Source organism: Apus apus, chromosome 1 (assembly GCF_020740795.1).
Source record: "Apus apus isolate bApuApu2 chromosome 1, bApuApu2.pri.cur, whole genome shotgun sequence".
Classification (NCBI taxonomy): Eukaryota; Metazoa; Chordata; class Aves; order Apodiformes; family Apodidae; genus Apus; species Apus apus.
Window position 1 is genome coordinate 171,831,811 of NC_067282.1, and position 202,830 is coordinate 172,034,640.

Sequence of the window (202,830 nt, forward strand, 5' to 3'; positions counted from 1 at the left end):
TGGGCAGATGTGGGCTGAGGAAGATGTTTGATGGCACAGTGCTGGGGTGGGAAAGGGAGACAAGAAGAAGCCAAATCCAACTGCAGTTCTCCAGGATCTAAAAGCAGACAAACTCATTACTAAAACAGGGAATTGCCAAAGAATGTACAAAGAGCTGGAAAGGGCTACATCCTTGAGCAGTTTAGACCTTAGTTCTGAAAGATCTTCTTGTCCCCATGTTGTGCTTGTTTACTTTTGTTCTTGGGTTAGAACTGCAGCTAATTGCACCAAATACCTTATTTCTTACTGTCCTCCAGCATTCCCTAGAGCTCTTTCAGCCAAATGTCAACTGCATCTCATCTGGCTGAGATCAAGGTACTCCACAAACAAGCTCCTTATACAAAGTTCTTATGCTGCATTTTCTGAGGATTGAGTTCTCTGCTCCCAATTAAAAAAAATAAATTTACTCTGCTGGTCTTTGCGCCCCCTCTTAGTGTTTGTTTTTCACCAGCACTCATGCCATTGAATTTTCCATCTGGGAATTTAGAATATGTTAGAAGCACTGGAACATCATTCTTGGCCCTTCTGTGCTTGAGTACCAGCACAGAAAGAGTTTAAATGAGCCAGACAAGAATCAAAACACTCTCTTCAAACTAAGACTCATGTCCAGACATACAAGTATTTTATGAATGGGAAAAATATTAAACACAATGCTCAGTAAATCTTGCTGTGGTTACATTTTTCTAAGAATGGTGTTTTAGGGAAGATCTGTTTTGTGCCAAAAAAAAATAAAAAAAAAAGAAAGAATAAATTTTCCCAGTAGTGCTGCTTCTACCACTCCTGCAGGATTTTCCTGGTGCGGGCTTCACTCAGAAAGCAGGTAGCGTACGTGAACTCCTGAAGTTAGCTATATAGCACAGACTGAGTTCTAATAAATCAGCCCTTGCAGAATATTGAAATTGAATGTACAACTTCATAACTATCTTTATCTATGTATATAGAAAAAAGAACTGGCAAAGAACTTTGAACAGCAACTAAGATGTTGGAAGATGTGATCTGTTTGTGCCTGTTCCAGGAGCTGAAAGCGAGCAGTGGTCTGTAAACACACCTGTTTTAGCTGTCAGTTACCCAGAATACAGCTAAGGATACATTTGTGCTTTTGTTAACAAACCCTCCATCTTTTAGGAGGATTAGAGGGGAAGAAATAACAAGGCACCAGGTGCCTCATTCTCAAGGAGCACAAAACTGAGTTTTAAAAATTGAACAAGGAATAACTCAGTTTTGTTCATTCTTTGGAGGAATCAAGGAATCAACAGCTACCTCTGTACTGAAAAGCTTCCTGTGTCTGCAAGTCCTGGGAGTTCACCATCAGGTGGGTTGGCCCTGTGTAGCCACCTGCCCCTGGCCAACAGCAGGTGTCTGAGCCTTCTGGTGATTAGCAGAGACAACTATTCTTGGGGACCTGGAAGCTTAAACAGTGGCTAAAAAGCAGCCTGACACAACCATCTAAGCAGAGGGTTAAATCCTTCAGGCTATATCCTCTTTTATTATTTTATTTGCTTTTTAAGGTAAAAAAAAAAAAAGGCAAGAAACCTGGTGTTTACACACTACCCAAAACATGGCTCAGGAGCAAGGCCACCAACTGCTGTAAACCTCTCAGTAGAGTCCCTGCTCCTCCACTGAGGACAATCGAAAATAGACTCACTCCTCTCTCCATCTGCCCTGGGAGCAGGCTGAGAGAAGGAAAAGCCAGCTTGACTGGCAGTCAAGAACCTGCACTGCTGCTGAACTTGAGGTCATGGTCTGCCTCACACATGGAGCTTGGCTGTGAGGCTGGAGGTTTTGGGGTCTCCTCCTTGTTGTGCTGGGCTATCCTTGGCTCTCAATGTCAGTCATTGTCTCGCAATAGCTGAGGTGGATTTGGTTGCTTTTCACCAATCCTGTGTTGCTCCTAAAAACAAGTGTGCTGATGTTTCTGGATAAATAGTTACTATTTTCATTTTTTAAATGCATCTAGGTCCACAACATGGTGATTGCATGCCAGCCTCCCCCAGCAGCTGTTCATACTCTCCCTTACCCTCTCCCAGTAATATAACATGCAATGTGCAACGAGCCACTTGCTCCCGGGAAGATGATTCATTTCTAAGAGGCGTCTTTGTAAGAAAAAAGCTTTGAGGGTGTTGCTGTGGCTCTGTGTGACCTGCATCAGGGATGAAACAGGAAACCTCACCATTGCAGACACATCCCCAGGGTCGCCTTCACAAGGCCCAGGGAAACAGTGGGGGAAGGACACGAGCAGAGCCTGAGCAGCTCTTTTGCTTCATGTGAAAATAAACTCTAATAGCAATTAAGGGAAAGGAGTAGGAAATTAATAAGGCAGTAAAGATTTTTCCAAATTGGTCACAAACCATTGGTTTATCCCTTGAAAAGCTCAGCTGACAAGGATTCTCTCATCCCTTTGTCCTCCTATCTTTTTCAATAATCATCCTTCTTCATGCAAATGCAGACGGAAAGGGGAGAACAGTGAAAGGTTAAAATGGAAGCAGGCTATCTTTCATCGACATGGTAATTTTGCTGCTTGGCTCCATGCCAAACGCTCACTGCAGCCACTAGCTGCCATTCCAGCATGAGTGAAAGGATCTTTAATAAGAGTGTAAATAAAAGCCAGGCTGAGAAATGAGTTTTCCATCCCAGCAATCGCTGGCCTAACCTCTGCTGTAAATAGTCTCTCAGAGCAGCACAGATGGAGTACCAGCACCTGGGGATCAAGGCAATCTCTGTGCAGTGCAATTTAAACAGCTGGGTACAATTGAAACAGGAATTAGCAGGGATAGAGGGAGGGATTCCATTTTGTGTGCTAGGTGAAAACAAACCATGCAGTCCCTTTTCCCCCTTAAAGAGAAAAAAGAAAAAAAAAAAGCGGTGTGCGGGGGGGAGAACTTCTGACATGATCTTGTGGGAGGTGCTCTTCACTGCAGCTGTTAGATTAATTTAACCATGAGAATTTCCCACAAGGCACTGTAAAAACAGAGCCCTAATTTATGATCATTGATTTAACAGCCTGAAAGTGATTTATCTGACCCCAGTAAAGATAGCGAGGACACCAGAAGAATGATCGGTCATTCTGGGCTTTGTGTGGCTGTGATTTGCCTTATTAATTTAGAGCAGAAGGTCTGTTTCAATGTCTTCCTGAGACAGTCAAAGGCAGTTGGCAACTGAACCATTTTAAATACTTCTTTTTTTTTTTTTTAAGCATTACTAATGCTGCTAAGTACTAAGAATTTATTCCACATGGAAAAGATCCTCATTAGTTAAGAAATGGTAGGGCTCCATTTAGAACTGCACACAAACAGAAACACAATTTGCAAGTTGTTTTTTCTTAAGTAATAATTTTTTTTTTTTTTTTTTCTGCTGGTGTTGGGAACCTAAAGCACACAGTGACATGGAATTGTTAAGCATTACAGTAAATGAGAAATAGTGTTGGAAGAGATAAAAGGTTGGCACAAGGGATTGCTGGCTCTTGCTCTTTCTGAGGGTAGATTTCAGTAACACCTAAATGCTTCACGTATTTTACTATTTTTATCATTCAGTCCTCCTCATGGAACTTACAGAGCATGTCCGTTGACAAATAAATGTATCTAGGTTTTATTTCAGAGGAATATGCCTTTGGTTAAAATGAGCGTAGCTTCCATTTCTGAAATGTCACAACTGAGTGATGCAATTTCTTTGCACAAGTAAGAGGAGAAAAGATGAAAGGCAAAGGGAAAAGTGAGTGCTCTCTCTCCAGAAAGAACAACTGTTTTTAAGAGGAGCGTGAAATGAAGGACAGATGCTTTAGAAGTTTACCTACCCCAGAAAACTTGAATTCAGAAGGAAGTGTGTTGGCACAAGCATGTGTATGTGTACAAAAAAATCACACAGGAGGTGCCGAAACTGGTTTTTGTATTTTAGAGCACCAACCAGGAAAATGGGCTGGAAAGAGTTGAGTACCAATTTCTCTTGCCACCTGGACTGACGTGTGGTTGGGTTAAATGTCACTGATTTTGGCTGTTCTGCATCTCATTCACTGCTGGATTATGCCCAGCTTTAAAGCCCATCTACAAGGATCTCAGTAATTGTCTTGCCAGTTTTCAAGGTGGGAGACATAAATGCTGCCAGCTAGGATTTTGTCCACGGGGGATGAATGCTTACAGTCATTTTGCTATCCTGATGAAAAGCTGCCTGACCTAAAACTAAAGCAGTCCACTTATGCTCCATACAACAGGGGAAAACAATATTCCAGCCCTCCCAAATATGAAATAATAACAGTCATTTTTTAAAGTGAAAAGACAACATTAGACAATAGAATAAATTATTAAATACATAGAAAAGTCCCCATGAAATCTCATATATGTTATCAAGAGATTGAAGAACAAATGCCTAAACAGGCATTGGTCTCACTGAAAGATTGGGGGTGGGCAATGGTGACTATAAAACCAAGCCCAAAACCCCATGCAAGCAAAACAAAGCTGAAGCCCCCATCATAGGCCTGAAGAATACAGAAAGCTGTATGTCTGCCTGTGCATCTTTTTGCTGTCATGTTGCCATCGGTCTTGTGTTGTTCCCCATAGCACACTATGGAGACATGAGGAGATCCTGATAAATTATATGCCATAGAACTTTATTTAAATTCAACTTTATGGGGAAAAAAAATCAATAATGTTCTTACTTTTAGCATACCAAAACATTTCTACACACTGTTCTTATCCATGACAAGAGTCTCTAAATAAAGGTGCTTCTTCTGCATACCAACAAATCTTTGCTCCTCCCAGAATAACACTAGATAATTCTTCCCACTTAAAGCCCATTCTGCATGGGTTCAGATCTAGTTCTGGAAGATTACAATAAGCATCCTCAGCAGCACAGATGTCAAAAACACTTCCAAAGGAATGACTGCTTTCTACCAAATGGATTGCCTTTTTTTTTGTTGATTCCTTAACTTACCACTTACTTCATTCTGACACATGACACTATTACATACCTAGGTGTGAACGAGTCTTACAAGCTTAGTTTTAAAGTACAACTGTTTTCCATTTATAATCACAGAAAACGCACCTAAAAGATGTTCACTTTTAGGGGCTGTGTTCCATATGACATCTTGGGATACTGTCACAAAATTCTCTTGTTTAAAATTCCTAAGGATGGTTTAATATGCATGTCAGGATCTCAACTACATGACTTGTTTACTGCCAAAGGACCAGCAGTTCAAGACTAGAAGACTAGAATATTCTTTGTTTTCCTTTTTTATTTTTAATTTTTAAATAAAAATGCTGTGGTAGTATGTCCACAAAAATAATGCTGCTTTAACAAGAACCACATATGCCATTTCAGATGTTGCAGAAAATTCTAATGATTGATGCATCCAGTAAGGTGATTCTTTTTACACATCCTCTTCCTTTTTTTTCTTTGAACTTATCCTCTTCCTTTTTTTTCTTTGAACTTCTATTAATCATTTGCGTGAAAAGGTGTCTTTAATTACTGCAAGCATGCTCCACAGCCAAATATGCTGAAGTGCCAACGTATTTACCATTAAAACAAGTAAAGAGACAGCCTCTAATGCTGTGTTGCCTTCCTAGCTTTGGGTCACACCCACAACCCTTCCACCCTGGCTCATGGTGTGTCTGCTCCTGGCAAGAAGAAACAGAAGCAGACTTCCCTTGAAACACACCGGAAGGAAAGAGTCAACTGCCCAATGCTGTGATTAAAGCCACTTTTAGATATTTACATACTAACCACAACAAAAAATGGTTTAGCAAGTCTCTTGAATATGCCCACAGCTTAAGAAAATACACTGCTTGAGGGTTCGCTGGCCTCAAGTGATGTGGTGTGACCAGGAAAAGCCCAGTTCTGTCTGGGAGTGGACAGCATAACTAGAGCAGGCTTTGCAAGCGCCTCTCTGCAATGGTCTAGTCAAAATGCTGCACATCTCACAGCAAAGCAAAATGTCCACAGAAAGTCACAAAATGCATTGAGAGTTAAACCAGCAAGCTAGGAGTGCTGCATTCATGGATGCAGGTAGGACTGCAGGCAGGAGGAAGCATCTGGAGAGCAAGGTCAGTGCCAGCAAAAGGCTGCGCGAGTGCCCGTGACACCCACTGCTGTGGGGCTGCAGCAGGAGCCCGCCTGGCATCCCATGGCGCAGGCAGAGGTGCTGGCCACTGCCACCACGGGAGACCGCCACCACGGGAGACCAGCCACCACAGCAGCACCAGCAGGAGAGGAACCACACAAACCACACACAGATCTGCCTGTTAGGACAGGTCAGAGATGCACCGCTCTGCGTCCTGAGCTCTAGAGCTCACTCCGGCAGCAGAAATGAATGCTGTGCTCCCTTTTGCTTCCATGCTAGGAAAACCGCTGGCATGAAGTTTACAGAACTGAGTTAAGATGGAAACAGGAAGGTTGTTTACCTTTGCAGAAGATTTAACATTACTTGAGAACTCCCTGAGAAAGGATCATTTCCAATAACCTACCCAGCCTGACTCAGTCCTCATAAAAAAGCTGTGAACTATTACACAGGTGCACAGCATATTGCTTATAAATGCAGAGGTGAAAGAAAGCCTCCAAGTAGAGTCTTGAGGCTGCAGGACCGCAATAAGGAATGCCATTTGTGAACCTCAATTTTGCTTCCATGGGAATGCATCACAAAGGCAGTGGCAATTTTGTCCAACACTGAGTGATGCCATCAATAGATACAGGAGAGGAGAGGCGACGGGGAGCTTTGCTGGGGAGAGTGTTTGTAACTCATCGGTTGCTACTGTGCAAACACGTGATTTTGCAACAGATGGAAAGCAGTACCCACCTGGCCAGGGATTATCAAAGTGAGGGTTTGTGAGATCAAAGATTTATGATCAATGGAGTTAATCATTAGGATGAAGGTGCTGACTCCACCTCATATGCAAAGCACCAGCCTCTGGATTACAGCTGTTACCTGCAAATATAAAAGTGTTGCAGAATACATGTGTGAGTTATGCATAAAAGCAGCAGTCTTTTAGATGGGAAGAGACTGGATTGTTTACATGGAATGCATTTGTGTAGCACAAAAATGCTGAACACTGTTTCCTGCTTTCAGTCTCCTTCCTGTATAAAAGAACTAATTGCTTGTTACCAACAGTGATAAATATCATCAGAGCTATTTAACTTAAATTTCAGTCTTTAATGGAAATATGATTAATCTGTAATGTCGTTATTCCTACTATCATGGCAAACTTCACACATAACTTCAAAATAATTATCCAGTGTTCTTAAAAATTGCACTTCACTTGAAAACAAACCATTTGGATATATGTTCATAATTCAGTATTGCTGAGAAAATCTATGCTACTTTTTAGTATGCTTTCTGTAGATACTTTCTTAGGTGGGTGGTGAGCAATAGTCCTTTAAAATCAGGACTAAGAATGAATCATGCATGTATCCCACTATTTTAGCAAAGCTCTTGAGTTTCATGTTTTCCTTACATTGCTTTTTCTGTCTTCATCATGTTTTCCTCCCATCAGACTAATTAAATCTGGAAAGTACAGAACAGTGAAACTGGGATTTGCCAGAAAATACAACATTAAAAGAAAAAGAGTATTCTTACAGTAGCAGCATTTCTAAAACTAGGAGATGAAAACCAACCAAATCTGGGGGACAACAAGGACAGAAGCCATAGAAGAGCTGAAGAAGGTAACAGACACCCAAAAGCACAGTCACAAAGACTTCATTTATGGTAGCCATTTTCATTAAATGTTCCACCACTGCACTGTATCTACACTCGCATTACAGTGATAGTTAAGCCAGGCTGTCACCTGAGGTATCTCACCCATGTCTTGAGAACACTGGCTCTCCTAGGCTAAAGTCCTGTGAGTGCCACCACCTGATGCAGCTGTATGGCAGGGTCTGGGAATCTTGAAGGACCTGAGAAGCAGAACCTGGCAAGCCTGGCTCCCTCTGGATTTGCATCTATAGGATGACTTCCCATGTGGGTTTAAGGTAACTGGTAAGAGTGAGCTCTTATAGTCTTTCCACTAGCAGGCTCTCTTCTTTATCCAGCTGTCTAGAGAAAGGTGTATTTTTTTCAGAAAAATAATATTTCTAATTTCTCTTCCTGTTGGTCAAATCTGAATTAAATAGGCCAATGGATTCAAAGTTCATCAGGAAAGATTAGCAGATCCGTACCCACATAAACCTTGTTTTCTTAGAAACTTCTGTTAAAAGTGTTCAGGCATAGCAAAGTAATTGTCAAAAAAAGCAAGTGAAATTACCTTATAAAGCAGAACAAGCTTTTGAGAAAGAAAGAAAAAAAGAGTGTGTGACTATGGATTTGTTTTACCTTCCTGTTTCAAGAGACGTGAGGAAGGCTCAAATGCTTAAAAACTACTGAACTGCAGTGTTAAGTACATGGCTGTGACACGACAGGACAAAACAATGGTTAACAAAAAGAAGTTGTCATAAGACAGGATCAAGAGAAACAGTTGGAGAGTATCTAGAGAAACATCCAAGAACATACAATAGGAAGGGGCTCTTGAAAATGCAGATTTTCCCTGCTGGCTTTGCAACTGTCTCACATAAACCTTCTAATGAGTTTATGAAATGCTTTATTACAACTAGGCTTTTGTGTGTTTTTTTTTCCCCCTGACCCCAGAGGTCTGTCTAGGGTGACTACTGGTCTAACAGCATGATGGCTGTCTTTCTCCATGCCATGTTCTGTGATGAGCCTTCGTATCCTATGTCCTCCCTCCCTCTTTCTGTTCATGTAGGCATGGACTGTGTGTAAATATAGTTCTGTCTCAACTTAATAGTGCTCTGCGTGGGTCTAAGTTGAATCTCAAAAAGTATCCATAATATTAGCATATCCATTAGGAAGTACTCTCTTTCTGTGCTGTTCTCAGTGATTCATTCATCTTAGCACCAACTCTTCAGTCATCTGTTGATTGTCACACCTCTACCCTTCCTCCTTCAGGAAATGGGAAAATTCCACTGAGATTTCTAGGAAATCTGTATACTTCTGTTCACTGGACCATTACAGTTTTCAGATCTAAATCTATAATTTTTATCTTAGCAAACATAACTTCTGGATCCACTCTTGTGACAGCCTACCCATTTTTCTTCAGGCAGAAGCAGCAGCTACACACATGTCCTCTTTCTGATGCTAATTATGTCTTCCTTAGATTCCCCATCTTTTCTTTCTTCTGTTGGCAGACCATTCTGTCATCTGTTCTCTTTCACAGTACATTCATCATGTCCACTGTTTCTTGGGCACCAGACACTATCATGGCAGTTTTTTCCTCTTTTCTGCTGATGCTGCCTTCTCTCTTTTGTTCATCTGCTACTCTGTTTTCTTCCTTCTTTTTCTCTTTTCTCTCCTTCAGCAAAGGAAACTTCTTCCACAACTTTATTTTCTCTTCACTAGCCAGTCTTGTGATTCTGGATTGTGCATCAGTTATTCAAAAGGTCACTTCCACCATTTGCTTGCCTTTTTTTCTCAAGTGTTCTCTTTTGGCAAATACCTACAAAAAGTCACCCATCTAATCTTCTCCTCCTTCTCTCCCATCTTGCTCTTGTCTTCAGGAATCCATCTAAACTTATGTTGTAGCTAGAATTTATCTCAGAAGAGATCTGTGCTTATAGAGAAGTAAAGGAAACAGCAATATTTAACTGGAATTCTCCACCACTATTTTTACCTAAGTTAGGTGAGGTGAGAGAGCTTTGGGAAATAGAAAATACAGAAACTATTTAAAAATGCATGTATATGGGCTTACACTTCAGTATTTCTTACAAAATACTAGGTTTACTGCCAGAATTTCAACCATCAGTAGGACACTAAGTAAGTAACAGTCAACTTGATAATCAGAACTCAAGTGCAACTAACTAATTTTCTTTGATAGTGAAATAAATGTAATGGAGAGAAGAAACACACTGTGTTAGTATTAACTTGAAGAAGATTTAGAAATGTGTTCCACTGTAATGTGTTCCTGCAACATATTTCTCTATGTATTCATTAACAATTGTGGTTTGGTATAGGAAAAATAAGATTCTCACTGACATTATTTGAAATGGAAAAGAGCAAAAATGTAGTCATTACAAATGCCATAATATGTTGATAAATAAAATGTCACCAGAAATAAACAAAAGCATCATGAAAGATGTGAAGCAGTCCTGATAGGAAGAAGGAACCATATTCAGAAAAGGAGGAAGGGGTTAAGTTATAAGAACATTGGATCAGGAGATATATTTTATGTTCATTACATAGTAAGGTAATACTGTTCCAACAAAAATAAAAAGCATGTATTTTATGCAAGACAAATGAGGTCATTAGTTTATGTTTGAAAGTGGTCTGATTTCAGTCATAGACTAGGATTCTCTCTAGTACAGTACATTTTTTGAAAAGGTTAATGAAAATGATCACATGGGAATGGTCAAAATAATAATAAAAAAGGAAAATAAGATCCATGAGGCAAAGTTGTGAAAAAGTGCCTGAATAGATGCATTCATTTTAAGAAAATTATTTTCCACAAGTATGTAAAGATCTGTCTCTTTTTCAAACTGTATAATCACTTGAAGGAGAATGGAAGTCACTTTGTAAACAGACATATATAAAACAGCAAAAATGGAAACTCAAGAAAGAGGTGTAATTATCACTGGAGAAAATTATCATACTTTCTTCTTACATTTGTTAAACTATGAAGACCTGTTTATTAATATACTTTTTTATATGAAGTAGCACATTCCTACATGAAGCAGTATTCATTCACTATGGAGTCCATCCTTTGCAAATATCAAAATAAATGCAGTGATTCACAACCCATCGGGCAGACTGCCAAACTGAAATAATACTGGATTTAAAAAGGCAGGTGAGAGGGGGAGAAAATGTAACTATGCATGCTGCTTTTCAAGCAGTTCCTTATTTTTCTTTTTGTAGTCACCAAGCACAGGCATTTCTGATAACCTCAGATATGACAGTGAGACAGGGAGTTTGTTTACTCCTTTATCTTTTTGCTCTAGATTTTAAGACAAGTAGAGCTTTACAGGCACTTCCTAGAAATACAAAGGCAGCTAAACAACTTGTATTGCACAGCAACGCACCTGAGGTACAAATGGGAAACCAATCAGGATTGTCTAAAAGTGCCACCTAAGAGTGCAGCCGTTGCACCAGTCTGTGGTTTTAGGTGACAATACTGTGGCAGTGGCTGCAGACTCCTCAAATTTCTACTCACAGGTTCAACAGAAAAGGTAAGTAATTTTTTGCATAACTTCAAACTGCTTCTTCCAGACTCATCTGTGTAGAATCCTGCTCAAGTCCTGTTTCTCTCACTGGTTACCCAAGGTCATTTGGAGCAGCTGAAAAATTTCAGTCCATGTTTCCTGAAAAATTCTGTAAAGGGCTCCTTTCAAACGTTGAACAAGGTAGAGATTAAGTTTAGCTGGTTTCGCTGCAGACCACGGAGGAGTGTCCTTGGAGAGGAAGAGCAATTTCTCAGCACTAGCTTAAGAGAAAAATCTCTTGGCACGAACACAGATGCTTAAAAATAAATCTATCATCCATGTAGAAAAGAATGAGGAATCAAAGGAAATTAGCCTTTATCACAGTTTTCTTTGTTTGTTTTTTTTGTGTGTGTGTGAGAAGTAGACCATTATGTAGACTGACCTGATTGCCCACATCAAGTGATACTTTCTTGCTGTAGCACTAGTTCAGATGCTTTTGTCAATGCAGTGTTATGATCTGCATTACTTTAAAGGGCTACTGACCATAACCACCAGTGGATACAGCAATTCCCCAGTTACCTTCTACAGCCAAAAAAGACTTACATGAAATACACACTGTTGCATGAAGAATGTTTCTAATGTTTTCAGTAATTTGGAAAACAAAACTTGCTGGAATTAAGACTTGGGGTGGGATGAAGGGGAGGAGGGGAGAGAGGGAAGTGTTTGAGAAGAAACAGCTTTCCTGGTGCAGAGATCTTAGTTTTGGTTGGGAATATTTTTTTTGTGCTGGTGGTAGTTGTTTTTTTCAAACCAAAGTCTAAAAAGTAAACAAAACCCTTTGCAGTACCAGCACTTGAAAAAGCACCTAAAGCAAAGCAATGTGCTATTCACAACCAAAGCCAAAGACCATGGCAGAGGAAGCCAAGCTTCAGCGAAGAGAAGGAAGTGCCGTAACACTAAAATTATTGTAATCCTCTTGCCAAAGCAGTTCCACTGGCAGGCCAACAAGTTTTTCTTACAGCATAAAAACTCTCCATTTATGAGAAATAAGTATTTTTAAATTATAACACCAACAAGTAGTTAGACTTGGTGTTTGCCACTGACTGCTTAAAAAAACCCAACAAAAACCAAAGAAAAACCCAACCAAAAAACCTCACCTACAGTCCTATCAGCAACGTGAAAACTGACTTCCAGAGTTTTTCTGACTATTCCTTTTCCTTCAGGATGGCAGCACAGCACCTCCTGAGCCTGTTCACACTCCAATGTATACAACCAGTCAAAAAAGAGCTTCAGGGTTATGTAAAAATGCATAGAAGGTGTCTTTCAGCAACAGCCGCTGCTCCTCATTCTTCCCAGGCCACCGCAGCAGCAGTTGTCTGCACTCACTGCCACCCTAATACTGTGGGCCAAGCCTGGCTTTTGGTAATAGGCAGAGGACAGTGAGTTCAGTAGCTGCTCAGGGAAGAAAATATCTATCTCTGTATAGACTAGGATGGTCTCCAGCTAGAAGGAAAAGAGACAAAAACTGTAAAAATTATTGGCTTAAGATACAACTGCATCTTCAGTGCCTCTATTTATTAGAAAAAGCTCCCTAGAATTAGTTTACTTTGCCATATGTAAGTGCTATGTTACCTTCCATCCTTTTCTTTCATCTGCCGAATACATACATGGCTTGTGTCTTCAGACTTTTCCCCCACAAAACTTCATTCTTAATTAAGATAACCAGCGCATCAACATACAATAATCAAATGCTATATGAAGGGAAAATCACTTTGTTCAGCTTAATAACTTTTTTTTCTGTATACTGAAGCACAGTAGCAGAAGTCCACTTCAAGAGGACCACAGTGACACCAGCCTTTTTTCTGACTCTTTGCTTAATGACATCAAGTCCCTTTGTTGGGTCCACGTATACTGCCAAAAGTGGTTGACATGATGCTGTCTTGCACTGTATTAAATGTCAGGGTTATGAGGCCATCAATCTCATCCTGCTTAATTCTGTCACAGACAACCATACTAGAAATGTACAAAACCTTTAAAAGGAATGTGGGTGAGGCAGAAGCAAAACCTACTCAGTTACATCACTTGAAGGGAAACCTAAATCTTCAGTTGTATCCCTTCCCCATTATTTTAGATGCACAAAATCTGGGGGGGAAAAAAAACAAACCAGACACTCTTGTTTTGACAGTCTTGGCAAACCAAAATGTTGGTAATAGTGTTAAGAGTGTTTTAGGAATGGGAAAATTGAAACAGCCTAGAGATTCCCATCATGAAACTGAAGGGGAGAAAAAAAACCCTAAATGCTAAACAAATTTAAAAAATGGTCTTGCTAGATTCTTCCGTACCTGCCACTACTAACTAAAAGGTGTCATCCTGCAGGCACCTCAACCTCTGCCAAAACTTTGATCACATGAAAGGTACTGCTTTTTACCTGGCCAGAAGGCAAGCTTTTAAAACATTACTTGAGTAGCAGCAAGGCAAAAATCAGAAGGACTAGGAAAGAATGAGGTAGAAACTGAAGCATAAGGGGCAAAAATAGCCAAGTCTTGGTATTTTGAGTAACAATTGAGACTACAGCAAAGTCAGTAAAGACAGTAAGATCATCTTGGTCCTTGCTGCCTTGTCTTGGTCTGAGGACTTTGTGTTTTCAATGCATCATAACTGAACTCAGAAGTCTGTAAACATGGTGACCCACACTGATGTTGACTTTGCAGGTAAAAGCCGCACATCGTTTTACTCACACAATGAATTCCAAAGGAGATGAGAAGAAGGGAAGCCCTCCTCTTCTACCACCTGGGCTTAAGTTTTCAAAACATTGGGTCCACTGCAATAATTTTCCTGTTACCTATCACATATAATCTCAGTACGTTCTTTAAACAAGCAGGAATTTTTGACTGAATTAACTCTATTTTTATTTTTTTCCTCTGACGTTTACAAATAATTTTATGTAACAGACTGAGAGTTACCATCTGTTACCTCAAACTACTTTTAGGTCTCTATACAACACATCCTGCGGATGTAGCCTACTTTTTTGCTAGTAGATATGGTACTTCATGATTGACAGTAATAAATACGTTGGACTGTGACTAATGAAACATTTTGCATTGCTTTCTAACAGCAAAAGCTCCACGTGTACTGTCCCATCAATCACTGTAGCATCTGCAACTATCATTAGGGATGGTATTTCACTTTCTTGAGCATTGATAACTGGATTGAACAATACTGGCATCCACTTACAGATCTGCAAATGTTGGCCTTGGAATACATGTGCCAGACTATACAGGCCCCCAGAAACAGCCCTGTACATGGCTCAGTTCCAGTAGTTCACTCTCTTTGCCTTTGTTGAGTCTTCCAAAGGTGGACCCGGCTGCCCCAGAGCTGCCTGCAACCCCTCCTGCCACACATGTCAATAGGAGGCTGTAGAAGGTAACACAAAGACCTCAGGATTACCTTAAAGGATTTTTCTGGGCAAATGCAAGCCTGGCCTTGGCATGAGCTGACCACAACCATCTGGCCAGGCATACACATGATCATTGTGACCAGCTGAGCCACCTGCACTGGGGCTTCCTGAAGCAGAAGATCATAATCGCACCTGAACTATTTGTGTGCTGCCTCCAAATTCAACTTCAGCTAGCTGCAGCTCACATGGTGGCTACTGGGTGTAATCAGAAGCCATGTGATATCCTGAACACTCCACCATAATGTAGGTAATACAAGCCTGGGGAAAGGAGAACATATTACATAAATATTTAAGGATCTCTTTTCCCACTAGCCCTTGCACTTATCATTTTATTTGGGCTTTGATTAGTAGCACTACTGTTACCTACTTCAGGCATTGCACTTTGTTGCATTACTACAATTTTTATTTTCTACCATTAAAAAAGGATTGTTGAACTTACGCACTTGCTTCCTCTGCCATTCTTCCCTGTTTTCTTTTCTACTCTAGCCTATAACCAGGAGACAGCAGCTGGGATCCATGACAGACTGTGTACAACATCAGGGATTAACATGGCTAGAAAGAGATCTTTCAGGCCCTGGAAAGAACACAGACGTTCACAAGGCTGGGGAGTAGTGGAAAAGCTAGATCACAAGGGAGGGAAGAAACCTAAGGGACCTGGAAAATAATGGCATCTTAGCAGGCAGACTGGCACAACTAAAAACATTTAATGTGCACAGCAGTGCTAGCTCTCATATTGTATGTTTGTACGTACCATTTCAGAATTACCTTACATCTAGGCATTCTAGCCAAACCCACATGAGGTTATATGAAAGTAATCTACTCCATCCTTTCCAATAGAAGCATTTATTGGGTCCATATGCAGGTTTTGCAGCAGGAAAAGGCACGACGATACCGATGGCACCAACAATGAATGTAGCTCAAGTTTTTACTATCGCACTGCCATGCTAGGCTTCAGAATCTCAGCAGTCTAACTAAAGTCACTCTGTAAATCAGGTAAGGTTATATGACGCAGAGCAGCACAAGATAGATATGGACAGGGACCATGCATGTGTATATCCTGATAATGCTTATGATTATCACCTTGGGAAAGAAGACCTCAGGAAGCACAGATACTGCATATTCAGAACAATCCATTGTATATGTAGATACAGGCCCTTAAAGAGGTGTGACACATAGGTAAATAAAGATGAGGAAGTTATTTTTCTTCTACGTAGCATGAGATCTCTAGAAAAGGCATCACCTGGAAAACCAGATCCTGTTTGTAATTCCCAACAGATGGTTAAATCTTTGCATCACCATGATGTAAGCCATCCAGTAACATGGATTCAGATGTCAGATTTACCCATTCTAAAGTAGTAGTCCAATAGAAGACCAGAATTGGATGGAGCAAGGCTCCATAGAGGGTAGTGACCCACTTGACAAGAGCCATACTGATGCAGTTGGGTGCAATTGGTAAAGTGACAGCTCTTCACACACGGTCCTCATAACATGACTACTTATGCAGTTGTCCTGGGTTTGCTGACAATTTCTGCCTTGTTCACTTAAGCCAAAACCTCTCCTTAATTTGACCTAGACCTGTAAGGAGGTGCAGCAGGTTTCCAGATAGAAAAGCTTTCAGACCTAGGATGACAGAAAAATCTAAGATCCACGCTCCAATCAGATCACTGCAGGTGACCTTGTTGCACGCCATGTAACACAGACGGCCTTGAAGCAGTCCTTGCTAGATGCGAGCTGCAAGAACTAGATGCAGTACAGCAGTGTCTTGACTTTGCAGGACACGTTGAAGGGCTGTAGTTTATGTAAGACCTTTACATAAATTATGCACGCTAGTATATGCAAAGTATATATGCCTTAGGCATGCAATAGATGAGCAGTCCCCCCGCTACAACAGCCTGCAATGCCAAAAAGTTTAGGAATAGGTTTCATGTTGTAAAGCATAGCTGCTGACTTGCAGTACAGAGGGGAGCTGGTAATCTGGAAGATGCCCAGAGCTTCACGAGTGAGAGTCAGGCTGTGCATCTATCACACAGACAGTGTTTCACAGAGGACTGTACTTTGGCCTTACCTCTCCATCAGCTTCTAATACATGTGTTCAATTTAGGAAGAGAGAGAACAAAAAGAATACACACCATTAAACATCTACCTCCTTGGCCTCGTCTTTCTCCTGGCATAACTCGGGGTTCAGCTACAATACATCTAAAAATCATTCAGGAAACACATAACAGTGGGATCTGTCATAGCACAGGGGGAATGGAAAAATGGATACATATGGTGGCCTTCTTACCTGAGCTAGTACCTATTATAGCAATACATTTTTCAGGAGGTTCTGAAGGTCCCATGCACCAATACCAGGAGTTGAAACACCACAGAGGCTCTCAAGAAAGATCTCAGGTTTTGAGCTCACTTTTGGTTCCTCTGTCTTATTTCTGTTAGGTGTACCACCACACTTGCCACCACACAAGAGATGACCTGCACACATCACTACCTGATGAATCACACAGTACTCTACAGAAACACATTTCATCTCGAATACCATTTTACTGGACGACTGATACAGCATTGACTTCCACCTACATAGGAAAAAAAGGCACCACTTCATACTTCAAATCCTGAAATGCAATTGTCTATCATAACCAAAGCTTTTTATTATAATTAAAATGAACTATTTATGAGGTTTATTTTAAACTTCCAGAAGCTACTCAACGGGACCAACTTCCCCTTTAACAGCACAGTGTAGAAACTCCAGGAGTGGACAAGATCTGTTTTAGACTGAAAACTATGCTTCAGCTTGAAACACAAGGCCTCAACAAAAACCACACACACAAACTATACTGATTTTTACCAGATGAACCAGAAACCAGATAAAAGTAGATTTTAAAGCAGCTGGAAATCTGCTGCCATACTTTTTTCTTTGCTTCCACACCTACTATTTTTCTTGGCAGGTAGCATACAAAGGATTCTGTCTTTCTGGTCAGAAGTCTTGGCATCAAACTAACATAATCCTTCCAGGAATGTGTGCCACAGTTAATACTAGGTCACTGGGCTATCACTTGAGCAGTTCCTCCTAATGATGTCCTTCAAAAGTTAACCCACAGTGAAACTATCCCCTCTTCTCCAACAACACCCACAGATCTTCACAAGGAAGACTGGATAAGCGTGACTTTGCCTCATTCAATGTCAGCGTTTTCATACCAGTTCCTTCATCTCTTTGTTTTGTTTTTGTGGGACAAGGCTTAAGAGCAAAGCAAAATTGAAGAGGAAGGCAGAGAAAGCAGGCTTAGAATGGGATGAGGCATGCTCTGGGTGTCTTCAAGTGAAAGGGGAAATTGGGAAATATCACATTACATTAGCAGTGAGATGCTTAAATATATTTTCATTGTAAGTTAGAAGAACATAATTTTATTTTAAAACTTCAACCTTCTTTCAAGTGGCTGAAGACAGTTCTTGGCTTCAAAAGTTACTATGAAGAGGGTGGAAAGAAGAGGTGATTCTGCCCCTCTACTCTGCCCTGGTGAGACTTCACCTGGAGTACCACGTCCAGCTCTGGAGCCCCCAACACAAGAAAGGTGTGGACCTCTTGGAGTGTGTCCAGAGAACAGACACAAAAATGATCAGAGGGCTCGAGCATCTCTCTTACGAAGACAAGCTGAAGGAGTTGGGCTGTTCAGCCTGAAGAAGACTCTGGGGGGACCTTATAGCAACCTTCCAGTACCTGAAAGGGGCCTGTAAGAAGGCTGGGGAAGACCTGTTCACTAAGGCGTGTAACGATAGGACAAGGGATAATGGCTTCAAGCTAGAGAAGGGTAAATTTAGGTTGGACATTAGGAAAAAGTTCTTTAATACGAGGGTGGTGGATCACTGGAACAGGTTGCCTAGAGAGCTGGTGGAGGCCCCATCGCTGGAGACAATCAATGTCAGGCTTGATGGGGCTCTGAGCAATCCGTTTTAGTGTGAGATGTCCCTGCTTATTGTAGGGGGGTTGGACGAGATGACCTTTATAGGTCCCTTCCAACCTAATACATTATAAGATTCTGTGATTAATAAAGTGATCAGGGACCAGGAAGGGAACTGACCATCAGTTACCATAGATGTTATTTTCTTAGCTGGCCTGGAACAAGAAACTTAACAGCATTTTGAAAAAAAACAAAGGTTCAAGACTGGAATTTTTTTGTGTGTGTGTACTGACGCAGTGGCATCACTAAACTCTGGATGCTGTCATCTGTTGCATCAAGACAGTTCTTTTTTGCAGCCATTGCAACCTTCACCGAAAGCCTAAAACAGGCAAACTTCAAAAGCTATTAACTGCCAAGATAGGAGCAGTTTTGCCTGGGCTGCAAACTAATAGGGCGAGAGTGAAAACTTAAGGTACAAAGAAAAGAGAGAGAGCACAAATAGGCCAACTTGAGAAAATGGAAGTCGAGGCAAGTCAGCCCTTTCTGCAGGGAAAGTCTTGAATAAGGAGAAGAAACAAGCTTGTTCCCAGTCTTCAAGACTCTCTTCCCAGACAGAACGCAGTAGCACATTCCCTGCAAAGCAGCACTTTCTGTGCTCAAGGGTACACTCCAACCTCTTCCCATTAAATATAAGGCTTTCACTTCAGTGATTCCACTAACTCCACAGTAAGTGGAGGTAACTTTTTCTGTTGTATTTCCCCAGTCTTTCCCCACCTGTAAGGCCTTCAGCGGCAGGACATGTTCTTGACTGAAATTCATAAAGCCTGTACATTAATGCAGCCAAGAGGCCAAAAAGACTTTAAGCTAAAAATTCAACTGCCTCAGCGAAAAAGGTATTTTCTCAAAATTGAATTTATACATTTGTACAAATTATTATCCAAATATGTATTGTATTACAAGGTTAATATTCAAGGTATCTAGATAGTTAGACTCTGGATATAAAAGACAGTTTCCCAAACATTCACACTTTTGTTTTGAATGGCACTTGTTTTTGCTACAGAAAGAATCTCTCTAAGGCATATCTAGCTAGTCATGTGGTATAATATATATAAAACCTCCTCTAGAAGTGAGGTCCTTGGACCAATTTCTCTAATTTCAGTAATGCCTAAGCACAGGCAAGTGGAAGATGCAAGCAAACTAATTTAAATATAACAAATGCAGCTCACTTTAATTTATAAGCATTTCTTTATGTTAATGGGAAGCCACACATACAACTTATTAAATGCACTGATATATGTATTAACTAAGTGCTTATGTATTTATAGAGATAACTCTCTAGAAACTAGCATTTTCTCTTAAGCTTCTTCCCCATCTAAGTGGGAGAACTCATGCATTAGATGCATGGCCCAGGATCTGTTAAAGTAGAAGAACCAAGCCAGTCCTCGGTGAAGACAAGTTCTGAAATACCAGTTTTGCTAGCATGGGAAACACAGCACTCTCCTTGGTGACAGAGAGGGCAACTGCACCCTGCAGGGAAGCAACTATCTTGAATCTAAGATTTTAGGTTGATGCGTGCCAGTATCTTTAGAAGCAGCACTGACAGACAGTAGCTGGAGGGGTGAGCAGCTGGTGACTGTTCTTCACAAAATAGGTAAGACAATAGCGCAAAAAGACATCAAACCAGGGAATAAGAGCATCTAAAGCTTAATCGACTATGCCGTGAATCTCAATGCATTTTCATTATTCCGTGAGTCAAAAGAAGTGCTCAGAAAAGCTACAGAGGAACATTTCTTGCAGTACTTTCTCACCCAGCACAGCAAACAATACACAATAGGGATACTATAAACTAAATAACTTCGCACAGAAATTCCATCAACTCAGCCATGTGCCTATTTTAATGTTTCTATAACAAATTCACACAAGAAGTCTGACTGAGTGAAACCTCTGAAGAATAAAGGGGAAAAAAAAAAATCAGCAAGAGACAATGCCATAGACAATAATGTGCCAGCAGTACAGCTTTTTAATTGGCATGAGACAATTTTTCTTTCCAAACTAATTCATCAAATCACAATAAAGGATCACTGAATTTGCAAGGTAAGAGCTACTCTTTCAATTTTAGGTTTTCACAGTATTTTCAGAAATACCAGCTTTGACTTTTACAGCATCACTAAGATAAGAGTCTCAGTTCCACCGAAGAATTTATCTGTTTTGCCTTCAAGCATGATGTTGCAGCTTTCTTCCTACGAATAAGCTATATAAGTTGGACAGTTATGCAGTAAGGACTGGGACTAGGACAATGCTGAGGATGGAACTTGTCTGGACTAATTTCTATGCTTTGAATGCAAGACTGACAAGTGTTCTTATCTAAGAAATGTATGGATATACTTAGCAAAGCTAAGCATCTTGAACACAACACCCCAAGAAATCACAGGTATACACCTAAAACCTACCATGCAATACACAATCACAACCTACGTGAACATGAGGACAAACCACCCTGCACATTACACATCTCACCAGCAGTCTCCCTACCTGCATTATTTCAGTAGCACTACATTATTGCAGTCCAGGCTCTTAACATTCTCCTGAAGTCACCATGCAGAGCACAAAGAACCAATTGCTCAGGTTGCAAGTGAAGTTTAAGGGAGTTATTTTAAACGGGACATAAACAGCAAAGTCCTTAATGGCAGTATACTTGAACACATCTCCCATTGTCTCCCTCAAACCCTAAAAGCTACAAAGAGAGCCAGGTTCTAGTTCTGTTGAAGTTGCCTAAGCATAAGAAGGAAAAGTAACAGAGGGGACAAATTCACACCACCCACCTACAGGCACTTTGCTTAGCTGAAGCTCCTTCAACTCCCTTACAAATCAGCACACAGAGACAAGCTCCTTGAAAGGATAACTCAGATCAAATAATGCTAAGGCACTTGAAAGCATGATTTACATCAGGGATCTACCTTTGCCTTCTCTGCTGAAGAGAGAGGGACTAGTGGATCAGCCAGCTAAAATAAATGCCTAAAGGTAGATGGTGAAAATATCACCCTAACTCCAAGATCAAACCTCAAAAGGTTCTCTTTGGAGACATACTGTTGGTTAGGATGTGAAAAGCAGGCAGCTGTCGTAATCTTTTTGCCCTTTCCAATTAAGGTGTGTGTGTGGGAAAGCCAGAGCGTGTTTTAAATTTATAGACAGTCAGCAAGTATGATCACTACTTTACTTCAAAGGAAATCTACTAATAAGGACACTTAACATTTATTAGTGAGCATGAGAATACCTAGTTTTAAAAAATTTTTGTTTATGACAGAGGTTGAACTACCTGAATAATACACTGCACAGTGTAGAAATGAAAAATGATCAGATAAAACTTGCCAGCAAGTATGATGTTCCCCACGTTCTTCAGGGGACTGTACATTCAGCAGACATGCAAGAGCAACAGCGACCTTTGCATGTCTCCTAAACACGAGCTCAGCCAATTCAAAAAAGAGGCAAAGTTAAAGATCTGTAACTTTGCCCAACTCTTCCCAATATTACACATACTTTAGATGTGTGAACTAGAAGCAGTACTAGGGCATCAACTTACTTTCAAGTATTTAGCTAGAGCTTTGACTACAAACTCCAAAGATTAACCACATCCTGTTCAAAGCTAGGTCTTAGAAAGACTGAAAAATTAACTCTCATTTGTAAAAGCATAAGAGACAGTTATGCACATTTATTGTAAATGTTTTAATGTATTCCAAGTTTAAGCCATTGTAATAAAGTAATCAACACACTAAAATTAATATAAAAAAGATACTCTTAGTCATCACTATAAAAATACCAGCAATTTCAAATAATTCACAGTAGCAGACTAATTGGTTTGCTTTTCACAAATAATTCCAGTTAAAATACATAGGAAAAATACCTCAGAAGTTCACCTAAAAAATTGTTAGCACCAAGCAATATAATTAGCCAACTATACTGTAAAAAGACAATCTTATCAACATAAGTGTTAATTACATATTTTGACTTTTTTTAGATTAATGTTCAGGATTTTTTTACCATTCAAACAAGAGCACTTAAGATCACACATACAAGTTTTGCATATTGAGAACACAGAAAACACAAACTGGTCATTGATCTCTGCCTTCACAAAATAGGAAATCCACCTCTTTCAAGGGTGCCATATAAGGTCTAAGCATGAGCAGAAATGCAGACACTCGCTCTTCATCCCAAATTCAGGTGCCCTCCAAAGAGTGTGAAACTTAGGGTTTTCCATCCAGCTCTGCGGAAGAAGCAGCATCCTACTGACGGGGTCAAACCCCACTCATCTCGGTGGCCAAGGCTAGACTCCTTCTGCAGAAGTAGGGAGAAGGAACTGTTGCCACCTCAGCAGCATGCAATCCCGGGAAAACAAAGGGGATTCCCACTGCCATTGTCTTCATCTGCAGCTGATCATCACCAGCACTAGCAAGGCAGTAGCTTGCGCAGTTATCTCCACAGCGGGCAATGTCACAACCCGACCAACAGCACAAACTACTACCTCAGCCAGGGCCCTGGTGCACCCGACCGCTTCTGGAGGGGGGAAACAAGCAGACAGACAAGACAGCAACGATAAACGAAATTAGAGGGAAAACCGGCAGAAAGATAAAAGGCCTCTGGGGTCTTTGATGATCCTCTTGCCTCCTTTATCTGCTGCAGACATCAACCAGACTCCTCTCGCCTGACTGTGAAAAGCAAAGGGAAACCCCGCCCAGCTCCCTCCCCAGCTTTGCCCTTTTCCTTGCATGACCTGAAACCGACGGGAAGAGCTTCATTTACCAGATACATTACAGACCCCAGCTGGTACAGTAAAGATCACGTTTAATTTCAAACAGCCACAGCTCCGCAAGCCTATAACAGATGGGGCGGGGAGGGGAAGGAGGGAGTGAAGAAAAGAGAGAAACGGGGGGGGGGGGGGGGGGGGGAGAGAGACACAGCACAGAGACACAGACACCCCGACCCCCCCCAGCCCGCCGCAGCCGCTCTCCTCGCCCTGCTGCGCAGGGCCCGCCCGCGCCAGCCCTCCCGCCAGCCCCGGCCGCAGCGCGGGCAGCCCGGGGAGGAAGGCGGTGCGGGCCGCAGAGGCAGCCGCCAGCCCGCCCGGCCCGGCCCGGCCCGGCCTCCCGCCGCCCCCACCCGCCGAACCCCCGGGAGAGGCAGAGGCCAGGAGCCCGGGCGCTCCGCACCGCTCCTGCCCGCCGTGCGGGCCGGAGGTGCCGCCGCACGATCCCCGCCGCGGCCGCCCCGCGGGGCGCCCGCCGCCTCGCCCGGTGGGGAAGAAGGAGCCCAACCCTCAGGTTACGGCGTCGGGGCGCAGCCCAGAGGGTCGGGGAGGGGAAGCGCTCGCCTTGCCGAGGCCGCAGACAAAGGAGGCGCCGCGGCCCCGCTCCCGCCGCGGCTCCGTCCCTCGCCGCCGCGCCCGGCTGAGCCATGAGCGGCCCGGGGGGAGAGGGCTCCGCCGCCGCCCACGTGACGGGACGTGTCACTCACCCGGCCGGCGCCATCTTGGGAGGGAGGGCGGGCGGGGGCGGGCAGCCCCCCGCGAGCCTTCAAGATGGCGCGGGCGGGAGGTCCGTGCGCGGGCGGGCGGGCGCGGCGCCGCTGGGCCCGGGCTGCCGGGCCCGGGCTGCCCGCCGGGGCCCGCCGGCCGCGCAGGAGGGTGCGACGCGCCTCGGGGGCTGCCGGGCGGCGGGAATCGCCCCGATCGGCCCGGGACCGGCGGGAAGGGCGGGGCTGGGGGGAACAGCCGCCCTCGAACCGGCGCTTCCCGGCTGGAAACGCGTCCTAAGAGCAGCACGGCGGCCGGGACGGGCTGCTCATCCTTTCCAGACTGTGGGTGGCGGGGGGAAGGGGGCAGCCGCGGCCCGGCCCGGCTCTACGGCCGGCGAGATGGGACAGAGGAAGCGCTGCGAGCTTCAGGGTGACCCCGAAATGGCAGCCGAGTGACCGGTTACGCGTGCCCTTCAGTCACAGGAGGAGCGGGCTGCCCCTCTGCATCCGCTGCCTGCCGGCCCCCGAGGGAGCGGGCTGCGGGGGAGCGGGCTGCGGGGCTGGGCCCACGGCCTGCGGGGGAGCGGGGTGCCGGGGGTGCGAGGCTGGGCCCGCGGGTGCCGGGGCTGCGGGGCTGGGCCCGCGGCCGCGCTCACGCCTCCCCCTGCAGCGCGCCGGGCGGAGAGGGGGCCCTGGCTCCAAACAAACACCGCATTCCTTGCTTCTGGGCTTCAGCTTTTAAAATTCATTAGGCTTTGCACTCCTTGTTTTGTTAGGGTGCTTGTGTTTTTGCGTTTTGTGTTGTTGTTTTTTTTTTTAAAATAAAAAACGCTGAAGCTCTTTTATTTCTAAGTGGAAGTAGACCGCAGGATGACTGCTCCAGAAACTGACCTCAAATAAATAGGGCTCTGAACCTCATTACAAATTCACAGAAGTTACAAACACCAGAATTTATAATCACGTTTGTTTAGTCTCCCACCGCTACCTGATCTCACAAACAAATGTGTTGAAAAAACCGGCCACGAATACATGAGGTGCCAGGGTGCAAGACTTAAGTACAGTTCAGTTTACAAAGACTTAACATCAGTGATGCAGAGTATGGAAATCACCCAGCTTGCAGCCAGACCTGAAATGAAGCACTGTAGTGCGAAGCTGTCTACACCAGGGGTCGAGAACAAAATGCAGTGTCTTTAGGGACAACTTGGGACAAATTTGTAGTTGAGAAAGTCAAGCTAGAAAGCAACCAAAACATTGCCACCTTAAAAAAAAAAAAAAGACAAAATACTTAAGGGTCATCTAGTTCCTTGCTTTTGAAGTTGCTCCCTAGATCAAGGACTGGGTGCAACTAGGTCACTGATTGCTTGTTTAAAAGACATCTAAGCCAGTGATACACTGTTGGAGAAAATGTAACAGGAGTTTCTGTGTGCTTTTAAAGTACATACGGTACTGATAATGACTGAAAAGTTAACATGCTACAGCTGAGAAAATGGAAGCATCCAGTAACTCGATCATGCTTCTCATTTGCTTCTGGTTCAGGAGTGGACTGCTTGATCTCCTTTAGACCACTTTATTCCACTTCCCGTTGACCTCTCTAAAGCTGTGTAAGGCTATTTCTCACAGGGACAGTAAGACTGGATTGTACTATGTGAGGTCAGCTCAGGAGAGGCAGAGTATTAGAGAGACGTGGATGCACCAAGTAAATGTATGCTCTGTTCCTACTCAGTTGGCATACATGTGGAAACCCAATTCTGAAAAAGAAACACAATCTAAAATTGGGAAATCTTAAGTGTTTATTTTTAAAAAGAGCAAAAGCTAGATATTTTCACACCTTTTTACCTATTAAAATTCAGACGTACTTAAATAATTACATTATGAAATGTATCAATAGTGGAAATATTCCATACTTGGAATATTGAAGCTTTTTGTTAAATCTGAGTTAATTTTATTTTTTTTATTTTTTTACTGTGCTCCCTTCTGTTCTAAGGTCACTTCAACTATATAATGTGAAGCAACTTTTACACAAGACTATCAGCATTTTATGTCTCAATGACTTCTTTCTCTCAATTAAGATCTCTTGTCATATTCATTATTTAACAGACTGAAATCCTTCTTAACATCAGGAGTACATTTACAAAGTTTCCTCACACTGTCCCACACCCTGTAATGCTTTAAAGCCCTGAAAGATTTTGAAGATTGGCGCCCTTCTTTACAGAGAATGAGAATGTGCAACAACTTCCAAAGAAGCCATGCCCACTAGCTAACATTTTTTCTTTTTCCTCAGAGATGAGAAATTCAAATGCCAAAATGCCAGAGCTTTCAGGCACCAAGTTAGAGGTTTGAGAAGCAACAGTAACCTTGCTGACCTGAAAAAAACTGGGTAGAAAGAAGCAGTTAAATGTTATATATATATATATATATATATATATATATAAGCAACAAACAGAAAAATCCTCAGATAAAGAGCATACACAATTCCAGGACTGGAAATGTTTAGTTCAGTTTACTGAGTTCATTAAGACAATAATGTCCCATATTCATGACTGGAGAACCTATGAAAAACCAAGACAGTAGCAAGCAGAGTTTAAAGTTCAAAAAGAGCTCTGTTTTCTACACTAAGTATCTGTTGAACTCTTTAAGTCTTCATCTAAGTAGTCAGACTAACGCTATGGCTATAAGAAGTCATAGCATGTTGCCCCTTGCAGAGACAGGATAGAACAAGTAAATACTTGAATATCATCTTCACAAGGGGAGGGTTGGAAACAGCCAAGCCTTAGAATAAGCCTCTGCAAAGCACATGCAAAAAAACCAAAAAGCAAACAAACAAACAAAGAAAACACAAAGAAAATGCTCTGTGGGAAGCTAAAAAAACCCCAACCCTATAGGACCATCAACACATTGCAACAGTGAAGTCAGTTGCATTTACTGTGGCTGGCTGAGTCACTGACAGAAATCTTCATCATTTTGAGATGTCTAAACTGAAAGAAACCAGAAAACACCAGATGCCTAAGCCTAAAGTAGTTGTCTTATGCTCCCACAGCAAGAACCAGCTCTTCCACATAACTACTTACATTGCCTTCCATAACTGCAAATGAAATCCAGGCTAGTCAGTCTTGAGGTAGCCATCAAAATTTTAAGTTTGCTAAATTTCAGAAGAGAACTTCAATTGGTGCCTCTCAAAGCAAATAGTCCATATTGCCTCTTGTGAGTTTGATTACAGGGGGAGTGATTTCTGTCAAGTAACTTGTATTAAATAAGGATTTAAATAACCAGAGAACTATGCTTAAAACCTTATTTTGCATGTGTATTTATCTGTTCTAACATACTGGTTTTATTACTTCATTAGCAATTGTTTCAATGTTTGCAATTAAATACAGACATTGCACTAAGGCTGGCAACCTTTTACATTTAGGAATACATTTTACATAACTAACAATTCTATAGATTAAATGTTACATGGTTACATTTTATTTTATCAGAAAACAGTTAAGCACATTTTTTCTTCATTATTTAACACTTCATTAGTTTCCATACAGCTCTGTTTGGCCACAAAGTAAAATAGTATGAAAGACAAGCATTCAGAATTACTCCTTCTCAGATTGCTCAGTTTTAAATGTATTGGATACATTAATTAAATACTTGTTAATGTATGGTTAACAAATCTTATTAACAAAGAGGACATAACTGACAGTTTCTGGCTGGCACTGCTTTCAGCTTTTAGACAGAGCATTTCACCTTCACGGATCTGTCCTATGTATGGAAGGGGGAAAAAATGCCAAGCTTTTTCAATTCCTGATCTCTTTCCAGGTTTGAACTAGTTGAATTGAGCTGGTTAAAGTGAAATTGAACTACAAAAAGCAGCTACTGCTATTAGACTGTGGCTTAGCACTTCAAAAACTTGCTTTCCAATTCTTACTCTATATCAAGAGGAAGTTTTATGCTACTCCATTCATCAGCTCAGTGCATTCTCTTCAAGACTTTGGCAATACGTAGCCGCTTAAAATTGAGAGATTACAGCACATACAGCTGTAAAAAAGGTTATTTATTTCATATTTTAAGAGGAAATATTTAATTTAAATCAGTCTTTTTAAAAAGAAACCAAATGTTTATCTTTCCTCATTTGTCCTAGGGCAGTACTATGTGCAGGCTCTGGGGCTCATTTTAGCAGCAAGATAGTACCAGATTATGCTACAGCTCCCAAGCCCTGATGCACGAATAGATGTTCATTCAGTAAGTAGATCTGCAAGTAGTAGTTGTTATGTACTCCAGAAACCAGTTCTTTGTGCATATACATGCCTGTGGTACTGTGCACATGATACTGCTGTCCCCTCCATGTTTTCTAGTATGAAAGGCTGATCAAAACCAGACTGCGTTCCATGTTTTTTGAAAGTCCTTTGTTGATAGCAATCCAGTGATAGCTGCCATTTTTCTGTGGAACCTCTCAGTTCCTCCCCTCATAGACATTACCGTGACATGATGGGGGAAAGAAGTTTGAGTCTTCTGGCAAGGAAGCCAGAAACGTAAGCAATTCCTTGACAACTTTAGTAGTTCCAAGTAAGAAATAGTTAACATTACAAACAACGGAGTAGGCGATGTCAAGTTTCAAGTTTCCAACAGTCTCTCATCCTCACCAGCCTCTGCAGCATCGAAGCTGTCAACTTTGGAAATAACACTGGTTGTGGAGACTCTGTACACACAGAGCAGCAGTTACGATTCCAATTTGAAGTTCAGGGTATTTAATAACAGAACTGCGAAGATGCCAAACAGATACCTGCCTTACAAGGTATTTTCTGTCTTACTTATCTGCAGGCAATCCTTTCTGAAAACAAAACTGACTAAAAGATGCTCAACAACACTAAACTGACAGGCAGTATGGGCTGAGGCCTTTGAGTATGTTTCAACACTGCAGTATTTCTGATTGAAGAAAAAGCAGGTAGCTGTATTTAACTCCTCCTTTCGGCAAGGAACATTCTTCAGGCGGAAAGAGGATTACAGTGCTGACAAAGGAGATTCCTTCAGAAGTTCTTAAGATGGACCATTAGTGGCAACAAACGTGTTAACATGGAGAGAAAAGTGCTTGTATCATACTGATGTTTAAAATAAGCTTATCTGATAACTCCTCTAAATGTAAATTATAATGGAAATTGGCTTGAACACTCATCTCTTGCTAATGAAATGCTGCAGTTCACATAGGAAACACAGGTATCTTATCTGTTTTATTAAATCTGTTTCATAATCAAGACATAAATGCTTAAATAAGGACCTCAGAAACACAAGAATAAATTTTTAGCATGTTACTAATTGATAGGACACAAGGACTATTACATTCTGAATGAGAAAAGTAGATGGCAATTGTTGTGCTGTAGTTCTGTTTGATGCATTCTACAACGCAATACAAAACCCTATTCTGCTGGTAATACCAGTCAGTACTATTTTTATTGCAAGAATTCCATCCTGTCTTTAATATACAACTTAATTCTTTAAGACACAACATACATTTCTAGTTAGAATCTTTTAAAGCAGTGGGAGTAAAGATCAGGTGTTCGATATATTATTTAAATATCTCTTCATTTTTCAGTTAAGTTTTGACTGGATACTTTAAAGACAATTATACAATCATTGTGTATACTAAATGCTAAAAATTATGCATTATGCATATAAATGTATCAGTTTAAAAAGGTTGATATAGAATTTTAATTTTTAGTTGCCTAAAAGATTTTAAGACTTCTGCTATTAGAAACTGTTGCAAAACAGGTTTTCATATCTAGTTCTTGATGGTGTTGATGACAGCTGTTTGTACTGACAGCCATTTTAAAACTGGAGAAATTTTCTAAGGAAGACCATCAAAACTGTTTTGAAATTCAAGTCTCCTATTCAAGAAAGCTGGCAAAATTAAATGGAAAAAGCTGACTACTGCTTAACAGCAGCATCTTACAGTCATGTTGATGAATTGCATCCTGGTTTTTGGAAGACCATTTCATCAGTTGAAATGTTGAGTTATAAATTCTTTTTTCTAGCATACTTGTAATACATCTGTCAATTGGCTACTGATTTAGTAAGCACATTGTCTTATCCTTACTGTATTCAGAGAAGCTACATGTAGAATTCTAATACGCACATTCTGACCCTGATCAACTAACACTTGTTTTTAGGATACTGTCTACTTGGGTAGACTTTCCCTGGTTTGCAAAACAGTGTCCAAAGCCTTACTGAAAATCAAGATTTAGCAACTAGTTCTTATCTCCATCCACAAGATCTGTGACCTTTTCATAGAAAGAAATTAGACTGGGTTTATGTGACTTAATCATAGCAGATACTTACAAGTTGTTATGTGCATCATGGATAGCTTGCCAATGCTAAGAACATATTTTAATTTTTGTCAGAAAAATGTATCAGTGACAGGCCAATTGATCTGTAATTCCCATCTTCCCCTCAAGATGATCTTTAAAATGCTTGAAGTTCCTCACATTAGTTCTTTATACACCAGGAAGAAATTCTACAGGCCCAATCAATTTGACAATACATTACTATTTTCTATCCTGTTTTTCTGGGTAAGCTTCAATCTTTGTCACTCATATCGATTGCACGAGCAATAAACTGGCAGTTATTTTTTACTTTTTGGATCAGTCATCACTTTAACAAACCAAAAAATTCAACATACAAATTGCAAATCTGAACCAAACACACGATCACTTGATAAGTCAACAGCCATCCTCTTTTAAGTAGTCAGCACTTTTGTTAGCACAAATCTTTTACTACTTATGTATTTATTCTCTGTTAGTTGACAGTTGTATCTCATCTACTTTTATCCTTATCTCTGAACAATGTTCTTTGGTGGTATCTGAATTTCCACCTTCTGTAGGCCTCCCCTCCTCCCGTTTGGAGTCAATTAAATTCCTTGTTTGACTGAGTTGGTCTCTTATTACAGCTAGTCTCTGTCACCTGCACTGGGATATACTTTCAATCATGATCTTTGCATTTCTGAGGAACTGTCTTAACTCCTCAGTTCTTCTCTTACCTCAGACTTGTCTTCTGTGAGATCTTACCTATTGATTTTCTTAAGTCTGCCTTCTTGAAGTCCACTGATTTTTTTTTTTTCATGTTCTCCCTCCACCCTAGGAATCATGAATATTTCATTTCACTATCTTTCTTATACAAGTTGTTTTAAGCCATCAAATTTTTCCTCACTTGCTGCTGATGTAGTCATTCTTGATCCCAGCAACTGGTTCCTAGAGTGCAACATTGTGTATCCTAAATTAGATAGCAGTCAGACACTTTGAAGATTACATAAATCTGAACACTACAACTCAGCTATGAAACAAGATTTACATTTGAAGAGTTCTTAAAATATGATGCAACCTTCATGTGAGGAAAGGTTTCTTATTTAGGAAGCATGTTTGTGTGCTAGTGCATAAATCCTAACAAAGCTCTCTGTTTGAGGACCTCGCTCCTGAGACTTTCGATAAACTAAATACTGCACAGACTTAGTCACTACATTGAGTCAAAACCTGCAGCCAAGAAAAATTGTCCATATCCTGTTAGCCTTGCAATAGACAGCTGCAGAAATCAGCACGTTCTCAAACATCACTACCTAAGCATTTTTACCTAAAGACGCTAGAGATGAAAATTCTGCATCTCACATGCACGTGCAAACACTAATCATTACGAGAGAATGTACCAGATGGGGCTTGTAATGAGCACCACAGATTATAATAGCATATTTTCTTGATAAAACAGGAGGACATTTCTGATAATTCTTAAAGCAACACCATCTCACTTCACTAAGCTAGAGGGGGAAGAAAAATGTTACTTGTTGGTACCACACAACTCACATTTTCATAGATGTCTCCTTCACAACGCTATACACATCCTGTGCACACGGACACAGATGATAAACATTTTGTGATACTCCATTAACCCCTTGAAATGTAACATGGAGAGCAATGACAGTGGGAAAGATCAGAACAGAAGGACCAAAAAAATACACATAGTATTTTTTATTTTCTGAAATTTCCACATCCCTGGAAACTAGGGGCATTTCTGTTAACAATAATTTAGAAGATGTTGTGTAAGATGCCTGCCCACATAGGAAATTAGTAGCAAGCTGCAATTTTGAGGTTAAAAACTAGCAAAAGACAGAACTGAGCCATGCAGAAACAGATACACTTTCTTCTCCCCCCAGGAACAGTGGTATCCTAAAGTTTTAAATTAATTTCTCTACGATACATTGATGACTAGCACTTGTGTTTGGTGAGGAAAGGCATTAACCTCACTAAAAATACCTTGCCTGAAGAGTTCAGGGCCAGCTATGAGAAGGTTGGGAATAAGAAACAACTCAACCTGGGTAAAAAAACCAAACAACAAACATCTGCCAAATTCAACGATAAACTACTGAAGTTTCACAGACATACTCCTACTTGCTCTTGTAAATAACTAACAGTGACCATATATTTCATGTGGCTTGTTGTCCAGTAACATTCCACAGTTAAGCAATAAAACAGAGAGGGAAGCAGGCATATGTATAAAGGAACAAAAAAGATGTCCAGTTAGATAAGCATCTCTGACGATAAGCAAATAAATGCTGTAGCTTAATTCTAAAAATGACAGTTTATAAGAAGCTCCCAGCTTGAGGCACATGTTCCTTTTTCTTAATCAAAGTTACTATATAATGTTAAATGCTTGTGTACATTAAGGCAATGGTCACAGCACTGAGACATACAAGTTTTCCCAAGTAATTAAAAATCTTGTTATGAACCTTCTACTCTATAAGGCCCTCACATTTTCTCTTTGCATTTTCAATCCATGTCTCTTTTAAAGTTGGAGAGGAGAAGAAAAAAGGTGAAAATAGCGGTTACATTCAATATGCAATGAATGCTTACGTTCTGACTTCTAGCTGAAGTGTTTGTACACAGACAGCTTGTGCCCCTTTTCTGGCTGATTTCAGGGGCACAATGAAAATGTCCATGTGCTTTACTTCTCATGACTAAGCAACGCTACTGACTTGAAAAGAACTCAGGCATGGGTCTACTCAATAGGTAATGTTAAATGAAATTTATTCAGGAACAAGATTTACCTTGCTAGAATGTAAGAATGTGAAATTTAAATATTAAAAAATGCTATTAGCATCAAAGAAGCCCTAAGAATATTTAGCAGAAAGCATAAATAGAAAAAAGAAACTGATATTTCAAGTTGGAATAAATATTTGAGTGCTGGACAAGAAGGCACAGTAAAGGGAATAATTCTTATTCACAGACAAAATTAGTAAATGAAAAACCTCTTTTCTAAACTTCTAGTTTTCAAACTATACAAAATACAAGAAAGCAGTTTGAATATGGTCAACTTCAGCTTGCATGTCCAAATCATGCCTCAAATAGCACAGATAGTATCCATTTTGTAATTAAGAGGAAAAGAAAGAAAGGTAACTCCTTGGTAGTTTATTTCAGAACTTTGTGAAAGTTAATGTCCATAGGTGGTATAGTATTCTATAGAGTTGGGAAAGACTTAAATACCTGCTTTTTAAAATACAGATAAAGCTGAAGATTTGCTTCATTGGATAGAAAGCTTCTGTGTTATCACTGAAAAGCCAATTAGATGCTAATTAGAAACAAACTCACCCAGTTTGGTCTGCACACCTATTTCCAGAAATTCTGGTTAAGATAATACATTCTAAAACCTTTCTTTCCTGTCCTACACTGTGTTTCTTTAACGACCTCAGAGACCTTGACTTATCTTCCATTAATTAGGAGAGCAGCTGCCAGGTTTTCACTTTCAGAGTACAGATAATGTTGTTATCTGTATATGGGACCCAGTTCTGCATTATACTGGAACTGCTCATCCAAACAAGCTATTTTGACATAAATTCTATTAATGGGAAGCATTTGTTTCCTTTATGTAAACTGTGTGTCCCCAAAAAACTATCCACGCTTGATGATTAAGTTCCGTGCAACTTTGGTCACAGAGAAATGTGCAAGACCTTGAAGCCTCTTTAGTATTTACTTCACTTTGAAACAGAAAGCTTTTTAAAAAGACCATAAACTGGAGCCTCATGGGAGCCAATTGTTCAAAGCTGCCCTTGTATCACATTATTCACGCAGGGTATTTCTAACCCTGATGAGTTAATCACACCTTCAACTTGAAGCTCCTACAACTTCTACATCTGTTCATATGCACCAATGTCCCTTTAGCCAGGAAAGTGTAAAGTAAACAGATATAATACCATTTCTTATGCACGATGATATCTTTTAATATCTACAAAAGACTTTAAGGAACAAAAACCTAAAGGTAAGCTCTGAAATTCTGAATTCCGTAGAAAGGCACCTGTCTTTTTTTTTTTTTTCTTCTTTTTTTTTTCCTTACATCTGGCCTTTGTGCTTTCACATCACAGGTTAAAAATATGTGAATATAGGTGAAACACTATTGAAAGAATAATGATTTAACAGTAAGAGTTTCAGTGCTAACTCAGCAACTTTAAAAACAATATACTATTAAAAGTGTTTTGTTTCAGTTGTGTATTAGGTGCAAGCAATACTGATTCACATTTACTTAATGACAACTTTTACTGCACTTCTGGAGTAACTACCTTCAAAAATACACTTCTCATGGTTTTATATCAGACACAGTTTATAATTAAAAGATCAGAACAATTCATTTGGATTGAAAAGACATTACAAAACAGAGCACTTAAAATTATTGACCAAAATAAGTACTTCAGATATTTGAAATCACCTTTCTTGGGTCAAGACTCAAAGACTGTCATACCTGCCAAGAAGGTCAAAAAAGGCTAACAAACCTCAAATATGTTTTTGTTTGTTTGTTTGTTTGTTTGTTTAAAGCAAGGCTGCAACTATAAAAATGGATAGAGCTGAGTAGAACAAACATCTTGAAACAAATATATTATGAAGTGAGGTATGGTAGTATTGAAGTGCTACAGTGGATTTCTGCATATTCAAACTTACTTCAGGTCAACTACTTTGAAGTTTGAGAACAGCAGACTATTGACTGCTTGGTGCATTCTTTTGTCATATGACCCTTTCTTAGATGTCCAGTGGCCACAGACAAGATACATTCAATTAAGCAAAAAGTAACAACATGATCAGATATGAATGAGCATATCTGGCAATTCAGAAGGCAAACTGTAAGAAAAAATGCAAGCATACAACTTAATAAATATTTTTTCAAGCATTTAACATTATCAATATTTTAAAAAGAATTTAAATAATAAATGCAACTATTTTATACAGAACTGTACCATTTATTATACAGACAAGTATATCAGTTCCCTTTGTTTACAAAGGCTGGTTACAGATATATGGAATGTTACAGTACCATCTTGCATAAAATTTTAGTACAATTCGTACTTCAAAAAACAGGGTGCAAAACACCAGCCTAATAAATCTGACTGAATTGAAATATTTTTAATTACATCATTAACACATACACAACAAGCTGTACATAAGCCCACTTTTCAATCACCACTTCAAGATACTGTAGCAAGTACATTAGATTATAAATGATTCCGACTATTCAGTTAAATTTATTAAAGGTTTGCACTGCTACTCGCTCTGGAACCTTTGAGATACCACCTGTATTCATGAATTACTGAGCTCTTGTTAGTACAGTTAAAAGGCAGTCAGCACTGGTTGCCAAAGTACTAATCACAAGAGATTTCCTCAGAGAAACTTCACTCAGGAACAAATGTTTTTGGATACCTTTTTTTTTTCCTTCAAGAATTTAAAAAAAAAAGAAAAAAAGTGTTATGGGGTCAAGACTCTCCATTCTGTACCTTGGATGCTGGTGGATGCATGAAGTCCTTAAAAGGAACCAGTGCTTCTTTCAGAGCAGAGCACACTTCCGAGGATGAGCAGGTGATACATTCTACTAAAGTTGGGTACAAGGCAATAACCTGTGCCCATGTGTTAGCATCAACTGCAATAAAGAAAAGAACACATGGAATCACTTACTGATGTCCAACTGCTTACAATAAATTCCTTGAATACACAGACACTACAACATCTCTACAGGGTTCTCTGATACGATGTAGGCTTTTTGCAGAAGAGACATACTCTTTTTTTTTTTTTTTTTTTTTGCAGCAGCCGGAAGCCAGATGGGATATCCATAAAACAGTGCTACACACCTGTGTTCCTACATGTAAGTCATTCCCTGTGTTTTCTGGAGGAAGACCTGACAAACTCAAGATACTATTTTTATTAAATCTGTAATATACACACATTTCCTGCCTGCCTTTCTCAGCTACTGACAGAAAATTGAATTGGACGCACATTTCACTTTTGGGAAGTTGTCAGCAATGAAGCCTTCCATTAATTTCAAATCATTCCATATTACTAGAGCTACAGAGAGGAGAGGGTGAAACACTGGACCAAGACACAAAAATATCCATGGTAAAGTTTGTTAGTCCAACAAGTTAAATATAAAAATCATAGCATGAATCTTATTTACTGAGTCACTTCCTTGTTTATCTCAGTTTTAGCCGTTTTGAAACGAGAACAAACCTAAAAATAAACTATTAAAAGCTAGAAGTGGGAGTAAAGTGATTCTCTAATTTGTCCAATGGTTCTTTTCATAAGAAAGTATGCAGGAAGTGAAATTCTCTCATTGTGAGGAAAAAGATGTGGGGAACAGTCCAGCTGTGTTGGCTGCTGTACCACTCTAAGAGAAAGGGCCTTCAGGGCTTGCCAAAAGGCTTTATGTATCTGTCAACCATTTACTTGGGCAGCAATGAGCTAAGGCAGGTGGTACTTGAGCAGAAAGGGAGGGAAACCAAGACCACAAGTTGATGCATCTGACAGCCTGCCGTGCATTTAACTTGTACTCCCCGTGAACTGCAGAGTGCACCTATGTGAACGTGATCCATAGCAGCCCATAAAGGTATCACAAGAAGAAAAAAGGAAGAATTTTATTAAATTTTTTTGTTTATTTGTTTCTAGAGGACACCAAGGTCTATCTAATAAAAGACACCATAGATTGAAGTTTTCTATTTTATTAAATGTATCTTAAGACTCTCTACTTTTAGGTATATTGAAAAGATTTTTGGGTATTTAGGGGTTTTTTTTGGTGTACGTGCCACCTACATATATAAGGAATTACAAAATACTGAATTTCAGAAGTTACACTTTTTTTTTCAAATTTGTGTTAAAATTACTACAGAAAAAAATAAATGTCTCTGTGGCAGATATAATGTTACCTTGTTTAGAACCATGTTGTTTAACAATGACTTACCATTTTCAGGTTGAGTTTTTTTAAGTGAATCTATGAGAGTACTGACAGCTTTTAAAACAAATATGATTTCTGTTACTTGTTGCCTACAAAGAAAAAAATGCAAACAGTCAACTTCTCATTTTTTTCTCAAGAATATAAGTAGTCTACAAAACTTAAACATTAAAAAAACACAGAATGGAAACAGCTGCACTGAAGCCTACCCAAGCAGGGATATTTAGAGATTAAGGTTATAATTTGATCTTACTTTCCCACCATCACTGCTGTTGTCTCAGCTAAGATAGCTTTAAATTTGATACTGCAAACAATAACACAGCATACACATTTCAATCTGAAAATACTTATGTATATGAAAATAATATCATCAATCATGATCAAAAACTTCAAAATTAAGTGAAATTTAAATAAGTTCCCATTTGAAAAAAATTCACAGTACTTTGGTCAATTTTTCTGTTTCAAGAACAATTACTTGGGTAATAATTCACAATGCTGTTTGGATGTTTTGTCTTATTTTTGAGGAGACTCCATCTCAATTTAGAAACTATACATAGCTCAATTGGGAATAAAGGGAAATCAGATTTCAGAATATCTTACAGATATCAGAAATACTGTTTCAGTAACTGAAAATGTTAAGTCACATTCCTGTTGTCTATGTAACAGCACTGAATGTGACAGCTAATATTATTTAAAGCTTTTTCAACAAAAGAAAAATGGCATAAAGCTTTTCTTTGAAACATCTTCCCCACAAACATATCCCTGGCTTTAAATTTCACACACAAAGTATTTTTTTAATGAACAAGTGATACTTTTCAAACTTCTTCTCATAAAAGACTGGTAATACCTTTAATTTTCTAAAGACAATGTACATACCGTGGAAGGGGGCATTTGCCACTCAATCTCTCATCTTCTATGTAGCGATGCAAAACATCCTGAGATCTTTTCAACAGCACAGAAAGTGCCATTCTAGAAATGTAGCCTTCCTGAGGAGTTGTGACTTTATTACTGAACGAAAACTGGAGCAATGTTTCAAAACACACCTTAGAAAACTCCTCTCTCATTCGAATATCTATTTCGGCTTCTGTCAAAGTAAAATGTCATATTTAATTGGGCAGTGTGCCTGTCAATACACTAAATGATGCATTTCAATCAGTTTATTACACTTTGCAAAAAGATTATTGCTCCTCTAGTATTAAAAAAGATGAATGGTGATAAGAACAAATATTAAGAATATCTGAAAAAGGGAGTCTGTGCAATAATCATAGTTCAAAAAATAAAACGCAACACATCCAGTAACGTGTCACCTACTTGACATTGCTTTAATAATAAAATACATTAAATCAATCAATAAAACCCCAGCAACCCCAGTTCTACACCACAAGTACTAATATTTGGTACTGTACAATCCAAATATTTTTCTCAGTAATGGCCTTTTTTTTTCATCTTTCAAAAAAACCTATATATTTTATTTTTTTTTCTGAAAGGCTCAGAAAGTATCTGGTTAGGTACATCTGCTAGTTACACTAAGGTAATTTAGTTTTTAAGAACAGAATTGTGTCTCTCTTATAATTGTCTGAAATTATTGTTAGAACTGTTCAGCTGGCACAATGCAAAACAAACTATGTAGAAAGTATAAAGTAATACAAGTACAGTATTGTGTATGATAGTGACCAAGAAGTAAGGAAATATTTTTTTAAAAAATTGCAAGGAAAGGAATGCTCTGCAACCTCCATGAAATAAAATATAGTTTATAAAAACAAGCTGGATATCAAACAGTCTATATTGAGCATATGCCATGCAAGTAAAGTCTTTTATTAGAGTAAGTACTCTCAATATTTTTATTGCTTTCTAGTAGATTTAAACACCATGTATTTTGTCATTTGGGTACCATACCTGTAAAGGAAGATGACTGAGAATGTATTGAGCCTTTATTGAGCATAGTCATTATCTGACCAACAAATTCCTTAGGAATAAAATTAGCATATGGCAGTATCTCTGTGCTGATAAGTTGCACCACCTAAAATAAATTATATATATTTATATTGGCTTTCTGAATATTAAAGTTGTAATTTTAGTATTAAGACAGAATTATTAAACAAAAAAGACATGCCTAATAAAAATTCACAAAATCTTCCAATGATAGCTTTTAAAATTTGAAGATACATCCAAAAATTGTGGTCTTGTGTGTAGCATTAAATTGAAACAGCAAACTTTTTTTCCCCCCACTTGGGTCAGAGTTTCTGAAGCAATTACCACTCAGATTTCCACAGACATTTGAAGTATATTATTAAAATTGGATGTATGGTTTTGGAAAGAGAAGATCTAACGTTAGGAATCTCCCTCTCCCACCACTCGATTCAACAGCCTCACTATGACATTAACACACATATCACATGCTTACAATGTGACATCTGCAAAGCAGAACAAGCGAATTAATTATCTGAACGAGCTTAAGGCAATGCACATTAACTGAAATGCTTTTTATCCACGGTCTTGATGCTCCTATTCAGGAACAAAGTGGGTTTAGATCTCCATAAATGCATTAGACCTCAGAGTTCTGCTCACTACAGACAGAACTGCTCCTGCTTTTCACGCAGGTATCTTTGTGTCTCAGCTGCCACACTGGAGGGATGACAGGCAGTCAGACCCACAAATACTGCCAAGTCTTTTCTGCAGCTCCTTTTCCTTTGTATCCCTAATCCCTGGCCTGCTACATCTCTGTCTTGGAGTGAAAGATGACCAGTCCCTCTTCATTCCAAGTATCATTATCCAACCAAACAATCTCTTTCACCGTTTCAGCAGTCTCTGTATTGCACAAGGAAGACATCATTTCATCATTGATGCAGAAGCTTTTCAATACTGACAACACATCTGGAGGGCAATAATATAATTGCTGACTGAATGCCCCCCCTCAACACAAAAAACGCTCACGTTAGGTTTAATTGTCAGCTCCCTCCATGATTTACAATTACCTGTGTAATTGCCTGGCAATAACATAATAAGAAAGAATCAGATAATGGGTTAGAGGCAGAAACACATTCTGGTTTAGCCACTCTATGCAGTTTTGAACCTCAGTGGACAAAAAGTAGTTTTTGGCATGCTGATACCTACTACTCAGATACTACTCAGAAGCAGGTGAATTCTGAGCTTTTGAGTTTCCTGTCTTGTTTTCAAAAAAGAAAACAGTATCACATAAAAAATAACGAATGGATAACATTTCAAAGATTATTTCAGAACCAAATGCAATCTGTGAATGTCACTGTCTTGTTATGTTTGACATATTTGCTGTAGTCTCCTTACCTCAACATCAATACTCTCATTCTTCTGAAATTCTTGAATTGAGAGATTATCAGGAGGTGTACTAAAAATAAACATAGTACATTACACTTTTAAATTCACAACATGTGTAAGAAGGTAAGTATGGGAAAATGCATTACATTTAAAGTTATTACATGCATCAAGTTGGTACTATTATATGATAATAAGTAACATTTTAGAATAAAATCTTATGAGTAACTATGATAAAAATGATTCAAAGGAAAAAGCAGCAAAACACTAAAATTGATGAGTTACAACTGATGGATCTAATTAAGGACTCATATCACCAACACCGTTTTTCACACATCTCAAAGTAATCTCTTGTCTTAGATGTGCAAAAGTCACAATATCTGTTTAGATGACTCTGTGACAATATCATTACAGTTTATTACATCTACAGTTTGCAAGGTATAAGACTTGATTTTCAGCGGTACATCTGTAAACAGCAATTTTACATTTTCTCTGCATTAATGAAATACATTTCATTAATGAGATATTACTTTGTGTTTTTCCTTGATAACTGAAATATTTGTTCTTATTCTTAATTTTATGAAGAGACAAACACATTTTACAAGCAATAATTTTGAAGACATTCAGAACTTTATGCAGTTCTTCCATTATATATAAAAATTGATTTACAGATGAAAGTCCGTAATTTATTCAACCATGAAAATTACCTTACCAGATACTACCTTACCCTGCTTATAAATTTGGAAATCTTGTATCACATGATTGGAAATTTTATGCCAACCATCATTCAGTTTTCTCTGGTTAAGGTTTATCTCATTTATTGAGTCCTTCCTTGTACTAACAGACTACCTGTCCAGTGAATTAAGATTCCTTTCCTTTGCTGGATTACAGTTCTGCTGAGTTCTTGGGCCAAATTCCTCAGCAGGACAAAATGAGTGAAGGCCTCCTACTTAGACAGTAATCAACTACTTCTGCTGATGTGCCTACATCAGTGTTTTAGTTTGCTTCACACATGGGCTTTTCAATTTAAACTTCTAGACATCATGTTTATAAACCTTTGTTCATATCTGATCTTAAACTGAATAGAACTGGATTAATTTTTGATTAAAGTAAACAAAAAATGTACTTGAAGATCTCACAGATGCTTGCATGACATGAAGCCAGACCAGATCTACTCCGAAACAGAACATCTAAAGTGTTCATCACTCTTTGGATGATGGGTTCTCATGATCAACTGTTTTGCTTTACAAATCTGTTTCTACTGCACTTGGGGGGGGCGGGGGGGATGGGGAGGGCAGGAAATCAAAGAAGGGACTTCACTCAATAGATAAAACTCCACAATACCTTGCCTAGAATCTCTTAATCATAGGCTTGCCTGTCAAAATCTGCACAGATTCAATGTATGGTTAGCACAATTATTATAAGCAACATTGATAATGAGCCAATGACAACCTGTGGTACAAGAACTTTCTGGGCTACATAAATTGGAAGCCTGAAGGAGCATATAATGAAAATATCACTGGCACCCTTCATTTAGATATTCCACTAATCCAACAGAAACAGTCCATTAGTCTAGACATGTCTGTTCTGACCTAGATAGACCGTTCCTGTTTCTGACATAGCACAGACGTCAAAATCTTCATGCCTGTGTCTCTCTGAAATTGAAAGCCAATTGCAATATCCACTGGATTGAGGGTTCAGCTTCTCCATGATGTCTGTGAGGGTTACATGTTACCAGAACTAATGCAATAACCAGTAGAATTAACAACAAAAATCCAGAGACAAGGCACTCTATAAGGGCAATATAATTTCATAAATTAAATTATCTTTTCCCATAACTGTACTTTTTGTCTTTTTAAAATAACTACATAACATCTTTAAGCTGAGGAACACTTTGGAAACTTGACCACTTGAAAGGAGTCATTAGAAATACAGGACTTAAGATTGCCTGTGGTACTTTGACTCCCCTTCCTTGCTGCTATTGTGTAGCTTGTGTGTTACAATGCATCTTAAATTAGATAATGCTTTCTGTTTTTTGTTTTTTTTTTTCTCCAGAGAAACCATCTGATTAAGTACACAGGATGATCACTTCTGAGAAGGAAGGAAAATGATGGGGTCAATCTACCACAACATTCCCTGCCTAATTTATGGCAGAATAGGCAGATGCAAGGAAAAAAAAGAGCTCTGGACTGAACAAAGAACCAAGCTGTTCGGTAAGCAGAGGAATTGGTGCAGTATTGTAGTGACAAGCAGCCTGGCATCTTTTGGCTGATTTCCAAACTCCTTCCCCCACCCCCAGAGCTCCTTCTCCACTTCATGTCTGTCCCCAGGAAACAACTGACATGTGGTGGGTAGTTAGAGCTGAGCACGTGCTCACTGGCTGGGCAGCTGACAAATAGACAATTGTGGACCTGTGCCAGCCTTGTCCTCATAAGGGTGCTCCTCTGGGCCTGTCTTCTCCATTCCACTGCCAATTTTAATGAAAGGTTTAAGAACTTTGGAGGCTTCTAAATCTCATTCAAACCGGGTCAGTTTAGCTAACAGGTTTAGTTCTCTCCCCTCTGCTCCCGTATGATGCTGACCAGGTCAGCATAAAATTTTTCCAAGAAAAGCTTCCCCCCACCCCCCCCCATCCATCTTCTGGGTGCTTAGCATGAGACACCTAAAGTTCAGTCTCCATATCTACAGCTGATTTTCCATTTTAACAATTATGACAATAGGTACTAGCTTTCCTGGTAGAAAAATAAATACGTCTCCTTCCCTCAAATGGACTTTCTATAGAATCACAGAATATCTCAAGTTAGAAGGGACCCATAAGGATCATTGAGTCCGACTCCTCACAGGACTACCTAAAACACCTGTTAACCCTCATAGTTCTCATCTGGCATTATAACATTAGCATGTGACTGAAAAGACTGCATCATTATACACTCCGTTTCATAAAAATGAAAATAACTTAGTGTAACAGCACTGACTGCACCAGTAGGCCTTAATTGCCCTGACTTTATATAGGTAACTTCACCACTGTCTGTGAAACACTCAAGTGTTATGTGTGACTAGAAAAAAAAGAAGAAAATATGAAATCTTGTGTTTATTATTGGTTTGTGTGTTAAGCAGTCAGGAATTTTGGAATTACATGTTGAAAACAAAGAATAAAATAAAATATTAAGTAGTTGTTAGGTCAGTACTTTTTATAATGTATGAAGAAGTTAACTATACAAACCCTTAAATAGTAATGTAACCTGGTATGATGCATATAAATGAAGGTCATGTTGAAATCCATGGAAAGCTTTCATTCTGACACTTCCTAATTTACGAGTGACTGACTTTCTGAGCTGATCTTTACTTTAAAGAGGTGTTAAGACCTTTCTGTCCAGTCATCCATATCTGCTCTGGCATGTGTGCTACAGAGTATGCTACATACTTGTTCATGTAACAAATTACTCCCAAGTAAATATATTTTTGTAATTAAGGTGTCTATACGAAACATCTTTCTAAGAGCCAAAAGCTTTGCTGATACAAGAAAGCCAAACTGTACTGGAAGGGTCAAGAGACAGGGCAGGGTAAGAGGCAGCAAGATGCAGACTGTTGCTATGTGCAGGATTTCCTAGGTGCAGGGCTCTCAGCTGCTGCCCACTGTCTAGGGAGGGCTTTAGAGCACAACAACAAAGAGCTAACAGCCATTCAGAGTCCTGCTATGCACAGCAGCACTCTCCTCTGAAGCATCTTTTTGGAGAGTTGTGATTTAATTCCCTCATGTGAGCACAGACTTCTGCTCTAGTAAATTATATATACACACACGTTTGTTGAATTTTGTTTTATATAATGGCTTGACATGCTCCCATGAAAGCCTCTGGGAAAGAAGAATGTTATGAAATAATAAACAGACCAGGCTCTTACTAGAAGACAATTTTGTGTAAATTAAGTTACATGAATGTTATTAATTTTTAAATGCCATTTTGATTTATAGTAACAGTCAAGATTATTGAGCCTCCACAGCTGTAGCTTGCTTTTAAAAAACAACAAGGCTGAAGCCTATTGCTTGGAAGCTGTTAATCCTCTATGACAGTAACATTTTTCTTTTTCATTTATCTAGGTTCTTTTGGCTATATTTTAAATTTCTTCATGTACCAAGTTGCAGAGACCATTTCTGCTATGCCTTGTACTTGTTGAACATCAGTATCTTCTATCATTCGGTCCCATAGCTGGCTCAAAAGTCTATTGCTGTGCATAAGACAGAGGCAAGACTATGCACAGGAGGCTCACTACTTTCAACACAGACATTCACAGAACTTTCATTTAAGGGTCCTAACCACAGTGACCTCTTACCTAACCAATGGCAACTCAGTTGCACTGGTGAAAGCAGTTACTAAGCTATCTACTACACATGCAATTTCTAGGACCACAGTGAGATTGATTAGAGAAATGTTTAAAATGCTGATTAAAAATGCAGAACCTCAGTGAAACAGTTTATCTCTCTACACTATCCTCAGCCAGGTGGAGTCTTGGAGATGTGTATAAAAATGAGACAACATGCACTGGGATATTTTAATGAACAAAGCTAAAGGGAACCAACAGAAGGGCAGGGGTTGGAAGGGACTTCTAGAGGTCACCTAGTCCAACCCCCCTGCTAAAGCAGGTTCACCTAAAGCAGGTTGCACAGGATCACATCCAGGCAGGTTTTGAAAATCTCCAGAGAAGGAGATTCTACCACCTCTTGTGGAAGCCTGTTCCAGTGCTCTTTCACCCTCAAAGTAAAAAAGTTTTTCCTCATGTCCAGATGGAACTTCCTATGTTCAAGTTTGTGCCTGTTGTCCCTTGTCCTGTTGCTGTGCACCACTGAAAAGAATCTGGCCCCATCCTGTTGACACTTGCCCTTTAGACAGGAATAAGCATGGATAAGATTCCCTCTCATCCTTCTCTCCAGGCTGAACAGAGTCAGGTCTCTCAGCCCTTCCTCATAAAAGAGATGCTCCAGTCCACTAATCATCTTTGTAGCCCTCCGCTGGACTCTTCCCAGTAGTTCCTTGTTATTCCTGTACTGGGGAGCCCAGAACTGGGCACAGTATTCCAGATGTGGCCTCACTAGGTCAGAGTAGAGGGGAAAGATGACCTCCATCAACCTGCTGGGCCACACTTCTTAATGCACTGCAGGATACCACTGGCCTTGGCCACAGGGCACATTGCTGACTCGTGGTTAACTTGTTGTCCACTAGGACCTCCAGGTCATTCTCTAAGAAGCTGCTTTCCAGTAGGTCAACCCCTATCCTGTATTGGTGCATGGGGTTATTCCCTCCCAGATGCAGAACCCTACACTTGTCTTTCTTGAACTTCATTAGGTTCCTCTCTGCCCAACTCTCCAGCCTGTCTAGGTTACACTGAATGGCAGCACAGCCTTCTGGTGTGTCAGCCACTCCTGCCAGTTTTGTATCATCAGCAAACTTGCTGAGGGTATGCTCTGTGCCCTCATCCAGGTTACTGATGAATACTTCTGGGGAACTCTGCTAGTTACAGGCCTCCAATTACATTCTGTGTTGCTGATCACAACCCTCTGAGCTCTGCCATTCAGTCAGTTCTCAGTCCACCTCACTGCCCATTTACCTAACTCTAAGCTTCCTAAGCTTACTTATGAGGATGTTATAGGAAACAGTGTCAAAAGACCTGTTGAAGTCAAGGTAGAAAACATCCATTGCTATTCCCTCATCTGCCCAGCCAGTCATGCCACCACAAAAGGCTACCAGATGGGTCAAGCATGATTTCCAAACTCTTCTTTGTCTTTGACATCCCTTGCTGGATTTAATTCCAAGTGGGCTTTAGCCCTTACTGCATCCCTGCATACTCCGACATATTCCTCCAAAGTGGCCAGTCCCTTTTTCCACATTCTGTAAACCTCCTTCTTAAGAGCTTTTCCTGAAGCTCCTTTCTCATCCATGCAGATCTTCTGCCTCCTTTGCTTGATTCTTAAACAGAGGGATGACCAAAAACTATCCAAATCTGTTACACAGACTTACTAGGAGGACTGACTGCAGTAAGACATTTCCAAGTTTTACAGAGATTAAATTACGTCATATTTAAAACCATCCAAGCAGTGCTAAGTCAGCTTTGAAGAATAAGAGTTTGAAGAGCAGGTACACAAGGAAGATATTTACCTAGCTTTGCATGAAGCCTGGACAGAAAATAGCATGGAATATGTAGAACACTAAATAGTGGGAAGTGGGAAGTGTGAAAAGGTGTATAGGAGTGAAGGAAGAAAAGTTTCTGTGTGACAAAACACATCACTTTCCTTGAAGCAGAACGCTGAGGAAAAATTACAGAATTCAGCATAAGAAAGTAAATTTTAAGTTCCGACTGTAGTCAGGTTTAACTAAATATATATACAATACATCTAATATATCTAAATATAATTAACTAAATATATCTAATTCCTCTCACAAGGAGTGACATGTTGGATAACGGTAACAGAGGAGATAAAGCACTAATACTGTTACTGTGTCTCACTCATTTATTTATATATATATAATTTTTAAATATATCTATATATAAAATAAATCAGGAAACACTGAAAAAACGCTTTTGTACCACCTAGCTGGCTTAAAATAAAGAATATGGACAGTTGGAAAGGACCAGACATTCCCACTGCTTTCTCCTGTAAATCTGAAAGTTGACATGCATCTCAATTAGTGATAAATTTTAGCTGTTGCCTTCAAAAAACTGCTATGGTTAACATATTTTCTATTAGAACTATGACAAAGAAAAATAAAATTGAAAAAATACAGGTATGAAAACTGTTAATTCAATTTCCTTTAAAATGGAACAACTGCTAATGTAAGAGACTGACTATACTGCAATTACAATCCACTAAAAGACACAGTTTAGAAAATTCTAACACAAAAGGGACAGGTTGCCCTATTTTCCAAGGCTAGTTTCACAGCACCTTGCACAGAAGTGCAGAAGGACTTAACCAAAGGAAATTAGAAGAAAATTACCTCAACATGGAGAATTCCACAGCTATCTCTAGAGCCCTCCTTTGCATCACAGCAAGAGAGGCACACTTCAGGAGCATTGTAGGGAGGAGGAAGAGGATGAAGAGGAGAAATGACTGCTCCTTGTCCTGACTACTGGCATGAGGCAGATGTACTCCCTTCTTAGCTTTAAGTTTTTTTAGGACCATGAGGATCAGGCTGATAGAGGGAACAGAAGGGCTATCTATCCTAAAGGATATCCTAGGAGATAGGACTCTAACAGTAAGTACAAGAACCACAAACTCAGGAAGACAAACTGCTATTTAGAAAAAGATGGACATTAAGGGGGAAAAAAACCACCCAAAAGCCAATCCCAAACCAGACATTCAATAGCCATACAATGTACAAATATATAAGCAAAAATCATCTCATCATAACAAGCTGGGAAGAAGAGTAATAATGGCTATTAATGACAATAACAGGCCAAATTATCCTTCTGTAGCCATACGGTTCTATAACTCACCAACCCATTTTTTTTTTAAATTTTTTTGAACCTTAAAGTGAGAGAAAAAAAAAGTTTCATGTAACTTTCTGAGAACATCTTTAATTCTGATGAAAATGCTGATCTCTGAAACATTTTGTATGTAAAAATATAGAATACACTCTGGTCTCTGGACAGGCAAAACCAGGCTTAAGTGATAAGTTTTAGGGCATCATAAATATTCACGGAAGTATTATTTTTCCTCTACTTCCAGAGAATGTTTGCCCATGTAAGACAGCTGGCAAAAGTTATTGAAATGAACGTCAACAGTGATTGTTCCCAGAAAGCAAGATGTTAGGATGGAATTTCTATGGTTGGAACAACTTTCAAGAAAAGTATAAATCATTCACTGTAAATTAAGAAAAAAAGACAACATATTTGCCCCAAAAGGTCATGCAGATGATAGTGGATTATCTTGAATTACACTGAAGATCTGTGATAATGTTCGTTCCCTGGATTTAGGGATGATTAATACCCAAAACTGTAGTTGTGTCAGTTTGGGACAGCTAATAACATGCAAAATTGATATTTTTAATCTGTTTGTAGATATTTAGGAATAATTAATTTACAGCAAATAGTACTATGTATTCGCAAAGTAACTTCTCTGTGAACATACATTCTTCTACAGTAACGTGAAAAAAAAAAAAAAAAAATCTTCATTTTATTTTTCTAAACCCAACAATGATATTGATTATAGGGTGTGAGGTGATCTGGACTGTCTGTCTCAGAATGGAAGCAGGACTACTAACTGCATCTGAAAACAAAACCAAACAAGACACTGCAAAGATTATTTTAAATTAAAGAAACAGTGAAGCATCAAAAGAAAAATTTGGATTATTAAAGTGTCTTATGTAGTCTTGATGAGCTTTTTATTTTCAGGACCTCCTATTTAATAGTATTTCTTTGAAGTAAATGCAAAACCAAAAGAAAGTATTTTCATTCAATTGTCATGTAAGCCTATTGATGAAATTCCAAATGCATTCTTTAGACAAACATTTTCAGTAGTGGCTGTCTCTAAAATTAAGTTTCCTTGGTATTTATTTTTTTGTCGATTTTGGGCAAGCTGCTATTTATTAATCATTAGTAAATACAGCTGTATTTGGTTGCTGATCTTTATGTTTGAAAACCATACACACACAAATACACAGCATATTAGTGTTAGGTTCAGAAGAACCCTACTGTTACCTATGGAAAAAAATAAACTAATTTGCTACTGAAATCACGATACACACAGAAAATATTTTTCATATTCCACCTTCTCTTTTAATCTCAGACAATATTAGATAGACTTAAACTTCTAATTACTACTAAAAGATGTTTACCCACACATGTTCACAGAAGGTGGCAATGCTGTACTGCTTCTCAGCAATCTTCTGCAATATCTGACCTTCCTTACAGCACAAGACTTGCTTTATGCCTAACCTAGATCATCTTTGCTGTACTGAAATCTTTATTTAACTACCTCAAGAGACAGTAAAAACTCTTCTCTAGAGCAATCTTTTACCGTATTCTGAAGACTTATCATGTGTCCCTAATGATGTATTATTTTGGTTGAACGAATCAATAGATCAAGTTGTCTAAGTCTCTGATAGTTATTTTGCACAGTGTTCCATTATGAAGAGATTATGGATGTACTTATACACCTGCCTGTCTGTCTGGTTACCAATCTGACTATTTAGCTACACTTTTATTATTATAATTAGTATTATAGTATAGTATTATAAATAAAGCATGGTTAATTATTATGGTACAGTGAATTTATCTTGGATAGAAACAAATGCAAGGTAACCATAGGTTTCTAAGTGAACAGCAATGTAAGAAAGAATTTCCAAAATCCATAGCAAGTGGAATATTTCAAGATAGAACTTGAGAGAAATATGCATAGTTAATGGTCTTCACCTTAACAAACAAAACAAAACAAAAAATTACTGTTGCAATTCTGTTCAAATTAAAAAGAAAAGAAAAAGTTGAATACACGTCAGGAACTCTCCTTCAAATCTAAAGTAAATGTCCTTGGGAGTCTATATGGAATTCATTGGCCGGTCAGAAAGGCTATACCTTGTATTCAGATGCCAGTTGAGCTCTTTCTTGCCTTTTTGGATGAAGTTTTTTTCTACTACTTAATAAATGTATACTTTTCTGAAGACAAACTGATTACCTTCATCCATTAAAGATTTCAGGTATCAAATATCTCTAAAGATAAGGACACTTTTACTGAACTTACAAATACATTCAAGGTGGTTGGTTGTTGGTTTTTTGTGTGTGTGGTTTGTTTTGTTTTTGTTTTGTGTTGTTCTTTTTTTTAAATAATAAAAAAATATGTTTACCTTTTGGTGAATAAAAAGTCTTCAAAGGTATTTGCTAGCTCTGGCCACATACTGTCAAATTTTCCAGAAGATGCATGTTGCCTTGCAACAGGTAGTCCAATAGAAAGAACTTTAAGAAGAGAGGACACAGCTAGCTTCCATGTGCTTTCAGAAGGACAGGAATATTTCAGACTAAGAGGTATCCTTAGCGTCTGCAAAATGACAGTTAAAACAAAATCTATAGTTGCTCAGACAACTCTAAGAATACGATTGGTTTCAGCAGAAGATCTTGGCAGATATCATCATAGATAACACGACACATCCCTTACCTTTTCTGCTGGTATATGAGAAGCTCTTTTAAAAATATAAAGATGATTTACCATATACCAGCTGACTATAGCAAAAGTCTGTTGCTGAGTACAAGGTTAGAAGACAGACCTGATGCCATACCAATTACACTATGAAATTACATACAAATTTTCTTCCTCTGTATTGCCATTCACGATTTCTGCTAAGCCTGACAAAAGGGCTGTCCTAACATCTACCATTGCAAGCAGATTATTATCATGTGTGTATTCTGGAGAGTTTAGTCCCATACCTAGAAAGCTATTCCAAGTGATTACACAGTAAAGAAGAAAAACATCATTAAATTCACATTCTTACTAATATGCAGAAGTCAAAGTGTATCCATAAATGACATAAAGTTTAAAAGCAAAAGGAATTAGTGAAATTCTAAGATAAAGGCTGCAATACAACCCAAATGTATAGCAGATAAAAACACAGCAAATTTTAAGTCTTTTAGATAGAAAGACTCATTATTTCCAATATAAGCTCAATGAATTCAGAGCACATACAGGACACTTTTACCTTAATAATGTTCTGAAGAACCTTCTCTGTTACCACAGCTTTATGGCAAGCTGTCTTTTGGTACAAGTCCACAACAACTTCCAATGATCTCTCAGCAAATGGTACATAATTCAATGCTACCCATTCCGCCTAGGAAAAGAAATCACTGAATTACTGAACTACATGGGAAAACTTATTAATTAGGAGCAGCAAACGTATGTTTTGCATTGAACTCTGCTTAATGCATGCAAGGTTTGCTAAGAATATGGTCCAAGCAACAAAACTGCAAATACAACATAGTCTGACTATGAAAATGTACTCTACATTGAAGTAAAGTACATTTAAGTAGGAGAGATGTTGCAGTCTAGGCAAGACAACTACTTTAGGACAATCTTTAAGGAAATTAACTCACCGGTGCAAATAGTTGTATCTAGTGTGATTCCATTGTGTTGCAGGACAAACAGAATAAGAAGAATTAATACATATATAATAGTTACCTCTTTGATTACAGTGAATCAGATGCTCATGCTTAGTGAACAGCAGAGTACACAGATAAAAAGAACTACTGAGTATGTCCCATTTCTCTACAGCACGTGCAACTCAAAAATTTGCAGCTTGAGGGAATTTTCTCCATTCTGAATTATTGTGTCTTTCTATGAAATTTGGTATCACATGTAGGACAAGTTATTTTAGATTAATTCACTGGACAAATTTAGACACATTCACTATGTCTGGCATCCAGACAAGACCTTTTCTACACAGAGGAATACAGAGTGTGAAAGCAAAGCAGAATTCAAAGGAAGCAAACAAAGATTAAAAAAGCATGTAAAAAAATACTAAGAAATTATTACTCAACATGCACAGCAAAGTTTTTACAGATGGAACAAATGCATCTTGCTAAACAACCTATATCTGAAGCTGAACTGGGGTCACCAGCCAAGTGAAACTAGCAAGATTTGTCATTAATTACCTGATTATACTTTGCATTTGCAATGTGCTTTGTTTCCAGCTGCCCATACTGTGGAGGCTTGCAGGAAAATTCTACAAAGGCCAACAGCTGGTCGAAGATTGCAGGATACATTATCTGCATACTTTCTGAGCCCACACATATAGCCTATACAAAAAAATAATACAAAATATTAATATATATCTTGAGTTTCCATATTCAAAAATGTGCACCAGTACAAGGAACTCCTAAAGAGAAATTCCCATGTAAGGCTATGCAAGTCATGCTGGATAAAAGACATTGTGTCGTTCCAACAGTTTAAGAAGATTAAATTTTGTTATTTTATTAAAGTGGATTAACTGGCAAGATACCAGGCATATAGAGTTTAGTAAATACATTTAATCCAATAAAAGATGTATTTTCTTTACAAACTCTGCTTTGACATGACAGCAAACTGTAAGTCTTACACAAGTCCTGTCTGTTGATCTCTGCCACATCTTCTTTATATTCGATTTCAAGAAACATTTAAATCTCAGAAGTAACTCATACAAGAATTTTCTAAGTAGTTAAAGTTGTGTCTTACAGAAAGCAATATAAATAAAATGACAATTATATTATTTTGGTCTAGCTGCAACTCATAATCTTGCTTTAAAACTGAAAATGTTTTAGAAAGGGTGTACTTAGAAGATTTCAATGAAATATTATATTGTCACAGGATAATGACTTCCTGTTGCAATATAAATCCTAAGGCAATCTTAGGGCATTTATTTTCAAAGCCAGATAAAATGATTCTATGAAGTTATTCCAATTATTTTTCTGTCATTTTAAATGTCTAGCTTTCCTCCCAAAGTCTCTCCTCTTAAAACTTAAAAAACCAGCCTATTTACTGCTCCACAAAAAGACCTTGTGCTTGTCCTGTCGTTTTCCTCTGGGGAGGAATCAAAGCCCCTTCTCATTAAGCACACATCATCCATGGCTGAACTCACTCAAGGTGTCAACAGTCCCAAAGCTGTCTGAGTGCAGCCTCCATGCTGGAGCTCTGTCACGAGCGGTGGCAGTTTATGGGCTTGCAAGTATCCTGAGTTACCAGTCACAAAAGGGAGCAAGCCAAGAGGGCTAAAAGCAGTGTCAACACCCCTAAGACCTAGCTGCACCTTCAAGCAATCTATGACCTGCAGCACAGCACTCCATGTATCATCAACGGCCCTTCCCTTTTCCTTAGCTTCCTGCAATGCAAAATGCATGTCCAATACTCAAAAAGCTTAATCAAAGTTTTTAATACAGTGAAGCACCCCTTCTAAAAAGCCATACCCCTTTTTTGGTGCTCAAGTTCAAGACTGTACTGAACTCTGAAAAAGGCACTTTGACTATATACCTGTATGACAGAAGACTAAAGATCAATTGCTGATCAAAAAGTATTCATTGCCATGTAAATCAATTTGAGCTGATATGCTGCTGCACTAAAGTCACTGCACTAAAGGTTAACAGGTTAATGCAAAATTACAGAAAGAGCATTCACAAACATCTGGGTAACAAATGCAACTCATGTTACCCACAGAAGACTATCTTAACATCTATAATGGCAGAACTTCAAAATACCACCCCACACTGTTAGATTTTTAAATTGTTATTATTACTGTTGTTGTTATTAGTTTCAGGATCAGTGGAAAATAATTTCAGATGCCACCTTTTCTGTACTGGTGAACAAAAACAATAACTACTGCCTATCTGAAGTTTGTGCATGAGTAGCTTCTTATTCTTCATATTTATGAAACTCGTAAGATTTTTATTTTATAAATAAAAGTGTTTTCTAACCAGCCTACTGGGGTATCTTCAACTCTAAAAATTATTAATATAATACAAAAAAGGGAAGGATTACATCACTTAGCTTTTAAAATTCATCTAACTAGAGTTGTTTTTCAAAGAGGTTTATGCTTCTGACTGACACCAGGTAACTTTTATTTAAGAGTATGAAAACCTCAGAAATACCTTATCAAAGTGTTGAAGGTTGTAGAAGGATGTTGAAGGTGTATTTAAGACCTGCTTATAAAACAGAGTAATATTTACTGCATTAAGTGTGCCTATTTATATACTCAAGAGACATGTATAAATCAAAAAGTAACGATCAAGCAACAACAAAACACAAACCCTAAAATAAAATACTTTGCAGATAGTTGTTTGTTGTAAAAACTGACACAGTACTTTAGCTACAGAAATGTATGCTTTAAAGCACTCTGGTACTAACCTTCATATTTGGTAATATTTCAGATTTATCCAACAACTCCCAGTGCAACTACTGTCATGGACTACTGTTTGGGTTTGTTGGGTTTTTTTTACAGCTCTCTGTACTTAATTCTCTACCATCTCTGCCAGTTTATGTAAATACATCCTTGAGTTTACCACACTCATAGCTCAAGACGTTTGCAACTATACTGCCTGCAGAGGCAGAATTCAAATGTATCTGATGCCCACGTCTGTATCAGTGTGTCCCTCTGTCAGCTGAGCCAGCTGCCTCACTGTAGAGTTGACCTAGAGTCACAGTGAAGGGAGGCAGTGAAAATAATCAGAAAATCTGGGCTTGAATACAAACTTTAGCTGAGCTACAGTGATGAAGCAGGCACCTTCATTACAGCAGTGAAAGACTAGAAAACAGGTTCTAATGAGAAGTGAAAACTAAGACCAAAACAAAGGGTGTAAAAGGGGCTCAAGACACAGAAGTCTGAAAGGAGAACCATTGATCCCTTCCAGTCCTATGTTCTTGAGTTGCAATGTCCTTCACCAGTGCAATCGCACTGTAAACTGTCTTGATTAAATCAGTTGGGGGCTCAGTCTTAAAAGTCAGGGTTTTTTCATGCTATTCCAATTACAAGGTTGTTGCAGAACTTCTTAGAAAATAAGAACTGACCAAAATCTTCCTGTATCAGCAAATAACAAAACTTAATCTGATCTTACAATGCAAACATGTAAGAAACATTTTGTTTAAAAGGTGGCAAGTATTTACATACTCTTCTTTAACTGCTCCACTAGCTTCTGTGCGTCATCCTGGGAGTACTGATTGATTTCAACAGAGAAAGAAGACACTGTGGCCTCCAGCAAAACCATCTGAAGGAAGGATGGCCTTTGCTCCACATCAGCACTCACTGGCTGCCTTATCATGTGACTTCACAGAACTTACTATGTCTAAATAACCTTATTTTTTTAGTGACTTCACTGCTGTTCTGTTAGTAATATAACAACAATAGATGGGGTAGGAGGCACTGTATAAACTGAGGTACCTAAGGCATTCTGTGTAAGTTTGTACTTGGAAAGGTTTGAACTGCCATGCTAACCATTTCCACTGGGAGAGGGGAAGGAAGGATGTCTCTCTCATGGAGAGTTACTGCTTTTGTTACTGTTTAAGAAAACTTCAGTTAAAACAATTTAACCTCTTGACAAGAACAAGAGTACAAAAATATGTGCAGCTTTTCCTCATGTTGGAAACTCTGGTGACCACTTCTTTGAGAAGCATTAATGCCTGCAGCCTTTGGGAGCTAAGAACATCTGGATAAGGAGACTGGCAAAGAAACAGAAAAATCTGAAAGATGAATATATGGAGTGATTAAGTGGGGAAAACAGCACTTGGGAATGGCTGAGCTGCTGCAATAGGAAGGATACAGAAGGGTCAAGCCTGACTGGAAAAGGATGAAAATTTAGTGGATATGAATGGTGTTAAAACTTCATGTTACTTATATTCCCACATACAAACCCAAGATTTAATAACAACTTCTAATCTTATACCTCTGTTCTCAAAGTACATTCATGAATATTGTTTAAAGTCATAAACTAAAGGAATGACTGCAAGATAATGGTTCTGTCTTGCTTGTGGGGTATAAATAAGTATGAGAGAAGTCAACTCACAATAAGAAAAAAGAAAATGAGATGCTGATTTGCTGCTCGCTAAGCGGGCACCATGTGTTCTATGAACTAAATAAGGCAGGATCCTGTCTGAGAGAAGAAAGGAAAAAAAATAGTATGACCACATAAGTTAAGCAAACCTGTTATAAAATGAAAGCCCAAAAGGAATGAAGTCAGGTCACATGGACAGTTTCAATTCCAGCATTTCCCAATAGGTTTCTGGGGAACTGGGGGGTCTGCTTTTTTTAAAGCAGTGCTTAATATAAATGCATTATCTCATTCATTATTAACTTTGCTTCTTTTGAATAAGCAAGTTTTCTGAAAGAAAAATATATTTTGCAAGAATATGTTTTACAACTCGAGAAAGTGAGAAGCATTAATTTTTTTTTACTTTTTTTTTAACTGTATAGAAAAAGGACACCCTAATTTGTTGCTTACAGATATACCTGCATGAAGGGAGCTCTTTGAGGATGAGTTCTGTAGTAAGAATTTCTTAAGCAGAGATGCAGCATTTTCCTTAAACAACTCATTAACAAGAGGCAAGAAGGTACGTGGTCTGCCAGAGACCTTTTATGCTTTATGTTTTGCATTAACTTGAAGTTCTCATTCTCATTATTATTCTAGACTTTGTTTATGACAGTACCTGGGCAACATAAGGAATACTGTTTGAGAGACTATTTCTCCAGCTGAGTACAGATCCTCGTAAATAGTACAATACTGTAATATTAGATAGACAAGTAAATGGCTACAAGCACAGTACCACACTTTAGGTATTTCTGAAATCAAGAAAAAATACATTTCATAAAGATTACACCATTCCTTTCAATGCAGAGCACCTGGATTGCACCAGGAATGGAAATCTGATTGTTACAATAGAGTACACTGTGCAATTATAAATAATTTAAAATTCTAAAATCTCATATTTAAACCAGCACATTATAGTTCTAAGAAGAACTGAGACATGGTGTAGTTTACCTTTCACCACGCATTTGAAGTCACATTATTACCTTTTGTAAAACATCTAAAGCTGTAAGAACTGCTTCCTGTAAACTTGTCAAAACTGCTTCAGTGTATGACGGAAGGATGAAAGGGGAAGCATCAGAACTGATTGGAACTGAAACAGCACCATGCAAAATGACACCCAGCTTTTGGAGATCATCCATGCTGAAGCCAGTTTTGATGTGTTGGTAAAGAGCTGGGAATATTTGAATTAAAGCTGTAAGAAACGGCTGGCTGGGAATGAAAGTCAGTTTATCACAAGTAACTGGAGGCCTTGTACTTTCTGAACCAATCCTGTACCAGCTGTTCCAGGCTGCCCACCAAAGATTCAAATCTTCAATCTCATCTGTTACTACAGGTGGTTCAGATCCGTTGTATCTTCCTAGTCTTTCTCCTATGGAGTCAGTTCTCATGAACGATCTGCCAAGACTAGTGGCAGTCGTTGTCCCTACCACCACAGGTACAGAAACATTGATAGCAGGTGGTGTGTCAGGCTTCTCCGAGTCTCGGACAGGGGAAACAATTTGCAAGATCTCCTGGAAGCTTTTCAGAGCAGCCAAGGAAACTTCATTATTTTTGCTGAGTGCTGCTGATTGGATGTGATCAAGAAGAACATCCCAGGCTTGGGAAAAGTCTCCTATTTAAAAAGAAAAAAAAAGAGAAAAATCTTGGAAATTACTTCCTATTCACCTTCCCACCCACCCTGCCTCTGAAAGGCTGTTCATCATGTACTTGATACTCTAATACTGAGAAATTTCATGAGGTTAGGTGATGGCCTGAATGAATCATAGAATCATAGAATCCTAGGGGTTGGAAGGGACCTCGAAAGATCATCTAGTCCAACCCCCCCTGCCAGAGCAGGGTCACCTAGAGTACATCACATAGGAACGCATCCAGGTGGGTTTTGAATGTCTCCAGTGAAGGAGACTCCACAACCTCCCTGGGCAGCCTGTTCCAGTGCTCTGTCACTCTTACAGTAAAAAAATTTTTTTTGGATATTCACCTTGAACCTCCTATGCTCCAATTTACACCCATTACCCCTTGTCCTATCACTAGACATCACTGAGAAGAGCCTAACTCCATCTCCCTGACACTCACCCCTTACATATTTGTAAACATTGATGAGGTCACCCCTCAGCCTCCTCTTCTCCAAGCTAAAGAGACCCAGCTCCCTCAACCTTTCCTCATAAGGGAGATGTTCCACTCCCTTAATCATCTTAGTAGCTCTGCGCTGGACTCTTTCCAGCAGTTGCCTGTCCTTCTTGAACTGAGGGGCCCAGAACTGGACACAGTACTCCAGATGTGGCCTCACCAATGCAGAATAGAGGGGGAGGAGAACCTCTCTTGACTGACTAACCACACCCTTTCTAATACACCCCAGGATGCCACTGGCCTTCTTGGCCACAAGGGCACATTGCTGGCTCATAGTCATCCTCCTGTCTACCAGGACCCCCAGGTCTCTTTCACCTACACTACTCTCCAGCAGGTCAGCCCCCAACCCATACTGGGACATTGTGTTGTTCTTCCCCAAATGCAAAACTCTACACTTGCCCTTGTTGAATTTCATCATGTTTCTCCCCGCCCAACTCTCCAGCCTGTCTAAGTCTCTCTGAATGGCAGCACAGCCTTCTGGTGTGTCAGCCACTCCTCCCAGCTTGGTGTCATCAGCAAACTTACTGAGGGTACATTCTATACCCTCATCCAGGTCGTTGATGAAGATGTTGAACAACACCGGTCCCAGTACCGACCTCTGAGGGACTCCACTAGTCACACACCTCCAACCAGATTCTGCCCCATTGACTACAACTCTCTGACTCCTTCCCATCAACCAGTTCCTAATCCACCTCACTACCTGATCACCAAACCCATACCTGATCAACTTATCTACAAGGATGCTGTGGGAGACGGTGTCAAATGCCTTACTGAAATCAAGATAAACCACATCTACCGCTCTACCATCATCTATCCACCTAGTAATTTCCTCATAGAAGGCTATGAGGTTAGTCAAACATGATTTACCCTTGATAAAACCATGCTGACTGCTCTTGATGACCCCCATGTCCTTGATATGCCTAGAGATAGAGACAAGAATAAGTTGTTCCATCACCTTTCCAGGGATGGAGGTGAGGCTGACCGGTCTATAGTTACCCGGGTCCTCCTTCTTGCCCTTCTTGTAGACTGGAGTGACATTTGCTATCCTCCAGTCCTCAGGCACCTCTCCTGTTACCCATGACTTACTGAAGATGATGGAGAGTGGCCTAGCAATGACCTCCGCCAGCTCCCTCAGCACCCTTGGATGCATTCCATCTGGACCCATCGATTTATGGACGTCCAGATTACTCAACTGATCCGTAACCCAATCCTCATCTACTATGTCCTCACCTATCTTGACTACTTCTGGGGCTATATGAATCTGGGGCTCATGGGGAAATCCTGCAGGAGTAAAGACAGAGGCAAAGAAGGTGTTCAGCACCTCTGCCTTCTTTATATCCTCTGTCACCAGGGCTCCCACCTCATTCCTCAGTGGGCCAATATTGCCCACTTTGAACTTTCACAATGTATCAGTTCAACCATAACCAGAAAGAATGAATGTGATAGAGAAACACACAAACATGAAGAACGAAACAATACATCAAATGTTTTTGTCAAATTTGCTAGTGAAAAAATCATATCCTATACCAGAAAAATGTTTTCTTTATTCAGGATAGGGAAACAGATCTGTTCTTATACATACCAGATGCCTGTTGATTTCAAGAAGTGTCAAACGCATACAAGGAATTAAGGGTCAAATCTATACTCTAAAGGCCAAATTTGTATATATATAATCAATATATGCATTTATGAAGAATTGCTTTTAAAATGCTCTGATGATTTTAGTGTAGAGAAAGATTGCGTTTTTGGAGTTTGATTTTTTAATTAAATTTAACAGTAATCTTAATTTTTCTAATAAATAAAGATTTCAAGACATTACAGAAGAAAAACAAAAACATTAAAATGGGAAAAGTAAGATTTTAAGGAAGAAGAAAAGTGAAACTCACTTCAGTTAGCTGCATTAGGGACTACAGTAAAGTAACTCAAACTGACATCTCTGTATAAGACAAACAGTGAAAAATATGAGAGGACAAAAAGAATCACTTGAAATTGTGGGTATTCTCAACATCTTTCACATCTTGAAAAATCCAGTCTTTCCATTAAAAAAATCCCTTTCTTCCTTTCTAAACTGTATACTTCACTGACTCTACAGGTGAGTTCTCTTTACACTTTAAGAGCACTATTAAACTTAACACACTGATACTATGGAAGAGTTCTAGGCAAGTGTTGCATAACCTTAGAAAGACAAAAAAACCCATGTTCTGACAACCAGAGGAACTGAATAATTATTATCAGGCTTCTAGAATTAAAGCTATTTAGCACCCAGAATTGGGACTAGTGAGATTTAATCTCAAGTACTGTGATATGGAAGATTAAATGGGGACTTATAATTTTTGGCTTTAAAAAGCATGAATTAAAAACTGTAATTTTCAGCACATTTGAGGTGAGACACAACAGAAAACACTTTTAAGCTACAGTTAAGATTCTTGCTTGGTACTTTAACTGAAAAAACAAAAAAAGTGGAAAGCTTGTCATTGGATCTTTCAATAACTTTAATCTGTAAATTTTACCTAAAGGCTGCAGTAAGTATCTTCTGGTGTTAAATATTCTTGCAACTCCAGCCAGTGTTAATACCCATGTCTCAGCCCACTGTTTCTCAGCTGTATCCCTTGAATGATGGATGAGAATGTTTCCTCCTCCTGATTCAATCTTCTCTTTGTCAGCTGTGGTGGAAGATTCTCGAACCCTATCCAACAGGTGAAATAAAACCTATAATAGTCAGAAAAAGAGGAAAACAGCAACTTTTCAAATAACATAGTTGTATTCATGGCAAAACAATAAAAAATAGTATTTTTTCCATCATCCTTTCTGTCACAGTGCCACCTTGAGAATTCCCTTATTCTAAACAGTCTCTGCCACTCCCTTATTCTAAACAGTCTCTGCCACAGCTAAGAGCAAGAATCAGCCAACTGATGTTCACTTGAGAAGGGTTAGAAACAGCATGATCAAAACCACTGAGTTAGCACTAACAGAAGTCTAAAACCAATGGATCTCAGATACCACACAGGTACAACAGGCAACAGACTCAACCTCAGCCTGACTTTTTCCGTAAGGCACAACCAACATGACTGATCTAAAACAGGGTATTTGACAGATCCTCTCAAATAAGAGAGCCAAACCAGCACAAATTGGTAAAACTCTATATAAATCAGATCAATCCAATCACATGACTCTCAAGTGTCACCATACTTTTGCACAGTCATTCATCTTTATAGGAAGGGAACAGCCTTTTTATACAACTCTGAAGTAAGACAGAAATGGTCAAGATACAAAAATTATATTTTTTGAAGAGACTTTAAGGGCCAGAGAAAAGAAAGCATGAAAAAAATCCACAACCAAAAGACATTATCAGACTTTTTCCACCATGTCCTGTCTTTAAAAAGTCTTATGAAACTAGTTAACTGAGATTAAAATAGCATGTTAACAAAACATAAATGCAATTTTAAAACCCCCTCACATCATACCTTCCATATCACTGTGTGCCATGTTGAATGTTGCAATAAAGTTCCATGAGCACCAATAGTAGAAAACAAAGTCTGCCCAGCACTCTTTCTAACTGCAGGTCGGGGATCCACACACAGTTCTCCAAGTTTGGCATACAGGCATAACCAAAGACAGTCAAATGGTGGTGCAGGATGAAAAGGTCTATTCAACATCACTCCCTTTTCTTCTGCCTGTTTCTGCAACACTGCTTCTTCTTTGTTTAGCTCCTTTTCAATTATTTCACCTCTTTGGAAAAAATAATCTGAAATATTCCACTACAAAATAAGTAAGACAATTGCTGTTGTACAATAAACATTATAATGTTCTTAATGATCACGAAAGAACTTGCTTCTCATTTTCCCATATAAAAGTATTTTCTAAAGTACATCATGATGTTAATTTCTCTACACTGATGGAAGAAGATCAGCACACAAATACTGCAAGGTGCAGAAAGCATTTTCCTTAGCCTTAGCTTTCAGGCCCCATTTCTACATGAAGCACTAGAAAGGGAAACAGTGCATTAAACATAAGGTATTGATGAACATGGTTACAACACAGTACTTCTTCTTCACCTAACCCTGGAGTTATGCAGATTAAAGATAAATTGTGCTAACTCAGTTTACACGTGACTGACAATTACAGAATGGGAGCTCAGTAAGAACTCAAAAAATAGGCTTTAGCTTTCATTTTTAGAACTGACTACAGATTAATGTTTATTTTTAAAAAAGAAAAAACAACAAGAAAAAAAAGTGAAAGCCAGAAGCAGCATCACTGCGGATTGATACGAAACTTACCAACAAACCAATTGAAGTTAAGCTAATATTTAGCTCTTGATTGTGAAGTCCAAAGCTTCCTGCAACTTCAACAACTATCTGTAGACAAGTACATGGCATCGTTGGAAGAAAGTCTGTCACAACCAACTGAAGACACTGGAATGCAGTCCGTATTAAGGACTCTCTTAAAAAAAAAACAAAACACAACACAAAAAAAACAACACAAAACCAAAACATACACACACACTCATTTCAAATTTCTTCAAGTGCATGTCTTTTGAATACAACACCTATGTAGCATTATTTAAAAAAATGTTTTTGAGATAAATCTGCAGTATTTTAAATGTTTCAACTAAGGGGGTTTTTTGAGACATAACATTAAGTTGAAACTTCAAACTCTGATGAAGTATTTTAGTCCATGTTAATCACCTAGTGAAGTTTGGACTCTCCAATGGTCCTCAGCTGGTTTTACACAGTAAAGCCCACTTCTCTGTTCTGGGGTTCTAGGACTTGTTAGTTCAAATGTGTCAGCTAAAACCTTCTAAAAAAGCCACAAGGCAAAAACCAAAGCTTAAGTTTGAGCATGATAATCTTCCAAAGAGTAAGCTGTTCTGAACAATTTATTCTATCAGCAGTTAGAAACTACTTAAAGTACACCAAATTGGTGGGCAAAATGTATTTTTATTTATCAGGGAAGATACATGCTAGCATCACGGTAGTCTTACTTCCTTCAATACTATGTTAGACAAAACATTTCCAAAATATCTGCCACTAAATTGATCTTTAATAAATACTTTGCCTTCTGAATTATATTCTGAATACAAAGATAAAACCAAAATGTAATATGGAAAAGGTTTGTGAGAAAAGGCTCTCAGAAGCAGAAAGGTCATCTATAACTAAAACCTAGTTTAGCGAGAGACAAAATGAAAGAAGCAAAAGCATTTATAGAGTGTAGATAAAACAGAACATGGACCCTGCATTTAAATTTCACTACAGGGTTTTTTTTTAATAAGTTTAATGTACAAAAAATCCCAAGGGTTAGTAATACACAAACTTTTGTCCTTCAGAATATAGATCAGAGGAAAAAAAAATCAGAATACATGTGTCAGTTACATATTTCAGAATCCTAAATAATAATATTTCAGATAATTAAAAATCAGAATTACAGGTGGACCATTTCCACTGTACTGTAACAGCCGACACGGTATGAAAGACAGAGGAATGCACAAGAAACTTAACATGGACAGTATATTAGTATTACTAATTCACTCACACACTACTTTTCCCCATATTTATTACAGGACTCTATAAAGTGAAACACACCCAAAACTGTTGCAGTTCCCTTGCCACTACAAAGTTCCAGAGGCACGTGACTTTCAAGGACTCTAGAAGAGAAGGGAAGGAGGCAGGAAATGAAAGTACAAATTCACTACTCCTTTTGAAGAGCTGAGTTAATAGGAAAGCAACCTCTTCCTAATCTTCAAATGTGAGGCTGCTAGAACAAATTCAAAACAGTCCATTTCCCAATTAATGTCCCAGACCACTATGTCTTTGGAGAAAGGTTTCAAACTCCTTCATGCAAGTGGCAACAGCAATACAGCTCTTCAAAATATAAAACTGTCCTTAATGTTGCAGGTGGCCATGAAAAAGGTAAATATAAATGCAAGAAACTTAAACTTAGCTTGAAAATTTAAGATTGTATAGGGCTTAATGTATCTTTAAAATAAACAGAGACAGGCCATTGAAAAATTATCTGAAGAAAGATTTCATTTTGCTTGGCAGGCTGATATCGTACAATTGAGAAGTGACCGCGGCATCACTGGCTCTCAAAATAGTACCTTTTGTACTTAAAAGCAGCCTGGCAATAAGTTTTCCTGGAAGGCAAATGGACTTTTGTCCTGGAATCCAGGATGTTCACTGACCAGGGAGAAGGCACTTGTGAAGAAAGTCTAATAGTCACTGAGTTTATATTTAAAGTATGAAAATAGTGCACAGACCCTGTGCTCACAGCTTTAATGAGGCAAGAAATTCAGTTGCTTCCCTAGGAAAAGGAGACTTGCTTCATTTTTTTTCCTACTGTAGCTGGTATGATGTGGGCAAACAGTGCTCTCTGTGTTTAGTAGGAGGAGACTAAGATATCACAAAAGATCTTAGTAATGTCTTGAGATATCTGACAGTGAGGTAGGGGTTTGAGATGTAAAAGGATGTGAAGACTGTCTTGAGAAGGAATTTGTTTTGATACTCATCCATCAACAACTACAGTGAAAATCAAAAGGAACCACAGAACACATTGCACCAAGTGTGGAAACAGCAATTACCAAAGGAAGCCTGGTTACCAAAAAGAGGATGCTCACAACCAAGAATGCCAATATCCTTGGAAATTTGGTGAGTATCACTGCCGGGGCAAGCAATACTGGTATAAGAGCAAAATCCTTCAAGCATATGAAGGAGCTTTAGGAGGTCTTCATATGGCTAGAAGACAGAAGACAGGGCAAAAGGAGAGATACTCCAAGGTAAATTCTTTTGATGTCAGAGTTATTTTTGCTGAGCTACCCTAGTGCTAGTCAAGACTTACAAAGAAGGAAGAATATGATCTAAGTGTATGGGTATAGATCTTGGTGCCTACAGTTCCAGGGCCAGATGTTAACTTCACTGCCCACTTAAAAAAAAACAAAACCTCCTTGCAACTTCACCTCTCACTTCCCCTTGTGGGGAAGAGGAGCAGTCCAGTAACTGCTGGCCATAGAGCCAGCTGTGTTAGTCAAGTGATTCACTCACAGCAAGTACATCATCTTCCATCCTTGTGCCACCAGCAGCCATTTAGGGAGGAAGGTTTCAACAAAAAAGAGAGTATTTAGAAGATGACACATTAGAGACTATCCAATGATTTAAGAAGAAAAAGAAACAATGGAGGAACTGTGAGTAACAACTAAGTCATACAGAATTATCTGCAAGCACCAGAGATGTGTCCAGTACGTGGTTAAGACCAAATGATCTGGCACAAGAATCTCTTCAGTGTATACTGCATGCTGACCACAGGAGAAGGTAGAGTGGAACAATTCTCTGGTCTTCTGAAAGATTAATTCAGTAAGTAAAATGTGATACAGGAAAAAAAACCCAACAACTGTGTTTTTACTGAGGGAAATTGTTCATAAATTAAAAGTGACAATAAAAATTATGGTTATTAACAAAGTGGTTATAAAAGCAGAATTCTTTCTACTGTTCTTATCTTACGTGATTTAAAAATTTTATTTCCACTACTTACCCCTGATCACTTCGGATTGCCCCCATGACTCCAAGCACCAATGGCCAACCAGGTCCTAAGCTGTCACCCTGGCTTTGCAAAATCTGTAGCACACACTCCAACTGCTTGATCCTGATATCAGGATGACTAATGTTCGACAGTTCCTTTAGTGGATTCAATAAAAGCAAATGCAGTCTCTAAAAGTAAACAGAAAAGAATGTTAAGGATGCTAAAATTTAAATGATCCCGAACGATTTTTATGTCCAGTAAGTGAAACGTACAGTACCTATTGAAGATCCATTAAATTAATTCAGTAACTCATTCATTAAATGCTCAAATTCAGTATCAAGACTGGCCTTTCAAAAAAATCTGTTTACAAAGGATCTCAGCAGGAAGTCTACAGTTTTTCCTCTTTTTCCGCTCACCTGTTCTCCAGGTACCTCAGGAAGTAGCTACAGCACACCATCACAGATGCATAAAAACCATCATGCAACTTTATATTCACCCAGCAGTGCTAGACTCAGCTTCCTACTAAAGAGAACTTGGAAAAACTATCTATTGAACTTTGGTAAAAATATTAGAATGTTTTATTAATAATGGATTGAACAGGTATGATTTAGAAGGTTTAGCAATTTATTTTTTACCTGTTACCACATCACATACTTAATTCTAAACATTCAGGGAATGTTTTGCAGTCATGAGGGTGACCCGTAATTTATTCCAACAAACGGACATAATATGCAAAAGCATCACCACTCTTTGTTATGCATTTTAAAAAAGGAATTAGGGTAGTTTATTAGAATGCATGAGGAGATTCACAATAGTTACATCTGAATGTTACAGCTGTAGGCTTTACAAACTCAATAGTGAAGTTGCTTTATGAAAGCCTCATATCAAAATGAACAGTAGAAAACTTCCTCTAGGGAAGATTTTTATTTCATGTTCATTTAAAGTTCTATAAAAGGAAGATTTATTTTACCTGATTTTGAGATAATGGAGGATCATGGCTGAATGTCAGTCCTGCTTTAATGAGAGAAGTTAAAGCTTCTGCTCCCCATTCTCTCATTCTGGAGTTTGGATGCTGACAGACCTGAACACAAAGAAACACGTTGCTTAAAGTCACTTTTATTTAACCAAGATTGGGATATATATAATAAACAGAAATGGGTATTTTAATTACATTAGAATTTATGTACAGTATTATAACAATTTTTAACAACAATACAATAAATATCAAGATGATAAAATTAAGTTTAATGTTTAAAAAAATCTTATATTTTGGACAGACATACCTTCTGAATAAGGAAGCAATAGGAAGCAGTGAAAGACACAGAAGGAAACGTAATGAAAACCACAGCACTTCAAGCCAATACATTTTCCAAAATGAATATACTAACTGCTAATTCAGAAAATGATTAATTAAAAAGCACCAAACAGGCAACAAATGCCTGAAACTCTCAGGTTTAGTATAAAATTAGAAGTTTCATTTTCCATGCACTGCTTAACATAACCAGGCAAGGAAGCATGACAGCAGCCAACACAGAAAGTGTGTGCTCTTCTATATTCTCAAATGCAAAGAGTAACTACATAGTGAATGTAAAATGAGCTTTATATTCCATTATTCCAAAAATTTGATAAACACAATATCAAGCTTAAGTTTCAAATGTATGTCTTAACTTCTTTTTGTCTCCTGAATATCTAAACCTATAGTTTTGCTAATTGCTTTTTTTTAGAACAGAGTAATTAAAAACATTGTGCAAATCCTTTGCATAGATACCTAGTACGATGTACTCCCATATCTGATAACATTAACCTCAAACAAGTAAGTCTACAGGTTCATTGACCTCTACATTATTAGTTCCACCTGCACTTCCAGCCCTAGCTCAGCTAGTGTCAGAAACTAGAGGCAGGATCAGAAGGAAGGTTTATGGTTTTGGCTGGTCCCCTACCAACCCCTAGCCAAATGGAAAAGGAGACCATGCAGAAGAGCTAGCTTAATGTTAAAAAATGCAGACAGAAAATAGCTACTCTACTGAATTATGTAATTTTTTGTTAACTTATATAAAAAGAGAGCATTTTAACTACTTCATGATGCTCTGAATCTAACCAGATAATCAGTTCCAGAGAGAGGGAATGAATTCTTCCCTCAGGCTGTGTATAATCAAATTTGCAGCTGGTGTTTTATCCCTCCTTATTGTACCTCGATGACTTAAATTTTAAAAGGAAATAAGGCAGTGCTTTAAAAGAAATTGAAAGAGTGTATTTCTCACAAAAACAGTGGCTAATACCCACAATGGATAGCAGACTGAAACAGACTGATTACTAGATGAAAACACAATCTCAAGATGTGGACAACGAACCGTACCATCTTAGAGGGGAAAAAAACCCAACCAACCAAAAGACAGAAAGAGATGCCCATGCTTTAAGTCTTTAAACTCCCAAATATCCAAATTTCTTCTCCTAGATTAAAGATTATGCGGAGATGACCTCCATAAATAAGGCTAGAGATGGCAAATCTTTAATACTGTTTGAAATAATGCACTGCTTCTAAGGAAGAGTCTGATATTTTCTGGAAAATGAGGAAGAAAAGCTTTCTCCTCTACCCACTTTAAATTGAACCCTGTTCTTGCATTTCAGTCTTCTACATACCTGTGTAGAGGATTAAAACTTGACAATTACATTCTCTCACCTGGTTTTAGTTTCAAATTCAAAATTTAAGATTTTATTTTTCCTTGATGGAGCATATTTTTCATCTTGAAGTTAAAATACTTAAGAAATTGAAATAGGATTATGACACCTATTTTTTGTATTTGTTTAGTATTCACTTAAAGACACCATTCAAAATGTTAGCTTAAACATTTTTAAAACAAACCTTTTGTTAGTAAATCTAATGGCTTCAATCTACCTGACAAGGACACAGAAATATATCTTATAATCTTCCTAAATATTTATACTATGTGAATCCAAAGCCAGATTTGTTTTTCTTACCTTAATTATAACACATACAGGAAGTATATAAGTTGATAATTTTAAACATTGCCATGTTTAAAACTTATAAAGATTGACATCACCATAAATACAAAGTCAATTAGAGATATTAAAATACTGGAATTTAAATATATAAATTCAGTTTAAAATTCAAATTGTGATGTATTCAAGTTACAAAACCAAAATGCATAAGCCAAAGAATTTAGATACTTATTTTTTAAAATTACAGTTCAAAAATGCATTTCCACAAGATCTTCATTAATACAAACTAAATTCTAATACAACTGATAAAAGCAATTATTTACCTCCAGAAGATGACCGGTCAGAGGTCTCCAAAGAATCTCAATCCTGTGCATGTTAACTAGTCCTGTTTCCAGTAATTTAGCAACAGCAAAAAGCGATGGTTCCTTAAAGAAACAGAATTTGAACACACGACTTAGAGGTAAGTTAGACAATGTCAGAGTCTTTTACTACATTATAATGTATAAATTAAGGTGCAACGAATCTCCTTGAGCTACTGTGTTTCATAGGCTGTGATCGCTGACAGAACATCTTAGGTAGCACGGCTGGAAGTTTCCACAGCATCTGCAGTACTTCATGACAAGCCACAAGGGGGTAGCAACAGCCTACTGTGAAGAATACTTCTTTCTTATTTTTTATAGTTTTCTCCAAGTTTGACAATAACCAAACAACTGATATTCCTTTCAAAATTCTCATTTTTACACAGAACTCTCTCCAATCAGCTTCTAACATATTTTACTAGCAAAACAGCCTTTTTCCCATCACAACCTGTGAAGTTAAAGTTATATATGAACAAAAATTCTGGAGTATTTTTCATTTAAGAAATCCCTTATGCTTTATTATCCAACCGCTTCATAAAGGCCCCACAGAAATACAATACAGTTCCCATCCAGCAAATGCATATGCAAATATTTGTGATATTTGTGACTTTTTCTGAAGTATATTATAAATTAAATTTGAAACAAAACCAAACACCTCACAGATCATATTGTGCTATTCAGAATCCCTAACCTCTGAAATGACAAGAAAGTACTTTAGAAGTTTTATCCAACCACAATCTGATTAATGGAAACACATGACATTCCTTAGTTAACAAAAAACATAGCAGAAACACAATGAGAATATTCAGAGAATTTAGTAATCGTATGAACCATCATAAACAAGACCTTCTCTGGTTAATAATTTATTCTTTACTCTAAACTATTAAATGTATTACTGTCTAAACATTAGAAAAAGTTAAAGGATAAATGTACAAGTCTTCTGCCTGTTTCACAAAAACATCTAAGAAGAAAATAAATAACTCTTTTTATACCTTATTGTTTCCATAGGCCATATCCATTGCTTCCAGAGACAAGGAGCAAAGGGCATTTATTAAATGATGTAAAGACACATCGTCAAGGTACCTGGAAAATAACAGCTATCAAAACACTGCTGAGTTTGACATACACACATTATTTTAATTATAAGGTGAGGTTTCTTACTGTGAGCTTTCAAAAAGCCTTGAGAGTATGCTGGATATAACTGGCAGATCAGTCATAACTGCTGTAGTCAGAACCTTGAAAAAGAGACAGAAATATGTCCTGTAGATTGCAACAGAAAATACTGCATAATCATTAACTGGGAGAGGAAGAATCATGCTTACTGTGCTGGGTCCTTCTACAGCTCTTCCAGGTTTTAATGCACCTCCAACACCAGGCTTCAGTCCTAGAATCCATACAAGATGCTGAAACACAAAAGGATCATTTTCAGCAGAAAAGTGTTTCTGGCAGAGAGGAAATGAACACCGAGCTAGCCATCACCCTTCCAGCCAAACAGAATTCAAGGGAAATGCTAAAGAACTTAATCAAGGCAATTCAAATTACACCATGAGTGGAATCAAAGCTTCATCTATTGCTCACATAAAATCTCAAAACCAAATTATGGCAAAAAAGCAAGGCATAAATATTTCATATTATACCTGAAGAGTAGCCAGGACAAGTTGCCACGATGTACCAAGAACAGCTCCATGGCAGTGAGCTAAGTTGAGTAACGTCCTCATACACTGGATATTTTTTGAAGTCAGCTAAAAAAACCAAAACACAACAACCAAAAAACCACAAAATGTTTCTTATTCTGCAGTGATAGTGTTTCTAGAAAAGCTGCACACTTTTTACTAAATAGCTTAAATATTATATTATGGGTGCAATGTATCTTTTTTAGATAAGTACTTCAGTATCTCTCCTTCCCTCAGTCTTACTGTCTTATCTTGCTGGGGTTGAATATGATTTTCACTGCCCTCTCCTCCCAGTTTCACATTATTATGAAAGACAAGTTCAAGTTTAAGTGCATCTTCTCAAAAAAAAAATCAGAATCACAGAATAGTCATGGTCAGAAAGAGCCTCTGAAAGAAACAAGCAAACAAAAAAAACACCCCAAAAACTAACCAAGCAAAAAACCCCACCACGCAACACGCCACCCAACCTCCTCCCAACAAAATTCCAAACACACACAAACCAAATAACACCCACAAAAAAACCACACCCTATAATCTTGGTCACTAGAGCATGCCCTGAAGTTCCACATCTACACACTTCTTGAATACCTCCAAGGATGGTGATTCAACCATCCCCCTGGGCAGGCTGTTCCAGTGCCTGACCACCACTTCAGTAAAGAAATTCTTCTTACTGTCCAATCTAAACCTCCCTTGCCACAACTTCAGACCATTCAGGGACTTATCTTAAAAAACCCCACATATTAAGTGAGCCTTCACAAACAGGCAGATAACAGAGCCGAGACCTCGAATTTTAAAATGGAATGGATAACATTTGAGATAACCATTATTTGTAAGCACACTGTTTATCTGTTGCCTATTTTTGAGACCCACTGAGATGCAGAAAGAAGCAGTTAAGCAGGATGAGATGACTTACAAGTTGTACTTACCATTACTGTTCCCTGTGGCTGAAGAGCTAAGGGTTGCCCTACTGCCACAACCTGCTGATGAGACTCACTCGAGGGACTGATCATTTGAACATTCTGTCCCTGAATGGAATACGCTAGAAGGAAATTGAAGAGGAAAAAAATTTAGATTTAAAATCCAGTACTTACTTGTAGCAAAAAACACCTTCTGCCAGAGGACTCCAGAGAATTTTTTCACAGTATTAGTTTTAAGGTCACTTTGACACCTTTAGTTATATTTAGATTATTATGTCATTGCCTTACGGAGTTAAGGGAGCCAGTAATTACTCCCTCTGCTAACTATGAGATTGCTTGCAATAGACCAATACATTTTATGTTGAGACCGAAATACCTGTGTGAAGATACATGCATCCCGCTATGTCTCAACTCAGTTCTCCGTGGTAACTGTGTGTAAATACTGTGCTACCACTCTATCAGAGAACTCAGAAAATGAAGGTGTCATAAATGCTATGCCATGTTTTTTTTTTTCCAATAAAGGCCTTCAGGACACCCACTTTATAACTCACCTGTTTTAAAGAAGAGCAACCTATATAAAACAACTGAAGTTCATTGCTTCATTTTCAGAGGTTTGTGTAGCTCAGTCACATGCACTGCTTCACGGACTTACGATCTAATAACATACTTAACTTACAGGGTAAAGGTGTTGCTCCTTATTCCCAAATTAAGGTATTTTTGTTTTGTATTAAGAGGTTTAATGTTAAATCCATCTGCATATTCTCCAGGTAGTTGCATTTTTCAGAATACAGTAATTAATTTTCAAAATTAGAAGCAGAGTACATCTGCAACTGGCATATCCCACCAATTAAAACATTCTCTCAGGATACGGGAGGCATTAATCCAACTTCTTGTAAGCCTAGAACTTAAGATCTTCCATTTATGCAGTAAGTACTACCATCAACAGACAACTGCAGATAAAACTGTAGTACACCATGAATGCAGATGTTCTAGCCAACTGTTAAATAGCTGAGTTACCGAGAGGCCTTTTCAGCCTTTGAATGCCTTAATTACATATTCTAACAGATCTTCAGGATGATAGACAGATCTCCTTAGAATATTTACTTCTAACATACGCTAAGCATTCAGGAAGTTTTAGGTTGACTAGAATTACACCCAGCAGATGCTGCAAGACTAACCAGTTCTGGAAAGCAGGCAGTCTAGATCATGTCTGAGGATACTAACAATCTAGTATAGCCAAACACTACAGTTGCATATCTTTGCAATCGTATCCTGGGAAAATTTGGGTTTAGAGGACAATACACAGAAATACAATGCAGGAAAACCTATTTACTCACATTTGCTGGACAAAGCTGCAGTTGTGCTGTTTAATACAGTAAGAGCATAGTGAGGAGGCAAGGATCCTTTGCAAATGGCAGTGATAAAGGCATCTCTTGATGTTACAAGACCCAGTTTTCCACAAAGTGCAGCCATGGTTAGTTCTGCTTTTAGAATATTTTCAGTGGCAGCTTCATCAGTGCTGAAAGAGTACACATCATTTATTAAGAATTAATCAACCTAACCGAAACCGAAAGCCACAAGGCATACTTTAAACCTGTCAACGCTAGAAATATTGAAGAGCAAGCATAGCCAATCCATAGAATTCTTCGGAACCATTTCCCATAAAACTGGTCTTTAGTTCTGAAGGACTTATCAAAGGAGATTATGAGGAGGTATTTAACACCAATTTCAGAAAATTGTGTTTGATAACAATTGTTTCTTTGAAAGAGACTTTTAAGTTACCAAAGTTATTATCTAGAAAACATCATTTCCACTTCAAAGACTGCATAACACTAACAATTACTGAGACATTATTAAATGTCACTTATCAACAGTAATCAGGGCATGGGTAGAATCATTTCAATGTGTTGAAACACTCAAAGTAAAAAAGAATGAAAATAATCTAAACAGTTTAAATGGAAGCCTTTGAAAATGTATTTAATTGTTTTCTGTTGAAATATATTGAAAGCTGATGCTAGACTTCTGGAGACTTCTCTGCCATTTTCTCTGTAGCCATCACTAACCCACAAGCCTGTCTACTCAGCTGCCATGAACAGCAGTGTTCTCTTGTACAACTGTCAACTTGACTGGTACCAAAAGTCAGTTCAAAATATAGCTGGGAATCTCATATTTGAAAAATCTAGAGACATGAAAGACCAAATACCTTGCATCAAGCAGGAGGGATAAAGCAGCCAGAAGACCACACCAACAAGCATTCACCATTTCTTCCCAGACAGCTCTGCTAACTTGAAATACATACACTTGTTTATAGCAGAAACACAGTCTTTTATTTAATAACTTTAAATTGTATGACAAACAAAATGCCTCCTACTGCATCTTTTAATATGTATGTGTATACACTAACACTCACACTAGTACTATTCAAACTGCTGCATTTAAAGCAGCATTGCTTAAGTAAAATATGTCACCAAGGCATTGCTTAGTCTAAATTACACCAAAGAAGCCTCAGTAAGGTATATATAACTACTTTTAATAACTTTTTATAAAAATAAATATTCAGAACTGCATAAACGTGGGACAAGTAACCCACTGAAATTTTGCAGTGAAGGAAAAACACTCTCCGCTGGTATTAATAATTCTCCTTTCTGGTTCGTTTTTTTGTTTCTGTTTCCCACTTCTTTAACGGGGAAAAACTATAGGTCTGCCCGACCTCCCACCTGCCGGCCCCACGCCCAGGCCCGGGGCAGGACGGGCGGTGGCTGCAGGACCCTGGAGAGCTCCGCGCTCCCGCGGGTCCCGCCCCGCCGGGGCTTCGGTGGCTCCCGGCGCCGCAGCCCCCGCTGCTGACACGCCACCCAAAATCCCTCCCGAGAGCCAAGTCCTTCTGTACGGACGTATATAGGCTCCCCATATGTTGCACAAACACGAGCCTCAGTTCCTATTACTTTTGCATTTAAAGAAGTTCTTCCCTAACTACTTTTGTCTTCTTTAAAATCTCTCCATTAAAGAATCTTTTTTGTCTTGTTGCTAGAAATACATTTTTGTTCTTTAATGTGTTGTAACTGCCACGTTTCTCTCAGTCAGGTTGTCTCATGTGACCTTGGATCTCAGTGTCAAACAGAATTAAGGACACAGGAAGGCAGAACAGTAGTTCTGGAGAGCAGAATGCCCGTCATTTCTCCCTCGTTACTCCACGTACATGCACGTAAAACAGTATTAATACACCGCAAGGAGTCTATGGCTAAGGTGCTGTAGGACAGAAGCACTAAATTAAGTAATTTTTTAAAAGACTACTGCTGTTTCATTTAAATAAAAAAACCAAGAAAAACCAACAAAAAAATTATATATGGTTTACAAACAATAAATCTAAGCAACAAAACATGAACTATTTCAATCTGCTTTATGTAAAACTGCTGTATTTTACATACCCAGTTCTTTCTCTGATTGGTCAGATACAGACTGCAAGTCTTGCTGCTCTGAAGATGACTGTGCTGGTAACGAAGCTGTCTCTGTTGTGGTTTGACCGACTGTTTCTGCCTCTCCCAACTCTCCTTCAATCATGGTAGTGATACCACGGACAAGATCCAGTAAACAGTGAAATGCCACCGACATGGCATAGCCTTCAGGAATTGTGGGTGGCTCTACTTTGTCCAGCATTTCCAAACTAAAAAATGGAAAGCATGACAAGTAAGTGTGTAACAGCACCACTGTGATCAAAACAGAAAACAAGATTCCATATGAACGTTAAGTACAAACTGGCCCCAAATGCCATCCTTCAAGATGTGTATCAACTCAAGAAAATAACCTATTTGATTAAGTAATTAAGTAAAAGAGTAAATGGGCCACTAAATAAAACAGTAAATGAAAGAGTACAAACCCTGAGTACAGTATTTATATTGGCAAATAAATATTTTTTTAAAATTAACATGTAAGTAAGCACCACTGAATGAATTGTTCTATTATTATTGTCCTTAAAGACACCGCAACAGAACCTATTATTCAGAAGAACTCACGTACACAGGAACAACAGAGGAAATAGGTCAGAAAGTCATGAGTATGAACATAACAAATTGAGAAGAACTCAGACATTCCATCACTGTTATCTCTGAGTCCATATGACTGGAAAAGCCGGTCACAGCAAGATGATATATGACAAAATATTCATAATCTACATGCATAGGTAAACAATGGAAGTTATTTATACAAAGAGGAAATGTCTAGATGATTCACTGCTGAAAACCACAACCTTAAAACATCACTATGCTGGAATGGAGCCTCATTGCCACTTTTCTTTGTATTTTACCTTAAAAGCACAAAGAACCACAGAGTTACAAATCCAACAGGAAACAGATTGTAGCTGCTATGGGAGCAGCATTTACACAAGGAGAGACAGCCTGTTACAAAAACTACCTGCTACCCCAACAACCACTATTTAATCATTTGCTCTAAAAACCATTCTTAAGAAGGCTAGGCATTCCAGTTGCAATATACCAAAGACACTTTTAAACTGTAGTGCCATCACCACCCTTTACTGCACAAAGAATTTTCATTCTCCCAAACATGTAACACTTCAGTTATTCCCTCTGATTTCCTGAAGATGGCTGCCTTAGATATCTCTGAGCATAGGCAGTATAAGTAAATCATACGGTTAACACTTCACCCTCTATTTACAAGTAAGTGTGTACACGTAAAGAGGAAGACAAGGCATAGCGGTCTGTGAAGAGACAGGCCCACACTGTCAAAAAGACCTCTGCTAGTTCTGTTCACAATTCCTATCTCTAATTACATCACTGTGTAAAAGTATAAGATGTGGCCATTGTATGAACATTTAATGGCAGGAGGAGAGAATCAATGCCAGGAAGTGACCCTACAGTTACAGTTAGCCATCTCCTTACAAGCACACTGTAAGAGAAAATTGTTGTCAAGACACGCTAGTGACAATTCCGTAAACTTACACAGAAATAAAAAGAATGCAAAAATTTCATCCACTTTTTTTCCTGAAAACAGTCAGGTAACCTAAAAAAAAACATTCATGGTCACTGCTGGAACAAAAGTCAATGCATACACATTGAACTACTGAAATCTAAGGATGAATTTGCCCTGCGTTTCAAAGGAACATAAAGGAGTTTCTACCTTAAAAAAGTACTGGGATCCAGGCTATTTTCTGCTTTCTTTTGCCAAAATTTCATGGGCTGCACAAATGACTTCCAATTTGGAAGAGATTGACCCTCAATGGTCATGACTGACAGGAAAAAACTTTCAGTACTTCAAAAGTAACATAATATTCACAGTCTAAACTTGGAATAAAATCTCTGCTATACAAAGTCATGACAAAATAATTGGTCACTCTAAAAAGCATTCAAAACCTTTGTCTACAGGTTATATACTGCAATATCCTAATGTCTCTAATATTTGCCATTACACAACTGTTGCAAAAGATATTCTAAATTTGTTATATACTATAACAAGGCCTAAAAGTAAAGGGTTAATACAGCAACAATATGGTAGGAAAAAAAATCCAACAGATGCTAAAGCCGTAGGGGATAATTGGATCAGAATCCAGAGCATTCAGACAAAATAGCGAAAAATCAGAACACCTCACGGTGCCACCAAAAAAAAAAATCCATAATATACCTCAACACCAATTAAGACCTCCATATTCACTAATTCAAAAAATCCTTAAACCATCAAGTTGCAAATAAAATCGTTATATACACTTTCAAAAAGAAAGAGGTACTTACTATGTAGCTTTAGCACTGCCTTGTACTGTTACATTCAGGATAGGTATCCAAGTCCCTCTGTACTCAAAGGCAGGTAATACACTTGCACCTCCTCCCATTCCGAGTACTCCCGGATTAGTTTGTGCTGAGCCAGTATTCCCTGATGCATTGCTTCCTGTTCAGATAAACAAAGTGATAAAATTAACCGGTCTAATTGTAATGATCAGCAAACACCTTTTTTCTTTTTGGATTTTTAAGTTGAGATACATGGGTTAATCTGAGACACCATGCTTGATAATAAAAATCAACAACACAAAAAATTATTTTTGAGCTCCCTCTACTGTCTAAAACATGATCTTATGTGCAAAGTAGTAAGCTTAAAAGACAAGAGTTGATTGATGCCAACTGCTTTATTTTCAGTCAGATTAAAATGTTCCTGTGAAAGGTATAGTGGCATTCATAACATTGTGAACCCACTCAACTTACATCATCTTGATAAAATAATCTTTATTTTAATGAAGAGTCAGATATTTACAAATTAAGGATTATTTGAATAGTTTCATCTAGAACTCAGTGGTAAGAAAGAGAGGTTAATAAAACCCCTCCAAAATGCATGGGGGGGAAGTTGCGGAAGCATCCTGACTGCTGGTAGCCTCTGTAACTGCATCAACATAATTTCAAGAACGAAGATCCTCACAAACTTAAAGATTTCAGAATTGCAAATACCACAAGGAGAAACTCAGACAACTGCCAACGTTTGAGCTTGTTCCATGCCAAGGTAGAAGAAGAAAAAACACATCAGAGACGAGCTGACAACACACCAACCAACAGCTAGGAGGGAACAAACTTTGGTTCCAATTTAAGAAGCCAAAGGGGGAAGAAAACAAGGACAAGGAATTCTGTATATACACACTTGCTAAATACAGAGGAGGTCTGCACTTACCAGCACTAGGTATCACCAGTTCAGACTCTCTCTGTACAATGGGTAGAGAAGGGCAGAGTCCCCAAGAAGGTGACTCACAGCACCTAATACATTCAGTATAACAACTGCGATTTTGGTGTGCTTGCTTTTAACATGTAGAGAGACTAAATTACTATTTTAGGCAGGATGAATACACACAGAAAGCTATGTCTACACTTTAACACAGTCAAACTTAGGCTGAAACAACAAAATCATACTGCTAAACAGAAATGGTTTGGCTGTCACCAAAACAAACACAGTTCAACTGGTGTCATTTTCTATAATCCCACTGAGCAGTCAGACACATACAACTATTTTTATATCAACATAACTCTTGAAAGTGGTAAAAAGGTGTATATTACACCCGTAATTACACCATGAAACTTAGGTAGATGCAGCTTTCAACCTCTCCTATAAAACAGGTACCTTGTTCCAAAACTGAGGCTCAAAAGCCAACTACAGGTGTATCAGGCAGCCTGCTACAACAGGACTACTGTTGTAACTAGAAGACCATATTCAAAAATCAGGTTGCATTAATCCACTCTTTGCACGTTAGACATGGCCATGGGAGGAAAAGAGGCAGAGAAATGCATGAGAAAGAAACATGAGAAACACTGAGGCAGAAAGGAGAAGTGAAAAGGTAAAGGAGAAAGCAAACTGGAACAATAAGCCAGAGAAACAGCAACAACACTAAGGGTGTGACCTTACTGCAGCGCTACTTCACATGAAGGCAAAATTAAGTTTGCAGGAGAACGAGTATTTCAGAATGGCTTCTCATATGTGCATATTACACAATGAAAAGTGCTTGTCTAATTTACGTTAAGTGGATTAAACTAACTGACAAATAATAGTAATAGAAGTGCTCAATCAGCTTCCATAGACAGTTATGGAACAACAGCTACTGACTCAAAGTTCTTCCAAGTTATCAACACTAACACCAACCTGGAATTCAGACTTGATGAGTGAACCTTGTAGGGTGCGAGTCTAACACTAGACTTTTCCATGTTTAATAATAGACACGATAGATAATAATTACACTTTGATTGTCTGCTTGTTCTTTAAGAAGGCATGACAAAAGATACCCTTAGAAATTATTTGTGTTGTTTGTTGCTGAGGCCTCTGCTTCCAGAACAACAAGAAGGAGAGCCTTAACTCAGACATAGTCTTCCCCCTAATACAGGTAGATAAAATTGCCTATGGTATCAGACCCGAAAACACCAGTTTGCCTTAAGCTAGCTTTTCACAGTAATGAACATGGAAGTACAGAACTGTACCAAGCCAAATGTATATACTGAATCAAACCAGAACTTATTATTACCAAAACATGCTGGGAAATTAAACATATAGTAAGGACAAGGCTTTACCAGTTTGGCTTGGCGTCACCGATGTGTTCCCTGTGTTTGGTACAAGAAATAGTGACTGGATGAAGGACCCCAGTGCATTCACAATATCACGGAAAACTTTAGTGGAATGTTGTTTCATATCATATGACTGACAAAAGGACCTGGAAAATATTTTATAAGATATAATAAGTATTTGAAAAATTAGGACCTAAAGCATATTTTAACACCAACTTCCCTCCCTCTTCACACTGTAGACTAAAGCACATTTTAACTGCAAATATTTAGGTGAATGATAAAATGTCAACTTTGGTAAATGCTCCTTTGACACCGGTAAGACAGAGAGGTTTTGGAACACTGAAATAACTATAATTCAGCCCTTCTGAATAATGAGCATTGCCTAATGCTTTATTTAAAGTTATCATGAAGAGTTTATCGCATTTAAGTTCTGATATATTTATAATGTTTTAGGAAGCATTTTCCATTAAATAAAACTTAACAGATTTCTTAAATTTTAAGTAAAGGTGAAACTCAATATATTTAATACCGTAGCAGCTGAGGTTGCACACAAAGCCTGTGAATGGATTCTACTGCAACAGCTCTTAGCCACTGTGGTTTGTCTGCATCCAGAAACTTAACCAGCAGTGAGAGGAAGATTTCACATTCTGTTACCTAAAAGATACAGTTTATGGCTGTTAAATTAAAAGAAAAAGCCTCCTGCAAAATATTTTCTCAAAAAAACTTGTTTCATCTTAGGAGTACTACCTAAGTTTTGCGCAGGATCTAAAAAACTCCAACAAGCATTTGTTCAAAATTATACAGAAACACAACTAAAAATCACATTTTTGCCAAGCTAACACCACATATGCAATTGTATTCAAGGAGTTTAATTCCTCACAGACATTTCAGTTCTTACATGTGCTACAGTAAACAAATGATATGGAAAATATATTTTTTTAGCACGTATGCAAAATTTAGGAGGTAAGAACAGATGAACATGTGTTTTTTATGCAAATGCTGTCAACAGCTTTAGCAACACAAGTCTATTGCCTATAATAATTGCCTATTACCAATTATTAACATGGCACAGCAATCAACATTACCTAATCCCAGGCTAACAACTTAAGATCAAAAGGTTCCCAAAACCTTAACTGAAAGGTAGTCAAGTAAGAAAGGACAACAGCTGATCTACTCTGAGAATTTATAGAAGCCCTTGTTTAATAAAATCATACATGTAGAATACATGTAAACACAACATAAGAAGAAAGGAGTACTAGTTCTTTCTTCTCTCAGTGTATGTCAACAGTTCCCAAGAACTAATTAATACTATTACTGATCACAGTACTGGCATACACATAGAAAAACAATTGCATAAAGAAAATCTGACCATATTCTTACCAGCAAACTGTAAAACTGCTTAATCAAAACCGAAACTACTCTCAGCAAACGCATACAGATGGGAAAGTATGGTTTTTCCACTGGTGCTGGGGAAGATGACATGCTGGAACCTTGCCTGAATTTGATATTTGGGGAGAAGAGCTTTATAACAAGAGGGCACACCCTTTCTTTAAGAAGAAAACTGAATTCCTGATGCTGAAAGAGAAAACAGCACAAATTATAAGCAAATTTAATTGGTACCAGTAGCTCTGATGATGCATCTTATTTACGTTTACTGTTATGATAAAGCCCTCTGAAGTCATGTAAATCTTGGTGTAAATTACACAATCAGGAAATGAAACGGAAGAATGGCAGACACCATTAACAAGCTATGATGAAATGACATGGTCAGGTTCATACCATGCACCCCTCTTCTTGTATTTTGCAAATTAAAATAGGCTGCTAATACATAATTTATTAGATATTTAATTTTTAGTCTAGATACTCTTAGCAAAAATGTGTTATTTATATGCAGTAGATCCACACAAGTCCTAGTTATGACTCCTCCTGCTTTGCAAGTGGGATGAGGTTACACTTTTCATAGAAATAACAATGCCACAAAGGTGTCATATATCATGCAGGATAAAAAAAATGCATCTTTGGAGGATATATAAATGGGAAAGAGTGAAACAGAATACAATATGCTTTACAAAATACACAACACAAACCAAGTGTATGAGAACAGAAAAAAGTGGGCAAAAAGAACACAGTACTTTTCTATCACAAAAACCCAACAGGTACAAGCTGCAAATCCTTTTGGTAAGCAGTACTCATGCTAAATTAAATAGGAGTTAATGAAGCATAAATTTTACTAGTCCTGTGAACAAAAGTGTTCCAATTTTCTCTCCAAGAACTACTCACTTGTAGAAAGACTTGAGGAAAGTCATTGAGGACTGACTCAAGAAGTTCAAGGCCAAATGTTCGGGTCATTTCTGTCATACCCACGAGCCAATAGGGAGCATCAGCATTAACTAACTGACAAAGATCCTTAAAAAGAAATACAACATTTACATTCTGTGCACATTCCTGTACTGGCATACGTTTTCTAAGTCTACAACAAAATTTACACTTTCTCCCTCTCCCTGAAGAATTTTCAAATTTCAACATAACTTTTCCTGAGATACTTCTTTCACATAAATTATTAAGCAAAAAAAGTTTCTAAAAGAATTATTAAACTTTGCTGTTATCCTTGTAGCAATTGTGTTAATTCTGCCCTCAAAAATATCCAATTTGCGAAGGCAAGAAGATTTTTATTGGTGAGATGAATACAACTACTATTTTATTCCACTTTAATACACAATACCAAGCCCACGAAGCACGACTGAACTACAGTAGCAGTATTTGGCTCATGGAAAAAATAATATTGATTTTAATGCAGACATGAATGCTTAGCTATTATTTAAGATACATAGTAAAAGATTTTCCTAGGCCACTTTGTCTTCATTTTCCAGTCATAACCCTGGGATACAACATACATTGCCAATTACAATAAATGCACATAAGAAAGACTGAGACTCTGGCCAAGGACCTTGTCAGTATGTCAACAGGAAAGTTTTGAGATTTCTTACAGAGATGAACAAGCACCCAATCATAATGTATGCACCCAATGCAAATGTATAAATATAAGCTCCCAACTACCTGAAAAAGCATATATGCATCTTTAGCACATGGCTTGAGTGTACTGACAGATCTTCTGTTACTGTTTCCTTGAACTGCAACTGGCTGGTCAACAGTATCTGTGTAACAGAAAAACAGTTTTGTGAACAAAGGAACTGTTGAAAATCAAGTACCTTTTAAGTGTTCTTAAAAAGATTCTAGGAGGATGACCAGGTGGTTCTTCTGCAACTTATCATGTCTACGAAAATAAACATTAGATTGAATAACAAAGATCAGGAATACCAAGCATATCTTTCCAATAGAAGTTCTCTTCAAAACTATTACTGCCATGTATTTCACAGTAACCTCAGTTACCTTCACCTTAAATGACACTTTCACCTCAAATTCCTTCACAATACTAACCTGAAGACCAGTTCTCACTGCTTGAAAAAAACCTAGGTTTTACATATTGCTGTAGTGACATGGACTTGACACAATGGCTAAGGATTTCATCTCCTTTGAATGCAAGTAAATGTATAAAGAAAGCAAAAAAGAATAAAGCCTATGACTTTTTAAGTACTATTTATAGACTTTCTACTACTTTTTTATCTGAAAAATCAACACACATTTTGATGTGGGTGCAGAAAACAGGTTAATACCAGCAAGGAGAGCAAGAAGCACACCCACCTTTGTATCGTTCATCTTCAGCGACCACCCTCTCAAATACCACCGTAACGACCTGCCGCACCGTGGCTGCCGCAGTGTTGTTTGTGATATTATCTTTAGTGAAGTGCAGTCGAAAACAAAGTACAATGGCCTGGAAGGGGGGAGAAAAAAATAATCCCCTTACAACAGTATATTTTCACCTTTTAGCTAAGACACCTGATTGAGGAACGTTCTCCACTACAGTTTGTCAAAAGGTTGCCTGAAAAAAAATTGTTTTTATCATTCTGGTTTTTCAAATATAAAATGAGTTTTATGGCTTACTGTAGCCAAATACCTCTTTACTAATCCTCCCCAAAGGCAATCTAGAAGTGGTATTAACTGAAGACATTATGATGTGTCAATAAAACTACAATTGTCATACAGAGAATACACAGTAATCAACCACATAAAACAACTTTCATGAATACTAATGTCAAAAGGGTATTAGGATTACACAGTTAATCACAGAAAGGTCAGCCAACTCCAAAGCTAAAATGCCATTCCTCACCTACATTAAATCCCAATACTTTTACAGCCACATTGCCTAGACTGCAATTATTCCTCTCTAAGGCGCATGTTTTAATGTGTCACTGTGCTGGCAGTGATCTGAATACTGTTTCCCATTGGATTTCATGTTACCTCTAACACACAGTTTAATACTTAATTCATACTTAATTTTGAAAATGAACATCTGTATGTGCAGTGAAACCTGTATTTCTTGTTCTTTTGTCCTTGTTTGGGTTTCTTGCACTTGCATGAATCTCAATCACACCCAGCCATAGTGCTGCATGCTCTGAGACATACAAGATTCAGAATTTTTTTTGCTTCTTTTTCGTGTAAATGATTTGTGGGCTTTGCCCAGATGGTATCTCCATGGATTCTGAATTTTTACAACACAATCATACACCTCTGGACTTTCAGAAGATACTGCATTATTCTCTAGGTTAATCTAACAGTATTTGCCTGTATTAAGGGGCTTTTCAAGATGGTTTGCCAGTAATTTTCTTCAAGCTGAAACATATTCTGATATTCTCTAAGAACTTTTCAACTTTAAATAAACCAACTTTCAGACATTCCTCGAAAGAATCTTAAGGGAAACAAACCAACAAATGCTAAATTTTAGCCATGTCAATTATTGTTTATATTTGGTTAAGTGAGAAACTCTAGTAATTTAAGGCTTGGATAGTATCAAGAAATGTCACAGGACAGGTTTTTTTCTTACCCCTGTCAGAGCCTACCCAGATTTTACTAGATGTCTCAATGTACTAAATTTTAACTTGCACTAAGGAAATCGTTAGAAGTACAACAATTAGATTCTCCAGTATTTGTATTATGTGGCCCTGCTTCTGGATCAGGACACAAGAAACGAAAAAGACATGCTGGGAAAGACTTTCCTGAGTTATTTGACACTGCTGTACCCACATGCTCTTGTGATTGGTGTCCAAAAGGAGGAAGTTTCTAAACATGAGAGAGAGGCAGGGAGAGAGGGGAGAGAGGCAGGGAGGGACGGAGAGGATATATGGAGGCAGGGGAAGAAGAATAAATGAAGGCAGTGATGAGAAGTAGCTTCTATTCTGCCATTTATATGTTTTATAAATTTTCTCTTATCCTCCTGCCTTATGCAGATCTTTAGCTTCATTTTCCTTTCATGTTTTTCCTTCCCTTGGTTAAGCAGATTAATGTAGCCAGGGTCTGGCGGCCGGAAGATCTCGTGCTGTACGGAAAGACAGGGCCCCTCCCCCCCCCCTCAGGACAGCCAATAGTGTATAGACTGTGATGTAAGCAAAACGGATGTGACGTTACTCAAGCTATATAATGCCGTGCCGCATGGCAATAAAGGCCATTTTGCCATCCACCACATTGGTGTCTGTGTGCATATGGACCGAGCGACCAGGGGTTGGTCGCCGTGCCGTTCCTGAACCAGGTCGCCTTGCCTTTCCGAAGGCAACAAGTGGTGCCGAAACCCGGGAGTCGAGGGATCTCGCCCCGAATCGGGAAATCGCCTGGAATCTGGTGAACGGCGGCCGGAGCGGTAAAACCAGCCCGGCGGACGCCCCGGACCAACAAGGAGGAGGACGCTCCGGGACCAACGAGGATTGAGGCACTCGTGAAGGTCGAAATGGAAACCCTTGTGAAGGTCGTATTACAAATACATAAGCAGTGGGGGATTGATTGTAAGCCCAAAGATTTTACTCTTGCTGTTGCGAGACTTTTGCAAACCGGGGTCATTGAACAGCCGGTGGATATTCTCCACCCTGAGGTGTGGGACAAATGTACTAAGGCTTTAGCCAAGGAGACAATGTCTTCGGGTAGTGGAAAAAACCTGAAATCGTGGGGGAGGGTCGTGCAGGCTCTGGAGAAAGCCCTACGAGAACAGGAGACCTGGAGGGAGGCAAAGAATTGTTTAAAGGTCATCCCGAAACTGGGAGTCGGGGCGGCCACACAGACCTTGCACCCCCCGGGCGGTGACGATTCCGCCGAGCCCGGGGATCCGGGGGGAGGCGAGACAAAAACATTGGAATCTCCGCCCGCTTTGACCCCCCCGCGCAGCCCCAGCCCCGATCGGCGGGGGGGCGGCGCGGCCCCACGGTCCCCGGAGCCACCACGGTCTCCGGACCCCCCACGGTCCCCGGAGCCCGACCCGCTCACGGAGAGGCTTAGACGAGCCGTATCCTTTTGGCGCGGGCTGGCTGAAGAGGCCAGGGGCGCCACGGAGATACCGGGGTCTGAGGAGCTCTGGGCGGAACCGCCGCCATGTGCGCCCCAAGATGGCGCCGAGCGCAAGAGGAGGGAGCGGGGCGAAGGCGCACGTGGCGGGGGCGGGGAGGAGGCGCCGGCATCGCTGGGCGTGCACGAGCGGCAGGGGGAGGGGGGCGTGAGCAAAGGGCGGAGCCAATCAGAGCCACCCGCCTTATAGGGCAAACAGCCCGCCCCGCAGGGGGCGGGGTGAGCCAGGAGGGAGGGAACCGGCCACTCGCAGAGGAGGGGGGCGGGGCCGGAGTCCGCCCGCCCATGACGGAAGGGGGCGGGGCCGGAGCCCGACAAAAGGGCACTGGCAACCGGAAGCGGCCGGTCAGTCGAGCTCTGACTTCGGGTCAGACACGGACTGGAGTGAGGAGTTCGCAACGGATTCAACTTCAGAGGAAGAGGAAATGGGAATAAATACAGTCAAAAGCAAATATATCCCAATCCAAAATAAAAATAAAATCCGAAATAAAAAAGGACTGCAAAGGGAAGAATTCCCTTTCACTGATTGGAAAGGAATAAAAATTGCATGTGCTGATTTGGTCCCACCAACCACACTAGCATTCCCGGTCCGGCTAACAGAGGGGGGACAAAGGGTCTTTTCACCAATAAACCTTAAGGACATACATACAATTATTAAGGCAATTGCGGACAAAGGACTCAATTCTGCTATGGTCACCAGCCTCATAGATGGCCTTTTTGGGGGAGATGATCTGCTCCCATTTGATATAAATCAAGCCTGTAGAATGATCTTTGACGGAGCAGGGATGTTTGTGTTTAAACAAGAATGGGAGGACCACTGTACAAGGCAACTAGCCCAGGTGACCGGGGCAGACCACCCACTCTACGGCTCCACACTGCAGCGGCTGATGGGTAAAGACCCAACAATGATCACCCCCCAGGCGCAGGCCCAGGGCCTGCGGGTCCATGAAATTATGGCAACCACTCGCGCAGCCAGAGAAGCCATTCACGCAACTTCCAGAACTGTTGTCAAGCCATCGCCGTGGTCCTCGATTAAGCAAAAGGAAAGTGAGAGTTTTGCACAATTTGTGGATCGCCTCCAGGCAGCAGTTGACTCCTCAACCCTGCCCGCGGAAGCAAAAGGCCCAGTTGTCGCAGACTGTTTACGTCAGCAGTGTAACTCAGTAACCAAAGAAATCATACGTTCACTGCCAGTGAGGTCGAGTATCGCGGACATGATTAGGCACGTCGCAAGGGAAGAGCATCTAACCCCAATTCAGACTGCTGTTAATACCATGATGGCTAATGTGATGGCATGTTTTAAATGCGGTCAGGCGGGGCATATGGTAGCAAACTGCCCTCGGTTGGGGGACCCACCAACAGCGCTCCCCCCGCACCAGAATCGACCCAGAGGACTCTGTTGGGTTTGTGGAAAGAAGGGACATTTCGCCAGGGAATGCAGATCTAGAAACCAGGGAAACGGGAGGGGGAGAGGGCACCAGGGCCGTGCACAGCCCTCTCCCACGTGGGACATGAGGCGGCCCAACCATACCAACCGCGGATGGGGTGGAATGCATCCGAACCCGCAGCACCCTCGAGAAGCAACCAACTTTATGGCTCAACCAACAATCCAGCCAAACCTGCCCCTACCTCAGGAACAGCAAGGACCACCTTTTGGGGGCGAGACCCCAGGGTGGCCCTGGCAGTGAAATGTGATAGCCCGCCAGTGGTTTGGGGGATCTGTTCCCTCTGCAATACCTTAAATGATATCACCATTAGTGTTCCCTTTTTGATTGACACTGGAGCAGATGTTACAGTCATTCCCGAAACAAACTGGCCCCAGCACTGGAAATTGGAGAATGCCCCCATGGTGGGCGGAGTCGGAGGACTAACCCAGGCTCGAAAGAGTGCTCAATTAGTAGCGATCACGCTTCACACGGAAAAAGGACCAGAGAAAACCATCACCCTCTTCCCATATGTCATGCCTGGAGTCCCACCCCTGTTGGGAAGGGACGCTCTAGCCCTTTTGAAAGCCAGGGTGACAAATTTACCGTGAGGGCCACTGCCGCACACCCACTTCCACCGATCAGACAGATGTGGAAATCGTCTGACCCAGTGTGGGTCGAGCAGTGGCCCCTGCCAAAGCCTCGAATGGACGCTCTTCTTGAACTAGTTGACCGAGAACTACAACGAGGTCACATAGAGCCTTCCACCAGCCCATGGAACACCCCAGTTTTCGTAATCCCCAAACGGTCTGGTGAAGGGTTTCGTCTCCTTCATGACCTGCGAGAAGTAAATAAGAGGATACAACCAATGGGTCCTGTCCAAACGTTATTACCTATGAACTCCATGATACCAGAAGGACAACCTTGTGCCGTCCTTGATATTAAGGACTGTTTCTTTTCAATACCCCTGCATGAAGAGGACAAGGAGCGGTTTGCTTTTTCTGTCGTGTTCCCAAACAGCCAACGCCCTAACCTGCGCTTCCAGTGGAAAGTGCTGCCTCAGGGAATGATCAACTCACCTACCATCTGCCAGATTGCAGTGGATCGGGCGCTGGCACCGGTTCGGCACAGTGACCCGACAGCGACTATCATTCAGTACATGGACGATATCTTGATTGCCGCGCCGTCAGGAAGTCAGGTGGACCACCTGGTATCAGCAGTTTCGGAAACTTTAAAAACAAACGGGTTCGAAATTGCGAGCGCAAAAGTCAAAAGAGGACCATGTGTAACCTTTCTGGGAGTGGGGATCACCAGTTCTTATATAACACCCCCCCAAATTAAAATCCGTCGGGACATCAGAACACTCCACGACATGCAACAATTAGTGGGGTCCTTGCAATGGCTCCGCAATATTGTCCTGATACCCCCCGAAATCATGGCCCCCCTGCATGATCTTCTAAAAGGAAAGAACCCATGGGAACAAAAAACTCTGACAACAGAAGCAATGAACTCCCTCGATTTCATCGAGCAACAGGTATCATCAAGCACGCTTGCCAGGTGGAACCCAGGTGTTCCACTCGACCTGTACGTACATTTCACAAAGGGAGGGGGAGTAGGGACACTGGCCCAGGGGCCACCTGAAAAAGCCCAGCCAATACAATGGATAGTCCTAGGAAAGCCATCACATGCATTCTCTCCAGGAGTCGAGTGCCTTGGCAATCTCATCATGAAAGGTAGAAAGCTCGCCCTAAGACACCTAGGCATCGAACCTGCCAGGATATTCCTACCCTTCCGCAAACAGCTCCCAATACAATCAGTGACCATGTCAGAGTATTTAGCTACAGCCCTTGTCGGATTTGGTGGAGAAGTTCGGTACGCTGCAAAGCCCCCCTGGACTCAAATGCTGGAAATCGTCAACATTGACATCCCACAGAAGATCATGGACCGGCCCCAACAGGGACCAACAGTCTTCACAGATGCATCCTCAACAACCTCAACCGCGGCGGCAGTGTGGCAATCAGGAGAAGAATGGCACAGCATCAAAATGACCGATTGTGCGCTTTCAGTTCAGCAGCTAGAAGCGATGGCCATAGTGCTGGCATGTGGACTGTTTCCAACGGAACACCTTAACATAGTGACCGATTCGATGTTCGTGGCCAAGCTTTGCTTAGCCATGTCAGGACCCAGCGTGTCAACATCAGCAGTAGCCCTAATGCTGGAAGAAGCACTCTCTTCTCGAGAGGGCACCATATCGGTCATCCACATCAACAGCCATAACCCGGTCAAAGGGTTTTTCCAAACTGGCAATGACAAAGCAGACGCCGCTGCAAAAGGAGTGTGGGCGCTAAGGGATGCCCGGCAGTTACATGAGTCTCTTCACATCGGGGCCAAAGCGCTAGCGAAGAAATGCGGGATTTCTGTCACTGATGCGAAACACGTAGTTGCTACATGTCCTCACTGTCAGAAAGCACCACTGTGGTCCAGTGGAGTCAACCCCAGAGGTCTCAAGGCCTCTGAAGTGTGGCAGACAGACTTTACACTCTGTCAGTTGCTGAAACCTCGAGCGTGGCTAGCAGTAACTATGGACACCTATAGCGGAATGAGCGTAGCCACACAACACCCCAAAACCGACTCCAAAGCGACCATCCAGCATTGGATAACGGTCATGGCATGGCTTGGTATCCCTAGTCAGATCAAAACAGACAATGGCCCAAATTTTGTTTCCAAATCAGTCCAGACATTTGCTCTGAAATGGGGTATCACCCTAATACATGGCATTCCATACAATAGCACAGGACAAGCCATAGTCGAAAGAGCAAATCAAACCCTGAAAACTAAGTTAGAGGTGCTGGCAAAGACAGAGGGTTTTGTCAATGTCATCCCCTCAGGAGACCAAGCACGCCTGCTAGCGACTGCTCTTTTAGCACTGAATCAATTTCCTAGAGGGGAAGAGATGAATAGCCCTACACAAAAACATTGGGCCACTCAAGCGCTAGAAGAAGGCCCGTTGGTTATAATTAGAAATGAGCTAGGGGAATGGGAACAAGGGTGGAGGCTAGTCCTTACAGGGCGAGGGTATGCTGCAGTCAAAAAAGATGGGAAAGTCAAGTGGTGTCCGCTTAAGTCTATTAAGCCTGACCTCCAGAATGAAACTAATGAAAACTGTAAGTTTTTATCCACAGAACCGGATCACCAGACGTCCTCGTAACCTGCACGCCCCGGCAACGAGAGAGGACGGCAAGTCAACAAGCATGCTGTCTGCATCCGAGAGTCTCACGCTGGCGGACTCCAAACAACAACGATATAGCCCCCGTGGGAGGAGGCTACAATGTATTTGTGTAATCTTGATTCTAGCGCTAGTCACTAAAGGACAGGCAGAACCAGAGTACCACCCCCATCGTCCATTCAGGTGGGTCCTACAAGACCCTGACAAATTGATAAAGGAAAACTTAACAGCAGGTACCCCGACTTTTATGGTAACAGTTGGTGACTTATTCCCCGGGTCAGCGCTGGTCAATAAACCCGGATGCGAACCATCATGCAAACCAATATGGGGAACATATTGGTGCCCCAGCTCAAACCCAGGAAAGAGCTATTGCAACTATCCAGGTTATTATTTTTGTGGGTATTGGGGATGTGAGACAATTGTAACAAGTGATAGATGGAAACCGGAGACAGATGACGAATTTTTGCGGGTAACCTGGGGACCACATGGGTGTAAACATCCAACTTTTGCGGTGGATGGAGTGATATATCGTAGAGGCAAATATACTTGCACCCATTTGAAGTTGGAAATCTTACATCCAAATGATGCGGGATGGGCTATAGGGAAAAAGTGGTCAGTATTTCTTCACTACGGTGGCACAGATCCAGGAAGGGTGATAAAAATTATCAGGCTTATACCACAAGCACCCCAAGCAGTCGGGCCTAACCCGGTTCTTAACCCACGAATACCCACAACCGAAGCCATCACACCCTTAACGACACACACCACCAATATCATCGATAGGAACCCTCTTTGGAAAATGATAGAAGCTAGCTACCAAGTGCTGAACAAAACCAACCCGAATCTCACGGAGCACTGCTGGCTGTGTTATGGAGTAAAACCACCCTTTTATGAGGCCATAGGAGTCAGCAACACACCCATATGGGTAAATAGTACAAATCCGGCTCAATGTAACTGGAACATAGAAAAGCAAGGGATTACACTAGCACAGGTGGTGGGAAGTGGCATATGTATAGGTAAAGTCCCAATACACAAAAAACAACTGTGTATTAATATGATACAAGGTAAAATCCCTGCAAAGTGGTTAGTACCAGCCACCAATTCCAAGTGGGTTTGTTCTATTATGGGAGTTACACCTTGCTTGTTGTTGGACAAATTTGACGAATCCTCAGAATACTGTGTCCAGGTAGCTATAGTCCCCAAAGTCTTTTACCATCCCGAAGACGTTGTCTATGACTCTCTAATTACCCCTGAACACCATCTGTTAAAACGAGAGCCTTTTACAGCAATAACAATAGCTACTCTAATGATCCTAGGAGGTGCGGGAGTAGGTACAGGAGTGGCATCATTGGTCCAACAAAATAAAGAATTTAATGCCTTGAGAACAGCAGTAGATGAGGACCTGGCAAGAATTGAACAATCAATAAGTGCCTTAGAACAATCACTTAGATCATTATCTGAAGTTGTGTTGCAAAATCGGAGAGGGTTAGACCTTATGTTTTTACAACAAGGGGGAGTGTGTGCTGCACTAGTGGAAGAATGCTGCGTATACGCGGACCACACTGGAATCGTGAGGGACACTATGGCCAAATTGCGAGAGGGATTGGAAAAACGGAAAAGAGAAAGAGAGGCACAACAAGATTGGTTTGCAGCATGGTTCAACCATTCACCATGGCTGAACACCTTGATATCTACCTTGATGGGACCGATCACAATGATCATGATAGCATTAATCTTTGGACCCTGCATACTGAACAGACTCGTGTCATTTGTCAGGAGCCGGTTAGAGACAGTTAACATCATGTTGGTAGAGCATCAACAATTGCTCTAGGAATATTTTTATACCCTGTTACCCCCAAACTACCTCAAGTTCAACATGCCTTGTATTTTTCTATTCAAGTTTACAGTATATATTTTTGAGATTGTTATACGTTTAAATTTTTTAAGATTGTTATAAAGTTTAAGATAGGAATAGGATGTTTTATATCTAGGATTTTTATACCTGTAGTTTTTTAGAACTGTTATATTTAGCCAATTTAATTATGCATAGGGAGGGGGGAAATGTAGCCAGGGTCTGGCGGCCGGAAGATCTCGTGCTGTACGGAAAGACAGGGCCCCTCCCCCCCCCCTCAGGACAGCCAATAGTGTATAGACTGTGATGTAAGCAAAACGGATGTGACGTTACTCAAGCTATATAATGCCGTGCCGCATGGCAATAAAGGCCATTTTGCCATCCACCACATTGGTGTCTGTGTGCATATGGACCGAGCGACCAGGGGTTGGTCGCCGTGCCGTTCCTGAACCAGGTCGCCTTGCCTTTCCGAAGGCAACAGATTAATAATGATTTTAATACCCACACATTTAAAGAACTAGGAAGTTATTTCATTAAGACCAGATGCAAAGAAAAACTGACAACTTTCCACCAGAGGGTATGTTTTCAAAATTTTTCCATTGTATTCTCTCTCTCAATAAATAAATAAACAAACAAACAAATAACTCTGCTATTAAACCAATATACTGATAATACAGCAAAATAAAAACCCAGCAATTTAGAATAATTTAAATCAAAGTATCCTTCTTAAGTTGAAAAAAAATTATAAAATGTAATGTAGAAGAGCAACTTACTTTAGACAGAACTTCACAGATCAGTAAAAATGTTTAATATAAGATACTTCAAAGACAAGTATCTTATAACTTAAGATTAAAATGGATCAGAATCCTTATTTTTTACCTTCCTTAAAATGGTACATTTAAAATAATGTAATAAAATTATCCCTCTTCTGACTGAAAGAGCAGTAGCTGGACTGCTTCCAAAAAAGAGATTTAAGGCAGGGTGGCAGGCAGCTTCTCCTAATATTTGCTTTATTAGGGAGAGCTTACAATGTGCTGTGTGCTCTGATTTCACTATCAAACATGCATATTATCAAATTAGCAGGTAAGAAGGACAGGCATTAGCCCAATATTGTTATTTAAAGTTGCGATTAAGAAAACTATTATTGAAGAGGAATTAAAATACAGATTGCAAGCTAAAACAAAAAATACAGAAGGAAGCTAAAACAAACCCTGTTTTCAGAGTCTAGATATCAAGACATGAGAGACATATCAATCAAAAAAGCCACTACTTCCAAATGCTTAATTTGTAAAATTTCTCCCTGTATTTCCTCTTGGATCTGGTAAGTACTTCAGTCGGCACTAACAAATTCTTACCTTGGATAGTGCTTCATCATGCACAACTGTATTGGTTGTTAAAAGTACAAGAACTGTCTGAAGCAATTTAAGTTCTTCAAGACTATTTTCCATCAGTTGCCAAAGCATATTAATAATGTTTCCTGCTGCAGCCTACAAAGAAATGGTATTTTAAAACAATTACGATGCTTACATACTGGTAACATCACGTGTACACATGGAAGAACAGCACTCTCATAAATGTGTATCATAACTGAATATGCCTGTTTGTCTTTACCACAGGACTACATTGAGAACATACATCAAAATTCATTGTCACAAGCTTCCCAAAATATCTGTAAAGAACTGATGACAGAAACCTCTTAATGCGTAGTACAAATCAAAGTGTGTACTTAATTTTCCAGATAGAAAAGACAGTACAAACACGTTTTACCCTCAAAATTCATCCATATCAGAGCAAAATAGGTGTAATTTTACATTATGCAAGCACAACTCAAAGCGTATTTTAACAGTATTATTTTAATCAGCTTCTTAACACACTATATATGCGGTACCATCACATGACATGACATTTACAGTGGCAGAGAACATACATCAATTTTATCTTAATTTTAAAAGTAACTTGTGTGAAAAACATAATACATAATGATAACACAGAATTTTGTGGATGCCACCTTAGGAATTATATTTATCAAGGACCATTACACGTTCTGATCCTGTACTGTAAGATTGCAAACTAAATGAGATGGTTTGAATTTTGATTAATTTCCTTCTGGAGTTCACTAATGTTTCCTCACCTCTTTCTTTTTTTCTTTCATAGTCAAAAAGGTTTTATTTTAAATTACAATTTTTGAAAAACAGATACCAGATAAGTATTTTGCAGACTATGCTCATTAGAATATAAACAGCCTCCCAAAAAAACCCAACAACATTCACCTGCAGTTTGACACCTGTATTTCTCACACTGAAATATTTTTGTATTTATATAAAAATTGATCTTACCTCTGAAACAACTTCATGGGACATGAGTCTCTGTATGGCTGCTAGACACAGCTGAGTGATCTTTGGTTCCTTTGTTCCACAACCCATTAGAAAAGGCTGAACTACCTCTGAGCTGTTCTCTTTCAATGCTTTCAAAAAGAGATACGGAAGAAGTCAATGTTTGGTACGTTGAAGAATACAATGCAAAACACATTAATCATACACATTAACAAAAAGCAACCTCCAGTCTTGGAAATGTGGGATTTACTCTCGCACCACAGGGAAAAACCCAGTGAAGACAGACACTGGGCTGCCACAGCTCACTTCTGCAATTACCCTGGTTGAGGCTCAAATCCCAAGCACCTTCTCCTTTACAGTCTCAAGTGACTTTCTCTTTCCAAATACAAATTAGCCATTTAGAGTGCATTTGGTTAAAAAGAATCTGTAAGGATCTGCCCACTCCAGAACTTTGTGGCCTTGTAGCAGTGACCAGCCTCAGGCTGGTAGCCTCCCCCTCCTGCTTTGCTTCCACTTGGTACCAAATTCAAAAGCAACACAAAGTGAGGCACACAGACACATATCAAAGCATGTGGCACAATGCAAAATGCCACTGACAAAACAAGAGAAAGACACTGGACTGTTCATATCTTAGGTACATAGACCTGGCCACGAATTTTTCAGCCACTGCTTTAGTGAGAAAAGGCAGTTTCTTAAAACGAAGCATTGCCAGGAGAAAACACAAGCTTCATGAACCTTTTGGTTTGGGATTTTTTTTCAGGAAAAAAACACTTTACAACGAATACAAGATTCCACACTGACAATTTACAAAGTTCTCCTCCATAAACATAATTCTAGAAGCCTGAGATAAACTTCATAAAATTAAAAAGGAAGAAAATATTTCTGGAGGATGAAAGGAAAGCATGACTCTGACGAGAGCCTTTTTGTTTGCAGGAGTGGTTATTCATCCATGCAAAGTTTTAAGATTTTAGCTGCTCATCGCCATTTCAGACACTAAAAGCTTCCTCAGAGATGAAAGTGCAATGTGTGTTCTTACACTAAATGTCATACACCGTGTGACACAGTGTCTACATGTAATAGGAGAAATGTGTTAATGGAAATATTTCAAAAACATTTTCACACAATGGATCTTCCCATGAACTAACAAAAAATACAGTCTCTCATAAGAATGCCAACATGATCTATTTTATTTCTTCTATTGTGCAATTTGAGTTTGGGTCTCAGAAAGTTGATTATTATGTATCACTAAAACTGTTTTGAAAAAAAAAAACAACAAAACATAAAAGTAAAAGCTATAAAAATATATTTTAGTAATTTTTTTCAACTGAAGGACTAACATAACTAGCAAGCTTCTATGAAAAGAATAGGCTAGTATAAATTATAGACGCCAACTAATAATAGCTCTTATAGGGTAATAATAACACATTTACAGTCCATACTTTAGTGAGTCTCTTCAGAGCCAGTACAGGCTCTATGTCCAGCTGACAGAGGCCGACCTTTCACTAAATGCCTCATGAAAAACAATTAAAATGTCAAATCAAATGTGAATTAATACAGTTCCACTGCCTGTGTAACAACCTGCTTTGATTTCCACAGGTTTTTAAACTTAATTATGAAGTAAATAAATGTGCTTTTAAAATATATGTATAAACATTATACACCAATACTACTCTCTTACAAAACACTGTCATTTTCAAATTAAAACAAAACATTGGGTACTTCATGAAAAACTGAATTTGCTCCCAATTAAGACATGCCTTTTAGACACAGAATCACAGAATGGCTTGGGTTGGAAGGGATCATCTAGTTCCAACTCCCCTGCCATGAGCCTGGAACCCTCCTGCCATGGGCATCTAACTGTCCATGTCTACATGCGAGCCAGATGTCTAAGCTGCCTTTATAGTCTATGAACACCTACAACACATGGCCAACAGATCCCAGAGAGTTCACTCCAACATGGGCACAAATGCTTCTTCATTCATATAAATTTCTTAATTACCACTAAATTCTAACCATTATGCAGAAAAAAGAAAGCAACACTTTTAAAAAGATACCACAAACTTTTTATCCTTAACATAAGACTCATAAGAAAGCTCTGTATGTCAAATATGGCATGAGAATTAATTTAAACCTTTTACAGTATTTTTCCTATAATCCATTAAAAAGAATAAGCTCAGAACAGAATCTATACAAGGAAGTTTACTATATGAAGCAGAAAAAATAATGTTTTGTAGACCTGGTTCGGTACCAATCACTAGAATAGCTTCAGTCTTTAAAAGCACACAATTTTTCCAGTTCTGCTTCTATTTTGGTACCAATACTATGTAAGAATATATTTAAAAAGAAATCTGTCATAATGAACCATATAAAAAAAGAAGTTTTGGAAAAGTAAAACTTAATCCATCATTGCATCAGCAAGATTTTAATTCTAATTAAAAAACCCCCACAACTTCTAAAACAAAAGTATGAATTGCACACCTCAGAGCCACGTGGAAACAATCTACCTCCTGTGATATAAAGCACAAGCCGACTTCTCTTTTGGAATTACTCAAATCCTCATAAATAAATTATAAAGCATGTACAGTCTAACATGAATGTACTCTGACACAGCTCAACTTAACTTTTCCAAGAGAAAGATGTTAGATCAATGACCTCAGCATTCTGGCAATTTAAACACATCTCACTAGACATAATATTACCTCTGTGTATTTGGCATTTTAAAATTGCATATATGTTCCTAATAATTATAATCCTACACAGTGTACTGCTTCAAGAATGTATCAGGTCAGCTTTTTCAAAACATTGTGATACAGCTGTTCTCACCTGTCTTAGTCAGATGACAGTTTACCTCAAAATATGAAGAAAAATCATATGCTGATCAAAACATTTATTTGGATTACTAGAATGTCTAGCAGATGTTCCTAAATCACCTAGCAGTCAAAAAGTATCTGCTTCTGTAGATTTCACACTTACAGTAGCCTTCTGCAGCTGCATTATTACTAAAGTATCCATACTATCTTTCCCCCCAAAAAATATAAATAGCAGATAGAAGACAACAGAGAACTTGACATTAATTTATTAGGTTACAATTGCTACCTCAAAAAATAAGAGTCCATAAAGAATTGGGACTGTTTAATGGCATTACATTTAAACTGTGGAATGTTATGATAACGTGCAAGCAAAGTACACGATCCCCTCTGTTCTGCAGTTTCTTACTGGGAAAAAAAGTTACCATTCTATTAGCAAAATTAACTAATCAAAAGAACTTTTAGAACTTGCTGTTTTTCCAAACCTTGTAACAACAAATCTGGGCAGGTTTTTTAATGAAGTAAATAAATACTAACTACATTCAAGTTTAAACCTTCCAAAAAATAAAAGAACTTACAAAATTTAACCAACTACCAAAAGGTGTTCCCTCAAAAAGACGGAAGACTGCCTCTCCAAGCCAAAATCAATAATCTTTCACATCTCTTCACTTTGAAATGAAGACAAAAAACCAAAGGATTTTGCAGGATTAAAAATGAGCTTTCTAAAATAGAAAGTTCTTCACACAGTGATATGCCAAAGAATGTTGACAGCTTCCCAAATTACTAGCTAGAGATTTCTCTTGTTCATTTGTATTTTGATATAGCTGACATTACCTGGCATAGTTTTCCCACTTATGTCAGCATTCATGACAGCAGTAAAAACAAAGAAAATAAACAAATAAAAAAGAGGCATTAAAGTGAAATACTGAGGGATGGGACTGCTACTTCAAATAATGCTAGAAAGTGCCTCCTTACCAATATATTTACATATCTTAAAACAAGAAATAGTTTTACCCCTGTTTCATTTGGACCTTTCAAATAATTTAGCATTTTAAGGATTCTGACTACAGTTGGGGTAGACACTTAAATATTAATACAGGGACATTCAAACTGGCCAAAGGCTTTACCAGCAACTGGCAAGAAACCATCATATTTAATAGAGCTGAAGAAAGTCAGTTATACCGTTTTAAGCACTTACAAAGCTGCAACTCAAAAGATACCTCCTGTCCCTCAAGGCAATGTTACATCCCAAATTGAATGACCTTGTCTCAGCTTTAGATGGATTTTTGCCTGCCAGGTACAAGTCTCCAAAGACTCTCATACTAAACACACAGATGAGGATCATACTGCAGAACTCCACACAGAGCACTCAACAACAGCTGTGGTGAACGTAGACAGTGAATAAAAAATTCAGAATTTGGAGTCCAAGCATTTCATGCTATTCTTCTAAGTGGATGGTTACTTTTGTAGATCCACAACTGAAAATGGAGACCTTCCTCAGCATCAGTACAGCACTAACATAAAATGGAAGTAGTATTAAAAAATCCTTATGGTACTGGATTTTTTGCTAGGTGCCCAAAAGTATCAGGTGCCCATCACTCATACAGTGCACACTAGAAAGCATGTAAGCTTATTATACATACCCAAGACATCTTTTTAACATTTTGATCTGTAACCCAAGTTTGTTTTTCCCACTGCATCCCAAATAATTACCTGCCAAAATATCAGTGTTCCGTGCAGCTATTGTTTTCACTTTTATTATTCCTGATTCAGCAGCCTGGAAAAGAAGAAAATAAGTAGTTCAGATGCTATTTCATACATTAGTATCTGGAAAGAAATAAGAATACTGAAGAAAAAAAAAAGTATAGCCTCAGCGCAAAGATGTTTTTTGTAGCGTTTTCAGTAAGCAGACCTAATGCAGAAGTGAAATAATTGTAGCTTCTGGAATTCCTTTCCAGAATTCCACAGGAAGGGGTATATTCTGTGGTTCAAAAGCTTCAGAAATCGTATTCTCAAGTACTACCTTCCAGTGCTATGAATGCAAAGAAAAATCAAGAGTAAACAAAAAAACTGTTACATAGTGGCATTACAGTTTCAAGTTGTGAAACAATTACCATTATATATAATCCGTCATTCCTAGAATTATAGAATCATCAAGGTTGGAAAAGACCTTCATGATCATCAAGTCCAACTGTCCACTCTACAACCCCTAACCACTAAATCATCTTCTGAAACAAATTCATTGGGTTGGAAGGCTGAAGAAACTGAGAACATCATTAACTATATCAATGATTAACACTTAAGCAATGAAATCAAGATAATAAACTGAATGTGGCACACGACACTTGAATATTATCACTTCTCTTTCAGCTGGGCAGCAGTATTTTCCATCTGAAAGCTAACACTTTCATTAACAAGAAGTATCAGAATGAAACCCATTTTCCCATGGAGTTTGTCTGTACAAATGCCCCATACAAATTATGCCTGGACATTACTACCAAGAAGCCTTCCTCACAATGCTCTCCATTCTTCCCAACACGCCATACAACCCACATCAACATTTCCTCCCCTTTCCCCTTAAGTATGACCCAAGAGACCAACAGCAGCCTCCTCTCCCTCATCCCTCCAGTAGGATCCAGAGGAGATTATGCATGGGCAGAGACTGGCTGGGTTGCAGGCAGGTGCTGCACAACTGAGCAGTCCACCAAGGAGATCACACACTGCTGCGAGGGACAAGCAATTCTCTCTTCAATGGTCCATAAAGGCTTCCCAGCGTAAATCACTAAAGTAAGGCTCTCTAATGAAAGCAAACCAAGCTGAAAATACAAGATTGAGGATTTGCATTTCAAAACTATGATTCCTGACAAGTTTTGTGTACAAAACACAAAATACTTTGCAAATGGCGGCTTTCCATTTTTAAATTCTGTTTATAAGCTGGGATACAGGAAGTTCTGTAATTATCTGCATTATGCTTGGTTTCTATTTAGAATTCCAATTCAAAATGCTTAAAAACTGTCACTGCACACATCCTATGCACACACACAAAACCAATACTCCAGTATAAATGTAAAAAGATCACATACTAACACTTATAAGAAATTACCTCAGTTGATGACAAATAAGCAGCAAATAAAATGAGACTATAAACAGTTATCTGGCTATTCTGTATACATCAATATAAAACTGCATTTTTATTGCATGAACTTACCTTGGCAAATCAACAGATATTAATAGATTTTAACTTTACAAATTTACATCAATTAAAACAGTACCCTATAGGACACTGCCCCATTAGAAAGGATCTTATAAAAACACTAATCAAGGAGATGGCCAGCATCATACTTTTTATTTATGGGTATTAATACCATAATTTACTTTCCCACAAATATAAGGCATCATGTTTTCAAAGCAGTCACCACTTTAAAAAGTAATATTATCAGTTTCTCTGAGCCCCACAGTTAATTGCAGTCTAATGAGCAAGTAAGTTATCTCTTCAATTTCAGAAGGAAGCAAATACAAGCATATCATGTAACATAACAAAGCTCAAGCAAGTCTGAAACCTTCTGTCAGTTAAACTTCTTGTTCTGCTACTTTAATAACTGAAATTAACTAAAATAAAATATCTCAAACACACACTTGTCATTATTGAGTTTTGCTTCATGTTTCTGCTGAAGCAACTACAGCACCCACTCTGGGGTGAGGAAATTTTGATGATGAACAGGAATTGACTCTCAGTGATAGCACATATTAAAGTCAATCTCTTCCATTACTTTGATTTGGTTTTAGACATTAGTCAATAATCTTACAGCAAAATTCAACAGGACCCTCCAAGCTCAAGTACTTGCTCCATTATCTTTTGCTTGCTTGGAAATTGCCAAGGATTTGCTGATGACATGGATCACCCACACAAATCAAGAAAACAAAAAAATCCAGACACGCATGGTGCAGTTTCAAGCAGACTGAGAAGACTGTGTATAAAACCTGCCTTCTGGCCTCAAAGTTCCCTTCCCAGGGTACAGATTGATAACTTTCACAGCTCACCAAGAACCTCACCCTAAAGCTACCTTATAGACAGAGGCTCTCTGCACAAGAGAGACGAGGATGTGGAAATTCACAGAGACTTTCAAAACTAGCTTTAAGTTTCTCAGATACAAAACTCTTCTGCAGCTCATGGATTTCTCAGTCCTCAGTTCAAATGGAGAAAAATTTCAGCCTTCTTGTCACTAGATGAACTGTGTGCATCTTCCAAATTTTTGGAAATTTTAACTCTTGCATATGGCCAAAAGCACCAAGGTAACAGAGGCAGGCAACTTCTGCTCAAGTGCTTGACAAGCAAAGACTTAACCCATCCTCAAGCAGATTCAATGTTTTCCAACATCCAAGTAACATTCAACAGTTAAATTTCTCTACCTTATAGTCCACATGCAGAGATTTAAAGATTTATAACATATATTGCATATGGAAACATGAGGATAACTGTGATATGCATTTCTACTAGCAACTGGTCAGGTCAATGTAAAGGCAAGCCACCCACATCAGCATTAGAGCAGTAAGTGCATCTGAAAGGCACTGTTCCTCAAATCTGTCTTTCAGAGACACTGTGAAAGCTCTCAAACCAAACTGCAGTGGATCAGTCTATGTTACTGAAGGATACCACTGTAGCTAACTCCATGGTGATGATGTTACCTGGCACCCTAAGAATGGTCACATCAAGTAATAGCAGGACATGTGCTTGAATATGTAAATATATAATTACTTAGTGTTTTACTTCTCGCAGGCAAAGACATCATGGAAGCCCTACTGCAATGTGGCAATGCACGTGGATGAGCAAGTAACGTACCAGAGCGTCAGCTGCGATATGATCTGACAGCACATCAGTTGCTCCACAGTAATGCCTCTGGACTTGCCCTTGCTCTGGTGTAAATGTGAAAGAACTACCTTTCTTTCATTGCAAACTAACAAGATAGTTAATTTTTCATCAGAGAAAAGATAACAAACATCTAATATCTTACAAGTGACCCTTTTCAGAAAGTGAAAAAAACACCCACTGTACCTACCGTATAAGCAATTTTTTAAGTTTCAAAATGGGTTGGTTTTTTGTGGTTTTTTTTAGTTCTAAAAAGTATCAACTTACTGATCTTAAAAAATCTGTTATCTCACAATTAGGACCAGAAGTTTGTTTTGTTTTGTTTTTAAACAAAAAGTATATAAACACAAAGATATTTAACATAACAAGTAGGCAGGTGCTAATTTCTACTAAGGCTTGATCTAACTTTAAATATGTTTCTGTATGAACTTCTAAACACTTCTTACAGAGTTACAAAAAATAATAAAGAATTTCCAACACTAATGATTTGCAAGACCATTTGTGTTTCAGTTGTATGCTCAGAGCAAACTGCTGTCTCCAGAGATATCATAACTGCCATAAGGTTTGCAGCTCTTACTACACAAACTTTTAATTTCACTTTCAGGAATGTTGATCTGTGGTGGTATTTACACATTGTTTGCCAACCTTTTACTAAGACTGGATGAAAGTTATATATACATATAATCCGCGGCCACTTCCACATCTGTTACATGAAATAAAAAGAGCAATTTATTATTTATTTTTCTGTTCATCATTATCAGCCTTTTCAACTGAAACACTAACCCTATAACCAATAGTTTTTATAAGAGACCCTTCTATGTAAAGTACAGTTTCACTTCATTCCTATTCTGGCTTGCTTTGCAAAAGCACATTCTGGACCATTACTGTACTGTTAAACTATTATTTGGAACAGCACACACTCACAAAAAGCTCCACACTAAATCAACCTCATGAAAGTGCTCGAGTGTTTCGCATTTGTGGAAAAGAGCACTGTACTTGCCTTCGATATTTTTATCCTCCTCCTCGGGTGTACAATCCCTACACAGACCCTTCTCTTTTATAGATGCTCATTCTACCTGTGATTTAAACTGGTGAAATGCCAGTTCTGATCTGACAGCACTATGCACTCGTAGGGATTTATTATATTGAATGATTTAATGTATTTGGCTTAGAACTTGCTCACCTTCTACCGGCTTGGAGAAAAAACTATCAGCAGAATCTGTGGAAAGGAAGCACCACTTGCCATAAAGGTAGATGCAAGCAGGTAGTACTTAAGTCAATGGGAAACACAGAAGCCCATGAACCATGGGGACAATGGCATCCAAAGGACACTCTCTTTCAAAAGGATGGTGACTGGGGAAGGTTATTGATGACCAGAGAGAGGCAAGCGCCACACGCATCTCAAGGGAGGGCACAGAAGAGCATTCAGGGCACTAGAGGCCAGTCAGTTTCCAACCCTGGGAAGGTTATGGACCAAATCCTCCCGGAAGCCATTCGTAAGTACGTAAAGGGCAAGAAGATGACTAGAAACAGCCAACGTGAATTTAGCATGGACCTCACCAACCCCACTGTGTTGTATCATGAGACGATGGGCTGTATGGGTAAGGGGAGAGCACTACGCATTTTATATCTTGACTATAGCAGGGCCTTTGATGCAACTTCTAATTGTGTCCTAATAGTCAAACTGGTGAGACAGACAAGTGGACAGTAAAGTGGGGGGAAGACTAGCTGAAAGGGTAACTGTAAATGGTATAAAGTCCAGCTTATATCCAGTTACTAGTGGTGCTCTTCAGGGACTGATACTGAGATTAATACCATTTGACATCTTTACTAGCAACCTGGATAAAGGCATAGAATCTGCAGACAAATATAAAATTCAGGGTACTGTTGAATATTCGAGGGGCGGGGGGCTGTACTCAGAGGCACCCAGATAGGCTGAGAAATGGGCTAGTACAAAACTAATTAAGTTCAACAAAGGCCAATGCAAAGTCCAACTCCATGAACCAGTACAGGCTGGGAGCTGGCTTTGCAGCAAATCATCCAGGGTCCTGGTGGACAACAAAGTGGAACCAAGAGTCAGCAGTGAAGCCTTGCAACAAGGGTGGCCAACTGCATGCAGGGCTGAATTAACAAGTACATAGGCAGCACGTCAAGGGAGTCCTTCCCTCTATTTGGCTCTGGTGGGACTACTGCTGTAGTAGTAATACAACCAGTTTTAGCCTCCCCAGTGAAAGAAAGATACTGATGGAGCAAGTTCACTGGAAGTTTACCAAGACAGCTGGGGGATGGAGAACAGATAAGGAAGTGCTGCGAGAACTGTACTTGTTCAGCATGAAGAATACAAGACTAAGGGAAGGGCTTGTTACAGTCCACAGCTTCCTAAAGGAAGGCTGTAGGGAACACGAAGCAGTTTGCAATTGTTGTTCACATGTATGCTTCATCCTGGATATATGTACAAATAGAGAATGAAGGCAGGAAACACCAAAAGCAGTAATACTCCTTTCAAATCACTTCATACTCTACAATTCCCGCACAAGTTTTTCACTGTAGTTTTTCTTCCACAGAATCTTAGCAACAATGATAAAATACTATTATAAATTCAAAATTGTATTTTGCTAGACCCTTTTCACTATCACTAAACCTTCAATACAAAAACAGCTATAGTTTTCCAATTTTTTAATCTGGAACATATGATTTAGGTGAATTGTTGAACAGCCTGATTATTTTTTTAAGTACAAAAATCAACATGGTTGCTTTCTATCACCTTTATTTAGAATATACAAGACAAGTAACTGCAAACAGACGATCAGTCTCTATTAATATACAAAGTAGTTTCTTCAGCTTTTCATGCTTTACCTCAGACAGAAGCAAATGTTCTGATTTAATCTACATCATGTTCTACTTATGCTCAGTGAAGGAACTAAATAGTACGCATTTCTGATTCTAACAACAGGCACAACACAGCTGAGGATACCAAACTCCAGTCCCTGCTAGACTTGACTCTACTCAAGGATGGAGACATTCTCAGCTAGTAGGGCTCCAATGCTTTGAGAAAAAAATAAAAGCATTAACTGATCCTGTTGTACACTTTCTCCATTTATTCAAGATTTATGATACTGTAGTTTTTTGTTTTTGAAAACTCACAACCTTGTTCATTTCTAGCCTTACTGCAACTATATTAGTTGCCCTCATATTAAAAGTGCTCTTTCCCTTAACAGGAGTGACTACTCCTCTGGTCCGTAATCTTCTGAAATGGTCAGTTTCCTGCATCAGCAGCAAATTCAGAATCCTGAACGTTAATCATCAGCAATGTCAAGAGAAGTGACACCTTTATCTAAATTGCTTCAGAGCTGTTGCCTCTGGAGGCAACGTACTTGATGTGAATATGGAGGTAAAGATAATGAAATACAAATATTTAATACCAGGTTTCATTTCACAATCAAAATACTGCACCTCAGGTGAAAAAACATCACATATAAATCAACAGAACAAATCAGAATAAATGACACAAACCAACTCATTACTGAACAGTACTGATGTAGACATAAAGAAAAAAGCTAACCAAGACTTGATATAGAAGAAACAGCCAATTAGCAACAAAAACTTAAGTTATACTTCTCTTTCACAGTCAAATCGGGAAGTACCCTGCATTTTGTATTATATGATATAGAAATTACAGATACATACACTATATTGTTTATATATTATCTGAATATATGGTATTTCATATATGTAGTATATGGATACTTTGAGGAGCCCTCACCTACCATTAAATGGATTTCTGAGTGATCCATCCAGTACAATGCAACCCAATATAAATCAACCAAAATAGAGCACTTGAATTTTCATTACATACTTTTGCCACAACAATAATCATTAAAATGACAATTAAAAACCACAACACCCTGTTTCAGAGTTTTAGGAGATTTACACTTGCAGTTCAAACTCATTTTGCCTTCAGCTTGCTGATCAGAGCAGATGGCACCAGGAAACTCCTGAGGCTTTGTCACAAATACTATATTCAGAGTCACCCAGTCAGCAACAGCAATGCCTGCTTGCAGTATAAGAGGAAACAACAATCGACAGTCTGGGCACTAGTTGAGAACTGGAGTCAGTCACCAAGACATTCCAACACTCACTACAGGCTTTCTGTATAGTCTCAAGAAAGCCACAGGAGGCAGATGAGCATTCAATCAGATTAAGATGCACAACTTGAAAAATTTAGACTCTCATTTCAATGGAGTTTTAGTCTCTGTGGAATGGTCCTTAAATCTTAAAGCCTCTCCTTCAGCTAATTCAGCTGACCTGCTAGCAGGGGCTCAATACAGAAATCTAAGCTCAGACTTCTGTATCCAAGACAACTACATGCAGACGGAAGACAATCCCATGCTCTTCTGAATCAGCTGCTGGAAGCCAAAGAAGCAACATTAATGTCTCTCAAGTGGCAAAGATACTCAATATGTAGGTGACAGACTGAATCAATCCCCGGACTACAAGATCCTCTGAACAGTTACTCAGCTCCGTTGATAATACTTCCATAACGAACAGAGCCTGCATCATCAACGAAGGTAGCTTTGATGCTCAAAGTTGGGCACTTTAATCCTACATTGAAGTCAAACTTGAAAAGTTCACATATAGACCGAGATACAAAAAACTTTATTCATGTTTTCATTCACTAAATTGCAACGTACTCCATGATGGAAAAATTTGGTCTACATGCATTATGTGAATAATTTCTGAACGCATGACATTTCCTGTCAAAGACTAAAATGATTACATTAAATGCAGGATTTATAATAAATCTTGAAGCATAGAACGCATTTTAATAGATCCCCTAGAAAATCAACATTACACTTAAAAAAATATAATTTGAAAAAATATTGCTGTACACTGATCAATACTGAATTAAAAACACTGCAAAATTAATGGATTCCAAACACAAAGCTAGCAGAAACAGCAACTGGTAAAGATCGGGAATTATAAAAGGAACTGTAGGAAATATTAGGAATCACCTGTTTCACATTACCAGCTCAGCTACAGGCTGGCAACTAAAGAATGCTACAGAATAATCTCCAGTCACATGCACAAAACACATGCTGGAGAGCAAGCTGTCTAATTACAACAATATGGATTTTACAGAGCATAGTTTCTACATTTCAAAAGAACATTCAAATTACTAGTTAAGTGAATACACATTAAAGGAAACAAAACACTCTACAGTATTAGCACTCTTCTGAATTAATGGTGTGAAGACCTGAAAATTAACCAATCTGGAAAGTTCAGTGCAGGCTAAGTTCCCTGTAGGCTACAGTATTGGAACTATTTAATCCATTTTAATAGAATAATAAAAGGGAAGGCCCCAAAACTTGATTTCTCCTACAGAAAATGGTCTACATACAAAGGTTTGTTCTCTGCCAGGTCTGTTTGGCTCATCTTTTTTACTGCAAGAATAGCATGAATGTAGAGCTCTCAGAAACCACTCAATGCCAGTGATACATCAAGTGACTCAAACACCAAAATCACAAGGCATTTCAGCATGTTGTTTTCCCTCTTAGCCTTCTCTGATTTGTGTACTATGCTACATACAACAGATTTTCTGAAATACTGTTACAGAACAAACAGCTAATATTCACACATAATTCTTTTTAAACTGTTCCTTGCAGTTGCATTAGGAATCCTACCAACCACTTCGACATCCTTGTAGTTTCATGCAGCTACCCAATGACATCAGAGAGGTCCCCCAAAATGACAAGCTTCACAACTAATTTTTTTGCATCAGCCCTAAGATGTTTTCAGGGTCAGCATATCATTCTTCAAAATGAGAATTATTTAACCCAGGGATAAAACTGTCATGCATGTCACTCAATGCAGACAAGAGTGGACTCCAAAGGAAGAAATGTATGAATAAAACCTTTGTCCACAGAACACAACGGCCCCTCAGAAAGGGCAAATCCTATCTCTTGGCTCAGCTAGCCCACACCACTTCTACTGTAGTTAAATAATTTTAAGTTTCCTATATCCAAAACTCACTCAAATCTAGATTCTTTAACTTTTAACCAAAGAATTTTTAAGGCTGCTTGCCTGCAAAAAGAGCTATTATAAAAGAAGGAAAGTAAGATTGCAGAAGGGTATTATATTATTTTTCCTACAACTATATATTCTTTTTATATATGTATTTTTTTTACAATACAGATTTAAAAAAAAAATGTCTGTATGCCAAAGAGGTATAGAGAGTCTATAGTCCTACAGAGAGTCTATCAAAAGCTGTATTTCAGGAGTCTCAAGAGAGCGCTTCAGCTGACCAAACCATTCAAAGCTAAAACTGTGCTGCTTTTCCAGGTTGAGGGTTGTTGAACACTATTTCTTTCCCAGCCCTACTATTCCAAATTACTGCAGCAGCAAACATCCTACAACATACCAATACCTGCAAGCCGTTACACAGCTGCTAAGCAGAGGGCAGACCCCAGCGCACCATGTATCTAAGCTGGACCTGGCTGATCCTGTCAGTCCCTGTCAGGCCTGCCTGCCCATTCCCACCAGCACAAGTGACCTGGATAAGAGGAGGGTTTTCTCCTCCGATATTTTTCAAACTCATTTTGCTTTTACTGCTATTTAGAAGTCAGGAAAAAACAACAACAACCTGAGTCAACATAGAGACTACAAGCCTCCTAGAAAGCTGAGACTGTTGGAGCGGATCTGTGTAAACAACAAGGAGTTAGATACGGCTGGTGTTCAGGCTGAGAAGAGCTTTTGGGGTATACTTATTTTCCCTTTTAACTCCATTATTTCTGCTAATTATAAATATTTCCCCCTTACATTTCTAACATGTTTTATGCAGTGAAATTATCTAACCACATCAGATACAACTTAGAGAATAGTATTTTCATTCAGTAATAAGAAACAGCAGGTAACCTATTTAACACACCAAACTATTTTTAATTTTGTGGTAAGACAAAATTCTTACTCCAATTCACTAAAAGAGCACCACAAGCTTCCCACACACCCACCACAAGATAACCAAACTCCAGTCACCAGCAGGTTAAAATATTTTATGAAGTGTGATGCGTGTGCCAAATAACTCAGTCCAGAGTTAGAAGCATTACAACATTCTCTAGTACAGAGCAAAGCTTAGATCACTAGATTAAAAAAACCAAAGAAAACCAAACCAACAGAATAATGTCCAAATTAGTATTGCTTTCTAGAAGAAATGCCAGATTACTTACAATAACATGAGCAGAAGTAATGCCTGTACCAAAGACTGCTTCATCCTCAATAATTTCAAGCTCCAAAAGATACTATTTAACTTACACTTTGCCCTCAGAGCTTCTATCACATCTGTGGTTGATGTATTTTTTGTTTCCCAGTTAGAAAAGTAGACATGGCAAAAACAGGAATACATTTTTCAGCAATGTCATTATTTGTTGGCATATCACAGATGTAACCACCAAATCACTCCTTGGTCACAGAACAGAGCTTTCACACTTAGTGTACTTCTGTAGTCTGTATTGATCTGAGGAAGTATCAAACAGGAAAATCACCTAGTAACAAACAGATCTGGGTCTGAATTCTAATAGTAATGGATATTCCCCACACCCTTAAGAAAAGTAAGTCTAGCATGTTAGTTAATCCCCAAACATCATCAGCAACACAAATTCAAACCCACAGATTCTTTCCATAGCTCCCATTCTCAACACATTAAGCAGCACCACCTAGGAAAATTCTACTTGGGTAGTATTTGTCACATGGAGCAGAGATGAGGTGTGGATTGCTTTGGAGCCAACAATGCATTCAGTTATTAGTTAAAAGCTCCTTCTAACTAACAGAAAGGAAGTTTGCCACGTATTTGTGTCATAAATTTAACACTGGGAGAAACTCATCATTTCAGTATTTCTTAACAGATTATCACAGAGTCAGCAAAAACCTCAGAATCCACTGTTGCAAGTGAGTGAACTTAGAGCTACATGATTTCCACATAACGGTGACCTACTAAAAAAACTTTACAGACTCAGAAGTAACAGAAAAATAGGAGACAAAGTGCTTAATACAGTGCAGACTTCAAGTTCCATTTTCAACAACGTGTTAAGACCTTGCTTCCAGCTCCTAACTGAGGATAAAGTGTAAATCCCACAGTCTGTGGGATTCCCACAGCTGCATCCAGACCCCCTTCCCATTCCTCCCAAGAAAAAATTCCAATAAAGCTTTTCAGCTACGTCATCTAATTGCCTGTTCAAATAATAATTTAATATTGTTTTGGTCTCTCTGTACCTAATAGATATGGCATTAGTTTGTAGTAACATACATTAGAAGGACCTTTAAAAAGTGAAAACAGGCTCTATTTTTCTGATCATACAACTTTCCAGCTCCTTACTGTATTGATTTAAAAAGTATTCACTCAAATTTGAGCTACAAGTAGAATTGAGAACTACACCACCACTTCTGTCAGCAGCAAACCTACCAGCTAAAATTGTTTTGCAGAATTTAAACAGAGAACAGACAAAACATTTTAGAAATGGCTGACGATAACAAATAGCTGTGAGCAAAATTTTAGATTACGTCAGAGATTGGAAAGATCATTAGAAGCAGCTTACCTTCATAAAACTCCTATCAAATCTAACAACTATGATACAGCTCATAACTAATAATTTTGGACTAGGAGTTTTTCAATAGCTTTATCACAGTATGATAAGTTTATTAGGTGACATGGACGTACACACATCAGCTGCAAGATAAACTCATAAATTACATTGCGTGTGGTAGTGACGAGGATAGCCAAGTTACACTGCAAGCAAAAAAACTGAGATTACAAGTAGCAGGAATTTGGTTTTTCAAAGCCTGTGTTTCAAAAAGCTGGTACTGTTCCAAGTAAGAAGAACATGCCATTTCTCTGATCTCTCTAGCCAGATCAAATCATGATCAGAAGCAATGTATGCAATTAGAATGCCTGTTTAGTCATTGAAACTTGACAGAAAAGGACCCATTTCCTTTAAAACTAGAACAAAAAAAAATGGCTTCCAGAAGTGAGGAAGTAAGATCGTTTCCTGCAACTATATTATACATCCTACTGTAGAACTGCTCTCACCTCATATCTCTGTAAGAGCTCACAACTCATAGTAGAAAGAGTCCCAACTCTTCATAAACACTTTTCAATACTATTCCATAAATCTATCTGAACTCCAGACAACTGTGAAAATCTGTTGAGTGTTCTTAATGAAGCTATGCAAACTGCTGTGGAGATGTAAAAGGAAACAACACAAAAGTTGTACTTCCACAAGAATACAACAAACATGCTGACCAAGTATCAAGAACTGCAGGAGCTACTCTAATCTTCAGCATGGCAAATATAAGGAACCACTATTAAAAACACTAGCATAAGAATTACAATACCCACCTACTTTGTTGATCTTGAAATAAGTAACCATTAGCACAGTGGGGAAACCTGTTCAGACAACTTACTCAGTCACACCAGTACTACATAGAAAAAATTGGGAGCTGCACCCCACCTCCCTCCAACAAACACTCGAGTTTCTTTCCCACTGACAGCAACTTTTTCTTATTTACATGTGACCACACATAATTTCTCAGAACTGATCAGAACTTTCTCTAGTTTTTCTGTGACCATACACAATTTCTCAAACACACTTGATGTTCCTCTGCAAACTACAGTCACGTAAGGTGCTCTGTCACAGCATGAGGCTTCATGTCTTTCAAAACAAGCCCAGCCATTAGCTCCAATTCATCTCCTAAGTGTACAGTACTTCATACAACATTAAAGATGCTATCACTTAATTGGAACTAAAGTCACATTACATACGTAATTCCTTTCTTCCAAACTGAGAGTCTTCACCGTATTTTCCCAGATATCTTTCTGGTTCTACACCTTAATCTGTTAACATATTAGTATCTTCCCTCCCAGCATTGCATAGAAAAAAAATATTTTTAAATGGCAAACTACTGATAGGGGAAAAGTTAAGCTGACTGTGTAAACACACTATAGAAAGACATGGTTAAAATGTATTTTCCCTTCAGTTACAGTAGTCTGGCTCATCAAGATTACTGAAGTCACAGAACTGCATGCTGAGTAAACTGAGGTTTGAAAAATAAATCATGCAAACCTACTAGCACAGATTTATTACACGATTTATTATTTTATTTTATTAAGGGAGAAAAAAAAGTGAACTGCAAGGCTGTGTCTCCTGAGCCTCCCCGGTGTAACCACACCATTGCGGGGTCACATCAGCCCTTGTGCCAGCGACCACCCGCCACCCACGCAGCTGGCAGGGGACTCAGCGGGCCCCGGGACCCACCGGAACCGGAGGGGCGGCCTCACCGGTGCGGTCACCTCTCCTCTCCCCCCGACCAGCCCACTCTCTGGGTGCCTGCCCGAAGCCTCAGCACCCAGCCCGCCCGCGGGCGACTTTCGTGAGGAGATGCTGAGACAGCCAAGCCAAACTTTGCCTCTCTCCCCCGGGAGGACGCTGGGGGTGAAGCAGAGCTGCCCCCGCTCCGCCCCTGTCAGCCCCTCTCCCTGAGGGGAACTAGCCCGGCCCACGTCCCTTGCCTCGATCCCCCATCAAAGACAGCGACGGGCAGACACACACGGCAGAGCCAGCGCTCGGCAGCGCTCGGCCGCGCAGGACAGACCCGGCCGGCGGCGGGTGCAGGGGCACGCCGGCAGCCCCGCCCCAGCCGGGCCCCCGCAGCGGCCCCGCCGCCCGGCCCGTCTCAGCGCAGCCCACCCCTCACCTCCTTGACAGGGGGGAATTTCTTCCGGCACTCCAGGCTCAGGCCCCGCAGGTCTCCCTGCATGTTTTCCAGCAGCTTCTTCACGGCTTCGGGGCTGCTGGTCCCGGACATGGCGCCAGCGGGCCGGCCCCGGGCCGGGCGCTGTTCCGAGCGAGCACGGGCAGCACCTCCTCGCTCCGCGGCCCCGGCCGACACGTCTGCGCCCGACACCGGAACCCGTCAGCCCCGGCCCCGGCCCCTCCCCGCGGCTCCCCCGCTCCCACAATGCCGGGCGCCGCGCGTCAGGCCCGCTTCCGCACACACGGCGCGGGGGCGGCACCGCGACCCGGCCCGGCCCGCCGCCCGGGGCCCGCCGTGCCGGCCGTTGTTGCGCCTTCTTCGCTGCGTCGCTGTCCCCGTGCCCGGCCGGCATGAGAGGCAGGAGGCGGGTCCGGGGCCCGGGCCGTCGGGGTCCGGCACCGCCGGGGAGCTGCGGGCGGAGAGGGAACAACGTGTTGCGTCGGCGAAGAGTGGCCGGGGGGGGTGGTGAGGCGGGCTGGCCTGGCCTTGGGGCCCCTGCCCCTGGGCCTCGGCAGCCACCGCCCCGGGCTGAGTCCGGCTCTCGGGGAGAGGTCGGCACCGAGTGCGGTTTGGAGAACAAAACGCTGTTACGTTTTCCTTGTGAATCGTGAACTTTGCTTGCTCCTGGCGGGAGGGAAGGTCTGTGCCCTCCGCCAGCCGTGCGCGTGCCCAGCTCCACGGCTTTCTCCCGGGGAAGCCGGAGCGAATCCTTCCGGGAAGTCTGGAGATAAACACAAGCAGGGCAAAAGCAGAGGGGCAGGGGGCAGTCGGTCCCGGGTACCTTCCTTGCCACCAGCAGCTGCTCAGCACTGTCCCTCTGAAATCCAAACGCTTTCCAAGGAGCGTTTTTTATCCCATATTAAAAGGCAGGCACCCGAACAGCGGGCAGGGACTCTCCAGCCGGGACCTGTTGCGTCTGGTCCTGCATCCCGTGTAACTTCAGCCACAGCAAAGGCTAGAAGCCTGAGCACTGCCTGGGATCTTCCTGCTGGAGGACACCATTCAACATCGAACATTTGACGGAGGTTTTTGTCCCTGCAGCAACTATTTTTCCATATTCTACTTGCTGTACATGCTGTGCTGCAGTGTCTGCCTACCTGTAATGCAGCACGGTCCTGCTGCCCTTTCATAAAGTCAGGGAGCTGGAAAACATCCTTGAGTCTCTATAGTCTGTAATTTTTAAACTTGGGAATCTTGAAAACAAGTTAGAAAGTGACAGAATGGAGAATAAATTTTTACTGTCTGACTTTTTAAAATAAATGTATATAACAGCTTTTCTGCAGACTTCCCTGAAAATCTTTTATGCAGAGAGTGTTTTAAGATTTCCTTTGTGTGTGTGAGAGAGTATTGCTATGAAAAAGGGAAAAGAACATCTCACAGATCTGAGCATCCCTACTTGTACATTTAGGTTCATTTACTGTGACATACACTGCAAATCATACAGTAAACGGGCTCCCACTGGCACAGCATTGTACACTGCACCTGTAGACATAAATTTTTAGGTGTGCTTTATAAGGCAAAAAAGTGCAGAATTGCTTTCTAAGTAATATTTTAAGATCCTTATTTTTACATAATTTTCAAATTACTGGTGGAAAACTAGACAGGACTGGATAAATGAGAATTTTTAAAACAGCATATAATATTGGCACAACTGAATTAGGTGGTCAAACTTTACGTGCCTTCAGACAAGGAATTAGGATTTCACCCCTGTGTTTAGTAAAATTAAGAACTGTTACTGCGTAACACTGTTGTGCTTTCAAAATGCATCGGTCCGTATTCACAAAAGCTTTGATTTTTATATGCTGACTTAAACAAGTAGCACGATTTACAAGCTTAGCCAGTAAGAATTTTGGTAAGGATTTTCCCATCTAAGTGCTGCTACTCTGGGCTTCAGTCCTGTTGGCAATTCCCTGACCAGTCCAAATACTTAAATATGAACCATGGATGATTTCCTAGGAGAATGAGTCAATTAATTATTGACTATGCATAGGTATTTCTTAGGTAAGTTTTAATGATTTACTTCCTTCTTGTTTGGAATTTTCCATCCATTTACGGTACATGGTAAAGGTGTGGGCATATTGGTGCTCCTTGATTCTACTTGTCTGCCTAAATTAAAACAATTAAAATTTCTTGTGAAATGAGGGTCAGTAAACTGTTCTAGAACACTGCCTTTCTTATGAAAAGGCAGTCAGTATTTTGAGTAGAAGTTGTCTTAATGTCACATCTTGAGTTAAAGCATCCCACTGTCATTATTATCCCTGTTAATTAAAATGAAGATGTGGAAGACTGTCATATGGCCATGTTCCCCTTTTAACACTGATGAGACAGCAAGAATTGAGATTAATCACATGGAAAACAAACAAGTTAGTATGTACCAGATTGTATGCCATACTGGTTTCCTGCAGGCTCCATCTTTGATAGTTAAATCTCAGTGATTTAGTTTAAAGTTTGTTTTATTTGCTGACTTCACTTTTTATCATGTAGATTTATCATACATTTCTTTTCAATTGCCAGCTTTGACACTCACTCTGCTCAGCCTGGCAAGCCAAATACAGCAAGATTGCTCACAGGGTTGGAAATGAATTGTACAAGGGGTTACTGAAGAGAAAACAGATCTGCTGAGTACGAGAACTGGGAACTACACACGTGCCTGAATCTCATGTGAGTATCTCAAACACAAGATAATCTTTCTAACTGTTTTGATGTATGCCTTTTGTAAATGCAGAAGATTTATTAGTTAAGCTAAACAAGAGCGGTTATACTATTTGAATTAGCCAGGTTCCTTTTAAGTGACACGGATTAGATTCTTGTAGTTGCATTTCATTGTAATAGATAAAAAGTGCTTGCCTGTCTTCCAATATGTTTTAAATCCCTCAGTTTCAATTCAAGTTGCTTTTGAGTTGGGAAGTGGAGCAGTGTGTGTGGACATCTCTGAGGGCACATTTCTTGACTAGCAAGCTAAAAATGCTAGTTGTTAAGCTGAATTTGTATTGCAATTATTATATTGTTGTTTGCTATGTTATTAAATTATATGTTATTTTGTGATGGGCAGTGGGATGATTTAAATAATTCCCTGTAGCTATGTGACCCTAATTACCAACAAAAATGCTTGTGAGACCTATTGTGATTCATTAAATTACCTCCTGGAACCAGCGTTCATGTTCATTCCAAATGATGTGCATCAGCCCCTTTGATTCAATTAACCAGGGGATGGCATTTGGCCGTATTAATTTCAGGTGTTCACTTCTAGTTACATCCTGATAGATGTATGCAGATGCAGGCTTTGAATATGAGAACAGAGTTCTGTTGCTACGTTACACAGAGGCAAAATAGAATATGATAGTGTTTCTAGCATGGACTGCTCGTGAGTCTAGCCTTTAATCCTTTCTGCAGAGGTGTGAGCATATATTTATGTTAGTACACTTTTTTTGTGTGTGTTTGCAGTTAATACACATCTTACTTTGTGTAGTCAACTGGAACAGCAATCCCAGCTGCTATCTGTTGGTGAATCATCTTCTTTGTCATAGCAAACAATCAGTAATTATGTGACATTATCTTTACAGTCAATGACAAAAATGTTAAGTAGCAATTCCCAGGATGTCAGAACTGTGACGTGTATTTGACACTCAGCAATGATTCCCTGTTGAGTTACAGTCTGGTCACTTCAGGGCCTACACACAAATCTCTCAACCAGAGGCTCAGATGTTTCCATGACTTGTGTAGCCAGCCAGCAAAGCAGTTTTCTCAATTTTTCCTGCCTGAATCTTGTCCAAACAGATTCTCAAAGCAGTGGTTTTTTTTTCCACATTGCCCTTTCAAGTACTGGTAATAGAATCAGCTGAACATTTTAATGTCCTTTCTGAGAAAGAACTGCTGGCCACTGCTTGAATTAATTTATTGGTGTCCTAGAGCTAGTAGCGTATCAACACAAACAGATACGTGATACTCACAAAATCTCAGCAGCAGTTCCCATACCCTTCACACTTAAAACTGAGCATGAGTCAGGACAGATTAAATAATTTTTTCAGCTCACACAGGAAGTATGCAGCTGGCCTGGCAAACAAACCTTACTCTGTGTGTTAAGCTGAATCTCTCCTTCATTCCCTTACACAATAAATACTATTTATTAGATAACAGAATTATTATCTATTCAGATAGCACCTGTGATTTTTACTTGCATGGTATGTAATGCACTGCATTCATTATATGTTCTTTTTTTCTGCCAAGTGTAGGAAATACCAAAACCATAATGGAGATTTTACTAAACAGTTGTTTACATTGAAAAAAAACCCATGCTGACTGTCCCTGCTATCATCTTAACTCAGCACAGCCTGAGGTCACGGTCCAAGGATGAAGAAACTTGTTGCCCTTCTTGCAATTTCAATTTATTGCAGTCTTCATGTCCTTTATTAGGAATTTTGCTTTAGAAATAAAGGCATAGATGTGTTGTAGATATGCCTAGAGTTATGATTTGAAACAATGTTATTTGATCCAGAGCTCTTGCAGTGGACAGTGAATCAGCTGCAGTCCTGGGAGAAGTCTTTTCTGGAATATCTTGTTCTGACTGCAAGATGCATAACATAAAATGCCCATCAAGAATGTCGGAAATATGCATTGTGCTGCAGTCTTGTTTATTTTGCTACTCTCTCATCTATTTGGCAAAAACTGACCTATATCTCTTCAGTCATTACCTTTTTATTTCTTCAGCTTGTGTGAAAATTATTTCCAGATACCTAGTAGCCTACAGACAAGCTGCTGATCACAAAGCAAGACCAGAGAGAATAAAGGTGATCCCTTGTGTAAAAATAATTCCTTCTGGCTGCTGCAGCAGAGAGGAGAAGCTGCTGGATGCTTTCCCCAGGCTTTGGTGAATCCTTTTTTAAGATAATCGTTCCAGATTGCAGCCCTGGGGCTGCTGAGGGATATGGTTGATACAGCAGAGTTTTCCATCTAATGAATGAGTGTTTGGTCCTTTGTGTTGAAGGTGGCCTCTGTCTATGGTGCAAGCATTGCAGTTTTATCTATGAAATGCAGAAACTAGTTATAAAAATAGATACACTCACTACACTCATGCACATAAGGAGCATGGAGGCCAGCAGGCTACAGAAGTATTATTTTTTTCTCACACTACCCCAGCTACGCCGCTGGTGTGACCAACTTTATTTGTAGCTAACTCAGGACCAGCCTAGAAAAGGCTTGATATGGCCGTGTACTTCTGAAGCCTTCAGCACGACTGTTTGCAAAGATGACTGAAGTGTGACCATGCCTTTATTTTACAGGCAGTTCTTTCTGTGGTAAACCGTGAGGATTAGAGATTTCTTGTGGAAGAGATCCTGGTGAAGAGCTGTTTGGTAAAGAGGCCTGGATTTACCTCACATATTATGCTTGTCTTTGCTGCTTTATGAAAATTACAGACCTCTGATTTCATTCAGAGGACTTTGCCCTTGAGATGAGTATTTGTATGGCTGCATGTGTGGCTATGTTTATAAGCAGCAGTCTGAAGAAATTTTGTTACTCAGGTGGAGTCAAAACAGATAAACATTTCTCAGGGAATTTGGAAGGCAGCCAAAGAAATCCTATCATAAAGAGCCAAATGCTTTCCTTTGTACTAAAATGATTCTACAGTTCACCTCCACAAGTGAATGTCTATTTCCAATAAAGCAGGGCTATGCCATAGTATGTATCTACATCCTGGGTCATGTGCAAGCAGCTACATCTGGATCCAAGGATGCATACATGTGGCAATTTCATAGTTAGTAGTGGTGTTTGGGGAACATTACCAGAAGTTGTAATTGGTATTTCACAAATGGGAGCTCCTTTCTGAAACCCACTCCCAGGGCACGGTGGATGAGCTTGTCCATTTCCTCATGCCAGTGTGTGGATGTGCTTTTGGCTGACTGCTGTTGGCTGGGGCATAGGAAATTTTAGGTATGAACACTGGCTGTTCCAGCTGAGAGCCAAGCCCTGGAGATACTGGATGGATCGTTAAGTGGAATGTGAAACTTATTCAGCAAGGTGTTATTTCCCTTCGGCAGCATGGTCATCAGTGGATTTGTATGACTGTTAATTTCTAGGGGCTTTACTTCCCTACTCCTGTCTTAACTAACAAAACCATGCCATGACCTGAGAAGATCTGATAAATGATATAATTATAAAATTAACAGTTAGCGTGTACTAAGTATTGTCAAACTCTTTACCTAACAGCTGTGGTCCTCGCCAGCTCTGCCAGCCTTCAGTATGGGGATACAAATGTCTGGTGAGCTTGAAAGTCAAGAAAGCCAGGATCAGCCTTGCTGACAGAGTTACAGTAGGGTTTCAAAGCACTTGATGCTTCATTTTTCCCCCCTTCAGGACATTTGGACCTTGCCTTTGTAAACCTATACTTCAAAATTATTAATATAGCTTCTGCTCTCCGGATATTATCCAATACTTGGACACATAAACTGAAGTTTTCTAGGTAACGACTAGGTGAGGACTCATATAAAAATAGTATGGCTCTTCTATTACTGTCTTACTTCAAAATGTCCTCATCATGTGCTAGAATCACCCATAGATTGTTTCCTTTCTAGTGGTTTTCTGTATCTTTCACTAAGAAGTTAAATCAGTTGCTAGGAATGAAATTACTTTTGTTTTCTTTCCCTACAAGGCAACCCAAGGATTCTAACTCTTAATCACCTGTCAGTAACTTTTGCAGTATTTACTTTTTTTTTTTAATTGTAAGACACTTCTTTTTTAAAACATGCATTTGAAATCCTCTAACACCTCCTTACTAGTATCCTGCAGCTACTTGTTACATTCATCTTTTCTATCATGAGCACAGGTTTTTCCATTCCTCTGCCCTTGTCCCTGCTGAGATTCATAATTTTTTGCATTTTTGCACAATTCCTTCCTCTTTGCCATGAGTTCTTTTGCTTTTATCTCCTACTGGTGTAGTCATATTGGATTACTTAATGTTTGTTCTAGAATGAAGTATGGAAATTTACATCTTTTATCTGATTTTTTTCTGTTTATTTTTAGCTGCACATTGTTCACAGAAGTTTTGTGAATATTTTTATTGGTTAAATAAATTAAGTTGGCATGTCTATGTGGGCTTTTTATTTCAAGGAAAGAATAACATGTCTGTCAAATTCTAATAATATTGTCATATGCTACTGGGAAAATGGGGACATAATAATGCATCACACTGGATATCAAGGGAGTAACTTACATCATAAAAATGAGCTTCTAAATTACAGTCTCAGAGAGCATGACATTAACCAAACAGAAATTCAAAGATTATAGAGAGAGGGTAACCAAATGCATTACCAAATGCTTGTAAGTAGTTCTACAAACTTTTTATTTATTTACTTCTTAATCTCTGCTACCTTATCTGAAAAATATTACAGAAATGTCTAAGGTCACATTTCCTGAAAACAACTTCTAAGGTGTAATTTCCTACACCAAATCTCAACATATACATCTAATTTCCTTCAACTGTGTAAAAAGAAGTTAATTCAACAATTAAGGATATTTTATTAAGAAAGTTTTGTTTTCTCCATCCCACCAGTTAAATGTGATTGTTGTGCATTATAGGCATCAGAAATCCAAATATTTTTATTAGGTTTGATCAAAACATTTCTATTTACTTTATTGCCCAGCTGTAATTCATTAATCTAAAATGTTCACAAGATTTTCTTAATTGAGAATTTGGAAAACGAAAACAGTAGTATATAAATGGTTTTATTTTACAGTAGAACCCAACAACATTCACATAGTGCCAGAGGCCAGAAAGTCATTGGAGGCCAAGAATTTTTTTAAGTAAAAGATGTGAAAATTGTTCTGCCATTAGCAACAGCCCTAGTACACTTTTGAAAACTGTGTCTGAATCTAGGTCTCAGCTCCATAAGTTGTATTTAGGATCCATATCATGTGTGGTGAAGTTATTCAGGACATCAGTCTCACCAAATAAGTAGGTTATGCAGACACCTCACTTAATTCACTGGGCAGCTTTTTAGGTAATGCAAAATTAGTCAACGTGACTAATGCTTTTTATTTGATCTGGCAAATGCAACTATAAGGTAGCAATGCTGTGTAACTTCTACTGGCCAGTATGGAAGCTGCTGTTTCCCCATTGTCCTAGTTTTGCTGGGACAGGATCCTAGGCCAGCCATGGAGGGCGGGCCAGTGGTAGCTCTGTCATCTGGGAGCTCAGGTCAGGGCAATTGTCCCATGCTGGCTAACAGGGGTGTCCTACCTTAGTATAAATGGGGAGGGTGGAGAGTCCGCTTTCCTGGGGCTACCCCCTCTTGGCCTAATGCTCCTGGTACTTGCAAGGTCTAGGCTGAGTACAAGCTTATTGACTTCATGTTGTTGTTTGTCTAAGTTTTGTTATTTCATCAAAACCGGTTGTATTTCAGCCCACAGGGCTCCTCTTCCTTATTCCCCTCCTTGGCTTGGGAGGGGTCATTGGGTGAGAGATCAGTTTAGCTTAACTGGTCTTAACTTAGTTAAACTTCAGTTTAGCCGTGGGTATGGGCTAAACATTGGAATGGGGGAGCAGAACTCAAATAGGATCCAAATACCTTTTCCTCTTACTCAGCAAATTGCACAAGGAAACCAGTCCGGTATGAGCAGTCCTAAACTGTGTATTTCTTGAGTACCACTAAGAAACGTTTATGCGAGTTGGCAGAAGGGATAGTCTTTGCATTTGTTTTTTAATAGATACAGATGATAAAGTTACCAATTACTGTCTCTTCTGTTTGCAGACTTTCTTCTCAGCCAAGAGACATACTCACACTCACACAACACCCACAGCACAGTATGTATTCATAACATTGACAGGTGTTGAAAACAAGCATAGCTCAGCTGAATTCTTTCCAGACACCGTTCATTGTTTTCTGGAAAATGCCTTTGTGCCCCCCAGCGCTGGCTGGAGACCTTGTTTTGGTTCCACTGTGGGTAGGTTTTAATTTTCATTTTTAAGGAACTGTGCATTTTTCAAAAAGGGCATGTCTGAACAGGTAATTGTGCATTAACAAAAATTGTCCTGGAGACAGAAGAAAAATCCTACTGTTTGCTACCCTGAAACAAGAGTGTGAGTTTTATTCCCATATTAATTAATTCTTAAAACACTACTGAGTGAAGTCTTCCCTCAAACCATGCTGATACTACTACAGATACAGGTCTCCATTCAAAACTGAAGTGATTTTTAAGAGGTACCATTTGGTCTGAAGAGGGAGGAACATTTCTCTGAAAAGAAAGGGTATTTGCAGATTCACAGATCTCAAAGCTGAGGCAGATTGCTCAGACTACATCTCCAGGCAGGGGAAGGATGGGCTGCCTCCCTCCTTAGCCCAGGGAGGGCATCCAGCCCAGGGTTAACATGACACCCATCATTTGCCTCTGCTGGTTGTTCTCTGACCTTCTTGTTAAAAAGTAATTGCATAAAACTCCCACACCTATATCTCTTTTCAGATTGTGTAGTTTCAGTTTTGAACCATTAGTTCTTTGAACGTTTCTCTCCAATTCCTCCTGCATAGCTATGCTCTCCCTCATGAAGTACTGCACAAAAACTGAGGCACTTCTCAGAAGTCTGAGGAAACAATTCTTTATATCCATTAGTGCAAATGTGTTTGCTTAGAGGTTGCAACTTTTTTTTTTCTGTAATGTCTCCTAATTTACAAGCTGAACTTCTAAAAGGTAGTATATTTTCCCAGTATCCTTACCACTGACCTAGGAAGATTAAATTAACTTTTAATTTCTGCTTATGCATCCACGGATAAATTCATATGCCAGTGTTTCTCGTTGGGAGCTCATGCTGAATTACTTGTCCACCAGGTCTGCACAGGATTTAAGGGTACTTGCCACTTTCTGGGATACAACCCACCTTCTGTAGATATGAACTGAATGTTTTATATACTGAATAAAAACATTAATTTAAGACCAAGTGCCACCAGTTTCTTCAATAATCCCCATATTCCTAATGGAAACTATTTTGAGATTGTTGGTCAGCTCCTATTCTTGGTATTGTGTGATACTGTGTAATGCTCATGTTTTGCTGAGAGTAATGTGATACTTCATGTGATAATTAAGTGACAAGCACTTGAATAATCCTACATACACTTGTGCTATAATCCTTATCGATTCTCCTTTTAAAGTAGAAAATCCATAATAACAAAATAATAAAAACTCCCAAAAGAATAAAGGAACTTACTTTTCAGAAAACCATACTGGCTAATGTGAATTCTTTATTATTTGAGTCCTCTATCAGCTTTTGCATTATTTGGCCCAGGATGTTTGTTGATGCTACCTGACATAGAGTCACCCAGTTCATTCCCTAGTTAATGAATGAGTGTTCATAAATTTGTCACATTTGTACTCTTCTGGAGGTGCCATGCTGTTACAAGTTGTTATTTCAATAAGGCAGGCCTCTGCCTGCCTCAGGAGCATGTGGTGCCAGCAAAGCATTTAATATTGGAACTAAGGAAGTGGAAATATTTTCACAATCTGTTTACATCCTAAGGAAAAAGGACTAAAAAAATCTGAAGAATGCCCTTTGCCTGCAGATTTCTGAATATGCTTATTCTAACAAATACAGCTTTCATAGTCATCCTGTCTCACTACATTTATCGTGATTCTCTTTGTCAAAGTAACCAGTATTTAGAAACTATGAGAAACCATACCCTGACATTACAGAATCTGACATCAAAGAAGGCAGAATAATTTTTGGAGAAAACTGGCATGTTTGCTAATTAGTTTCTTTGCCTGTCTATACTGACTTCCCCTTAAAGATTTCAAAACACTTAAAAAATACAATGTGCTCTGTAACAAAGTACAAACTTGCTGGGAAAGCTAGAAGGGGTTGCTCCCTTCCTCTTAGCAACTAGCTGTAGATGCAGATGTTTCTACATCATCTGGCAGGGTAGTATCTGGCAGCTTTCTTGATGGGCACCAAAGCATCCAGAAGGCTGTCCGAAGCCAGCTAAAACAAGAGGTCCTGGGCAGTATCTCATCACCTCTCCTTCCCTCCTAGCCAGGCTTTAAATGATACGTTGCTGTCACAAAATCTGTGGAGTAACTGGGAATTGCAGGCTGTCATGTGCCTCCTCCTGTTTTGTTTCTTTGGCTGTCACGTTAACAAGGCTAGCTGTATCTTTCAATTCTGGGCTTTATGCTGATATGTAGAGCCATCAAAAAGCTTGCTGTCAATGTAACTGAAAAAAGAAAGTGTGCTGTAGATTTTTATTAGACATGATTCATAGAGATGTTAGGACCCTCTTTCTTTTCTATATAAATGACTAGTTGAGTGACAGTAACTTTTGATAGACACTGTAAAGAATAATGTGCTTTCTGTAGTTTGAATATTAAACACGGGATGAATTATCATATCCTATATGTGAATATGTAATATTTTTATGAAACTCACAACTTGGCTGAATTCCCAGAAACCTTTGAGACAGTCATATAGAAGTGTTACTGATTCTTGTATCTGATTAGGAAACTTACAAACTTGCCTTGTGTAAACTTGGAAGCCAAACTACCTGTAACAAAAAAGTAGAAACCAGAAACCATCTGTGTAACTTTTTCCTAAATAAATGTTACTTTGAATAATACTCTTTTAAGCTCTATCTGGATGATGTAACGACTAGCAAACAAGTATATTCTGTCAAATGTAAGATTCCATATATATTCCATATATATTCCATATATATATGAAATGTGTTAGGAAATACTAAAGATTTGATCTACAAAATCCAAAGGGAGTCTTCAGTAAGTCAGACCAGATCCTTTGCTCCTTGGTCATTTTTCCAAGCAAGTTCTAGGCTAACGTGATATGGCAAAACCAATGACAGCATGAATATAGGGGGGGCATTTGTGCATGTTACTCAGAGATGATTGCTTCTCCAGGATTACTTCCTCTGCTCCACAGATAAATCTCATCTCTCAAGTGCTCTGAGTAAAATAAGCAAGTTAAACTCACAAGCTGTCTAGTACATAGCTTTGTATTGGCTTACTGTATTCCACACCTAAATACAAGATTTTAAGCCAAAAGCTTGTTATCATTTTCCCTCCACCATATCAGGTTTGTCTTATCTTAAATATATTGCCCCATTTCACCAACCATCTCACAGATGGCATCTTTCCATTTGATTATTATTACAGTATTACTTTTGAAAAAAAGAGTATAGGTTGTTATGACAGTAACTTTTATTTTGCAGCATTATAAATGTTTTCAGAGCCAGACAGTGACAGGAGAGAATCCCTATCTTCTGGAAATACTATTAATCGTGTTCTGTGTTAGTCATTAAACAGCCATTTAGTTCCTGATGATGTCTTAGACAAAGGCTACCCATGACACAGACACGTGGGAAAAGAATTCGTAAGACAATGGCAGACTAATTAAGGCCTTGAATAGCTTTATTGAAATCTGTATAAATAAACATGCGCATTTCAAATGTAAACCCAAGTGAACTCAAGTGCAGACAAAATTTTAACCTCTGTCATGCAGGAGGTTAGTTTACATTTTAAAAAAAACAAAAACAAAAACAACCTCAAAGCAGCTTTAAAATACCAGGATGAAACACCAGTTTTAATATCAAGGTATAAAGCAAAGCCATGTCCAACATATCTCATTTATATCCTGGTCAAATGCAATTTTTTAAACTTTTTAATGCTAACATAAATAAATAATTTACCAAAATGTGCACTCACAGAGTGAACTTTTATTTACAATACACAATTTATAACCTATTGTATTTGATTAGTTCAAGTGAAGAACATCATACTTTTTGCTTTTTTCTTTTTTAAATTATTTGTTTCAACAGTGGGACACAAAGCAATTCTCCAGGTAGTAAATATGTGAAGTGTGCCCACACATTTGAAGAGCCTCTCCCAAAGGCAGTATTGTATACAAATCAACAATACATTCTTCCAACTAGATCAAAGGGAAAGCAGCAAATTAAAAAAATGTATCAAACTGTCACACTTATTTTGGCATCCTGGACCCCTGAACATAGTTAACTAAAATCCAATTCAAAGTCTGTATGCCTTATATACTGTACAGGTTCTGACTTGAACATGCAAATGCCAATTCTCTTATAATGAGTTACCTTTTCAGATATGCTGTAAGGCTATGGTGAATTCCATCAGGAACACACAAAGAAAATTAACAGGCCTACCTTTAAAGCCATTTTGTTCATGAACAATTTAAAGGCAGGTTATATTGAAAAAATTCTCATCTAAGCCCGATACACAGTCATTACTATGGATACAGAATACTATTAACTCCGACCCTATTACAACGTAGTTTGCAAGCTGCCAAACTACAAAAACTGGGGAGAACTTACAGCACAATTTTAAATTTTGGACTGACACCAGATTAAAATTATGCATGTCTTATAAGCAAGTTAACAGGAATTATGTCTGCAGAGTAGATTCCAACAAGCAACAAAGGATACTTACATTTAATTGAAAAACTTTTTGTTAATGCAGCATGAAATCCAGAACCTGTTCCACAGCAGCAGTAAGATGAACATAATATTCTGGATGCTCAACTATATCACAAAAGGTTAAAACACCTTTTCAAGCTATTTCTTCTACTGTGGCCAAATTAAAAAAAAAAAAAAAGGGAGAAAGAAAAATTTGTTTTTTCAAGAAAACTACTGCTTATATATTTATGACATCTTTACTTGTAGCCTGTGTGACAGTCTGAGGAATATGTATATATTCATCCAGAAACTAGACTTGGCAGTAGTATTCTTGCAGTACTAAGAAAATAAATGTCTGAAGTCCACAGATTTAACATTTTAGTTATTAACTCACATCCAAAACAAAAGAAAACATAATCCATCAGAACAGCAGCAGAAAACTTAAAAGGGGTTTATTTGTGATTTCCTATATAGAGCTTGTGAATACAAGACTGTAAATGCATTAGAGACAATTTCTGTTAAACTTTTTATTGTTTCACTTCAAGTACTGCACATGTTAAAATGTAATAAAGATTTACATTCTGTTATCTGAAATTCCCCGTCTCAGATTTTTATTCTTAATTTGGTGGGCAATTTCACTCTTTCAATAGGTATCCCCTGTGAAAGTCTCTTTTATGGCTTCTAGTTCTTCCATTAGTTAGTGTGCATACAATTTTCATTTTCTATATCATTATCATTTTCATTGCTGTCCTCATCACTTTCTAGTGGGATGCCTGTGGCAGCTGAAGCACCTTGTTTTGTTTCTCGGTCAAGAGGGAAAAAGCCAGTTCCACTGATTGTGTCCTGTCTCTGGTAGAAGAGCACATATGCTGCTTTGGACTGTAAAAGAGAAAAGTGTAATATGCTCATAAGGTTTCAGCAAAGCATATACAATCCAAGTTATCAATTTTTTTGCTTCCAAGTCCCTAAGGTAACATTACAAAGAAAACCAAAGCCTTCATGTAAGTTATTTTTGCATGTCTGGAGCAAACCATTTTGGTTTTGTATTGTCCTTGAAAGAACACAAACTACTACCTAGAAATTTACTGCAAGGTTAATTATTTACTCTCTATTACTTTTTCCCCTCAAGAAGAAAACATCATCAACAATCCCAATTTTACAAATACAAAAGGTACTTGCCACTATTTGGTCCTCACATGCAGTGGACACACTACTGTCATCAAAGTAGTACCATTTTCCATCATCCTTATTTTTTGCAAAGGCAGTATCTAGGACAAAACAAAGAACAATGTCTGATGACTTAGTATTTTCACAGATGTGACAGTATCAGTTGCTAGAGTCTGTTACTGTCAAACACTTGACATTTAACTAACTGAAACCTATTATCACTACCAGACTCATACTTCCACACTTCCTTTGAGCAAAGAAAGCTTAATCAATAACATTCTGCTTCAGATGAGACTGTATAATGAGAAAGGACAGCCAAAATCCCTCAGTCACTTTTCATTCTTTTGTCTTCTTTCAGGAAGATGTATGATGTACAAAAATACAGACAAGTGTGACAAAGTATGCATAGCTACAAGTATTAAAGACCCTGCAATTACCCTGGAAAGTTAATTTCATATAGATTTTTGTGTTAGAATACTTCTGAAAGCATTTCAGGGTAATAAAAAATAAATAAATTGTCCTCTCAATCATTAAAAAATGCCATTGATTTAAAGTGATCAAAACTTAAATAAAAATAAACATGGGAAAAAAGCTAACATGTAGAATGATGACATTTGCTATCAACTTACAATGCCCTCCTCCCATTCCTCCATAGTGGTTGGAGACCGCAATCAAGTTGTAGCGGCAAGGCCCTGCATTGGGATTAATAAGGAACTCTGACATGTCCAAGTCACTGTTTAAAAAAAACACAAAAACAACACACACACACAAAACCAAAATAAGGTAATGTTAATAATACTTTTAAACATTTCACTTTTTGGTGGTCTTTGAGCCCTTCACTTTATATTCCCCACAAAAAAACAAATACACCAGACTACACAGTACACCTCTCTCCCTCTTTGTGGAGTGCCACAGGAACCAGTAGTCTTTGCCAAAACTACTAACAAAAGTTCTTCCATGCTTACCTACAATCGTTATTTTTTTCAAGTTCATAATTTGCACCACCAAGCATTTTGTCATCTGTGTTTACTGGATCCACACACATACAAGCTGAGAACAACACCATTTTACGCAATTGCTGGATTAAACGTGTCATAGTCATGCTAACTTTTACAGTTCTAAACACCAAAATATTTAGGTTTCTTACTTTATTGGAAAGTCAACCAACGTATCCAGCTTGTCCCTCATGTATCTGCTGTAGGAAAAGCGCTTTAGATGAACTACCAGTACGGGGGGCAGTGACCACAAGTCTAACTTCTTGGTAGCCTGCTGATGCTCTTTACAGTTTGGGCAATACCTAAAAGACAAAACAAAACCCAAACAATTTTAAATACCTGCAGTCTGTATGTTGAAATACATCACCACAGAGAAAGCCAGTAACATGGGAGGAACTGAACGAGGAAAAGCTGAAACACACACACGTTCTACCTTCTGTTACTAATGCCATTGACATTTCTTCCACCTTCAAATGTGTGGTGCTAGTGCACAAGTGTGCTTGCAGTGAAGCTCGACAGCACCCCCCAAAATAGAGCTCTCGTCTCCTGTAGTAGTCCCTGTATCTTTAGTTAAAACACAGCTTTTTTTCCAAATTAAAATTTGGAAGAACCATGAATCCCAATAAAAGTCTCTGCCAAAAACTGAATGATTGGAACATGACTTTGAGAAGCTCTACTGACCACTGATATTTCCCATTCCTCAAACCTGTTTAAGCACATCCTCATTTCTTGTATCAATGACAAGGCAAGTTATGTATTCATATTAAAAAAACTTCAGTATGCACCAACCTTCCTTATCTCAGAAAGAAATTTCTGTTTAAACCACTGCATTGGACTTAGCACAATATTATTAATTCACTGTGGATGACAGTTCACATGCTAGAACATCTTATGGATCTACCCTTCCTCCTAGTTTTGAATGCATTGTCTCCCATCTAAAACATAACCTTCTCTATATGGTAACAATTTTAGTTAAGCAATGGGTCAAAATAAAACATTTTGAAAATTTTCAACTACACTTGAAATGACAGTATTTGAAATACCATGAAGAAGTTAAATAGCTCTCTCTCTTAATGTTCAAGTGTGCTTTTGATTAAATTTTGAGAAACAGACCATAGAAAACAATAAAATTAATTTTTTGTACTTACCATGGGTCTTCAGCACCTAGTTTTTCCTTTGTTGTGAACAGCTCAATGCAATCTTTTAATTTCACAAAAGGCTTTTTGGGAGGCTTATATTCCACACTTTCATGTTTTTCAAAATCCTAAAGAGAAGTATTTCTTGAGTTAAGAGAACAAATGAAACAAAACTCATTTTAGTGATGTCGTCTTACTATAAACAGTAACTACAAAGCTCCTATACATGGAAAAACTGATCAGAAACCATTCAAGCAAGAAGTTTTCACACCTTCAGATTCACTTCAAAATTAGCAAGCCTCAGATTGGCTAATTACTTAGATGTGCAAATGACATTTATTTACGGCAACATGTTTACTACAAATAATGTGAAAAAAAGATACACCAGCTGCTTCTTTTGAACACTTGCAGTCTCTTATGTCACATTAATTAAGTTGTATTTTTCACATTGAAGTTTTATTAGCACTGGGAATGGGAACAACATAAACAGCTTACCTCCGCTGCACTATCATCAAAATATCTCTTCTTCAATTCAGGATCCCAATCCAAAGCAAGGAAAGATCTTTCTAAGATTAAACACACGTTTTCTCTTAATATTATTTCTTGCTTTACATGCAACTGTATTAACTTTGGGCATACACTCTTCAAAGGGAATTAAACAGTGTTGGCAAGAATTTAAGACAAGAAACTGAGGCATGCACAATTTCTGCACTTCTAAGTGTTAATTACAATTAAAAATTAATTATACTGAATTTACTATTGGAAAAGAATATATTTAAAATAGCACCCAGAGAGAATGAAACATTATGCTGTGGAAGTGGAGTGAGAAAGAAAAGTATCAGAATCAATGTTGCCCAATCTGTTCCCCAGGTCTTACCGTCAAGCCTAGGTTGCCGATCATCAAATCTAATATGCCTGGTATCATCTTTGATGTAATTTATGTCAGTATTGCCTAAATTATTGAACTGGAATGTAAACAATCGCTTTTTGTGTCCCATGAGTGGTTGACCTTTACAAGTATCCTCAGTACATAATCCATTTTCAGAGTCATTATCACCTCCAACTGAATCTTCTGACTGGCTGTTTTCATTCTCTGAAGGAAGTTCCTGATCCTGGCTGGATTCATCATCTTGTTCATCTGTTTCCATTTCACCTGAAACCATTGGAAGAATGAGGAAGAAATGACTGAACTGACTGAAAGACACAACAGAATTGACTTCAGTTCAAAACTGAACACAAAATACTGAACAAGTATTTTTGTCAAATACTGCAGTCTTACTTGGAGATCCTTCTTCATGTATTCCATTTGGGCCATTACCATTGATACCATGGTCCTTACAGCAATGTAGGGATCCTTCAGTGTCTTCACTTTCAGCACATGTTTTAACGTACCGACTAAATGTAACAAATGAAAGCAACAGTTAGAATCAATGGATTTTTAAATATTTACATTGTTCAAGCCAGATAGCAAATCCTTTCTAGTGTACTGTATTCCTGCACTGCTTTCTGATTTATTCAGAATTAACAGTTTCATTGTCTCACATGTCTGCTGTTACAGGCACATATGAAACCCTGCTCATCTATAATCTAATTAGTTTCTGGCAGTTACATGACTGTATACAACTTGATTCTTGGTGTTAGTCTCTGTATATCCAGAAAGGAGTTCATTAACCATTTTTTTTACACACACACAAAAATGGGCTCACTTACAGTGAAAGTTACATCAACAGAAAATGAAGCATACATTTAAATTGGATGTTCTATGATTCTAATTTCTTCTACATAATGACACTTATTCCAGTCTAGTCTTTGCAAGTGTCTACCATGTAGTTTTACAACATCAATGAGTATATAAACTTGTATAGTAGATAAAGGAGGTGAAAGCATTGCAGAGTAATTGGTAAAACATTTCAATTTTACCAAGCCCTAACAAGCAGTTATATACACAGCAGAACTGATGCCCTAAACTGACAGTAACGATTAACTCTCTACTGTCTCCTGAAATAGCTTCTGGATGATGCTAACAAAAAAGCAAATGAAAATCCACACTGATTCACATCTTAAGTGGCTAAGATTTTAGATTTAATATATTTGATAGAAAGGAAATAAAAGGCTAATACTCAAATCTAATCAATTTGTTAGCAATGCATGTAGAAACAAGTGCCTACTGATTCCAACTATTAGCATTATTCATGACAAATGCATTTTTCTTAAACAATAACCTTACCACATTCTTAGCAGCAGCAGGTTATACAGTTTATCTTCAGTATTGTTTCTAGGCACTGCTATGAGAAAAGGTTGACCAAACAGTGAAGAAGCACTATGGCTGTAGCTTGTGTGCCTGCACTTTTCCCTTAAACAAACAGGAATTATAACTTGTTCTGTATCTTCTGTTCTATTGATAGCAATTTCAAATCTAAAAGAAGAACAATCAGAAATACAAAGGACAACTGTAATTTAAAAGGCTACAAAGGGGAAAAATTAAAAAAAAATACAAACTCCAAGACTTGTCTTTATCTTCTGTCTAGGTTTTAATCTTTTGCAAATAACTAAACAAACTGCAGAAACATGAAGCATGTTATCTGTACTTACACATAAATGTCATCACGCTCCATAATACTACTTAAATTTTCATCCATGCCAAATATCCTGTGGAACCTGTGATTGTATATATCAGTAACAATCATCTAAAAAGAAAGCGGAGTATGCATCATTAAATCAGGTTAATTTGTATTAAAATGTTAATTGTTGTGCCTTGTATAAGAAATCACTCTTACCTTATCTGCAGCAACCCCAGACAAAGCTGACAATGCTGTGCAAAGATCCAATATATTTCCAATTTTGGGAACAACTACTTTGTACTAAAAAAATAAAGGGTCACTTTAATTTCTTAAGAGAACAAATATGCGTCAGAAAAAACCAAACAACTTATCATGTACTTCATGTTTCAGATTCCTGAACTTAAGATGTAAATAATGTAAATCAATTAACACAAATTCTGTAAGTTGCTGAAAACACAGTAATTACATTCACAACTTCACTCATACAAACACGCACACTCTGAATACATTTATTAGTTTATACAATGATTTTAAAAATGTTATTTTACTTTCCTCTAAGAAGACTAACAGTTACAATTACTCAGATTCACATTTCAACAGCACCTACTTATTTAAAGCCTTTAAATAATATGCATGCTATTTAACAGATTCTTAAAGTTGGAACACAACTTGAGTTGTTTATAAAGTATTACTGGGGAAAAAAGCAATGGCAGGCAATGGATAAAGACTGAATTCTAATTTCACATGCAGAGAGAGAACCTGAAGATTAACAGTCAAAGAAAACCTCTCTGTGGCTTCCCTTAGTGCAGTGCACCTGCAGTTTGTAATGAAACTCCACACACACGACTCTTACCTGTTATTTATATAATAAACAAAGACAGGATTAATTAGAAATAAGGTATTATAACTTTGTAATTAATTGCCAAGTGCAGCATGTGTTTGGTATCTCCTCAGTCTTCAAGTTATTTAGATTCACAAAAGCTCTACTGAACTTGTACTCTTCCCAATCTCTATTAATTCCTGCAAAATCCTGTCACATGCCATCCAGGGTCATCTTTAACTGCTGTATGTCCCTTGTGCATACCTGTTCTCACAAATAATTAAGTATCTAGCAGGCTCATCTCCCACTAGTAAAGACATGTCCCTTTATCTTTGACTTCCCTAACTCATATTGCTTTTGAGAACACTCCTTTTCCCCCACTCTCCTTCTTACAGTACTCTGATTTCAAGTGCTGACACCCCTATGCAAGTCTGCCTAACTGCTCATGTTATGTTATTTCCCCCTATCCTTGCTCACCCCATAAGGTCCAGCTAGAACCATTTCATCACGATTTTGTTACCATCATGTATGCACATTGTTTCATGCCATCCTAAGGTATATAATACCATCCTTCCTAAAAAAGGAAAGAGATGCTCTTTACAAAGAAATATAATCTGATTTTTTTTCTTTTGACTATTAAGTGATAGCACAGAAGAATTAAGGACTACCTAATATATTTAGTCATGGGTTTTTATGTGTCACTTATTATCAATACTTGCCTTTTCTGGAATATTTGCCTAATAAACTGAGGAATTAAGTTTGGATTAAGTGTGTATCTTTTTAATAACCCTACAGATTAATTACAGCAACACTCAAATAAAAAATGAGGATAGCATACATTTTAAAGATTAAGAAACCATATTAGCACAACCAAAGAGAAATTACCAGCATCTTCCTTGAAACTGACAGAAATATAGAAAGGTATGTATAGTCTTCCTAAGGCATTCTAAGTGGAACTTCAGCACATACTGGAAAACTAAAGCTTGTTGGATTTGTTTATTGTACTTGTACATTTTTAAAAAGTAAAGGAACTCAGGAACTCAGCTTCATTGTTAATGCCAGATGAATCAGGAGTTTTGTACATAAATTAAGAGGCTTACCTGCATAGGCTTTGCCAGTGGATCCATTCTAACTAAATAAACTTCCAAAGTGCGTTCTTTTTTCATGGGTAATGGAAGTGTCAAGTAACAGAAGGGATCAAAGGTTACAGATATCTTAGCACATTCAGGGCAAACTAAGGTGGATTTAAAAAGGCCATGAAATATGTCTACAATGATGGAATCATTTCTTTTTAAATGGTTTTCCCAGGCTTCTTCAGCAACCACCTGCAATTAAAGCATGGCCTGGGTTATGACAAAGTAGTAGAAAATTAATAGTAAAACTTGACTGAACATTCTTAGTTGCCATTTAAACTTAGAAATATCTCTCCAAAGGACCCTATAAGGTATGCTACAACTGTCCAGATCACAGGTTAAAAGGTGTATGTTTTTTTCCAGGACAGAGATTCCATCAGTGGTATTTGTCTGAGAGAGACTTCAAGTGGTTTGGGGCAAGACTAAAGCAAATAACACGAAAAATTCTCTCTCATGTAACTCATGTTACTTGCAGCAAAAGTAATTATCTATGTGCTTGTAGCTCAATGGTAGAAGAGTTTCCCTAATGTAAGAGTAGTGAAGAGAGAAAGAACGCTGCATACAGTAGAAATAAAAGAACAACAGAATGGAAATAGCTTTTCCAACTGAACTCACTGAATTGACAAAAAGGTCTTAATGAAGCCTTAGCACCCTCTCACCTCCTTAATTATCTTCCAAATAAACAGAAATTTACACAGGTACTTGACTAAGATCTCACTTTTAAGGTCCTGGCTTGTTTTCTGAGATATCTTCCAGAAAAAGCAACAGGTAATCAGTGTCCCAATCTCTCAGTGCAAAAGCATGTAGAAGTACTTTGAAATGTATAGCCTTGACTAAAACGAAGAAGATCAACATCAAAAGCATTACCTTGTCAGGTCTCCCATCTGCATCCTTTAACTGAATGTAAGGCTTTTTCCTAATTCGATTCAGATCTTCATGTAATCCATCCAAAAGAAAAGCCAGTAGCTCTTGACAATCTTGTTGCTGATAGCCAGAAAACTGTGGTGCAAATCGTCCTACTTGTGTCTAAAAAAAATAACACAAATACTTCTGGTACCTTAATCGTTATAAAGAACAGATACTTCCAAGATGCTACAGCAGAAAGTTGAAAAGGTAAAACTTAGAGTTATAACAGATCAGCCTTTCAATGGAGGCAGAAAGCCAAAACTAATTCACAAAAACCACAGCACAAAGACAGCCAACACATTTAAATATATATCCAAGTGTTTTAACAGTTAAATGAATGGACTGCATACTGATGAATATTACTTCAAACTCCTATTACAGCATATTTTCATATATTTAAACTACAAACCCAAAACTGACAAGGTACATTTAGGTTAAATTCCCTACTGACCTTAAATGCTCTTGGGGTAACATAGCTGTACTTTCCTGACCACATTTGCTTGATAAGCTCTGCATAAGATTTTGCTATTTCACCTCGCATTCCTAAAGGATTGTCAAAATTCAGCTCTTCTTGGTATTTATCATTGAGGAAGTATTCTGTAAGAGGAGGTGTGTTGCTCAGACACTGTAAACAGAAATGCAGACATTTCAGAACAGTGTTTTGAATTAGTTCTAAACAAAGAATGCTTGAACGTTGTTAAAGCAGCTATGAACAATACTTTAAACTGCAATGCATAATGTCTGCAAGGAAAAAAAAAGAATAGCTGCAGTTATTGTTACAACTTACACACAGATACCATTTTTCAAAAGCTTTATGTCAGAATTTATTAAACATTCGACCACAGTGTTACAACACAATTTATATATAGGTTCAAAACAAATATATATAGGTTTAAAACAAATAAAATAATATGTTAATAGTAGCTTTATGAAACTCCTTGCTGTTATAGATTCACAAAGTTTACAGAGTGTCAGGGGAGACTGTATAGGTACTTGGGAGAGAGGGCCAAGACAGCTTATTAAACTGAATTACACCACAGTCAGAATAACGTGAGCTAAAAATGGCTGAAAACCAAGATTTTTTTTTTGCAGGAATGGGAGGGGGAGGAAAAGGAGGATGCTTGCCATGTTCCTTATCTTCCTAGGCATCTGCTTATAGATGCTGTTGAAGACAGCAATCTATGATAATAGACTAGATGTTGAATCAAAAACGGTGCAGCCCTTCCTCTGTTCTTTTAAATTTTGTGAAGCTGTTTAGAGCTGAAATGAGTTCAAGGAAAGCAAGGGTCCTGGTTTAGACTGAGATAATGACTTATCCTCTGTACCAGTTTGACAGAGATAGCAGGATGTAATCACTAAAGTAAGATGTACAATTTTAGGAAACGACTTTGAATTTTTGTGTGCTACTCCTCACACTCCTTTAAACAAAATCTTTTCTATCACTTTGAAATGATCCCATGCCATGCCTTAGCAGTTTCTTCATTAAATATTATAAACTTTCTGCATTCTTTCATCTATTTAAATTCCAATAAAAGTAAAATATTTCATCAGTCTCATCTCCCTCTCTGCAAATACGGGAAAGAACAAAAAATTTAGCTCCACATACACTACTGAGTAAGATGCAACAATTGAGACTGGAAGAATTAAGCCTTTATTGAGCAGGGCAAAAAAAGTTATTCCTATTTCTATGTATAATACCTGTGTAATATTACAAAGAAAAAACAGTCATGTGCTGTAGAGAGCTGAGTTCCATGCCCGTATCACACTCCTTTCCTTCTCTCCCTCCCCACCTAAAGCTTTTATGAGCTGTCAACACTGCAAAAAAATCCTGACATCATAGGCCCTTTTGGACACTGAGGGCTGAATAAAGCTGATTTTTCTCTTGCTTTTTTTCCTCTTGACAAAGAGCTTCTATTCCCAGTAGTGCCAATCCCAGCCCCAACCTCCTCTGACCTCAGAGATCCATTTTGGCATTTCTGAACTGATCCATGCAGCTAAGAGAAGAAACACTTGGTCTCTTGAATCCATACAGAAGTGGTCAATCAGTTTTCAAAATATTATTTTTAGGATCAACCCAAATGAATGGATGGACTATCAAGCTCCACCACATACCCAGGACAATACTGTACAAACCATGCTAAACTAACTATAAAAAAATCTACGCTTCAGGTACATTTGCCTGTTCAATCTAAGTGATGTGACAAATCCTACTGCCCAAAGAATCATAGGAATCATTGTAGAATGGCTTGAGTTGGAAGGGACCTTACAGATAATTTAATTCAAAACCCCCTGTCTCTTCTCTGCTGATCTCACCTCATTGCACAATAAACATTCATCTCATTAACCTGACAAAAACCTTGCTTTTCCTCCTCATTTTTCTTCTGGATTATTTTGGGCTGGTTTAGGAGATCAAATCAGTTCAGCTCATCAGGAAGATTATTACAGATAACTGCCCTTTTCCTTATAACAATTCCACATTCTAATATAAGATGAGACTTATGGTAGTACTGGAATATGTAAGTATCTGAATGTGGTAATTTCTGAGATACAGAATTGACACATTTTCCTACAACATCAGGTGCCACAACTTTTAAAAGAGTAGCTGCTAAAGGAACTAATAAAGCTGGCCATAAACCCACTTATCTTTTCACCATAACTGACAAAATTGAACAGTTACAAACATGCTTCCTTCTTGAAAAGGCTAATAATGGAGACCTATTTAAGGTCATGATTAAAGTCACAGGGAAACAGGCATCCAGAAGACAATTTGAAAGGAAACCTACACTCTTGTTTTCTCATCATGTGATACATTGTAGCTTATTAAAGAAGCCTAATGGAAAGCATCACTATAAATAATAATAAAAAAGAACTACTAAAATTAAGACAATCTGTTAGACAGCACAGTCAGCAGATTTCTGTGCCCTGTTCCACCTAGTGGCTTTGGTTTTTTTGTTTGTTTTAAAACACAGACATAGGTAAGGTAACAAGTATATGGACAGATGAAGATTAACAGAAATTTAAAAAAGCTAAATACAGTAAAAACAACAGAAAACTGTTTGCAAACGAAAGAGATAAAAGAATGGCACTTCATTTCAGGTACTGCAGTCTTCACGAGTTTTGTTTAACCAACAAAACTTCAGTAGAGTGCTCAGTCTCTGGACCCAAACCGGTCATTTAGCTAAGTGATCATGGGAAAAGATGCCAACAGAATGTAGAAACTCCAAGACCAACATGAGACAAATGATGGAAGAGAAGGATTGGTCTTCAGCATGACAAAGATTAACACTGAAATTATAGTTCCCTGTTACATATTAATTACTTGGAAAATAAGGAAAAAAAATAATTCTTCAGTAGCAGAGCAATCTGTGGCTAACAACTATTTATATAATCAGTATAAAGGGATCACAGTACACCTCCAAGAAAACTTAAGACAAACTACAGCTCGATGAAGCAATGCTTCACAAAATCTGTGCATAAACTGTTTTATGCAACACTGCATGCACTACTGGTGTTGACACACATGTATACAAACACCCTGAAAGAATTCTGAACTACTGAATCAAAAAGGAGACTTAATCACCATTACAGACACATATAACCTACAGTTTAGAAAGCAAAGCTGTAACTAGTAGGATGTGGGAGGCATTAACATGCACAGGAATTAATCCTTATTTTTAGTGCATTTTATAAATTTATTTATTTAGGTATCAATGCTGTAGCCTCACTGGAATACTGTAATTCCAATACTAGACTACAATCTTGTTAGCAAGTCTATCTGTCCCATGAAACTTTCATATAGGTAGAAAAATAATGATAAAAATAGTCACATTATCTCTCTCTAAATCTACATAATTTAAGTATGGAAAAGCTCTCATAAAAGATTTTGCAAGGACTCTGACTGTTTCATCGATAAAAGAAAATAAAATTAATTAAGAAAGAGGGTCACCAAGACAGTCAGGGGGCTGGAGCACTTGCCCCATAAGAAAAGGCTGAAGCATTGAGGCTTCTTCTGCCTGCAGAAGATACTGTTACAGGGAGACCCAACAGCAGCCTTCCGGTACCTACAGAGAACTTGGGGAGAAGATGGAACCAGACTCTTCACAGCAGTGCATACTGGGAGGACAAGAAACACAAGTTCAAACAACAAAGGTTAATGATACAAGGAAAAAAGCTTTCAGTGTATGAACAGTAAAGCAGCAGAGCTGAGAGGCTGTGCAGCCTTTCTTGGAGGTTTTCAAGACCCAACTGGAAAAAGCCCTGGGCAATCTGGTCTGACCTCAGAGCTGACCCTTATTTGAGCAGGAGGTTGCACTAGGAATCTCCTGAAGCTCCTTCTAACCCCGATTATCCTATGATCCTAGGTAATGAGGAAACATGTATTCACATCCCAGAATGGTATTACGTAGAAATAATGATAAAAATATAATTTCAAAGCAAAGAAAACATTATTGTGCTGTACTTATGCCAGTACGCTGGGGAAATGGGAAGCAGACAATGAGATAATGAAATTGAGCTGAAAACTGAGTGTTCCTGCAAGTATCATGGCCCTTCAGCTATCCTACTTAACAACAATTTTATGCAAGGGACATTGAAATTTTCTATTTCAGCCTTCTAAGAAAAGACCAAGAGCTGACTGACTGAAAGAAAGATGCAAGTAATAGGAGAAAAAGTGAATTCCTTTACATCTCTCTCTCCTACTGTTGTCTGAAGCACCTAGTGACAGACATGGGGAAAAGTGCTCAACTAACACAACTCTTAACTCAAACTCCTTATGCCAACAGTGAACAAACCAGAGCACTAAAAACATTTCAGGTTTTGGTGAAAGATGTCATGGTGAAAGGCGGACGTGGTAGTACTGGGCCAATGGTAGGACATGATGATATTATAGGTCTTTTCCTACCAAAATGACTCTATGATGCTATGTTATTTTTTGTCAGGATGAACTTACAGCCATAAGTAACCTTAGTGGGAACCTTAATCAGCTTTCTGAAGAAGGAGAAATGCTGAAATACCCTATTGCAAAGTTCCCAACAGCTATTTTTCCAAAGTCAAGTATATAGAATCATACTGATGGGAAAAACATAAAAATTAGTATGTTAGGGGAAAAAAGCGCTTTTAACTAAAACATTTTTCATTTTTTCATTTTTCTCATATTTTTGAGTCACAAAATGAAAACTGTGAACTCTCAGATTTTCACTGCAAAATAAAAAAAAATAAATCCCACTGAGCTCTAACCACTAGTATCCCACCAAAAGGACAAAGCAATACTTAGGAAAAATCCACAGGTGGCAGCATAGCAATGCTTCAGAAGAGTATTTTCCTAGTTTTTTTCAGCTTACAATATAGCCATGTACATAAGTGATTGTGAATAAAACATCTACTTGCCAAATAGTGTTGGTTATTTTTGCTTCGTATGGGCTCAAGCATTCATAATAATGTGTTTTCACAAAGTCCACCAGTTCCCTCTTGTCTTTCCTGTTTTATTTAATGCTTAGATCTGCAAAAGCAGACATATAGGCCTTAATAATAAAAATCAAGCCTTAGGCATTAGAACTGAAGTAAATTAAAATTAGATGCATAGAATACTCCTTCAGAAGAATCTGAAAAATCTATACAAAGGCAAAATTCCAATACAACCAAAATATGAAATAATCCAATTACTGCTTTTAAAAATAAGAAATAGTGATAAGAAAACAGCATTTGGGAGAAAGACAATGGTATCTTAAACTTTCTTGGCCTTACTTGAACTCAGACTGCAGCTGCTTGTGTTACCAAAGAGGATCTTACCTATCTTTACCACTCTGTTAGTTGTTTTGAGCTTTGTAACATGAAAAGCCCTTACTTGGAAAAGCAAAGGTCTTTTTAAAATAATCACTTAGAAGGATGAGGGGGCAAGCCTAACCTTACTATAGATTGAAGAACTAGTAATGAACTTGAAACAATATTAACAAATTCTGATTCTTAAATTATCACATTTCTATCTATTATGGTTACAGGGCAAAAACCTTCAGACAAGTGTGTCAGGCTCTAGGGAGCAAGATGTGCAAGGAACTGGCTATTTTCTTCAAGGAACAATGATAACAGCTCTGATGCAAACCATCTTCACTGTACATGAGATGAAAGCAAGAAGCTGTCTGAGAAATGAAGTGGTTTCTGAGGCAGAAATGGTTTTTATGTAAACACTAAGGGCCTCAGTGCTGTCTGATAAGGATGAAGATCTGAGCAAAGTGGTAATCACTAGGAGTGGATGAACTAAACTCTGCTTCTGTTGAAGGAAACTACATTGATTACACTCAGCACTGACTGAATGGGAAGGATCAAAGCAGAGCTTTGGGAATAGAACATGCATGTTACTGGAAATTATTTCAGAATCTAAAATCCTACAGCAAACTATTTTGTTTAAAGAAAACAGATTTATTCTGATAACGAACCTTGTCTTGCCATGATTGTGAAGGAAGACACCTGAAGAAGGTAAATAAACTACAGTAGGCTAAACAAATAAGATCACAGAATCACAGAAGAGTTGAGGTTGGAAGGCATTTCTGGAGACTAAACAGTCCAATCGCCTGCTGAAAAAAAAATCAGGTAGAGCAGGTTGCCTGGGACTGTGTACAGTTGGGTTCTGAGCATCTTGAAGGATGGAGGCTCCACAGCCTCCGTGGAAAACCTATTCTAGTGTTTGATAACCCTCACTGTAAACTAAAATTTCTTCTATTTAGATGGAATTGCTTGTGCTTCAGTTTGTGCCCACATTCTCCTGTGCTTTCAGGGGGCATCGCTGTGAAGAGTTTGGCTCAGTTTACTTCCCCCCACCAGGCATTTATACTCATTGATAAAATTGCTCTGGAGCCTTCCCTTCTACAGGCTGAATGGTCCCACCTGTTTCTCTTCACCTAGGTAAGAAGATACAATCCCTTGATCACCTATCTTTGTGGCCTCTCACTGAACTTGCTTCAGTATGTCACTGTCTCTCCTGTACTAGGGAACCCGGAAGTGAACCCAGCACTATAGGGGTGTCTCACCACGGCTGTGTGGAAGGGAAGGATCACCCCTCTCACCCTGCTGGCAATACTCTCAGCAGCCCAGGAGGCAGTTGGCTGCCTTGGCCACAGGGTAACACTGCTGGCTGTAGTTCTTCTCTGCCAAGCTGCTTTCCACCTGGTTGCCTGCCCCCCTTTAGACCAGTGCAAGTGGTGCCAGGGGTTATTCTTCCCCTTTGCTTTTCCTTTGATTGAACTTCATGAGGTTCTTGTCTCTTCATTTCTCCAGTCTGCTGAGGCCCCTCTGAATGGCAGCACACTTATATGGTATATCAGTCCCTCCTCCCAGATTTGTATAATCTCTAATCTTGACGAGGGTGCACTCTGTTCCATCACCCAGGTCAAAGCCTAGAGCACCCAGTATTCCCAAGTAGACTTTCCTAGTCTGACATGCACATACTATTTGAGCCCATCCCTTTGTTGCTTTTAAGATTAGACAAGATCAAACGTGTTCAGAGTGCTTCAGGCACAGGCATCTCACCTCTAGCCAGAATAACCCAATGTTACTCTGATAATTGTAGGAGTTTAAATTAATGGCAAATTAGTGCTGTAAAATGTATGTTTTCAGTAACTGGAAAAAAGTGTAAGTTAAATAGTGGCAGGAAGAAGACAGTAGAACTTGCAGTCCATGATACCTTAGTATGTTAAGAACATGTCATGCTTTCACTAAGAAGCATTTTCATGGATTTCTTAGATAACATTAAGCTGTGCACAAGACTTTCTTTGAGAGAAACAGTAGGTGGAACTGGAAGATACTTTACACTTCCTTGCTAAGAAAGCTGTCAAATGATGCATTAGAAAATAACACCCCATTAAGGATATATTAAAGGTACCATGGCAAACTAAAAGCTGCACTGCTCAATAAATACCTAATTTCCTAACACAGAGCACTGTCTTGTGAATCAGCAAAACTGAATGCATTAACTTACACTACAGCTTCTCAGAACTTAACTGAATGCTCGATTCCCTATATATAACTGAAAAGCAACAAAGTCAAAGCTGACATGATTTAGAATGCAGCCCTCAGAAGTAAATCCAGTTAAGATTCCTAAAGGCAGTAATACATGCTCATTATTCTCACCTAAAAGGTTACTTTTAAATCTACGTATATGAAAACTCACATATACCAGTTTAACAAAGGTTTGATTAAGTAATCAAAAAGGTCCTTGATTTTAATCAGTCTAGCCTGACAAAAAGTGTAGCAACATGAAAAAATATTTCACTATGTACTAAGAATATTCTTGTAATTCAATTTTAAAAAGACAATTCTGGTTCACACACTAGACATAAAAATATTTTTTTCTTTACAATAACATAATGATGCAATTCAGTAAGAGAGGTTACATAATAGTATTTTTATTTAGAAGCAAAACTGCAAATGTGTTTTTAGGCATCTTCTGTGCACCATGCTAAAAAAAAAATTACTTCCTGCACTGTTCAACTTCTTTTCAAGTATCCTTATGAAAACATTTTTAGAAACAAGAATAAATTGAACTTTATGGATATCTTATATAAATAAGTATGGAATAACCATGAAACAACCCCATATGCCTCCACCACAGACTCGGGGAGGGGGGTCGACTGGCTAGAAAGCAGCTTTGAGTAATATGACTCAGCAGTACTTTTCTGTGGAAACCTGCAAGTGCCAGCAGCGCATCCCTGTGGGAAAGGTGGCTGACTGCAAGCTGGGCTGGATTAGCAAGAGTAGCCAGAGGCAAAGGGAAGCAAGTCTTCCCCTCTCTTTGGCACTTGTAAGACTTCTGCTGGAGAACTGTCCTGTTTAGGGTTCCCCAGTGTAAGAAAGGGTGGAGCAGGGCCACCAACATGGTCAGGGGGCTGAAGAATAACACACAAGCTAAGGCTGAGAGCTGAATGCATTTGTTCAAACTAAAGAAGGCAGGCCCAAGGGGAGAAATGGCTGTCTGCAGCTAATGGGAGCTACCACTATACAGAATTGGAGCCAGACTTTTCTCAATGACAAGACTAGCATAACAGACACAAAGAGGAAGTGGGACTCATGATGATTTTTGGGTCTATTCTAACCCAAATTATTCTGTTTCTATAAACAATGAAGGGATAAAAAATATGCACAGACAATAAAACTCTTAAGTATTTTTTCTTTTGAACAACTTTCAACAACTTCATAAACTTAGCTTAAAAATGTATCTGAAATGACTTTTTTTTTTCTTAACAAGTAAAGAAGGAATTCAATGTTATTATTATTTTTATTTCACCCAAAGAAATAACAAACATTAAGTCGGGAACCCCTGTGATAACAAAGGAGGACATGTATTCTGAGGTATACTTGGTTAAGACCTAGTATCTTTACACTCAGCAGGAAAAAATGTGAATGTGAACACAAAACCAAATAAAACTACTAGTTCTTTCTAATCATTAAATAACCTAGCACCGCAGCTTCGACTCAAAAGTAAAAGGACTAAGGTTTTATTTTGTCTTGGTAAGAGTAATGTTAAGTATACTAGTATTTCTCTTGCAATCATAGCAAAGAAACAAGCTATTACATTCCTGCAAAATATCTCATCCATGAAATAGTAGCCATTCAAAGAGGGAAGGTCAAATGGAATGTTCAAAGGTTACCTGCATATTAACCTGCGCACTTAAAAGTACACAATGATTGGCTGGAAATAAAGGCCCAATAATCCACTGGTCATTTCCTTTTTGACACTTCAGCACTGCAATCTGTACTCAAGTGCATCTCAAAACAAAAAAGTGGGTTTTGTGACAGGCGTGCACAGCAATCATTACAAAATGCAAAGAATCCCACTTAAACATTCACTTATGCAGAATGCTGGTCCAATTTCTTTTTGACATTGATCACTGTGCAATAGCAGGGGAAACAATAAAAGCACCTATGTAAATCAACTAATATACCAATATAGATGCATTATTTCCTCACTTTTAATCCTATCCTTCTACTTAATGGACCCTCTTAACGTCAGTTTGCAAACATGAAAAAATGTAACAAGATATTAATTTCCAAGTAATAATGCAAGCTAATTTAATTCTGAAGTACGTACCTGAATTGCTGAGTTCATGAAACATGTATTCCCCAAGTTACTCAGGCCACACAGGCCTGGCTGCTCATTGTGTCTTCCTGGCTCTGAATAATCATAATTCTTATAAGCAGTATATGATGGGAGACAATAGTTTGAATTTTTCACACTGTAAAAAAACAAAACACCTTTCACAATGTAAACATGTACTCTATAATACTTTAATGCATAAAAGCACTTTACAAACTTAAATGATTAAAAACGTTAAAGTAACTTCTGTGAACAAGGAAGGATTTTACAGAACATGTAACTTCTGCAATAACATTAATTTCAATTTAAAAGTCACCTCCGCAAACAACCAAAATCTAATGTACTGCAGTAACTGTAATTATTAAATCCCTACCCCTTTTTGATAGGAGCAGCTTCACAGCTTACTCCATTCTTCATTGCTCCATCAAATTTAATACACTCAGACTTTAGACACCACCAGCAGCAATCAATCATTTACGGCCCTTTTGCATCCTGCTACTGCAAGAGAGTGAGGTCGGTGGGAACGGGAATGCAGAGTTACAGGTGAAAGCTGAGATTTCCAAGGCCACTGTGGCATAGCTGCCTCACTGCATCAGACAGTCTATTTATAGCTTCCCTGCTAGGACAGCACAATCCAGCATGCAAATGCAGGAAAGCCTTGAGAGGTAAAAGAATGCGCAAAATGCCCTGTAACAACTTCCTTATAAATCTCTATGATGCATCTGTTTGGAGAAACTGGAGAAGACTGAAATAGGCAAAATGGTAAGATTTAAGGCAATTTGTTTCCAGATGAAATAATGCAAATACTAAATATGGAATAAACCTCAACACAGTAAACTAAGCATATCTGAGAACACCAGAAAGGCAAAAGAATCTTCTAAGAGGATGCTCTGTAATACTACAGATGTTAGAAAAAACAACCAACCAAAAAGGTTAAACTCTTTCATAAGCTATTTCAGGCACTGATCATAATGACGTCTGCGTGATAATAGCTTTGGCTGAAGGTCAAGAGTATTTCTGCAGTCACTAAGCATTATTTACATTTGAAGCAACTGGAACAAAAATTTGAAAGTCATTTGCTAAGAATTACAAGGAAAAACATGCAGAGCAAAGAATACATCCTGATAAATGAGATTTATAAGTCTGAGGATGCAAGTGACCAGTGGTGCACTCCAACCATTATTCCTGACCAGTATTACACTCTTTACATCTAACCGATTTACAACTGTCCCCTCGTTGCACAATTACTCACTTTTCATTAATAACAGTTTTTTTATTTAAATCAAAACAATTTCAAGCAGAAGTGGAAGAAATTATTTTCCTCTTTTGATGGCCTCAGAAATCTGTGTAGTTCTATAGCTCCACTGTCCTTAAACCTGATGTTCTCAAACTATTACACCTGGTATTTCTTTCCAATAGCTGACTTTCCTATCAAGCCTTCCCTTTTTCATATACATGCATTTTCTCTGCTCTCTGGCTTCCCCCCAGACTAGCTAGGTGGCATTGTGTTTACTGGTCACTCTCCAGGAAAAATCCCTGTAAGGTTGGTTTTGCTCTTTCAGCTTAGTCCTAACTTAAATGCTTCACCCTAGTTTACACAAGATACTTTTTGAACTCCAAGGCCATGTAACCTTCAAGTTTGCTTCTGTGGTTGGCCTTTGTTGCCATTAGTCCCTGGTTCACCCATGCATGAGAGATCCCCAGGGAAAATCACCTTCCATCTCCCTTTGCAGTTCCTGTCCAGCTTCTGCAATCAACCACAAATCCCTTTAAAGTGGCAAGCCTTAGTTCCCCCAGGAAGAGAAAGCACAAGCTTGCCACTGGTGCTAATGCAACCTTCACAATGTAACCAAGCCTCCAACCCAGCTCAACAGTGCACATGCAGTAACAGAAATCACAGAATCCTAAAATGGTTTGGGTTGGAAGGGACCCTAAAGATCATCTAGGGCACACATACAGGATACATAACTAAGCTTCAGCTTTCAGCCCAGCATATTCCTAACTGCTTTCCTCACCTGACTGGAAGAGTACACTTTGCACATGGTTAACAGTAATCTCTTTTGGAAATTTAGGAGATGTAGGGGTAATAAACAGACTGAATGTGATTTTCCTGGGGCTCTTCATTCCCTTTCTTTTTCCTTCTCTGCAGCTTTTCCCCCTTCATGGCCTGCCACCTTAGGAGGGACACCAGAAAGCTAGGAAATGCAATTAGTGTCTTTTGGCTCTAATGCGTTCATGTGACTGACCTCCTCAAATTAGCCAAGTAACATAATGATAATTTAATTCAAGATAATTTTAATGCTGATAGATTCCTAATGTTCGTTTGCTCTAAGGGACAAATTGTCAGAGTCTAAGTTTCAAAAGGGAAAGCCATTTCTGAACTCTTCCATCTTCTGTGCTGGTCCACAGAACTTCATTTGAGGGGTTTATAGAATACAGTTACCACACTTGTTCCATGAGTCAGGTCTATGAATGTATTTTTCTTTCACATTTCTGTGATACTTTGTCAAAATGTATCAAGCAAAATACAGTGCTTGCTATGTGCAGTAGACTAGGAGATGTCTCTTTACAACTTTATCAGTCTGCAAACTTAACATTTTTCTGGAATAATTATTTTTATTTAAATTATATTGTGCCTCTGCTTTTCATGCTTTTGAGATTGGCCAAAAAAATAACGTATCATAAACAGTTAGTAGTAAATGGCTAACAATGGTAAGCAAGTAAAGATGCAAGACAAGTCTACATAAGCTTCATTGAAACAGAAATGCCTAAGAAAAAGTAACTTGTGATAGCTTGTCCCCATCCACTTTTCCTGCAAAACCCTTAGAAAGTTGCCTTTAAAGAAGGACCAAAGCATGGTAAAGCAGAAGGATAGTATTAGAATGGGCCAGTCAAGTAAGGGCAATACAGAAAGAAAACACTGCTGGCTCTTAAAAGAAACAGATGCTAAAAAAATAAGATGAGACTTAGAAAAAGGAAACCATCTTCAGACCCCTGAACGGCTAGAGTTCCTGAAGCAGTGAAAATGGAAAAGGGAGGTTTCTGAACAAGATTTTATTATCTGTAAATCTTAAAATTTTGAGTTACACGTGCCATATTTGAAATGACTTATATGTACTGTCTGTATCCTGCCTTTAAAGCTCGAAGGAGCTTTCAGATGATGATGAACTCAGACCACTCATTGTGCAGCAAGAGTTCTGGGAAGAATGAATTTGGAACAGAGATGTTTGGAAAAGCACCACTAGCTTTGGAAAGGACAGTTTGACAGTGGACTGCCATATACCAACAACAAGTGCTGCAAAAGGAATCTGAGTTGCAAAAATGAGCCCAGAAAATTGTAAGCTTGGAACACTTACTGAGCTCTGAAATATTTCAACCACTTTAATGCACTGTCGATGTGTTTAAGTGACCAGCCACTTTAACAAGTGTAACAACTCATAATGGGGTTCTATCAATTTTTAGAGATGCCTGAAGCAGCAGGAAAGGCTCGAGTCACTACGCAAAGACAACAGTCTTTGTTACTGTTTGTGCTTGCTGTCTGGAGAGCAAAATATAACATTATAATCTACTTAAATAAAAAAATATTAATTCTTGCATGTTTGCCAATGTGTCAGGTGCAACATGAAGAAAGTGTTTCTACAGGTGATGTAATTAAGATATACACTTCTTGAAATAAACATATTGAAATATACCAAGCTTGTGAACAAAGCTGCCAGCTAGCTGTCTGACACAACTGAATGATGAAACAAGTTATTTAGGAGCCTGAAACATTGGTTACAAATGAAGAAAACAAAACAACTTTTCACTTAATTCCCAAAGCAAAATCCCTGTTCAACTGTTTTAATCCCCTCCCCATATAATTTAAAAAATACCATGTGACATGAAATGTATTGCTATATTACAGCAATAAACAGAAATTTCAGTAAGACCTAAATGATGTGTCTCTCCCTGCTCTTCTGAATCCACTAACACATATTATGCTAATCTTCCTATGTTATTCTTTCAACACGATCACCTGTAAAGGCAAAAGAACACCAAAGATCAATTATTTGGACTCCTCCATTCCATCAAATGCAAACTGACATTTACAGAAATGAAGGCTTTGGACCTGAGAAAGTTTGCACAAGCTGTTTCTATTACCTAACACATGACTAGCTCGACATACGACTAAATATTTACTAATTTGAGGGCTACTTCCTGGATCAGACAAGCATTACAGAAATGTGTGCCATATAGAGAAACATGATGCTTTTCAGACTTCCAACACAATTTGTTGTGCTCTATAGCTGAGATTTAATAACTGCAAAAACTTGGTTGCAATGAATAGCAGCTATGACTACTACTACACAAACCTGTTGTTTGCTTTTTCTGCCTTACAAATCAACTTCATCAGCTAAATTTATCTTACAAACAAATGTTAGTATTTCTTTTAGAGTCACAGTGTCTCATATCCATATGGAGGTGTCACAAATGTAGAATTTTGCTATTATACTAAAGATATTGTGCAATAGAGACAATTAGGAAGAAACATGACGATATTCCCAGAAAGCTGACATTAAGTAGTTGATTAAGAAATTAATGAAAAGAAGATAGAATTAATTAATGGGAAAGGAGTGTTTGCTTAGACAAGAAGATAATTGCAAGAAGACTAAAATACAGGCAGAAACTGATCTTAATGATATAATAGAATTGAATACAGAGATGTATCTTTCATCTTCCTTTTTGAAGCAAAAAATTCTTAATGCAACAGTATGTATTTTCAAGTACATGGTGTATTTATGGATATGACTTCTCTGTAACTAAACTAGTTCTTGTTGAACACACATTCTGACAGAAGTGCTAGTAAAGATTCTCCTGCATTATACGTTCTAGTGAATAATAAATTTGTGATTTTTTTAAACATTTATTTTACACTCATAATTGGAGTACTGCATTGTAAGGAAAACCATCTACCTCTGCATTGAATGTCTGCCTTACATAACATCCAGATGGATAGTGTTTTGAGTTACAAGAGAAAAACGGCTCATGATTCACGTACCTACTATCTGATTTACAGATGGTTAAGTTACAGTTAGGACACTTCAAAGGACCAATTTCTTTTAATATCTGAATTACATATCACTTCCTTTTAAACATGTATTTCTGTTGAAAATTCTCAAATTCAAAAACCAAACAAAACCCCTCAGAATTTTACCTTAAGTTCTAAAAGTTTCCATTTTGGCTCCAAAATAAACCAAGAAATAAAAAAATCAGCTAAAGCAAGTGAAGAAAGTCTCTTTAAGAGCTGCAAGAGATAGCAACTGGTTTCATAAGTGCTTCCTAAAAATAACTACAGCATCACTAGGGAGAAGCTAACATTAAAAAAAGAAAATTAAAAAATAAAAAAGAAGAAAGCTGTGTTGGCTTGATTTAAAATGGTGGCTCCCTAGGAAAAGTAACTGTTTAGCTTTGGTTTTGGTGTTGTAACTGTCTTTTGCATAAGCAATTGGGGAAGGAGAGATTAGTTCTCAGCTGGAGACTCAGCTCTGGTCAAGTAATTTTTCATGCAATCATAGTTACAATGTACTTCTTATTTACTACACATTCACACACAGAGTACAATAGACTGCAGTTAAATACATGGATTTCAACTGTTCAACAGTGAAAGTTGGGGCTACTCACAATTGGTAGAAGCACAAGTGACACTTCACCCCTTAGGAAAAGTCACTTCTGATAAATGCAGTATTTAACTGGAAGATATTGTATAAGATACTTAATATTTATGTCACCTTTTTAATATTTAACATCTTCATGTTTGATCACCAAATTCATGTTGGGAAAAATATTTTAAATTTGAATCAATTGTAAAAATAAGCCTCTTCAACTTCCCCCAGCTTGCATTAAAGATGAGTGCTCTCTGGTTTCAAGCATTTGAAAGATGCTCCATTATCTGTTAAAGTGAAAAATTCCATATTTTTCTATATTCACCAACTTTTTTACAGTTGTGTAAAACAAAAAAAGATTACATACAAAGTTGGTCACTGGAATATGAAAGGTCTTCTTGTAGAGTTTTATCACATCCTCTATTAAACTTCTGACTCGGAATATAAAGGAGAAAACCTTTAAAAGCAAGAAGCCTCTTTTACTAAACCTTTGCTCATTGTAATATTCAAGCACAACTATCAGACTGACCTCTCTCAAATCTTCTATCACTAAGACACAGAAATTAAGTTACTGATAAATAATCAATGACTATAATCCCTATGATAACCATAATAGCTAAAGCTGCAGTGGACTCGAATCAATGTCTGGTATCACATAGGCTGCTAGGTACCTCAGCATCATTAAATGGGGAAACCCAACCACCATAAATACAGGTAGCTTGTACTATTTTTATTATCCATCTAAATTCAGGTAGGATAATAATAATAATAATAATAACAACAGTGAATTTTTAGCATCTTAAACTCTAAATGAAGTCTTTATGTATTTTCTTACAACGCTCAACATCCTTTTTAGTGTCTGTGTGACTGAGGACTTGGAGAGTTACCAAACATCTTTAACTGTGTTTCATTTAACGATACCATGCTTTACAATACCTACACTATGAAAGAGTAACCAGTAACAATTCACAATCCCAATATTGCAAAACAAATCAAAATCCTTCAGCTAGGAGTTAGAAAACATCAAAATTTTTTGGTGCCACACTGGGGCAATAAAATTAAATAATGTTTTAAGGTATATTGCTTACTTTCTGTTGTTCATGTTGTTATAATTATTTGATAGAGATGGAGAGATCTTTGGTAAAGTTGAAAAATTTGATGCACCTGGGGACCTTAAAAAATATGAAAATGATAAATTAGATAAAAACACTAAGATATTAAAAACCATGAAAGAAAGCTAACAAATGAGCAATGCATATAAACAAGCATGGAAAAGAAATATATTTTTTTAAGTGGGTAAAATATGAAAATTACCCAGGACACAGAGCCCTCAGAATCCATCTTTTAAAACTTGAAATGCTTCACAGTACTTTTAACTTTCATATAATGTTGAAGAAACAGAGCTATTGAAACCAAAAATCAAACAAGCAAAAAAAAAAAAAAAAAATCACAGGCCACTGTGCTAGAAAAATTGTTTTCAGTTTATAGTATGACTATAGATATTTTGATGGTCTAAAATGTAGAATGGAAAGTTTCCAACATGGAAATTGTATTAATTTTTCATTTAACCACAAATGGATGTTGAGACAAGATACAAAAATGATTAAGATACATACTTCAAGGTTAGTTTAATACCAGCATGAAAAAACATGTAAATAAAACTGTTTTATTAATATTGTTAAAGAAATTCCAAAAGACTATGCACAATACTAAATGACCTTTAAAAACCTTTTTTTTGCCAACAGAACTATCACTCATCCACATTATTCAGGACTATTTTTAAGTATAAGAATATTAATAACTTTAATCACAAACACCCTCTGGATACAGCAATTAAATACAATGATCAACTACATGGCAGACCATTTTTTTTTCTAATAAAATCTTAGAAATAACCATGGAAAAAGCTCTGAATTCTCAAAAGCATTTAGGCACTATGTTTTTGTGGGCCCTGTGAAATTCCAAGTGATTTGCAAAAACCTCCAGCTGTCATTGGAAAGCTTTTAAATACATATCACATACAATATTAAGAGAAGAAATTCTGCATGCTCAGGATTTTTTTAGGCACCTTTCAAGAACTAAACTCTGCAAGGAGATAAACATTTTTACCTAGGGAATTGTCCCAGGTGTATTTTCACATTTATTTTCAACTTTTCATTAATAAACTCTTTTCAAAAAGGAAAGATACATCAACATGCAAAGAAAACATTTAATTTTTTAAGTATTCTGACCATCAATCCTAAAGCTTTCCTGCAGATTTTCTTTATCAATCTAAAGCCTCGTCTTTGAACATTATCTTCAAAGAATTAAAACACAGACTGTGTCAACAAGAAAGCTATAAAATCGAAGTCAGTTTAACCCTACCCAAATTCAAGACAAAAGTTAAATTATGTACATTTGCATATCATTATTTTAGAAGAAGCTATTTGAACTGAGCAATTTTGAACCAAAATTGAACTTCTCAAAACATTTTTGAATTACAGAATTACAGAATGGTTTGGTCTGGAAGGGATTCTAGAGATCATCTAGGTCCAATCCCCATGCATGGGCAGGGACATCTCCCACTAGACCACATTGCTCAAAGCCCCATCAAACCTGGCCTTCAATACTTCCAGGTAGGGGGCATCCACAACCTCCCCAGGCAACCTGTGCCAGGTAAGTTTACATATAATTTAAACTAAATTCAAACGCAGTACAGCTTTAGATTTAAAAAACGCAATGTATAATTGTCTAAAAAGTAAAAGAAACCAGAACTAGCTACATAAATAAAAGTCTGGTTTCCACCAAAAAGTAAAAATAAATTAATCTGTTTCTTTGCAAAGAGGACAATCAGTAGTTTTACTCTTTGATAGTATTTGCCGTTGTGGCAGATGCAAGCTTTTGGTGTGGTGGAGATAAAGAAACTACGTGTGCCACCCTAGGTGCTTGTGTAATTCAGGTGCAGGACCATTCTGGAATGTTAGAATCAGAAGCAGATTGTTCAATCAGCATCTGCTGATTGAGATCATGCTGGCACAAGCATAAAAGCCCCCCCAGTGCTGCCCAAACGCTAAAATTAATTGTGGGAGCAGACCAGCAAAGATTAGGTTGGGAACACTTGGGAAGAGCCTGATGAAAATACTTCTAAAGAAATGGAGGAACTGGAAGAAAAGGAAGTGCGACCTATTACTAAGAGCGAGAGGCATGCAGGACTGCCTGGTGGGAATTCCCGAATCCCCTGTCCATGCCACCCCCTGGTTGGGACCTGAGCTCAGGGAACTCCAAGTTGTTTATGTGCAAGCCAGGTGAAACAGAAACTCACTATTTGCGGCGAGCCTCTTTAACAGTGGGAGTGGGGGATCAGATACTGCTGAGTGATGCTGAGGCAATTGGGTTTTGGGGTCTGGCAGCATTTCTCAGTGACGGACCAGCAGGCAACCAGTCCATCACATCCTGACTGCTTGCTGATCTGGGGTTGTGGACCTCAAAGAAGGAGGGGAGCCTGTTACTATCCAGGTAAAAGGGCTGTGGGAGTTGGTGGAAGGAGTGCAAAAGGTTGCATGTATCCATGCCACATACGAGGCAGCGGCACCAGGTAGAGACTGATGCCCTGGTGGGATCCCTGCCACCTCAGGCTGCTGATTGGAGAGCTACCAGACATTTTCAAGATAGATACGCCGGCTCTCAGAGAAAGGATTCAGAGAGCTACAGAATGTAACCAGCAAAATCCTGAGAATCCTCCTGCGCATGTGATGACTGGGGCAGAGACATTACACAATGCAGTCAGTCATGGGTGCAAGGTGGGGCAGGCAGAGCTGGGCAGTGGCACAGGCAGGAACAGGAGTGTACAAGCCAGTCCCAAACCTCACTCAGACCAGCCTTTTCCAGGAGTCTGAACCCTGCTAGGGTATGCTGGATTGAACGACCATTCTGGGAAGGAAATACCTTTGGCAAAATGCACTAAGTGCAGGAGACACTGCAGGCAGTGCTGCACAGGCAATCCAGCAACTACACCCAGAATCCAGTGGAATTACCAAAGGGCGAGTGAAGCCCAGCAGAGGAGCAGGCAGGGAGGCTGCTTCATTCAGGTGGGCCGGAGCACAGCCCCTACCAGCAGTCAGCTACGCCATGGCTACAGCCAAGGCTAAATTAAAACTGCTCACGTGGGCTGGCATCCTCTGTTTCTTGATATGGAACAGATTAGCTCAGCAAGATGGAAAGGGAAATACACTGGAATGTGATGTATTAGCAGGCAGGCAGTGGTATCTGCCCAATGGCTGAGGGGGGATTTAGGAGCCGTGGAATGGAAGTCACTCTTACAGGAACCTACAGACTGCTCCTGCACTACTGCAATCTAAAGTAATCAGCACTTCTTAGAGATGTATTTTACTAGGAGTAGAGGTGGTGTTGGGACTGACTATAGCTACAGCTGCTAGCACTGCCACCAGGGGACAAACGGTGGGAGTGCTGTATGAGGGTATGAAAGTATTCAGTGATGACAGACCACAATTTATGGCCACAGTGATTCAGAACTGGGGCTGAGAGGAAGGCATTCAATGGGTGTTTCATACACTGTATTATCATAGAATTGTTTTGGTTGGAAAAGACCTGTACTATCATAGAGTCCACACATTAATTTAACATACTGTCAAATCCACCACGAAATTATGTCCTGAAGAACCATATATACACATCTTTTAAATACCTCCAGTGATGGTGACTCAACTACTTCCCTGGGCAGCCTGTTCCAGTGCCTGACAACTGTTTCAGTAATGAAATTCTTCCTAAGAACCAATCTAAACCTCCCCTGGCACAACTTCAGGTAATTTCCTCTTGTCCTATCACTTACAATTTGGGAGAAGAGACCAACCACCACCTTGCTACAACCTCCTTTGAGATAGTTGTGGATAGCAATAAGGTCTCCCCTCAGCCTCCTTTTCTCCAGGCTAAACAACCCCAGCTCCCTCAGCTGCTCCTTTTAAGACTTGTTCTCTAGACTCTTCACCACCTTCGTTCCCTTCTTTGGACATGATACAGCACCTCAATATCCTTCTTGTACTGAGGGGCCCAGAACTGAACAAAGTAGTACAGGTGCAGCCTCACAGGACAGTCAAACAAACCAATGGTTTGATTAAAAGACATGCTGATGTCTTGCACTATGACTGGGACATGTAGTTACCGCAAGCAGTCTTAGTTGTTAACAACAGCTGTGGAAGTTATGAAAACCCGCACAAGATCATTAGCAGGCATTGACCCTATACCAGACAATAAAAGGAACCAGTTCCCACTGGACAACCTCTAATGCTGAAAGTGCCCTCCACTGGCATTGTGCCTATGACCCTGGCAAAAGCCACAGGCTTATATGCCTGGAAAGCCCTGGACAGGAGTGGAAAAACCCACCGTATTTGTGCTTGGTGGATAATCCCTGACTTCTAATCCCAAAGCTTGGTTTCTAAGTGCAGGCCAGCTCTGTGTTTTCTTACAGGACAACGGAAAAGCAGACTGCCTTGGTGCTCCTACTGGCAATGGTGACAAGCAGGACTTTGACAACACATGGTGTCAAAAATGATAGCAGGATTCACCCAAATGGTGAACTTACCATTTTTCCTACCCACTGATTATGTCACAGGGTGAGGACTGGAACAGCATTACCATGGGAACTAGCAAATACAGTGCTGGGGTGGAACACTAATACTATATGCTGTTGAAGGATAAAGGTGTGTGGAAATCTTAAACCTGTTCACAGACAAATGTTGCTCCCAATAAGAAAGTGGAAAACATTCAGAAGTGACTGTTGCTGTACTGGGAACTAATTGGCTGGGGAGTCTGATATGTTTGGATTTTCTTGAATGATTACTGTAGTTATGATTACTGTAATTTTTATTGTAATATGCTGAATTAAGCATGCATTAGTGAAATCTGTTAATGGCAGACTGTACCCCCTTGAAACCTGTTTCCCTATTGGATATTAGAGTAATTAAGGAACAATGATCCAGAATGGGCACTAAAGCTCATTGAGACTGTGCTCCCTTTTAACTTTGGAGGCAAGAGACAAATGTACAACCACTTCAAGGAAACCAGTCAAGTCATGACTGTGGTCACTCACTGAGTGGACTGTGGCAGATGCACTGGCATTGCCAAAAACCTGACAAAGATCAGGGCTTTCTGGCTGTTGAAATCTGACTACCTTTTGTCCAGGCCCTTACTTTGCCTGTTGCCAGGCTCACAGTGTCCAGAAGATGGGGGTTCCAGCCCATTAGAACTGACCACAGATCAGACTTGAGTAGGATATAAACAGAGCCCCACTGAAGAGCCAATTCGAGTTGGTCCTCCTTGGAGCAGAGGTCTGTGGTCAGAGACCTTTGCCTTGGATCAGGACAATGCCCACAAAAACTCCCCAGGGTTCAGCCCCTTGCCCCTGGGTCCCTTTGGTGAGTATTTCTTTCTTCTGGATGTATGATAGAATCATAGAATGTGTGGGGTTGGAAGGGACCTTTAAAGGTCATCTAGTCCAGGTCTCCCTACAGTACACACAGACCTTTTTACCTAGATCAGGTTACTGAGAGCCTTGTCAAGCCTGATCTTGAATGTCTCCAGGGATGGGGCCTCCACCACCTCTCTGGGCATATATTCTTGAATGGGCCCTCACCCTCTTTGGCTGAGTGACTCATTTTTCTGGGCATCTTGAGTGGCAGGTTTTCTCTTTTGTGTGTGACATTTGGGCCACCTTCTAAAAGTATTATTCAGTAAACACAGGCATGCTTAAATAAAGTTGTGTAATATTTTATTACTGCCTGACATTATGCTTGACTTTGGTCCATTGGAGTGCTGAGTAATTTTGATTGGAATAAATCTTCATTTCGAGTAGCTGCTCTGTTTTGTGGGTGACTCCATGGCTTGTTTAGTTTGTCTGTGTTTTGACTAACTGCTCTATCTGTTTTGTGGGTGTCTCTGCAACAGTTATCACAAGTGATAATCACAGGTAAGATACGAAGAGATTCCTACTACTTGGAGGTGTGCAGCCTTTCTCTTTGCTTACAGCTGCTTAGATTGCTAAATCCAGTGTACAAAGAACAGGATTCATTCACAGCTCTTAAAGTTTATAACAGATGTCAATGCTTGCGGAAAAACAACTTCACAACATTGGCAGAAATCCCCCCATCGCTATAAACAAACAAACAAAAAGACCCAAACAGGAATAAAAAAAACCTGAAAAGGCAGTAAGTGCTAATGCTGAGTGTATTGCCATACTTCAGTTCTGTCTCTAAAATGATACAAAAATAATGACTAGAAGTACCTACTTGTAAAACAACTACAATGACTTAGGAATGTCCTACAACAAAACAGGTAATCAAATGTGCAGCAATGTTTTAAGACAAATTATAGATCCTTTTAGTACTATACTAACTTTAGTATGTATTAACATTACTGTGGTTTTAAAATGCCAGAGAAAGATGTCTAAAGAATACAGTTACTTGCTTGACAAAAATAATCAATTTTAAACTCCAATTGTAAAAAGCCTAATAATCAGAAAATGGTTGTGTTTCTTACATGCATACAGCTGAAAAAACAGATCACTTTGACATGTAACTTTCTACGATTTAACAAACAAACCCCACAAAATTATTTATAATAGTTTAGCATTTTAATGGTCTGGCAAAAGACAGTTTGAAAACCAAACTTCACTGTAATCCTATGCCAAAACAAGAGAATAACTTGCATGAGATACTGACTTCCCTACACACTTAATTAACCCTATGGTTAAACTGCCCTAAATTTTTAACTCCTATAGTGATCCACAGTTGAGACATAAATACGGACATCAGCAAAAACAACTGCAACCAGAACAACTCTTTTCCTCTAATAATTGGTGGGCAACTGATACAGATTGCCTGGATCAGGTTAGAAAAAAAAAGCAGACAAGGCTTCCTCAGACAACTGGACAAAACCTAGCATTCACAGGCCCTCATCCTTATGGGGGACTTTGACCACCATGATACCTGCTGGCAAGGCAACATAGCAGGACACAATCCAGGAAGGTTCTGCAGTGCATTGATGAAAACTTCCTGACACAGGTGATTGAGAAGCCAGCAAGGAGAGGTGCTTGGCTGGATCAGATACTTACAAATAAGGAGGAACTGGTTGGTGATGTAAAGGTTGTCCCCAAGAGAGCAAGGCAGAAACCAACAACAGAAGCCTGTACTTGCAGGTGCTAAGAAGGTGACAAGGGCAAGTAAACATGGAGTTACAAAATGAAAGGGTTGCTTAACCAGCCTGATAGGCTTCTATGATGAGATAAGTAGCTTGGCACATGATGGGGGAGCAATGGATGTTGTTTATCTCAACATCAGTAAGCCTTTTGACACTGTCTCCTGTAATACCCTCATAGACAAGCAGATGAAGCATGAATTACATAAGTGTACAGTGAAATGAACTGAAAACCAGCTGAATGGTTGGGCCCACATGATTTTGACCAGTGATAAAGAGTTAAAGAGTTTCTCAGCCCTGCATTAACTGATATTAACAAACATGTTTGTTAAACTAACTTGAAAATGCCTGTTGTACATTACCAACATTTGATGTTTACCCACAGGTGCTCAAACACATGGTAAGTTATTATGTGTCAGCAAACTGCCATCTAGCTCTTGACTGGTAGACAAGCTCTGACAGCTCTTGTTTTTACAATTTAAGACATCATACTAAGTCTCTAGTCAGCTCTATTCTCCACAATTACCCTTCTTACAGAAAAGTCAGTAGAAAGGAACACCTCTCTGCACATCAACTGCTTCAGAAAAAACAGCAGATTTTAAATCTCTTGATTAAAGATGATACTTTTCATTTCAGCAGACAAATACACTTTTTCTTTTGAAGATTCATGGACATTTTTTCCTAACATAACTTGGATATACAAACACTGGATTATTTCGAAAAGTATAGCTGAGCATCTTTTATTACATTTTTTTTCTCTTAAAACCAGTATGGGATCTGTCTCAAAACCAAAAAAGAATCAAGTAAGAGCCTTCAGTGTTTTCCAAGACAAAAAGGCATATTGTTTTGAACCAGGAAAAAAATTAAGAAAAAACTTACCATATGAAAATACTGTAAGAAAACATTCACTATTACAAGGAGAAAAAAAACCCGCAACTATTAATGTTTAAAGTCTTAAATTTTTGTATGGTAAAAAAAATAAATGTGCTCTGTAGCCAGGGTCTGGCGGCCGGAAGATCTCATGCTGTACAGAAAGACAGGGTCCTCCCCCCCCCCTCGGGACAGCCAATAGTGTATAGACTGTGATGTAAGCAAAACGGATGTGACGTTGCTCAAGCTATATAATGCCATGCCGCATGGCAATAAACGCCATTTTGCCATCCACCACATTGGTGTCTGTGTGCATATGGACCGAGTGACCAGGGGTTGGTCGCCGTGCCGTTCCTGAACCAGGTCGCCTTGCCTTTCTGAAGGCAACAAGTGGTGCCGAAACCCGGGAATCGAGGGATCTCGCCCCGAATCGGGAAATCGCCTGGAATCTGGTGAACGGCGGCCGGAGCGGTCAAACCAGCCCGGCGGACGCCCCGGACCAACAAGGAGGAGGACGCTCCGGGACCAACGAGGATTGAGGCACTCGTGAAGGTCGAAATGGAAACCCTTGTGAAGGTCGTATTACAAATACATAAGCAGTGGGGGACTGATTGTAAGCCCAAAGATTTTACTCTTGCTATTGCAAGACTTTTGCAAACCGGGGTCATTGACCAGCCGGTGGATATTCTCCACCCTGAGGTGTGGGACAAATGTACTAAGGCTTTAGCCAAGGAGACAATGTCTTCGGGTAGTGGAAAAAACCTGAAATCGTGGGGGAGGGTCGTGCAGGCCCTGGAGAAAGCCCTACGAGAACAGGAGACCTGGAGGGAGGCAAAGAATTGCTTAAAGGTCACCCCGAAACTGGGAGTCGGGGCGGCCACACAGACCTTGCACCCCCCAGGCGGTGACGATTCCGCCGAGCCCGGGGATCCGGGGGGAGGCGAGACAAAAACATTGGAATCCCCGCCCGCTCTGACCCCCCCCGCGCAGCCCCAGCCCCGATCGGCGGGGGGGGCGGCGCGGCCCCACGGTCTCCGGACCCCCCACGGTCTCCGGACCCCCCACGGTCTCTGGAGCCCGACCCGCTCACGGAGAGGCTTAGACGAGCCGTATCCTTTTGGCGCGGGCTGGCCGAGGAGGCCAGGGGCGCCGCGGAGATATCGGGGTCTGAGGAGCTCTGGGCCGAACCGCCGCCACGTGCGCCCCGAGATGGCGCCGAGCGCAAGAGGAGGGAGCGGGGCGAAGGCGCACGTGGCGGGGGCGGGGAGGAGGCGCCGGCATCGATGGGCGTGCACGAGCGGCAGGGGGAGGGGGCCGTGAGCAAAGGGCGGAGCCAATCAGAGCCACCCGCCTTATAGGGCAAACAGCCCGCCCCGCAGGGGGCGGGGTGAGCCAGGAGGGAGGGAACCGCCCACTCGCAGAGGAGGGGGGCGGGGCCGGAGTCCGCCCGCCCGTGACGGAAGGGGGCGGGGCCGGAGCCCGACAAAAGGGCACTGGCAACCGGAAGCGGCCAGTCAGTCGAGCTCTGACCTCGGCTCAGACACGGACTGGAGCGAGGAGTTCGCAACGGATTCAACTTCAGAGGAAGAGGAAATGGGAATAAATACAGTCAAAAGCAAATATATCCCCATCCAAAATAAAAATAAAATCCAAAATAAAAAAGGACTGCGAGGGGAAGAATTCCCTTTCACTGACTGGAAAGGAATAAAAATTGCGTGTGCTGATTTGGTCCCACCAACCACACTAGCATTCCCGGTCCGGCTAACGGAGGGGGGACAGAGGGTCTTTTCACCAATAAACCTTAAGGACATACATACAATTATTAAGGCAATTGCGGACAAAGGACTCAATTCTGCTATGGTCACCAGCCTCATAGATGGCCTTTTTGGGGGAGATGATCTGCTCCCATTTGATATAAATCAAGCCTGTAGAATGATCTTTGACGGAGCAGGGATGTTTGTGTTTAAACAAGAATGGGAGGACCACTGTACAAGGCAACTAGCCCAGGTGACTGGGGCAGACCACCCACTCTACGGCTCCACACTGCAGCGGCTGATGGGTAAAGACCCAACAATGATCACCCCCCAGGCGCAGGCCCAGGGCCTGCGGGTCCATGAAATTATGGCAACCACTCGCGCAGCCAGATAAGCCATTCGCGCAACTTCCAGAACTGTTGTCAAGCCATCGCCGTGGTCCTCGATTAAGCAAAAGGAAAGTGAGAGTTTTGCACAATTTGTGGATCGCCTCCAGGCAGCAGTTGACTCCTCAACCCTGCCCGCGGAAGCAAAAGGCCCGGTTGTCGCAGACTGTTTACGTCAGCAGTGTAACTCAGTAACCAAAGAAATCCTATGTTCACTGCCAGTGAGGTCGAGTATCGCGGACATGATTAGGCACATCGCAAGGGAAGAGCATCTAACCCCAATTCAGATGGCTGTTAATACCATGATGGCTAATGTGATGGCATGTTTTAAATGTGGTCAGGCAGGGCATATGATAGCAAACTGCCCTCGGTTGGGGGACCCACCAACAGCACTCCCCCCGCACCAAAATCGACCCAGAGGACTCTGTTGGGTTTGTGGAAAGAAGGGACATTTCGCCAGGGAATGCAGATCTAGAAACCAGGGAAACGGGAGGGGGAGAGGGCACCGGGGCCGTGCACAGCCTTCTCCCACGTGGGACATGAGGCGGCCCAACCATACCAACCGCGGATGGGGTGGAATGCATCCGAACCCGCAGCACCCTCGAGAAGCAACCAACTTTATGGCTCAACCAACAATCCAGCCAAACCTGCCCCTACCTCAGGAACAGCAAGGACCACCCTCTGGGGGCGAGACCCCAGGGTGGCCCTGGCAGTGAAATGTGATAGCCCGCCAGTGGTTTGGGGGATCTGTTCCCTTTGCAATACCTTAAATGACATCACCATTAGTGTTCCCTTTTTGATTGACACCGGAGCAGATGTTACAGTCATTCCCGAAACAAACTGGCCCCAGCACTGGAAATTGGAGAATGCCCCCATGGTGGGCGGAGTCGGAGGACTAACCCAGGCTCGAAAGAGCGCTCAATTAGTAGCGATCACTCTTCACACGGAAAAAGGACCGGAGAAAACCATAACCCTCTTCCCATATGTCATGCCTGGAGTCCCACCCCTGTTGGGAAGGGACGCTCTAGCCCTTTTGAAAGCCAGGGTGACAAATTTACTGTGAGGGCCATTGCCGCACACGCACTTCCACCAATCAGACAGATGTGGAAATCGTCCGACCCAGTGTGGGTCGAGCAGTGGCCCCTGCCAAAGCCTCGAATGGACGCTCTTCTTGAACTAGTTGACCGAGAACTACAATGAGGTCACATAGAGCCTTCCACCAGCCCATGGAACACCCCAGTTTTCGTAATCCCCAAACGTTCTGGTGAAGGGTTTCGTCTCCTTCATGACCTGCGAGAAGTAAACAAGAGGATCCAACCAATGGGTCCTGTCCAAACGTTATTACCTATGAACTCCATGATACCAGAAGGACAACCTTGTGCCGTCCTTGACATTAAGGACTGTTTCTTTTCAATACCCCTGCATGAAGAGGACAAGGAGCGGTTTGCTTTTTCTGTCGTGTTCCCAAACAGCCAACGCCCTAACCTGCGCTTCTAGTGGAAAGTGCTGCCTCAGGGAATGATCAACTCACCTACCATTTGCCAGATTGCAGTGGATCGGGCGCTGGCACCGGTTCGGTGCAGTGACCCGACAGCGACTATCATTCAGTACATGGACAATATCTTGATTGCCGCGCCGTCAGGAAGTCAGGTGGACCATCTGGTATCAGCAGTTTCGGAAACTTTAAAAACAAACGGGTTCGAAATTGCGAGCGCAAAAGTCAAAAGAGGACCATGTGTAACCTTTCTGGGAGTGGGGATCACCAGTTCTTATATAACACCCCCCCAAATTAAAATCTGTCGGGACATCAGAACACTCCACGACATGCAACAATTAGTGGGGTCCTTGCAATGGCTCCGCAATATTGTCCTGATACCCCCTGAAATCATGGCCCCCCTGCATGATCTTCTAAAAGGAAAGAATCCATGGGAACAAAAAAACTCTGACGACAGAAGCAATGAACTCCCTCGATTTCATCGAGCAACAGGTATCATCAAGCACGCTCGCCAGGTGGAACCCAGGTGTTCCACTCGACCTGTACGTACATTTCACAAAGGGAGGGGGAGTAGGGACACTGGCCCAGGGGCCACCTGAAAAAGCCCAGCCAATACAACAAGCCATAGTCGAAAGGGCAAATCAAACCCTGAACACTAAATTAGAGGTGCTGGCAAAGACAGAGGGTTTTGTCAATGTCATCCCCTCAGGAGACCAAGCACGCCTGCTAGCGACTGCTCTTTTAGCACTGAATCAATTTCCTAGGGGGGAAGAGATGAATAGCCCTACACAAAAACATTGGGCCGCTTGAGCGCTAGAAGAAGGCCCATTGGTTATAATTAGAAATGAGCTAGGGGAATGGGAACAAGGGTGGAGGCTAGTCCTTACAGGGCGAGGGTATGCTGCAGTCAAAAAAGATGGGAAAGTCAAGTGGTGTCCGCTTAAGTCTATTAAGCCTGACCTAAACTAATGAAAACTGTAAGTTTTTATCCACAGAACTGGATCACCAGACGTCCTTGTAACCTGCACACCCCGGCAACAAGAGGCACAACAAGATTGGTTTGCATCATGGTTCAACCATTCACCATGGCTGAACACCTTGATATCTACCTTGATGGGACCGATCACAATGATCATGATAGCATTAATCTTTGGACGCTGCATACTGAACAGACTCGTGTCATTTGTCAGGAGCCAGTTAGATACAGTTAACATCATGTTGGTAGAGCATCAACAATTGCTCTAGGAATATTTTTATACCCTGTTACCCCCAAACTACCTCCTGTTCAACATGCCTTGTATTTTTCTATTCAAGTTTATAGTATATATTTTTGAGATCGTTGTACGTTTAAATTTTTTAAGATTGTTATAAAGTTTAAGATAAGAACAGGATGTTTTATATCTAGGATTTTTAGACATGTATTTTTTTAGGACTGTTATATTTAGCCAATTTAATTATGCATAGGGAGGGGGGAAATGTAGCCAGGGTCTGGCGGCTGGAAGATCTCGTGCTGTACGGAAAGACAGGGTCCTCCCCCCCCCCCTCGGGACAGCCAATAGTGTATAGACTGTGATGTAAGCAAAACGGATGTGACGTTGCTCAAGCTATATAATGCCGTGCCGCATGGCAATAAACGCCATTTTGCCATCCACCACATTGGTGTCTGTGTGCATATGGACCGAGCGACCAGGGGTTGGTCGCCGTGCCGTTCCTGAACCAGGTCGCCTTGCCTTTCCGAAGGCAACAGTGCTCTCTTTCACATGAAAAATTGTTAAAAGTTAATGGCAGAGTATCTGTAAATTATGCAAAGTAGTAGGCTATTTGATTGGGTGATTTATTCCATGGTGAAGTCTAAAAAAAACAGATCAGAATTAAGTCTGCTACTTTTTATTATACACATATATTGATATAGCATACATATATTGATATAATCAGACATATATATACCAATATATATTGATAAATTGAAAATTCATATTTTTACCATATAAGAAAAACAACTTTTTAACAGATAATTACTAGAGAACTTATGCTGGCTGTTGATTTGGTAATTCATGGAACTTCAAAACTTAGGCTTCCTTCTCCTTGACTCAAGTTTTATAATCACAAATTGGATGAAACATTTTAATTGTACAGTTTTCCTGAACATAAGTAATTTGATTTTGCAGTACAGTGGCTTAAGCTACTTGATGTTTTGGTACCTTAGTTCAAAACATCCTCTTGATAACAAACCATTGAAATAGGGTTGGCTGGTTGTTCTTCTGCATGTGGATTAATCTCTCAAGAAGGATACACATATGAAAAAAAAACCTGTCTGCACACAGATCACAAATTTCCATTCAAAGACTGGGATCAGCAGCAACTAAACTAGCAAACAACTGGGATCTCCATGCTTGGACGAGTGTGTCACATGTATGACATTAAAGAGACAGTTATTCACAGAAAAGTTAGTATGACAAAATTTTCTGCAGAATTGCACATTAATTCTGAGTAATATCTATTTTGGGAACAGATAACAGCAAAGTCATTCCAGGAGAAGTTACTCTGAGCTCCCTAGAAAAAGTTTCACACAAGCCAAGCTTCCTGAGGAACAAACATCCCAGGAGCCAATATAAACAGTTTTGGCTCTCAGAGAGCCAAAAGTCCAGTTATTCTTAAGCCTCACTGAGCCTGTGCACATTTTCAGAATGTACCCCACATTCCAATACTTTCAGACAAAAAACAAAACAAAACAAAACTTCTAAAGCAGCATTAAAATATGAAACAAGAGCAGGTATCATTAAAATTTAGAGGGGGTTTTGCATCAGATATTGCAATTACTTCCAAAATTAATTAAATTCAGAAGTTAGAAGAACAGTACACTCAAATTATATGAAAAAACTGAGAGATTTGGACTGAAATTCTAAGTCACACAGCAGGATCTCTAGCCCTGTAAAAAAGATCTCAAACTTGAAATAATTCCTTTCTAGTTTCTTCAGGAGAGACGATTATTTTGATAACTGATCTTTTCACTTGTGAAGATTCATTATACTTTTGAGAGAAACAGAATTATCACTTCTGAAAGTGTTCCTTCCTATCTTGAGCTGAGGTCCCAATTTGGCCACTTTCAAAGTAGTTTTTTTTCTTTTCTTGCAGGAGAAAAAAAATGGTGGCACCTTTACCATAACATGTTTCTTATAACAAAAACTGCCAAAGCTTATCACCTACAGTAGGAAGAAAGAAAACTCCCAAAAGTAATGTGCTCTAGCAGATCCTGCTTTGGCGAGGGAGTCGGACTAGATGATGTCTAGAGGTCCCTTCCAACTCTTGACAATTCTGTGAAAAGAAGCAATCAATAGAAACATCACTGCTATGCTTCTCCTAATTAGAAAGAGGCAGGGAAATTGTGCAAAACATCTTACTAACTCTCAACTGTCACAATTTACATCATGCTGCCATTCAGACGGACCTTGACAGGCTGCAGAAATGGGCAGACAGGAGCCTCATGAAATTCAATCAAAGGAAATGCAAAGGCCTACACCTGTGGAAGCATAACCCCAGGCAGGAGGACACACTGGAAAGGAGCTCGGCAGAAGCACCTGGAGTCGTGGTGGGCAAAAAGTTGAACACAAACCAGCAATGTGACCTTGGGCCAATAACCTCCTGAGCTCCACTGGCAAAAGCACTGCCAGCAGGTCAAGAAAAGTGATCCTTCCCCTCCACTCTGCACTGGTGGAATGCCCCTGGAGTGCTGGGTTCAATTCTAGGCTGCCCAGTACAAGAGAAGCAAGGACACACTCCAGCAGGTCTAGTGAGAAGTCTCAAAGGTGATCAAGGGATTGCAGCTGAGACTTTTCAGCCTGCAGAAGAGAAGGCTACAGATACAGTCATCTTATTAATGCATATAAATATCTAATGGGAGGAAATCAAATTGGTGGAGTAAGACCGTTCTCAGTGGTGCTCACTGAAAGGAGAAGATGCAACACTCACAAACTACAACACAGACAATTCCATTTAAGTAAAAGAAATTCTAGTTTACAGTGGGTGTTATCAAACACTGGAAAACGTTTTCCAGGGAGGCTATGGAGCCTTCATCTTTGGAGAAGCTCAAAACCTAACTGGACACAGTCCCAAGCAACCTGCTCTAGCTGAGCAGATGGGTTGGATCAGACATTCTCCAGGGACACCTTCCAACTTCAAGTATCCTGTGATTCTGTGAAAAGTTTAGCTGATTTTCTGAAATGGTCCTGCCCTTTACAAGTGTTATAAACCTTTAACACTTTCCAGTATTCTCTATTTTGAACTTTCTAAATATGGTGTTTTGTAACCTGGTCTCAAAATCTATGTTTACAATTCGTATTCTAAAACAAGCACTACGAAGAGATAGTCTCAGCAGAACTGGTGTGAGATCATGGCGTGACCAATGCCAGGACTTTAGGAAGGTATCTGGATATATACTACTTGTGATGACAAACTACCACTCTTAATGCTTCTCACAAAGAAGACTCAAGAGGTCCTTCAAGCGCTTATTATTTCTACCCCTTTATACATTAGTTTAATTTTGCACGAAGTTTTAAACAGATGTAAAAACCTGTCTCCATTACTGCTTGTTGAAAGCTTCTATTTGATATTGAGTAAATTTTGCAAACCTTACAGTATTACAATGCATTTGAATACCAAATTTCAATCTTTCTGATATCTGCCAACACTTAAAAACATACACCAGCTTCACAGTAAAACTATTCATCCTCATTTGCTAGTTTACTTATACCCTCCTCTGACACCAGTATTCTCAATTATCATTTTACTTATTCCCAGATCAAACAATTTTCCAGGAGTTCCTGAATGCTTTCTATAAAGTAAAATGGAGATTTGGCATAATAAAAGCAGATACCATCACTAAAAATATCTTTATACCAAAACTTCTAAAAGAATCTGTGACATTAAGTTATCTACATTCTTTTAATCTTCAAAATCTACATTTAAAATTTGACTCCGAATTTACATTTCTACTAGATGCTTTTTGAGGTCAGAGATTAAACTTTGAGTATTCTGCATCCCATTCTTTCTGCTGCTCCATATTCTCAACTCTTTGAGAGTAACATTTTGCTAAGTAACGTTATATTGTTCATACTCAGATTAAACTGAACTCAGACTTCACTAAGCAACTTCACAGAAGCTGAAGGCTCCTCCTAAAAGTGCTTGAGATAAAACACTAAAGAATCTCTGTCCTTCAAATTATAAGCAGTAATACTATCAAAATATTTTAAAACAACAGTGAACATCAATTACATGAATGCAGAACATTAAAAGTAACTTTGAAGAATTTTTTATGAAAGATATGTTCCAGAAGCAGCCAACAAAGGGAAAAAACAGAGTTAACCTTTTGTAAGGCTGAGATCATGTTAGTTTACTAGTAACAACTTCCAACTCTTCTTCAAAATGAACAGAACATAGTTTACACTCTGGAAACAATATTTAAAAAAATGTATCCATCTAAACGAGAAAAAACACACTCAAGTCTTTCTGCTTACTTGCCATTATCAAGCTGCTGCTGATAATGGCAGCAGGAAGAAGGGAAAAGAAAAGGAACACTGTATTCTGTTAACTGACAGCTCAACAAAGAAATAAAGCAACATGCTGGCAATGTAGAATGCCATTTAAATAATGCTTATGCATAAATACTGTACACTGGAGATAAAAAGACAAGGTATCCATGAACACATTTACATATAAGAAAAATACTGCTAAAAAGATGTTCACCTAACAGATACTCTATGCTTTGAAATAGAAATGTAAATAAAATAAATTAAGTTTTACTGTTTTCTGCTATAGATTTTTTTCCTATTTTAAAGCAGGATAACCATGTAACACAGGCTGAAATCAACAAAATTAAGCAACATTTATGTAAAAATTCACCATTATGTAGGCACTATTATTACAACCTGCAGCACTTGTAACTGTCACAGTTTGACACTATTTGGTATATTTTCAGTTAAAACACCTTAAGACTGATTTTCAAAATAAAATGCCACTTCTAAACACAGGGTTTTTAAAAAGCAAAACAATGTGAAAACAGTTAAGCTATAGTGAATAACATGACTTATTTCACAACTTACTTAGGAGCTGAAGGACCTCTTGGCCATGTTCCATCCTCATTCTTCTGTTCTATCACCAGTACCTACCACAAAAAGTGTAATAAGAGAACAGGAATAAAAATTTCAGTAGATTGCCTTCTGTTCCAAAATTTTCAATGGAGTTGCTGACATGTGAGACAGAAAAGACTTATGTTTAAGCTCCTGTTCCCTAAGGTTCAAGAATATTCCAGTCAATTACACTGCACCTTCCTCTTGCTCTATTAACTTTTTTTCTCCCCACAACTGAATTTGTGCAGGTTTTGGCAAGCCACTTAGTATTTCTATGTCTCAACAATCCATGGATAAAATGGCAAGACCTTAACACTCAAAGAGGTCAGTGAATGTTCTGCAATGTCTAAACAGCATATATGAGTCTACAGAAATCAGGGCTGTCTATACAACAGTCCTGTTAAGGAAGGGATTCTCCTGAAGGAATTTTGCCTCTCACAAAACATAGGCTGGTAGGGGAAAAAAACCAAAACAACAACAAAAAACCCAAACCATTTTGTGCCTTGATATCCTTAAAATCGTACTTACGAGATTACTCCTGTGGATTTTTGCAAATGCATTAATCTAAATATTAATCTTTCAATGGGACAATTGACTAATAAAATTAATTTTATTCAAGTTGGTTTAGGTACAAAAAGGAGTGCAGAACACTCAGTCCTAAACACAGGCATCAAGTGCCATTTGAAACGCCTTTGGGTATTTGAGGTATCTGCCCCATGCTGGCAGATATGACACAGGACCTACAAAAAGCTCATGCCTTTCTCAACTGACAGCTGGGACAGCCTAGATGATCTGAAATGGTGACCAGATTCCAATATTTAAAATGAATCTAACACTTAATTTCCAACGCAACTAATTCTGCTTTATTGAAAACTGATGTTTCAGGATGCTAATTAACTGCCATGCTATGCCTATATGTGTCTACACAGCAACATACATTCACATATGTACTTATGCTCAAAAACTTATGTGTAAGTCATGCTGCCACTTGAAGATGTGATCACATTTTCCATGTGTATACTCTTAACATGACATGGAAAACAAGCTTTCTATCATGACCTGCTTTCTGTCTGGAAAAGAGTAGTCTGCTGTCTTTGATCATAAATGCTGTAAGACAGATTCTGCCATATTTCCTTCCATTGGCTCAAAGAGGCTATTAAATAAAAGAAAGATTTAGACTTAAAAGCTCAATGGAACCCCTAGAGGTACACTTCAGAATCCAACAGATAAATTAAAAACATTACCTTATTCAATCACACACAATTTAGAATTACACATTTAAAAATTACTGTTAGTTTAGACAGACTGTAACAGTTAGAATAACTGTTATCAGATTAGGAGGCTCCACAAGAAAAATAATAACCTTGTGTGTCAGCAAGTGCAACTGACCAAACACACATAGTCTACCCCTACATTTAGCATTTTCAAAAACCATCGCTAAACCCAGTTTTAAAAAATATTTGTTTTGCTGAAAGTACAGATGTCACCTAGAGATCTTTTTATGGCTGTATTAGAGCATGCTTGCTCCACAGTTAATGTTTCACTGGGATAGAGGCAAGTTGCAAGTTACATCTTTAATAAACGTCTTTTATGGGAGATGGGGGCTCTCCCAACAGTTGTTAAAATTACCTATTTAAACCCCTATGTGAGGGTTAAGTGTGTGCAGCATGAAGCTAAAGGGCACAACAGTACAAGCTGTTATTTTGGTTCATTGATCACTTACCTTCCATGCCATAAAATAAAACTGATACACAGCATAAATACTTCTTTTAAGTAGGTTAGAGTCAAGTATTTCAAGGCAAAAAGAAATACTTTATTATAATCTCTCCTACAATTCCTGCCATCAAATTTCATCCATTCGTATTCATAACAGTGTGAACTACAGCTGCTGAAAAAACATACAATTCTATTTGAAGACTAGCACATCAATGTAATAATCTGAAAAATTATTATAAAGATGAAATTGTTTTATCAGTTCAAACTTGAGCAGCTTTAACATCCAATATTTTTCTTCATATTCATCTGAAAAGGTAAACAATGTATCTTTTAAGAAATCCGCCCATAGAATGATTTTAAAGTGATGATACAGACTCATGCTAAAGTAGGTTTTCAAGCTCTTTTGTCTCTACAGATCCAACAAGAGATACATTCATTTTTTTATTTCTTTCTGAAATCTGGACAGCAGAATTTGAGTAGAAGACATTATTCTTTTAACACACAACTTTCTTCACATTTGGGATTTCATTATGCAAACCTATGCCAGAGCCTAGACATAGTTTTTTATTTCAACTTTTATCAAATTCAAGTCAAGGTTGTTATGTTAATTTACTTTTCATTCACCAGTAGAGTTAAACTCATCTTTAATAATGAAATTACACTCAAAACCTACTTTTTATTTTGATGAATTTGTTTATAAAGTTCTCTGTTCCTAACACAATCTCTTAGAAGGCAATTTTCTTTTTAAAAAAAGGAAAATGCTTTGGGTACAGCTACATTTTCACGAGCAAAAAAATAAAAGCATTAAAAAAAAGAGAAATAATATTACACTGTACCTGTCCTTGGTATAAACCAGCATCCTGTATCGTACTGTCTGGTTTATTCAAAGGTTCAAAAGTATTACTCATGTATTTGTTCCACAATCTGGTCTCTTTTTCACCTGGAATATTGAAGATTTTTCTTATCTCTTTTTCAATTGTATCTGTTTTGAAGGGGAGAGAAGAAAAGTTTAGCATTTCACTACACAGCCAATAAAAAGTCAAATAAAACATCAGAATCACCTACTCTTATATTAAAAATATTAATGAAACTGTAGAACAGCCACGCAACCACACTGTGTTGTATTATAAGCAGGAAATTCCTAGTTTGCCTCCCTTTAACATGGAAACAGTCAGAGGGCTATTTTATTTGCTCCTGAATCTCTTAGCAAAGCAGATCAAATACAGACTAGTTGATAAATAACAGATGACAGGAGGCACCTAGGTACTCATCTACTAACTTCTCAGTGTAGTAACAGAGGAGTGTGGGTAGGGAACAATTAAAAGCAACATTGGCAGCAAAACCAGGTGCAGGAAAGGCAAGTAATTCTGTTCCTTTCCCTAAACCAAATCCTTTTTGGTTTTCACTCTTCTACATGCATCCCAGTGCAATTAGCACTTAACACAATATACACACATCAACTTTAATTTACACAAAAGACTACTCTGCAAGGTTGAAGTGCATAAATTCATTTTAAAAGGATAGTGAAAGATTTTACGCCCCTGAACGATTTAACATGAAAAGGTTTGTTGGGCAGAAATATAATCAGTGTTACATAACTTCAAGGTAGTGTAACTATTGTTTACAACTGGAATTCAAGAAGTTCATAATTAACTCCCTTATACAAAAGTAGTTTATTAAAGAGTTCTTTAATTTGAACTAATATGTGCAGTGCTGTATCACAGCAACCACACAAATATTTTTTCTTTTTTAATTGATACACTTATAAAGCCCCACAGCAGCCGAGTCTCGTAACAGCCAACACAGAAAACACAATAGGAGTAAAGAAATGTACAGTTTATTCCTGATGATCACTGAAAACACAAGCTCTGTAAGCTCTTTGAGACATTCCCCTGAAGTCTAGGATAAAACATCAGTGTTGCAGCTCCACTACAATTCCCCTTGTCACCTTTTACATAAGCATATTATTCATTATAATGTTTATTATTAAGGTTTATTATTATTATATCAACCACTATTGTAAATATGAAAACTCAAAATGAGACTTGAAGCTTCCTTTTGTACTAGTTAACACACATTTTAGTATCAAAGCAAGTGTTAGACTGGATCATCTGTTTCTGTAATAGAGATGGTATTTAGGCAAAATAGGTGCTATAAACAAGGCAACAGGTTGTTACTTGATTTGTTGACTTTATTTGAGCACTGCCACTCCTATTCTTTAAAAGCACTAAATTAACATTTATTACATCAATTTTTAACATACTCCAGCTTCACTAACAGAATGTCTATGTGACAGGAAGCAGTAATCCTATTAAGATGACTACACATTATGTCCAAGACATTGAGAAAAGCATGTTCTATTTGATTATTATGCTAGTTTTGATTACGTGAAACTAAGGTTCATTTACATACTTCATGAAAGTAACCAATGCACAGTTTATAATTCTTCCCCCCACCCCGCAGCAAGTATCATTGCAGTGCTGGCTTATGATCTAAAGTGAAAGTGCCTGTTGTAGTATAAATGAAAATATTATGTTCAAGTATGTATGGTCTGAGCCATACTGTGCATGGGGTTCTTCTCTAGTAGTGTGATACACTTCCCATGTATGAGATGGTTAGTACACGGATGATGTCTACAAGAGACAGGAAGAACTGCTTTCTAAAGATGCCTCTCACTCCACCAGCTGTACAGCCACAACTTGAGGGAGCACCTCTCAAAGAGTAAGTCATCAATCAGCCTCAACGTTAATATGCACTGCCTGCAAGGAAAGAGTCCTCAATTGTAGGAGATTCCCAAAAAGTTCCAGTACTACCCCAAGAAAATTACCATCATTATTAGGTCTGCCTTTTAAAACTATTTTTTCCTACCTTGCACGAAATTATTGGCATACAGCTTAGCTTAGTTTCTATTTGAAATGAATATCACACATTTGAAAATTGGTAGGTGAATATTATCTTGTGCTCAGAGTATTTAAGGTGCTCCAAAACTTTCTCTGTTTATATGAACTATGGAAGGTCTTCTCTTGACCTTCTGAGGGCAGTAAATAATATGATGATTGATGGTGGGTAGAAAAATCACAACTTCTTGAGAAGACCATAGTACCTTATGTCCACTCATTTCAGCAGGACTGGCATTGTCTCCTTAGTACCACAAGTGTTCTGCAACCATAATGAAAATGCATCCCCTACTGGCATACAGAAGGGTGAAAAATAATCGATATTCTACAAGATTCCTCTTGCATATAATTTATTAGCACAATGAGCATCTCTGCTATATACCTGATGAATTCTAGAACTACCTTAAGGGAAGGAGAGAAAAAAAATTCACCATCTTACTAATGGATGTTAAGAGGAAAACCTCAGGGATCAATTATTCTTTCACTCTTAAAAGTGGCTTTAATTTTTCTAGCTCTTCTTGCAAGATACAGATTCTTTTCAATGTCCTGTCTAGTATGGACCCTGCTTAGTGCTCTGCTCAAGAAGATTCAGCTTCAGAAAGGGCATGGGTTTAAGGCTTCCAAGAGCATGTCATCCACATGTCAGGAAAGCAAGTAAGGACAATGTCTGGAATGGGGCTGCCAGTGAGGCTGACTGTTACTCATTACCCTTTATGACAATTTTCTCTAATTTTAACTATCTCTCTGCTAAGAAAAAAGGAATACAGTTTCAAACAACAATAATTCCAAAATGCTTTTTGTTAGCAAAAGAAAATATCAGAAATGTATCCATTATCTGGAATTCCAGTGCTACAATTAAATTCAGTATGGGTGCCAAATAGCTTGTACTTGGTCCTCAGGGAAGGATAATGTTAAATTATTTTTCCTAAGTTTCTGAATTTACTCAGAGAATAACGAAGTATATGTCTCCCCATGATCTCAAAAAGGCCAGTTAACATACAACACTGATGCCTTTTTTCCAAGGATAAATTTAGTAATTTTTAAGTTTTTGTTGTACTATAAGCAGATGATTAACTTGCTTATCTTAAAGAATAAAATTTCACAAAACGATTATTTTTTAAAGCAAGTAATCTGCAAGGAATTAAACAGTAGCTAGTATAAGTCACTACCCATAATGTATTGAGAAGCAAAACCTGAAAAAACACCACTGTTGTCAAAGAAAGTAAACAAAGGGTAATGGCTGGGAACGCAGTGCCAAAGGCATAAAGTACATTTCTAAATGCACAAATACAGTTGATTGAAAGACTCCTATCTCAGATACAGATGCGCAAAAACACCAAAAATTGAGCTTATATGATCAGCAGTATCTTCGCATATGTCGTGACTGTTATTTTCTGAGACAAATGTTAACAACATCTGGTTTCAAACAATGACACAATGCTCAAAAAGCAGGCAAAATAATTACAAATAAAGCTAAGGTAAAGGTTTAATAAGGGACTCAGTTACTATAAAAGATACTTCACAACCCAAAGAATATTACCTTTATAAGTCATGTTAGCCATTAATATAATAATTCTATTAATTCTTGTGTGTTATAATATACTCTTTATTATATATGACTACAAAGCATTGACTAATGAAGGACATGAATGGAAACACATGAAAACCAACATTTCTTACAGATCAAAAGCCAAGAAAACGCACCATGCAATCTATTAATCACACCGTTCACTTCCTGAAAAGCACAAACCTCTAGAGCTAACGCAGACGACTGTAATAAAACACGACTTCTTAAAAAAATTGTATTAAAAAAATCTAAATATTCCAAATAGTTTACTTTTCATTTTGATCCAAACAAGACCATCCCCACCCTTTTTAAGAGTTACAATATCTATCTATTGTTTTACTTAAGAGACTTATTCAGAACTTGTGACCAAGTACTATTTAAACACATGTAACAACCATATATTGGTAAAAATAGTTGTGCATACCTATTGTATCAGCTTTACTAAATCTTCGTGTGACTACGTTGTTCATATTTCCATTTTCACAAAGCTTTAATTCTGTTAGATATACTTCTACTTTGCAGTGCTTTACAAACATACCCTGTTCAACGACCTGAAAAACAGATTGGGATCAGGTATCAGTCTCAATGTTTTTATACACACACTTCAAAATATTTTTGAGAACTCTTCAAGAAACTGACATTCAGGGAATGTAAGACACTTAACAAATGCCAAAAAACAGAGCTGAAATTTTCCCTATAACTTCTTAGAAATAGAGCAAATGAAAAAGTAATTTATTCCCATGATAATGATGTCTTACCTGTGTTTAACAACAGCACCATGACTTTCAAAATATTCAGTACAGTGGAAATCAGAAATATGGATATTTAACCAAAATGTAAGATATTTGATCAAAAGATAAAAAACATCAAAAGCTATTTTTATTTCAAAACACATTTGTTGTATGCTACTTCCTCAAAACATGAAGAACTAGTTTTCAGAGTTAATACTTATCAGAAGCAGAATACACACTACTAAAACCAGGATATAACATTTTTAAACAAATCCTGTATTTAAACAAGACCTACAAATCTTCCACTTTTAGTCTGTCAATGAACACACTAACCGGAAAATTCACCTACTCATTACAGTTACTTATTATGTGTTCATTTTTATAACACTTATTACTAAATATTTAAGTATATAGTTGCTTTTTTTAAAAATAAAAGTAAAATGTAGAAAAAAAAATTCAGGGTCACCTCTTAAATGTTTTTCTCTTTGATCTTCTCAAGTGTAACTGCAGTACTTAGTCATGTAGACTGTTCCAAAAATAAGAACTGGTCTGATATGTGATACATCTGACAAATACGGGGGAAAAAAAATAAGCCCACAGCTAATTGCTAGGAGGGATCTGCTATCTGCTGTACAAATATAACTTGTATGCATGTGCCATAGGAAAAAAAAAAAAAAGTTAATTATTTTATTGCTGTTCAGTCGTTTGCCTTATCTTTAATGACTGCTAAGCATGACATTTAAATAAAAATGCATCTTAACTTGAGCTGCTTAGTAGAGTTTTCAGCTACTACAGTAACAACAAAATAGTTGCAGTAAACAAAACTATGCAGTATGGCTAAGACATTTCTGGGCATAAAACTGACACCCTAATGGTAGTATTACTAGAGTCTGTTACATAAACTGATGTTATTTAACATGGATCAAGTACAACATTTTATCAATTTAAAATTTGGATCCATTTGGATCCAATTTAAAAAAAAAAAGTTGATACAACAAAGGGGATGAAAGAAAAGTATCATCACACCTTTGTGAAAAAACATTAAGGCAGACAGGATATAGAATGATGAACAAATGACAAAGCATCAAAAAGAAAAAATGTGAACCAGAATATGTATTTTGGAGGAAAACTATTGTTCATATAGGCAGAAAATAATTAAGCTATGCCAGTTTACCTGGCCACTCATTACACTCCATGTATTTTTCCAGCTAGTTCCTTCTAAGCAGAAGGCAAATTACTCAAATTCTCCTTGTCTATCCTTCCACTTTCCCCCACAGGGAAAAAATTACAGAACTTTTACTTAACCATGATGGTGGAGGGGCGATAAATTTGCTGAAAACCATCTTCAGGAAAAACAGTAAGAAGTTGATAAGAGATATATCTTTAAAGAAGGAAAGCCATTTTAATGGATTTCAGCTCTTAACAGAACTAGAGAAAAAGAGACATTCCAGGGATGTCTCTTTAAAAAAAGATCTCTCTTACTGTATTAAAGACAGTGTTATAAAAAAACCCCAAGCAAACTACTATTGCTAATCAAATGAATCTTGAAGACACAAAATTTCTTCTATAGCTAAATCTGTCCTTTGTTTGAAAGGAATGCACTTCAAGTAAACAGCCAGCATGCACATAGTTAGACCATACTTGTTACATAGGAGGAAATGAGAGTTATTACACTGGAAGTCTTATCAAACTAAATTCTAATAACCGTAATATTCTTCCAGCAGTTTTTCAGGAATTAAAACAAAGACCCCTGTAACTGAAAGAATATTCTCTAATGGTTAATTTAGAAATGGTGAACATAACAAAATGTATTTTAAAACTTAAGAAATTCAGCCCAGTGAGGATACAACTGTAAGCACTAACCTGAAAATCTTAAGAAATAACAGAAACAGATTATCTGTTTAATAAACTGCTAAAATGACATATCACCTTAGTAACAAGGATGGCATGTGTCGGAGCAAACAGTATCTCAAACTAACAAGAGGGCCACAGTATCTGCTGGACCATAGAGTACTAGTTGTGCTTAAAGAAAAAATTCCCCTAGCAAGCTGCTGAACATAGTAGACTGTGTTTATCAGAAAAGGAACTCCCAATTACTCTGCCAGTGTTAACAGTATTAGAGCTAAGCTTTTCACTAATATAGTCAATACAGTTTTAGGGTTTCATATGTAAGTACAGAATGATTTGCATTAATAGTTACAAGCTTCTAAAGCAAGTTCCTCTTGAAATACTAGAGAGTTTACTTCCAGAAGAAAATAAGTATTAGATCCATTGCATCTTTGTTTCTCTGTATTAAAAACGTAAGTCGCTAAAATTTGAATAAAAACTCGATATCTATAAGCCACCAAAGCAGGAGTTGTCTATATGATTATCATAGGCCAGGACTTATAATCTTCTAAAAAATTCCTGTGCAACTCCTGCATATTTGCAGGACTGTATCTGAAACATACTCATGCTAGTGGGTGATTTAAGAGTACCTTGCGTGCAATTGGTTCTTGACCTTCCATCAGTGTGTACCAGCTAACTAGCCTATTCCAGCCTTCAGTTGGCAAAAGGATGTAGTCCAGCTCATCAATGAGATGTTCCTTGAGAGCCTGAGAATCACCATCTGTAAGACAAAGTTATTTTTACTTGAATACTGTTATTCTGTTGCTTGAGTTTTTAATGGAACATTTTTCATATAAACAGCAAACAAAATATTTTCTGAGTCACAGTTACACTATCAGTATTGTGGTGTTCAAAGCAAAACTCTTCTGAAACTATTCAGGCAAGCTTTCCAGTTCATGCATAGCACACCTATTACAGGTAGTATTCCTACACTCAGGAACCCAAGAGACAACTCCTCATGCAACTTTAAGTACCTAATTTGTTATCACACACCATCATAGCCTTCAGAGAAATCAATCCATTTCTCCAGCCACTTCAGACATATTCCCAGATCACCATGGACACTTCCACTTCATGCTACAGTTGCATGCTTCACTGGAAATGGAGGAATGGGTAGTTACAGTAGATCCAAGACAAAGTTAAAAGTCATTCACTCCATGTCAGACTGCAAAAATAACATGGTACAGCCCTCCTACTTAAAGAATCCTATAAGGTCTGGAAACAGGGACCTTGCAAAATTCTTTGGAGGGACAGTGAGATGCAGCACTTGAAAGAAGTAAAACTTGACAACCTTTTTACGTAAGTATGGTGCTTTTTGCTTTTTTACAGTAGTAACATAGCTGCTATCCTTGATGTGGAAGAAGTGATTTCAGATCTGAGCCATTGTGAGGCTTGGACAACTAGGGCAACTGCCTTTCAGTTTTAAAGTACCCAACTACAGGCCAGAAAACAACCCTCTATATAGCAGAACATCAAACAGGGAGACCCACACATTCAGCTCCAAAGACTGAATCAGGATGACAAACTTAATGAAGTATGAAAATAGACAGACTATGTATAAAGAATAATAGACTGTAACAGATATACAGCCTGTTTCCTTTCATTGTCCTATGTGACTAACTGAAGAACCGCACATTGCACAATTACAACTGAGCATAAAAGTAAATAAATAATCTCAAATCACTTCAACTATTGGCCTTCCTCTTGGCTTTATTTTTTTTAAGTAATATTTCTTAGAAAATCTGCACTCTTACCTACATTTTTCTGCAAGGACAAAAATAAGTGCATGCTAAGTGCATACGAAAAGCTGAGGTGCTTTTCATATGATCATATTTCTCCTTGTTTCTCTTTTGTACAGATTTAGCAAACAGTGCATAATGTCACTTCGATTAAGTTTTTTTTTATTCCTGACCATTAAAAAAGGGACACTTGAAAATTAAAGGTCCTTTAATAATAACTATTCAAATTTTTTTTAGTAAGAATTTAACAAAATGTTTTTCGACATGACCTTTTATGTACGAGTGCAATACTACTCAGGACTTACAAGAGATGTTTAAGAGATGTGTTCACTTCCTGGTGGGAACAGTAAACAAAATTCAGCTGGTCACACTTCTGGTCAGTTTTAAGGGTTTGTGATTTTAAGAGAAAATAGAGGGTTTTGCCTTAATCACCCAAATGGTGAAAATATGGGCAAAGAAGGATGCAAGCTTTCTTCTGCTCCTGCTACCTTATCACTGGTGCTGACTCCCTCTTTCTTTCTTCAGCTAAGAACCTTGCTGTGTGGCAAAATGCGGGAGAAGCATATTGTTCCCAGTTGATGTATTTTAAGTGTAATATTTGTTACTACCATTAGCTGTTCAAAGATCACAAGATACTCTTTCCATAATATGCAATCTATGCCTTTTAGAGATGACCTCATGCAATCAAGAAAGTACAATAATATTTGCATGCATTTTCTCCAATAAAAATTGGCAGTATGGGAAAAGCTGAACAAAAAAAACCTAACAACAACAAAACCACCAAGATACAGCCAGGTAAGTATTGAATTATGAAGTTATTTTAGAAAAGGGGATAATCAAGTTCAGAAGTAGCTAAAGTATTTGTTGCAATTTTAGCAAGAAAAAAACCCACAAGGGCAACACAGAAAGCAACAAAGAAAAGTGGAAGAAAACCTCAGACTTTGATTCCACTGTGGGAGCAATGGAATTTTACACTAACATCTTGATGAATATTTATTGAAATATACAGTGAAATAAACATTCCGTTCTTCATGGAGATAAATATAATTAATGTGACCTAAAAATGAGACTTGCATCAATGCATCTGTTTAAAAGGTACCTTCCTTTTTTCCCATCACTCAGTTTCATCCTATCTATAAAAGTAATAATTATCAATATTCAAATATTGGTTCAAAACTGTCTTGACTGATTAGGGAAAAAAAAAAAATCTACCTAAAGAACTATATCCACAAAACATTTGCTGAAGCAGTTCATGATGTGCACCATCAATTTTTACTTGGCTTACACAACACTATGCATATGGTGATTCCGTTATAATTGGGAGCAAGACGTGGGGTCAAATCCATAAAAACATCTTCAGGTCTACATATCTCTTAAAAAAAAAAATCATACTGTATTTCTGCACTAATCTGATATTGCTACAGGAGTTCATAGTGAGAAGACATAATTTGGATTCCATTCTGTCTTTCTAGAACCCCCAACATTTTTTCCAGCTTAATTTTTTCAGAACCGTATTCCAACACCGTATTCCCTGACTCGGACAACTCAGTCCCTCATAAGCAACACTGTTTTCTATTCTAAACAATCAGCTATTTGAAATAACTACTTCCTTGTGCTTGCTTTGCTATTATAAAGTTGACTGTATATTCCTTCTGAAGATAGCACATGTGCATTCTGTTACATACAACATTTTTGCATATTGAGATTAACCAAAATCTCTGCCTGCTACTCTTCAGCGCTGTCACTTTGTTCAAATCTTATGGAAATAAGGGAGCAGTGTTTAAGTAAACAACAAACTGCTTCAGTTACCTGGAATCAGTCTTTCTTGAATTTAATAATTACATTACAGAATATGTGAGAAAGCATGCCTGGCTTAGATTATTTTACATTCGTTGAATCAGATGCAAATTTTCAGACTTAACACTTAAGGAAAGCAGTATGGGAGCAACTAGTGCAGGCTACATGCCAAAGAGCCAATTAAACCCAAGCATTTTCAGGTTCAATTTATGCTACATAGGAAACCTTGTACAGCGGATTGCTGCTTAGCAGTAGGTGCCCCTTAATTTTAAACCTGCCTTAACAAAGGACAGCAGATGTCAGACAGTAACTGGATACATGTTATCACTGTCAATACAAAGCCATAGTTTTAAAACAATAAATGAGCAAGAGTTAAGTTCATAAACCCCAATACTGTGTTTATTTTGAAAGGGATATGGGCAGTGTCAAGAAGTTTTTATCAAAGGCACTAACATGACTTTAAGATCTGGACAACTAACCCTAACAAACTTCCTGTTCTCAGCAACTTTAAACATAACCTGAAGATGTATGTAGATTAAGTTATAAATAATACAAAACAACTAACAGTGCTTTAACTCACCTATAAACTACCTTTAAAAAAAAATAAAAATGGGTAGACACAGAAGAGAGAATAAGCTCATGCTGCCTCACCAAAGATAAAAAGGATCTTGCTACATCTGATTTCAACTGACAAGAAAAGTACCACCTGAATATTCCCACCTCACTGCAAGATTTATTATAAAAATGTACCAAAGATGTTGATACTCACATTTCAGAACATGTCACTCACCTGGAGCAAAAAGACCTTTAAATTTGTGAACGGAAGACAATATACAGATAGATGTATATGACAGTACAGCACTTTCTTCAAAGGCACTGGTAGTAGTCACTTTTAGACATGCACACTCACAATGACAACTAGTTCAACATGGTATGACAAGGTTTATGAAAGTGGCAATTATCTTTAACATTCACCTTGTAAAATAATGATATTAATTACAGTTGAGAAGTTTTGAATTAAGAAAGTCAGAGTGCACCATAAAACCCATAAAGTTGTAAAAATTTGTAGTACTATGTGCAAAGAAATCATGCACTACTATTACATTACCTGTAACTGCAAAGAAGGATACCAGTTATCTGCTAGACTTTGTATCCACTAGATTTTGCAGATTAAACATTAATGGCTCTAATGGTATTTCAATACTGGAAATTAAACACCGAATTCGACCTACAGATTAAAATATCAGGGAAAGTATTCTGAGATTTGTGTCCACAAATCTGGCAACAGTTCAGCAGAAGTCAATCACACCTGAGAAATTATAACAATGACAGAGTTTAATCACACCTAGAAGGCCATAGCAAAATTAGGAAATTATCCTCTATCATTTCACACCACTTTATTGCTGAACTGCATAATACCTCTTCTTCAGTTGTTCTAGAATCAAAATAAGGGCTTGAGGCTCATTTATAAAAAGAAATTTTAGGGTTCAACTTAAAAATGTTATTTAAAATCAACCAGTTTAGTTATAAGCTACAAAAATCATTGTGAATTCAGGCTAGCTGTTTGTCAACTTGACTCACAAGGTATCCCAAAATATTATGAATCAGTAATTTGTACATTACTAAATATTCTGTTACAATTGCAAAGGAGTTCAAATAATTTTATTTACAAAACTGTAATTTGCTAGGGAAATCTACTGCAGTTCCCTTATCACTGTCTGAAAACAAATTAACACAAAGTTTCATCTTCATAAATGCTGTGATTCATTTACACTATCAGCTACAAAAGATGAACAATCTATGACTAATTTGCACTAAATGTTAGTATTGGCTTATTACACAATCAGAAGCAGTTACCTTTGAGTAATCCAGAATTATCAATAGGACCAGGATACACAATCTGATCTCCCATCTGGTATTTGTCCCAGCTGTCAAAACCAACATATTTCTTCCACTGTTTGAACCAGCGACTATCCACTAGATACCTTAAATGAAAGAAGACATGTAAGTTAATTACTAGCATGCTACTACTTCCTACAGTATCAATTAAAAAGTACTAACACATTTGTATCCATCAACCTTGCAAAATGGAGAATGTTTTTGTCTAGTCTGCTAACCATTATCAGCATCTGTCACCAAGAAGGACTTCAACTGTGGGCAATTAAAGATGCCACTAGCCGCAGTGGGCAAGTACAGTTTTGCAAGACTGCCAATACAACATGCCAGAAGTTGAAAAATGCCAAGTTAAAAGAACTTCCCTTTTTAGCATAAAATGTCACCAACTTTAATTCCTGTTCTCCAGTCATAAACTCAGGAGATTCAAGTTAAATCTTTAGAATGAAACAGTCCTTTATGACACAAGGGATAACTTTTAGTAAAATATTTTTTCCTGCTAGAGTTTTATTTATAACATTCACATGCAAGTTGAAAAACTTTAAATCTCTGACGTCCTGTCACGAACCAGAGTCTAAGTGTTTTCTTCCCTTCAGTGAGGATCAACACATACAGTAAATGTTCTGATTTTGAGGCAGTACTAGATGTTCCTCCTACATACAATTATCAACTTCACACTTCCATAGAAAGGGATATCTCTAAACTCAGCTCCACAGTATTTCTACCCAGATTAAACTGTTGCCAGTCTGGCTTTTACTAAATCCAGTAATCCAACATTTTATGTATTTTTGTCCAGAATTTCTTAAATATTAAGATATCAAATTAATTCAGTGAGACTCTGATCATTTATTTATTTAAAGACACCACCTTAACTATTTCTCTTTTCTAAAGGTATCCATCTCCTTCTGTCTGGTTTGTATCCACCCTTTTGGTACTACTATAGTACATGTGAGAATATCATGATCAGGATGAAACACTAGGTCAAAGGAAAGATCACAGGTAATCCTCATTCTCTTCTCCAGGATTTGACTGCTGAACTCTTATTTGTATACCAATAATATGCTATTGAATCTTTAAGACATCTCAGAATTTCCTGGTAATTCAAATACTAGTCTGCTAATACATACAGCTTTATTAGGCAATCATTCTGCAGGAGTTACTCATGAACACTACAGAAAAACACAGAACAAAAACACTAACACCCACAATTCTTGTAACCAAGTAAGTACAAAACATTCCTTGAATATAAATTTTGCTGAACACGTTAAAAAATACATTAAATACATTAGCAGGGCCTCAAATTTGTGCCTCTAACTGATGTAACTACAATAAGAATTAACAAACCTAAGATATATGTCTTACTTATTTCTTCTTCTCAAGTCTAGTTTTCCTCTCTTGCACACACAGATCAAGCCTGGAGTAATCCTCCAGAAGTACTGCTACCAAACTTCTGGTAAAGAAGGAATTACTTCTATGTAGTACTCAGTAAGTGGAAACAGTCAACATATCAGATTCTCTTCTCGATAAGCCCCAATTTTGTAGTTTATAAATAATGTTCTCTTAAGTGTGTTAATCTATTGGTAAAAATCCTTCGGAAAGTAAGAGGAAGAAACATAAGATCACCACAGACTTTTGGATGCTTACTTTTCCTACACTGCTTTAAACACTAAGGTCTCAAAGGAAGCTTTACAACATCTACGGCAAGAGCATCCTAATTCACATTGTAAACAGTCTTGATTCAAAATATGATTAAATGAACAGTAATAATGAATTTGAGAACAAATTACTCCTAACCTTAGGTTGTAATTACCCTAAACAAGCAACAAAATAAGCAAAGGCAGAGCTGGGCCTCCACTGCTGTAGATAATAGTTCTGCCAGTGTTAGAAGTTTGGTTTGTCCCTTACTGCACCAATGCCAGCTGCACTCTGGAGCATGAACCTTGACAACCTGACAATACAACACTGCATCTCATACCTATTCTACTACCACAACTGTTACTGCTGCTCAAGAGTAATCACTACTACGAGTTGCTACCTCTTCTGAAATTGTTCTGTAACACAACTTTGTTCTTGAACTTGCAACACACAATTTCTTTCTGAAATTTTAAACACTTAATAAAGCAGTCACAAAACCACCTCAAACTGCTTTTTGAACAAAATCTATATGGAAAAAGCTTTTAGTCTTAAAAAATGTAAAGTATTCTGCTGCAAGAACGCTCTTTTCCACTCTTACCAAACTCAGAAACAAACAGTGACTTAACAGGCTGTTTTGGGTACAATGAATCCCACAATATTAACAGAACAGCATGGTTGAAGTCCTTTTCCAGAAAGATGAGATACTACAATTTTACAATATAAATATACATTCTTAAAGTAGCTGGGCCCAGAACTGTTTATTTCATTTTCGTGGCAGAATTCCCTTGCCATGTTTTGTTTCATTTACAGCACAGAAGAACAGGACAAGGCTAAGCTGCATTAAAGGCAGTGAAATTTGGGATAAACCACAATAAATAGACAAAAAATGCAGGTTATTAAAAAAAACCCAACAAACAACTTTATTCATGCTGAAAGATAAAACTTACCTAGTTACAATCTAAGTTACAGTCTTACACACATTTCACATTTCAAAAATCAAAACTCATTCAGTTAGAATACACTGACTTCTTGACCACTTTCAATTATCTATACTGTTCAGCTAAGTTATAAGCACTACCTAAAAAAAGCAATAAGCTTTCCAAACTTACTCAGATCTTTGTACACAGAAAACCTCATTTCGCAACAAGAAACCCAAGTGCAACTTTACTGTCCTATGTAAAATCCTTTTCTGAACTTAATTTTCCAGGTGTTACTAACACAGTAGCAGATTTAATATTCACTGCAGCAAAACCTATGAAAATATAAATCTCAAACTGTTGTGAAATTAAGTAAGAAACAACATAAAATTAAAAAAAAAATTAGGCTGTGAAAACGTGTACTTGATGTGCCTATCCACATGTAATTTAAAATTTGGTATTAAAATTTGTTTAAAACAAACATTCTGTTAAAAGCCAACCAACCAAGCAAACAAAAACAAAAAAATGCATTGCTGCGTTTTTTAAAATATCAGATGAAAGCAAAGACAAACTTTGGAACTAGAAAACACCATGTTTGCCATCATGCAACAGACACAGGATGGAAGCAGTGTTGTAATAGTTGACCAGTATGCTTTAAAATATTTGGTACGTTGGTTACCAGAAGTTTTCAATTATATGTTTACTATCCTAGAATCCTCCTAAGCAATCGTACAACAGAATGAAAGAAAAATACTTAAATTAGGTTTAAATTTTACACAGATAACATGTGCTTCCTTTTCTACAAACAGATGTCTTCAGATATGATCTGGTTCAATGAAGGAAAGAAGGCTTTTGGAGGTATAGACAAAACAGTGGATGCAGAAACGTTACAGTGTTTTCTCTAACATTCTCTATCCAGTTCATGCCCAAGGTATGCCACATTCATCTGTCAACATAGAAATGGGGAGGGGAGAGGAGAATACAGAAGAGAAGCCTGCAATGTGCAATTTAGCCCATTTAATATAAGGATCACGTGAGTAAGAATTTCAGAACTCAGTGAACACCACAAAAAAAGTCCAGTTGAAAATTAAGGAAGAAAAAATCAGGTGTCTACAAACAAGTTTTCAATGAACAACTAATTGTTATAATTAAAAGTCTGTTATCTTCTTCCTCCTGGGAGAGAAAAACAGACATGAGACTATACCACGGAAGTCTGAATTGCAACGACCATGTTAAATGGAGTGACTTTATGCCACAGTAATCATAATGGAATAATATTGAATAAATAATTTAAAAAATATAATTGAAGACAGAGTCTAATATCAAAGATAATTTTTTCTTGACCCTGAGTATGCCAGAACAGGCCTGGTGTTACTGTGATTGAATCACTGGTATATGTGTCTTTTTCTTTTTGAAGTGCAAGTAGCAGCAGTTCTCACATTTAAAAAAATCCAGTTCTTTCACTCTGCCTGTACAAATCCCGATTACTTTTACATACTTACTCTTAATATTTGACTACTTTCTAACAGATTTCAATTTTTAATAAATTAAAAAAGCAGTATCAAAATTGAGTAATCTGACATGCTATCACTTTTTGCTTTATATGATATGCAAAGTTTTCAATCTTATGAACATACTCAAGGCCTACAGCATTCTCATCTTTCTCTTCTGCTGTGGCCATCCAGCACTATTCTGTAACAGCCAAAACTGCACATTGTTATCAATACAGTCACTCTCAGGCATCCATTCTACCACCAAACCTGCCAGCCTTGTCCCCTACTCCATCCCACAGCCTGTACTTTCTCGATCTAAAGTAGAATGAACTATGAATCTTTAAGAAGGAAAGCTATATTCTCCCACATAAATTATCAAATAGGCAAACTAACCACTGTTTTAATTAATGCCCAACAACTTATTCCTCCTGTAGAACCATATTACTCTACAAATGCTTGTGTTAAATGTCTGATCATACACCAGTAACATGGTGACTGAAATTTTTTATAATTGGACTTCACAGTGCAAGAAAGCTCAAGGCCCACTGTTCCAAGTTTCAAATATTCACCATTACCTAATTCAACACTTCATCAACTTTATTCTCCCACATCCAATTAATTTTGCCACCAACCAAATTTTGCTCTGCAATGCCTCTTTATAGTTTTCCCTAACTGAAAAGTTGTAACATTTCTGGTTCCTAACACAAAGTGCAAAAACTTGTATCACTTCTGTTTAAATTTAGGAATTTCTACTTACATGTTCAAATAAGAGGTTAGTATTTCTAGCATTTAAGAGTTGAAAGGCCACCTACAAATCATGCAAGTATGTAAGTGTAACAAAACAGCACAGACAAGTTCCTGAAATGAAAATGCTGAAGGACAACCAAAACTTAAAAAAATTCAAATCAAGTTTGAGACTCTCTAAGCAAAGTCTATCCAGTAGTACAATGGAGAAAATAAAAATGAAGAATGCATGAACACCAAAAATTTTAAAGCTACTCAAATTACTTTGTCTTTTTATCTTTTCCTTTCCAGTTTTCTTAACTTGAATTCACCAAGTAGCAATTTGTTAGACTGCTGTATTTTGGACATACGGACAAAGCTGCAAGAACAACTAAAAAAAAGCTAAACGCGTGCAAAAAACTATTCTAAGATTGAATTCTGTAACTGTAATAAAATAAGTTCATATGTATAAAGCATAATTAAAACATTATTTTCAAAGCACTAAGAGCCTATACACATTTTCTGCAAGATGCATTTTACTGACACTTAATGAAAAGACTGAAAAAGGAAGATCATGAAATCTGTGTGTATTCAAGTGCAAAGCGTAACACTTTCGTTAAGACTGCTCGTAATGTAAATAAGTATGTATCTATCTGTGTGTACTAACATCTAAATACACTGAACCAGGAAGGTCAACTTATTAGGATAATTCTCAGGATTTCTTACACACATCATACTCTCAATAATCAAACCTGAAACAAGCCTTACTTCCTACCCCAATATTCAGCTCTTATCCATTCCTTATAGACAAAGGTAAGCAGGATACTTAAAACCAGCAATGAATTTATTTTCTATTTAGAGATAACTGCTTCAATTGACTCAGAATCTACCAACACTGTTCAGACTTCTTCATTTAAAGAAATATGGAAGTCTTTTATTCTCAGACAGATACTCTTAAGAGCAAACCCAGCAGACCAGTTTACCACAATGCGGAGGTAATGTGCATTACACAAAAAGAGGATACAGTGAATTTATATAGCCAGGAAAAAAAATTCTACAGATAGATTTTCAAAAATGCTAAGAGACTTTCTAGCTGGGAATTCTTACAGTGAATTACTAGTTATGTGTATGTTCATGCACATATATGCATATGTATATATACATTTTATACAAATTAGGCATTTATTGAGCATTCTGCTACTTTTACTTCAACAGGAATCTGACACAGGTAAGAGAAGTTATTCTGAGTTCCTAGGAATACAGTCACAGGAGGTGTAATCTTCCCCCTTTACAACTTGCTCTTAATTGACAGATTACATTCTATTTTTCCAATAAGATTAGAGAAAATGGAAATCTGCATTCAAACGTTATACATGTCCCTCATCTTTATGCAAGAAGGATATACCATGTTAAAGATTATACTGCAAAAATAATTAATACAATTACACCACACTAAGCTTAGGGGATCAATCTGCTAAAGCACTTGAAGTCCATAGCTAAAACCCAGACTTCTTAACATTAAGGAAAAAAAAAAAAAAAAGTAAAAATCAGAAAATTAGAGGCTATAGTTTTTGATCCTACAAACACATCCAATATAGCACTCTCGCCAAGATCAACAAGGCTACCCATCTACACAAAACAGAGAAGGTAAGCTGTGAGAAAGGAACAATTGATCTTTCAATCAATGTTATGATATCCATTATACAATCAACCACCTAATAACTAAGCATTATTTACAAGGGGCATTCAGTAATTTAAGAGGAAAACATATCACCAGTAAACAGAACTACATGTGCTAAAATCTCATTCCTTAAGTAAGATCTGATCACTTTTTGCATCAATTTTTAGGAGAAAATTATTAAAATCTTGTAGCAGACACTTGAGACCAGATAGACTTCACTGAATACGTTGTCCCAGATACAAAAATAGTATACCACAGATTAGTAAAACAGAGACATAAAATGCCTGTATATTAAAATAGGTAAAACATTTTGCTTTTATTTTTGTTACTATTAACTAATAAAGGAAAGAGTTCCAAGCCAGTCTAATGTCACAGTAGTTTTCTGAACTGTGGACCCAACTGAGAAAGCTACCCCAGGACACCCTTAGCAAAGTTAAAAAAAAACAACCCATATTCAGGGGCAAAACACACCTGAAGGATTTGTGGTAGACACTGCAGGAGAGAACTGTCTTAAATTTCTAGATACAGTATCTTAGGGACAAACCATAAAATCTAAGACTACTTCACAACAGGGTGAACTGTTTTACCTGTTTAAATGAGCAAATGCTTGACATTTATAGGCATTTCAAACAATTCAGTCCCCTCAAACTGCTTGACAAAAACAGTACAACCATGTTGGCTGTACAGACTCCCCAGCAAAGCAGTCATAGCATCAAGCTGTATATCATAACTATTTTAAATTAGCTTTAGTTGAAGACACTAAACAGACTAAATCTAGCATGAGTTTAGATGAGTTATTCCAATGTCACGTATCCCCTACAGACAATGCTGAGAAAACAGTTCACTGAAGATGTTATTCTTTGGGCTCTACTGAGGTGGGATGAAATGGTCATTATTTCTGGCATTTCCAAAGGACTGCTCATCTCTGTGATTAAGGTCCATTAGCCCGGTTCCTGGTTGTGTTCTCATCAATTACTGGACTTAAAATTTCTCCAATATAACCTTCAGAGTATTTATTACATTTCCCAATACAGGCATACCAGCAACAAATATTTGAATATTTTGTATAGGAGTAGAAGTACCAAAATATTAAAACACAATTACCACTTGATAGCCATGCCTTAAATCCAAATATATGTTCATATTGGCTCAGTCAATTAAAATTATCAACAAAAGAGTGTATGTTTATGAATGATCAAGTGTAGAGACTTAGGGCAGCCCAAAATGGGTTTACTTATAGTCTTTGTACATTAACATAAAAGAACAAACATATGAAGCTATTCCAACACTTGTAAATGTTCTTTCATTTCTTAAACAAAAACTCAATATGTAATAAAAATCAGTAACAAATTTACGCAAATTTTTAAATTTTTCAGCTGCATGATGATACCCAGACATTGTTCACTCAAAAGAAAATAACAATACTAGCAGGAAAGTTGTTAACTGATTTCTAAAATTCTCTCAAGGTTTGTAACTTTTTCATGCAACTTAATTTCACCTGTGGTTTACTGCATATTTTGATGTAATGAACCTTATTAACACAGTATCAACATCACAGCAGTACAATAACATTAATTCTTTCTTAATACCCAAGCTCACAGAAAAATATTTTACAGTATGACTACGACCTTGGTATTTCCCATTGCTGTCAAACACATTCTGATTGCATTCTTCAGTGAAACACGGACAGAATTAAACCACTTATAGCATAGTTGTATTTATATTGACTGATAGATCAGGTCTTCAGCTTCAAAATCAAAACAGGTAACTTTAGTATGCTATAAAGACACCACACAGAGACACTCATTCCATCACTGCATACTGCTGCTACAGTCTATCTTCTGAAAAAAAGCTGTATCACTTTTAACAGCAAAACTGTGCAAATTGTCAAGAGAGATAGGCAAGGATTTTTTGTATACTGTTCTCACTGTGCATGAGTACAGATTGAGCAATACTGAGGACAAAGTGGAACAGCTGTGTTGCTGAAAGTAAATTAGGACTCCTGTTTAAAGGCAAAGCATCCAATTTTTGTCTTTCCACAAATGCAACTACAAAAAATAGAAAGGTAATAACAGGTTTATAGCTGTATTTCTACTCTGATTATGCTAGACAAAATTACTTGACTAAGTACACTCATGATTATTAGATGCCTTAAAAATTAGATTTTCTTTCAGAATTAAAAAGTTCCTGAAAGCTCAAGATTATGATATTTGTTCTACTCTATCACATACAAACCACACAATTCAATAGGTAAGTAAATCCACAAGACAAATCTAACAAAACTTCCACCACAGGATCTTAAAGTAAAAAATTAACAACTTAAAAGTCATTTGAAAGAAGAAGCAGCCAATTCTAAATTCTATCCTTGGAGCACTGACGCGATGCTTCTTGTTTCTCGTTACATGAAGCCATCAAAGTAGTTTAGGATATTATTCCAGACGTCACTGAGGTGCAGGCCCATAACATCTCATCATGGTCTCAGTGAAATAAAGTAAAATCTTCCATTAATGTTCAATCAAGATTCTGTTCATATTTAGCCAAATGACAGATGATCAAATGTGGAAAACACTGAGAAGACCACAGTGCAAAATGTTTCTAAAGCGAAGCACTTTAGCATCAAGGTTAACGATGGGCACTGCAGGGTTTTCAAGTAGGGCTATATATGCCTGTTCATCAAGACTCATGAGTTTACATTGCAGTCAGAATTAAAATGCTTATACATTTTTGGTGGGGAAATTGTTTTAAGGTTGAACTCTTCATATCTACTGATCATGGACTGGAAAGGATTTTTACCCCACTTCATTTTTTACTTATTCTCTTCAGTGACCTGAGTTTTAAAATTAAACATCCAATAAGATTCTCACAGTGCAAAAAAGCCTGAAAATGTTTTCATCACCTTCCAAGAAATGTAACTCTGTGGTTAACAACAGTATTCTCTTTGGATTCATCGAAACTTCAGAAGTCATGTGTAGCAGAAACACATCTGAAAGAACATATACTAAAGTTTTCACAATCTGCCTTAAAAATCAAGAATAAAGAATCTATCTCATCACCCTGTAAAGTGATGACTGGCACTGAAATGCACTTAGCTATCAGGGCTGGAAATCAACATCTTCCTTCTGGTCTAACTGTGACTAGCTTCAGTTTACAGATAGTGTCTTCAATCTTTATCTACTTGTATAAAAATTCTTATCCTAGAAGACATCTTCTTCTTATGTAAGCATTTCAACACAGAACTCAACGTTCTGTCAAAATAGACAAAAGCTCTTACAGCTTTTCTCTGAAAAGCAAGGCTTCCACCTTTCGTATTAAATTCTGAGATTTTTTAACTCATTCCAAATGAACACCTTTTGCGACAGCTGGACACAAGAACTGGACAGTATGAATGGTTTCACTAATATGTTACTGGATATAGTACATCTTTGTACTGCTACTCCTAGACAAGCTGGAGAAGTGGGCCCAGGTGAACCTCATGAGGTTTAGAAGGCAACTGCATCCTGGGCTGCATCAAAAGAAGTGTGGCCAGCAGATCAAGAGAGGTGATTCTGCCCCTCTACTCTGCCCTGATGAGACCTCACGTGGAGTACTGCATCCAGCTCTGGAGCCCCCAACACAAGAAGGATGTGGACCTGTTGGAGTGTGTCCAGAGGAGGGACAAGAAAATTACCAGAGGGATGGAGTACCTCTCTTATTGAACACAGGCTGAGGGAGTTGGAGTTGTTCAGCCTGAAGAAAAGAAGACTCCAGGGGAACCTTATAGCTACGTCCCAATACCTGAAAGGAGCCTATAAGAAGGCTAGGGAAGACCTGTTCACAAGGGCATGTAACAACAGGACAAGCATTAATGGTTTTAAGATGGAAAAGGGTAGATTTAGGTTGGACATTAGGAAAAAGTTATTTAATATGAGGGTGATGGATCACTTGAACAGGCTGCCTTAGAGAGGTGGTGTAGGCTCCATCCCTGGAGACATTTAAGGTCAGGCTTGATGGGGCTCTCAGCAATCTGTTCTAGTGTGAGATGTCCCTGCTTATTGTAGGGGGGTTGGACTTGGCCTTTAGAGGTCCCTTCCAACCCAAGACAATCTATGATTCTACTCAGTATTCCTTAAACATCTAAAGATTGCATTTGTTCCCTTAGCCACCAAATAAACTCCTCATGACAGGTATCTGTCCGCTGTTAACAGCCCAATTCTTCTACAAGTTACTGCTTTTAAAAATACAAATAACATCCATTTTCTTACCTGCTCACAAACTGCTATGGCAAGCAATAAATTAAAGAAGTACAGTGGAGAAATTGTGGGAAAGAGAAAGAAAAAATGGTGAAACTGACTGCTAAGGCTGTGCTGTTAGCCTGTACTAGTCACTACTGAACACTGTAAGTGAAAAAGTGAGAAACACACTTAAAGATACGAAATGTGGTCTCACATTCGAGACTTATCAACACGTGTAAGAGGTAGCAAAGTAAAGAGTATGAAACCATTTTTAACCTTGTATTTAAGTAACTGAGACATCTCTAACTAAGAGAGGCACAGAAGAACAGAAACTACAGGGAAAGCAGTGTTGAAAGTGGTCTTAAGGGTAAAGACATGAAATTATACCTCAGTATAGTGAGGAAATTACTGAGATATTCATACAAGAAGTTGTCACACACAAGAATTTACATCACCTCTTTAAGAAAATTGTTCCAAGATCAATAACTCTCAGTGCTGAAACATGTACCTCATTGACACTGTAAAAACTGAAAACCTTGGCAAGGTTCTCAAGAATATCGCTGCAGCTACAAAGTCATTAAGTAACACCATGAAGACCAGTAGGCCATGGAAATTATACAGTGGCTAAAAAATTGATGAACAGCAATAACTCTTCAATTTCTCAGAGTAGATACAGGAAGACACTGATTGAGTTCAAATTTGACTTCAGCGTTAACAACCAATAATTTTTTGTCTTTCTAAATTGAAGCATAAAATCTCCACAAACAATAAAAATTCTCCTAACTTGCCAAGGAGCAGCAAAATTTCAAAACACTGATAAGTAATCATATCAGAGCCTAAAACTATGAGATATACAATGAAATACAGCATTTTTCCCTTACAAAACAGAATTCTGGGTCCTTCAATGACAGAACCTGAAGGTCCTTTGGAAAATATTGCAAGACAGACACATAAAATTTGAGTTCCATGGAATGACAGTGTGGTTTTTATGCTAAATTCACTAATAGACGTATTCAACATTATTTAAAATAACTGATAAACAAAGGTTCTTGACTGGAAAAGCTTAAATTTAATGTATATTTAGAAAAATAAGACATATGGATAGATGGAAGAATCCTCAATCTCTCCCAGTTTAATAACTGTTTATTATTAACTGCCCATAAAAGAATGCAAAAAAGATCACTGTGAAAAACTGGCCCCAAAACCTTGTCCATGATGACACAACACTCAAAAGGCAATAGCCTTGTCTGTCCACAATATATTTTAATCTAGAATATCCCCAAGATTCTCTTAAAAACATCCAATGAAACAAATTCTACAACTTACTAAACTACCTGTTCAAATGTTTCTCAATTCTGTCAATTATTTTCTAATAGCTAACTCTTGAAAATGTTGCATTTCAGCTTAGTTTCATCTCTTTCTCTGCAGTGTGCACAAAGAACTAATGACGAAATTAATTGTCCTCTTTAAAGATATGACAAGACTTACCTCTCTTCGCCCTATTCTGTAGTTCCTTTTTTCTTAGAGGAAACCCCTGCTTTATACTTTCCTTATACAGCTTATTGTTCTCTACACTCTAAACTCTGAAGAGTGTGGACAGGACTTCCAATATAAGCCAGTAATCTTAAAAGGATTGTATTTTAGTGCTTTAAAGCCCAAACAGAAGAAGCTGACACGGCATTGTTGACATTTTTTCAGTAACATTTACTATTGAATGAATGAAAAGTACAATTCTGCATTATGACTTCAAGCACTTTAACTGTTCCGTTTCCTTATTGATGCTCCAACAGATCAAAAGGCTATTAACAAAATAACTTTGAAAAAAGCATTTGGACTAAACATACCCCCTTAATTAAATATGTAGCTCTAAGCGTTAATCCTATGAATGCACATATATACACACTTATGTAGGTCATAGTCAGAGTTAATAGGACTTGGCCATAACTTACTCAGTCTTAAAACATTTGGTTGTGTCATAATATATAATACATAATATATAATATGTATTTATTTTCAGAACACATAAAAGTTTCTCCACTTAGAACAATTTTTCCTGTTAAAAGTATTTAATGTACTAAAAAAATTACAGCACAGTACACTTACTCTTTTAGTCACCATGCAAACTTGTCATAAAGTTACTTTCACTTTGAGTAATATTAACTGTTTGAGACATTTTTTTAGTGTTTGGGAAGTACCCAACAGAACAATAAAAAAAAATACTAATTCTTGGAAGTTGACAAGCCTGATCACCTTGTTACTACCTCTGGTCATTTTCAACACCATCATGTGAACTGACTCCCTTTTTCTTGTAGCTTGTATTTGCTCAGTTTAAGAGCAGTCTGTTCGTATGCCAAAACTGAACATATAGTCAGCAGTATTTGAATAATGCATCAGAATGTATGCTTCTGACACATGCTGCAGTATCAACACTGTTAAATATAGTCTTTTATAGAACTGGAACAGTGAGTGATGACAGCTGAAATGAGGCGGGCAAGTTCTACTTTTGTGTATTCAGACTCAATTTTCAGTAAGTTAATGCTTCAGCCTTTGTCTTTGGGTGACAGTTTCACACAGGAAAAGATGAAGAGGTTGAGAGGTGGAAAAAGTGTCAGTTTTTCTTTTTTTTTTTTTTTTTTTTCCTACGGGGTAAAGAAAAAGAAGTCCTGCTTCCTTGCCTGATAACTACAACCACAAAAGCTCAATTACAAAATACAATATACACTCTAGAAATAAGTGTTAGTTATTTTCAACCACGAATTATTCTGTGGCAATCTGTATGGCAGAGTAAGAAATATTTTCTGACTGACCAAAAAAAGGTATCTTTTAAACGTTTATTGTGGAACAGGTATTATAAGGGCCCGTTTGTTCCTCTGGGGGTTGTTTCTTGGACAATTAATACGTTCCCAGTAAAAACAAAATTTAAACTTAAGGCTTATCACAGCCGCGGACGGGCCTCAGGGCACTCCACCCCGGCTACAAATATAATTTCTGACAACTTGAAGGTGACGCCAGGGCGGTTTCCTCCTCTCAGCCTGGATAATGGAAGCGGAGCTCCTGGGATCGGAGCTCTTCTCCCCCGCCTCAATCCTTCAGTCTTCCTCCCCGAGAGACCAAGCAAGCCCCCCGCGGCCTCAGGGCCCCTCGCTGTCGCGGGCCGCCACCCGGCCCCGCGCTCCGCCCGGCACGCCGCCGCCTCCCCTCCCCCCGCCGGAGCCCGGCAGGGAGCTGACCTCGGTGCCTGCCCCCGCCGGGCGCCTCCGCGGCGCGGCCCTGCCGGGCGCCTCCGCGGCGCGGCCCTGCCGGCCGCCAGCAGCCCGGCCAAGCCGAGGGCCCGCCACACCGCAGCGCCGGCCCCCGCCCGCCGCACCCCAGGGACCCGAGCGGCTGGAAGGGCAGGGAATGGCGCTTCCCCCCTCACCCTGTCACCCGGCTTCCCGCCCTCTCCCGGCAGCCCCCCAGCAGGCGAGGCGGGCCGAGCGGCCCCCGGGAGCGGAGAGGGCTGAGGGGAAGGAGGTCGGTCCCTCCGCCAGCCAAGCGGCAGCGGGGGGCGAGGGACCCGCCCGCGCCGATCAGCCTGGGCCCCCCCGTCCCTCCCTCACCAGGTGTCGCCCTTGCGGAGGGCGGTTTTGAGCAGCGCCGCGACGTCCGTGCGCTGGGTCTCCAGATCCGCCGCGCCTCCCTCCGCCATCTTCTCCCCCCGGCAGCAGCGGCGGCGGCGGCGGCAGGGGCGGGAGCGGGCCGCGCTGCATGCTGGGAATGACGCCGCCGGGGAGACGCCCTCGCCCCCCGCCCTTCCCAGAATCCGCAGGGCGGGGGCTGAGGGGCGCCTGGCGAGGCGCCGCGGTACAGCGCCCCCTGGTGGCCAGGAGGTCTGTCGCCGCGCCGCTCGGAAGGCCGCGCATGCGCGCAGCGGGGCTGGGCCCGAGCTGCGCCGCGCCCGGCGGGGGGAGCCGGGAACGCGCCCTTGCGCGGGGGCGCGGCGGGGCGGGGCGGGGGGCGGCCTGGCTGCCGGGCGGCCCTGCAGCGCCGGCTGCCCGGCCCGCCCTGAGGCGTGCGCTGCTGGTGCCAGCGCTGCGGGCGCGCCGCCGTGTGCCCGGCTCAGCCCCGCCGGGGCCGGCCCGCCTGGGCGGCGGGCCCCGGGCTGGGGCAGCCCCGCGGGCTGGAGGGTGGCTCCTCTGGCTCCCTGGCCGAGCGGCCACGGCATCCCCGGCCCTCCCGCCCGGGCCCGGGGCACGGCTTGTGAGACACTGATTTGAAGCCTGGCAGAAAGAGCAGATAGTATTTATGGAATTAAGAGCTGTGTCCTTCAGTATTAGCGTTTTAATTTAAGCGTGTGCACAATTAGACACCGTATGGCTTGCTAACAACAGTGGTTTGGATTCCCATAATTCATATAATGATACAGTGTATTATTGTGCAAATACTGCTGGGAATTTCAATAGGCTTGTTTGACTCGCGTTAACTTTCCCAGGCCTCTGCAGAAACCAGTGGGTAATTTGTTGTTTGTTTACATTACTCTTCTCTGAACCCGGTACAAACAGTGCAGCCTGTCATGTGGCATTTCACCAAAAAATGAGTCCACGTGTTACATTAACAGAGTTCTCTCCCTTCACACTAGTCGCGAACCGGCACGATTTGTCAGGACGTTAAAACACGGTTCGCCTTCCTTATGGGAAAAACGTGTTAGTGGAGCCAAGGGTCTGAGTGAGGCACTCGCCTCTCCGAGGAGCAGCCTGCACACGCCGACTTGTAAGGTGCAATACTGAATCGTGCCTCCTGCCACGCCCACAGATTTACACTGACCGCAAGTTTATAGTTTAACGAATTAAAATGATTTATTAGGGAATTTGACACAATTTAGGGAAGGAAGGGTTCAGGAGAGATAGGATCTTTGAAACACCAAATACTTACACATGTAGTAATAGTTATATATGAATACACCTTATTATTTACACACCAAGATTAACTCTTATTATCTAAGAGGGGAAGAGGAAGGAGGGATATGCCGACATCTGTCCCACACAGAGTCACGGTTTGTGTGGAGGTAAATCAGGGCAGGAGCACCTTATGGAGGGAATGATACCAAAATGCAATCCCTTACTTTATTCCTGAGATGGTCTAGGTATTTATATATTAGGTGCAGATGACTTCCCCTGCAACCCGGTCTTAGAGCCCACGGGTGGCAGGAAGGAGTGTCACCGCAGGTGGTTGGCAGCAGGTGGGTTCCGTGGGCGAGCAGGAACCGCAGGGAAGCAGGGATCACAGGGAAGCAGGGATCGCAGACAAGCAGGGACCACAGGCAGACACGGACTGCAGGTGAGCAGGGTCCCCCAAGGAGCAGGCAAACCCCCAGAGGCAAGCAGCAGCAGGCTCAGTGTCCGTCCAAAGAGCAGCAACAAGCAGCAGGCAGGCAGCCTCTTTATGGCTCTCCGGGACTCACTCCTTCGTCCCCATTCAGCCAGTCTCTTGTTCCTGGGTCTCCCCTGCCAATCAGGCAGGGACTCTCTTCCCGTCCTGCTGCACCTTCCCTGGGCAGGGTTGCTGTTTGCCACACTGCTGCGGTTTTCCCGCCATTGCTTCTGCCTGGCAGCTGGTTACTCCCGCATGGAGTCTGAGATGTTATGTGGCAGAGGAGGCAAGGAGACAGGAGAGGGTTTAAAGTGCCTGATGGAGCAGCCATTTTAAGTCAGTTATGACTGCTGACCTAAAGGACATAGTATGTTTGTGTCAGGAAAAGTCCGGTCCTTTCACACTTCAACCCGTGGCCTTTGAGGCTTTACAGGCTTTAAAGTCTCTGCTTTTAGGAAAAGAGCCCAGTCTTTGGCCACATCTTTGTTCGTGACAATACTTGTATACAGGTTTCATCAAAATAGTATAGAAATTTTGGGCTGGAGGGTGGTAAATGCTGATTACAGACATTTGAAAACTGATGGTGACATTAATGGCTTCTCTAAGAGCTGGAATATGAAATTCAAGAGGAGGAGCAAGAAAGTTAAAGATACATGGAGACTTCTGCTGCGGATGTAATTGATTTAATACGAGGAGAGAAAACTGAACTGGACAACAAGAAGATTGCCAGCCAATTGAAGAAAAAAAAATTCTGTATTAGAATATCAGAGTCTGAAAAGAAGAACTGCGAAACCTTCCTACCCCTGGCACTCCAGGTATTGACAAATAAGGAAAGTTACCTGTTTGTCCAACTTATTTTTTTACCAAAAAAAATATATTTTCATGGAAATTTTGGGAAAATATGTATTGATCCGCTATGCTGCTAAACAGCTTAATTTTTGTCAATCTGTAGTAGGACCATCAACAGTTTCCTTTTCCACAGGGTTCAACTGGAGCAACCCATGCCTCTACTTCTTAGATTCCATAAATGCAAGATCTACTGTTACTGAATTCAGTCTATTAATGGTACAGAAATGGATATTAAACAGATGTTAGGTGCTAAAAGTACTAGCCAGAAAAGCATATACCACCTGAAGCTGAGCTTTGTTTCAGAATTGCAAAGGGGAGTCAAGAGTAACTAGGTCTCTTTCTGGGGCTGTCCATGCTTCGCAATAAGCAATTGCACCTTTCACAATAGAAGAACATCCTAAGCTTGAGAAAAACATTCCTCTACACAAAATTCTTTTCAGATGCCAGCTAGTGTTAAATTTGTATTGGAAAAACAAACAAACAAACAAAAAAACCCAAACAAAACAAGTTTCTGGGCTAGGAAGGAATTGATTCCAAGTACCTCTGTCCTAGACACCACCGGAGGATCTTCAGATTTTGAACTGTCGGGTAAACTGATATACTGATGAGTGACCTGATGAGAAACAAGCTTTTGTAATATAGATTTGTATCTTACTGCTTTTGATATGACTGAATGCAGGATATTGTAAACCTAGCTGAAGTGGCAGGCTTTCCAGTAATCATTTGGCCTCCATCCTTACCTGACTTCATTGCTATCGGATTAATTTTTATAAACATGTTTTTTGTGGTTCTAAACATTGATCCTTAAAAGGATACGATTAATAAAATGTGTAGCAGCTCAGACATTCAGCAAATGAGCTGCAGATAACAAACTGTGTACAGGGATAGTTCTATTGATTCTCAATACAACGTAAAGTTTAAACTCTCAGTTCTTGTTTTCAAGTCAATTAGTGGACTTGGCTAAAGAAACTTAAAATACAACTTGATTTTTGGGGATATGAGAAGCTCTGCTTCTCAGTGGCAGAAACTTGTGTACACAATAAATTCTGTAGAAATGACACAGAACTCTTAAGTCTCACTCACAAACCCGCCAGAAAAATTCACCACTTTTTTTATTTTCTTCCTAAACCACCTACAGCACATTTGTGAATTTATGAAAGGGGAAAATAGGACTTCAGATTTCTTTCCCTGGTGGTGTGGCAAGCACTCACATATATGGTGGCCTTACAGCTGCTGGAAGCTGTGTGAATTTCCTTTTCAGTTTGGAGCTGTGTCAGACACAGGGCCTGACATAACGGAACGAATATGATGAGTCTGTATTTTACAAGAAGCATTCACACATACAGTCAAGAAAACAGGTAAATTCACTTTTGGTTGACAAATCTGATGGAAACCTCTCATAGCTAATTTTACTGGTCTGATATTTTTTTACAAGAAAAGTGGAACAAAAGGCCTATTTGGAGTGCCACCTCTGTTGTTTTGTTCCATATTCTACTTTTTTTGATGTATGAGAGTAGATTGTTTTAAAACAGTGATAGAATTGTAAGCCTCTCTGAAGCTGTTCAATAACAAAAGTGAGAGGCAGAAATAACAGTGAATGAGAGTTATACAATGGCAAGATAAAGCAGGGCTTTTGTGAA

At 38.9% G+C, this 202,830-nt stretch overlaps 2 protein-coding genes and 2 long non-coding RNA genes across 11 annotated transcripts; 1 reads left to right on the forward strand and 3 right to left on the reverse strand.

Moving 5' to 3' along the window:
- Positions 1 to 22,241: 22,241 nt before the first annotated feature.
- On the reverse strand, positions 22,242 to 23,472 carry LOC127379962 (uncharacterized). The gene is made up of 2 exons (XR_007888396.1): positions 23,350 to 23,472; positions 22,242 to 22,884 (listed from the first exon to the last, which is right to left on the reverse strand). It is a non-coding gene; the product is annotated as an uncharacterized LOC127379962 (long non-coding RNA).
- Positions 23,473 to 25,832: 2,360 nt separating this feature from the next.
- Positions 25,833 to 113,600, reverse strand: MON2 (MON2 homolog, regulator of endosome-to-Golgi trafficking). Of its 5 annotated transcripts, none has more exons than XM_051628294.1 (36): positions 113,379 to 113,600; positions 99,482 to 99,545; positions 94,965 to 95,092; positions 93,984 to 94,115; positions 83,382 to 83,511; positions 82,737 to 82,834; positions 81,960 to 82,085; positions 81,060 to 81,254; positions 80,209 to 80,333; positions 79,686 to 79,825; positions 77,382 to 77,535; positions 75,069 to 75,304; positions 73,844 to 73,925; positions 72,978 to 73,159; positions 71,650 to 71,762; positions 70,688 to 70,792; positions 70,373 to 70,453; positions 70,212 to 70,285; positions 70,043 to 70,133; positions 69,015 to 69,116; positions 66,701 to 66,811; positions 65,743 to 65,918; positions 62,499 to 62,661; positions 61,686 to 61,979; positions 60,732 to 60,930; positions 57,078 to 57,706; positions 52,201 to 52,344; positions 51,643 to 51,660; positions 51,252 to 51,380; positions 50,406 to 50,596; positions 40,588 to 40,648; positions 39,181 to 39,304; positions 38,161 to 38,368; positions 37,294 to 37,376; positions 35,840 to 35,982; positions 25,833 to 26,433 (listed from the first exon to the last, which is right to left on the reverse strand). In XM_051628294.1, the coding sequence occupies exons 1-36, from the start codon at positions 113,487 to 113,489 to the stop codon at positions 26,389 to 26,391; spliced, it is 5,187 nt and encodes a 1,728-aa protein (XP_051484254.1). In that variant the 5' UTR covers positions 113,490 to 113,600; the 3' UTR covers positions 25,833 to 26,388. The 5 variants fall into 5 exon arrangements, with proteins under 5 accessions (XP_051484254.1, XP_051484289.1, XP_051484262.1 ...); XM_051628311.1 differs by lacking the exon at positions 25,833 to 26,433 and adding an exon at positions 33,753 to 35,189; XM_051628329.1 differs by lacking the exon at positions 81,060 to 81,254.
- Positions 113,601 to 113,711: 111 nt separating this feature from the next.
- On the forward strand, positions 113,712 to 123,646 carry LOC127388645 (uncharacterized). The gene is made up of 2 exons (XR_007890422.1): positions 113,712 to 116,099; positions 118,718 to 123,646. It is a non-coding gene; the product is annotated as an uncharacterized LOC127388645 (long non-coding RNA).
- Positions 123,647 to 125,816: 2,170 nt separating this feature from the next.
- Positions 125,817 to 198,743, reverse strand: USP15 (ubiquitin specific peptidase 15). 4 transcript variants are annotated; one of them, XM_051628338.1, is made up of 22 exons: positions 198,592 to 198,739; positions 184,297 to 184,424; positions 179,494 to 179,624; positions 176,710 to 176,836; positions 172,658 to 172,803; positions 170,079 to 170,140; positions 152,377 to 152,460; positions 145,641 to 145,785; positions 136,014 to 136,187; positions 135,524 to 135,682; positions 134,624 to 134,848; positions 132,920 to 133,003; positions 132,735 to 132,829; positions 132,370 to 132,558; positions 131,422 to 131,537; positions 131,020 to 131,295; positions 130,638 to 130,708; positions 130,155 to 130,270; positions 129,159 to 129,308; positions 128,641 to 128,744; positions 128,024 to 128,112; positions 125,817 to 127,723 (listed from the first exon to the last, which is right to left on the reverse strand). In XM_051628338.1, the coding sequence occupies exons 1-22, from the start codon at positions 198,678 to 198,680 to the stop codon at positions 127,538 to 127,540; spliced, it is 2,946 nt and encodes a 981-aa protein (XP_051484298.1). In that variant the 5' UTR covers positions 198,681 to 198,739; the 3' UTR covers positions 125,817 to 127,537. The 4 variants fall into 4 exon arrangements, with proteins under 4 accessions (XP_051484298.1, XP_051484307.1, XP_051484316.1 ...); XM_051628347.1 differs by lacking the exon at positions 152,377 to 152,460; XM_051628356.1 differs by lacking the exons at positions 179,494 to 179,624; positions 184,297 to 184,424; positions 198,592 to 198,739 and adding an exon at positions 177,483 to 177,572.
- Between the last annotated feature and the right edge of the window lie 4,087 nt (positions 198,744 to 202,830).

What these genes read in the sequence shown, in the direction of transcription:
- MON2 (XM_051628294.1), bottom strand. Translation starts at nt 113,489, where the DNA reads ATGTCCGGGACCAGCAGCCCCGAAGCCGTGAAGAAGCTGCTGGAAAAC. An exon ending in GGCAGTGCTAAAGCTACATA is followed by an intron (nt 75,305 to 77,381) that starts GTAAGTACCTCT and finishes TCCATTTTTTAG; the next exon opens with TTTGGAAATGCTGGACAAAG. An exon ending in TGCAGCTTTGTCCAGCAAAT is followed by an intron (nt 71,763 to 72,977) that starts GTGAGTAAATAG and finishes ATTTCCTTCTAG; the next exon opens with CGTATTCCATTCAGGGACAG.
- USP15 (XM_051628338.1), bottom strand. Translation starts at nt 198,680, where the DNA reads ATGGCGGAGGGAGGCGCGGCGGATCTGGAGACCCAGCGCACGGACGTC. An exon ending in CTGCTGCTGCTAAGAATGTG is followed by an intron (nt 131,538 to 132,369) that starts GTAAGGTTATTG and finishes TGTTACATTTAG; the next exon opens with TCGGTACGTTAAAACATGTG. An exon ending in TTGGTTGACTTTCCAATAAA is followed by an intron (nt 128,745 to 129,158) that starts GTAAGAAACCTA and finishes TTTTTTAAACAG; the next exon opens with TGACTTGGACATGTCAGAGT.